At 40.5% G+C, this 244,972-nt stretch overlaps 3 protein-coding genes across 6 annotated transcripts; 2 read left to right on the top strand and 1 right to left on the bottom strand.

Moving 5' to 3' along the window:
- The first annotated feature begins 24,015 nt into the window (after window positions 1-24,015).
- Window positions 24,016-31,026, top strand: LOC149309240 (cyclin-dependent kinase 5 activator 1). Of its 2 annotated transcripts, none has more exons than XM_089532027.1 (2): window positions 24,016-24,171; window positions 26,180-31,026. In XM_089532027.1, exon 2 carries the CDS (start codon window positions 26,344-26,346, stop codon window positions 27,259-27,261), a length of 918 nt encoding a protein of 305 aa, XP_089388153.1. In that variant the 5' UTR covers window positions 24,016-24,171; window positions 26,180-26,343; the 3' UTR covers window positions 27,262-31,026. The 2 variants fall into 2 exon arrangements, with proteins under 2 accessions (XP_089388153.1, XP_089388154.1); XM_089532028.1 differs by lacking the exon at window positions 24,016-24,171 and adding an exon at window positions 24,549-24,839.
- A 3,677-nt stretch (window positions 31,027-34,703) lies between these two features.
- LOC149309239 (unconventional myosin-Id) lies at window positions 34,704-216,071 on the bottom strand. 3 transcript variants are annotated; one of them, XM_089532025.1, is made up of 22 exons: window positions 215,918-216,071; window positions 181,055-181,263; window positions 180,104-180,197; window positions 179,540-179,705; window positions 177,829-177,882; window positions 176,587-176,682; window positions 175,911-176,027; window positions 173,715-173,918; window positions 171,872-172,017; window positions 171,665-171,779; window positions 169,926-170,096; window positions 159,811-159,881; window positions 157,909-157,983; window positions 157,688-157,820; window positions 142,532-142,698; window positions 141,477-141,684; window positions 124,832-125,055; window positions 123,250-123,394; window positions 121,630-121,734; window positions 109,928-110,041; window positions 101,818-101,972; window positions 34,704-37,788 (listed from the first exon to the last, which is right to left on the bottom strand). In XM_089532025.1, the coding sequence occupies exons 1-22, from the start codon at window positions 216,010-216,012 to the stop codon at window positions 37,632-37,634; spliced, it is 3,021 nt and encodes a 1,006-aa protein (XP_089388151.1). In that variant the 5' UTR covers window positions 216,013-216,071; the 3' UTR covers window positions 34,704-37,631. The 3 variants fall into 3 exon arrangements, with proteins under 3 accessions (XP_089388151.1, XP_089388150.1, XP_089388152.1); XM_089532024.1 differs by lacking the exon at window positions 215,918-216,071 and adding an exon at window positions 197,879-198,109; XM_089532026.1 differs by lacking the exons at window positions 180,104-180,197; window positions 215,918-216,071 and having other exon boundaries at window positions 181,055-181,162.
- A 12,097-nt stretch (window positions 216,072-228,168) lies between these two features.
- LOC149309238 (uncharacterized) lies at window positions 228,169-235,620 on the top strand. The gene is made up of 5 exons (XM_089531207.1): window positions 228,169-228,223; window positions 230,511-230,835; window positions 233,250-233,336; window positions 234,004-234,302; window positions 234,342-235,620. Exons 2-5 carry the CDS (start codon window positions 230,571-230,573, stop codon window positions 235,257-235,259), a joined length of 1,569 nt encoding a protein of 522 aa, XP_089387333.1. The 5' UTR covers window positions 228,169-228,223; window positions 230,511-230,570; the 3' UTR covers window positions 235,260-235,620.
- Window positions 235,621-244,972: the final 9,352 nt, after the last annotated feature.

The following is a 244,972-nucleotide window of genomic DNA, read 5'->3' as shown; positions in this document are numbered from 1 at the left end:
TCTTTCAAATTAACACCTTATGCATAATCAAGACAAGCAACTAAAAGGAAAATAAAAGGCACAAGAAGAAAAAGCTTCCACATGTTGTTGGACTGCAACTTCTAGCAGACTTAGCCAGTATAGCCAATGCTGAGTAATGCTGGGAGTTGCAGTATAACATCATGGGCCACGTGAATCCCATTTGCTAGATGGGTCTCCTAAGACACATACCCTGGATGTTATTGTCATGATAGTTTGTGTAGCTTATGGAGAAGAGAGGCAATAGAAGTAGTTCTAGCTGATTCAGAGCTTTAGGTTTAGGGATACATGTAAACTCCAAGCCTATCCTGTAGAAGTTTATTTTAAAACTGCCAAATAACTATTCATAGGACTTCAGCTATGGAGGAATTGCTAAGATTTAATACAGTGGTAGGTGATCCAGGACCCTTCATATGTTCTGGACTACAATTCCTATCAACTCAAACCAGCATGCAGATTATGGTTTATGGAAGTTGTACCCCCAAAACATCAGGCTGGTGCTGGTCTGCTTATGCTTGACCTAAAAGGAGCTTCCAGAGTGGTGGATTTCTGTGTGGCCCAGCAGATCAGAGTGACCAGTGAGTGCCAAGGAGAAAGGGTTGTATGTCAAAATCACTCCAGGTAATTCGTATTCTTTTCTGTCTTTTATCTTGGCAAAGTGGATAAGACCTGCAGCTCCTATCATGACCTTGAAGGAAAGACTCACCAGTCTTCTCATCTTCTGAATAAATTGTTGAGTGAGAAGGGTTTGCTTCAGTCAAAGCAGTTTGGCTGGTGCTATGGGCTGTGGTCTAACAGATAATTATCTCCTTGGAGTTCATAGAATCACAGAGTTGGAAGGGGCCCTATGCACCATAAAGTCCAACCCCCTGCTGAATGCAAGATCTCCAACTACAGCATCCCCAGCAGGTAGCTGTCCAGCCTCTTTTTGAAGACATCCAAACAAGGGCCTGTTACAGACAGCCAAAATAAAGCTGCTTCGAGTCACAGTGGAGGTATGGTGTTTCAATGATGCATGCGTCCTAAGAGTCCAGAAGTCGCACCAAAGCCATGCTTCAGCCCTAAGGACTGGAGCGTGGCTTTAGTGTGGCTTCTGGACTCTTAGGACGCATGCATCTTTGAAAAACCATACCTCCACTGTGACTCGAAGCAGCTTTATTTTGGCTGTCTGTAACAGGCCAAAGAGACCCCAACCACCGTTCTATCCAACTGGTTCCATTACCAAACTGGGCTCCCTGTCAAGAAATTCCTTCTAATGTTCAAGTGAAATCTACCCTTCTGTAACTTCAAACTAGCAGAGAACAATTCTGCACCCTCTTGGTAGCAGCCCTTGAAGTATTTAAAGAGCACAATTTTGTCACCCTTCAATCCTTCACCAAACTGCTCAGCTCCTTCAACTTCTCTCTTCATGTTTTGTTCGCTATACGTTTTATCTATGTTATCCTTCTCTGAACTCACTCCAACCTATCTATATCTTTCTTAAAATGAAGTGCCCAGAACAGAACACAGTATTCCAGATGAGGCCTGAGCAGTGCAAAATATATACTTGCCTTGACTTGGATACTATGCTTCTATTAATGCCGGCTAATAGCATTTGCCTTCTTTGGTTTCGCATCACACTGCTGGCTCATATTCAGTTTATGACCAACAATAATCTCAAGGTCCTTTTCACATGTTGCTGAGCCCAGTATCCCCCATCTTATCTCTGTGCATTGTTTTTCTGATTTAAATGTAGTTTTTAAAAAATATAATTTTAACACAGTTTTCTAGTTTATACTTTTGAATTCTGTTCCTATCTTCCAATGTGTTGGCTACCCCTCCCAGTTTTGTATCATCTGCAAATATGATAAGGATTGCCTCCACCACATCATCTACACAATTGTGGCACTGCACTTGAAACCTTCTTCTACTTTAAAGCAGAGCCACTGAAGATAATTCTTTGAGCACTGTTTCCCAGCCAATTATGGATCCATCTGATAGTGCTTCTATCTGTTCCATATCTAGTCAGTTTGCAAATCAAAATATAATGGGGGGCCTTATCAAATGCTTTGCTGAAATCCAGATAAAAAACACCCACAGCATTCCTACCATCTACTAAACTAGTAACACAGGTCCAAAAACACACAGCAGAAACAATCCACTTTGAGAGTGCTTTAACTGTCCTGGCTCAACGTGAGGGAATTCTGGGATTAAAGGCTTGCATTTTCCTTACAACTGAAGGTTCAATGTTGTTCTGGTTGTCCCTACAACAAGTGTGTAGCTCTAAGAGGAATATTAGCTGTTCAACAACAGAAGATAGGAGTTCTTATTCCCCCCAGGTGACCTTGTTCTTATTAATAATAATATTGGATGCAAATGGAGATATTACTCCCTTTTATCTTTCAAGGCAAAGGCTTCCAGTCTTTTCCAGGTGTCTGACCTTGAATAAACTGGACTCTGTGGTGCCAGTACTGGGTTCATCAGATCTGAGTATCAGAGCAAAAAGGCTTGTCATCTGCAAGAGTGAATTGGAGTTACAAATAAAAAAGGAGACTTTAGCAAAGCACATTCAGAATTAGTAAACTGAAAATGCACAACATAGTAATGAATTTGAGTGCTCCTTATTGTTATAGTTATGCCCTGTCCCACCATTTAAAAAGCTCAGAGGAGCTTCTGAGGGGCTCAGTGTGGTTTTCTAAGAGACAGTGATCAAATCCATATCCATTTAACTTCCACAGAACCACAGAATCAAGAATTTTCAGCCCACTCACTGTATCTAATTTCCTACATGCATTTGCTTAATAGTTCTTAATAATAACACTGGATGAATATCTCAGCTCTAGATTTGCAGTGGGAGAATGCCAAGCCACCAAACAGCAATTTATAACAGGAGGGAAACAAAAACAAAACAAATGGTAGTGGAAACCAAGTGTGAGGATTGCATTACATGTTGAGCATCTCTAATCCAGAAATCCAAAATTTGAAAACCTTGAATAATCTAAACTACTTGCTGTCAGCTCCTGCTTTTGAGCCAGTGGCTGTGGCACTCTTGCTCATTCATTTCTCAGATCCTCAGACTCTTTCCAGCCTCGCTTCTCATAAAAGGAGTGAACAAAGGTCTCTGAATCTCTGAAATGCAAGGAACTGTGGATTCACACTGAGCACTACACTTGGATTCCTGCCTTTTCACAGATCCTCAGTGTCTATCCAGCCTTGCAAATACAGTACATATTATACTACTTGCTTTGTGAATTGTATACTGTTCTTAACTGCGGATGAGTTGACTTCAACTCATGGGACCCCATGTTTGAGACACCTTCAAGCCCCTCTGTCCTCAATTGCTCTGCTTAGGTCCTGCAGGCTCATTGTATCTATCCATCTAGTATGCAACCTTCCTCTTTTTCTACTACTCTCCACCTTTCCTAGCATTATTTTCTTTTCCAGTGAGTCATGTCTTCTCATGATGCCACCAAAGGATGGCAGCCTCAGTTTGGCCATCTTGGCTTATAGGGAAAATTCAGGCCTGATCTGCTCTAGTACCCACTTGTTTGACTTTCTGCCTGTCCATGGTATTCTCAGCACTCTTCTCCAGCACCACTTCTCAAATGAGTTTATTTTCTTTCTATCTACTTTCTTCACTGTCCAGCTCTTGCATCCGTATGCAAATATAGGCATTCAAAATCCCAAAAAATCCAAAATCCAAACCGCTTCTGGTCATATTTTGAATAAGGAGTATTCATCACTAACTCTGTTGCAGGCAGCTGTTGGGAAAGAGTTTCTGAATAGTGGGATATAAATACAATAAATAAATGAATAAATTCCAGCAGCCATCTGTAAAGCTTCAATTCTCCTCTCTTTTAAGTACCTGTTTTTCTACGAGTCTAACAGAGGTAAGGAAAACAGAGTCAATACCAGCCCTCCTAAGAACCCAGGCCCTCGAGGCTTAGACTTTCGCAACTGTCATCCAGCCAGGCATCCAGCAGAACTTCTGCATCAGTCACTTAATAGCTACACTGCAACTCACACAAATTTATGTTAGGATAGATGTGGCTAGATTTATCCTCCAACTTTTTATAGATGAAAATTGCAACACGGGTGGCCAAGCAACATCAGAGTTGACATCAAGATGTCAAAAGTTATTAGTGAGGACGATCACAACGTAGGAAGCTGCAGCAATTTGCTTTTGCTTGAACCTCAGAGAAGGGCAAGATACTACCTGCTCCTTTTCTCGCCTCACTTTCAACGAACTGAGTGCAACAAATTACTTTTGCACTTTGAACTCAGTTTGCAGCAGTTGAAATAAGTGGAGGATGAAAGGGGAAAGTGGGAAGAGAGAAAAACAGGGACATTTCAAAAGCAGAATGATAGGGGCTCAATTGGAATGGCTCCTGTCAAACTGGGACAGTTGGAGGGCATGGGGTAGACCATGCTCTTCTCCAACAGGGCATCTCTTATCACACTCTTTCATGGTCTCTAGGTTATAATTGTAAGGGTGTTTCTGTCTGGGCACAGATCGGTTAGCAAGTGGTCAGGCCTGGCTCCTTGTGTTGTGTTTGGTTATCAGAAAAGATCTCTAGTTTGATTCTCAGTTATCCACGCACACCCCTTGTCTTCTTATCTTGCACTCATTTCCCCATCCCCCTCACCATTTTAAATTCCATTCTCTCTATTTTAAAGTTTATTGTACAGTCAGCCCTCCACATTTGTGGCTTTGAGTTTTGCGGATTTGGTTATTCACTGATTTGGTTAATGTGTTCTCTCTAGGAACCTCTAGGTCCTCCATTGTGACTGTGCCAGAGGTTGGCCATAGAGTTACACTGGAAGACCTAGAGATTACTAGAGGCATTTGTAGGCCCTCCAGTGCAATTCTATAGTAAACACCTGCCAGATGTTGGCCACGGAGTTGTGATGGAGGGCCTAGAGATTCCTAGACCGGTGTTCTCTCAGGTAAGAAAATAGTAGTTTTCTATTTGCAGGTTTTTCACTTTCACAGGGGTCCTGTGTGCCTAGCCCCAATGAATGTGGAGGGCCCACTGTATTGCTCAAGCTACTGCAGGACCTACAAATGTCCAGATAAGTGTTCTCTCTAGAAATCTGTAGGTCCTCCAGTGTCACTTTTGGCAGAGGTTGACAACAGTCATGCTGCAGGACCTAGAGATTCCTAGAGAGAACGTATTATTCAAATCCATGAATAATTACATGTTCAGAAGTCAAAGCTGCACATGTGGAGGGACAACTGTACAGGTGTCTAGGGTTTCTTGTTTTGCTTTTCCCTCCCCCTGTTGTGCCTTTTTAGATGATAAAGCTAGGATTGTTTTGTTTTTTGTTTTAAGTGATATGTAACCAGTGATATCGGGGAGTCAGGATTCACAGGGCCAAAACACCAGGGTCAAATAGCCCCATCTGCTACTGTTCCCTCTGAGCTTAGGTATAATTCCTACAGAATCTGGAGGGGAAGTGGGTTTTCCCAAAAACAATGCATTGTTATGACCTATCCTTGTTGCAACCCAGGTATTCCAGGGTAGTTTTACAAAATATCAGTTCCTGTTAGGGCTAAAATAGTTCTAGCAATCAGTTTAAATCAATAAAGCCGTCTGAGCCAGTCTAGTTTGAGTGTTTGACTAGAACTCTGGAAAACCAGGATTCGAATCCCCACTCAGCCATGGAAACCTACTGGGTGACTTTGGGCAAGTTACACTCTCTCAGCTTTAAAGGAAGGCAGTGGGAAGGACCTCTGAACAAATTTTGGTAAGAAAACCCCAGAGGGATAACTTTGCCTTAGGGTCACCAAATGTCAGAAGCAACCTGAAGATACATAACCAAGTCATTTGAACTTTTTTGCTCTCTCCAGTCTTGGAACAGAGACTGTCCTGTAGGTGAGGACCTATAATTCAGATTTTACCACTACACTTATCCCTCCATATTCGCTAGGGTTAGTGGCACAAGGCCCCTGTGAATATGGAAAAACTGCAAATAACAAAAACATTGTGTTTTTTTTACCTGAGAGGACACCTCTCTAGGGATCGCTAGGTCCTCCAGTGCAACTCTGTGGTCAGTATCTGACAGACACGGACCATGGAGTTGCATTGGAGGAGCCAAAAAGGCCTAGTATTCTCTCTAGGAATCTCTAGGTCTTTCAATGCAACTTTTAATTAAAGTTGACCATAGAGTTGCACTGGAGGACCTAGATATTCCTAGAGGGAACATATTAATCAAATCTGGGAATAATCAAATCCGCAAATATCATAGCCGCAAATGTGGACGGACAAGTGTACTTCACTGTACGTAACCTGCCCTGAGAGCCTTTCCGGCACTACAGCAGGATATAAATGCTATAAACAAACAAACAAACAAACAAACAGGGATCTTGTAACCAAAGCAGCTAAATGCCACTGATCAGTGTGGCATAGTGGTTTGAGCGTTGGACTACAACTCTGGAGACCAGGGTTTGATTCCCAGCTCAGCCACAGAAACCCACTGGATAACCTTGGGCAAGTCACACTCTCTCAGCCTCAGGGGGAAGGCAATGGCCTGAACAAATCTTGCCAAGAAAACCCAATGATAGGGTCGCAATTTTTGGCTTGGGATAATGAAATATTCCAGCAGTAGAAGCTGCATCCACACTGGAGAAATAACCCAGTTTGGCACCGCTTTAACTCTTTTCTGGTTCAAGGCTATGGAATTCTGGGAGTTAGAGTTTGTTGTGGCCCCACAATAAACTCCAACTCCCAGAATTCCATAGCCTTGAACCAGAAAAGAGTTAAAGCGGTCATCCTCAAAATGGCCGCCACGAATGTGAGGGCTGGGAACTACGCATCCCGGCATGCATTGCCTGAAGCTGATAGAGAGAATTGCACGCTGGGAACGGAGTTCGGGGAGAAGGAGAAGGCGGAAAGAATTGGCTGCCATTTTGGGCTCCTTCAGGGAAGGAGGGAGGGAGGGAGGGAGGGAAGGGGTGCTTACAAATGGCAGCCTTTTCAAAGCAGCTGTAGTTGGTTGCCCTAAGGAGATACCTGCATTCCCTCTCTACTCCCACGACTCATATTACTACTGTTTTATATATATATATATATATATATATATATAGAACACACACATATATATGCATGCATAACCAATGTGTGTGTGTGTATATATATATATATATATATCCTCAACGAATCTATCTATCTGTTATATGCATGCTCAACGAATATGTATAGATATTATTATTATTATCATACTTTATTTATATAGCTCTGTAGATATATATGCATGTTCAAGGATATATATATATATATATATATATATATATATATGCTCAACGTATGTATATATGTGTGTGTGTGCCCAATGAATATATATATCCTCTAGGAATATATATGTATACTATATATGCATGCTCAAGGAATATATATATATATATATATACTCGTACTACTACTGTTTAATATATATGTGTGTGTGTGTGTGTGTGTGTGCTCAACGAATAATATGTATATTGTGATTCTGAAATGAGATTTTATTGTTATTTTTATTTTATTACCGTTTTTGCTGCAATCCGCCTTGATTCCTCCGGGAAAAGGCGAAATATAAATAAAATATATTATTATTATTCATGCATGTTCAAGGAATATATGTATATATACATACACACAGAATATATATGCATGCTCAACGAACAAAGAATATATATGCATGCTCAAGGAATATATATATATATATATATATATGAGATCAAAGAATATATATATGCTCAAGTGTGTGTGTGTGTATATATATATATATATATATGCTTAATATGCATGCTCACGCTGGTGGGTGTAGAATGAAAAGGCAGGTGTCTCTTCTGGCTAATTTTATAATACTCTCTGTGTGTGTGTGTGTGTGTGTGTGTGTATATTTAGTATGCATTATATATATATTAAGCATGAATATATGTGTATTTGTGCGCTCAACAAATATATATATTAAACAGTAGTAATAAAAGCTGCTGGGTGTAGAGAGATGACAGGTATGTCCTCAGGCATATTCATTAAGGCTTCTCCCGTCCTTTTTGAAAGCTTCAGTGACAGGCAAAACCTTTTTCTGAATGATTTTTTAAAAGGACTATGTTTGGCATTGGTTGTTGACATCCGGCTTCAGGTTGAACCTGCCATAAGCTTTTCTTGGCATGTTTCTTCAGAGGGGGTTTGCAATTGCTATCCTCTGAGGCTGAGAGAGTGTGACTTGCTCAAGGCATGTTTTACCAAAACAGCACCTAAAAAAATGTTTCCTAATGCAAAAACATGGAAGGCTTATTTAGAAACCCAGTGCTCTCTGCTTAACAAAGGTGCTTGTAGCTTCACAAAGGACAGAAGCAACTTGGATATCAAGAGGCGCATCTTTTTCTCTTGCTAATGGGACTTAATTTATTATCATCATTATTATTATTACTATTTCCTGGAGTACCCACATGGCCAGGAGGAGGGCCTGCTTTCATGAATGTCGCTCCAATGCTACCTGAACTGAGAACAGCCACATCTTGACAAAATGCAGGCTTGTGACTAACACTGTCATAATTTTTGGCTGCATCCACACTGGAGAAATAATCTGGTTTGGCACCACTTTAAGTGCCTTGACTCAAGGCTATGGAATTCTGGGAGTTGGAGTTTGTTGTGGGCCCGGAGAAGGTAGGCCTTGAGCCTCACAGTATGATTTAGCAAAACAAGTAGGGTTTAGCCTTGAAATCTGGTTCTTTGGAGTAGCAACTTACTCTAGGTGATGCAATGATACCTTTATTGAACCAACCAAAATGTACAGTATACATGTTGCAAGCATTTGAAGCTCCATTGGCTCCATCAGGCAAAGATGTTAAAATACATACAGGAGAGCGGGGGGGAATGTTAGTCACAGGCTTGTATTTTGCCACAATGTTGTTGATGTTTTGATTATGGAAGGATATCTACGCAGGTGGGGCACTCCTCCTTCTGTCAATGTGGTCCTGGGAAACAAAGTATGTAAAGTCCAGGGGAGAAGTGTGAAGTTGAAGGCTTTCACAGCCAGCATCCATAATTTATAAGAGAAAGTATCTACATATAATAGGAAGAGATTGTATGAATGTTCTTAAAATGGTGTAATGTGCCGGGCAGGCAGAGGTTAGTGCTCTAAACATAGATGGCTCAATGCTCCTCCTAGCTATAAGATCACAAGCATTCCAGAAACTTCCACCAGCCTAAAGAGACTGCTACATATGATCCCTAAGAGCTACTACAGACAGAACTACTATAGACTACTACAGACAGGTGGGCAAATGGTGCTAACCAGTGTAAGACCTCTTCATACCCATCTCCACTTGTTTTGGTTTTTTCATAAAACCAAAAGCATTTCCTTCTACACTTCCTGCTGCACAAACTGCACCGCACAGTAGAAGCACTGATGAAACCTGTGATTGATGTGGGGATGCATTTTCCTCCCATGCACATCGATAGTTGGAAAATACCTTGCCTCATTAAATAAGTGTGCATGAGGTTGCTCCCACAGGCAAAGAAAGAACATTGGAGATAGTGTTGCAGTCAGAGAGACCAAATGTCATAACCACAAAAGAAGACAAGACGCCGCAAAATGTAGGACATTCAACAAAAAATGTAAGACATTACAAAATAAAACGCTAAAAACACTAATATAAATGTAAATTAATTCTTCTTTGTCATGCACAACATAGAGCACATTTTGGAATTCTTCCTGGACAGATGGTTGAAATGTAGGACATATCCTCAAAAAGGAGGATGTCTGGTCACCCAGGTTATAGTGGGACCATTAATCCTACCTCAAAGTGCCTCCTGCACTTGTCTGCAATTGTCAAAGGATGTGTGCCGGTGGGTAGAGGAATGTTTCCAAACCATAATGTATCATGAGCAGTCCTTATGGAAATTATTTGCAGGTAGCTTGGTCTTGAATAGGAAATGAAGACCCATTCACTTTACAAAAGACCTCCTGAAAACGGCTGGAAAACCTATGGCAATATGGTCAAACAGCTCTCCACATTTAGAGTCTTTAGAGTATGGTTCTGCAGACTGTCAGGATGAGCACCAGCACTTTAAGATGTAGCATTACTACTACACTACTTGTTTGAGAATGGGAGGTGTCATTAATGTTATCAGTCTTTAATATCATGAGTTCTGTCTCATCGGTGGCTGTGATACCTGCCCAGCCATCCTTTACATAGCATTCGTCAATTCCATGCTACCCATGGTGCTTTGGATTTGCTCATCAGCATTTTATAGTTGCTGCTGCTACTTCCTTCTCCCCTTCCTCCTTTATAGCTTATTATTTCAGAAGTACTTTTGTTAATGTATTCCTGCAGGGGTTGAACTGGATGGTCCTGATGATCCCTTCCAACTCTATGAATCCTATGATTCTGCAACTGTTGGGGAGATGCAGTTTTCTCATGACCAAAGTGCCACCTTGATGAAATATGCCCAAGTCCTAGCAAACAAATGAGTACAGTAAGTACATAACTGCAAACCTTTTAAAAAAAACCTTTTAAAATACTTGTCACCCACAAAAGTCTGCTTCCAGGAGCTGCTAAGAGGCTCTCTTGCTGGACTCAGCCATGATGTGCCAAATTCCAATCCATTTTAGTGTCTTGAGAGCAAGCCAATGGAAGGAAATATGGGGGATTTGCACAATGGAAACATTGATGAAACCGGAAGGGGCTGGGGAAGGCCTGCCTGCCTACAGTTTAAGTTAGTAACTAACTTAAGAGATGCAGCTTTGAGGAGAGAACTGGAAACGAGCCACAAGCCAGGGGAACATCCTACAATTTCAAGACCACTATATTACAGGTGGAAAACCCACCCATCCTGACTTCTCTTTAAAAATTGCTGTCTTTCTTTCACTCCTCTACACTGCATGAGAATATATGCCCAACCATTCTGTCCACTAGACCAACATAATAAGCATTGCCCAAACTGTTTTCTTTGCCGATTTTCAAAGATGCAAGTGTTTTTTTTTTTTTGCTTTTAGCTAGGATCTAATAAAAATTTCCTCTCCCGAATTTCCTGTGTCTTGGCACATTACACACAAAAACTGGCTGTGGAAAAAAAATCTCTCACAATAATCTAAACACAGTTGGCATGTAGCAAATAGTGAGGAAGAGACCTTTCCGTTTTATCTATTTCTGAGGAAGAAGGGAATTGGCCCCAAACTCAGAAGAACAAAGGAACTGGTTGGAAAAATTGTACTTTTGGATATCTCAATGATTTTTTAGCTTTTACCTAAAAAGGGACACTCTTCTTGCCAGAAACATGAGTAGTGCTTTGTTGGTCCACTGAGCTTGGACAGAGCAGCATTGCAATTTCAGTCAATTTCAGAGATGGGAAAAGATGAGAAGAAACCCACAAAACACTGATATGTAATGGTTTGGCCAAAACATCATCTGGATTTTCCATAAAACCTGATTGAGTGATGTGAATGGTGAGTGGGGGAGAGAGAGAGTGTTAGGGAGAGGAAGCCGCCAGAGAGTACAACTTTGCTTAGGTTTTTCAAAGCTGAGTATTTCTTCCTCCCTACAGGGAGATGGACTTGTTAAAAAGCAGGGAGTGTCTAGAAAGGATTACATATGATTTGGGTGCTCAGGGTGTGGTGAACAGCAAAGGCCAAAGAAGCAAAAGTATTGCCATGAGAGAGGGCAGTAGTTTGAAAACAACGTACTATAGTTGGGACTAAAATATTTGGTTTTTCCTGTTTGGCTTCGAGTAGTGACAATGTTTTATTATTATTTCTTTTTCCTGGCAGTTAAAAATAAGATTTACAAAAAGGAAAATTCAGCTTCCACCACAGGCTGAGCTATTTCCCATCTGAAGGCAAACAGCTAGGATTTTGTCTATAAAATCAAATATTTCCCAACAGGAGCCCAGATTGCCATTTGAAATAGGTTGGGAAATGGCACCAGCCTTTTTGTTGGATGGATTTCTTTTTCTGTATTAAAGATTAGCCTGGGGTAATGAACTGGACAAGATCCTGCAGGCCATGTGAAAATATATGGCATTTGTCAAATAGGAAGGGAGTGGCAACTAACTGGAGATTAAACTGGAGACAAGCAAAGCCCAAGCCAGGAGAATAGCATGAATGCAACTATGTAGTAAAATCTAGGAGAGGCTGAAAGTGATTGCATTGCTATACTGTTAATTTATATTGGCTTTATACAATTTAGTATCATGGATTCCCACACAGAATGCTAGAAACTATGGCCTGTTACAGACTGCCAAAATAAAGCTGCTTCGGGTCTCTTTGGAGGTATGCTATTTAAATGATGCATGGGTCTGGAGGTTGCACCAAAGCCACACTCCATTCCTAAGCACTGGAGTGCAGCTTTGGTGCAGCTTCCGGATTCTTAGGATGCATACATCATTTAAACAGCATACCTCCAAAGAGACCCGAAGCAGCTTTATTTTGGCAGTCTGTAACAGGCCTAAAGTTCATTAAGAAAGCTACTCAGAACAAGGGTTTAATGCGAAGAGGAAATTTCTATTAAATCAATTGAAATCTCTCATCTGAAATATGTCCAGAGGGACATTTTGCTCCAAGACAGATTTCTATAGATACCCAAAGTAGCATCTGTTTTAAACACTCATCTACTTACTCATGGATATACAGTATATGATAGCAGGAGTGAGAATGTAGCCCTCTAGATGTTGGAGATTGCAACTTCCAGTAGTCAGCATAGCCAACAATGAAGAACACTGCGAGCAATCCAACAAAATCTGGAGGTGTGGCATGATTCCTACTCCTGATACGGAGACAGGGCACCAGTGTACATAGGGCACCTTCCAGAATAACATCAGCCCTTTCTTCTTCTCTTCCCCCATGATGAAAATAAAGATCTCTGTCCTAAGGTGCTTACAATCAAACTTTTTGCTACACAACAAGAAGACTACAGAAGAAAGGGAAATTATGTTAAAAATGGCTACTTCATTTCCATACACAAAGAATTTTGAATTGGAATTGACCTTCTCACACATCAGTGGCATATATATATTTGTCTGTCCCTGGTTTCCACTCCACTCAATGCATCTGAGAAAGTAGGCTGAAGTTTACGAAAGCTCATGCTGCCAACTTCTTTTAGTTAGTTTCAAAGGTGCTATAAGATCTCTCTACATAAAATGAAGCTCTTTCACTGTACCCAATTAAAGCACTACAATGCTACTTTAACTGCCATGACTCCGTCCTATCGAATCATGGGGTTTGTAGTTTGGTGAGACATTAGAAGATCTCTCTGGCTGAGACTGCTAAATATCCCTCCTTAAACTACAAATCCCAGGATCCATGGCAGGAACCATGGCAACTAAAGTGACATCATAGCACTATTAATGGTACAGTGTGCAAGGGCTCAAGAGTGGACTGCGTGCATACCTTTGCGGCTATACACACTCTTTCTCAGGCTGCGTTTGTGGCCTACCCCTTTGGACTCCTTTTTTCTGGCCAAAAACGGAGCAGGTTCTCCCTTTTAAATAGGTTGTGTTAGGAGCTTCATATACTATTTAATACCTTCTATTTTAAAAAAAATAGAAATGTACTAATGGCCACTTCCATTTTTCTTCCTTTTTCCTTTCTCCCCTTTGCTGACTTTTTTGGCAGTTTGTGCAGCCTACAGAGTGTCAAAGACAGAAAAGTGAACCTTGCCCCCCTACCACTCACTATTACTTAAGACATCTGTGCCAAAGCTGGCAAGAGCATCTTGTCTCATCACAGCAGTATGAGGCAACCTTACTGGGACCATAATCTTACTGGGACTTACTCCTGCCATTGCCTTTACAGTAGCAGAAACCTGGGGTTGCCAAATTGTAAACTGCAGACATTCCCTGTTCCTTTAATGGTTCTGCAGCAGAAGGAATTTTGGCAGGCGCTAACTGTTACCTGGTAGCACAAAAACTAAAAATGGCTGAAATCTCATTTTCTACACAACTGTTAAAGATACAGGAGCCATTTCCAGTTTTCTACTGACAACCCAAAACCATTTAAAGATTTTGTCTGGGTTTTTCAGGCTATATGGCTGTGTTCTGGAAGACTTTATTCCTGACATTTCGCCTGCATCTGTGGCTGGCATCAGCCACAGATGCAGGCGAAACATCAGGAATAAACTCTTCCAGAACATGGTCACAAAGCCCCAAAAAACTCACAAAAAAACTATTTATGCTGGCCATGAAAGCCTTCGACTTCACATTTAAAGATGGCTTTCTTGTTACATGTTTTCCACTTGGTACTGCTCTCTCTGCCTGCAGTGGAGGATGAGAAACGGTTACTGTAACATGGAATTAGGGTTGCCAGGTAAAATAAGTGTCAAGAGTTCCTATGTCAACAGGTGCTGCTTATCACTCTAGCATAGTGCTTTGAGTGTTGGAACATGACTGGACACCAGGGTTTGAATCCTGGCTCAGCCTTTTAAATCAATTGAGTGACTTTGGGCAAGTCATACTCTCTCAGCCACAGAAGATGGCAATGCCCAACCCCCAAAAAAACTTGCCAGGAAAACCCTATGAGAGGTTCACCTTAGGGTTGCCATAAGTTGGAAATGACTTTAAGGCACACAATACAAAGATACTGGTGCCCCGTCCCTTATTTCACCCTCACAACTCTAAAGTACCAAGGACAAGGTGGATTGTGAGGGAACAAGATGGAGGAGCGGGAGGAGCAATGGTTAAGTTGCCAGGTCAGGACTCTCCAAGGCCCTGAGACTTAAGGGCAAAAACCTGAGCCTAGGGAGGCAGTTCTGGTTATATTATAAGGGTGATGTTACAAAGAAGCAATCCCTGGTGATGTTATTAAGCATGATACATTCAACATCAACCACAGTTGCACAGAGTATGCCCGTGAAACACAAAACATGAAGTCCAACAAATGAAGAAAACCAAATACATGTATTTTTCAAGGTAGTGATCTCACCCTGAGATTCCTTCCCTTCAGCCTGAGGTCTAAAGGAGAGAGTCCAGGCCCTGTGACCAGAGGATCCTATTCCATGTAGGTGTTCTATTAGGCAACTCCTGGCACAAATATAGCCTAGAGCACCTGGTCTTCCTTGGTGGCCTCCCATCCAAGTACTAACCAGGGCTGACTGTTTAGCGTCAAGATCAGACAGGATCTGGTGCCTTTAGGGAATTTAGGCCCCAGATATTTTGTTTGATCTAGACCAGTGATTCTCAACCTACATAATACTGCGACCTTTAAATACAGTTCCACATGTTGTGGTGACGCCCAACCATAAAATTATTAATATAATAATATAAAATATTGTTTTCCGATGGTCTTAGGCAACCCCTGTGAAAGGGTCATTCGACCCCCAAAGGGGTCACAATCCACAGGTTGAGAACCACTGATCTAGACACTATACTTCTGTTGATGTAGTCCAAAATCATATTGGCTTTTTTAGCTGCCGCATCACATTGTTGACTCATGTGCAACTTGTGGTCTAACAGGACCCCTAGATACCTTTCACATGTAGTCTCATTAAGCCAAGTGTCCCCCATCCTATATCTATGCATTACATTTTTCTGCCCTAAGTGCAGTACCTTACATTTCTCCATCTTGAAATTAATTTTGTTTGCTTTGGCCCAGCTTTCTAATCTATTAAGGTCTTCTTGAATTTTGATCCTGTCCTCTGGGGTATTAGCTACTCCTCCTAGTTTGGTGTCATCTGCAAATTTGATAAGCATGCCTTCTATTCCTTCATCCAAGTCATTGATAAACGGGACTGATGATAAAAGACCAAGGTCTGAAAAGAGAAACCACCTGCATTACATGGAAGCTGCTTCCCAAGGAAACTAACAGTTGTGAGGATCTTGCAATAAGTTTCTGAAACATGGCATTAAATTATTGAAACCCTTTGCAAGGTATAATATGTTGTAAAATATATGCTGTCTATAGTATTTATTTCATGTGTGTTACTTGCACCCCATAGAGTCAAAATTAAAGGTGACTCTCAGGAAAGGTGTGGGAAGGATTCTAACATGCAGGAGACGATTCTGTGTGTCCCAGTTTGCTGGACCAGGGTAATGTGTACCAACTTGCACTTTTTGGGTTTTGTTTTTGTGGATGTGCTGCTGTTGGTCTTTCCTGCCACTAGGTGGTAGTATGATTAAGGGTTTACTAGCAGATTACCAGAAACTGAATTTTTCATCACAACTGTATGTTCTCATAGAACAAAATTTACCACTGATTATATAAAGGCTGTCTATAATTAATTAATTAATTAGTTTTATTTATATACCGCTATTCCAAAGATCATAGCGGTGAACAGCAAGTAAGCTAATTAGCAAGTAAGCTAATTTGCCCCCAACAGTCTGGGTACTCATTTTAGCGACCTCGGAAGGATGCAAGCCTGAGTCGAGCTTGGGCCCTTTTGCTGGTCTTGAACTCGTAACCTTGTGGTTTCGAGTGAATGGCTGCAGTACAGGCATTTAACCACGCTGCCTAAATACCCTAAAGGCACCATATCCCCGTTGATCTTGGATGCTAAGCAGTGTTAACCCTGGTTAGTATTTGGATGGGAGACCACCAACAAAGATCTGGTGCTGTAGGCTATATTTAGAGGACGAAATTTGCAAAGTCCTCACCTAAGAAAACCCTATGAAATTCATGGGGTCTCCATATGCTGACAGGCATCTTGAAGGCATACATACATAGAGCTGGTAATCCTCTCCTCTCTCATTCTTTCTCTTTCTCTGTCTCCCTCCCTCCCATAGAAACTTGTATGACTGTATCCAAACTTTTATTTAACGTAGACACATTGAATTCTGGATTCCTCTCCTATTGTATAACAATGCTATTTTTATTATTAATTTTTTTTAAATTTCAGTGATATCCAGGATATTATAATTCCAAAAACCATTAGGTCCAATAGTCAGTTCCAGATTGTAAAGTACATCTATTAAAATCAATGAGACTTGCATTAGTCGTGAGTAAGCAACTGGAACAAACCCAGCATGGATATACTACAATAAGCTTTGCTTCTGACAAAAGGGCAGAGATATTTCAATAATGATGTAACTCCTCTTACAAGTTGTCTCCTTCATATTTTAGTCATGGCAGAAGAGAAAATTAACACCAGGTTTTATGTTCCAGGATGGATGGAAGGAGGCAAATTAGTCATAGTATTTATATCTACCTCCTTGGCAGATATGAAGAGTCAATTTTAGTAAAACATAATTAGATTAAAAAAAAAAAACATGAGTAGTGCCACTTAACATTCAAGTTAACTAAAGCCTCCCTTTGCCCAAGAATGCACCAATATCCTGGCCCTCTAAGATGTTGTTGGATCACAAATCCCAGCCTCCCTGGCCATGGTCCATCCTGGCTGGGGTTGATGGGATCTGTAGTCCAGCAACATCTGGAAGGCCTTAGATTCTCTCCTCCTGTTTTAAAGCAGGAAGGTGCTTCTGTATTTCTATGACCACTCAAGTCTCATAGGAACTTAGTACATGAAGGAGATCGGGAGTTTATTCCATGAATATCCTGGAAAAATCATGTAATTACACGAAATGATTTCACGTGATGTTGCACAAAACCCACCATTAAAGTGGTCACAAAGAAGTATTAATGCACATCTTTTTACTTTTGGGATTTCAGCGACAATGCATTTCCAATATCACTTTATTTGTGCAATGGTGTGTGATAATCATTCACGCAATTATTCACTATTTTTGCTTTATTTGCAGGATGCTTTAAATGCGCTTTAATCTCTCTTTAATGCCAAAATTAGCCCCAGTGTGATAAACTCCATACAGTCCTTGGAGGCAGAATGGAGCAAACCCCAGTAAACATAAAACATGCAAAGGTAGCTGTGTTGGCCATTTAACAAATCCAAACAAAAATCCATCAGTAATACCTTTATTGGCGTAACCGAAATGCACAATGTACTTGTTGCAAGCTTTCGAAGCTCCATGGGCTTCTTTATCAGGCAAGATGTTACAAACTGAACAGGAGGGGAAAATAACAATTGGAGCTTTGGAAGCTTGCAACAAGTACATTGTGCATTTCGGTTGGCCAATAAAGGTTCACTGATGGATCCCTGGTCTTAAATTTATATATTAATTCAAAAAATTCAAAGGTAGATTTGGTAATGCTACATACTGGGCATTATGGAGACAGAACTGAAGAGTAACTATGGATCACTTCTTTGATATATGACAACAGCAGCAAGAACACTGTTTGCTCACTGGAGCACTGATGATGGCAGGTTGTTATGGTTTCTGAGTTAGCCCAACTGGCCAAATTAAAGTGAGCTCTATAGGATACACCAACTGAAGATTAGAAACCAGTGATAGATTTTTTTGAGCAATAAGAAACCTAACTATGTAATAATGTGTGGTTATGATTATTAGTTGTTTTAACAAAATTATTTACAGCCACCTCTCCTTTTCCGTGGGGGATCTGTTCCAGACCCCCTCACGAAATTGGAGTTTCACTTATATTCAAGCCCCGTTGGCTTGAATATAGGTGCTGGTGTGCGGGGAAGCGCCACGAGCGCATGCTGCATTCATTTCCCCTCCATTCATTCCTTACGCATAAGCAAGAGATGCGAGTCTAAAGATCGTGAGAACGGAGGGAGGACTGTAGTTTGATCTGTAATTGTAGAATACCATATTTTATTTACATTATTTAATGGGGGGTTAGACCCTTATTGTGTATCAGTTGTTTGTCTTTCCCCCCACTTTTCTATCTTCTTCTTCTTCTTCTTTTTCTTCCTTCTGTTTCTTTATCTTTGATGGTATATTATTTGTGCTAAAAATAATAAAATTGAATCTGAAAAAAACATTTGTGGCTGATTGCTCTGTGTCCGTTTTTCTGGGTTGCAGTGCAGCTACATTTTTACTATTCTAAGCAAATTTTAATACTGTTAGGCAGCTAAAAAGAATGACGAATGATGACACAGAAGCCAGTGTGATCAATATTTTAATTTCTCTATACCTGCATCCCTCCGATAAAAAGAAAACAGGAACGCCATGCATGGATAAAGTCATTAGGTGTATGTTGACTTTTAAAAATTGAGGGCTGCCATTCAGTAATACAGTTACGGATTTGAAAGGTAGAGTTATGGATCCATAGCTGCTCTATAGTACGACTATGCAGCCCTATTGTAAGACTACATAGATGTCACACCATAAGGAATTTGAGCACCTTTTTCTTAGGAGAGCATTGGTGTGGGTGTGGTATAAGATTAAAGCTTTGTACTATAGAAACTTACCTCTATGTGTATTCCCCCAAGAGGCTTTCTATAGCAGGACTAGAAATAACTCAAATAACTGGATCAAATATAAAGACCTGCTATCATGGGACAACACTAATAGGGCCTCCCTGAAATCAAGAGAGCAGTTAGAATCAGCGGATATTCAAATCGATTGGAATCCATATTTTCAAGTGGTTGAAAGATATAAAGTAGATCTTAAAAAGATGGGAATCACAAATGTAAGAAATGACTTGGATATTATTATGGAAGACAATGGAAAAAAAATTATCAAAATATTATAAGGCCCTGGAAGATTGGGACTTGGAAGATGAGGGAAAACAAGCTCAAGCTAAATCCAGACAAAATGGGGGTACTCACAGTCGGAGTCCCCAAACCAGGTATCAGGTTGCAACCTCCAGTCCTAGAGGGGTTAATGCTCTCCTTGAAGGACCGTGTTCACAGTCTGGGGGTGCTTCTTGATCCGCCGCTTCGACTGATATGCCAGCTGCGCCCTTTCCTGGAACCAGGGGACCTCGAAACTGTAGTACATGCACTGCTAACCTCAAGACTTAATTTTTGCAATGTGCTCTACATGGGGCTACATGCCTAGTCCGAAAACTTCAACTGGTATATGGCGGCCAGGTTGATCACTGGATCATCTAGGAGCGATCATATAACACTAATACTAAAGTCACTCCTCTGGCTGCCTATTAGTTTTCGGGCACAGTACAAGTTGTTGGTTATCACCTTTAAAGCCCTACATGGCTTGGGTCCAATTTATCTAAGGGATTGCCTACTCAGCCATGTGGTGATCCCCCCACATATATGTGATGACTCTGCCATTGTTATTGGTTTTTAATAGTTATCTAATTTTAAATCGTATATTGTTTAATCTTTTTTAAAGGGAGGTACTTTGGGAGGGTTCTGCAAGAAGGGTACTTTGCACATGTTTTGAATCAATTTTGCTATTTAGGACCTCAAACATAAATAGAATGGGCTTGGTTCCAGGACCTCCCCACAGATACCAAAATCAGTGGATCTTCAAGTCCCATTAAATACAGTGGCATAGTAAACTAATGTTCCTTATATAAAATGGTAAAATCAAGGCTTGCCCTTTGGAATTTGTATATTATAAAAATCTTTTCAAGTCATGGATGCTTGAATCTGTGGATAAAAAAAAATCCATGTATGCGCCAGGAAAAAGATAGTAGTTTTTGAAAATGAAATTGGGAAGCTCTTTTTCCCCCCACATTCACTACATGAAAAGAAGGTTAGTGTTCCCCTTTCATTTACACAATTTCTTTTTGGTAAAGAGTATCATTTTGAGCATTTTCTCTCTTTAGCTACTTTAATTTAAGGAATAAGTCAGTCTTTTGTCACTAGGAGGCACAATTTACAGGTTAAATGCTGGAGACCTGGAAAAAATATATAACAGATTTATTGTGGTATAACTTGTCCTCTTCTGTAGAGTATGTGTTTATTTTGCTCACAAATGTAAACCGTGTGCCCTCCAATACAAAATGAACAGACCAACACACACACACACACATGCAAAGGGATGCATATGTTCTTGTCACAAGCAAATTCAAAACAGAACCTGGCTGCAAAGAGGTTTGCAAAACCAGCTACCAACAGAAAGATAGACTGAATTTTTCATGCATTTCACCCAGTGTGCGTTTATTAAGCATACAAAGGATACTATATATTCACTGCACGGTGCGCAGGTGTGCAGGGTGCATTTCTACCTCTTTGGGAGAAGGATCCATATGAGATAGAATTGGGGTTGCTGGCAGCATCCCCTGCAAAGAGGTGCTCATGCAAACGTGTGTTGGCTGCTTCATGTGTGAAACAACACACGCAGACACATGCAATGTGAGTGAATCCATGTTTTCGCTTGCATTGCAACTGCTGACATGTTTTGATGACAAAGCAAGTGGCTTTTTCACACTACATAATTGTAGCACTATGATTTCATTTTAACTTAAGATTTATTGTGATGTTGTTGGGGAGGGAGGGGATAGTAGGATTTTTATACAGTATATATTTTATCATTGTTGTAAGCCGCCTCGATCCTATGGGAGAGGCAGGATAGAAATATATTATTATTATTATTATTATTATTATTATTATTATTATTATTGCATAGGATTCCATCTATGGAATCCTGGGATTTGCAGTTCAGGGAAGGCAATTTAGGATTTTAAGGCAAAGAGCTCTGGACTTCACTGAACTACAAATCCCGGGATGCAGCCATGCAGCTAAAGTGGAATGACAGCACTGTAACTGTGTATTATATGTAGTAACTATTCTAGGGATGTGCAAATGGACTTTAAATTTCCTGGACTTTGAAAATGTCCCTACTGCCGTGTGGCCAAATGGAGGAGGAGACTACTAAGGACTGAAACAACATGCAGGCATCTGTCTAACATCTCCAATTGTTGACCGCCCCTCCTGTTTGCTTTGTAACATCTTGCTTGAAGAAGAAGCCCATGGAGCTTCAAAAGCCTGCAACAAGTATATTGTGCATTTTGATTGGTCCAATAAAGGTATCATTGTTTGGTGGATTTTTGATTGGCTTTATGGCTTAGTGGTTAAGATGCCAGTTCTGATGATCAGAAGATCGGAAGGTTGGCAGTTCAAGGCTTGAGTGGTGCATGATGGGGTGAGCTCCCATCACTAGTCCCAGCCTCTGCCAACCTAGCAGTTCGAAAGCATGGAGAGTACAAGTAGATAAATAGGTACCAGTTTGTTGGGAAGGTAACAGCATTCAATGCAGTCATGCTGGCCACATGGTCACCAGAGAAGTCCTTGGACAAGGCCGGCTCTTTAGCTTAGAAACAGAGATGAACAATGCCTCCTATGGTCAGACATAACTTGACAACCTTGTCAATGGAGAATATCTTTACCTTTATGGTTTTTAACATCTTGCCTGATGAAGAAGCCAATGGAGCTTGGAAAGCTTGCAACATATAATTGTGCATTTTTGTTGTTCCAATAAAGGTATCATTCTTTGTTGGGTTTTTGATCGGCTTTATGGCCAATGTTTTTCCCCCTATATCTACCATATACACGACATACATAACATATATATCAAAATACATCAAACAATATCCATTATAATGTACTATTTTTATATGTTTTTAGTTGTATTGTTGTTGTTTTTAATGCTGCAAACTGCCCTGAGTCCCAGTTTTGGGAGAAGGACAAGATATTAAAATAATTCTCTATCAGAAAGCGCTGGTGTCACAACAAGGTACAATTATTCCCAGGGGTCTCTAGCACTGAGCCAGGGCAGTTAAAGCACTCTCAAACTGGATTATCTCTGCAGTGTGTTTTGGACTGCATAGTCGTCTAATCTCATTTCAAATGACATTTGCTCATAGTTTTTTGTGGGTTTTTCGGGCAATGAGGCCATATTCTAGAAGAGTTTATTCCTGACATTTCGTCAGCATCTGTGGCTGGCATGGAAGAGAGTGGGATGTGTGTGTGTATGTGTGTGTGTGTGTGTATGTATATATATACACACACACACACACACACACACACACATACATACATACATACTGTGTGACCCTGGGTAGGGATGAGTGATTTCCATGTTAATCTTTCAACAATTCAACAACATTCAACAACAGAACAATACACAGATTAACATGGAAATCACTCCTCCCTACCCAGGGTCAAACAGTATATACACATCAATAGAAGTATAGTGTCTAGATCAAGGGAAGTAATAGTGCCACTGTATTCTGGTCTGGTCAGGCCTCACCTGGAATATTGTGTCCAGTTCTGGGCACCACAATTTAAAAAGGACATTGAGAAACTGGAGCGTGTCCAAAGGAGGGCGACTAAATTGGTGAAGGGTCTGGAAACCAAGCCCTATGAGGAACGACTTAGGGAGCTGGAGATGTTTAGCCTGGAGAAGAGAAGGTTAAGAGGTGATATGATAGCCCTGTTTAAATATTTGAAGGGATGTTATATTGAGGATGGAGCAAGCTTGTTTTTTGCCGCCCCAGAGACCAGGACACTGAACAATGGATGCAAGCTACAGGAAAAGAGATTCCACCTCAACATTAGGAGGAACTTCCTGACAGTAAGGGCTGTTCGACAGTGGAACACACTCCCTCGGAGTGTAGTGGAGTCTCCTTCCTTGGAGGTCTTCAAGCAGAGGCTGGATGGCCATCTTTGATTGAGAGTTCCTGCATGGCTTTGATTGAGAGTTCCTGCATGGCTTTGATCGAGAGTTCCTGCATGGCTTTGATTGAGAGTTCCTGCATGGCAGGGGTTGGACTGGATGGCCCTTGCGGTCTCTTCCAACTCAATGATTCTGTGATTCTATACCCGACTCCCTTCTGATCCAGCATTCCCCGAAGATCCCAGCCACAGATGCCGGCGAAACATCAGGAACAAACCCTTCCAGAGCACGGCCACATAAGCCTGAAACCCCCCCCCCACACAAAAAACATAGATGCCTTCGACTTGACATTTGTCCCATTGCTATTAAGCTGCCTTGCACTTCCTCCCTGCCACCACACGGGGGCGCTCCCATCAAGCCGTGCCAGGGAGATATTCCAGTGGTGGGCCGCTAGGGGGCGTGTGTGGCGGAGGGCGCTGCAGCTGCGGCGGAGGGCGGGGCCAGGGTTGGTGAGTCTGCTGCTGCTGAGTGGCGTCTTGGGCTGGAGCAGAGCAGAGCAGAGCAGAGCAGCAGAGCAGAGCGGCGAGGCAGCTAGAGGAGCAGGGCAGGAGCAGCAGGAGGTTCCCGAGGATCCTGTGCTGCCTTTGGGAGGGAGGGAGGGAGGGAGGGGGGTTGGGAGGGGAGGGGAGGGAGGAAGGAAGGGGGCCAGGCGAGGCAGCCGGGGGTCTCCCTCTGCGCCGCCGCTGCTCCATGCCCCTCTACGGCTGAGCCTCCCCGGGGGAGGAGGAGGAGGAGGCGGCTGCAGGACCCTGGACAGAAGCCACGCCGCCCCAGGACACACAGCAGCCCCACTGCGGTGGGTACCACTCTGGAGAGGGATGGGAGGGAAAGGGAGGGAGGGAGGGAGGGAGGGATGAAAGGAAGGAAGGAGAGAAGGAAATGAAGGGGAAAAGGGATGGATGGATGGATGGATGGATGGATGGAAGGAAAGAAAGATGGAAGGAGAAAGAGATGGATGGAAGGAGAGATGGAAGGAGGGGAGATGGGTGGAAGGAAGAAGTGATGGCAGAATGGAAAAATGGAAGGAAAGATGCATGGAAGGAAGGAAGGAGGGAGGGATCGATCGAAGGAAGGAGGGAGGGAGGGAGAGATAGAGGGAAAGAGGGAAGGAAGCAAGGAGGGAGGGAGGGAGGGAGGGAGGGATGGAAGGAGGGATGCAAGGATGGATGGAGGGCAGATTGACCAGAGGTCCTCCTCACCTCCAAAGAGGACCAGGCAGAAAAAGGGAGGACCCGACCCACTCAAAGCTTTAAAGCAATTCATAGAAATATTAAATCCATGCCCCATAGCCCTGCTCAAAATGGAGCCCCTTCGAGAAAAATGGAGAACATGGCTCAATCAAAGCTAGAAAACACCACACCTAGAAATATTAAATGCATGCTTCTTAGCCATGCTCACAATGAAGGCGCTTCCAGAAAAAGACTGAATCAAAGCTAAAGAGACTCACTCCCAGAAATATTGAAGGTATGCCTCTTAGCCTTGCTCAAAATGGAGGACCTTTTGGGAAGAAGAGGTTGACATGTCCTAGAAAAGGAGGACGATTCGCACTCACATCCTCTCCTCTCTCTCTCTCTCTCTCTCTCTTTTTTCCTGGGAGGAGGAGGAGGGGCTGAGGATGCCGCAAAATTGTTGGGCAGAGGTTGAATGAGGGAGATGGAGGCTGCATCTACACTGCAGGATGGATGCGGTTTGACACCGCTTTAACAGCCAGGGCTGCATGCTGCAGACTCCTGGGGTTTGCGGTTTTGTGAGACCTTTCTTTATCTCTGTCTCTGGTGCCACAACAAAGTGTGATCCCATATTTCCATAGGACGGAGCCGTGGCAGTTCAAGCGGGTCCAAACTGGATTAATTGGGCAGTGTGGTAGCATCTTCCAGAGCCATGGGGAAGAAGGGCTAGGGGTTAGTGGTCAGAGACAAGGAAGGAAGAAAGGAAGGAGGATGGCCGCATGTTTACCAAGAGAGAGCTCCATGTCTAGCTTGACAGCTGTGGTGTGGCCAGGCTTTTAATGAGATTTGGAGCATGACTGATGCTGCTGGATGCACACATGCACCTGGTCACCCATGATAGAGAGACCTTTATTTACAGCGTCACCGGCAACAACATCCTGGCACAAATTTGTTCCTCTGGCCCAGGAACGCGGCTGGCTGCCACACAATCTGATCCGTCCTTAAGGCACTCCCGGGCTCTTTGTTTTTGCTGCAGCCCACAAACATGGCTTCCTTTTGTGCAATCACAAATGCAGACACACTGAGGTTTTTCTTTTAAACGTGCATTTCCAGAGATGTGGAGAAGAAGTCTCAGGTTATGTCCACATTGCAGAAATAACTTGGTTTGACGCCGCTTTAACTTCCCTGGCTCAATGCTATGTCATTCTGGGAATTGGAGTTTGTTGTGGCCCCAGAATGGAAACTGAGTTATTTCTGCAGTGTGGATGCAGCCTTAAAGGGAGAAAAAACCCTCCCAAAACATGGTGTCTGCCTCCTGCAGATAGGATGAGAGGGCACTGGATGTAGGCCATGTAAATAAAAACAACCAGAGCCCAGCCAGTGGCATTGACGATGACATGTTTTGGTGTGGAGGAGTAATGGCTAGCAACACTGTCTCTGATTCGACATCGGCAGCTCATGATCAAAGCCAGGAAGGTCCTTGGCTGTATCATTTTTGGGCAAGGTGCACCACATTGCTCTGATTGTAAACCACCCCTGCATGTATATTGGTGCATCATCAGAAAAAGGGAGCTGTGCAACAGAGAAAATGGCCCCCTCTCTCCATGCTTATCTGAACTGTTTTGCCTTTGGCAGGTCTGAATCCAAGTCCTCAAGGCAGCGTTGGAGGGGAAGGGGGTGTTTGGAGCAGAGGCACTCCAACCCCGGTGCTTTGACTGCAGTCTGACGGCTCCCGGTTTTGTTCGGCTTGCACGCTTCCTCCTTCTCCCCCCTCCTCTTCCATCTCCTCCGTTGGCACCATGGGCACCGTGTTGTCCCTTTCACCCAGTTACCGGAAGGCGGCCCTTTTTGAGGATGGCTCAGCCACGGTGGGGCATTACACGGCCGTCCAGAACAGTAAGAACGCCAAGGACAAGAGCCTCAAGCGCCACTCCATCATCTCGGTGCTCCCCTGGAAACGCATTGTGGCTGTCTCAGCCAAAAAGAAGAACTCCAAGAAGGTGCAGCCTAACAGCAGCTATCAGAACAATGTCACCCACCTCAACAATGAGAATCTAAAGAAATCCCTCTCCTGTGCCAACCTCTCCACCTTCGCCCAGAACCAGAGTGCCCAGCCTCCGCCTCCAAACAACCAGATTTCCAGCTCCAAGAGCACCATCTCCTCCATCAAGAAGACCCCCCACCCCAACACCAACTCATCGGGCACCCCTAAGAGGGTGATCGTTCAAGCTTCAACCAGTGAGTTGCTCCGGTGTTTGGGCGAATTCCTGTGCCGACGGTGCTACCGGCTGAAACACCTCTCCCCCACTGACCCGGTCCTGTGGCTCCGTAGCGTTGACCGGTCCCTCCTCCTGCAAGGCTGGCAAGACCAAGGTTTCATCACCCCCGCCAACGTGGTCTTTCTGTACATGCTTTGCCGGGACGTCATCTCTTGCGAAGTGGCCACAGACCATGAACTCCAAGCCGTCTTGCTTACCTGCCTCTATCTCTCCTACTCCTATATGGGCAACGAGATCTCTTACCCTCTCAAGCCTTTTCTGGTGGAAACCTGTAAAGAGGCCTTTTGGGATCGCTGCCTATCCATCATTAACCTCATGAGTCCCAAAATGTTGCAGATCAATGCCGACCCGCACTATTTCACTCAGGTCTTTGCTGACCTGAAGAACGAGAGCAGCCAGGAGGAGAAGAACAGGCTCCTCATAGGCCTTGACCGGTGAGCGGAGATGAAGGGGAAAACCATAACCTGTTTTTTTTGGTCCTTCTTTTATGTTGTTTTTTCGTTTCCAAAAACAGACTGGGACACAAAGCTGAGGTTGGACAGGCCTGAAGGAGGACACCAAGCCAGTGTTCTCCATCACATACGGTTGGCTTGGCTTCTCTGAAGTGAAGTCAAATGAAATTGAGGCGATGGGAGCTTGGCCTCTTTAGGTTTCTGCTTCATTGCATGTGGCGGATAGGACTTCCTCTCCTCTTAGGGCAAACAGCACGAGGATGAACAGGAGCGGAGGACCAAGCACAGCAATGCATGACTGCGGCACCCCTTGGCCGGTTGTTTTTTGCCTAGAAGATCTGCAAACTGGACCTGAGAACCATCTTGTGTTTCTTAATTCCTTGTGGTGGATTGCGGCAGAGAATGCAAATACCGTGTATGCTCCTCTTGAGAAGAAAGAGGGACCAGATCCAATGGATGCTTCAGCCCCTGGCATTCCAACAAAGGGATAAAAGAGTGAGATTTCCTTTCTTTTAAATGTACTTACTTTGCACACTGACTTGAGCAAAATGACACCAACACAGTATTGGCATCCAAAATTGACTCTTTCTTGCATGAAAAGGAGGTTGCCTTGAGAACCAGGAGAAGTGGGCAAAGGCTCACCCATGCCCCTCTCTGTATGTTATCACCTCTACCACCCCTTTCACTGAGGGCCAGCATCTTGGGATCTATGGGCTCTCTCAAAACATCAGTGCTAAAAGGTAAAGGTGAACCTTGGGATCATTTCTTGTTAAAGCACCCAAGTAAAATTAGGTAGCCTGTCAACAACTTGTGAGCCACTGGGTGTTTGTGGACTCTAACTCCCATCATACGTCACCATTGGCTATGCTGGTTAGGTTTTATGGGAGTTGAGGTCCAGCCTCTGAAGGTTCCTACCCTGTCAATATGGAGTAGGGGCCGATATTCAAGATGGCGTCCAGCTGGAATTAATTTTTGCTGGCAGGTTATTTGGGAATTTCATTTTATTGCAGACCATACTTTGGCTGTCTTAGAGCAGGGTGGCCACAGTTGTATTGTGGCCAGTTGAACAGCTAGAATAATTGTCCCTTACTAAAGTATCAACTTAATTGGAAAATTTGAGAATGATGTCAGCTACATTCTCACTAGTACAAATTGGGTATCAAACATAGGATGGGTGCTGAACCACATACACAACTGGTATTATGGGTGCCTCCTGACCCTGCCCTAAAGCCCACTTGCCAACTTAATGCTGTATCTGGGGGAATGGAGGAAGAGACCTGGGGAAGAAGACAATGAGAATGCAATGGATAACAACAACAGTAAAAAAACAAGATCCATGGCACATTACCCAACATTTCTGAAAACGGATAGTGACTAAAAAATATGCTGAAAAATTAATCTGCAGTATGTACAAAAGGTACATAGATTTTATATCTTGTATATTCTGTAGATGTATCTTGCAGATACTTAGACACCAAACTGTTTGTAGGATAATCTTTCTTTCCCTATTAAGATCCCCACAAACCATATGCCAGCACTTAACGATTTCATTAATTCTTCCATCCTTAGCGCCTAACATTGGAAATAATCTGATGTTTTGTAAATTTCAGTTGTTTTGCTTAGCTTTCCATTTCTTTAAAAGGAAGATATTAAAATCTTTCTGATCATTACCTTCAGGGATGGTAGATGTATATAGAGAGCTCGGGTGAGGGGGGGGGGCATGAAAAGATACACTGAATTTTGCTCAGTTAATGATAATGTGAATTGAATGCAAATAGTCCACGGCAATAACATTCTGCTGAAGATAATGAACCTCATTTGGGATGGAGGCCATCTTCTCAGTTTTAATGTTCTTATGGGCGGCACATGAGAGGACAAAGGCGACAGCCTTCTGGCATGAAGATTTCTTTATCAGACAGAAGGTGAAGTTAGTAATATTCTGGGATGCGCTTCCACTCCTGATGTTATGGATGCTGGCATTCTGCAAGAAGGACAGGGGGAAGGCTATGTTGTACTTAATGTTCAATAGGGTAGCTTGCAATTAACTTCAAAAAGCAGCAGAGCACTATTAAAAATGTATGAGGAACAGGAAAAAAAAGCTGTGAAATATGAAAAAGGTCTAAGCTGCGAGGTTGAAAACAGACAGGAACTGAGAGCCAGTGAATATTAAGCTGCTGCTGGATTTGTTCAGCAGGTCCTGTCATTGCCTCCAAAGCTAGGCCAAAATCTGAGCCATTAAAATGGGAGACACTGACTGTTAAGTGTACATTTTGGTTTCATGGAAGGAAGGAGAGCCTTGGTGTTCCAAGGGTGGGTTTCTTTGGGGGTCTCAAGAGTTGATGGGGGAAATGGGGGTATATAGGTCTGCATTGCATGATCATTTGCTGCTCCGAACTGGATTGGCACATATATCATTTCAGTCTTTCCACAACACACTTCAGTGTTCCTTGCACAGCATCCTTGCTGGCTCTTGGGACATCTTAAAAGGCGCAGCCTCCATTCTGGTCTGCGCCTGGACAAGTCATTCCCTTACCTTTATAAATAAACAAAACCTCTCTTTGCCTTCCCCATGCACTTTTTTTTAATATTAAAAAAAGAAAAAGAATTTAAAATTTTACTCATATGCTTCTGAAGCGTTTAAGGTTGTAATCCGATGCAGGTTTAGCTGGACATTAGGCCTAGAGGAGACACAGAGGAGTCACCTCTTCTGCATAAGCCTGCATAGGATTGTACTGCATGGGAAGCAAACGTGATTTGGTTGTGAGCCTTGGTGTGAAAAACTGTCTTGTTCTCTTCAAAGTCCGGGAGCCTATGTATTTATTGTTTTATAATAGGGAAACAAACAAAAAAAAGGATCAACTGATATACTTGAGTACACACAAGAGCAATGAATGGGATTTTTACCTGCTGCTATATGAAACAAATACTTTTAGAACAAAATCTATACTAACTACAGGGTGGGGTGGGAGGGAGATCTTTCTTCCGTTCTTTTATCATTGCTTTACAGTGATGTTGTGCATGCCAAAAGCAGCATTTGTGTCTTTCGACAACAGGCAAAACTTAGAACAGCTGATTGTAAACATAAAATTACAGTGAAATCACCATGCACAATTCTCAAGCACATTCCCCTTCCCGCCCCTCCACTATCACCTAGGCCCTAGCTCCTTCAGATCAATATAGTTCATCTCAAACCTTCTAGATCTTTTCTGATCTTGACTGTACACAGTTGTTAAAGAGTTTAGCTCTGTTCTAAACCATTGTTTTAAAAAAAAATTCAAAAGGGGAAAAAATACAAAAGAAAAAAAAGCGTGCCATTTCTTTTTCACTTGAAATCCTTCATAACTGTATATTGGGGAGGGGAGGGGGAGAAGAGAAAATAGAAAACCTGCTAAATTCTACATGTCTGTGTATGTTAAGGTTTTTCGGATTATTATTATTATTATTATTATTATTCTTTTTTAGTGTGCAATCTCTTCTGTAGATATTCGTTGACCAAAACTGGTATTATGATTATTGCTTATGATTATGACTTCGATTAATTTATAAATGGTCTCTTTTTTGTATGTATGTGTATTATAGTGCGTTTGTAAGTATGTGAGGTTTATAAATATAAGACTGTCACAGAGCTGTGTGTGCCTGTAACTTAACCCTCCCCCCTTTATTTTTATTTATTTTTGTACTGTGCTGATTAAAAATAAAATGCACTGACCATCCATTACATAAAGACCTTTCAGATTTCCTTTTTTTAAAAACATGATATTGTGAGGGAGAAGATGGTGAAGACAATTGGTTCAGAATCAAATTGAATTCATGTTGATGAAAATGGGTTAAACATAGGAGGGTCTTAAGTGAAGGTTTCTTGACATCATGCAAAACAGGAGAATCAGACTGTGTTCTGTTCGCCAAGGGACCAGTGTGCATTTTTTAATAGATGACAAAATGACGGGTAGTTGCTAGGATTTTTACAACAGATGCTAAACTGGGTTCACTTTGAACCCCTTTGGCAAAGTACTTCCTGTTTCATGTTCTTAAGAAAGAGTGCAGTTACATTCACTGAAAGAAATTGTTGATGGCTTAGAGATCTCAGGCATGCATTCATGCTCTGCACATTTAGAATAAATCAATGGGCCAGGGAGAGTAAAGCAAACAGAATAAAAGGCCACACTGGAAACATCCCAGGTTTGAATGGGGTGACAAGGAAGAGGAACAGATTATACAAATTATACATCTCTCTACACTGGGCTATAATGGAAGATATTGGAAAAATTAAAACAAGAAATGTGAAATTATGGGGAATCTAATGCTTGCGCTCTTCTGTCTAACTCTATGGGAAGCCTGGAACCTGAAACAGATAAGTAAGTTTATTTATGTTCTGTGAATTAATTCAGTGTAAGTGTTCCTCTGTTTAACAATGTGAAGTTATGCGTGTCTATTTTAAAAGAAACCCCATTGTAAGGATGAGATTTGGCTGAATCATTATTTCTTCTTCCTTTTTGCCTCCCACAAGGGGTAACTGTTAATTTTTCTCCTCAGAATCAGTGCACCATATATCAAATGGAGGAAGGCCCCCCCAAATCTACTAAGGCAGCGGTTCTTAACCTTGTTTTTACCAGTCGTTATTGTTGTGCCTTCTAGCCGTTTCCGACTTATGGTGATCTTAAGTTGATTCTATCTTGGGGTTTTCTTGGCAAGTTTCTTCAGAGCGGGTTTGCCTTTGCCATCCTCTGAGCCTGAGAATGTGTGACTTTCCCAAAGGTCACCCAGTGGGTTTACATGGCCAAGCAGGGATTTAAACCCTTGAGAATCATAGTCGAATGCTCAAACCACTACGCCACACTGGCTGTTACCAGAGACCCCCTTTTGATAGCTTTTGTTGCTGCACAGCCCCCTCAAGGCTTAATTCAAGATTTCATGATAATAGAATCATGGAAACTCACTGTGGGATCTTGGGCAAGACATATTTTCTCAGCTTCAGAGGATAGCAAAGGCAAACCCTCTCTGAAGAAACTTGCCAAGAAAACACCTATGACTTGAAGGTGCAACAATAACAACTGGTAAAGATGATTTAAAATATCAACAATCATAATGATGCCTGAACCACTAACAATTATGCTACCCATTAAACCCTCCCTCAGAGGCACCAGAGGGGAAGGGAGACTTTTCCCTTGCTTCTTCCCACCAGTTTGCAGCTGGAGCAGCTTATATGGCAAGGTGCAGGCCCAGCAAACTTGCCAGCCAGCCAGGCTTTGCCATGGCTACTGTCACATGGCTGTGTTACTGTGGGGAGAAAGTGGGTTCAGCCTTCATAAATGCGCTGTGAGGCTATTGTGGTCCCTGACGATCCACAGGTCACAGATTAAGGTATAAGTACCGTTGGCCCTCCTTATCCACAGATACTTTATCCCTGGATTCAAGCACCCACAGCTTGAAAATATCCAGAAAATATATAAATCCCCCCAAGCCACCCTTGATTTTGCCATTTTATATATGGAATCTCGATCACTGCCAGCATACCTATTTGCAAATTTGGGAGAAGGTTTCATTTACTCAGGGTAGTTGCTGTTTGCCTGCCCTGGTATGTTAGATATACAGTGGGTGTCCCATATACAGTTGGCCCTCCTTAGACACAGATTTGAGCATACATGGCTTGAAAATATTCCAAAAAAGTATAAATTCCAAATAGAAAACCTTGATTTTCCATTTTATATATGGAGCACCATTTTGCTGTGCCATTATATTTAATGGGACTTGAGCATCCGCAGATTTTGTTATCCATGGGGGGCCCTGGAACCAAACCCCAGTGGATAACAAGGACCACTGTATAAAATGACAAAATCAAGGTTGGCTTTACTATGCCATTGTCTTTAATGGACTTGAGCATCCATGGATTTTGGTATCCATGGAGTGGTAGTAGTGGTCCTGGAACCAGAACCCAGTGGATACCAAGGACCCACTGTGTACCTAACATACCATGGGAGGCAAACAGCAACTACCCAGAGTAAATAAAACTCTCTCTCAAATTTGCAAAAAGGTATGCTGGCAATGATCCAGATCACCATGGGATCCAGAAATACACAAAGCAGCTTTATGAGAAGCAGGTTCACCTCATGCGCTTCCTCTGATTTGCAAAGGATATTGAGCAGATGTTTTTCGAGGCCTGGTTGTAAAGAGAAACCTTGACTTTAGGTAAAGTGCCATTGTGCTCTAGGTAGAGAGCCATTGCCCTATGACTAATATGCATCTGTCTGGAGATAAATTTTTGTCCTAGTCCCCAGGGCTGCCGAGGGATTATGGGACTTGTAGTCCAACACATCCAGAAGGTTCCAGGATAGGGAAGGCTGTCTGAGCCAATTGAGGAAGCAGTTTTGTTCCTAGCACTAGTTTGATTGCAGGATGTGTACAAATGAATACACAATTTGTGAGGAAGAGCCCTTAATTGCTTTTTTGTTTTTTTTTTAACCAATGAACTATGAAAGGGACAACTTAGTTTTATGCTAAAATTCTAATTTGATGACTGGACTTGATACAGAGATAGATTCAAATGCCATGTTGTCCCTAAAGTGATTATACATGCCCCCCTCTTCCCAGTTATTTTATACTTTCAGCTCTTGATTACTAGATTTCTGAAGAAGGCACTTTGTGGCTACAAATGGAGAAGGGAAATTGTCTGCACAGATCCTCCTTAAATTATACCTCAAGTAGGATGCAGAACTGTGGCTCCAACACTGCCGCTTTTATACTTGGCATGATTTTTTAAAAAGGCCAGTGGGCTATGAAAGCTAGCATTAGTAATTTTACACCTTTTGGCTGGCTTAATAAAGATATCACTACAATATGTACTTTTAATCATACTGAAAGACAGATTCCCCAATCCAATCCCAAGGGGAAAATGGACTCATATTCTGTGCAGAGCCCTACATTTTACAACTGTTAACTCTACAAATCAAAACAAATCCACACATAAGCTTTTGGAGACAAGCAATTCATCACATGTCCTTCATACACATTTCAAAAAGCCTGCCATAAATGGGAGTACTGGAAAAATGAGGCAGGCTGGGAGCACATAGAAGATGTATAAAAGGAAGACCTATGTCAACCGAGTTAAAATGTTAGGATCTAGATGCCTGCCTCTTATCTATATGTTTATTTTAATTACTTTCCCAAAAGATGTATACTTCTGCTCACCGGTTCAAGGCAGTGTCCTTTGTTAGCAATACACCAAATAGTCTTTAGTGCCCTCTCTGCAGATTATAAATTGTTTTGAAAAGTTGTTCTGTAGCCTAGAGGATGGGAAGCCATTCATATATGTTTAAAAGAAAAGGTATTAGAAAGCAAAATTCAGAGCAAATTCTGTGCTGGCCCCAGAGATTCCTCTGTGCTTTCCCAATTAAAAAAACAAAACAAAACAAATTATTTGGTATAAATGAGAACCCTCTTGTTTATTGCAATTTATTATGTAAACAAAAATACATTTTAATTATAACAAGGGTTTGGGCTGACATTTCTGTATAAACTGCATTTTAAAATGTTCATTACATTATTCTCCCAGGCTTAAAAATCAAACATACGATTAAGAAACAGTTAATTTATAGATACATAAAACCAAGAAACAGACTCTCAGCAAATTCTCTCTCTCTCTCTCTTTCTCTCTCTTTCTCTCTCTCTCTCTCTCTCTCTCTCTCTCACACACACACACACATAAATCAGAACAGGCACAAATACTGTATATTCATTTAAGTCAAGACAAGTACTTCACTGCATATTATATAGCCAATTTTACAGATCTCGAGAGTCTTCTTCAATATATAATTCTATTGACTTCTACCAATATTCAAATCCAGCCATTATATTGAGTTACCATACAAAGGTGCTAATTAAAATGTTTCTGCAGCTAAAGTGGCTGCTGTGAAAGTAAGAGTTGGAAGGAACTCTGGTAATTACGGTAAGAAAGAAGGACAGAAAGAAGGTGAGGATGGATGGATGGATGGATGGATGGATGGATGGATGGATGGATGGATGGATGGATGGGGAGAACTCAATTTTGCTACTGGCAACAGGGAACAGAGGGAAAACTCTTAGTCTTTTGGCAAGACTGATGAGCAGCCAAATTTCTTTTCAGAAGGAATGAAGAGGTTGGGTTCATCCAGAATATCTTTCAGCATGGATAAACTTGACTTTTTTTTTTAGAATGAATGCTGGGATGGATAATAGGCTTCATACAAGCTGTAATTATTGTCATTTTTTATCTGGGACTGGCGAAAGGCTTCAAGCAGTATTCACCTACATCCTCTTACTGTATTTCCAAATGGAAAAGCGTGTTAAGATATTACAAGAATGGGCTCTTGCAATATCCAGACAAAGTGTTTTTTAAATAAAGGGTAAGGAGACAGCTGACATTGTGGTCTTAGATAACTGGCTCACAAAAGAGGAGAAGTAAGCCATCTTGGATGGTGGTAGAGAGTTTCCCTCTCTTAAGATACTGTGCATATCCATGAAGAGGACTTCGAAAGGTTACCTTTTCAGACTACAACTCCCAGAATCTGCCAGAATTTTGACAACTATTTTGTAGTCCAAAAAAGGTAATTGCTGAGATCCGCCACTGGGAGATGTGTGTATGGCATGCAGTTACATCACTGCAGTTACATCTTCCCTCAAAACCCAACTTTTAAGAGATGGAAAGTTGTGTGTGTGTGTGTGGGGTCAACAAAGACATGTCCAGCTATTTTCCTATGGCTTGATGGTGCTGCAACAGGCACCTACAGAGACCCTTGCAGTAATATCCTCACAGAATGTCCAGGTACATGAAAATAGTTGGATACATCTCTACTGATCCAATTGACAACATAGAAATACCAGTGATGAGGGGGTCGTGTGGTGCTTAAAAGGTGGGTTTGGGGAGATTTTGGTCACTGCGCCATCAGTAAAGAATTCTGACCTCAGCAACAACAAAATGGGGTACGCTAGTGTAAATTGGATTTATGCCACCAGAACTCAGTAACAGGGTACCAGTCAATGTTTCCAATCTGTGGCTAGGAATGACTGGAAAGTATAAGACCTCCCTCCATCTTGTTTGTTCTCCAGAAGGGTGACAGTTTGCTCCCCACTCACCAACATACTTAAACATGACAAACTGAAGCCATGAGCCCTGCCATCCATGACACAAAAGTGGGCTGCATGCCCTCATAAGGTAGCTGAATCATCCCAACCTGGCCTGACCTGCAGTGCCAGGTTTGGTTCTATTTGGTTTATTTATTATTTGCCACAGGCTTTTCCAAAGTGACCCAGAATAACACATTTCCTCATGCCTTTCAGGATGCTGGAAGCTCTTTCTTTCCTCCATGTCAAATAAAGCATGCTCCTTTTGGCACAAGAAGAAACAAAAGCCTGTTAATAAGGCTGCATCACTGCTCAGCAACTACAACCAACAAAAGACAGTTACACAAGATTATACTGGCCAAAATGATGCCAGCTGCTTGGATAAAGCATAATATGCACCAGCCCAAGAAATGGGCTCCAATGCTTGCACTAATAGCAGCATCTGAAAGATAATTGTCGAGGAGAATCTGTGCCAAGTCGTACACAAAAGGAGGGTGTGTGTGTTACAAAATGGATTTCAAAGCTCATGCTTTTTGTATCTGTCTGTTGGCACCTATATAGAACCATCCAGAGTTCATATAGGAGTACAGTGCAAGACTAGTAAGGCACTCGGGTTGTATTGCAACAACCAGCTCAGCCAAAGATCAAATCCTCAGGCTAAACATCCTTTTTTAGAAGGCTGAAGGATTAAGGCAATATAATGTCATCTAATGGGATCTGACAACATTTTTCTGAGAAGAAAAAAAAAAGGATGCAAGGGTGTGTGTGAGAAATTACTACCACCTCCTTCCCACTGGGCTATGAATGCCCACTCTTCCTAACTACAGCTCCCATTTAAAATTCAGATTTGGTCTTGGTAAAATTGAAAGTGCTTCCCTCCTGATCCCTCCCAAGCAGGACTTTGGTTGCTCCATAAAGAGCTTCAAGGATTAACAATATGACAGTCTTCAGTATTGGGAAGGGGAAGAACAGGAGAGGGAAGGCAGAGGAATTTAAAAACCACTCATGAAAGGCACTTTGGTACAAAATGACTCAGAAGCCATTTCTAAAATCATTGCAGCTGGCATAATAGGAGGAGGCATTTCATGCTCTTGGTCCATGTAGCCTAACAGATGTCTAAATGTGTGTCTCAAGTGGATATCTATAAAATCCCCTCTTCCTCCTCTTCTCCCAACTCCCCCCCACCCACAAGATTCAAGACACAAAAGTCTGCTCAAAGGGGGAACCTCTCTCCTGTCTTCCTCCCTTGCAGCAGTCATGCTAATTCCCCGGCACACAGAGGATGAAGCCTGCCCGATCTTTGGTGAAGTTTGGCTCCGATTGGTTGATTTTTGTTTCCACGGAGATGGTGCATTTCCGACCATGCATGCTGCATTGGACTGGGTTGGTGACGCTCACTTGTAGGCGGCGTTTCTCACTGAAGGGGAGACAGAAAAAAATGCAGAGGGTTAATGGCAGGCAGATGGGGGGGGGGACTGGATGGGCTCTGCTAAGCAAGTTTCACCACTGAGCAAAGGTCATCCTGAACTTGAGAGATCACCTCTGCCCCTTCCCAGCAGCTTGGGAGGCAGTGATTAACAGTAGGGATTAGAAGGGATCAGGCAGATGAAGAAAAAGAAGAAACAACCAGCCTTCAGCCACAGTTGTGACAAGACCATAAGTATTAGCCACTGGAGACGTCGGTACACGCTGGCCTGAGCAATCTTTGGGAAAGTCAGAGGTAGATAGATAACCTGAGTCTTAGTTTTGGAAGAAAGGTAGTGTATCCATCAACCTGGTGAGGCATGTTCTTGTCTAAAAAGGCCTTTGCTACATTAAACCAGTTTATAGTACAGTGCGCCCGCGCCATACGCGGGCGCGCCATACGCGGACTTGAGCGTACGTGCTCAAGCCACGGCGCGTGCGTGGGGCGGCGCGTCCCATTCAATTGAATGGGCGTGCGCGCCCGTTGCGCCCTGCGTGTGCCTGCGCCGCCGCGCACAAGCCCCATTGTTTCCAATGGGGCTCGAGCATAGGCGGAATTCACCTTACGCGGAGGGATCCGGAACGGATCCCCCGCGTAAGGCGAGGACGCACTGTATTTCTCATCAAACCAGAAATGGTGATGAAGGGCCTGAACAGATAGGCCAAAATAAAGCTGTTTTGGGTCACATTGGAGGTATGCTGTTTAAATGACACACACATCTTAAGAGACCAGAAGCTGCACCAAAGCTGCATTCAGTCCTTAGGACTGGAGCATGGCTTTGGTGCAGCTTCCGGACTCTTAGGACACATGCATCATTTAAACAGCATACCTCCAAAGTGGCCCGAAGCAGCTTTATTTTAGCCTGTCTGGGCCCTATGAGACTCTCTTGACCTTGTTGGATGAAAATTCTGGCACTCCTTGCTATTTACTGTGCTGGCAAAGGTTGTTGCAGATTGGCAGCATCTGGCAGGCTGCGGGATTCTCACTCCTTGTATCACTTATGTGCATTCACACAAGTGAATGACTGTGTGTAAAAGAATCTAGTTTTAAATTGATTCAGGGCTGTGCCACATAATGGAGTTCCATTTGGGATTTCTGTCACTTGTGAACAAACGTGCATTACTGGACATTGGTTTGCTCTTGGTCCACATCAGTGGCGAAAGGCTGAGCCCTTTCTGAAGTAAGAAAATGGGAGACCACTTTCTTTTATAGTACTTGATGTGGACCTGTAACTGCTATACAGCAAAAGAGCCTAACCCAGGAGATGAAAAGAGATGCTAGAAATACAGCTGGAGGGTGGAGCTGGTATCAAAAAAATGGGTCATTTTTAAATCTACCCATGATTTTATTATCTCTAGTGGAATAAATTCTAGAGATGAAACTGTCACTCTTCTGAATTATTACTGATGGAAATAAAGGCGAGTGGGGGAGCAGCTCTTCCTTGGCTCAGTATTTTTGCCCCATCCTTCAAACTCTGTGTGGCTTGCTGAACTGATCTATCTCAGACTCCAGGCAGATTCCAGCCCCAAAATTTCATGTATCTTCAAGGCGTGGGGGAGGGAAGTACAATCCCAGATCCAAGCAGGACCAGATTAAGAAATTAAGATTAAGAATTAGTAGCCTTACACTGTTATAAATGTATTATTCCAACATCATTGCTTAAACATTTAGAGGCTCCCCATAACCTGCATCCTCAAAGTTTCAGCTAATTTAATTTGGGTATAAATCTTTCACAGGATCCATGAAGACTGGTAGCTAGAAGTTTTAAAACAGCCCTGGTTTGCATTTGTTTTTAATGACTCTTGGCTTTGAGAGCAGACTAAAGAAAGAATCTTTACAGTCTTTCTTATGAGGTTTCAGTTTTGGCAAATCTCCAGAGAAAAGAAGAGACAAAAACAAACCAAAACAGAGTATTCATTTTAAAGTTACCAGTGAAACAGTATAGTGTGTAATTCCCGCTGTTGAGAAACAAGCTTTCAAGTAGTAATTCTATATACACTTACTGTCGGGTATGTCCTATTGGCCTATGTGGGATTTATTTCTAGGTTAATGTGGACAGGAACACCATTCACAACCTGCATAATTTGGATATTGGTTTTAAAAATTATTTCTGCCATCCATTGTTGGTGTATATAATGTGACAGGAAGCAGTCATTCTGAAGAACTCTTTCTTTTGCAGACATCTAACAATAATGCTACATAGAGGAATTAAAACTACACTCAACAAAAATATCCCCAGATGGTAAAGTGTGTTCAATTTTTTTCAAAAGGCCTTTTATAGCTCCTTGAAAAATGGGAACAAAACCTTAAAAAGCAAACAAACCCAAACAAATGAGTTTTCACAAAACATGGCCAGGTCTGGTTTCCTTTTGCAAACTAGCCAGTACAGTACTGCTAATTGTTTTCTTCCAATGATTTCTTCCAGAAATTTAATTCCCACTTCCCACTTTTTAAAAAAGAAAAAAGGAGCAAAGCCTGGCATGTTGTTTAGGTCCCATTCTTATGCACACATCCTGGGGAAGGAAAGACTCATTAAATTCAACGGGCTTTAAGATGTTCACCATCTTTTCTTTAAAAAAAAAGAAGTCTGACAAAAATAAAAAGGACACACAAAACACATTTCTGTCAGACCAGGGTGCCATCAGGACAGCAGGCAAAGTCTCTCGCTGCTCCAGGTATTTAATGCTTCTTTACGTACAGCACAATGAGGTGCATTGAAAATCCCTGATTAATTTGCTATTTTTGCAGTGTCTTAGCAGACGTAGCTGAACACATGATAAAGCTGCAGCAGGCTACAGGTGCTTATGGGAGCAGTTTTAATATGAAGGTATGGGGGACAACACTCTACACTTTCAAAAACAATAGAATCCTACACGCCTTAAAAACTAATGTATTTAATCTAGTGCTACATCCAACTTTATCAGATGCATGATGTATTATACAGAATCTCTCTCACTCTTTCTCAGAACCAGAACTTCTGTAATCTCTTTCTCTTTTCTCTCTCTCTCTCAGAGAAAGGAGAGAAAAGAGAAAGAGATTACAGCCAGTAAGGTCAGAAGAAAATCAATAGCAGAAAGTACTGACACTGTCAATTACATTATTGCCACTAGCCATTCACAAAATCACCGCCAGTAACAAATACATCCTAGCACTAGGTACAGCAATTAACAGGAAGCGTGGTGAGAAACCATTATCCAGATACAAGTGATACAAAATCAGGCAACAGATTAAAAAATTCCTGATTAACTGTAATTCTTGTAAGTGCAACAAACTAACATGGCTACCTCTTTGGAAATAATCACTGAGCTCTGAAAAGGTTTTTTTTTGTGCGTTACTTTCTCCAGAATTTCTCTTTATGCACAGTCCTTCAGAAAAAAAATCAGCAGAGTATGCTTTCACAAAAGCATGCTGGCTTTTGCCTTCTGCCTCTTTTATCACCAGAAGTTCTATAATCAAGATAATAATAATAATAATAATAATAATAATAATAATATAATCTTGTCTCTCCCAGATGGATCGAGGTGGGATCACAACCTAGTATAAAATACAATACAAAATGAAATACAACAAATCAATAAAATACATAGAAATTACCAATTAAAAACAGAGTACCACAAAGCGACAGTGAAGCAAGGATGTACTCATCCTATTCAAGGAGGTGGAACTGTGTCTTATATGAGGTTGTGTGGATATGCTCGCTGGAAGAGATCCATCTTAACTGCCCTCCTGAAAGTTTCCAGGGAGATAGTAAGACGAATCTACTCCAGGAGACTATTCCACAATCTTGGAGCAGCTATAGTAAAAGCTCTTTGGGAAGTTGAGGCAAATTTAGTTGTTGTTAATTCCAGCAGATTCTTCCCCATTGTTCTAAGAGTATGGGGCGGATTGTATAGGGAGATGTGTTCCTTTCACTCCTAGGTTCAAACACACTACAGAAACAATCCAGTCTGATACTGCTTTAACTGCCCTGGCTCAGTGCTAGGGAATCCTGGGAACTGTAGTTTCTTGTGGCACCAGAGCGCTCTGACAGAGAAGGCTAAATATCTCCCAAAACTACAGTTCTCAGAATTCCCTAGCATTGAGCGAGGGCAGTTAAAGTGGTTTCAAACTGGATTATTTCTGCAATGTATTTTGGACCATAACTAACTTGCCACCCCGACCCTTTTGTTCCATTCTACTGTTCTAACTGCTACTCTGATTTAAAGCGCTTGTGCAGTCTGGAGAAATGCTCCTTTTTACCATTCTTTAGCCAGCCTGTTTCTGTTACGAAGTGGCTTCAGTTATTCATTTCTGGCTAAAAGATGTGGCAAATGGTAGTATAATCTAACATGGTTCCATTAACTTTTGTCAATGGAACTAATGCCTAGCCTAGTCTTTGTTACCAGTCTCTAAAATGTCACAGAAATGGGTGAAGAAAACACTATTACCCTACCATAAGTCTGGGAACAAAGCTGCCATCTATGTACACTAACTTCATGTAAACTGCCATCCTATCTACACTTAACCTACTGAACACATTGGGATTCAAATCTGACTAAACAGTACATACAAGTTCTGTAGGAGCTTAGTATTGCCCATATGCATAGTGTGTGTGTACCTTCAAATCACCTGCCACCTTAAAGGAATCCCATAAATCTCACAGAGTTTTCTTATGCAAGGAATACTCAGAGGTGGTTTTGCCATTGCCTTCCTCTGAAATATGGCCTACAGCACTTAGTATTCCTTGGTGGTCCCTCATCAAAGTACTAACCAGTCCTAAATATGCAGAGTACACTTCAAACTCTTAAGCAATCACACATTGTACTGGGTTGTTCAGTAGTCATGGGTCAGGTGTCTTTACCTCCCACATGTACTTGTTCTCAAAGGTGGCTCTCTGTATATATTTGAGGCTTAACCTACATTCCCTACCTTCTGTTGATATCATAGCTGCCTTCTATCTCTACCTGACTTGGCCTGCCAAAAATCAACTATCAATTGTCTTGCTCATCTCACTGGGATGCTGAAGCCACTATATGCTCAGATTTGAACTTCTGAGGACAGCTTTACAAATGTTTTGTATGAGGTTAGATGTTCTCCTTTAATTTCATAATCATGGAAACTATATCTCATATTTCTATTACAGTTTCTTTAAAATCAATGTGCTAAGAAACATATACATGATCCTTCTCAAAAAACTGTCTCCAGATGGACTGGTTGCTGGACTTTGGACAGACATGTGTGTAAGTGAGATCTTATTTGTTAATAAAAATTATGATTTAAAAACTGACTCCAGGTGGATCCAAGGAGATTTTACTCACAATCTTTTTGGATGGAGCAGATGTTTTTATTACTGAACACGTCACAAAATTTCTCTAACATGGAATATGATTTCTAGCCTATTTATACGCTTAATTGATGGTATATCTATCTATGGAGGGAAGCAGTTGCAATGCAAAAGCTCTGCAGGGTTCGTCCATCCAACCCTGCCTTTTGAACTCAAATGCTAAATCTTCCAGGTTTGGTAACTTTTCTGAGAAAGAAAATAACTCTTGAGAATATAATCAGTGCCTCTCCATCCACGTCAACTTGATAAATATCAACTGAGATTTCTTTAAAGTCTTCGGGCATAGGTCAAATTCTGGATATAATAGCATCCTTTAATTTCTCTAGCAATTTCAAGGCTACAGTTAAAGAAAAAAGGGAGAAGAAAATCTATGTGTACAGGGATTACAAAAAAAGCTGCACCTACTTCCGTGTTTTAAATTCCTTCTAAAAATGTACCTATGCTGAATCACATTACTGCATTGACTCTGCTTCCAAACCAACCAACCAACCAATAAAGCTATTTTGTTTCCACAGGCTGGCAGCAAGCATAAAACAAAGGACACAGAGACTAGAGTTAAATTTTTGTTGTTGTGTGCCTTGAAGTCATTTTTGACTTATGGCAACCCTAAGATGAACCTATGATGGGGTTTTCGATTACACAATACAAGAAAAGGAGAACAACTTGTGTTAAGGCAATAACTACTCTCACTGTGGGAAGCCTCAGGCTCCAAGGAGTTTCCTAACTGTTGCTTGACAACTGGTTGCTTCTTTACAAGTTTCTCTTTCAAGTCATGAGAGCTAGAAACTTGTTCTGAAAAATCTGATAGAATCATAGAATTGGAAGAGACCTCAAGGACCATCAAGTCCAGCCCTGCCATGCAGGAACACACAATCAAAGCACCCCCAACAGATGGTCACCTAGCCCCTGTTTTAAAAACTTCCAGAGAAGGAGACTCCACCATACTCCAAGGTAATATGTTCCACTGTCGAACAACTCTTACTGTCAGGATGTTCTTCCTAATCACATTTTGGATTCTTATCTCTCAAGAATAAAAATAAAACAAAATTGCTTTTTACATCTTTTTCTAAAAACAGAAATATGTCTTGTCCGATATACTGCAGGTAAGTATACACATGTGTGTCTGTCTGGTCTGCACTTACTTTTTTTTTTAAAAAAGTTGTTGCTTTGTGTAATGGCATGACAAGCAACACAGGGAATCATTCTTTGCAGCACTACATCACATTATAAAACGTACTTTTAAAGAGGTAATTCATACCTTCAACACATGCACTAGCCAGTTCTTCCCCATCTACCAATATATCTAAGCCTTGTTAACATACCCTAAACACTTCCTGCTAGATATGCAGTTTCATAATTAATATCAAGAATTTATTACCCAACAGAAGGTATGGGGACTGGGGTGGGAGTTGCCACCAACTGTATCAGCTTCTCTTTTAAATGTTGGGAGAACTTGCTTAGCTCAAAGAAGCTTGCAAGTGGCTGGGTAATTTGGGGATCATTTCCACCTATGTATAACAATACTAATTGAGGAAGACTTTATGTTTGGATGAATAATAATTTTTTATTTAGGTATATGCATGTTTTCTGATCATCTAACACACTCCCAGGTTGCATACATGCACTTATATTGGAAGCAAAGAGAGTCTCATTGAAGAACAATCAGTGACTTTACCTTTACCTTACCTTCTGGTAATGTTCCTACATCCCCTTCCTTCCAAATCATCAAATGTTTGTCTCAATTCTGCATTCTCACTTTGGTGTTAAAGCCATCAAGCTGTTCCGGATTCTTTTGTCAGTGCCCTGGGAAAGCTATCAAACCCTTTGATCATGCAAAGCACCCCTTGAGGGTATAAATATCCATCCACTCCAGCCCTAGTCATGTTGTTCAGAGGCTGGGATCTGTGTAAGCCATAGAAGTGATCTGAGCCACTCTAAATGCATGGTTGCATTTTCCATGGATCTCTCTGAGCGATAGTTTCCCCAAATTTCAAGGAGATGCTGGCACTGCTGGTGAAGACCCCCAACATCCTCCACCTTTTTGGATAGCAGCCTGTACTTATTTCTGCCCAAAGCAGGAAAAGATGGGCTTGTTTGGCTGGATGAATTCAACTTTCTGGGAATTTCTAGCTTCATTAATACTTCCACTCCTGCCACAAACTACGCCTAAAAGTAGGAAGGAAAAGAGGTGGGATTTTGAAATCTCAAGGGTTTGTGGGACTGTTGACGAAAATGGCCAATATTGAGGGCCAGCAGTCTCAATGTTACATATAATTCTGTACCCTCTTCTCATAACTTACAAGCTTCATGTATAGCAAAAGCAGAGCTGAGCAAGTAAACATTTTCTCTCTCTCTCTCACACACACACACACACCACTCCCAAAGGTCATCTTAGTGAAAACTGTGTGTACACATAGAGTACACTTACCTATCAAAACAACAAGATGACAAAGCATGCAGTCAGTTTTTGTGAGAACAACACAGGAAGTTATTTACACAGTTTCAGGTCCACAGAACAGTTTTGTCACCTTTAGCCTTACGAAAGCAAAGAAGTGATTCATCCAACAGACATAAGAGAAGCTGCTTTTCCTCTTCCCACTATCATGGGAATTGGGGAAAGCTGCCCCTCTTTCCTTACAAAAACAAACAGCAAGGACAGCCTGACCAGTGGTGAAAAAAGAAGCAGTAGTTGCTTGTCTGGTTTCTGCCCCAGACCTCTCCTAGTTGGCATTTTAAAGCCAAGTGGGGCCAGGTATCTCTCTGGGGTCAAAATTCACATAAAAAGGAAGAGACGGTAGCAGCAACATTTGGAACCACAAAGGGCTTTTGAAATCTGTGAAATGTTCCTGAAGCCTGCAGACTACCTAAATAGTGGATATTTCAGACATGAAGTCCAAGACTAAATAGGGCTAGTGGAGAAACCAAAAGCTGAAGACAGGAAGAAACATAAATTATATAAAAATTCTCTCAGCCAGTTCTTTCAGCATTTTCTATGGAAGCCTTCTCCAATCTGGGGGCCTCAAAACATGTTTGATTTTAACTCTCTTCATCCTTCCCTACTGGGTATTCTGGTTAAGGATGACAGGTACTGTGATGCAACATCTGAAGACACACATTCTCCACCCTGATTGATCTCTTCTATCTACACTTGTCATTAATATTAATGAGCATGCATTTTGCATGTTAGAAGTCAGCTTTCCATGTCTGCATTGTGTGCACTTGGTGTGTCTTTTGCCCCACGGCACTCCTAAGGCATAGCAATGTATATATAGTACATGCTGTATACATGTGCATTAGGGTTGGGAGGAAAGTGAAGATACTCTCCTAGTCTGTTGCAGCTCTCCAATCTAGCATCTCTCTGCCACATTTCCACAACGTCTGCTTTTTCTCTGTTGTGTGCCTTCAGGTCATTTCTGACTTTTGATGACCCTAAGGCAAACCTATCATGGGGTTTTCTTGGTAAGATTTGATCAGAGGAGCTTTGCTATTAATGTACCCTGAGGCTGAAAGCATGTGACTTGCTCAAGGTCACCCAATGGGTTTCATGGCCAAGCAGGGAATCAAACTCTGGTCTCCAGAGATATAGCCCAACACTCAAACCACTACGCCACACTGGCTCCTACAGTACTTAAATCTGCACTGCATTAGACATGTCTATGCCTATTTGATGATCGCATCACCTGCTACAATGTCCTTGGAATGTACCCTGCATAAGCAGCACTAACATTAATGGGGCCTTATCTGCACAAATCTATGCCTAATACTTACTTGCTCATTTGTGTATTTATTTATTACAATATTTACATCCCATCCTTTATTTTAATTCATGCTCCATATTCTCCAACATTTCAGATGAAAACTGGGATGCGCGTGGCCAAGCAACATCAAAGCATGGTCAAGATGGCAAAAGTTATGAATGAGGAAGTGGTCTGAGCCCATTGGGAAGCAAATGATTTCATCTCCACTTCTCCTCGCTCCTTGAGGAATTACCCGCAAGCAAACTACATTCTATTTACACAGTGAAAATAATCCTGAATTGCTGTTCTTTACATGCACCCTGAATGTACCTGGAAGGAAAGTGGTATCTTTTCCTCCTCCCAGACCATGGAGACCAAGCCCTGGACCAGCAGTGGGGGACCCCTCACCCTGCTTCAGCCACCGACTCCTACAAAAACCTTGAAGAGATGCAGATCGATGCCATTTCACAGTGTGAATAACAAAACCGGAATGTGTGAGTGAGGTTTTATTTGCATCTTTCCGCTACAAAAAAACAACACGAGCTTGACATGTCACTTCACCCTTTAAACTCAGTTTGTATCAAATTAAGCAAACTAAGGTCAAGGGGAAAAGTGGGAGGAGAGGCAAAACCAAGACACTTTAAAACCAACTGGGAAAATGGGACAACAGAGGATTTATCCTTGTCAAATTGGAACAGTGGGAAGGTATGTACCCCAGACTTTCACATAAAAATATTTCACAAGAATAGGCGTGGAGGTCTACTTAAATTTTCTTTGGAGTTTAACACACTGGGGCTGATTTTGACATTAAAGAGAGATTAAAGTGCATTTAAAGCATCCCGCAAATGAAGTGGAAATGGCAAGTAATTGTGTGAATGATAATCACACTCAATTGCGCAAATAAAGTGATATCGGAAATTCATTGTCGCTTAAATCACGAAAGTAAAAAGATGTGCGTTCATGCTTCTTTGTGACCACTTTAATGGTGGGTTTTGTATGACGTCGTGTGAAATCATTTCGTGTCATGACGCGATTTTCCCAGGATATTCACGGGATAAACTCCCGATCTCCTTCGTGTGATAAATTCCTTTGGAAGATTCTAGCCCTCCCCACAGCAAACTGTTTATTCTATACACTAGCAAGAACTGGAAATTGTGTTAAGACACGTTTGAGACACTGCTTTCCTGGCAGCTTCTGGGAGGTCAGCAAGGAAGATTAATAAGGGAATCCAGCAAACAAAGAGAAGCAGAAAAGAGCAATCCTTGAATTTATTATCTGACAGGCTTTCAGAGAACTGAATGAGACAGTATTTTGAAATGGGAGGAAGGAATGACCAAACCCCGAGAAGGAGCTGTTAACAAAGCAAACCCAGTTTTGGATTATTCCACAGTGCAAGGAGTTGTGGTACCAATGCCTGCTCACTAAGCAGAATAGCAACAGCTCCTGCAAGCTCCAGCTTCACACTTAAGGATGTCTTTGAGCAAAGGACGCTCTTCTGCACCCAGGGTGTTTCAGTGTTCTGGAAACTGAAGGACAAAGAACAGAGAGAGGGCTTAAAATGGAAGAAACCTGACAAGCAAGCCAGAGATCACTTCAGCTAGGATACTGCTCACACAGTTCCCAGGAGTAACAAGGGTGGGGGGAGAGAAAGACTCCTTACATGTGCAGAAGAAGAGGGGGAGCAGGGCAGCCGTTGTGAAGACTGAAGGGAAAAATCACTGCTTTCAAATACTATAACTCTCCTCACTCTCAGTCACCATAGTAACCTGGATATTAGCAGTTCAATCTGATACTGCATCATTGCCAGCCAACCAGAAGATGTAACTGACATGTGTGCTCTTATTAGGCCAACAGCACAGGGGTGGGGAGGGAACATCGACAAAGGCTATAAAGAGGTTTATAGCTCTGATTTTTCAAATGCCTCCTTGCAGTAGAAATTGAAGATCAATTTCTTAATATATTGAAATAAGGATCCCCCCCCCCCAAATTCACATAGCATTTTATATCCACTCAACTCTGCAGCACTACTGTATTCATACAGAAAATACACATGTGCTTGCAGACAGTTGCTTCCTGCAGCATCGAATGCTTGCTAAACAGGACGTGGGACAGGAAATATTTCAAAAATAAGAGCTACATTCTAGCGTAGGAGTCTAGTGAGAACGTTGTTGGCTCTGTACTCTATTCTGTGCCATTCATGCAGATCTTCTTGTCACAATTCAGAGTGGCAATTATCAATGCAAGGTGATCTCTGGGTAGAGTGAGAGCACCAGGCTACTGAATGTTGCTGATTAAGCATGCCTACTGTTTGCAAAATGCTTCCCCCTGGGAACACTACAAAATCTAGTGTTCCTTTGAGTCCCAATTTTGGGGAAAAGATAGGAAATGAATGAATCAATGAATGAATAATAAACACAGGTCCACCAGTTTTGTTCACTGAATTATATACCTGCCATTTTCTCCATCAGTGCAAAGCTTTCGCACACCATTTGATTAAACACAAACCAGCTTCATCTTCCCAGGACTTCACTGAAAAGCATCCCCTTTCACTGAATAAGATATGTCTGTGTAGTAGTTATGTTCAAAGACACAAAGTGTCTTCAGTGTCTGTTCCACGGGTCTGGAACCCCTTTATGCTGCAACTTGTCACCCAGGCGTTTCTCAGGAGACATTTAAGCAAATGTTCCTCTCATATCAGTGTTATCTTTCAGTGAGCAGAAGAAAAGGGCAAGGGAAGGGGACAGATGCAAGACATGGAACCGTTAGTTTAACTGTACTATTTTTAAAACACTAATCCAAATAAACCTGAATATGGAGTTAAATAAAAGGAACAATGGAGGAATACATTAAAGACTGGCTATTGGGTCACCATCCTGTTTGCTTTCATGCTTGCTTGCAGATCAAGGTGGCTCTGAGCAACTAAAGTGAAAGGGCACCATGGCTGGCTCCCTAAGATGAATTGCCTTCAGAACAAGCACTGCATAGGATAGCATGCCCAACATCTTCATTTGCAATCAGGCCATTTTCTGTCCCTTCAAAGTTCAACTACATTACCCCCGATATTGATTCTCCTGAGAGTATCCCATTTGTCTGCCTCCACACCCTGAGATAAGCCTATAATACAGAAGAAATAACAGTTCTGGGTCCTAATTTATCATGTGTAGCATTATTTTCTTGAATTTTTATTTTAGCAAAATCAGCAACTCATTCAATGTACTTCCCTCTTATTTCAAATCCGTAAACATGTAGCTTTCTTTAAGACTATCTCTCTTCCATTTAGGACAGTTTTGAAGTGGGATAGGTGGGTAGGTAGGACATCATATCAACCTTGACCAAACTGCCTGGGAATCATTTACCCCAGCTGTACCTTCACTGCTGCGTTTCAGAGAGCAGGTACACCATAAGCATGGAAAGGCCTCATCTTACTGCTCTGAGCAGAGGCTTCTTCGTTGTCTTTCCTTTTGCTTCAATGATGGTTGCTTTTACACGTGCTAGGAGTAGTATACACAACTGTGTGGGAGGAAATGAAAGCCCTGCTGCCTTGATGTTGTCCTCTCCTGAACTGAGAATGCAGTTTCCAGTAATTTACTACAGGGCTCCAGTTCTGCAGGTAGCCTATCAGTTGACCATGCTTGAAACCCATGGCTGAGAAAGATTTCAAATCCTTAGGCATCAGCATCAAATGTTGCTCAACCAAGCATGTAGCACTTTCATTAAGTCTGAGCTATCAACTGAGATGTTCTGAGTTCAAATCTTGCCTATACCACCAACTAATCATGGATGGCTGGTGACTTCCTCATCAGTAGGGCTGCGAACATGCTCTGGCTTTTAAACTGAACTTAAGCAAGCTGGACCTTATACCTGAAATAGGTTCACCGCCTTGGACTGTTCCTTCAGTGTCTGGAGTAAAGAGTGAAGTCACTGCACCACTGAATCGGAAGCAACATTACCACTGTTAAACTCAATAGGAGGCATTAGGAAAGCCCTGCAGATGTGTTTAACTGCAATTCCCAGTATTCCAGACCAGCTGGACCAAGGCTGCTATGAAGGTTTAGACACTTTAAGTGTTCCAACTGACTGTATAGTTGCTAAGCTAATATTGGTTGTTTTCAATTTGCCCAAGTGACTTGTCATGTGGGAGCATCTCATCTCCCCTGAATCCTTTGCAGCTTTCTGGCACGATATCTTTCACAGCTCTCAATAAGGTTCAGTAAAAGTCAATGTTCAGGGATGGCGTATTAGAACCTAAAGAAAAGCCATCTGTTTTACAAATACATCTAAGTACGAAATGTACTCAGCAAGGCCGATTCAATGGTGCTGAAAAATTGGGGGCGGGGGGCGGACGAGGAGGAATACTTCTAGGTTGATACAGAGTGCCGAAGAGGTAAATAGCATGGAGAGAAAAATCTATATTTGACCTCTTCACAATGTCTGGAGGGAAAATGCAAGGCAAGGCAGACAACATTAAAACAAAGCGACAGCTCACACTCTAGGAGATGTTCCACATCAACCAACAGATCTCAGGAGGAAAGAGAAGGGGGGGAAAAATATTTTTAAGGAAAATGGCCTAGTTCCACCTCTTAACTGCAAGAAAAGCTAAAAGCATATTTGACAATGGCTTCATTGCAGGTTACATTGGGGTTGAGTTATGCTGTGATTCTGCTAGTTACAATTTACAAAGTGAGAGAAGAACCCCACCCCCCCCCCCCGAGAATCTCAGCTTGCATTAAAAAAAAAACCCACCTAGTCCTCATGGTGATGAAAATATTCAAAACTAAACAAATTATGTAAATTATTTTTTACAGATTACAAAATTCAGATTTTCTACAGTTTTTTTAAAGTACAATGCTGATATGGTCTGTACCTTACTCCTTTCATGTGCTGTTCCCTGCCTGTTGCCTATGGCACATTTTTAACTGGCCGTTTACTCCTTTGCAATGCTCTCAAAGTTATCACAGTGTCTGGCAGGACACCTGGATGGATTACTCCTAGGTATATACGATATTTCTAGACATAATCCTCCTGCTCAGAGAAAACAGCACAGAAGCAAAAGAAATAAGGGGAGCAGGAAAGCAACATGAGGTGCATGGTGAAGACTATCTCCTTTATCCAAGGAAACAAGTCAAGCCATGTGTTAAGGCTACAAAAATAAAGAAATCCTCAGGTTAACTGGCTAGCATGACTTGGGGGGAGGTAGTATGCTATCCTCTGTCTGAACCATGCATTTTGGATTACTTTTTGGAATTATATGTTTTTTGGACACCTTTGAACTATATGCTATTTGTACACCTTTGTCCAATGAAACTGTTATCTGCCCTGTGTTGGAAGAAAGGCAGGATAGAAACGAAATGAAAATCTCCTGGAAGCAGAGGTCTGGATGGATAGTCTATTCTATAGTAGGGGGCTGGACTATATGCACTAAGATTGTAGTTGTGCATTTTGGATGGCATATTTAGAGATTGCCATATGACAGATGCTTCAAAGTAGTAGCGAACAGATCAGATAGAGATCTTTGAGGATGATTCTAACTTCCAGTGTGGTATACATTTCTCTTCATTTTAGAAGCCTTCTACCTGTGTTCTATGACTCAGATCATTCTTACCTCCTTATAGATGTGTTTCACTCCATCTCTGGGTAGCATCCCTTTCTCCCTGACATTAACCCACCTGCTACCTTTTTGTTTCTGGACCCACTTTCTACTGCAAAACATTCCTATTTGTGTCAGTCTGCCTATTCATGCAATTTTATAGGGTAAACATCCTACAGAACCCACAGCTACAGGGAAGAGACAGTTTCTGTTCACACTAGTTGTCTCTGATAAGCTATCTTACCAATGGCCAGACTGTGCGGTTAAGCCTAAGTGGTGAGGTACAAGAACATTAGTTTGCAGCCAACCTAGCTACTTCCAAAACTTGCCTACCCTCTATCAAAGACTCTGGATTGAAAGGATTTTTCATCTTATAAATTCTGGGATCCAGAAAGAAGTGAGACTGCAACTGCAATTCAGCAAATGCCTGTTTCTAATTGGTGCACATGCTGAATTCAAAGCTACAATCTGTGAACAAAAACTACTGCCCTTTCTGCTTCAATCCCCTGACCAATTTTCACAGGCTTGAAAAATGCAACTTATTGCCAGGAGAAACTCTCTCTTCTAAATCAATGACCTAGTTTTGCTCTTGCTCTTCCTAATTCTTCCAGTGAGAACACTGAAATCATAGACATGAATGACTATGGGAAGGGGAGGCGAGGAATCCTTGTAGCCCTGAAAGTCACCTACAACAGAACTTTTTAACAACCAGGAAGCAAAATTCACTAAGAGATGGTAGGACAAGAAAAGCATCCATTGATCTATCATGGAACTGTTAATTAGTTTTCTTGCTGATATACAAATAATTACCGACCAAGCTAACTGGCAGGAGAGTTAATAATACTTGGGGGGAGCAATGAGAAGAAAGAGAGGAGGAGGCGGACAAAGAGGAAGAGGAGGAGGAGAGCATGTTAACCACAATTCCAGCTCAGATATGCCAGATCTAGTCACAGTTATTTGAAAGGAAAGTGAAAGCACTCTGCACATAGTTAAGAAGCACTCTAGAGTTGACCCATTCCAGGCAGCTTCTAAAAGCCAAGCTAAGGGACCCTTTAAAACCATGTGCGTTTTTAAATTAGGAGTGTGATTCCCACAAGAAAGAATTCTAATGAAAGATCAATCTATTATTTGACCCTTTCTGTGTCATAGGCTTTGCATGTTTTCTTAGAGAAACAGAAACCAATAGATGAAAAGCAGACATGGCTATCACAGATATCTCATGGTGACCAAAAAGGGCTGCCTGTTGTAGGCGGTGTTTTCCTCATGATCAGCACTAAAGCACAATACAAATAATGGTCGCCAGATAGTCTTCAGGGTTCTCTGAAGTCTTCTGCCAACAACTCCAAAGCATGACACAGGCTTCTTTTGATCACCTGTACACTTGTTATATTGTGGTTAGGGATCAATACAGGTTTCTGAAGCACAACTCTTTGTGAGCTCTTGCTTATCCTTGGGAGAGTCAGGTTCAAAGCAAATTATCTCTTAGTCCAGGCAGGGTTTCATAAATTCATGCTTCACTGAGGGAGGGTGAACTCACAAAGAACAATTAAATAACTGCTCTGACTAATATGTATGCAAGAAGTAAAGCTGCCTTTAAAAAAGTGTCAGGTACCAGTGAGTAATTGTCTGGCTGCTGTATTCTTTTGAGTGGTCCTTTGGTCCTCCAGATTTTTTCGGCTTCAACTCCCAGGATCCTTGGCCACTGGCTATGATGGTTGGGGCTTCTGGGAGATGAAGTCTAAAACATTTTAAGTACCAAAGAATGAAAGTCAGTGATTGGAGCAGGCTGAGCAATCTACTAGTGCTAGCTCCTAGTGAGGTGACCCCTTTCCCCTGCCATCTACTTACCTGCTCTCCTTTTGCCTCTGTCCTCACTAAGACAATAGAATGGGAGATTTGGGAAACTTCTTGACAAAAGGTTCTAGTTACTACCAATCCAAGGGTGCAGCTGTTCTACATTTCCCTCTTAACAACTCTGTATAGTGGTTTTAAAAATGAAATGAAATTTGGTAGGAAATATGAAAGGCTTACAAATGGAAGAGAATGCTGTTTGGGGCTTTCAAAAACCATCTATTTAAAGAACGGGGAGGGCATATTGCCAGCCTTGTCTGAAAACACCCAGAAATGTAAATGAAAGCCTAACCAAATCTACAGGACCTCTTGCTAAGAAATAGGATGACTCTCCAGTCTGCAGAATTTAAGTAGCAGGATAAAGAATTGCATTTTATTCATTAAAGTAGCAAAATATATTTAATTGTTTGCTGTTGAATGTTTATTTCCCCTCATTTTCAGCAACAAAATACTGTTCTTGCTCTCAACTTCCTATCTTATCCTTGCAGGAATGAGGAGGAGTTTATGCTAAGTGCCTGCCACTTCTCTTCCACAATGACTAGGGCAGTTGCCAAAATGCTATCCCATTACCACCAGCAACACAACAACTGATACTCCACAACGCTACTCTTAGATCTTCCCGGTGGCACAAGACATATTTGTACATGATATCTCTTCCCTCAATGTATGTAACATGCAATGTGAAGTAGAAGGCTTTCCTGGCCGGCATCCATAGTTTTTTGTGGTTTTTTCGGACTATGTGGCCGTGTTCTGGAAGAATTTATTCCTGACGTTTTCCCTGCATCTGTGGCTAGTTGACAACGGTTCACTAATTAAATAGACACAAATCCTCCTTGCATATCCTCTCACCTTGAGGCCTTGCCATTCACCAACAGACCAACACACAGATTAACATGTAAATCACTTCCTCTCAACCAAGGGTCACACAGTATATATACCCTACTCACTTCCATGCCACCAGCCTCTGAAGATGCCAGCCACAGATGCAGGAGAATAAATTCTTCTAGAACATGGCCATATAACCCAAAAAACCCACAAGAAACTATTCCATGTTGTCTTTCTTTTAGACATCAGACACCATTTTCCACTCTACTGTCTACTGTAGAATACTGTAGAAAATTGCCTGTATGCTCAGTGTTGGCAGGCATCAAGGTCTGCTTCATTATCTTGTAATGGTGAGGGTATGATTGGGAGGAGGTGGGAGTAAGAGATTATTTCAAAATGTGATTTTATTGTAATTTGCATTTTATTGTTGTTTTCTGTTTTGTAATCTGCATTGATTCCTTTGGGAAAAGCAGAATATAAATAAATAAATAAATAAATTATTATTATTATTATTATGGCATTCACTCATGTTTATCAAAAACTGCCTTTGTAGTTCCCTTGAGTTTCAAAAGCTATTTGCCACAAAGCATGAGGGATGCATAGCATGTGTTCTGTCTGTTCACGAGAAAGAATTAGGGAGGGAGAGGGAGAATTAGTTACATGATGCTTGGATTCTGGCTATTACACATTTTTTAATAATCATGTTTTGCAACTTGCTCCCTCCCAGCCTTGGTATGTGCCAAGGTTATCTTTTTTAGTTTGTATATATATCATGTTGAATGTAGATGGAAATAAGTTTAATAAATGCAAAAATGTGCATTTTTGAATATTTCTTGTTTTACTCTATAAATCTTAACTGGCTAGAAACCTTGTAATAAGATTTAATTTAAGGGATCTAATTTAGGCAAAAATATTTGAAAAGGCAACACTGATAATATCCAATCAAAATTAAGAGTGCAGAGTTTAAAGTTAATTCAGCATTTGCTGTGCCTCGTTTATAGGATTATTAGTAACTATTTGTACTGATGTCAGAAGGAAGGGAAAGTAGTTTTAAACATGGGGGGGAAGGAAGCATAATTTGCAAATATATTACCAAAAGTTAGTGTTTATATAGCACATTTCACATCTTTAAAGTGTGTGTGTGTGTGTGTGTGTATAATATTCTCACAGTATGACTCACTGGTAGTCCTATAAAAAAGACCAATATTATTATATTCATTTACTACATCAGGATTTTTCAGAGGCAGTGGTTTCGGCCTCACTGATTTGCTCGAATGAATTCTATGACTGTGCTGTGACCTAAAGGTCAGTTTTAGAATATCCATTCAAGACTGAAGTGGGGTTTTGAAAGAACACTGACTTGTCTAAGACCACCCAGTGAATCCATAGCCAAAGTGAAATTCCACCAAACTTCCAGACTCTCAATCCAGATCTTCAGCCACTACAGCTTAGTCCTAAAAGAATTATATAATGGGTAGGCTGAGAAATAGTCATACTTAAGACCCACTGAAATCAATGGGGCAAGTTAGTTCATTCAGGGAAGCCTGGAATCAACCCAAAGTCTCATTACTGAAGCCACTGAAACAATATAGGTTATTCTGTGAATAGGTAATAAGCAAAAACAGAGTACGCATGCTGAAAAGCATGAAAAGAACACAAAAGAGAGATTGGGTGCATATTCCCTCTCTGTCAATTAAAATGAAATACACATACTTGGATTCTGACTTTGCTGCACACAGCTCCTATTGAAGTCAATGGGGCAAGTTCCATTGAAAAATTCTGCCATTCAGCTGTACAATTCTGCCAAGTAACATCTATCATGTCCAAGCAAGAACTGTATAGCCTTTTCCCAAATTGAGTGCTGGGAAAGTCCAGGTCAGGAGCTTAATAAAATAAAGGAGAGAAAGGCCAGGTTCCCACTGATTTATCTACTGTCGCCAATCCACTGCTTTCATACTACTTTGAAGGTAGAGGCCCATATTTTTGGGGTCACTATCCTAAGCATCATCTGTGCCCAAGCAGAATGTGAGGCTTGGGTCTCCAGTAGATGTGGTACCTTAGAACCTGAAGGTCTGGACAATATGGTGTAGTGATTTTAGTCCTGAAGTCCAGGAGACCAGGGTTCGAATCTCCACTCAGCCACAGAAACCCACTGGGTGACCTTGGGCAAGTTTGGCTCTCCCAGCCTCAGAGGAAAGCAATGGCAAACCTCCTCTGAATAAGTGTTGTCAAGAAAACTCTATGGTACAGTTGCCATCAACTTCAGCTTACTTAAAGGCAATGAACAACAGGAGAGCCAGCCCCTAAACCTCTGAAAATCAGCTCACGTTCAAACTTCCATTAATTTCTCCTGGAAAGGCATTTAATAACAGTTTCTCAGAATTCTGGCTAGATACATGCAGACAAGACTTCTTAAAAATCCAGCAAAATTAAAGCCAAGCAGCCAGTCTAGACGCATTTGGCAAAGCAGAGGGAACCAAACAGGAGTCATTCCTCTGCGTTTTGTGTAGCATGCAAGCACAGAAGGGTTAAACGCTAAGAAGGGATCTATAAAGAGGGGAATCAAGACAGTTATGCTTAAATTATATGGAGAAATCTTTGGATGTCAGCCAAAAGGCCAGCAATGAATCTCCGAATTCATGCTTTAAGCTTTTAGCATTAATTGATTTCATTTCAGCCATGGCTCTGAAGGACACCCTCCAACCCCGTCTCTGCATTTTCAATACTCATTCAATAAGTACTCCAGAATCCAATCTGTTGTAGTTCTATGAAAAATGGAAAGAAATCTCAAAGGTGGGGGGTGTAATGAAACCAAACAACTGGGAAAACAAATGGCAAAGAAAATGCTGTCACCGAAGTAATAGATGAATTCTTTGTTCTAGGGCTATCACAGCATTTCAAGAGACTCCCTGTAAATTGCTATTTACTTTGTGAAGAGCTACTGCAGTGACATGATAACAGGCTGTGAGCTTGTGGAGGAATCCCCAAGGAGAGAACAGTCCCTTTCGCCACCTTTCAAGGTAGATGCCTGCATACGGACAAAAGACAAATTAACCTCTAATCTAATTACATGGATGGCATGTGATGTGTCCAGAAGTGTGCAGACATAGGGAGGGCTGCATTAACCATCCTCCCCAAAACAAAACAAAATTGTCTCCCCCACAAATAATTCCCTCCAAAACATAAATCGTGAATTTTAAAGATGGACTTGAAGTTCTCTCTGCTTCCCTCTTGCTTCAGTTGTTTGTCTCAAATAGCAGGTGCCAGACTGCTAACTCTTGCATCCATATTTTAGTCCTTTAAGAGAACTGTATATGTGCAGTTCTAATTATTTCTCAAATATCTAAATGTTTAAGATGTTTTCTTATACTTCAGAAGTGTGCTCCCTGACACAATTATTCAGGACAAGAAGGGAAATGTGTGGCCCTCCAGATGCAGTTGGATTCCAATTTCCATCATCCCCATTCAGCCTGATTAATGGTGACGGAAATGAAATTCCATAACATGGGAGAGACATGTTCTCCACTTCTCCCCCCGAGAGACATGTTCTCCACTTCTAATTTAGAGGTACTGATTTTATACAGCAGCATTAGTGATATGAAATTGTAAGGTGTTAATGTGAAACACAGTCCTTGGTATAATTTATCCAAACCTTATACAACTAGGCCCTCTCAAAAATCTCAGTGCATAGCATAAATTCTTTAACCTGTAAAAATATTAAATTCCTAAATTTAACAAATACAAAATGTATGCATGTGGCTGTCCTTTTATCTCAAATCTCATTTAAATCTCAGTTAAATTTGTATATGGGTAAGAAGAAGAGTCTGGAAATGTTTAAATGATGCACATGACTTAGCATACATCATCATAGAAGAGGTACCGTATTCCTTCCCCTGTGAAAAGAAAGGGGGAAAGCCTCTTAAGATGATGATCACAGTCTGAAATTTGTAAGAACATATATTTTGTGTCGTGTGTGTGTGTGTGGGTGTGTGTACTGCAGCTTAATTAAGTCTGCAGTACTGTACACATTTACTAATGTGTAGGTCCCACTGACTTCAATGGTACTTTCTTTTTATATGAAGGGAACTGCACTATAAATGCTGCAGACCTACTTAGTGTGAACATTAGAAATGGCTAACAACTCACCTTAGCTAGCAAGTGTGCAATAAACCCTCAATTGTGCTCTATTTACTTTCCAACTAAAATAGTTTTTATAGTCATTGGATACTAATTTATGCATTCTAGATATTTTTCTGAAAAGCCTAGATAACAGTGTTTTGCATTTTAAAGCTGGGGAAAGACCATGCAAAGGCCTAATTTTACTTGCTGTTTTCTTAGGACAGATGCCCCATGGTGGCAGTGGTAGTGACTGAAATGGGGCCACTGATAAACAGAAATATCCATAGCACATTCTAAAGATCAAGTAATAGCTGTCTTCCTGAGCAGTCAAAGTTTCATCTTTGTAAACAGACCTGCCTGATCGTTTGAGACTACCAGGAACTGTCATCGTGCAAACAAACAGGAATAATTTTATTTTTTATCAAAAGTACTTTCAACCCACTTTTCATCCTAGAATATGGGGCAATACAGTGGACCCTTGTTATATGCTGGGGTTTGGTTCCAAGATCCCCCGTGTATAACAAAATCCGTGTATGCTCAAGTCTCATTAAATATAATGGCATAGCAAAATGGTGTCCCTTATAAAAAAATAGAAAATCAAGGTAAATTTATACTGTTTTGGAACATTTTCAAACCGTGTCTGCTTGAATCCGTGTATAAAAAATCCGTGTATAAGAAGGGCCGACTGTATGCAAGAGACATAAAACTAAAATATGTCACAATACAAAAAAGCTATAAGACAGTATTACAATAAAAAGAGATCAGAGGCATAAAAAGAGAGGTGCAAGCAAACGAAAAAAATTATGACAACACTTTAAAATACCTGAGTAGTTTTAACCTGATGCTGAAAAGATGGTGTTGGCCTCAGCTAAGTATCCTTGGGGAGGATGTTCTAGAGATGGGACATCTATCTAATTCCTATGCAAGCTTCACTTTGCAAAAGAATCAGAGAAGAACCTCCTCTTTTGACATGGGCAAGCTAGTACAGGGAGAGATATTCCTGCAAATATGTGGCTCCCCAAGTAATTTTCAGCATTTTAATGGTAAACCCAGCACCTTGGATAGAACATGGAAGCACCCAATGCTTTTCAAACATAGTTACAGTCCTGCACATGCCAACTAACAAGACTCACTAAATTCAATGGAAATCAATTCCCAAGCATGCGTGCATAGGACTGCAGCCTCAGGCTCACTAAGAAAAAGCCATATTAAATAGGAATACAGGAACTAGAGGTCTCTCTCTCTCTCTCTCTCTCAGTGAGCATGTATAATTTGTGCATTTATTTCCCAAGTCTTTTTAAACGTCAACATCTGAAGCAACTGGCAGTAGCCACAGGTGGTTAATAGGGAAGAGGATAGAAATGGATCTCTGCTTTAATCCAGTTTGGGACTCTTGGCATTCCTATATATGGAAGAGAATCAGACAAATGGAAGAACAGACATCTCCTGTGGGTGGGATGCTGCTCCCAAAGGAGGCAAAGAAGCCAATTTCCTAGGGGGTTTCCATTCTTCAGATGCCAATGAGATAGAAGGCACTTCCTAATTTAACCAGACTAAATTTATCTATTTGGACCAACCAATAGACAAATTCCTCAGCTGGGGAGGATTCTTGTTGGAGGAGGGGTTTCCAGTTGTTGTGTTGTGCTTAAAATGTCCCAAGAATGATTGGGGCAGACACCTGATGCTGTCCAGTTCTCATACAACAGCTGTGAGTGGAAAAGGCAATACAACTTTCTTCCCTTTCTGAGGCCTGCTGTGAGATGAACACTGGTTATATCTTCTACTGAGGCTAGATATTCCTCTTTTGGAAGGAAAAGGAAAAAAACCACATAGGTATAATTATTCATCCTCTGTTTTGCTTGTATCCAAAATGTCATTTTCTCTTCATCATGATCCATGATACTTCAAGTCACTTGTGATACTGAAACAAACTTTTGATATCCTAAAAGTCACATGGCTCCCTAACTAAAGTTGTACTTTCTTTTTCCTTGCCTTGTAATGCCCAGATAACTCCTGGCATACCATCTTCTTGTTTACTGCCAATGGGAAAACAGGGTGAAGGGTGGAAGGGCTTAAAGCACAAAATCAGAAAGTGGGGGGGGGGCAGGGGGAGCATGTAAAAAATATAGATATTTCACAGAGAGAGATGCAAATATCAGTGTTAGCAATCCTACATGGTAGCCCTCTGGAATAAAAGTAGCAAAGTGTTATGTCAGCATGGCAAAGAATCAAGGCTAAAACATAAGTGCAAAGCAAACAAGGTTAGGTAAAGTTAACTTTCCAGCTTCCAATGTGTGTGTGTGTGTGTGTGTGGAGGGGTGCACAATTGCTGTGTTGTGCTTACATTTCTCTAAAATTTAGATCAAGTATGGAGCAGTATGGTGTAGTGGTTTGAGTGTTGGACTCTGGAAACCAGGGTTGATTCCTAGCTCAGTCAAGAAACCCACTGGGCGACCTTGGGTGAGTCATACACTCTTAGGGAAATGCAATGGCAAACCTATTTTGAACAAATCTTGCCAAGAAAACCTCCTAAGTTTGCCTTAGGGTTGCCACAACTTGAAGACACACAACACACACATATGGAACGTCAAAGAACATAAAATCCAATCTCTCCGTGTGGGTCAGGGGAAGCAACAAACAGAATCAGAGCTACAACCCTAGTTCCCCAAAATAACTATAATAACAAAATACAACTATTTGTTTGGCAATACTGGATGTGACACTTGGATGGCTACAGAAAATCAACATGGAAAAGAGAGGAGGGAATGAGGAGGAGAGAGCAGCCCACAGTGATGTAATTATCATGCGTTACAATACAGCCTCCACCCTCCACCTCCACCACCCCCACCATACTGAGAGAGAGAAAGATCACAGTGTCCCACAACAAATCTTCTTGCTGGAATAATTATGGAGGAGTGAAATAACTGGGAGAGAATGGGAAATACACAAGAACATCAGGAAATATATTGGAACACCGCAGAGTACCTCATGCATAATCTAAATTGTTTCATAATAAACTGCTCAGTCCCATGTTGAAACATCTCTAGAATGTAAACAGCATCAATTTGGATTTCTCAAAGAGAATACAATGAAGAAATCAAAATCAAAATAAATAAAAATATAAATAAAAATATTAAAGGACAAGCTAGGATTTAATAAAAATGGACTTTACTAGGTTATAAAGAGCAATTTATTAATCTTGATCCATCTAATTCTCCCGTGCTTGACAGTTCCTCTGTAAGGTCTCAGTGTCTTTCCCAGCTGTCATGTCAGAATCACTACCAGAGTTTCCTTAAATTGAAGACATACGGGATCCTATTGGGGATCTTCATGTGCCCTATCACACTGAGATATGGTACAGTTAATCTCATTTCCAGGATAGCTTTCCACTTTGTTGGAAAGGTTGTATAAATGGGCTGGGCCATGAAACATTTTATTTCACCAATGGGGAATTGTTGGCTCTTTTCAATGATGTCTCATTTCAGATCACAGCACTGCAAACAATGGCATGGCCAGAAAACAACTTCCAGCACTCTCAGATGGGAACCACAGTGCTGTAGTGGGGAAATGGGATGGATCCGAGAAGGCAGGTATTTCTTTCCTGAAAAGGTCTTCTGCTTAGATGGTAGAAATGTAAACCGCTTTAAAAATATGATTATAACTTGGCATATAAACACAGAACAAACAAATTCAAAGTCATAGATGAGCTACTCATGGGCATATGTGGTCCTTGGCACCTTCTAGATATCCCATGAAGCCTTCAGTGAGACCCACGTAGCCCAGAAGGTCAACCATAACTTCGAAAGTGGGGAGAAGATCACTGTTCTGGCACTGCTATTAGCAGCATCAGGAAATCTTGACCAGGAACACAATGACAAAGTCAGAAGCTTTAACCACTACCACGGTCATCACTGCCACAGCCACCTATGATCTCAGAGTTGCTGAGATCGCTGTTTATCTGCTGAGAAAAGCTCAGTCAAAATTGCTGGCAAGGGTAATGGTACAAGTGACTTTAATCTCTCCTCTTCCCAGATCCTGCTGCTGCTGCTGCTAATTCCCTGCCATTAATAGCCTTTCCCCTATTGATTCCATCCCTAGATCCTGGCAGATAGAAAGGAAAGGTTTAACCCTCTCCATCTCTACATGATGAGATGTCTGTGTCTATGATATACCACAATCGCTCACCTACAGATCTGCCTATATCTCAACCCTTTCAATCTGCAATCTAGTACTGCTCTCAGAGCCCCAAAGGTTACCCACCAGTGTTCTAAGCAAAGGCCAAAAAGCAGGCAAGACTCTTAAAGAATGAAAAATACCCACCTGGTTAAACTATAGCCTATCCCCTAGGCAACACTGGAAGAAAATGGCAATTATCTTGGATCAGGCACTTATCCTAGAGTAAATGCCACAGAAAATGAATATGGGCTCTAAGGCTGCTGAGTGTGTTGTGGGGAGGGGAGATGAACATGGCAAAATGCAAGAAAAAAGTATCATAGGCACAATATGAAAACCTGTTAAATTTTGTGATCATGTGATTTCTGATACCTCAAACTGGGGTCGATGTATTTACTGCTCTGCAAAGTGACAGGCAAGTCAGAAGGCATAATCCTCATCTTATCTATCTGGCCTCTGCTCTGTGTAATGCAGCCTCCAATGTGTGCTTTATCTGAACAGCTGACCACAAACTATTGCTTGCAAAGTGAAATTGGAAATGCCCAACTTTCTATAAATTTAATACCCTCTCTTGTACATTTGATGATCACGCATTGCTCTGAGACTGGGGCAGTTATAAATTGGGGAAATTCCCAAGTAAAAGTTAATTCTGTCATTGTCAACTTCCAGCAGAGTCACACGGGAGGATCTAGAGATTCCTAGAGAGAACATATCAATCAAATCCATGCATAATCAAAGCTGCAAATGTGGAGGGCTGACTGTACAAGGAATTCTGACTGTGATCAGGAGGAGTGTGTGTTCTTTAGCCTCTGTAGGAAGTTCTCTCTGCTTCTTAGAGAATCTTTTAATATTAAACATAGTTTTAGGGTGAGGTTTCAAAGCAAGCAGGCAGGCAGGCAAGCAATGCATTAAATTTTTAGGAACAGAAGCTACTTGCATGAAGAACAAATGAATGGCTAAAGCACACTTGGCAACAGCCAGTATGGTATTGTTATGCACATGAACTTGTAGGGCTGTTCCCCAATCTGGAGTGAAATCATGTCTTCCCAATGTCCAAAAGGATTCCTCATCACCTGTTCCATAGCCCGGGAAGAGCCTTTTCTAAATAGGTAATGACTATATCAGGCACTTACAGCTTTTCTTGGAGCAATTTCTCTTGTTTCCTTAAAGAACCTTAACATAATCTGGCCAGATGGATCAATATTCCTAATGATGTCCTAATGTTTCAAACAGTTTTTAATATAGAATATGCTCAAGGACTGTTCTGGCAAAGAGCATTAAGATACCCTATGATTTTCTATGGAATGAAGCTTGAGCCAACATGTAATAGTTCAGAAACATAACAGATGAGAGAGGCTTGCCTAATCTCTGCCTTGAATGGCCAACTGCATTGCTGGTAAATTTAACCAAAACCTTTTTCTTTTCTTTTCTGATTTATTATTAATTTTATATATTTTTCCATTATCTAATATCTCATACTCTGCTCCCCAAATTGAGGGCTGACCTTAGTTTTGAGCACTTTAAAAAAAAAATTGTTTCTGGTACCATTGGTTTGCACCCTCACACCACAATTAGAAGACTATCTGTAATTTTTCAGTTGATTTGAGATATGCGTATGGTAGTTTTATACCGAAATGTACTCTACCTTATATGCATGAATGGTAACAGAGACTCTTGGCAACAGAACTATTTGTTTGGGACAGTTAATTTTTGTACATTTCCCAAAAAGGCTCTCAAAAGGTTATTTAAATTGTGTCTACCTGTAAATATAAGCTTCCAGACACTTTTAATATCCTATCCAACTAGTACATCCATCCCACTTTAGGGCCTTGACCACTGCTGAAGCATTGGCACTCCAGTATCATCTGGAAGCATATTTGAAACTGTTCCAGAAACTATTTAATATAATACTATGTCCCCATTAAAATCCTACAATGCCTGCCCATGACCTCAACAAAAAAAACAACAACAGCATAACACTGATCTCAGAACTAGAACCTTATAGTGAGATCCTTAGTATATTAATCAAAAAGTAGGTCTCACTTTATTCAGTGGAATCCACTCCTAGAAAGTGAGCTTAGCACTTCTGTTGGAGAAGGTCTCCCATTTGGTATGTGAGTGGCCTTTTGATTATCTTTTTTTTTTAAATAAAAAACTTTATTAGTTTTAAAAATACAAATAAAAAACACAGATTTACATATTACTATAGACTTAATGATTGGTAACATAATAAAATAAACACATACACAAACATAAACCATCCATCCTAATATTTCCCAATCAATATAAAGCACCTGCCTTCCTTATTCCAAACAATAAACCTTCCACTTTACATCCTTTACAATCCTTTCTTATTCTCTTACACTCTTATCACTCTCTCCTTCTTCTCTACTACCCACACTCTTAAGTTCTTGACTTAACTTACCCTACCTACGCTAACCTTCTGATTTTTGCTTTTTGATTATCTTGATAGATCACAACTAACTAATCCATAACCCTTTACTGAAATTATTTCTTCATCGCCCCTTACTTTTTCTTCAAGCCTTCCCTTTAAAATGACAACGACAACAACAACAACAACAACAATGCACATCTGCACATGTGTGAAACAACAAAGAGCACTTTTTAAAAAATGAAAATAAAACTACTTCACTTGTACAGCTCATTAGGTCTGCAAGCACGGGCCAAGCAATTCCTTTTATCCTTTCCATTCTGGGTGGATGCCAGCTTCTTCTGTTTCTTCCTCTCTACTTCTTTCTTTCCCGTGTGTGTGTGTGTGTGTACTGGTGGGGGACATTAGGAAGGGAAGTGACACACAAAGTCAAGAAGAGCTGGCACGTGAGTAAAAACTGTCTTTTCTGAGAAACTCTGAGTTTTCAAATACATACTAGGAGTGCTCTTTAAATAAGGAGATTTCTCTTTGTATGTACACACTTCAAAGGTCTGGGAAAGGAAGTACAGTACTACGTTTTCATCTTTAACTTCAGAACTTTAAAAAATGAGTGAAACAAAAAACAACAACCCTTCTTTATTAAAGAAAATAACAACACACCAAACAGACCGAACAGGCCTCTATCCACCACTGTCCCAACCCAGGCTTCTTTCAATAGCAAGAAATAGCTGGGGAGAGCTGGTGTACTGCTATTGCTTACACTGCTGCTGGAAGCAATAAAGGTGTCCAGAATCTATAGCAGTAATGGAGAAACTTTTCGGAGCTGCGTGCCTGAACTAAAAATTTTTTGGCACCGGGTAGCACCTGTGCCAGGGGCGGAACCTCTGCTCTCTGAGAGCGGGACTTCCGGTGTGGGACTTCTCCCCCCACCGTTTCCCTAGCTTCCAGCTGAGAGAAATCTAGAAGCCAGGGAAGGGCCGGGGGGGGGGCAATGGGCACATGCCAGTTGCCCCTCTTCCCACTGCCCTCTCCCGGTGTCCAGCTGTCTCTCAGAGACAGCTGGAAGCCAGGATAGGTCCCTTGGAGAGGAGGAGGAATAGACATGCACCTGTTCCTCCTCCCCAAGCTTTCCCAACCCCCAGCTGTCCCTCCGGAGGAAGCTGGGGGCCGGGAAAGGTCTGTGTGGAGGATGAACGGGTGTGCGCTGGTTGCTCCTCCTCTCTCTGCCCTTTTCCTGGCCCCCAACGGTCTCCGAGAGATAGTTGAAGGCCTGGAAACATCCAGGGGAAGAGGACCAATGGGTGCACATCTGCTGCTTTTCCGCACAGACCTTTCCCGGTCCCCAGCTGCCTCCGGAGGGACAGCTGGGGGTTGGAAAAGCTCAGGCAGGAGGAGGAACAGGCATATGCCTATTCCTCCTCCTTCCCAGGGACTGTTCCCGGCTTCTAGCTGTCCCTCAGGGGGAAGAGGAGCAACTGGAGTGCACCCGTCACCCCCCTCCTAGACCTTCCCTGGCTTCTAGCTGTGGCTCCTTCTGGCCAGCACCATTTTCTGGCTTCCAGTTGTCTCCAAGAGACAGCTAAAAGCCGGAAAACGGCAGGGAGGAGGAGCAATGGGCACGTACGCACCTGCTCCTCCTCCTTCCTGACCCGTGCCGGGTGGAATGCCATTGTGTGCCACCCATGGCACACGTGCCATAGGTTTGCCATCACAGCTCTAAAGGAAGGCTCAGGGAAGGTAGGCATCCCTCCCTCCGTCCTTTCAAATTTTGGAGCCATGGGTTTGTGCTCTGTCTGAGAGAAGCTCCTCTCTCTGCTAGAACTGGCACATTGAAAATCAGGATAAAAAAAGTTGCATGTATTGCCAACTGCAACTTCACTTTCCTGTAATGTTTTTCCATGTTTTTCCTGTCCAAGCTGAACAAACTGCAGCTGCTACTGATTTTTAGTTCAGAAAAATGATTACAGATAAAGAGAAATGATCACAGAAGTCTGTGAAAAGAGCAGAAGTGAATGCAGAAAACCTTGGATTGTAATGGGCTGTAAATATCCATGGAATGGATGATCCACAAAAGTGAGTGAATGAAGGATGGCAATTCCATGCCAAACAGTAAATGAGGAAACAGCAAAATCCACTTAGGAACTGAGATATGAGTAATCACTTCTAAGACCTATTTCTTTTGTTCACAAGAAAATGAACATTTGCTACAGAATACAGATATATGCTGCTCAACACATTTTTTAAAAAAAATCTCAATTTATATATTTTTGAAGCAAAATGTTATTAATAAAACTATTAATATATACAACAAAAGAGAAATGCAGCACTCCCTCCCTTCCATACACTTTTTACCCCTGCACACATGCCTCATCTTGCCTAAGATGGTTAGTGAATACAGTACATTACTGAGAGCCTGCTATGAGTAATGTTTCTTCAATGACTGTTTTGACAAAGAGGGGGATACTATGTGCGGAAAACCACCAATTATTGCTACTGCAGCAAATCCTTTGAGGAGGGGCTACCTACAGTCACTTCTAGACCTTGCCATAAAGAGGCTTAATGTTTAATGGGAGGAACAACAGCTGCAGTCTCTAATGGTGTTGCTTCCTCAATTTGTTTTCCGTGTAAAAATGCCCATCACCAGACACCATTACTCATATTAGCTGCATACACCAAGGGATTCCCCCATTGTCTGCTAGGCAATGTCAAAACACACACTCTCTCTGTGTATGTGTATCCCTAGGTATCAAAAACCCCTCAGCATCTCCTCTGAACATCTCCATCTCCCTTTCACCCCTGTGCCAAGCCAGGGTCAACCAGTTTTTCCTAACACCCCAGAGAACATTTATAATATTAATATTCCAAGCAGGAAGGATGGGGAGAATGATACAAGGCCTATCCTTTTGTGTCTGCCATCATCTTTTTTTTCCAAGCATGATGTGATTCATATTCATATATGCACACACACGGATCTGCACATGCACGCACATGTTTCGGGGGCTGCGCAGCAATGGTTCACACAGACATCCATGTTTTTCCCCCCGGAATCCAGTAATGAACTCATTAAATCACCAACTTGGTGTGACAGAAAGTCATTCGGCGGCTGATGTTGTTGCCATGGAAACCTGCGCTCTTGCTTAGCGATCTTCCTTCCGCGCTGGACCTGTAATTACCACCAAGCTCAAAACATCACCCCCAACCTACAAAAAAGCTGCAGCATCCTGCAGCATCTTCAGGAGCAGACGGCCAAGAAAGCACCCATTTAGGCTCACCTTCCCAATAATACCTTTCAATGACCAATACTATTAGTGGATTTATCCCACACTCTGCATCCCCTGCAACCTGGCTCATTTCTAATGCCTTTCCTAGGAGGATTTTATCAATGTTTACAGTCCAGAAGGCTTGCACAATTATTATTATTATTTTGTAAAAGAGGCCTTCTTTGCCCTAGTTTTAACTATGCCTTGAAAAATATTTATAATTCATCCTGAAAGGTTATTTCAGGGAGTTCCTTTGAGTGCTTTAAGCATACCTGCAACCCGTTTTGCTGAGCTGCACTGTTACAAATTTAAAACACAAAGAGAATGGCCAAATGTCTAAGAGGACAATTGAGGTTGCTTCTCTCCCCCCAGTATTTCCATATTTATATGCAGTAACCCAAACATATGCATCTTTAAATTCTCTTGTTGATGAGAGCTCAGGAGAAACAGATGTTTTCCCACTTCCCCATCCCCTTAGGACAACATCGACGGGCGAGTTATAACTAGCTATGTGGCAACTTTCACATTAGCTTTATGAAAATTAGATCAAAATGTTAATAGGAAAATAGAAAAATGTATATTCCTGAACATACAGGTTCTAACCATGGTATCTAAGAGGGATAATACCACTGAAAGTAAGGCAAGAAAAGTTATATTTTGTTGTTTGTCTGTAATTTTATTGCCTCGTTTCAGCAAGGAATTATGAGCCCCATAGAATTTATGATCTTCTCCAATATTCATTCCACATTTCTCTTTCCAGAGAGGTGAAAAAATCTCCAGCAGACTAATTAAATGAGGACAGTGCTCTGGGCTGCATTTGATGAAAGCTTGATACTCCAACAAAGCGAATCTCATAGGACATCCATTGATGAGTTATTTTGCAGGATTTTCAACATACTGTGTTTTCATCTGCCACACAGAATTTATCAGAACTCTCCAAATATACAAAAAAAATCTGACAGCCTGGAGGATTTTCTCTTTATTGCACAATCCCATCAGGAACTGAGGTTATGCTAAGCTGCACTGGCAAACTCTGCATCAAATGACATGAGGAGATAGCTGGTGAGATAGTGGCAGGCAGCATGAGGGTACACAAAGGACAATCTACTGCTGTCTTGACTACACTTACGTGTGGATTGTGAAATTCTTCTTTCAATAGAAAAGAAGTGTCTAGATCTCAAGAAACATACAGGGCATTATCATGCCAGCGTTGTGTTCCATGGCATTCATGTTATGAAAGGAAACAGGAATATACCTCTTTTGAAAATGTTTGTCATCACACCGCTCTTCTTTTGCACAACTGCTTGGAGACCACCCCAGGTGTGATTAAGCCTCTTCACTTCAATTCTGGTATTACAGCCAAAAGGTGCCATGAGGGAGCATGATTCCCCACACCAAACACTATTCCAAAGCAGGATAACTCCATGTCTGTTGGTTTGTTTATTTTTAATTTTGCTGTGTTTGCATAATTGCAGTAAAAATTATTGAAACAATTAAAATTATTTTATGTTGTTTTATTTTAATAGTTTTGCCATAAGTATGTAAACACAGCAAAGATAAAAACAAATAAACCCAACAGGGATGTGGGTAGTCTGCTTTGGAATAGCAGACCACTGTTTTGAAATAGCGAGTGGGAGGGGGAAACAGGAAGAAAACCAGGGCCTGCCCTGCCACGTAATGCCAAAATTGAAGTGGAGGGGCTTTTCGCACCAAAAATATCTGTGCCATAAACAAACAAACAAATGCCACATTGAGAGGTCATTGGTTTAATTCATCATTGAAAAGCTGGACTACTGTAACAGGGTCAAAGCAGGATGATAAGTACTGGATAAGGATACTTTTATCCTGTTAAAATTCTACGTTTTAGTCTTAGAGTAAAGATAAAGACAGAAGCCTTAGAGTAAAGATGAAATAAGAAAAACATCCTTGCAATTACTGTTGCACATGAAAAGAGCCTCTTCTCACCTGAAATCAAGCAGAGACAGAGAAGCCTGCTTACTGAAAAATGAGGATCGTTACTTTCAGATTGATATATAACATTTGTTTGGCATTTCTCTCTTAGCCAGGTCAACAACAAGAAGAAAAATATCTAGGCCAGCATTTGGCCATCTTGATGCCCTAGTTCCACACTCTGTACTTCATACAGGAGTGTCTTAAGTGTTCTGTTTTTTTAAGCTAGCCACAGCAGACATCTGAGTAATTAATTGACATGTGCGGATTGTATTTGTAGGGAGCTGACTGATCCTGCATGATAAATTGGTTGTATTGAAAGATTCTGTAGGTGTGCCTGGGAGTTGTTGAAACTTCTTCCCAGGCAGCTGTTGCTGTACTGGCCTCTCTGTACGTAGCCCCTGGAAATCAAGGTGGCCCAATTAAGAACATTTATGTTAAAAGAATGTTAGGCACTCCCTGCCATCATAGAAAAAAAAAAATACAGATTTGTCTTTTGTGACCTTAAAAAGAGAGTGGAGGGGGAGAAAATATATCATAGAATCACAGAATTGGAAGAGACCACAAGGGCCGTCCAGTCCAACCCCTTGCCATGCAGGAACTCTCACTCAAAGCATCCCTGACAGATGGCAATCTAGCCTCTGTTTAAAGACCTTTAAGGAAGGAGACTCCACTGTCGAACAGCCCTTACTTTCAGGAAGTTCCTCCTAATTTTGAGTTGGAATCTCTTCTCCTGTAGCTTGCATCCATTGTCCAGTGTTCTAGTCTCTGGAACAGCAAAAAACAAGCTTGCTCCCTCCTCAATATGACATCCCTTCAAATATTCAAACCGGGGCTATCATATCACCTCTTAACCTTCTCTTATCCAGGCTAAACATACCCAGATCCCTAAGTTGTTCTTCATAGGGCATGGTTTCCAGGCCCTTCACCATTTTAGTCACCTTCCTATGGTCACGCTCCAGTTTCTCAACATCTTTTTTGAACTGTGGTGCCCAGAACTGGACGCAATATTCCAGGTGGAGCCTGACCAAAGCAAAATAGAGTGGCACTATTACTTCTCTTGATCTAGACACTATACTTTGATTGATGCAGCTTAAAATTGCATTGGCCTTTTTAGCTGCTGCATCGCACTGATGACTCCTGTTCAACTTGTGGTCTACTTGGACTCCTAGATCCCCTTCATATATGTGAGATAACACTCAAAGGAAGCAACTATTAGGTTGAGCTGGGAAACAGAGGAGTAGGATATTTTCTTATTTATTAGTGCATTTAATAATCAAATGCATTGGCTATAACACTTGAACATATCATGAGATTACATGGTTCCCTGGAAACAGGCTAATGCTGGGAAACCTTGAGGGCAGGAGGAAAAGACCACATTATAGATGGATTGATTACATAAAGTCATGGTCCAGAATTTGTAAGGACTTAGCAGATCCATCGGAGCTCATGGAGATTTTTCATTCATAAAATCATAATAAGTTACAATTGATTTGACAACAAAGTACAACAATAACATCAACAAATTGTATTCAAAGTAATCTAAGATAGAAATTGCCAGTCATCCTGTACGATGTTCCTACAGGGACCAGTGGAGGAGGAGATGAAGTGTAGCAATACTGCTGGTTCTCCTGCATCTCTCAGCAGCTCTCAGTACCACTCTGACTATGACATCCCTCTGCATGGACTATCTAAGTTGGGATGTAAGGATGCTGTATTTCAGTGGTTTCATTTGGATGGACAATTTCAGACCATGGTGATGCACAACTGATTATTGCTTTGTTACATGGCATAGGCCCTACTTTACCCATCCCCGTGCCTTTCAATATTTACACATAACTACTAGGAGACAGTGGGCTGATCTGTCACCAATATGCAGATAGATCTCAGGTTCTACCTTCCCTTTTCATCTAATGTAGGGGTGGACAAAGTGCAGCCCTTGGGCCATATGTGGCCCTTGGGACCCCAAAGTGTACCAGGTTAAACCTTTACCAGAATGGAGCTAAGGTTAAGTCCAAGACCACAAAATGGGTTCAAAACCCAGCAGATCCATACCATTATCGTTCTCTATTCCAAAAACCTTAGTTTTTCTCATTTGTAAATGGGAAAAGGAACAAAAGTATCCCAAACATCATGGGCACTTTATCAATAACAACTTACCAGCCTGAGAAATTAAATGACCTGTCACTTTGCTAGAACACCATCTAATTATTCTATAATTAGTCAAGAAACTGGCTACCATTCTGTGACCTGGCAGCCACCAATATTTTATGCAATAGGCTACAACTGAACTTGTTGCTTGCTACTCTCCTGCCCAGCTAAAGGACACTAGGCATCAGTGAAGGTTGCACCAGCACAGCTTCCCTCTGAATGCCTCAAGGATCAAAGCTCTTCACTGTATGGTGCAACACAGCATATTCATATCCCTTACCAATCTGTTGTGTGGTCTGCGTAAGAACCTATCCTCCTTTCCATTCAATATTAATCATGAGGTGTGTTCAACTCAGCAGCAAGAATATTAGCATTGAGACTCATGGCGAAAGCCTGGGAATCAGACACAGCAATTAGTTGCTCCAGGACTTGGCTACATCATGAGTAGAAGACAGCCAAAAGGAATCATCCAAAGCTACAATATGGATCTGAGTCATAGAGTTCCAGGCTCCAAAATGTAGCAGTGTTCCTATATTACAAAATATCTTGCTTCCTGAGACAGTGTTCACCTTTCAAATCACAACAGGAATGTCCACTTGGCTTGTGTGTAAACATAATGTGTACTTTTTCCCTTAACAACAACTGCTCTGGAATTCCTAAGCTTCACTGTGGGAAAGGTTTTACGTCAGTTTTTCTTCCTTCCAACTGGAATATTTCAGTGGTACAAATTGATAGGCAGCAGTCCTATAAGTACATGTCTACTGTCTTGCATATTACAAGATATATAGGATAGCTTTCCAATTTCTCCTGTGACTAGCATGAAAGTCTGAGAAAGATCTACAAGAAACTACAGCATGTAATCAGCATACAGTAATATTTCAGAAATAGCTGTCCCTGTATTAGAATGAAAAAAACACACAAGACGCTTCAACTGCCATCAGTCCTAGCCAGCATAGCAAATAATGAAAGATAACAGAATTTGGGGTACATCAAAATCTGGAGAGCAATCTGTCCTAAAGTCTACACTGCGTAGTAGCAGCCCTCTGGGGTGTGAGGCATGAGTTTCTCCTGATTCCAGTTAGAAATGCCAGAGATCAGTGACCTTTTGCAAGCACCATAAGTGTTCTACCATTGAAGTGTGTCCCTACCACTCCCTTTTATGTGTATGAATGCACTGAATCTTTGCCCTGGGCAATATCACACAGGTAACTCGCCTAAATACCCCAAAGGCACCAGATCCCATCTCATCTCTGCAGCTAAGCAGGGTCAGCACTGGTTAGTATTTAGATGGGAGATCATTAATGGATACCAGGTTCTGTAAGCTGTATTTCAGAGGAAGGAACTGGCAAAACTACCTTTGAGTATTCCTTGCCTAAGAAAACCCTATGAAATTAATGAGGATGCCATGAGTCGACAGGTGACCCGAGACACAATCTGTCAATTCTTTTCCATGGAGGAAAAGTAGCTAGTACATGAACATCTCTGAATTGGCTCTACTGAACCTGCCTTCATTAAAAATAATAATTAAAAAAAACAAATCCAAGGAAGGACATTTTGCAGCTAGTCAGGTGTTTTGATTACTCAGATTTTTAAAAATATGTACAGGTTACACATACACTTACTCAAACATATCTGTCCAGGCATCTGGATCTCTTAGATTTTGCCTCCATTCTAACACAGTGGCATTTCCGTGTGTGTGTGTGTGTGTGTGTGTGCAGGGGGTGCAGACTGCACCAGGTGGGGTGACACCACTTCTGCTCAAACACCTGTATTTGGGTAGAAACATTGTGGCATTTGCCTGTATCTCTTTAAAATGTTTTCAGAGATGGTGGGAGTGAGGTGAACCTCAGTGGCAGAAGAAAGGCGGGGTCCCAGAAGTTTTTAAAAATGAAAATTAAATTTCTGAATCTTTTTTTTAAAAAATCATTAAAATTATTAAAATTCCCTCAAAGAACACTAAATTGTGAAATTTATCAGTACATCATAACTTATGAAAACATATTTTCTTTATAGTGGAAGTATGGGCCTAATTGTAACATAGCCTTGATTAGAATAGCCTGGTTGCTATGAATAAACAGTAAGACCAGATCACAGACACAAAGCCCACTCCTATCTCTGGTTCTCAAGTGCACACTTTACAGAATCACCCATGTCTGCCTGACTGATTTTGTGAGGAAGCAGAAATCCCCAGTCATACTGTCAGCAAGTTCAAGTTTCTATTTTCATGATTTTGTGCCAGAGTCACAAGCATGCAACATACAAATGGAAAGATTTGTCCTCAGTAGCTTATTTGGGGGTATACAGTTCATCAGCAGCTTTCTCACCACAGAAACCTCTTCTGCATTCTCTACTGAAATAGACAGACTACTTCACTGGATGCCAACCTTTGTTTGGAAAGCATACCATAATTTAATTTAAGTTCTTGGTGCCATAATGGAGTCTTGTTGTTAACCTATTGAACTTCTGGTCCAAATTAAGATGCAAAATAAGGTGCACATATTTAGCAATCTGGCTACAAAGTGAAGGTGAGCATGAACCTCTCCCTTCTTCTTGCCTCACTCTGCCTTAAGATACAGTTGGCCCTTAGTATCTGGGTGGTGGTGGTGTTTCATTCTGGACCTCCCCTTCTGCAGATGCCAAAAATGGCAGGACCTTAAGTCCTGTGATTTTCAATGGTGGTGTGGGCATGTGCATGTGCCACAATTAGGGTCAATGGGGCTTGCTATCCATAGATGCTCAAATCCGTCGATGGCAAGCCTGTGGTTGAGGCAGGCGGGCTGCATTTATGACCCTTTCAGCATAGTCACTTTTGATGTTGGAGTCAGGCTTGGATGGGGAAAAAGCCTAAAACCAACAGAGCTTTGTGCTCATGGAAAGAAAGGCAGGATATAAATGTAACGAATAAACTTATTACAAATAACTAGGCCAAGCTCTATGGTTGAGCAAAGATTTGAATGTACTGTAATCCTATAGGGTGGCATTCTGAAGTTGACCAATACAGCAATGTTTGGGCAAGTGAGTATTCCTATGTTCTTGGCACAATCTTGACCCCTGCCTGGAATCTCTACAGCTAGGGTTCCCCAATTCACCAAAGGGTCATTCTGAGAAATGGTATTTCTCTATGGATTTTTGCCCACAGTTCTGGGTGGTGCAACAGAATGGGAAAGTGATTTTGTAAGCATTATTCTAAGATCAATATCTTTTATAAATCATTTCACTCACTCACCTCACGATGTACAAACTACTGAGAGGGTATAGTCAGGTTCAGAGCACCAATACAGATTTTTAGGCATTAGTCTGGGCTTAGCTGTAAGCTTCCTCCTCCTCCTCCTCCTCCTCCTCCTCCTCCTCCTCCTCCTCCTCCTCTGCCTTTGAGTTGACTACATCTCATAGTGACCTGTGCATGAGACATCTCCAAAAACCCCTATCCTCCACTTCTCTGCTTAGGTTCTGCAGATTCAGGTCTGTGACCTCTCTAAGTCTAGCTATCTGGTGCACAGTCTTCCTCTCTTTCTACTACCCTCCATCTTTCCAGCATTATTATATTTTCTAATGATCACTGCCTTCTTATGAGGTGGCCACAATACAGCAGCCTCAAATTGGTCACCCTGGCTTTCAGGGAGATTTCAGGCTTGATCTATTCAAGGACCCATTTGTTTGTCTTTTTGGCTGTCCACGGTATCCTAAGCACTCTTCTCCAGCATCACATCTCAAATGATTTGATTTTCTTTCTGTCTGCTTTCTTTACCATCCAGCTCTCACATCTGTACATGGTGATGGGGAATACACTGGCTTAGATGATTTTAATTTTCGTGCTCCGTTGTATATCTTTACTCTTTAGAATCTTGTCTAATTCTTTCATATCTGGCCTTCCCATTCCTGGTCTTCTCCTTATTTCTTGAGTGCAGTCACCATTCTGATCAATGCTGGATCCTAGGTATGGGAACTCTTTAACTGTTTCAATTTCCTTATTGTTTAGGTTGAATTTATATATTTCTTTTGTGGTCATTATTTTTGTTTTCTTTAGGTTCATGATTAAGCCTGCCTTTGCACTTTCTTCCTTGACCTTCCACAATAAATGTTCCAAGTCTGTGATGTTTTCTGCTAGCAATATGGTGTTGTCTGCATATCTAACACTGTTGATGTCCCTTCCTCCTGTCTTCACTCCTCCTCCTTCTGAGTCTAAACCTGCTTTCTTATGATATTTTCATCATACAATCTGAACAAATAGGGTGATAGAATGCAGCCTTGCCTGATCATGTGCCTATTGGGAACCATTCAGTTACTCCAAATTCTGTTCTAACAGTAGCTTCTTGTCCAAAGCACAGATTTCTCATCAGGGCTATCCAATGTAGTGTATCAAATGTAAGTTCTGTACCTTCCACTAATTCAAAACACAGCTTGACCCCAACTAGCACAGGGAAATGCTAGCTTCAGTAGCAATCCTGATCAGTCAGGCTTAAAAGCAGGGACAAATTGTTTCTTCGATCAGGCAATGAATGCTGCTAAGGCCACAACAACTAAGGCCACAACAACACACTTATAAAAATGGAACAATTGAGGGGTATCTCTCCCTGCCTTAGGAAGGCTCTCTTCAGCTTCAGAATCATGGGCTTTAATGTCTTGATACTGGGTTGGGAATGAATATTGGGATAAAGGAGACTAAACAGGATCCCCCTCTTATATCGCTCTGTCCAAATACCCTCCTGATTCCTCACTGTATTGAAATGTGCAAAATACCTGACTGGCTTTTGACATTGCTACCAGCTCAACATTTTGTTTCTTTGAATTATCAGTACTGGTTCCTCTTGTGAAAATTAATGAGTTGGCAGACTGATGCCAGTTTCCACAGGGCTTGTGTCACTAACCTAGTTCTGCCACCACCCAACCTGGTTCTCACAGTATAAACAGGATGGCAGACAGGGAAGCCAGTCCACTATGCTGCCTCTAACTCTATGAATCAGCAGCAGGCAGTGCCAAGTAGAATGAGCCACATTTGGGCGGCACAGCTTTTTAACTCTTTATCAATTAGCAAACTCACTACTTTCACATTGTATTTCCACCTAACAAGAAGTTCCTGTATGAGACCATTGGCCTTCCCTTTGCTTAGGACTGACCCAACCCAAATAACGTTTGATATTATGATGAAAGGTAGGCTAAAATAAATTAGATGCTTTATAGCTTGGCTCATGTTTGTGACTGTTCAAGAGATTTTCTGAGAGTGTTCAGAAAGCTGCATTGTGTATGCTAGGTAGTTATAGAGGATGAACAAGGTCAAATTGATCAATGTATCAAGAGGTGATATCACACTTTTGAGAGCCCTTACTCCTACTCATACTCCCCTTTTCATTCATAGTAAATACAGTCTAAACTTGACATTCACAGGGGTTAGGAGCACAAGACCCCTCCAAAAATCAAAATTTGCAAATAAAGCAGGGGGGGCAGTGCACGCATGCATGCCCTCATCTCCCTTCTGAAGCCTTAAACAGCTGTAGTAAGCTCTCTGAGGCACTGGAAGGGTAGGGGAGTGCGCATTCGTGGCTCCCTCCTTCCCTTCCAAGGCTTCAGGAAGCTCCAGGGAGTTCTCTGAAGCCTTGGAACACCAGGAAGGAGGGCGCATTGGCTTTCCCCAAACCCCTTCCCAAGGCAAGAGAGCTGTCTTTCCCCAAGCAGTTGCTTGGGGAAAGAGGCAGGTCTCCATCATGGAAAGGGGCAGGATTGGCATGCACGCCCTTCCTGGCTTCTGGGCTTTTCCCCTCCCCAGGGGAAAAGTCCAGGAGGTATGAGGATGAGGACTGTGTGCACAGCAGCCTTGACCTCGTGAATAATCAAAACTGCGAGTGTCAAAGCCGCAAATGTCAAGGGATGACTGTAATACAAAAAGAGACATAGCCCCACAAATATAGCCAGAAATCCCTTCTCATTTTTCTCTTCCTTACTTCCAGTGCAACCTAAAATCAGAGAACTAGAGGAGCCTAAAATAGTTACTAAGGCCCGTTACAAACGGGCCTAAAAGTGCGCACTCCGCACATGCTAGGGTTAGAAAGGGGTGTCCTTTCCAGATGCCCCCAACCCTAGCACGTGTGGAGCACGCACAAAATGGCGACGGCCGTCCCACACGGCCGCTGCCATTACGACATCACGAGCGCACCGCCTCTATATGGGGCGGTGCGGACATGACATCGTCACACCGCGCCAGGGCACATAGTGCGCCCCTTCCCCGGCCGCAAAAGGAGCTCCGAAACGGAGCTCCTTTTGCTGTTTGCGTTGCTGGGCGCAGCCTTCAGACGGCTACGCCCAGCGACGCAGAGGAAAAAGGGGCCAAGTGGCCCCTTTCTCCTCCTCCCCTCCGCGGGGTATCCTTGGTGCTTGAAGCCTCAAGGACACCCCTTTCCAGGCTGCAGGGAAGGGGCCTTTTGCCGCTTCCCCGCAGCCTGGAAAGCGGCGGATCAGGGCCTCAGCGGCTGCCGCTCTGGCCACTGAGGCCCCGATCCGGCTGGGAAAGGGGTGGGTGCAGGCTGCCGCTTTTCGGCGGTCTGTAACCCACCTAAGTCAAACGGTCTGTTCTGAAAGTACAGCCACTATCTCTACCAGCCCTGGCCATTGCCATTCTCTGAGGCTGAGAGTGTGTGACACCCCTACTATCAGAGATCTTGGAAAAACAAATGAATATTCTTACTTTAATAATTTCTGGCAAATATCATCATAAACTTGGAGGCACCACATCAGTTGTAAATATGCAATCATTTAAAAGTTATTTTTACATTTAGAGTCGTAAGGAATTTGAATTTGGGGATGACAGACAGAATAAGGATAGGACAAGAAGTTTAAAAATATTCAGAGAAAAGCTATTTGACTATGAATTTTTCAATATTTTTGCTATTATTTTTTGTTGGTACTTTTCAACCATCTTTATTTATTCTAACTCTATTTTTATTTTTTATTAATCATGAGGCAGATCAAGTTAATCAGAGATCATCACACCCCAAATGAGATGGATGATTTCACATCATGTGGCTGAATGTAGTAAAGGCTACCTGCCTATACTACCAAAGGCACATGAAGCCTACTGAAAGAGGCAGAAAGAGATGGCAAGTCAAATGACTAGGCAAATAACATTACTAAAAATGTTGATGGTAGACCTTTTATCATTTCTTGAAATATCTTGAAAATACAGCAGGTAGTTTTGGCCCAGACTGCTTAAGATTTGTGGATAATTGAGAGTCAAAACTGGGCCTGAAGATTCTTTCAGAAAGTTTTTACCTCTCATGGGTGTGAAGAAACATTGGAATATATATAACCAGCATCTGTGAAAGTCTGCAGGAAGCAAATTTATGCAAAGTGAGAGTCTGCATTTATTTCCATAATTTCAAGTGCAAAGCAGAGTTCTTCTTGGCACAGAAATTCAATTTGTTCTTGCTTTTTTTCCATTTTGGATGAGCTGTCCTACTCCTTGCCACTCTGAAATCTCCCCAGCTCTTTCTTAGTATCACTTGAACAAGCACATTTGTGGCAGTCAGCTGAGTGTCAGAAAAACTGGCATTTCCAGTTCTTGATTTAAAAGAAGGCTGGAAGAGACAGACCTGCCTAGGCAGGTCGTCACTTGCTCTTTTAATAAACTAAGTCATTGGGAGTTTATGAAAATCTGCAGATCGTTTGAGGGTTCCTGACATGTCAGTCTTTGACACCTGGGTTCAGAGTCAAAATGTTTAGTCAAAGCGGTTACTGAGCTATGACGAAATGGGGATTTCTGTACCAGTGTCTCAAAGATGCCGCTGCTGACTTACTTCCCCCTTAACTTTACAAAATATACTGAAACTAGACTTCCTGTACAGTAATTCATTAGTCATACATATTTTGCTGTTCAAAACAGGTAAAGACTTGCAATAATACTCTCTAGAGTAAAAAGAAAAGAGATTTCTAAACAGCAGGATGCACTGCAGTGTTGTTGTTGTTAAAAAGGCTAGTGGTTAAAGCTAAATTGAATCGAAATACAGCACATTGTTTTGTTCATTTGTCAGTCTTCAGTTTGGGGCTTTCCTGCATGATTGGTTAAATAATAGGTGCATTTTGACCTTTAAATGTAACTTCTTCAATTTTTTTAGGAACAAAAATGTGATCTGGTCTACATGTCGTTAATGGGGGAAGGAAGTAATACAGTATGCAGTCTTCACTGACACCCACATATACATCATGGCTGTTTCTCTTCCCCACCTTTCCTTGACAATGTCCATAAAAGATGGAAGTGCTTGCAGAATCCAAAAAAAGGGCTAAGGAGAAAGGGGTTCCCCCAAGAAAAAAGCCCCCCACTCCTTTTAACAACATAATTTTAAGCTCTGAGGTGTGCCTTACAAACAATTGGCCAACACAGTGCTGAAGCTCTTTAGATGATTCTTTGCTTCAGAAGAAAGGAGTTACATATTCTACGCTAGGAAGAAAAAAGAGCAGTCATGTTGCTGTTAGATTTCATGCTAACAACATGCTAATTTAATATATGAACACTATACAGAATGCTGTGAAAGAGCTGACAGGTCAGGCAGGAAGTAAGAACTGCTAGACAACTAGGAATCAAGTTTAAATGCCACCATTAACACTTTGACAAATATCTGCTGTCACTTTGCATACAATGAGGTTTGGCTACAAGATCTCCACAGTGCTTGAAGAGAACTGAGTTATTTGTGACCTAGTTTTCATCTCTGTTCTCAGACTCCTCATGAATAGAGCCTGAAAAGAGAATCCAAGAACATTCACACACGTACATACTTTTTTCCCTGGCTGCTTTAGATTTTTTAGCCTTACTAGGCCACAGAACAACCAGCCTGAGGAACACAAACACAATGAAATCTGAGGGTTTGGAATGAAAAGGTATGAGAGAAACAGAGATGGCAGAAAACAATACCTTGGCAGGATACCGGAGAGACTAAATAACTTCTTGACTGATAGGTACTTATATGTACTGTGTAACATAAAAATAAAATTGTTTCCCTATATTGTTCTAAAATCTCAGACCACTGTTGTAATCTAGGAGGTATATTGAAATATTTCTAATTGCTATGGCCCCAAATTTATTTATTGATCAGATTTTTATAGTGTTTTTCAATATAAAATGAAGGAAAAAGTTAAACTAGAAACACACACAAACATACAAATTATGCGAGTTAGGGAAAAACCCACAAGTTAAAGTAGTTAAAACAAACAAACAAAAAATTAAATACTGGCAGAATCATAAAACCAAATACTTTCATGTATTCCTATATGGGTCACAGTCATCTTGCATCCTAAATTTGCAGAAATGACATGACTATAAATCCAAAGATACAATGCCACTATGAGCAAAGAACACGTCTGACACAAAATTCAAGGGCCTTTGTAACTATAATTATATAAAACAAAGTAGCGCAAAAAATAGATCCACTAGAAATCTCACATGGTGCAATTGGCCTGTGATAACAATTCAAATGAAGAAATCTGCCTGGGTGTTTTGTACATCGTATCTTTCTATTTCATTTCAATTTCATTTACTAAGAGTATCAACTCAATTTCTGAGCGACATGTACCATGGCAATTAGTTTAGCCAATGTCAGATGAACCCCTGGCCATGGAAAGGGTTCAAACTTTTGAAATGGGCAATTATTGCTCAGTTTCTTGCTTATAAAATGATAACAGTATTAATAGAATTAGAAAGCAGAAATGTATTGCTCACTCTAAACATTAATGATGGGGTAGGATGTAATAAAATGAAAGAAGGCCCTTATTATTCCAGACTTACTCTACAAATGTGGTGAATCTATTCTGCTGGTGAGTTATATTTATGGGTTGCCTATGCAGAAAAAGGAAAGGAAAAGTGAAGCTGGGATATTACTATTACAGCTGTAAAGCCAGCATTCCATAAATCTGTCTGAATGGAAGAGTGGATTGAGATCCTTGATTAAGATCCTTGATGGTGGGCTTTTTGGCTGGAAGACATATAAAAGAAATGCTTATACAAGATGTGAATCACTAAATGTTGACCTGAAGACCATGTTACCTTGATCTCATAAATGCCTGACACCGCAAAATAATTACCACAAATTACTTACATAACTTTAAAGCAGACAATAAAGACAGTGAAATAGTTCAAGATTTTCCATCTTGACTCAGTCATTAATCAGAATGGAGACCTCTGTGAAGAAATCAAAGGAAGACCCGATCTTGGAAGGGCAACTATGAAGGAACTAGACAAGATCCTGAAGTGTAAAGAATATATAATTGAATATTAAAGTGAGGATTGTCCATGCCATTATATTTCCCTTATCTATGTATGGCTGTGAAAGCTGGACAATGCAGAAAGCAGATAGGAAGAGAATCAATTCATTTCAGATGCAGTGTTGGAGATTTTATGATTCTATAGGGGTCCTAGTGCAAATCAAGCCTGAACTCTCTCCCTAGAAGCCATGATGACTATCCTAAGGCTGTCCTACTTTAGTTATATCTTGAGAAGACATGGTTGCCCAGAGAAGACAATAATGCTTAGTAAGGTGGAAGGCAGAATCCTGGAGAAATAACTACAGGGTGTAAATACATTTCACACAGGAATACAGGACAAGTTTGTAAGCCCACCATAATTCAGAGTGAGCCAAGAGTTTACCCTAAAATATTATCCTACAGTTTTATATTGCAACCATAGACTGGACTTTTTTTCAGGGTAGGTTATATGCTACTATTTATCTTCTCATGGAGGAACAAGTTGCTAGGTTTATGAGAAATTCCTTATCCCAGGGCTAATTGGAACAGCTTGAAACCAACAATATAAGTTCCAGAAAAGCATATAAAAGGCAACAAAGATCTAGTCCAATTACTTTTACAATGATTTCTCATCTGCTTCAAACACACAGTGACGTCTTCTTCCACCCTATCCCAGCGGTGTTTTAGGATTATATGATGGAACAAGTAGATTTTGCACAGCAGGAAAAGGGACTGACCATTTGTTAGGGCTGAAAGCTCTATTCTAGGGGTTCAGTTGAATCCTGAAGTGTTTTAGTGCTGCCTCTTAAGTTTCAATTATACACTGTTATTCCATTCTGTAACAAAATTCAGAAATCATGACAAGCAGAACACTGAACAGTTTCATGACAGGACTGAGAAAGCTATGAATACATCTTTCCTCATCTGAACTGCCTTGAAGTAAGGCTTTGTAGTAGTCAGGCTCCCCTTTAGGTAAGGCTAAAGATGCATGCCACCACTCTGATGGAAAAGCTCCTGTGCAGAAATTGTTCTGGAGGCTTTAATTTAATGGTCTCTAATATCCAATGACAGAGGAACAAGGTGGAGCTGGAGGAGTCAAAGGATGATACAGCATTGTCAACCTTTTTGGGGAGGGGGAATTACAATGTGATTGCAAAGAAACAAAGCAAAGATATGTGGACAGGTATGAAAAACCATCAGACAAGTAAACTTCAAGAGATGATCATAATACCATCTGAACATCAGTGGGACAAGAAGTCACTTGTACTGTAGTAGCAAATGTGCAAAAGTTCTGCCACTTAACAGCATAAGACATTAGACTCAATGGTTTCATTGAAGCATCTAAAACATGACAGATCCCAGCATCTAACATGATCTGATCATCCACACTGTGAACTGAAGGGAACCGAGATCCCACTGACATACCTTATCCTGAGAATGGGTGACCAAGTCCAGTATGGCTCAAGATGCATGTAGCTGTAGTATGACAGGCGAAATGGTAAGCCATGCCTGTCAGATCTACCACAGAGTCAGCAGAATGCAAAGTGAGCTGCCTTTCTGTATCTTGACTATTATTCTGGTGAGCAGCAGCAACAAAGTGAACATGCAAGCAACAAGTCTGACCACTGGTGGAGAAAAGCATCTTGCATGGGAAATTGCCCAACACTCAATTTGCTGCAATATATTTTTTTAAAAAACAACATTTCTGGTTGTTCCTAGAAGCACACATTTACAGTGAGGAAGCCCTAATGTGCCACTATTGCTTCAAATGCTGGTTGAGAAAAAAACGGCCCATGCACTGTCATTTGTGCATGGCACACAGAAGCAGGAAGAACACTGTTGTTGATACCTGTCAGATGAACAGCAATAAGAAAATATGACACTGTGAGAGTAAGGAGAACTGATGTTCTCTAATATGAGTCTTCCTATCCATTGATACAGAAAACACCAGTAGGATTATCTGATGTTACTTGAGCTACTCTTCTTGTCACCTGGGCTTCAAAAAGCCTTTTTCGGTCAAAAAGCCAAGAGGCCTTTTGGAATTACCAAAAACTCCAAAACATGGATATGGTACCTCTTCTCACAGTCTGTCTGATCCAGAGAACTGAATAATACAAAAGTAGTATTTTATATATTTCAGTAGCACCCCCAACCTTGGAGTAGATTAAAAATACATATGTATTTCCAATGAGAGACAACTAGGCAGTGGGATTGTCAGGACACAGTAGCATGCCTGCTCTATCTCTTTGATCCAGCACTGGTTTGCTGTTGTTGTATGCTTTCAAGTCATTTCTGATTTACAATGACCCTAAGGTGAACCTATCATGGGGTTTTCTTGGCCAGATCTGTTAGAAGAGGATTTGCTTTTGCCTTCCTCTGAGGCCAAGCAGTCACCTGTGTGACTTGCCCACAATCATCTAATGGGTTTCCATGGCAGAGCAGGGATTTGAACCTTGGTCTCCAGAGTTGTGGTCCAATGCTCAAACCACACTGGGTCCCACTAAGTACAGAGCCTTAAAACTGGTGCCAGGGTAAATGGATCAATTCATACAGAAGATACAATCCTTATGATAACAGAAACTCCCTCCAGTTCCTCCAAGCTGGAATGGTTCTGCACTGAGTAACCAGGTAGGAAAAGTTGGGTCACATCTACCCCACTGAGCTCATCCATCCAGTTTTCTGAAATGCATCCATTCACATATGCCTGTCTGCTGTCTTGGAGGCTTGGTAGTAGCCAAATTAATGGCAGAGAATGAGTATGTTTAGGCAAGAAAATTTTGCTGCTACCTGTTTTAGACATACATAAACACCAAAAGGTTCTGTGCTACTTATTTAAATATTTATATACAGAAATATGTACTATGCTGCCTGGACTATTCTCCATTAAAGGTGTGAGTTAGTAGCTTTATTGTATGTTTTTTAAAAAATGATAGTGGTTTATTATGAAACACCTAGTATGTATTTATCGAAGGGAATCTGAATGTTTTGAAGTATCAATTAAAATTGGCCAATAAAAATATACAGACAAAGTTTTAACTTTTTATAAGAACAAGCTTTTTTAAAAAAAATCCAAATTTGGTTTTAAATTACTGCTACTAGCACTGAATGATAAATTTGTGGTTTAAAATACAACAGAGGATCATTTGTCAACTAGTTTAAAAGTGGCAAGCTTTTGCACAGTCTCTTCTTCCATTTAGAGAACAATGGAACAGACTAAAACACATCTTGGAATGTGGAACTATCCTGATTTGAAATATACTCACACACCTGGGATTAAATTGAAATATAAAAGTTGATCTGTAAAAGCTTTCGGTCATAATTATTGAATCATTCGAGATCAAACACAAAGCGATAACAATGGTGTCTGATATTGGCACAGCCCTTTCCCACTCACCCTTTCCCTCCTCCACCCCTCTGACACATTGAATGTATGACCTGTGGCCAAGAAGACATAAGCAGCTCTCTGGATCCAAAACTGCCTTTGCACATAGTCAAGTATCACTAAAAAGAAGAGAGGTTTGTTGATGTGGGCGTGGGAGTGAAGCAACCTTCACTATTAAAGCTATTAGGCAGATGGCTCTGGTTCCCTTTCCTTCCCAATAAAACAGCAGTAGCAGCAAAACTTATATGCCTGCCTGTGAACAAGAAAGCACAGAATTTCCCAAGGAAGCAGATAGGCAAATGCCAAGACAGCTGCTTTGGGCAGATGGATCTTTTGACAGCTCCATAATGCTGCCATCAGTGAATTTAAACTCCAGGCAGGGTAGCCAAATCAGGACCATCTGCTTATGGGTGCATGCAAAGGCTCCTAGAGCAGCAGGTAACCTATGGAAACTAGCAACAATACCAGCCACCTTTAGATCTTTGGGGCTCATGTAGCTACATGTTACTGCTTTCAGTGCACTTTCTTTACCAGGCAGCACTACAATTTGCTGGTACTGCTGATATGCTACAATCCTCTATGCAAGATGGAAGGAACATTATCCCCAGTCCAGTGTCTGTAACCTGTTCTGAAATGTTTTAATAAATAAAGAGTAATGTACTGCACATGCTGGCTTCTTGTGAGAAAAACTGGAATCCAGAGAAGACGGTTTCATGGATAGCTGGGGCCAGGTATATGCCATGAACTAAACATTAAATGTGTCACGTTCAATATTCTTTTCCAATCATCCTCCCTGGCCTCTTCCATTTCACAGGATTTATTGCCAGCACCTATCCACTAAAATGATCATTTCTGTATGTTTCACAGTGCAACGTGCAATAAAAGCTCGTGTCACAAACACCTTGTTAGTTTTCAATTGCCACAAGTTGCACAACTACCTTTTTGAAATCTGTCTTTGATGTCAGCTTTCATGGTCCTACTTTATGTATGTTTATTTGGAAGCAACTAAGTACCACTGGGCTTGGTCAGGCTTACTTCTCTTTAGAATTAAGGAAGCACAGAATCCTTAATATGTCAGGCAGTTTAGATTCTGGGTGGAATTGAACAGGCAGAGTTCTGATTTTCAAGTCACCAAAATCAACCAGAATTTTTTCATTTAAGGAAGTTTGGAATGCCAGATTGGGGACTCAACATTGGCTTTAAGGCTGTGAAACAGGCCTCTGTACCAAACTCATCACTAGTGAACCCTGCAAGTGTTTCGATAGGTCAGTTCTTTCAAATATTTTCTTATGCTCCTATCTGTTTGGTCTTTCTCACAGTGGGATAGCTCAGATCAATTTATCCTAATAGCACATGCTCTCTTAGCTTTCCTTTCTTCATGCACCAGCCTTGATGCTTAAGTGGTGATTAGTTTAAACTAGTTTCTTGTTACATCCACCAAGGTTATAATCTCAGTTTGCTAAACATGGTTTAATTCTAGCTTCATGTCTTTGTTAGTAGATTAAACTAAAATTTTCTGGTTCAGAGTAATAAACACAATCATATAAAGAAAAGAAAATAGAAGCAGCAACGCCATATGGGAGGGAAGAAGGAAGGAGGACATGTATAGCATAGTGCTTGTTCTCTCCTTTAAAAGTCATTCTGTTTAATAAACCATGGTTTGCTAACTGAAATTTTTACAATTGAACACAGAGGGTGCTATTTTTAGAATATATTATTTACAGTGAGTTGTATTAAGATGTAATGATATTTTGCATCTTTGCTCTCCTGTCCCATCCCAGTCTCTTTGCCTGTATATCTTTTCATGCCCTCTAGGGCTAGGCAGCTCTCTCTCTCTTCTATGACTCATGGTTCCTTTGTCTGTTTCAGTCTTCCTGTTTGTTTACTCTCTTTTTCTGTAACGTGTGTGAGAAAGAAAACCGAGAACCGTAGATAGAGAAGAATCTATATATTGGAATCACTGTGCGCATGACTGTTAAACTGGGCTAGCAATATATCAGCTTCATGAATCCTCAGCTGTAAAATGGGGGTTGTATTTCTTTGAAATCAAATGAAGAACTTTGTAATGACAACATTTCAATGATTTGATTTAATTTCCCCAAACCTACTGTCATGTATCTGAAAACCATTGAACAATTATACCTTTATTCAGCCTACCAAAATGCACAAAATACATGATGCAAGCTTTCGAAGCTCCACTAGTTTCTTCATTAAGTGGAGGTGTTAAAAAAAACCATACAGGAATTACAATGTTAGTCACAGGCTAAATTTTCTCAATGTGTTATTATTGTGTTGTTGTGTGATAGGGATATCCATGCAACAGATCCCTCCTCCTTCTGGCCATGTGGCCCTGGGAACAAAGCCTTCCAAACTCCAGGAGTTAAAATTTGAATTCCATTAGCAATACAAAAAGGCTACTTCTTCTGAAATGCAAGATGTCTCCATGCTCTTGTGAGGTCACAGACCCCTTTGTCATCATCATTTTATAATGTTTTTCTCCTTTATGATTTTTTAACACCCTGATGAAGAGTCCAGTGGAGCCTCGAAAGCTTGCATCATGTCTTTTGTGCATTTTGGCTGGCTGAATAAAAGAATCACTGTTTTGTGGAGTTTGGATGTTACTCTACTTTGATATATGGCCAAGACAGCTTCCCCGAATATGTTTCCTACTCTATGTACATTTAAAATAGTATTCACCTTGATTTTTCTTATTTCAGGCATGTAGGACACCATTTGGTACTCTGCTTCAGTTAACTGAACCTCTTGGGTTGTCCCTGACTGCAGACATAGATCGTGTTATTAGCTAGCATATGACTCCCTGCTTTAGTGAACATCTGTTGCCTGCAAAGAACAACTTTCCAGTAGTACATAAGTGCACAAAAATCTAAGATCAATAGATTCTCAGAGGCATTTTTTGAGTCAAGGTGTTCTCCACTTCTATAAAGGTCCATTTTTCCTCAGTGATCCCCATTAAGATGAAACTATAGCCCATTTCATGATGTTTCTTTTTCTTTCTCAGTAAAACACCAACATTATGTATATTATCCTTCAGAAGTATCTCCAGCAATAGCCTCTTTCAATTGTCCATAAAATGGGAAACTGTTAAAAGAAGCATTTAGTTGTTTAACAGATTGCAGAAGAAAGTATTTGGACCTGGATTTGTTACCCACACAGTTCTTGAGGGCAGCATTTAATGAAGGTGAAGGAAGTAATTCTTGTGTAAGGTTTTAAAAAGACAAGTAGGTAGATTTCAGTAAAATGCTCCTCAGGACAAATGCTTCTACACCCCCACAAGCATCTCGTGGTTTATTAAAACATTTCCCTGGATTTTTAAAATACTACAGCTTTGAAAGGATGGAATCGGAAAAGACTGGCCTAAATAACTAGCTACATTACTTCCATAATTTATTATTACTGTATTCACAGTGACTAAGGAGAGTGAGAAATGCTCATAGGATTTTCAGCTTCAGATGCTACAATTTGATTCACCTTTGGTATAAAGTATGCACCTTGACAGGATTCGTGCGCATTTGTGTGTGCATATAATTTGTTACTTTGCCGTAGACACAAGAAAATGCCTTGGATGGGAAATGTTAAAGCTAAAAAAAATAATATAAAAGCAGTATATATCCCAAGGCACACCAAACGAGTTCTAAAAATTGAGAAACAGATATTGTGAAATATCTTGTTGTTTGGAAACTGCCACCAAGTCTAAAACACTATGACCAGACTGCTGACTAGAGCAAGTTACAGGGAGCAAATTCAGTGGCAACCAGACCATTTCCAGGCACAATTCCAAGTACTGATTATGATATTGTGATATCAAAGTGCTGATTATGATGTTGAAAGCCCTTGGGTCCAGACTATCGTAAAGATTGTATCTCCTTCTATGAATCTTTCTGACTTTTAAGATCTTCGGGGAAGGTTTTCTCTCCATCGTGTCAACATCATAAATGTGTTGGTGAGGATGATTGAGAGCGCCTTCTTAGTGGCTGCTTCCAGGTGTTGGAATTCACTAGCATGGGAGGCTCAGCTGGCCCTTGTCTACTGTCTTCCTACTGGTAAGTGATTTCCCCCCCCCCCCCCTTAAATAAGTAGGTCTTTGGCTCTTAACTTATTGTGGCAGAAGGACCTTTTAATATAGTAAGCTATACTTTTATCTTTTTACTGTTTCAATATGTTTTACATTGCTGTAATTTAGTGTTATAATAAAATTACATTTAAAAAAACCTTTTGTATCAAATAGGTTTTAGATGCACTTTGTTTTTAATTTGATGTGTGTGCCACTTTGGGTCCCATTCCAGGTGAAAGGCAAGATAGATAGATAGATAGATAGATAGATAGATAGATAGATAGATAGATAGAGGTCCTTGCCATGTAGACTTGGTTACTGAAGTAACTCTTAGAGGGTGCTCTTGCTTGGTAGCAGAGTTGGCATATATAAAAAGGAAGTAGCTGAAATAATAAATATTGATACTTCACACTAAGGAGCTATATACAGTCGGCCCTTCTTATACATAGATTTTTGATACACGGATTCAAGCATACACGGTTTGATAATGTTCAAAAAAGTATAAATTTCGAATATCAAACCTTGATTTTCCATTTTTTATAAGGGACACCATTTTGCTATGTCATTATATTTAATGGGACTTGAGCATACACAGATTTTGTTATACGTGGGGGATCTTGGAACCAAACCCCAGCGTATAACAAGGGTCCACTGTAGTGCAATTCTAGGTATGTGTACTGAAAATAAATGGCTACTGTGTTCAGTTCAGCTTATTTTTAGGTTAACGTGAACAGAACTGAATACTCAAATTATTTCATGTTTGGGAGCTTCCGTAATCCTTACATTTTTGCAGGCAAGGTCACTGTTATTTCCATTTTAAAGTTAAGAGTTTGAGGTCTACAGACAGCAAACTGCCTAAGCCACTAAGAGTTCATGATTAAGGTGAAACAGAAGCCTGGAAGCTACATACCTAACCACAATAAAACCAGCTCTGCTCATGGGACATAGCCTTTACTTTTCATGGAGCACCCATTTCTTTTCAGAACATAAATCCTCATCTGAAATTGTTTTCATATTGCTTGCAGGAGAATTTAAGCTGGATGAGGAGTTGGAAAAGTTGCCCCATGACCTAAAGATTTTGGTGAGCTGTAGTCCAAAAAAGTAACATTTGCAAGCTCTGCACAGGAGGGGTAGTACCTCTAAAGGTCTTTCATGAGAAAAGCTAAAGACACCAACATCCTGTCCATGCAAATATAACTTAAGTGAGAAGAAGGCAAGTTGCACAATATATATACTTGCAAAATAGAAAACCAGTGACAACCCCAAAGCACAGGGTATGTGCCTGGTTGAGAGCAACATTTTTTATCTCAAGTAACTTGGAAGTGGCAGTTTCAGCCTTCTCTCCAGACAGATTGCTTCATCCATTTCCTATTGTTGCATCTTCTGCATCCATCATTCAATGCCAGCCCTTCTAGTCTCCCTGTCACTTTGAACACTTCTTGCACACTGACAGCTCAATGACCCAAGACTTGCTTCACCTGCTTCAGCTGACTCAGCTGGTGTGACATGTGCAGGCAAGTTCACGTTATTTTGTGTGTCCCTTGCTTATGAAAAATCCTGGTAAACTGACCCAATTCAAAGGAGGAAGACAGAAAAGAAAAAAGACATGAGGAGAGGCATGGGCACACTGCACTGCACCAAAGGAATCCAGCTGCATCACCCAGAGCAAATTTTACACATAAATATATGGCAAATGTAATTTGCTTTGACTGATAAATTTGCAGATTTTTTTGTAGTGAGTTGGATGAGCAAACAGGAGGCAGATTCTTTGCTAGGCAGGAAAGAAAAATCCTATGCCAGCATGTTATTACTCTTCCCACCAGTCTTTACCCCACCTTGAACTCTGGCAGAGGAGCTGTCAACAGGAACTTCGTCACCCAGAAATCATTTATATATACCCACAAATCATTTATCTGCACTGAAGTATTCAATCTATAAAAGAGAGAAAGGTAATCCCTGTGTGTCGTTCCACAAAGCATCCAAATGTACTCTCAGGGCAGCAAGAGGAGATCAATTTCAATTTTTAAAAAATGCTCTCTTGCTTTCTCATGTCTGTATAATGCTGAATTGCATTTCACTCATTTGAGGGCAACATCTTCAATATGAAAATGTACTCATAAGCTGCAAATTGCACTTTACTGCACTCAGAACAACAGTGCCCAAGGTTTCTATTTAATATGCAGATACGCAGTGTGCAAAATTAGCTGTAACTCTCAAACCTCATGACAGATTCATGGCATGCACCTCAGGGCCAAACAGCAGCTAATCCCTGTTGGAACCGATACCAACTGCACATTTTTACAGATAGTGCAACAAACCTGAAGGCTAGGAAATAGATATCAGCCAAAAAGATGTTCTCTTGCCACACCATCAGGTGCAACAGATAAAAACAGGAGTAAAATTTTAGGGAGGCTTTTTATGACCAGATTCACATACCCATAAATTCAATAATCTCACCCGCATCCCCACCTCTACACAGATGCATGCTTGCCATTTCCTTTTCTACATTATCTCTCTCACTACTTCCCATCTTCATTTCTTCTCACTTTTAATGCTTGTGAGCCTTCAGCATAGGAATCAGGACTACTGCTACAGTCTGAGCCCTTGGACTGGATATATCTTCAAAAAGGATAAACCAGTTACTGGTACATATTCAGCTTCAAAGTTCCCAAAGGAGAATTGTAAGCTATAAACTAGATGGCAGGATCATAGTTCAGAAGGCTTTAAACTTGTCTAAAGAAGAAGGGAGTGTGTGCAATACATTTTCTTCCTTGGAGTTGCTATTACAATATATAGGTACTGTATTTATATATATATATATTTTAAAAATAGAGTAGAGAGCTAGTATTCCATGGTTCCCAGTCTGAAACTGCTAAAACGTTTTTGACTGCAGATGAGTTTCTAAAGCATCTTCAGCGAAAACAACCTCCTTGCATATGTGTAAGGTGTGAGGTATGGCACATTATTCTAAAACACATATTGCAAAAGGTAGTTGGAATCTGGATCCATCAAGGCAGAACTTTGTTTAATGTTTAGGAACTCATTGTCTCCCCTTCTTGATATTGTTACCTTCACAGCCTTCCTGAAGACACATGCCACTAGTTGTATGTCATGGCAGGATGATGAGATAATACCAATTAGCAAAGATCTCTTATATTTTCACAATCCCTTTTTATTTGAATGATTGTATGTACTTTTCAAGTAACAACTCTTTTGGGGATTCATATGTCATACCCCATCTATGTTATTGTGATTATGATTGTTATTGCATTGTTGTAATTGGGATATTGCTATTGTTTACTGGTAGCACCCTTAGCACTTGTGAGGTAATGAATTTGCATAGCTATGCAAATTCTTGGCGGCACCAGGAACACTGCCTAGAGGATGAACATTGGCTAAGGTCAGTTAAAGCTTACCAAAGGTAAAGGTTTGCCTTTTTCTGGATTACACAAAAATGCTATGTAGTTTTCTGCACTACTTGCCCGACATATGTCATATCTGACGTTCCTAACCTTGTTCTTGCTGCCACCTTACCAGCTCCCTCTGCTGGGCTCTTTCAAAAATCCCCACAGCATAGTGTTGTTGTGTGCCCTCAGTTAGTTTCGAATCTATGGCAACCCTAAGTCAAACCTAACATGGGATTTTCTTGACAAATTTCTTTAGAAGGAATATGCCATTGTTGTCTTCTGAGGATGAGTGTGTGTGAAGTGGGTTTACATGGCTGAGCCAGAATTTGAACCCTGGTCTCCAGAGTCATAGTTCAGTGTTCAAACCACTACACCAGTGGTCCCCAAACTGTGCCCTTTAAGAGATTTTGGATTTCAGCTCCCAGAAGCCTCAGCCAAGTTGGCCAATAGTCTGGGATTTTGAGAGTCCAAAATCCCTTAAAGAGCACAGTTTGGGGACCAGTGCTCTACACCATGAGACACAAAACCTTTATTGCATGAACATGGAAGGAGCAGCTTGTCATCATAATTCCCATGTACAGTTGCAATATTCCACTTCTTAAAATCAGGGCACCTTATTTGCATGTTATGAAAATATTCTAATTATGCAAACCATTCTAATTTACATTCTAATTACGCAAATTCAGCACATTAACGGTTGCATTTTTCTTTCACTGTGTTTAACCTTTGTACCATTTTAAAAGTTAGAACTGATCTGATAGAAACAGTACAGACCAATGTTTAAAATGATGGACTTGGAACAGAGAAATCCAAATCCCTAAGGTGAACCTATGAGACCTAAATAGGTCTGAGTAGACCTATTTGGGATTGCGGTGGATTGATTCACTTGTCATTTGGGAGAGAGCCAGACAGTGCAAAAAGCCAGATGACAGAGCAGATCCTGAAGCATTTTCCCCTTTGTGAAGTCGAGGGCTTTCGTGGCTGGCATCCTTAGTTTTTTGTGGATTTTTCGGGCTATGTGGCCATGTTTTGTTTCTGATGTTTCACCAGCATCTGTGGCTGACATCTTCAGAGAATCTGAATCACAGATGGTGATGAAATGTCAGAAACAAACATGGCCACATAACCCGAAAAAAACCCCAAAAATATTTCCCCCTTCATCTCTACCTCCCTCTCTTAAGGCTTAAGTATTTTCAGGACTGTCCCTCCCCTCCATCTTTAGTCCCTGCATGCCTCCCACCAACCCCACTCCCCATCCTTGGCTACTTATTCCTCCTCCAAAATCCCAACCACCATCCCATAAATTAAGCCGTCTGAATTGGAGACAACACAATATATTGTATTTGCTTACACTGTGCAGGGAAGGGGATATTTTATATTTATACCTCTTTTTTCTTATTCATTTTCTTTCTTTCTTCTTCTACATCTTCTCCTCCTGTCTCACCTCTCTTTGGCCTGTTACAGACTGCCAAAATAAAGCTGCTTCGGGTCTCTTTGGAGGTATGCTGTTTAAAAGATGCATAGGTCCTATGAGTCCGGAGGTCGCGCCAAAGCCACACTCCATTCCTAAGCACTGGAATGCAGCTTTGGTGCAGCTTCCGGATTCTTAGAATGCATGCATCATTTAAACAGCATACCTCCAAAGAGACCCGAAGCAGCTTTATTTTGGCAGTCTGTAACAGGCCTTTATTTATTTTTTAAACCCCCCCTCCTCTTTGAAGCAGAAAGAGAGTCCAACAGGAGAGGGGAAGAGAACCTCACTACACAGCCAAGATTTAAAGCCATGACTGCTGGAGGCTATCCCCACCTCCTCCCTGGCTCCCTTTTCCTATTGTTAAGAGAGATATAATCACCTGCCTTTGATTTTAATTGTGTTGCTCTCCTCAGAGATGAATAAGAGGGGAGGGGAATTTTTCAGTCTCTGACAAAATGCAGCATGGAACAAAGCAGGAATCTGGGATCTGTGGCTTCAATCATGCCCAGCCAGCCGGGACATTTTTCAGACCTTCCAATCAGTGATTTTCCCAGTTTCCCAGCACATATGGCCAGCCCATTCTCAAGGAGTGTATGCAAGACAGGTCCCTAGGCTCACTTCACATCTCATCCTGCTACCCCCATCCCTGGTGGTATAAACTGTGGGGAAGTGGACTTCTCTGCACACAATCACAAGTTTGAAGGACTGGCATAGCACTAAAGGAAAAACTGGCAACTAAAGGCAGATTATTGACCACACTTTGGCCAAAATGAAAAAGGAACTACTTATGTCTGTTTACTTTTGTACCCAAGAATGAGCAGTTTTTCCTTTTCCCTTAGGAAACAAGTGAGGGTAAGGTAAGCTACTTCAACACATTTCTAAAAGACTGTTGTTGGCTCTAGGGCAGAATTCCAGAATATCTTTCTGCATAAATAAGAACCCACAAGGAAACCAAAATATTCAATTTTTGGTTGATAATTTCAGCACAAACCATGCTAGAAACAGTGTATCATACGAACTGCTGTATAAAACTGTGAGGGCTGTTTCAACTTTCCATATAAAAATAATCCCAATTTCCATCAGAGTGTATAGATCTTTGTTATAAACTTCTTGACACAGTATACTTTAATCCACATGTTCACACATAGCAAAAAAGAAAATCAAATGAGAAGAGAGGCAGGACAAAAGAAAAAGACAAATGGAGCAGGAATACAAAGCGGAAACAAACCACACTCGTATTATTTCTGTATAGGAGCAAAATAAACAGAAGGGATAAACTCAGATATCTTAATTCAAGTCTGTTTTTTTTCCATCTTAGTTCATAAATGATCTGGAGTTAAAGGTGACCAGTGCTGTCAGTGGGATAGGAAAAAGTGTGATGTGATCTCAGTGCATGCAGAGAAAAAGTTCCAATGTTTCCACTGAAACTGTGTGCTCCAGCGCAAGAGACTGTGTATATTTGTGTGTGCCTGTGTCTAGCAAAGAGGATTTACAAAGGTTTTTGTGGGTTTTTCGGGCTATGTGGCCATGTTCTAGAAGAGTTTACTCCTGATGTTTTGCCAGCATCTGTGGCTGGCATCTTCAGAGAATGCTAGCCACAGATGCTGGCAAAACGTCAAGAACGAACTCTTCTAGAACATGGCCACATAGCCCGAAAAACCCCCCAAAACTATGGATACGGGCATGAAAGCCTTCCACTACACAAGGTTTACAAACATAAGAAAATATTCTTTCAGATTCTTCGCTTTTGTAGAATATCCTACCTGTTTAAAACATTGAAAATATTCAGAAGAGCAGGACTAATGCCACTATGGGACTCTCCACATGGTCTTTTATAAAAAGGAAACAATGGGCAATGTTAAGATATGCTGAAGATTTGTCAAGAGGAATATACAGTACTATGAAATCAAAAGACCATTTATTGAGGGAAGGATATGGATTTCAGTGGCTTTTTAAAATTACAATTGTTTGAAAGATTTAAATTAGATTTTAAAAGTTATGGTTTTGAACTCTCTAAAAGTCTGAATTTGAAATGCAATTGTGTGCGTAGGACTAACAAACAACTGGCAAAATGTATAAGCCATAGTTAAAATTTAATTGTTGGCTTTATTAATATGTGTTAAATATATAGATGAAGTGTAATCAATAGGGAAGACAAAGAGGGGTGGAATTTATAATGAAATGTACCCACAGAAGAAATAATTGGAAGTCATCTTTTTTCTATTCTATTAGTTGTAGCTTTTGTTGTTTATAGTTTGTTTTATAAAATTTGTAGTTTGTAGTTGTGATTTGTGTATTCAATTTTTATTCTTTGCAGTTCTTATTTAATTAAAAATAATTATATATATAAAAAGAAGAAGAGTAGGACTGATTGTTGAGAGACAAATACTATATAAATGGGAAGATAACACCAAACCAGAGGGAAATCTGGAAACTGATCTCTTCTGAGAAAGCAATAGCTTTTGGGCATTTACATCTGACAGGTAGGCATGCAAACTTATGCAAACACTGGACTGGGAGAGGTGATTCACAGGATATCTTTCTATATATCTGAACACTCAAGAATATATGCACTTACATCACAAATGAATTGGTATCATATTACCCTACACCACACGTACTCACATACTGAGCTTGTGTGGTCTACATATCACACATATATTGCATCTCTGGGATAAACTACTGTGTCGTTCCAGAAGTTGTTGGATAGTGGCTCCCAGCAATCCCAGCCAGCATGGCCAAGGGGAATTACACATGCAGAGCCAGTTTGCCACATCTAGTTTAAACAATAGAAGAAAATGAATTCCAAAATTACAACAAATTTATTTACCAGTATCTGAAAAAGTAGAGAAAATGGAATAAGGAACAGAAGGAGAAAATATTCCCATCACAGCACAAGGATGTATGGGTAAGTATTACATTCTTTACTACTTATTTCAGTTTAAAGTTTACTCAACAAAGGCTTCTGTGGGATGTTGTAATAAAAGGGCAGACTATTATGCACACCTGTTGAAGATATGGGAGACAGGGATCCATTTTGAAACAAAACTATTCCTGAAAGAATGGCCATTCTTCCACAACAAAACAGAGTGGCTGGAATGTTCACAGATATGTAATGCTATCCATAGAGAAGATACCAGTTCCTGTTGATGAGGTCTGACCAAACTTTAAGGTCAATCTTCAAACCTATTTGATGAAAATTCAGGGTGGGTAATAAATAGGGTTTCCCATGCAAGCAAAGTTATGCTCAAAATTCTGCAGCATAGACTCCAATCATATATGGAGAGAAAAGGAAGAGGCACTAGGGACCACATTCCAAACATATGATGGATAATAGAGTGAGCCAAAGAATTCCAGAAGAAAATTAGCATGTGCTAAAGGCTATAACAAAGCCTTTGGTTGTATAGATCACAAAAAACTATGGGATGGTCTTAAAGAAATGGGAGTGCCACTACATCCTGTAGTCCTGATAAGGAATCTGTACTTAGGACAAGGGACTGCTATAAGAACAGAATATGGAGAAACAGAATGGTTCCCAATTGGCAAAGGTCAGGCAAGGCTGCATCCTTTCACCCTATCTGTTCAACTTGTATGCAGAAAATATCATACAAAGAGCAGGCTTGGACACAAAAGGAGTGGAGGAAGTAATCTCAATAACCTAAGTCTAAGATATGCAGATGACACCATGATACTAGCAGAAAAAATCACATACTTGGAACAGTCACTAAAGAAAGTCAAAGAAGAAAGTGCAAAGGCAGGCCTAATGTTAAACTTGAAGAAAACAAAAATAATGACCACAGAGGATTTACCTAAATTCAACCTAGATAACGAGGAAATCAAAATAGTTAGGATTTCCCATACCTTGAATCAAACATTGATCAGAATGGAGACTGTAGTCAAGAAATCAGAAGAAGATCAGGAATGGGAAGGGCTGTTATGAAAAAACTGGCAAAATCCTAAAGTGTAAAGATATACCGCTGAATACTAAAGTTAGAATTGTTCAAGTCCTTGTATTCCCTATTGCAACGTATGGCTGTAAGGGCTGGACAGTGAAGAAAGCAGGTAGGAAGAAAATTAATTCATTTAAGATGTGGAACTTGAGAAGAACGCTGACAGTACCATGGACACCTAAAAAGACAAACAAATGGGTCCTAGAACAGATCAACCCAGAACACTCCCTGGAAACCAAGATGACTAAATCAAGGCTGTCATTCTTCATCCACATAATGAAACGGCACAACTCATTACACACAACAATGATGTTGGACAAGGTGGAGGAAGCAGAAAGAGAGGATGAATAGACAAGCCAGATGAATAGACTCAATCAGGGAGGTCACAAGCCTGAGCCTGCAGGAGCTGAGCAGGAAGGTAGAGGATAGGGGGGCTTGGAGACATCTCATTCACAGGGCTACCATGAGCTGAGATCAACTCGAAAGCAGCTAACAAAAACAAAACAAAAAACCAAATAGGTATGCTGTGCTCCAGTGTCACATATTGTAACTCAGACAAAACGTTTCCAAGGGAAGTGCAATCGAGGCAAAAGTTGAGTGCTTTTCAAATTGTACACACAATTGGTGGAAGTGAGAAGGAAATCAACAGTGCAGTTTAAAAGCCTATTAGTAATTAAAATGTGTGGCCTAGTTGAGCATATTGTTTCTCAAAATATACTTTTCCCAACAATTAGCAGTGCCTCTTGTGCTTATGTTGTTGTTGTTATGGGCCTTTAAGTTGATTCTGACTTATGGCAATCTTATCATAAGGCTTTAATTGCAATCTTTATTCAGAGGGAGTTTGCCATTGCCTTCCTCTTGGGCTGAGAGAATGTGACTTGCCCAAGGTACTGAGCTTCCATGGCTGAGTGGAGATTTTAGCCCTGGTCTCCCAGAGTCCTAGTCCAACACTTTGTTATTTATGTGGTCAATGGCTCATCTCATTGAACAGTTGCCATCTCACCACCCGTGATGTAAACTCTCTTTGACAGAACTGTGCACAAAGAATAATGAAAGAGCCAAAGTCAGAGGATATGTTTGCCAAGTAATGTAACAGTACCCCCTCCCACATTTAATCCTTTGTTATCCAGGAAGAAGGTTCTGATAAATTGAGGGACTCCCATTTATTACAATGTATGCTGACTAGAAGCCAGTTTTGAACAAAGGCAGTTATGTATCTTAAAGTGCAATCCCAAATCACCAGGATCTCCAGTTTAGTCCCTGCTCAAATTACACCATGCTACTACTTTTTTCTAAGGCATGGGTAATGCTGCACGTAAATGAGACAATGGGGTGAAACAGGTGAGGGATTTAGACAATGTACGCTTTGAAAGCAGCTGGAAACTGGACTGAAGCTGTGTTCTGGGGCTAAAAACCCATGCAAAAAGAAGCTGGGATAGTCTGACTCAAGGTGGAAAATTAGCATCTTCATGCCTGCATATAAAAGCCTCAATGCAAGTGCAGGGCTGCAGCAAAGCAAAGAAATGAAAGTGCAACAATTCCAATGGATGCAATTGCAATATACATCAACCGAACAATCCAACAGGGGGGCCATGGGGTGAAAGGAGGTGAAGGGGGTTTGTGGGGAGGGCTCTCCATGATTGTGCTTTACCTATGTGTCACTAGCACACCAATGTACCAATGCCCTGAACAGGTGAGCTTTGCACATGTGACTGTGTAGCCGATCAAATGGGCAACCATACAATGGGATGGCATTTGGGTAGATGTGGGAGGTACTTGGAGGTCACAGGTGGTGTGTCTGTGCGACAGTGCACATGTATGGTGGGGAGGCAAGAACAAAATTACCCAGCGGTGTAGCTTGATGTTGTGCCACATGGTCAGACCATACATATGCAGCTCGCCCTGGGAGTGGGCCATGCAGGCAGCAGGGTTTCAACCTGCTTTTGGAAGAATCAGGATCAAGCTGCTTTTTCCTGTCCATTTGTTCCAGCCCTAAATCTTGTAGATGGGAGTCTCAGATACAAGAGGAGTCTAGAATACAGTTTGACACCCTTTGGGTTTGCATCTAATCTGTACAGATTTAGTAATCTGTAATCAAGCTCACCTTTTGAAGTGATTTCCCAGGACTCCAATCAGCTCACCAATTCTGCTTTCATTCAGTGGGTGCACACTCAGGAGGCAGACAATTAGGTCCTTGTTGTCTTTTGTGTGGAAAACCACCAGCTGATCCTTTCCATTGGAAACACTCAATCCTGTTAACTACACGAAGAGGAAAAGATTATGGCTAACATAGTTCTATACCTGAGTTTTGTAGGATACATAAATGGACTAGAAATATTATGGTGTTTGCAAATCTCTAATGTGTTGAGCTATCCTTCTAGTCTAAGCCTTAACAAAATGTTGAAAAGCTTGTTACTTCCAAGAAAAAAATAAGATTTTCTACTAGAGTCAGGAAAGTAAGAATATAAAAAGAGCATAAGAAAGTAAGAAAAGTGTCTGCTGCCCTTGATGACAATCTACCACATAATGGCTCACTTCATAATTGAAAACAGGCTGCAGACCAACTCTGTTTTGCTTACACTGGGCTGGATCCAAATATAGTTATAGTTAGAACAGAGCTACTGAAAGCAGTGATTCAAATTAGTCATAACTAATTAAAGTCCCATCCAACTGAATCCAACCTAATGTAACTTTTGTTGGAACAGAACAAAGGCAAATGGGTAAACATGTAAAAAGAAACCCACAGCATGATATTTCTAGAGTCTGGATAGAAACCTGGTACACACAAACCTGATTAAATTAAGCAAAGAAAGACTTTGCTCCAGATCTCTTTTCAATACTTCTCAAACATGTTTTTGTAACTTCACAAGAATGTTTTTGGACATGTTTAATGTGAACTTGATCAATGTGGAGTTGCCACTGTCCACCCTACATATCTGGTATTAGAAGGTCTGGTTTCAGGCAAACCTGAGTCCTAGGGCCCTTTTACTCTACACAACTATTTAAAGCACTATGATTCTACTTTAGCTGCCATGGCAACAGCTACATATGGAATCCTGGGATCTGTAATCTGGAGAGCTAGTACAGCTCCTTGGCTTAGAATTTTAAATGCTTCTCTCTGATTCCATATGATGGAATCATGGCAGTTAATAGTGGAATCATAATGCTATAACTAATTACTGGTTGTAGTTTTATCCTCTGATAAAACCCTACAAGCCTCCCCCCATGCATAAATGGAACAAATGCTCTTTATTCTTAAAGCAGTTTAAACCTCTATAGTTGAAATGTATAAGTGTGCGTGTGTGTGGCTTTTTATTGTGGATGTTTTAATTATTTTTTAAACTATTTTAAAATGTTATTGTAAATGTTTTTTATAAATGAAATAAATAAATAGTTTTTAAAACCAGGTACTATTAACCTTCTGTACAACATTTCTTTGAAGTTACTTTAAATGCATCATTGCAACAGGACTCCATTATGCATACATATGACTAAACTCAACAGTAGTCCTACTCAGGGAAGATTCGTTGGAACAACCAATTAACTTAAATTTCATTTATTACAATGGGTCTACTCTAGGTAGGATTATGCTGGATTTTAGCCCATGGATTTTTAAACTCTGTTCTAACAGTATTTTTTTTAAAACCCAGCAAATTAATTAAAACCACAAAAAAAAAAAAAAAAACCCTCACACAGCTATGCTAGGAGCTAAGTACAGATAAGTCTTCTCTATTCCAGGTAGAATGAAATATTGCAACATTATTAAACACTAATACAAGGCTATTCAGATGGGAATTCCTAGCTATAGAGAACAGCTATAACGGGATTATCCTGACTGCTAATTTCTTTGAGAAATTTGAGAAAAATTGCCCTTTGTTTTAGCACAAAAGGAAGAACCTGTCTGTTCTCTTTCATCACCTTAAGAAAAAGAGAAGAAAGGAAAAGCAAGATTTTAGGTAATTTTAATTGCATCAGAAGATTAATGTAATATGGAAATTCCTAAATAGGAATTTAGAAATCCAGGGGGTGGTGCATGCCTTCAGACAGTTCATCTGATGAGTTCAATCAAGGGAATGAGATGGGAGCCATGCTTCCAGCAAGTTCCCTCTCCTTTACTGGTGTCTCTCTTCAGAGACCTGTCATACTCAAATAAAAGGCTCTTGAAACCTCTGTCTTTTTGAGACTTGAAACCCTTCAGAACACAGTAGGCAACATGATGCCCTCCAGATGTTGTGGCATAAAAAGTAAAGGTTTCCCTTTTGACATGATTGTCTAGTAATGTCCAACTGTAGGGGACCGTGCTCATCCCTGCTACCAAGCCAAGGGAGCCAGTGTTGTCAAAGATGATTGTGTTGTTGTGTGGCCAGCATGACTAAATGCCGAGATGCACAGAACATTGTTACCTTCCCACCGAAGTGGTACCTATTTATCTACTTGCACTTTTACATGCTTTCAAACTGCTAGATTGGAAAAAGTTGGCATTAGTAATGGGAGCTCATTATGTCCCTTGGCACTTGTGATTGTCAGAGTCAGCATCTTAACTGCTAAGCCCCTGCATCCTCTATGTTGTGCAATACTGTTCCCATAATCCATGGCCATTGGTCATACTGGCTAGGAATAATGGAGTTGCAGGGCATCTAGAGGGCATCTGATTGCTTAGCCCTCTTTAAGATCAAGGAGCCATTTCTAACCCAGCTGGAATTACAAATGCTGAGCCCTAGGGAAATAATGAACTATCGACCCACATTTAGTCCCAGTGATTTGCTGCAAAGCACAACAGTGGGGCACTTCAGTAGAGCAGATTGATTTAAATAATGGATTTAAATCTGTTTTTGGCAGCTCATCAATAGCATGTATAATTGTGTCTTGCCTTGAGAGATGGATGCATAGTGATGCAATTGTACAACTGTTTTGTCCTGTATTAAAAACTGGGTGTTTTGCTGAACCCATATTTTATATATGCCAAATTTGGTTGCGAGGAACTGGTCCTTCTGACTCAATTTAGCAGTAGAAGCATATGAACTGGCGTAAATGTCTATGTGTGAAGAAAGGGAAGAAAACGATGGGGGAGGGGGAATAATTTCTAATCCCTCCTTTTTCCAGACTGTACCTTTAAGTTATGCATACCTTGGCTTTCCCTCCCTCAAATCTGGAATTCTACCTTGCTTTTCTCCTCTTTGCTATGCTTTGATTCCTGGAATAGATGAACAACATAGCTGGCAACATCAGATACAAACATCATTAATAGTTTCAAGTCATTGGGATTTCTATTGCCAGAAGTCAAAGGCACACCAAGGGATATTCCTTCCCAATTGGAGTTGTCTTCTTCTTCTTTTTTTAAAGGTTAGAAGTGACAGAATGGCTTCTTGAGCTAAAAAACAAGCTGCAGCAGGACCAGACATCAGCTGACTGCCTGGGATCTCCATGGCAACGCCATCCCTAGGGATGTTGCTATGTTGACAGGACAGCTTTAGAAACCACAGCGATGGTGAAAGCTGCTGGCAGGCAGATGCGTTTTGACAAGGCTAGCTCCTGTCCACCTTACAAGGACAATTCATCTTACAGATTTAGAAGAAATACATCTTTTCAAGTGAGGCGAATAGGTGCAGGAGCAAACGCCAGTGGTCCCGTATCAGTGGCTCATATTCTTGCCAAAAGCAACTCCATCAGTTTAAATAATAATTGTGTGTTTTTTGTTTCCTTTCAAGGAAGTGCTGAGGGAGCCATTACCTACATACACAAATATTAGACATGCTGCTGTGCCAAGAGAGACTGATAATTAACAGTAATGGGAAGGCTGCAGCACAAACATTTAGCATCAGACATGTTAATGACAAAAAATTAAGGCTAATTTTGGAAAAAAATTACACTGTTAGATTAAACAAGACTAAGCAATAACTCTTAAGGTATTAGTGGTGCGTAGCATGAACAGAGCAAATTCACCGTTAAAACATGGCTTCAAGCTAAGCCTTTGCTCACACAGAGCTCCATAGATACACCAGTGACTGATAAATCTTTGGATCTGGGTGTCTGAAGTCTGGCTTCCCCTCAGTTTCACGATGGAAGTGGGATAGAATCTGGTACTTGACAAAATCAGGCAACCTTCTTCACCACTAAACAGCATTGCATTTCTCCCCTTTACATTTCTCCTAGTGAGAACTCCCTTAAAAATGAAAAGAGAAGGACAGCTCCTCCACAAGGCCTGAAACAGTATGATTACTATGTACTTGGCAATCCCTTTGTTTATTTGAGAACAAGGATGGCAAAATAAAATTTCAGGATAGCTATACCAAAAAAGTATAAAGTGGGCCCTGCATATTCTCTGGGGCTAGGAACACAGGGCCCCTGTGAAAGTGGAAAACAGCTAATTAAAAACACTATTGCTTGCCTATTGTTGTTGTTGTTGTTATTTTAATGAGAGGTTGCCCATGCTTCCTGTAGTTTTGATCGAAACTAGAAGCGAGTTGCTCAAGGCAGCAGTGTGATAGTTTCAGTTTGCAAAATTAAGAAAGTAAAAGGAACCCGGGGTGGTAGTGGAATTGCTTCTAGATGCTATGCATAACAAATAAGATTTGTTTTCAGAGCCAGAATCAACACATATTTTTCTAGCCATTGGCCTGTTTCTCCCCATCCCCAGGGTTCATGAAATTTCTCATGCTGTTTAATATCTACATGAAAACAATGGGAGAGGTCATTCAGAGTTTTGGGGTTCACTGTCACCTGTAGGCTGATAACAGCCAACTCTATATTTGTTTCCCACCTAACCACAAGGAAGATGCTTCTGTACTAAGCCAGTGTTTGCTGTTAGTAATGCACTGGGGGAGGGTGAACAAATTGAAACTTAATCCAAACAAGTGAAAGGTATTCCTGCTCAGTCATAATGTAGATCAGGGATAGGGATTCAGTCTGAGGTGGTGGTGGTGGTGAAGGGGGGGGGGTTAAAGGTAAAGGTTTTCCCTCTGATATGAGCCAAGGGAGTCAACATTGTCAAATGTGGTCATGTGGGCAACATGTCTGCATAGAATGCTGTTACCTTCCCACCAAAGTGGTACCTATTTATCTACTTGCACTTTTACATGCTTTCCAACTGCTAGGTTGGCAGAAGTTGGGACTACTGGCGGTCTCAAACTGCCGATCTATTTTGCGGTCATCATAGTTGGTGTCTTAATTGCTAAGCATTGCATCCCTACAGTCTCTCATTCCCCTCAATCTCTCATTCATAGCTTGGTCATGCTCCTGGACCCAAATATGAGCCTGGATGCCAAGGTTTCAGTGGTAGCCAGGATTACATTTGCAGTGCTAAATCTGGTCCATCAGCTGCACCAGTACCTTGAGTACACTTCCCTTGATTATATCCCATTTAGTTTATTGTAATGTGCAGCACATGGGTCTGCCTCCGAAAACTGGAAATTAAACTTTAATTTTAAAATGTGTAAGCTGCCTATGGTTTCCTCTTGGCAGCAGAACAAGCTATAGGTTCATTCAAAGGTACGTCCATATCATTCAAAACATTCTCAAATGGGAAGTACAAATGGTCGTACCCCTCCATTGTGTCCTCTCCATAATATCTGATACCATAATGTTTGATATTAGTTTTACCGATAAATCAGATGTCAAATTTTAATATGCAAACTTGATTAACACTGATTAAAAAATCTGTATCTTTATTTTAATGGTTTGGGACCAACTACTTGAAAAATCATAAGCTATTCTCTCTGATAAGATGTCTTGCCCTGGAGTTTTAAGTGTCATCAAATAATTATTATTACAAGGTTTCTCAGGAAAAATGGATGAGTATTGGTATAAAAGAGAGAAGAGGGAAAATTTTGGCTCCCTATATGTTGTTGGTAGCATGAACAGAGCAAATTCACTGTTAAAACATGGGAAAGCTTCAACCTAAGAATTTGCTCACACAGCACTCCATAGATATACCAGTGGCTGATAAATATTTGGATCTGGGTGTCTGAAATCTGGCTTCTCCTCAGTTTCACTATGGAGAAGGGACAGAATCTGGTACTATGGAATCTAGGACTGATGGGAGTTGCATGAAAACTATACTTGGATGGCCATAGCTGCTTACCCTTGCTATTGGAATTATTAACCTTGATAGAAATCTTATCCAGATACCTGCCTCTAAGCATTATAACCTGTAACTAAATCATGTGTATGCATCCAGGCATTTCTTGAAAAGCTTTCAGATTTCATTGAGCTGTTCAAGATAAGAGCGTATCTGTTACTACAAAACAGGGGAGGAATATTCTCATTGTAGCCCTTAACTGATGCCTATCTCTGTCCTACCTCTGCATGCAAAAAGACAGTGGAGGAAAAATGCAGACAGGCAAGTAGGAACACAAGCTATGAGTAACTATAAACACTGCTTATCATTAGGAGAAGAATGAAAGGGGCAAGCAAGAGACCAATTTGCAAGGATGTACAAATGAGATTATCGCATTGCTTTTAAAGCGCCTTATCCCGGATGAAATAAAGGCACATTTAATTTTAAAACCAGGTGTTATTGCACTCGCCAGTGGCCAGGTGAATGCAACCCATATGCAGACTGTATCCCAGCTGCACTTATCCAGTGGCTTTTCAAAAATGAGATTTTGGCATTTTTGAAAAACTGCTGGATAAGCGTGGCTGGAATCCAGGCTGCATATGGGTAGCATTCGCCCAGTCACTGGTGAGTGGGATAACACCCGGTTTTAAAATTAAATGCACCTATATCCTATCAGGGATAAGGGGTTTAAAAGCAACACAATAATCTCAAAAGAAAAACAGCCATGAGATATTAAGGGTTCTTGCAATATCCAGGAATATTTTCAAATGCCAAAAAGTTAGACTTTGATGAGTGACAGTACAGCCTTGGAGTGCCGTTAGTAACATCCAGAAGTTGAACACTACAGCAATCAGAGTAACTAGTGGTCACTGAAGAATCATTCTGCAGATAGAATCATCCCACAGATAAACTGTCCATCATCCAGGATTCCCAGCAAGGTCTTTCAGGTTTGAAATGAAAGCCGCACTCACTCTGACTATGAGAGAATAAACAAGATTCACTGAATAGGGGAGGAAATGATGAAGAATGTGAGAAAGAACCTTATTTTGTTCATTTCAACACCATCCAACTTGCCATTTTTTCAGCATGAGCCAAGTCTCTCTAGGCCTGTTAAGCACCAACTTCAAGCTGAGCGTTGGACTTTCAGTAATGTTCATTAAGGGTCAAATTGACCCACAAAACCTAACCAAAGTTACAAAACTGCAAGTTATGAGCCAGCTACACACAACGCAGAAGATCTATGACCACAAACTCCCCATTTTTAAAATAAAAATACTGACCTGAGCAGCCGTGTGCAGCTGTTTTTACAAGCAGTATGTGTATCTGCCTACATAAGTGTAATGCTTATCTTTCTCTAAATTGCATCTCAACTCCTGGAAACTGAACGGGGATTGTGTGAGACTTATACTCACGTTTTCCTCTTCTGAGCTAATATTAACTGCAGAAGGCAGCAGGCAAGAATTGAGATTTGGAAAAACAGTACTGGAGGTAAGGTGTTAAATTCGAGTACCATTTCCACTATCTTCAGAACAACTATTGTTTCCAATATTAGGTGATTAGGATTAAGGTGACAGAGGCCTGTGATTACAGATTTCCCATACCCATGAATTTTTTAAAGTAAAAATACCTCACACCTTTGAGAAGATGTAGTAGACAATTTTGCAATCCCTCCCAATAGTTATTATAGGGAAAGACTTTTTAAAATTAGTAAATAAACAGGAAGCCAACTGGAAATGTGTATAGGGAGGCAGGGAGATGAGTTTGATCTTTAAAGAACTCTATCAGGGGTATGGCAGGGAGGAGAGGAGGAATGAAATCCTCTGAAGTTCAATGGGGGCCACCTCCATTCCTCAATGCCCAGCAGTGACTTCCTATCCATGTATCTGAATGGTGGCGTGTTCTGTCGGTACACTCTGGAAGAGGAAGCCGAATCAGCACAAATTTTCAAACCTTATCTGTGCCTCTGCCTCTTTAGCAAATGAAGTTGGGGTGCAGTCCTACTGACCCTGCTATCTACCTAAGGTTTTATTTGTTTTTGTTTCTTTTAGAAAGCTGGGGAAACTACACAGTTAGGATAACCTTGTGAATTTCACAGAATTCTGGCCAGATTTCATACAAGTTAGAACACTACAGTGCTGACTCCCATTCTAATGCTTACATTGTACAGTGGGATGGTTTTCATCACTTTGTAGTGCTTTGTCGGATCCATCTTATACAGATGTCTGTCAGTGATAAAAATTGCTCTGTCTTCTACTTTGTTGAACCGGTTTACCTGTAAAGTAAACAAAACTGTGTCACTATTAAAAGTCATTCACATCTGAAAAACAACATGCTTAACACACTATGAAACAATACAACAGCAGCACTAAACAATGTTTAAAAGTTTTTCTAATGTATGTTTTAACACAGTACTATTTAAAGTGGTAGTGCATGGACTAGTGCTGGTCTGGGAGCCATCAGCTGCCAGTCTGCAGAGAATTTCCAGTACAGAAAGGAACATGTAGTAATTGGACACAAATCTAGTCCTTCACATCAGATAGACTGAGAAGCATTGTCTAACATAACCTTTGTTTCTACAATTGAACAATAATGTAAATATCAAATAGTAAAAATTCCATTTACAAATGATCCATATGTAAATAAATTTAACAACTATGTTGCTAAGAGACCAGCCCAATAAACAATCTTGTTGCTGCCTGTGTTTGCTATTATTTTATATCAACTGTAATATGTCATATTTTTGTTGTGCTTTTTACCTATAAGTGTTTTTAACAGTAATGGCTTTTCCTGGCTGATTTAGTGATATCTCTGGGAAATTACGTCAAAAATAATTATTATTATTATTATTATTATTATTATTATTATTATTATTATTATTGTGTGTGTGTGTGTGTGTATGCACATATGCAAGCCTGTTCCTGTGTAAGCAAGAAATAAGCTGCAGGGGGGATCAAGTATGCCAGACGAATAGTAGTAGAGGATTAGAAATTTAGAATCTGTCTCCCTTTACTATTTCTTCTCTAGATGAGTGCATTTGCTGCTTAGCAAACCATCAGGGATACTGCTTGCTAAAATGCGAAGATGAGACACACACACAGACACACACAAAAACAGTTAGCATACCTATAACTGAGGTTCTTTGAGTGTGCATTCATATATATGGAATCTCCAACTGCACAGAGGAGACAATCTGCCAAACCTTCCAAATAACTTAATTTTAGTAGTAACCCTGCACCTTCCCTCTAAAGTGTCTCCAATAGGTGCCATTTCCTCAGTTTATTCAGGAATCTCTTTCTGAAAATAGTATTTTTAAAGTTAAGATTATGTGGGAATGTAAAAGTTGTCATTGCTAGCTGCCTTTTACAATGGCTACATTCACAGCTTAAATTAGCAACTATAAAGGTAACAAAAGTAGGATATTTGAGGTACATGTTTATGTGTATTTGATGTTGGGTTGGGAGAACAAAATCATTCTAAACGGCCTTTACATCAATGCTTTGCTACCTTGTGAGCAACATGAAACACTTCGCTTGCTAAAAGTTTCCAAAATGGGACTGAAACTATTTCTATCAGTAAAAGAAACTCCACCTGTTGCAACTCCTACTGCCAACAGCTCCAGAGTTAAGATTAATTGTGGATGCTGCTTGAATTCAGTAAGCCACCATTGATTCTTCTGCTCAGACATGCACCATTAGATCAGGTTTTCATCCCCACTTGCTGCTGACAGACACCCAGCTGGGCAAAGGTATTAAAGCACTACATTTCAAAGCACAGCCTTGAAAATGGTTTACCTCCTGCATGTTTCTCTTTTAAACTAGGCCCTCTTTCATATTTTTCCACATGGATGCAAAATTAGGAGGAAGAGGAGCAACAACAAAAGATGACCCCTACGGATTTCAGCAAGGTGAATTCACAGATGGCTTGGAATGCAAAATGAGTGTTATCCTGGAGGAAGGTGGATGTGGAAAAGCTGTGGTTTTTCAGGTTTTTAAAAACGAATGTTAGACGATGGGGAAGAATTGTTCACTGCATTTACTAAAAAAAAGGTTAAGCAGCAAAATAAGGATGGGCAAGCATAGTCCAAGTGCCACATCCAGCCTCCCAGGCCATTTTTGAGGCTGACAACCCCCCACCCCTCATATTTAAAATTTTCAAATGAAATCACTTTCTTGCTTAAAAAGGGGTACCTCCTAGCTTTAAAACAGTCTGCCCTCACAAACCCCTCTCCAAAAAACAGCTTGATTGTCCCCGTGGACTGTAGCAGTTCTATTGGTATGTCATCTGTTCTTGGTGATTTATCCTTTCCAATTCTTCTGAGAGTGGCTTTCACTTTGCTTTTAAAAAATTGGAGGTTTATCTTGTAAGGTTTTCTTCCAATGCGTCACTCAACCCTTCACATTTTTATATACCTCTTCTGTGTATTGTTGCCAACTTTTTCTCATTTAATCATGGTTGTTTATTATGTTCTGACCATAGAGCATCCTCACCATTGGTTTAAATTTCTCTTTGAATTCCCAGATAGTGTGGAAGAGGTTTCTTGTTTTTCCTTTTTGGTTGTTGGTTTCTGTTTCTCTGCAGTGATTGTTTATCCTTTGATACTAATTATATAACTTTTGTCACTAATTGCTGAACAGTAGCATTCAAGGTTTAGATTATGTTTGTCTCCCTTTCCTTTTGCGTCTCTTCTTTCTTTAGTCTGTCATCTATTGTTTCTTCTTCTTCTTTCTGGCCACTGGTATCATCTTTCTGCATTCCTCTTAACTATGTCTCTGACTTCTCTCCACAGTTCTTTTGGTTCTCAGTCAATTATGCTTAATAGTACAATTTATTCCTTACATGATCTTAAAATCTGTTAGGACGTTCTTTAGATCATATTTTGGCATGGTGAATGTTTAGGTGTTCTTTTTTAGCATTATTCTATTTTTGGATACTAGTAGTTTGTGCCACAGACTGCGCCTGGTCTTGTTTTTGCTGTAAGAAAGGAGCTTCTCCATCTTCTGTTACCATTATGTAACTTGTTTTTTGTGATGACCAAATACCCATGTGTACAATCTTCTCTCTGGATGTATGAAAAAGGTATTGTGATGAATAGATGGTTTCCCACGTAGAACATTATCAACTGCTCTCACTTCGTTCCTTGAACTGAGCCCAAATCACCCTACTGTCTTTGATTCTGCTCTGCTTCCTACTTTCGCATTCTAACCACCTATGACTATCAAGCAGTCTTGCTTTCGTGTATTGTCAATTTCCTCCTGGACTCCGTCATAGAAATTCTCAATTTCTTCTTCTTCTGCCTCTGTGGTTGGCACATATACTTGGATTATGGTGATGTTTACTGGGCTTTCCTGAAGATATATTGACATGAGTTGGTCTGTTGTTGTTATTGTTGTGTGCCTTCAAATCATTTTTGACACATGACAATCCTAAAGCGAATCTATTATGTTTGACTTTATGTTACATCCTTTAACTTATTTTTTCATGTCTTTCTTCACTATTAATGCTGGTCAATTATTTCTTCTTTTTTCACTGTCTGAATAAAACACTGTTTCAAAATCTGACTCAAAACATCTAATTCCCATCCATTTTAGCTTACTCACTCCTAGTATTGCCATGTTTATAGGTTCCATTTCTTTTTTACAATGTCTAGTTTCCTTTGACTTATGTTTCTCACATTCCATGTACCTCTAACATGTGTAGCACAGCTCCGGACATTCTTTTCATTTTTTTAACACATATGCTTCTTGGCTTGTCTTACTGAGGTCTGTTGTGCCCTTGACCACATCTCTATTTATGGCTGCCCTTTGTTCCGCTCTTTTAGTTCCCTGTTTGTCTTCCGTCCTTATCTCTTGTTCTGTTTTGGATTGTATCATCTTGGGGTTTTCTTGGTGAAGGTTACTGCAAGGAGGTTCACCTTTGCCTCCCTCCATACAGTACTAATTTGTGTTAGCTATAGTGCTAATGTGTTGGAGAGATCCTCCACCAGCATCACCCACCACTACTGATGCTGCCCATTAGCTGTTTTCCACCTGTGTTAGGATTCATTCCAGGTCTCCTTATTTCTTTTCTCTTTCAGTCTTTCCTGTCAATATAACCCTCCCTCAAGTTCTGTCATTTCCCCTCCAGTCCTGCTTTTCCTCCTTTCTTTTCTTCCAAGCCTCCCTCCTCTAGGGACAGGGGCAGAAATGCCCTGACACTGCTCTTCCGTCACCTCCTGCCCTCTGGGCCACAGTGGTCTGCTGTTGCTGCATGTCTGTGGTGGCAGGGGGAGACACAGGGATGTCCAGACACTGCTCTACTCCCACCCTGGGGGCTGCAACAGTGGTGACCACATATCTTTGGCAACAGTGGGGGCAACATTGCTTTTCCACTGCCCTCCGCACTCAGGGCTGCAGTGGCCTGTAGCAGTGGCCATGTATCTTTGGCAATGGCTGTGGGGCAGAGATGTCACAACATTGCTCTTCCATGGACTTCCAACAGTCCATCGTCTCCTGCCCTCCAGGCTGTGATGGTTTGCAGCAGCAGCCATGTGTCTTCGGCACTGGGAGTGGTGGAAATGTCCTGTCACTGCTCTGTTAGAATCCAGCACTTTGTGTCAGTTCTTGGAGATCATGATGAACTCTAGAGAGGAGCTATAATTCTCAAAGTACATAAGGCCTTTCTGTTTTTGACTTACATCCTCCAGTTTGGCAAGAGTCCAAATTCTGCAAGGAGCACCTCCTTTGTTGCTAAGAAATAGACAGAATTTTTCTTCCTAACTATCATCCTTTCTTGTCACACAACCCCTTAAAACCTAGCACAGGTAAATGTCCTAATCCATTCCAGCTAGTTCATCACTAATCGCAGCAATTCAGATTCAGGTAAGGTAAGGTAAAGAACATCTAGCCAAAAAAGCAAATGTATGGGTAACTTGTTCTCATCTTGTATGGATGGCCAGCACACGGCACATAATATATATATTCATGCATTTAAGCTCAGTTTTCTACATGTAATATTTATCACTTATGAAGCATCCTCAGCAAATCAGAGCCATGGGGATACCCAGAATAGCAAAGGTAAGCTTTGGTTCTCTTCAATTAACACTTCCTCTTTCTCTTGCATAATCAATACCTAATTTTCTCTACTCCTGCAGCTTCAGCATATTCATGAAAATAGATTCAGTTTTCTCTTCTCTTCTCAACTGCAGTCAAGTGGAAAATATACTAAGACAACTGAAATGCTTGGCACTTATCGATTGCCATTAAGTTGTGTGCAATATGGCAATATCATGGATTGATCCAAATACTGTGCCCTCAAAATAAAGGGTTTTGACACCATCCCCCAAAAGGGCTGGTAGACTTCTGTGGGGCTGCTGTTTAATCTGGCCTTCACAATGAAGCCCCAAACCAGTGTGCCACCTGCAACTGCTCTTGCTACTATCTTGGGCACAGTTCTCCAAACTCTGGTAACAGCTATTTGGATGACTGTAATATGTTATATGGGGCTGCCTTCTGTCTACAGTTCCAAGGTCTGGTTCACCTCTTTTAAATCCCTGAACAGGTTAGGACCAGTATGGTCTGTGGATACTCACATTCCATTAAATATAATGACACAATAAAATGGTCTGCTTTACAGAAAATGGCAACATCAAGGTTTGCATTTTGAAATTTATATATTTTAAAAATATTTCCAAGCCATGAATGCTTGAATACATTAATAAAACATCTGTGGATATGGAGGGCTGATTGTAGTTAGCTTTTACCCCGTTAGCCAGAGGCTACAGTGACTAGCAGATTCTGAAAGCTGTGGTCCAAAAAAGTCATGCTTCTAGGCTCTAGACACACATGCAATGTGACTATCCAACTATAGTTTAAAGAATCATTATGAAGGACACTGGTTCTCTCTACATCCATAAACACCCTGCAATTCTAGCACCACATTGAATACTTTGACTTTAAATATAAAAACATAAGCATTGTTCAGTATGGACAAACTGTGTCTGACATTTCTTTCACCATGCTAAAGACAATCACTTGAGGAGCTTCCAGTGGTCAAGAAGAGATCTTTGCAGCTGTTTCTCCTTTCCCCAACGTGCTTAAATAACTTAAAGGCACCAGATACTGTCTGATCTTGGAAGCTAAGCAGGGTCAGCTTTGGTTAGTAGATGGATGGGAGACTGCCATTGAATATCTAGTACTGTGGGTTGTATTTCAGAGAAAGGAACTGGGAAAAGCACCTTTGAGTATTCCTTGCCTAAGAAAACTCTGTAAAATTCATGAAGTCATCATAATTTGGCAGGTGACTAGAACATACATCCTTTCCTCATTTCCAAATACCCTCCACCACTACAACCTTAGTGGTCTAACATACCATGCATTTAACCATCCTATTATTCCTCAATTATTTTGTTTTGCAGTTTTCAAATGGACCATTATCACTTTGGCTGGTGCTGAAACTGTGATAAAAGTAGATGTAACAGGTACAAGAGAGAGAGGGCAGGTTTATTTGGTTCAATTATTCATCAGATATTACAGTTATAGTCTAATGACCAGTGTGTACATAGAGTTCCATGAAAGCATTATTTCCTCTAATAATGTTAGCATCCTGCCTTGCACACAAGGAGCTATCCAATGTACTGAAAACAAGGAAGCTCATGCTGTTTTATTGGCACAGCAGAACCCCCCAGAGAGATTTGGACTACAGCAGGAGTGAGTATCCTGCAGATGAACCTGCAGAATGTGTGACCAGAAGCCGTCCCAATGTATTAACTCCTACCTTTTTATGTTTTGCCTTACCAGATAAATAAACCAAGCCATCCAAACCCATCTATCCTATAAACAAAGGCCTGACAAATTGTACAATGTGGTTACAGAGAAAACAGCACATTATTTGACTCAAGCAAATAATCCAAGTTACTAGGAAGATTGGCTTTGCTTGTCTTTTCTTTTGGCTTTGCAACAAACCAACCTTTGTCACCATTCCTACCCTTCAGTCAGCAAGAAATAAAATAGTATTTCTTTAATTCCCTTATAGTAGGCTTTTAGAAATCTGGAAGCTAATTTACCCACATTCTCCTTTCTCTTTGAAAAACACCTCATCCATTTACTCCCTCAACTTTAATCAGACTGTCAATTTGATATAGAGCAGGTTTATACCATTTTGGCTCTCTGGTATTACTCCTTCTATAACTACCTCTGCCCTGGGGCACTTAGACAATGAGTCTTCTATTTAAAGAGAGAGAGAAGCATCTCATTCAACAGCAGGCTTGCCCAGCCAGCAGGTTTGGATGGGGGCTATTAATCGGGCAGAGAGATTGGTTTAAGAAATACAGTATGTAAAAAGCAGCTGCATGAGCTGGAAGGAACAGTCAGGTTGGCAGGACACATTTTTTAAAGAAGGCCTGCCTTGTTATCAGATCAAGGGCAAGACTAGAACATGCCTTTGTTCAGCAATATAAACCTCTAGTGAGCAAAGTAAATAAAGTTTCAAAATCAAAAGGGTTACTAATTTTTGGCAGCTGGTTTGCAGAAACCTGGTAGAAAGGGCTGAAGAGCAGCAAAAAGGAGGACAGGAAGGGGGTTTTATAGTCTTGAGACTATCATATAGTCTTATTACTAAAAGTCAGGTGCTCAAGGGGCTACTTATACTTATAAGCCACTTATACAAATATGACAAATTAAGGCATGATATAATTCAGCTAATTAAATAGGACCGCAGTTCTCGGCACATTGACGGCCAAATTGTGAACGAAGAATGAGGCATGTTACAGAGAACCCTTGTTCTTTCCTTGCAGTATCAAATCTGACTCCATGTTTTCCTGAAGGATTTGGGTCAAAGGTTTTACTAGTGTTATTATTATCCAAAATTTCTTTTGTCTGGAAATACTGGTGTCTCACACATGCCAAGCTCATGCTCCACCAGCACAAGTATATAGAACACTATAAACAACAAGTAAAAATCTCAACCAGTTTTGCCTAATGATTGCAGAAACAATGAACCTGATATTTCATTTTAGGGAATTATTTCTCCCCACTCCTTTGCCACTTGGAACCACCAGATTAGCTGAGCTTTGACTTTGCCATCCCCCTGACCTGGCAGATGCTTCTTTACTAAATGTCTACTTGGGGCTATCAGTGCGTAGTACGTGCTGTTCAAAACAAAGCAGGAACAATGTCCCCACTCAGAGTTGCTTCATACTTTAGGAGGAGAGAATTCTGCTTGTCATAAAGTAACACCAGTGTTTCCCAAAAGGTAAATGTACCAAGTGCAAAGAGCAGAAACGGGTCCCTGAGAAACACATCAGAACACGGTGTGGGAAGCTTAAGATTGGCAGCAATACAGTGCATGCTCACCATTGTTTCGGGAAGGTGTGCCTGCCATTTGCTCTTTACATATTTTCAAAGCATGAAGATGCTCTTGCTTACAAGAACAGTGCAAATGTAAAGGGCAAGGGCAAGACCTGATAAAGATGAAGTGGATGGAATGGGATTATTTAATGGACAGTGCCATCTATACCATTCCCATAAACTAAGCAGCTATGGTAATTAGGGAAAGATTTTGGGATCGATGCAAAGAAAAAGGGGGAGGTGTGCTCAGTATAGGAGGCAGAATATATTAGAGTTGAAATGAGCAAAGAGAATAATAGGGACTGAAAGAAAACAAGCCTATACAGAACAAATGGGATCTACAAGGAAATGAAGAAAAAATGAGTAGGGGTACAAAGCAGGACAACATCCAAAATGAAACCATGCAAGGAATGTTCTCTAGTTTCTATTTGGAAGAAAAGAAGGAAAAACCTTGAGTTTAATTAGAAAAAAAATCCAGGTACAATACAAAAGAAAATAACTGGTATTACTGAGGAGTACATCATACATTTATGACATCATTGGGAACATGCAGGCAGATGGCTGTTTACACTAAATCATGATTACTCTACTGCTGTTAGCTAGAAGTGGTATTGAACCTGACTTTCAACAATATCAAGGAATAGTGTGAATTTTCTCTTTGTACAATTTGCTATTGTGCCACTTTCACATCTTTAAAGGATGTAGTCCTGACTTAACAGGGCAATGGCACCTACTGTAGTTCAGCACACATTTAGTATCTCTATTGCAGATGCCACAATTTTAATATTCTTTTTAATATCAATGTTTAAAGTAATGGCAGTAGGGTGTGTGTGTGTGTGTGTGTGTGTGTATTAGTGAAAATACCTGTTAATGTACTTAAAGGGCATAATGCTATATCCCAATAATGCAATGTAATTTAAAGAAGAGAGAGAAAATTGCCTGAGTCATTGGCATTTCAAAGTGGTCATCAATCACATTCAATAGAAATGTTTTTAGAAGTTTAAAAAAATACTACTGTATTACTCTAATGCTGTCATACTTTTTTCTTCCTTTTAAAGGACTACTTCTTTTAAAGGATGACAATCAGAAGATCAGAAGGTTGGCAGTTTGAAGTCTGAGTTCTGCATGATGGAGTGAGCTCTTTTCACTAGACACAGCTTCTGCCAACCTAGCAATTCAAAAGCATGCAAATGTAAGTAGATAAATAGGTACCACTTCTCAGTGGGTAGGTAACAGCGTTTGGTACGGTCATGCTTGCCATATGATCAACAGAGCAGTCCTCTGACAACGCTGGCTCTTTGGCTTAGTAATGGAGATGAGCACCATCCCCTACAGTCAGTTACGACTAGACATTCATGTCAAGGGACTCCCTTTACATTTCTAAAGGGACACATAGGAGCCAGTGTGGCATAGTGGTTTGCGCATTGGCCTATGACTGTGGGGGCCAGGGTTTGAATCCCAGCCCGGCCATGGAAATCAACTGGATGACTTTGGGTGAGTCATACTCTCTCAGGCCTGACAGGATGGCAATGACAAACCTCCTCTGAAGAAGTGATTGGTTCACCTTAGGGTTGCCATAAGTCGGAAATGATCTGAAGGCACACAACAACAACAACAAAAAAGGACATACAAGGAACATAATATGAAAGTAAGATATTATCAATTGCCACTATAAACCAATTTCTTTAAATTGTGTTTCTTAAATAGGTTTGTTTGCTCCATCTTTTAAACATATGTATTGTAATATAGGGGAGAACAAGATAAAAGTATTTCATTTAAGTGATATTTTGCTTCTAATTTAATATTTATTTTTAAAAAATATATAGTCAAAAAGCTTTTTATTATTACTTGAAAGTGGTAAAATGGTATCCATTTCAATGGTTACGCTGAATATGGTTTAAATTATGACCCCTTCACCTACCTGACAGGTCAATGTCCACATCAAAGCCTTGCCTCTCAAAAGAAGCTGGAACTGTAACAACAGGAATATCTATATTTGCCCCTCTTCTTCTTGGTTTATTTACAGAAATAAAATTACCTTTTCATAGAAGAGGGGCATATATTAATGCAGTGTAAATTTGATTTTACACATGCATGATGACTATGAACCTGTACAGATTGGCACTGTACAAAATGTACATCTTAGGACCATTTAATAATATTGGCAAGTCTTGATCAAGTCTTTCAAGTAGTTTTGTACTGGCACAGCCAGTCTTCTGCAATTTTTTTTCATTGATTTTTCATTAGTCAAGCAAGTAAATTTATCCTATTCAAACATGTCTCCTAATTTTATCAGCCAGTCATCTATTGTTGGCAGGCTTTTGAATTGTGAATTTGACGGAACTGTAGTCTATGCGTTAATTGTGTGCTGTTCTCTGATTCTTTGTTTTATTTTGATTGAAGCTATGTTGTAAATGTGTTTAAGTATTTTAACTGTTTTTACCATGTGTTTAATAATTGTAATATTTAACTCCTTTTAAATTTTTGTACATTAACATTTTAGCTGTACCTTTTAAATTGTTGTATCTCACTGAATCTCTTGAATCTCATTTGAGAGAAAGGTGGCATATTAATTCAATTAATTATTATTTGGGTAGGTGTTTTGTATTGTTTTTTAAAACCCCAGTTTGTTAAGATAATTGAGTATCTATCTGCAAGGCCAGATCTAATAACACATTCTAAATGAGAAAATGATCCTTTGGGGCAGGATGGACAAACTCTGAAGGTCCATTTGTAACCTCCAGGATCCACCATCTGCTGCAGCAAGTACCACTATCATCCATCTGCCCCAGAACAAAACCAAAAGTGGCCAGAACTCCACTTACAGTTTTGTAACAGTTTTGTAAAAATCCTTTGAGAGTTTGAGGTGCGCAAAACAGGAGCGAGGAAACCTGTGCTCTTTTGTTAAATGACAACATCACAGAGACTGGAGTCTTCTACAAGTAGAAGTAGTCATCATTACTTTTTGCAGCATTTATTTTCTAGCACAGAGGACTTGGCGGGGGGAGTCTGGGAGGGGCCCATCGGCTTCAGGATTCTCAGCCCTTTAGGAAAATGGCGATGCACCCAATTAGAATGGGTTGCTTCCAATTTAATTTATTAATTATATCAACAGTTAATCTTATTTTGATCTTATGATACTGATCTTCAGTTTCCAGGGCCCCACCCATCCCATGACAGATTCTGGACATCTATTAAGAACCACAACAGTCTCATCAGCATATCAAAAGGAAATGTAGAGCTCCATTTCATCAGAGTACTAATGATATTTCAACTGACATCTCCAGACCACTTCTCCAAATGGCTTAATGTAGATGCCAATAAACATTAATAAGCATGGGGGACAGGAAAGGGTCTGGAGGAATTCTGTAGCATAAACGTTCAGAAACTTAGCAGCTTTCTCACAGCAATACTTTCTGAAAATGTAAAACCAGACAGGAATCACAGGACAATTTGTTTGCACCCATCTTCCCATCACCATGTTCTTTCATTTGCTGGAAGCTTTTCTCATCTTTTAGTAGTTGTTTGCTGTGCTTACCTTGCGGACATGAGATGAGAAAAGAACATTCATAAACTTGTCCTTTCGTTGTAGCTCAAAGGCAATGGGGACAAATGAGCTTGCAGCCTGAGGGTTGTTTGGAGACTAAAAGAACAAACAGGGAGTTGAGTAATTTGTCTTCATCATTAAAATAAGAGTCACTGCAACTTTACCATTCAAGGTTTGACAGCTAAAAGAGTCCCAAGTAAACATTTGACTTTAGTTTCTGCCCTCCATATTTCAAGTCAACCTGATCATGATTTTAAGATTGGTGTTTCTTAAAAAGAAAGGGGAAGGGCAGAATATACTAGAACGATTTAAAATTAAGCAAGAATCATTAGCTTTCAAAAGCTAGAACACACATTTCCACAACTTCCCAAAGCCAATTCAAAGACCTGATCATAGTTTCCAAAGACCTAAAAAAATAGGAACATGAGTAATCAAATAATGCATACAAGTTTATTATGTCTTATCATATATGATAGGAAAAAAAGGAGGACCACATTAAAGGTGGATAGATTCAATCAAGGAAACTACAGCCCTGATTTTGCTGAGTAGGGATGTTGATAATGGGGTGACTTGGAAGTCTTTCCTTCATAGTGTTGTCATATGTCAAAGTTGACTTGACAGCAGTTAACAGCAACAACAAATCATAAATGATATTAATTTCTCATACAACAGAATGCAAAAATCTAATGCTCACACAAGACCATCTTTACAAATTATTAACCTGATAGAAGTAACCAAACAGACCAAACCAGAAGGTCTATCTAAACTATAATTCTCCCCACCCCGCATCCTGTAGCCAAGCAATACTTGGCACAGAGCATGATTGCAAGTGCTCTCCCCCACCTGGACTTCCCAGCAAATGAAATTCACTGGCGTGCAAAATGTCTTCTTTCAGAACAATAATTACAAGCTTACAAGAGATCATCTTTTATGAGATATATGTCATCTTATATGACATAACATTTTAAGAAGGCTCCTTTGGAAACAGGCACATAACTATCATTAAAAAAAATTGGACAATATATTGTGAATCATTATATTTCCCTTCAAGAACTAACTTGACTTTTGCCTCCACTTCCACCATCACTTTTGTTTTCATCCTGCCTTTTTCAAGATGGTTAAAACATTTTAAAATTACGATTAAAAACAAACAAAAAGTCAACTTTAACATCAAATTAATCTATCAATCATATTAAAAACATACACTCTAAAATGTTTTCTTAATAGTTAAACAATACAATTTAAAACAGTACAACACTTATTTTCACTAAAGTGAGGCAACCCCTTCTGATTGTTTTAGAAGATAATTAATGTTTATTAGAGGCTGCCAGGAGTATATTGCTCCTTGTTTTAAACAAAAAAAAAAGGGGGGTTTTCCTGGTGGTGAGAATCTGGGAGCTTGGGGCTGTTAAAACAGGATGTATATGCAGCTCCAGAAGTAGAAGAAAGTGGGGCAAAACATTGGGTTCAAAGAAAAGGGTAAGTTCTGAGAACAGCAAGGAAGTTTTAATAAATTTTGGCAGGTTCCCCTTATTCATTTTTTGTTGTATTTCTATTTTGTGAAATCACAGGATATAGTGACTAAAGCTTCCCATGTCCTGTTACACTTACCGATGCAAGGTAGTTCCCCTGCCAGGCTCTTTGGAGTCCAATATCGACCCGGTGCCCCTTAAGCAGCTCCACTGCGGCCACCTTTGCCCTAATCTGAGGCAGATCCTTGGGTGGGATACTCTTGATGAGTTCATGTGCTTTCCACCTCAAAACAAAAACAGTAAGAAGCAATCACACAACAGCCTATTCAGGAACTGGAATGGGAAAATAGGAGAACACGATTACCCTATTAAACAGTGACTAATATTTTCATACAGTGAACCATCTGTACAACACCCACCCAAATATCCAATTCACGATGGAAAAAGAAAAGAAAGGAACATTGCCATTCTTGGATGTTCTGGTTATCTGCAAACCGAACCAACAGTTGGTCCACACAGTACAGTATACAGAAAACCTACACATGAACTCCAACCATCACTCGGGGGGGGGGGGGGGGAAGAAGCACAATAAAAACACTGGTAGACTGGGCAAAAAGGATCTGTGAACCCCACTTCCAGGAAGATGAACTGAAGCACCAAGACTGGGTTCTACAGGCATATGGTTACTCCAGCTCAGACATTAGAAAGGCTGCCAGACTCAGAAAAACCCAGAGGAGTGAAGACAAACAACCACCCAAAGGGAAGATATTTTTACCATACATCAAAGGAGCCACAGACAGAATAGGGAAACTGATTAAGAAACACAACCTCCAAATGGTTTACAAACCAACCAAGAAAATCCAGCAAATGCTGCACTCAGCAAAGGACAGAAGAGACCCTCTCAAAGCCGCAGGAGTTTACTGCATACTGTGCAGCTGTGGAAAAGTCTACATAGGGACCACCAAACACAGTGTTCAAACACAAATCAAGGAACACGAGAGACACTGCAGACTGGGTCAGCCAGAAAAATCAGCAGTAGGAGAACATGTTATAAACCATCCTGGGCATAAAATGCTATTTGAAAACACTGAAATTCTGGGCCATGCCAACAACTATCAGGTCAGAATGCACAGGGAAGCCACTGAAATCCATAAACACCTAGACAATTTCAACAGTAAAGAAGAAACTCTTAAAGTTAATAAAGTTTGGCTACCAGTCTTAAAAACACCAAAATCAGGACCCAGCAAATGCAAATGAAAATCATCCAGGGTGAGGGGGATCATTAGGCAAGTGGACACCCTATAGGCCTTGCCATTTAACCACAGAACAATACGCGGATTAACATGCAAATCACCTCCTCTCAACCAACAGTATATATATTCCACTATCTTTCATTCCAGCATTGTCTGAAGATGCCAGCCACAGCTGTTGGCAAAACTTCTGGAATAAACTCTTCTAGAACACGGCCTCATAGCCTGAAAAACCCTCAAAAAACTAATTCCATGAAGATTAGAAGATGTACACCAACCATCTCACCATGGAATGACATGACTAGGAATTAGATAGGCTTTGCCTTCTAGCTTCCACATAATAAAATGGTACCTATACACTTCTCTACTGCAAAACACATTAGCAACTTCAGACTCTTGGACATGTCCGGGATATAGTGTGGACCTTATTCAGTTCTATCACACAGTGTACTGGGTGCTTTATATTCATACCTGAAATATATTGCCTGCAGGGCCTCTTCAAACCTCCGTAGCACCTTAGGTGGTGTGGGCCATCTCACATGTTTTCCATAATCCTTCATGGACTTCACATTGTGAAATCGACGGGCAACTTCACAGATATAAGATTTGACTTTGTATCGACGGTAGCACTTCAGGATCTTGAGTGCAGCTCGAGTCCTCTTGTAGCGAAGGCGAGCTAGTGTGCCTCTCCAAACCTAGAGAAGCCCCAAATGGGTTAGAACAATAGAAACTGAGGGATGAAATACAGAGAAGGTTCTTCCTTTCTATTTAAGATCATTGTTGCCAAAAAAGGGAGCAGAAACCATGTGACAGAACTTGTGTTTTATAATTTGTTTCATTGTACACTGCAGGGCTCAGGGGCCAATTTTCCATTCCAGACCCCCAGCACTATGCACCAAACCCACCACCACCACCACCACCCACAAAAAAACCTTAGTGCAACCTAAATTAACAACACCAGCATAATTTATTCTGCTTCTGCCAGTTGTAAGGATGGGCAAAAAGCTTTCAAAGACATTGAAGACCTGTCCCTTGGGAGCCCCAGTCTGCTCTTCTGCTCCTGCTTCCTTAGCAGTACCTCAGCTATGGATCACTGGCTCCATCTCTACTGAACTTCTAGTGAGCAGCCAAGACTGCACTTTTACATATGGCCTTGAGTCCTTAAAAACAGGGGTGCATTCTGCTGATTGTTTTAACTGTGTACACCTTTTAAAACTTCAAAAACTAAAAGGATAGATATTATTTGAATCGCTCTGGGAGACCTGGTGGACTCACACTTTGGAAACATTGACACTATTGGGATGGATAAGCTTTACGGGTCTAGTGGCCACTTTCCACCTTAATCTTCCACAGGCAAACCCTACCTCCAAAAAACCCATTAATGGCCAGAGGTTCACTTCAGGCTTCATAAAACCCACTTGGGAGGGAACAGTGGGTCAAAACAAGGCATGATAGGGCTATGCTAAAAAAAAAATTGCTGACCTCAAGGGCTAATTTTGGGAAGCCACCTTGGATCCCACTCTGTGAGAAGGTGGCATATAAAACTGTTGCCAGACCAACTTGCATTGCTTTGACTACATTTATTCCACATAGCAACTGTGTATGTTTGGATTCTACATTCTCTCATTGTAGAATTCATGTTCTGTCCACTTCAACCATTCCATAAAGCTCACATTTTTACTTCAACTGATTTGTTTTAACCTTATGAACCACCTAAATTTAATCACCAGCATTACTGTTACTATGTGCTCCTGCTCAATGCTAACACAGAGACCTGTGCATTTTGCCTAAGGCAGATCTCTGAGTTATTGCCAGCCTTGCCTCTTCAGAAATGATTCCTCATTTCTCCTCATGTCTAGGTGTAACTTGACACGATCCACCTAGATATTCATTTTGTTTGCTCTCTTCACTGAGTTTAGCTGCAGACTTTACTGTCATAGCATCCAGCCTAATTCTTAAAGTTTCCTGTTTTTTGTTTGCAAATCCTCTACTATTTCATAGCACTATTTTGGCATTTTGATTGATCCTATCACAAGTATTGCTCAACTGTGGATTTACTTTTTATTCATCAGCCAGCACAGATAACAGAATAGAGCCCAATTCAACTTGGAACATCCTTCTATCATTAAAGGGAGGATGGGCTTCACAGAAGATATGGAAGATAACTCACAAAAATTTGCTGGAGTCTAATTTTTTTAAAAACAAACTCATTAATATGATCAGCAACAAATTTCAGTGGATCATCTGTCAATTGTCACAAAGGTGTTTCCTTTAAAAGGTTATACACTTTAATATTTCATATCTAGAGTTCCACCTGCCCACTACAACACTGAGTTTGGAAAAAAAAAAAGAGCCAAGGGGTTCCTATTGCATCTCAGCAATATAAGAATAACTGTTCTCCATAAAAACAAGTTACTGTGGATGAATACTGCTTTGAAATGTGTGATGCTATGAGAGGCTAATATTAGTTTCTCCTTGAATTTAACTGAAAAGTTCCTAGGTTTCCTCTGCTGATAAGCAGATAAGTCCATAGTCCACTGAGGGGGTGCCTAGAGAAACTGATCCTGATCCTGGTGTGGCATCTTATGGATTGCCGCAAATGTACATCAATCCTTCCATTTACCCTAGGATCAATTAATTACCCATAGTAATTAGCAACATGGTTATTTGTTTCATGAAGCTTATGCCAAGAAGTGCTCCTTCTTGCATGACTTACTAAATCACGGGTTCATCAGGCCAGGAGCAATAATAAAAAAAAAGATGGACAGATGGGAAAAGAATGAGAGACAATATTTACTGCCAAGTTACAGCAAAGAACAAAAAGGCTACCCCTGACAATGCTACACTGGTACAAGATGTGATAAGTCTTTTTGAGAGACTCCAGGATTAACTCCCACCAGGAAAAGAAGAACAGCCAATTCCACTTAGGATTTCAAAAATATGTGAATGACTGGCACAGGACACTTAATGTTCAGAACACTGTGTATTTGGCTTAGACCTGATCCTAACTGCTGAACATGGGTCTCAGTTGTAGCAATTAATGAAAAACAACGAAGTAAAAAATAAAAACAGATACATAAATATCTGACAACAAATCCTTAGCCAAGGAGGGGGGGAAGCAAATTCTGTTCTGAAGCATGCTCAAGCGAGGGAACTCATAAACCTCCCTAGTAAGAGACTCCTGTAAACCTAAACAGTTACTAATAATATCTTGGTACATGCAGTAGCTATGGACCATCCATGGGGCATCAATCTTGAAGATTATGCAGGAGGATCCCCAACAGTTTGTTTCCAAACAATTCAAAGAGAATGTACAGTACATTGGACACAGGGACAGCCGCATCATGAGGTGTAGTAAAATGAATGCCTCAGGAACCAGACCTTCAGCTTCATCAAGGAGTAAAAAAGCGTAAGATATTTTATGATTCTACTTTTACTGCCAGGAAGGAGAACAGGGACTTGTAAACGTTCTCAGGTGTCAAAATAACACCATTGTCCTAAAATACCTTACTCTTCACTTTAGAATGAAATACAGTCAGCCCTCCTTATCCACAGATTTTTTATCCATGGATTCAAGCATCCACAGTTTGAAAATATTTTTTTAAAAAGTATAAATTCCAGATAGCAAACCTTGATTTACCATTTTATATAAAGGACACCATTTTGCTATGCCACTGCATTTAATGGGACTCAAGCATCCACGGATTTTGTTATCCATGGGGGATCATGGAACCAAACCCCAGCGGATAACAAGGACCCACTGTACCATTATTTGCTGCTGTGACTCAGACAACAAAGTATCTTGGACTAGCCCTGGTTGGGCCCATCACTGTGGTATGCAACACCGTACAAATAATTGGCCTTTATCCTACTCAGCAGCAGTATCTCTCACCACATTAACAATTTAAATACTGCTAAGTTAGGGAAGCAACTGGGGTGGAACTAAGCCTATGTGGTGACTAAGCTCTTGTCTGGAACCGTTTTGAAAGCACACCAAGACGTACGTGACATAAAGCCTTTTTTAAAAAGTCAATCATCATCTGTTTATCCATTCTGCTCCAACTACAGGTGTGTAGGAAGGTGCGTGTGTATGTGTTTATTTGTAAATGCTGGGTTACTATTACATACAGGAAGCCATCTAGAGTGCACTTCAAACAAGCACGAAAAGCATTGTTAAGTATAAAAACATTAATGACACACCCACCCACACATTACACACTTGAAGGAATAATGTGTATGGAAGCTATTCTCCAGAAAGCAAGAGGAAAGAAAATTCCTCCCTTTGATCCCCTTTGACTCTTCAATTGCATAGAAGGCAAGGCACTTGTTGATATTTTTCAAATTCATTGGTTTTTTAATAACAGACTAAAGAACACTCTCATAAGTTATTACTCTATTTAATAGAATTCTACTCTGCCTTGGCAGGCAATTTAGATCATAAAAACATAAAACAGAGTGAGCAATAAGTAGTACACAATACAGTTAAAAACAGCAACAAAAAGCACTGGAACATCAACAGCTAACACAATAAACCATAAGATCCTAACAGCACCAAAAATTGGAAAGCCAAAGAAAATAAAATTCCAGAAGAAATAAAAATGTTTTCCCCATGTTCAAAAGGTGAGATATTATCACTGTGCATATATGTATATGTATTTTGTTGTTAACTGCGCCAGTGTTGATTTCTACTTATGGTGCTGCTGTGGAGGAGACATCTCCAAGACTCTGTATTTTACTGCTCTGCTTAAGTTTTGCAGACTCATGTCCATGACCTCACTGATTGAATCTAGTCATCTGGCATGTGGTCTCCCTCTCTTTCTTCTACCTTGAACTGTGTATATGTATATGTACACTTGTCCCTCCACATTTGCAGCTTTGACTTTTCCAGATTTGATTATTCACGGATATGTCCTCTCTAGGAATATCTAGGTCCTCCAGCGCAACTCTATGGTCAACTTTAACCAAAAGTTGCACTGAAGGACCTAGAGATTCCTAAAGAGAACACTCCACTAGGCATTTGTAGCTCCTCCAGCACAATTCTGTGGTCAATGTCTGGCAGATGTTGACCACAGAGTTGCACTGCAGGACCTAGAGATTTCTAGAGAGGTATTTTCTCAGGCAAAAGCAAAGTGCTTTTGTTATTTGCATTTTTTCCACATTCACGGGGGTCCTGTGCCCCTAACCCTAGCAAATGTGGAGGGACGAGTGTATATTTATATAGAAATATACAGCCAATTCTTCCGTTCCCCCTCTGAATTTTTACAGATGTGAAAACGTAGAAAAGATGCCCTAGATTCTCAAGAGATGAACTTGGAGGCAGATGATGACGCTCCTGGATCTTCAGTGCTGTCTCTTAATAGTGATTCAGTTTGCACATCATTCAAACATATTTAACATGAGCAATTCAAGGTGTATTTAAATTGGTACTATTAATATATAGTTATTAAAAATGTGTTTTCAAATATTCAATCCTAGCATTTCAAAATCCTTGTCTTCTTTCTCTTTGCCCCCACCACTATAACTGTGTGTTTTCCATTCCAGTTAATAAGCAATGCCCACCATGACACTCCCTTCCCATGGTGGTCCATGGACTGTATGCTCCTGTGAAGCAAGAGGCTATGCTCACAGTAGTAGTGCTATGCTTCCATGTCAGACAGGATTTTGCTGAGAAGCCCGACTAAATGCCCCAAACAGCTAGTAGGCAACAGCAGTAGTGGGGGTGACACTGACAGAAAATCTGTCAGAGACAACAGCAGTGGCACCATAGCTAACACCTGTTGGTACTGCACAGAGGAGGCACAGTAAACCACCTGCAACGGGACCACCTTTGCCTCCAGTGCAAGAGGATATATGGTAAGTCTGGGGTGGAGGGAGAGAATAGAGTGATCAGTAAACCCATTTAACTATTACATGTATTTTGGTATTAACTAGATCCTTCACATCTCTTTGGGTCCATGTGCCTTTCCCGTAGAACCTCCTATGGTCCATCATCTTAAAACATTCAGAGGTTCATCAACCTCTTAAAACATGCCTAGCTCTAGATATGAAAACATGACGCCCCATATATAGCGCATGGAGTGCTGGTATGCTAATATCTTTTACACAACAGAATTATAGCACTATGGTTCCACTTTAATGACAATGGTTCTATCCAATGCAATACTGAGATTTGGAGTTTAGGGAGAGGTATTTAAAATTCTCAGCCAGAAAGCTCTAGTGTAGGAGTTCTCAACCTTTGGCCCTCCAGCTGTTTTGCACTTCAACTCCAAGAAGCCTACACCAGAATTTCCAATGAGGATAGATTTTGGGAGCTGACATCCTAAGACATGTGAAGAGGAACAGGGCTAATCCATAAACTGTACTAAGACACTAGTCACGTTAGGTTCTTCTTTACGGTCAACTGTCAGGTAACAGGTGCCATTCAATCAGGCTACTTGAGCTGTTTTTAATTTAAAATGACTATTAAAAGAATAAGTGCTTTATTTTGGTCTATGACCATAAATAAATAAATGCAATGTAAAGAATAGGTGCTTGAGTTTGCTGCTTTCCTTCTCCTTCTTCCTTCTTTTTTATGTTCTGCCTTTTAGGGCAAGGACTATTTTGTTCCGGGAGCCATTTCAGCTGAAGAATGAGGCAGAAATGCTTTAAATAAATAAAATACATTTAACATGAGTAGTGCATTTTAATCAAAGTACCATCACAGTACAAACTGAACAGACCGTCGCTGTTCATTTAACAGAGTTTGTACAACTGATAAATAATTTAGTCTGCTCACAGCATTTGGCTCTCTGCTGAATCAGAATTTTGGGTCTTGATCTGCTGTAAGCTGTGGTCTCTGGATGAAGTCTTGGAAGCCCGATGAGACAATTCTGAACTAATCCCCCCCTCCATTAGAAAGCACATTCATTTTTAATTCCCCTTTACTGACAACTGAAGGGCAATTTATGTTGTGCCCACAGGAAAAAAAATGGTTGTACTTCTGACAAACATGTTCACGTTGAAATATGCAAATATACAGCATAAATCCACTTGTTTAAATTTGCAAGATGCATCATATTAGGTTTGAAAATATGGTTCTGGAGATGATAAAGCTGGGGGAACAGGTGGGAGAGAACATCACATTGCTCAATGTGTGGGAAGGGGGAGGAAAAACAGAGAGAGAAAAAACACATATCATTTTCAATAAATGACAGCAGCAAGAAGCTTTCCAGGATCTTAAGTGGATTCCACCCATAATCCTACCACAAGGGATAATTAAAAATCCATCTTAATTAAAAGTTACATTTTAAAACAACAACCAAACACCAAATAATCAGCATCTTCCAATGAAGTCACAGCTGGAGTCTTGGGCAAGAAATAGATGTGTCCAGCAGAGTGTCTAGACTACAGGGTCTCCCATAAGACCATCAATGAGACAAAAATGTTGAAATTATAGGTGAACACACACACACACACAATTAGAATTTGGAAATGTTACATTTTGGATTGGCCTCTGGCCACACTGGCTGGGTAATTCTAGGTGTTGTGGTTAAAAAAAAACCACTTCCCAGTTCCATACAAGGCCATTAAGAACTTGGGCTCTAAGCAGTCAAAGAGGGTGTACTTGAGTTTCATGTGAGTGCCTCTGGGAATGGCCATAAGCCACCTTTAGGTTTCAATACTAAATCATTCCACATAGAATTGTTCCAAACTGAACTCAAAGTAACCTACTTCCAAGTAAACGTTCACAAGATTGTGCCAATATAGTGTTGACCTTGGACCAACTTCAGACCTCTAGTGCTCTGAGAATTCATTATGTCTTTGGAATCATATAATGAAGAAGTGCTGGAGAAAATGTCCATTCCACCCACTTATGAAGAGTCAATAAATGGTTGGCAATGACAACATTGGGACACAATGTTGAGGAGAACAAGTGTCTCACCAGAAGAAAGAACTTGGTATCTTTTCCACAGGAGCCTCTCAGGACAAAGTTGTACATTGGTTCATCTGGCAGCAACTTTGAAATTATTAAACACTGCCAAAGGTACTTCCACGTAAGTGCTTGTTCAGAGGGTCAGAATGGCAATCACTTGCAAATCACACATTTGAAAGACATAAAATAGTGTGCAAACTTATGAGATTGCCAGAATGGCAAACAAAGCAAAAAGTGGTGGTAGAAGCAGGAATACAAAACCAACTGATGTTAAAGCCACTGAATCTGGGTCTACTAAAGTGGAATTAAGACAGGCTTGTAATCATTCAAATTAAAAAACGATAGGGGTGAGGAAAGTGTAGCCCAAGGGTCACATGTAGCCTGTTCATCCCCAATGCTTCTCCTCATCTGGTTGTTGTTGATGTGTGCCTTCAAGTCATTTACTATTTATGGAGCCTCTAGAGCAACCCTATCATGGGATTACCTTGGCAAGATAAGTCCAGAGGAGGTTTGCCATTGCCTTCCCCTGATACTCAGAGAGTGTGACTTGCCTGAGGTCAACCAGTGGGTTTCATGGCTGATCTGGAAATTAAATCCTGGTCTCCAGAGTCGTAATCCAACATTGAAACTATTATGGCATGCTGGCTCTCTCCAGACCTGCAGACCCCAATTTTTCATCTAATGCCCCCAAGATTATCACATACATCTAGAAATCCCCCCCAAAAACCCATGTGGCCATGTCAATCATGAAAGTGTGGCCACTGGGAGAGGTGTGGGGATGAAAAATCACCCTTACAGCTTCTACAGTTACCCATCCTAGTTTACTAATTGAAGCAATCGTTTGTGGTTGGACCTAGGGCTATGCCTAGTACTACTGATATGAAAACCATGGTTGTTCTCCCATTTTTGAAAAATTGGAATATAAAATCCAGCTGTTGCCAAAATATATTTTCATTCTTAGTGGAAAGATTTCTTGGCAAGTGGAAAACAAAAGTAGACAGAACCACCACACTGTTTTGCAGCCTTCTGGCTGGACTTGTAAAAATTGTAGTTGTGAGCCTTTCAAGTCATTTCTGACTTATGGTGATCCTATCTCAGAGGCTAAGAGAGTATGACTTGCCCAAGGTCACCCAGTAGGTTTCCATGGCTGGTCAATGATTCAAAAGCTTGTCTCCTGGAGTCCTAATTCAACACTCAAACCACTACATCACAAACCAGGAAAGAGCTATGGAGTCAAAAAAGTTATTTAATATCATACATTGTACTTACAAAGAGAAGGGGATCTGGAAGAAAAGAAAAAAGACCTGTCTAAATGTTCTTCAGCAGGAAACCTGCAGCTCCCATTTCATGCTGGGGGGATACCTTTCTGCTTAGTCCATGAATTTTTCTTTCATCAAACAAAAGCTGTGTACATTAAACCACAAACCAGCAAGCACATATGCACAGCAAATAAATTCCAAAACCAAGTCACCCTTTGCTACATTTAAATGCCAAAGTGGTACCACTGAGACATACTACGGTTGTATGAATCTTAGAAAAATATTTTCATGCTTACTATAGCATGCATCCACATGCGCGCTCTTACACCAGTCTTTCTTCACACTCGCCTGAACTGCTTGGCAAACAATATTTCACACTGTCAAAGCACAGCTGATCCTTCAGGCACCAAAATGAAAACAAGGAAGATACATTCTGCACAGGCAAAAAGCTTTGCTGTTTGGTTTCCAGTGTGCCTCAGAGAGGATCTGTTCTTCAGAGCCTGCTCTCAACAGTCTTGCTGGGAGGTCTTCTGGTTCTCATAGGATAGGCTCTAAAAATTAGCAAATGGGCCTCCAAAACTGAGGTCTATGGGAAGAAAAGGGATGCAGGGCCCTGTTTTCAAGAGTGAATCTGACAAAGTATTTTGCCACACTTTCCCTGTTACAGGCTTGGGAACAATCCCTGTTTTTCTGATTCATTTTAAATCTGTTTTAGAAAGCCTACACTTAGAGTCAAAATACTGTATGTAGTGGAATATCCGTATCTCAGTGTGCAAAAAAGGTGCTTGAGAAACAGAGACTGATTTTTGAGTGCATGTATGGACCCTCTCCTTGTTCAGTGTTGGACCACAGCAGCAGAGGCCAGATTTTATCTCCACTTAGTGGCTGCTGGTGATTCTCATGCCTCATGGCAGTGAATCAATTCCAGTTTTTGCTAGCTTTAAAGGAGCTATCCATGGTAGTGCACATATTTAGGAATAATGCTCAGCATTTTGTAGAGCTCCCTTAAAGGCTGAATCTGGAGTGGCTTCAATATCTCACTGACATGTACAGATGTGAAAGCTGGACAGTGAAGAAAATGAATAAAAAGAAAATCAATTCATTTGAGATGTGGTGCTATAGAAGAGTGCCGAGGAGACCATGGACAGGCAAAAAGACAAATTGGTCCTTATACGGATCAAGCCTGAAATCTAGAAGCTAAGATGACCAAATTGAGGCTGTCATACTCATACATCATGAGAAGTCATGATTCACTGGAAAAAACAACCAAAGGTGGAGGGAAATATAAAAAGAGGTAGATCATATGCTAGATCAGGGGTTGGCAACCTTTTTGAGCCGGGGGCCGGGTTGGTGTCCCTCAGGCGACTGGGGGGGCCGAAGCCGGGGGTGGAGCTTCAACCCTCCGAGGTGGGGCCACATGCGGGGGGTGGAGCTTCCACCCTACGGGGCGGGGCTGCGTGCCGGGGGTGGAGCTTCCACCCTCCGGGGCGGGGCCGCGTGCCGGGGTGGAGCTTCCACCCTCCGGGGGCCAGGCCTCCCCATCTTTGCTGGCCCCTGACAGGGCCCCAGGCCCCGTCAGAGACCGGCAAAAAAGCTGGTAGGGGCCGCCAGCGCTGGAGGGCCCCCTGGAGGGCCCCAGCGACAGCATCGGGCCTCCCAGAGGCCCCCTGCCGCCATCGGAGCCCTCCTGGAGGGCCCCAGGGATGGCAAAGGGCCCCCAGAGGCCCCCTGCCGTCCCTCGGAGCCCTCCTGGAGGGCCCCAGGGACGGCAGCAGGCCCCCCAGAGGCCCCCTGCCGCCCTTGGAGCTCTGCTGGAGGGCCCCAGGGACGGCAGCGGGCCCCCCAGAGGCCCCCTGCCGCCCTCGGAGCCCTGCTGGAGGGCCCCAGGGACGGCAGCGGGCCCCCCAGAGGCCCCCTGCCGCCCTCGGAGCCCTGCTGGAGGGCCCCAGGGACGGCAGTGGGCCTCCTAAAGGCCCGCCGCCGCTGCTGCCGTGGCTGCCCATCGCGGCTTTTCGCCGCTCTGGGCGCCGCCATTTTGGGCGGCAAAATGGCGGCGAAGTCTCGCGTGACCTCCCCCGAGGTCGCGCAAGATTTCGCTGCCATTTTGGGCAAAAAAATGGCGGCGCCCATAGCGGCCTCTGGGGCTATGGGCGCCGCCATTTTTTTTACCAAAATGGTGGCGAAATCTCGCGCAACCTCAGGGGAGGTCGCGCGTGACTTCGCCGCCATTTTGCCGCCCAAAATGGCGGCGCCCAGAGCGGCGAAAAGCTGTGATGGGCGGCGGCAGCAGCGGCAACAGCAGTCAGGGGCCAGGCGGCAGGCCTCCGCGGGCCGTATCTGGCCCGCGGGCCGGAGGTTGCCGACCCCTGTGCTAGATGGATAGATTCAATTAGGGAGGTCATGGGTCTGAATTTGCAAGACCTAAGCAGAGCAATGAAGGGCAGGAGGCTTGGAGATGCCACAGGGTCGTCATGAGTTGAGGGCAGTTAACAACAGTAAAATACAACAGCTAGATACCTCAACAAATAGTAATTCACCTGTCTGGTGAGATTTACATCCCTCAAAATATTGTGGATACAGTAAAAGCCTCATATCTGCAGGAGTTAAATTCCAAGAGCTCTTGTGGTTACCTGCAAAGGTAGATAATACAGAACCCTATTTTTTCGATAAGATGAATGACTTCCAGCCCAATCATGCCATCAAAGCACACTGGAGAACCTAGAATTGATTAAAGAGAACATTTCACTAGGCATTTCTAGGTCCTCCAGTGCAATTCTATGGCTTGGGCCAAAAGTTGAAAACAGAACCTCACTGGGGGACCTAGAAATGCCTAAAGAGAACTTAATTTTGTTCAATAAAGAGGTAAAACCAAAGATACTGGACTATATTTTGTAGACAGCGGGAAGAGCTTTTGAGGGTTTAGTAGAGTATTGGAGGCTCTTATAAAGAAGGTTGGATTGCATGTGGCCTGCAGACTGCATTTTCCTCAGGACTGCTCTAGGCCGAGGGCTAGACATAATGGCCCCTTGCCATTAAATGATGCTTTAGGTGTTCTGAAAAGACGGAATGGTTTATCTAAGGACTTCTTTCTGAATAAGTGTTATGTAAGATACAGGATCATGTGTGTTCCTATCCCCGTCCACAACCCCATCAAAGAAGATGGCAAATGTTTTCTAAACAGATGGCAAACTCCTTATCACCCACCCTTGATGAGGGTCACTGTGCAGAAGCCCTTCTGCAATTACAATCGTGGGGTCTGTAATCTGATATGAAAACCCTGTCTTTTGTCAACCATGGCATCCTGGTCGGGGGGGGGGGGGGAGAGGTGGCGGCAGATAATAGCTCCTAGTATACCCAGCTTTCAGGGCATTTTGGGACAGAGAAAAGCAAAATATTAAATGATGACATGGCAGCCACAGCTTTTGTTCTCATTTCCTCTCTCCATCTACTCATTCCCACCCCCTCCATCAACCAAGACTTAGGCCAGAAATGTTGCTATGGCAACAGCAGCTGCAAGATCTTGATTGACAAGTCTCCTGAGAGGAGTGTCTGGGGAAGCTAAAATGCCTCAAGGCAGAGCAGAGATGGGGGGGATACAGACTGTCAGCTCAGAGAGGACTGCCGACATGCAGCCATTTGGAAAGGGACATTCCAGCGTGCTGGGCTGAAACATTAATAACCCTGTCCCCTTTTACAACCACATTGTGTCTAGTAGTTTCGCCCCAGAGAAGTCACAATGATGCAACAAAGCTATTGTCTTTTATAAATGGAAGAGCTGGCTGGAGCAACTGGGTTCTGCAATGCAAAGCTACCAGCCTCTGAATTCCTTGAGTATATACATTACAGAAATAGCCACTGCAAGGATGAGTGGGGAGAGATGGTTTAATAAAGGCAATACAGTTGGACCTATGTATGTATGGATTTTTTTATTCACAGATTCAACTGTCCATGGTTTGAAAATATTAAAAAATATATTTTATTTATATTTGTTAAAAAAATAAATATAAATTCCAAATGCAAACCTCGGTTTTGACATTTTATATAAGTGACGCCACTTTACTATGCCACTGTATTTAATGGGACTTGAGCATCCATGGGTTTTGGTGTCCCCAGGGGCTCCTGGAACCTATTCCCAGTGGATACCAAGGGACAACCATATTACACTAAAAATTAAGCCCTATGTACTCTTCTTAGATATAACACTGAATGGAAATTCCCCGCAGAGGGATGCATTTCCCAAATCTGCCTGGGTTTATTTTCATATTACACTTTTGCTTGATGTAAGTAACATTAAATAAACAGATCTAATGTGAAGTGTTTGGATAAATGCCACCAAAAGCTCACATCTTGCTTCCTTTGTCGCAGTTATTTGAGAAAGCTAGTGTGGTATAGTGGTTACTGTGCTGGACTGAGTCTTGAGAGATCTAGGTTCCACACTCCACCGAGCCACCAAACTCTTGGATATCCTTTGGCAAGTGACTTTCTGTCAGCCCAATCCACTTCACAAAGTCGCTGCAAGGATAACTATAGTTGAGGACTCAGTAATGTTGCTTGAGCTTGCTGAAGAAAGGCAGGATTATAAACATACTGTAACTAAATGAAATAAACAATATGGAAGCAATGGACAGAGAACATATGCTTCATTTGGTGGAGGCTAGCTTGTCAACTGTGACTATGCCTTAAAATGTCACATCTGGCCACAGTGAATGATGCCCTAATTACAGCCGGTTTGGATTACTGTGTAACATGCTCTATCTGGGGCTGCCTTTGAACATTGTTCAGAAAGTCTTTCTGGTCCAGAAAGCTGTGGCCATGCTGTTAACCACAGCTAGTTATTTGGATTTTAGGGTTTCAACAGCTTCACTGACTACCAGCAACTTTCCAGGTATAAGTGAAAGCGCAGTTATGGCCCTTATAGCCTATATGGACTGGGGTCAAATTGGCAGAAAGACTGCCTTCACATGCATAAATTTGTCCAGGCTTTAACAATCTGATAAAGAGGCCTTTAACTGTATTCTACCCATATGGAGGAGAGCTCTACCAGGGCCAAAAGAAAGCACCATCTTGGCAGCCAAGCTGTGAATTTGGAATGCCCATGTGAAAGGAACCTATTTGCCCCTTGCTCTCAGTTGGCTTTTCATGGGCTGGCAAACACTTTTTTTGTATCTACCTCAAGATAGGGATGGAATTCTTTGCTAACTTCATTCTTCAAGGAATCAGTCAATAATTTTAACAATCTTCTTTCTGCTGTGAGAAGCTTTCAAAAACTGCCCAGTTATCAAAGACTAGTCTATGCAAAGAACAAAATTATTATTTCAAAAAACGATCAGGTAGGTGTGGGAATGTTTTGCCAAGAAAACAGCATTTTCTGCACAGGAAACAGCACTTCCTATGCCAAAAAAAATTAATATTTTGTCAAGAAATACTATTTTCTGTGCATCAAAAGCTGTTGTCTGTACAAAAACAAAACAAAACAAAAACCCATGTGTGAATTTTCAACGAAGTCCTAAACTACAAAGACTCTGATCAGCCTAGGATTTTCCTCATTACAGTTTCCTGACACTCATTTTCTTCTTCTTCTTTTTTTCTGTTTTCAAATTTTGGTTCCATCCTTGCCTCGGAAATCAAGTATGGAAAAGGCAGGACATACATTTTAATAATACATGAATGTAACTATTGAGATTCAGTTAGGATTGAAACCAATGTCATAATATGGTGAACCTAATCACAGACTCATTCTTGTGCAGTACACAGAAGACAAAAAGCAGACAACTAAGAAAAGAAGCAAAGTCACCACCATCAAGATCTCTCTTCAAGAATACTATCAACACCAAATCAATAACAAAAGAGGCAACAAAACCAAGAACTCCTACTGTGACAAGTCTATTGTCAAGTGATGCAAGACCCACACTTTATCCCCAAAATGAAATGCTGCAAACTCTATTTCAGTTTCTATATTCTCCAGTATTTCTGCACTCCAGAACTGTAACCAATTCCATCAGCATTACTGTCACCATTCTCCTTTATCCTAACAGGACGTGCCAGATATAAAGAGACAGGCTTGAGATTCAAGGAACGACAAAGGACTGTTCTTCAGCAAATAAAAAGGCAGCACCTTAATTTGGGGGAGTTGCCATCAGTTAAAAAAAAAATTAACTGAAAAGCACTCAACCATGTAACAAAGAAGCAAAATAGCTTCTCTCCCCACCATCCCTGAGCATTTTGCCTACTTTTTACATTAGGCTTGTCATCACCAATGATAACTTCAGCCCCCTCTGCTGGAAAACAAGTAGCAACCCTAAAGTATGAAATGATTGAGCCAAAGCTAGGCTGAAATATATTCTTTTTAAAACTGAAGAATTATAAACATTTCAAAGCTTTCCAAGACAGCTAAAGCTTGCATTTACCCCTATATTAAAAAACAAGCGCTCTGAAGAAAAATCGCAGCTTTGTGAGAGTCATCAAGCTTCTACTGACTCCCTTTTATGTTTATGCTCATTGTAAAGAATCAATAGCCTACCATCGCATGAAAAATTAATTTCCTCTTTCCTACTGATAACAACTATAAATGGGGCAAGCTACTGCAAAGCAACAGCAAACCCCTGTGCTGTGATTTACCATTTCAGGTACTGATTATAATTGAAGATACTGCAATACCAGGAAAAATTGTCGTACAAGGGACAGCAAAGAGAGAACATCAGAAATTATTCCTGACCATTAGTCAAAGAAGACAGGCACACAACTAAGCAACAGCCATCTTCCTTAGCATTAATATGCATAAAAGTGAATGTGCAAGAATCTTCTTGCAAGAAATGCTGTCAATTTCATCCTTTGTTTTAAAAAAAAAATTGGCAAAGGGCATATTTTACTTGGCAAACACTGTAAAAAAAGGTTATTTAAAACAACCACTACCACATGTTGTTTCTTTTTTTTTCTGGTAGCTTCTTTGGCTACAGTGTGCAGAGAGGAGGTACACAGCTGGATTAATTATTGGACATGCCACATATTTTCAAGAGGACTAACATTTCTAGCCCTCTTCTCTACTGGCCTGTTAGAAAACATGCAAGCTCACCAACACACCTGCTTATGCCTAGACATTTCTATATTCCACCTATCCCATTTTCACCCAAAATGCAACTCTTGTCCTATCCACTCTTTCATAACACTAGCCGCTTACTATTTAAATTAGAGAAAAACTAAAGCTAAGCAAAGTTGCAATCTCCAGTTTGAACCAAGGATGGGGCTGGCTTTCAAGGCTATTTCTACAACTCCTGCTTGTTCCCTGGATCATCCTCATTCTGGCAGAAATTGAGAGTAAGGTCCAAAACACACTGCAGAAATAATCCAGTTTGAGACTGCTTTAACTGCCCTGGCTCAGTGTTAGGGAATCCTGGAAACTGTAGTTTATTGCAGCCCCCAGAGCTATCTGACAGAAAAGGCTAAATGTCTCACAAAACTACAGCTCCCAGAATTCCCAAGCAATGAGCCGGGACAGTTAAAGCGGTCTCAAACTGGATTATTTCTGTAGTGTATTTTGGACCTCAATTGCTACTCTTGGAATCTTCCAAGAGTAGCAAAATACTTTTAAATAGATTGTACCTGTCCCCCACCTGCAACACCACCAACAACAAAAGCTGTTTTTAACAACCAGCAGTGAACTTCTGGCCCATTCTGAGATTTCCCCCCCAATACTTCTGCCTTTGGGAAGGAGCAGTTTTGGCAGTTCATGTTGCCCCCAGAGAGTCCCAAGAGCAAAAAATTGACTCTAAGACCACCAATGTTACCCACTGTGGTACAAAAAACTAACATGTTAACTGTCTATTTCTGCCAAGACATGTTAAGACATAATTGGGAGTCTTCCACAGGGAGATATCTCCTCACTTCCTGAGCCTGTGGTGGGTTAGAGATGAGCTGTTTCAAAATAGCTTTTATGATTGTCTCTCACCTTCTGTAAAAAAAGAACAACCCATACAAGCATTTTGGCGTGAAGTTCTTCCAATGTGAAGAGTGTCCGTGGTGTGCGTATGAAAATCTTAGTCTTCCCATAGGCTACATCATCTTGAAATCCACAGTGTTCGATCAGTTTCTTTACAGCCTCCTTGTCTGATGGAAGCTTGTGATTTGGCCAAGTAAATTCAGGGATTATCTTGTACCTGTATCCATTTATTTTTTTTTAAAAAAAGAACACAACTCTGATTATACGCCTCAACTCTGTCCAAGCCAACATTCATTACTATCATGGTTCATCAGTCAATTTTTTCTTCCTTCCTGCTAACCCCATCAAACAGAAAGGACTTCCAAGAGAAACCAATGGAATTGGTGACTTCTGTCAAACACATGCTCCTGTCAAACATTATATTTCCATTCTATGGAATGCAGGGTTAATGCTTTGAAAAAAGAGTACATTTAAAAATATCTGACTACCAGGAAATAACCATATTTCAGTTGACAGAGGGCTGGACTTGGACTATGGAGAATTATTCATATCTACCAGCGGCTGTTCTATTTTGGCCAGGATGGTCTATGGCCTTAAAAAAAGGGGTGTGTGTATGCACACATTTTTATTTAGCTCTGCTGAGATGCTTTTACTCCGCCACAGGGAGCACATAAATATTTTATGTACTCAAGCAAACCTTTGCTGTTGAATCCAGCTCTTTACTTGCTAAGCAAACTGGGAAAAGGATTTCTTGTGCCTATTCCTTTAGAGAAAAGATGTTATAGAAGCAGTCCAACCACTTTTAAACATTGACAGTTAATATATTCTAAGGGAATTATGGGGATATGTCCACAAACCCAAGGTAAAAAAAATGTTATGAAACCCTGGAGGTGCTCCTATTAGCAATGCAACCCCCCAAAACAAACAAACAAACAACATAACAACCAACCTACAAATGCTACAATAACCAGACACTTTGGTTTTGCGTTAAAATGCCAGTACCACACTGTTTTATCTTTAAAACAAGACAGTTTCTCAAAAAGTCTGACTATTTTTTTTGTTACCTGTGAAGGAACTTCTCATATGTTTGGCGATAGGCAAAACCTGCTCGTCGAACCCTTACATTCTCCAAGAGACCAAGGTATTCCACCTGATGTCTGCAACGTTCCTCATCGAATAGCTGGGGTGATTTCTTGTCATTGGGCTTAATACAGCGGACATAGTATGGTTCCTAAAGGGATGCAATGAGGAACAAAATAATCATTAGACTAAGAGCTAAGGGGCAGGATGTCTCAGAACAGATTTCTAACGGGAGGATAAAAATTAATAACTGGATTACTGATTATAAAATTAAGAAATAAGAAAAACAGGTTTGTATAGACTAATAACATTTATTATCTGGTCAGCTGATTCCTTCCCAGTATATAAAGGTATAAAAAGGCGAGTCTACATGGAAATGAGAAGTGTGATCTGCAGGCTGCATGTGACCCCCCCAGCATCAACTCCTTCAATTTTTAAAATATTTCATGTATTTATTCATTTAGTTGCTTGCTAAAAATGCCCCCACTCCCACTAGGAAATGCAGGGGGGGCACAATTTTGCCATATTTTTGTTCCCCTCACGGTTTGTTTTAGAACTTAGAGAGTCCATTTTTAAAAGGCCTCTTTTGGGCCTAAAACAATGGGGGTGGGAACATGGTAAAATTCATCTCCCCCCACATATTTCACTTTAAAAATAAAAAAGCATCTTAAAAATTCATGGGCTATTCAAACATGGCAAAGGGTGTTACCCTCTGAGGTCTTGTGGGCAGCCAGCTCTTGTCAGTCACCCATCCCAGTTTACATAGGCCCGTTACAGACCGCCCAAAAGGGGCGGTCTTGGGCCGCTGCCAGTTGCAGCGCGGAGGAGTCGCAGCAGCCAAACCACATGACTCCTCTGCGCTGCAAAGGAGCGCGAAAACTGCACTCCTTCCGGCAACCTGGAAGAGACGCCATAAGTGCCAAAGCGCGCACTCGTGGCGTCACTTCTGGGCCGCGACGTGCGGACGCAGAACATCCGTTACTTAAAAATTGCAGTGGCCGTGTGGAACAGCCGCCACCATTTGTTACGGACTCTGTCCGTAACAGAGTTAGGGGCATCTGGAAGAGACGCCCCTTTTTCAAAATGGGACGTCCTAAGGACGTCCCTTATGGCGGTCTGTAACCCGCCATAGATTCTCAACATAATCCTCTTCCATTTTGGGGAAATAAAGGTGTGTGCCTTGAAATCTTGGCTTCTGTGTTTTGTGTTTAGTGCGAAAGACTATTACCTTTTAATCACCCCACACCCATTTTTTCCCATAAATCCTTTGCTTTTTTTGGTTCTATGATTCATATTCATATTTTAGGCTTCTCTTTATTCCTCCTGCTCTTTCTTCACTTTCCTTTATCTTATTATGCTGCCGAGTCAACAGCTTAGCTCATACTCCATCCCTCAGGCTGCTTTCCTTCTGAGACAACCAAATCATGTTTCCAACCTTTAATCTGACCCACAGAACTCCTCCTGTCTAAAGATTTTGATCTCCATCAAAGTGGCCACTACTGCTTTCTCGCAGAAGCTGAAATATGAATGTTTTATAGATAACGCCTCTATCTTTAATCTTTTTGAAATATTCACACCATTTATAGCATGTCATTTTTATCAGTATTAAAGGCTTCACTGTTACTAGGTTCATGTTTCCTGATTCCCTTCTCTAGCCAGAGTTGTCCACATGTCAGAAATACAACGCTGACCAAGAACCCTTTGGTTATTTCTCAGGTTGGCTGGTCACATTGTGAAAGTGGAAAACAACTGCTTGGATGTTTAACAATGACTACTTCTAGCATGGGTAAAATATTTTCCTTTCTCTCTTCAGGAGTTCAAGACCTGATACAGAACAGGATGTTGAACATGTACTCCAGTTATAAGAACTAACTAATGACAAGGCCAACATAGTAGTCAGAATTTCATGAACTATGAAAATAGTTACTTACATGCAAGCAGGAGTACTTTTTTTTTCTTCATACAGCACTGCTTTATATCATCTATGTATATCACAGACACAACTTTTTGGGTCCCCTTCAGTTTCAATTTGAAACTGATGGGAATTTCAGGTTATGACATGGCAGCATGATAAGAAGAACCCAGAAGAAAATTAAAATATTATATGGGACAACCCCGGACAGAATATTAAAAAATTAAAACATTGTATACTTTCTTGTCATTATGCCACTTTTTATGCACCATGAATTTTTCAAACACCTCTGATTTCTAAATGCGAGAACCAGTACAATGGAGAAAATATCATTAATGTTAATGACAGAGGTAAAGATTTTCCCATATCCTTTCACTGGATTTCTGTAGTATTGTTGCTCTTCTAGCCTTTTGGTCAGAAACATATAAAATGCTATGAATTTGGCAAGCCTCTTGAGTTTTACATGGCAGTAAGCTACTGTATAACCATTCTCCACTGCAAACTGGGAATGGTTCTGTGAATGCAAGATGCAAGATTGTTCAATTGCCAATGTTCACTCTGCTTCTGAGAAATTATTTTCTTCTAGACACAACCAGTCCTTGACTGGTAGGATTTATTTTCTATGTTGTTTAGAACAGACTGTTTCAACTGAAAGATGCTCATTCTAAAATACTGACTTGCTTCATGGATTAAATGATGCCATCAGACTTTGTACAAACTTTTATAACCAGTGTGTTAAATCTAAACGGATATATATTTTTACATTGTCAGGTTTGTACTTGCACACTTTGAATACTATGTTCCTTTGCAGAAGTGATATAGCTCTATTCTAAATTTCTGCTATATTCTGGAGCTTTATCTATGACAAATGACACTCTCTATGCCTAAATGCATAGCCAAACGAAAAATCAAAACACTACCATGCAACAACATGTTAATATAGAGAACAGCATGGATTGCTTTAAATGCTTTTTTAATTGCAAAGCTTGGTATGAGTGTTTGAGCACTCCTGGCATTTTACACCGGCTGACATAGCTCATCAAGAGAACATGCATTTCAGCTAGATGTCTGGTTTATTTAATGACAGAATTAAGCATAATTACAAAGCCCATTAACAGTGAATTCAAGTGAAGCCATGAGATAGAAAGGAGAATGCCCAGCTAGCAAATGAGAGATAAAGAAACAGACAAGACATATTCTCAAGAACTGCAACAACAAAACTCAGTCCCATCATGGTTTATCACTTGACACAACTGTCAGCATTTTTTTAGCAGAAGAGTAAAGGGGAAAATGCCTGATGATCTTTGAAAACAAAAACGAAATGCCAAAAGACAACTATAAAGAATTTAGTATTTAGATCAGTCACTTTCCATTACACATTACAGGAGCATCAAACAGTTCAAGGGTACCATTTTTAAACATATATGAGAACAATTTTTTGTCTTAGCTACAATGTAGTGCCACATTTATTTAAGAAACTTGGGCACACAAGTCATTTGAAGAGGCAAAGAAATGGGAAAGAGTATATTTAGTTCTAATAGTGCCCAAATGATGAAATGTTGTTGTTTTGATCCTGAATTTATTATGCAGTCACTCATGTCACAATATGTGAAGGATTTGGACATACCTGTTATAATTAATTTTCCTAAACTGAGAGTGTGACATACCTATGCATGACACCATTCTTAATAATTAAAGAAGCAACAAGATACATTTTAGAAAGAAGGGGGATAATTGTCAACCTTAATCATAAAGAACAGGGCAAAAAACACAGAAAAACTATAGACAAGAAGACTGAGATTAAGTGTGAGGAAGAAATGGCTACACAGACTTTTCTGTAATATGTCCAAACTGAAGCCTGCAGAATACCCAGAACCTGAAACTAGAGTTTTAATTATTGTGAAAAGTTAATAGGCAATTCTTTCTCAAAGGTTCCTAAGAAATGCTTACACCGTTTCCAAAATCATCCCAAGAAGGGAACTATAGGGGGATCAATGAAGACAGCAAATGACCCAAATCAGCCCGTTTAGCACTAGTTAGCTCTTGTGGTAAGACCTGACCTCTATAAAAGCTTCCAGATCAGGCTGCTCTCTGATTTGAACAAGAGGACTAACAGCTCCTAACAAGGGTTGAGGGAACAAGAGCCAAGTCCCAATGGATTTCAATGACTACAGACCCTTGACTGTATTATATGCACCACTGATTTATAAAGAAAAGAGGAAAGTCTAAATTCAAGTAAGTGAAAATACCTAGCCAATGGCCAAAGACAGGAAACTGTTAGTAGCATCAGCGGATTTCTAACTTATTACTAACCTTTTTTCTCTTTCTGACATGAAACCTTCCATCCATTTTTTAATTACTACTGTGCAAAAGAATGAAGGCATCTAAACTAGACATATGTAATATCGCAATAAAAGAAGGTAAAAGCAATGCTATTCTTTCACACACTGGACAGTTTTTAAACAGCTTGTTTTGTTAACTGTTTAGCACACAATATTAAGCTGCTCTCATTTTTTTTAAAAAAGATAAAATCTAAGCTCCCATTACAACTCCTTTTCTGGTATATCATCTTGACACACGTAAACCTCGTAATGGTTTCCTAAGCATCAACCTTAACAGCAAATGTTGCTGCTGCAGAGGACTTAGAAGCCCTTCATCTGTAAAGGACAAGTCTGGACATTAAACTTTACATGATCAAGACAGAACTTTTGCTGCATGCTGTCTGGCAAGAAGTCCTCTTGAGGACACCTACTGTCTTCTGTTTGTAACTTTTCACTGCTTTACAAGGCATTTTGACTTTGACTGCATACCATGATCTACTCATTTCCACTGCTCTTAATGTTCGTACTGCAACAAACGTTTTAAATCAGTTAATCCCTATCCATTTTTACTGTCTCCTCAAAAACACTAGCTAGCTTGTTTTGAAATCAGAGGAATGGAGCTAAGGATGGGCAGAGCTACTGCCAAATGTCTGCCTAGCTATTCCAGAAGCCTAGCTATTCCAGAAGCAAGTGCAGAAATACCCAACTGTGTGATTCACAGACACCATGAATAAGAACTTGCTTTTTGCAGGGGTTATTATTTTGAATAGATTCAGAGGTGAAAACCAACAATGGAGCAAAATAAACCGGCCAACAAAGCCAGCTTCCAGCTGTCTTGGGAGTATGGCGTGCAGACGTTGCACATTCCCAAGATGCCGGGAAGCCAGCTTCATGCTGCCTATCTGCCCACATGTGGGTCGTTTTCCAGTTGCTCCACCAGCATGGCTTTTACACACCGCATGCTGCCGGAGTGCCTGAAAGCTTCCACCCACGGAGGGGAGCGAAGCCAGCTTTTTGCCAGCACAAAAAGGAGTGGCTATTTGCCATTTCTTTTGCAGCTGGCAAAAAGGTAGATTGGGGCTGCAGCATACAGTTGCCATGGCCCCAATCTGGCTTTCTCAGGGGTGGGTTTAAGCCCCCACTTTGAGGCAGTCTCTTTCATCCCAATATTAGATCTGCTCATGACCTCATTCCCACATGAGCCAACACTGTATGAATAGCAACAGCATTCTTCCATTATATACCTTGTCTTCTGAATCCTATTTGCCAGAATCTAAGAGGGGTCAAATAAAACAGCATTCTAGTATTCTATTCCTGTTAACACTCAGTGAATATTTAAAGGAAGCTCATAAGCAGGACATAAGAACAACAGCACTTCTTCTTTCATGTTTCCCAGCTACTGACAGACATACTATCTCTGACTGTGGAAGCATTATCTAACTAACATGACTAGTAGCAAGTGACAACATTACTCACCATGAACTTGTCTAATCCCTCTCTAAAACTATCCAAGTTGAAACCTAGTGCTACATCTTATAGGAAGTGAATTCTACAATTTTCTTCTGTTTGGTCTGCATCTGTCACCACTTATGTATGGATTGATGCTGGACTGTAGTGTTGAGCAGGGGGAAAAATCTCCCATCTATTTTCTACCCACTGTGCATAATTTTACACTTTCCCACTGTTCACCCAAACCCAGATAAAAGAGCACCAGTCCCAATAGATGTCCATGGACATCCATCTGTTTTCATAAGAGGCACTGTCTTCTTATGCCATGACTTCTGTGTTTGCTCAGGAATCCTCAATGGGGCACTTGACCAAAATTATTTTGAAAATCTAAGTAAAAAATGTCTACCAGATCTCCTCTACCCACATATTTGTTGAGAAAGAGGCAGAAGGCCTTTGCAGAAGCCCTGTTGATCCTGCTTTAGTGAGACTCATCATTCTAATAATTTTATCTTCAATAATGCTATCCACTAATTCATCCAGAACAGAAAGGAAGTCAGTAATTTCCTAGACCTTTCTTTAAACGCTTTTTAAAAATCTGATCATTTTCAAATCCTCTGACTTGATCGAAGCGACTTGTTATGCACTTTTGTTAAAGGTCAGCAATTTCACATGTGAGTTCCTTTGAAACTCACAGATGGATAACATAAATATCTGTTTGTTTTCAGAAGTGATGTGAGGGACTCATGGCTTACAGGGTCAGAATGCTGAGAATTTTGATTAACAGGACAATAGAGTTATTGGTCATCCTCCTTAGGCTTCCTGTTTCATTTGAGTTTAGTTGCAATCCTCACAGTAACTGGAGGAAAATTAGATTTCCTCACCAACAATACATAGCTGGGCGTTATCACTGATGGACTACAAGGTGTTTTAGTGACTAGATTTTAAATGGGAAATTAAAACCCTTCACCGTTATCAACTACCTGCTTCTAATAGAGATGAAAACTACTAGAATTGTTTTGTTGATAGGAATGAAGACAGCCACCTGTTTTGTTTTGTTTTATAGGGCAATGGGAAATATCACAATGAATACACGAATTTCAAAATTAACCAACCCACCACTCGTTTCAGCTGTCCCCCTGTATAGAACTTCATCTTTTTTCCTATTCCCTTTGTTCCACAAACTCATTTGAGAAAAAGTTTAGGCATTAGTATCTTGCAGTGCTGACATGCCACTGAGTTTCTCTGTTATCTCCTTAGTCTTCTATGTCAGAACGCCCTACTCCAATGGTCCAGTCACTTCATTTGCTAGTTCCTGCTTCTGATGTACTTAAGTTTTTAAAAATTGTTGGCCTTAATGTTGTTAATGACATGCATCCCAAAATTCCGTTTTTTGCATTCCATATTGCATACCTGTATTTCTTTTTTACATATCTGTAATGACTTCCACTATCTGAATGAGGCCTCTTTTCCTCCTCTTCCTTTAACAGCTTGCTTGCACTTATAATTAGAAATGATGATGACCTCTTAGATCTAGTGATGCCTTTTGTGACTTTATAAAAGTGGAGACTATTCTTTTCGTACAGATTTCATACATCCTAAAACATTCAAAGATCTAAAGCCCCCCTGCCCTTCACTGCTGTCTCACATACATACTACTGTATTAAGATACCTCAGTTGCACTTGTCTTGATGGACATGGAACAGGTAGTAATTTCAGAGAAAATGAATATATAAATTAGAACAAAGTTCAGCTTCCACTACTACTATTATGTTAAAACATCTCAAGCACATCAATTCACCATCAATGGTGTCAATGGAGAGCCCATAATGATTCCTCTCCCACTCACATTATTCTCTTCTACTTATGGAGTCACAGCACATCATAGGATACCAACTTACTCAGTACCCAGTCACAGCATACAACCAGCAATATAATAATAATAATAATAATAATAATAATAATAATAACGTATACCCCGCTCTTCAGTCAAAAGGCTATCAGAGCATCTTACAGTTTGTTAATTAGACATTTCCCTGCCCTCAGGCTTACAATCTAAAAAACACAAGACACAAAAGGAGAAGAGAATGGCAGTAGGGAAGGGGGAAAGTCCAGCAGATCTTCTCTCCCTCAGAGGCCTGTTGGAGCTGGGTTGCCTTCCTCTCTGTCAAGATGGTGGATAGAGGGATGGAGTCAGATGCCTTCTGGGAGGGCTCAGTTCTTTAGGGAAGGCCTGATGATGTATATATAAATATATAAATCCCATGCCCAAAAACTCATAATCCCAGTGGCAGTGCATACAGAGACATCACTGTATCTTCACTCTGAGTAAATTTAGTGTACAGGAGGGGATAATACATCAAGTACTTTTCCTAAAATTTTCTGAGAACAGGCTAACACATTTCAGAATCCTTACAGACATCTTAACTGACTAAATGGGTGATGGGGTGGTGATTGGTTTTGAAGAGACCATTAATCCACAAAATTGAATTAAGACCCGAATTCAAGTGTACAGACAATAAAAAAGAATAAGCAAATTTTACGTATTCTATTCTGCACCTATTCAATGACTCTCTCCCACAAAAGTATTTCAAGAACACTGTTGTTGTTAACAGCTTTTGAGTCATTCCTGACTTATAGCCACTGGATGAGACATCTCCAAGACCTCCTGTCTTCTACTGCTCTGCATAAGTTCTGCAGACTCAGGTCCATGGCCTCCCTGATTGAGTCTAGCTATCTGGCATGTGGTCTTCTCTTTCTACTACCTTTTACCTTCCCTAGTATTATTGTTTTTTCTAATTAGTTATGCCTTCTCATGATGTGGCCAAAATACAACAGCTTCAAGTTTTGTCTACTTCAGTTCCAAGGAGATTTCAGGCACGATCTGTTCTGAAACCCATTTGTTTGTCCACAGTACCTTCAGCACTCTTCTCCAGCACCACATCTCAAATGAGTTGATTTTATTTTTTCATCTTTCTTGACTGTCCTGCTCTCACATCTGTACATGGTTATGGGAATACAATCGCTCAGACAATTCTAATTTTAGTGCTTAATTGTATATTATTATACTTTAAGATTTGTCTAATTCTTTCATAGTTTCCCTTCCCATTCTTAGTCTTCTTGTTTCTTGGCTGCAGGCTCCATTCTGATTAACATTTGAGCGAAGGTATGTAAAATCTTTAACTATTTCAGTTTCCACATTATCTAGGTTGAATTTGTGCAGGTCATTCACAACCATTATTTTTGTTTTCTTTATGTTTAACAGTAAGCTTGCCTTTGCATTCCCCTCTTTGACCTTCCTTAATAACTGTTCCAAGCCTACATTGTTATCTGCTAGTAGTAAGGTGTCATCTATATATCTTAGATTGTTGATGTCCCTTCCTCCTATTTTCACACTACCTTCTCAGCCTAAACCTGCTCTTTGTATGATATTTTCTGTGTACAAGTTAAACAAGTAACACATTATGGACTTTAAAAAAAAATCAATTTAGGCCTTCTTGGGGCCTGAACGGACAAAACAAAACAAAACAAAACAAAACAGGAAATGCATAACTTGAACTAAATGCTATATATAGTAGGACCTCACCATCTACAAGCTTGCCATCCGCAGATTTAAGTATCCGCAGATGGAAAGCCCCGTTGTCCCCAACGGTGGCATGTGCAGATGGCCATATGCATGTTGTGCCACCATTAGGGACAATGGGACTTAAAGTCCCATGTTCTTCGTATCCGTGGCGGGAATGGATACCCAGCAGATATGAAGGTACAACTGTACATTTAAAGCTTTTTAAAAACATAACAAAGGCATAAACAGCACTGTGTAAACCTACAAGGCTTTATAAATAAAGTTTAATAATAATAATAATAATAATAATAATAATAATAATAATAATTTCCATCCCACACACACCAAAGCCTATTTGTTACCTTTGCCCATCATAGCTAATAATTTTCTTGGATCACAGACTATCCTTAAAAGTTACCTTATTAAATCCTTTAAGATGATACTGATCTCCTCTTCTGGCCCAAAAACATATTGTCTATAAACCAAGTCAGTAGGTTTGTGGCCTCTAAGGAAGGTGCAGAAATACTGAGGACAAGCCATCTCTCAATTTCTCTTCAAAATGTTCAAATGATATGCCCCTATGCCATAGCCTCAGTTAAATGTATTCATCTCCTGCTGAAAAAGCTTACTCTGCAATATTTTCTTTTTAACCTACTGACCCACATTTCTCCTTGCCAGCTGCATTTTGCCAGCCAGGTGGTAGCATTTGCATAGCCTGTAAAGATCAGGTAAAACTGATTCCAATTTAGGGAACATGAACATTTGTAGAGTCTGTTGCCAGGCATTATTGTCATTGTTGTTCACTTCCATCAAATCGACCTTGACCAATGGTGACCATATGAAAGGGAGTCCTTCAGGTCACCCTATCATCAATAGCCCTGCTCAGGTCTTGCAGGCTAAGGACCAAGGCTTTCTTGATTAACTCTATCCATCTCTAATGTGGTCTTCCTAATTTACTACTGCCTTCCAAATTACCAACCGTTATTGTCTTTTCTACTAAATCATGTCTTCTTGTTCCAAATCTGTCATTTTCTACTAGCAGTCTGGTGTCATCTGCATATCTTAAATTATTGATATTCCTTCCTCCAATGTTCATGCCTCCTTTCTCTGAGTTTAATTCTGCTTTATGTATGATATTTTCAGCATACAAGTTAAGCAGATATAGGATGATAAAATGCAGTCTTCCTTGCCAATGAGAAACCATTCAGTTTTTCTGTAATCTGTCCTGACAGTAGCACATTGTCCCAAGTACAGGACAATCAAATGTTGTGGCACACCCATTTCTTCAAGAACAATCCATAGTTTTTCATGATCTAATCAAAAGCTTTGCTATAATTTAACAAGCACAGGCTGATTTTCTTTTGAAATTCTTTTAGTGCACGCCATATTACATGTTTCTAATATGACCCCTCATGCTTCTTTCTTTTCTAAACCCAGCTTGAACATTGGGCATTTCTTGCTACATATATGGTAAAAATCTTTGTTGCCGAATTTGGAGCATCACTTTGCTTGCATGGGAAATTAACACAACAATACTGAGGTTACTGAAATTCCTGGCATCCCTTTTCTTGGTGACTGGAACACTGAGCATTTCCAATCTGTGAGCCATTCTTTTGTTTTCCATATTTTTTGACATATATTAGATCTAGAGTAAATTCTCTCAATAGCTTAACGCAGCATAATTTGTATGCCTTGAGTGCAGCTTAAATTTAACTCTCTGAAATTGGAGGTTCATCTTCCTGGAACGAATGTCATTCCTTTATCTCTTTTATATAGTTCTTCTGTGTATTGTTTCCATCATTTTTTTTTAATTTCTACTTGGTCATGTAATATGTCCCCTGCTGGTCATAGAGCATCCCCATTCTTGATTTAAATTTCCCTTTGATTTCCCAAATTTTGTGGAAGACATCTCTTGTTCTTTCTTTTTTCTTGTCATCTTTTGTTTCTCTGCATTGATCTGTAGTAGTTCTCCTTGTCTCTATGCACAAATCACTGAACAACAGCATTCAGAATTCTGACTCTATTTATGACACTTTTAAGTTTTGCTTAAAAACCAGAAGAGTTTCATCTGACATCAGTTAACACCACTCTTTCTTTTTGGCTGCAGATAGTATCTTCTTGCGTTCCTACCTGACAATGTCCCTTGGTTTCAGCCCAGAGCTCTTGTGGATTACTAGTGCAAATTTATTTTTATACATTATCCTTAAATTCTATGGGAATGTTCTTAAGGATTCCATTCTGCTTTTGTAGTGGAAGCATAAACTTGGATTATGGTTATATTGATGGGTTTTCCCTGACGTCTTATTGATATAATTTGGTCAGACTTTGAGCCTTTCACTGCTTTTGATAAATCCCTCCTCACCACTAATGTCACCCCACTTCTTTTTAGATTTTTATTTCCTGGGTAAAATACTGTGCAATTATCTGAATAAAAATATCCCATTGCTATCTACTTTACCTCATTCACTCCAAGTACTGAAACATTTATAGGTTTCATTTCTAGTTTTACTATGTCTAGCTTCCCCTGATTCACGCTTCTCACATTCCATGTTCCTGCTTTGGATTTTCCTTTCAACGCTGAGCACACCAACAGGTGAACATCCTTTTGGTTTGAGTTCAGTTGTGTCATTAGCCACAGTGCTACTCGTAATTGTCCTCTGCTCTACCCTAGTACTTTGTTGAGTGCCTTCCGACCTGGAAGTGTCATCTTGTATTATCTCCTGTTTCATTTTTAATTGTCACATCAAAGCCTTTTAAAGGTAAAAGACATTCAAAGGTGGTTTACTGTGCTTCATCTGAGCAGTACTAACAAATGTTAGTTATGGTGCCATTATTGTTATCCTTGATCCGTCTACTATTTTTCTTGTGAGAGATCCTCTGCCAGTGTTGCCCCTATTACTACTGTTGCCCAATAAGTGTTTGGCACATTTAGTCTGGCTCCCCAGCAAAAGCATGTCTAACATGGGAGAGTCTCCCAGTAGCACTGCTATCATCAGCATGGCCTCTTGCCTCATAGGAGCATGCAACTCCAACTGTGAAAATCAGTGCCTTGATGAGAACTGGCTCTTAGTAATTGCTCTCTCAGAATACGAATTTTCCTACCCACCTAAAAGATGAGAGAAAATCCCCTAAAAGTTTCTGTCAGCACTAGTACATTTACTGCTTCTCCCCCCACATGATCATAATTGCTCATGCAAATTAAAGGTACAGGGATGAGATGCAGGAGGCACAATAAATGTCAAGGTCAAAAAAAGACAAAAAATTACAAGTTATTTATGATAAGCATATCAAATATGATTCAAAGAACAAAAATGAGCGTTGATCCGTCTACTGTTTTTCTTGTGAACAACTATCTGGAGTATGTTCCTTTGGACAGTTTCCATGTGCTGCACAATAATCTCCTGACAAAGAAATAATATGTCTTACCTGAGGCAAAATCCACCATGAATTCCTTCCGTATATGTTCAGTGAAACAAACAGACCCAGAGCAATAGGAACAGCTCAAACACTGCTTTATCTGGGAGTATTACTGTGGTGGGAAGGGGTTCATGGAAGACTGGATGAATTGACTAACAAACCTGTGGTAAAACACCACTGTATATCAACTTACATAACACTACTGATCACTTCCAGGGTCAGAGCAACAGATTTTTATCAGATATTTGCTGAAGGAACATTATGCATCCCTCACTTATTGTGTGCAATCCTACCACCATAGAAAGGTCATGCTATTGATTCACACTGGTGCCACTAGTGTATATATTTTTAAAAAACCCACCATAGCCAGAATGTAGGATTAATTCCGATATTCAGTTCTAGTAATGTAGTACAGGGTGCTGTAATGGAAATAGCCAGGGCTGATCTGAGCTAGGATTCAGCCCTAATTGACATAGGTCAACCCTGGAATGAATAAAAGAATCAATAATGCAGTGCCCCCTACTATGTGCAGAGTATATTTGGCTCCCAGGAATGTATCCACAGTGAATCCAACCACATCTTAGTTTAAAAGCAGTACTTTCAGCCAGAATTCTTTCCAAGCAAGCTTTGCAAACAGCACCTCTATGACATACAGAAATGGAAAGGTGTTTCAATTTTGTTTTCTACCATATTAATTTTATTAAAAGTATCAAATGCTTTCCATCCCAGTTACGGGGAGTCCATCCACACATTTTTGCACATTCTTATCAAAAATTGACCAAATGAAATAATTAAAGTGAAGTCGAAGGCTTTCATGGCCAGTATCCATGGTTTTTTGTGGGTTTTTCAGGCTATGTGGCCATGTTCTAGAAGATTTTTCTTCCTGACGTTTCACCAGCATCTGTAGCAGCCACAAATGCTGGCGAAACATCAGAAAGAAAATCTTCTAGAACATGGCCACATAGCCCGAAATACCCACAAAAAACCCCATGAAATAATTAAACTTCTGGTATTGACAAATTCAATAATTACAACTGTTTTCACCATGGAGTGGACCATGTTATGCCTACCTGCCATACAGTTGTTTAATGTGATAAGCCTATCAGAAAACAATAGCAGATATCCTAATTCAGCATTATAAATCTGAGTGAATATAGAGCAGTGGTTTACAACCAGTGCTTTGAGAAGCCCTTGGGGCTCTGCATGCACTTTCCAGGTGCTCCACGGCCGCTCCAGGAAAATGAAAGATATAAAAATTGAATCAAATTAAAGAATAAGTATATATTCTTATATATATACTCTTAAACACTATTAATTTTTAAGACGTAGGGTAGGCCTATTAGGGGCTCTGCTATAATAAGGGCTCCACGACTCAAAAAGGGTGGGAACCCCTGATATAGAGGAAAGTGAGACTATTAAGAGATAAAGATTCAAAATTCTCTGTTAGATGGGCAGAAATATACATTTATACTTTTGTCATCATTTGAATTTGGAAATCTCAAGTTCCTTCTATTGAATGCATGAAAATATCTGCATGTTTTAGAAACTCCTTCTCACCCACCCAGGTCAGCTTTTTTACTTCAAGTGTAAAACTATTGTCACTACAGGCATCAATAGACTGAAAATGAAAAAAAAAATGTTCTGGTAGATTTGAGGAGCTAAAATAAACAGATGAATTTTAAAATTAATTTAGCAAAACAGATCACACTGCTTTGCTGCAAGATTAAGTTTGCTTCAAGCTGCAAGTCTATAAACACTTGGAGAGTAATTTTCAATTCTCTTTCTTGGACCTACTTCCCTGGAGACATGAGAAGTTTCAGGTTCAGAAGGAAGAGCTTTATTGTTAACTGGTATATTTCCAGACATTTTTCATGTCACCTCTCACTGCTCAAATATAGGTTATCAGAAATACTGTACATTCCTGTATGAGACAGATTGGTTTATGAGATTTTAAAGGGAAGCCCTCATATGTATTCCATCACCCCCAAGTACTCCTGTACTTGCACATCTAGTGCAAGTACAGGAGAGGTGCTACATGAACAGAGTGATGTATACACCTTTGGTCTTATCTAGCATGGATGCTCTTATGTTCAACCTGAATGATGGCAGCTTATTTCAACTGGTTTGGGCAAACTCTTGCAAAGAAGGGATCTACCAGTAGGGAAAATAATCCTCCCTTTTAGATCAACAGAAAACTCTCATCTTGACATGAAATCTCTTTGGGAATAACTGGGCCCAAGTTCAAAATGTCAGGGCAGATAGCTTGTTTTTCTATTTGCAAAATACAACCAACAATGATCTTTCTTAATGTTGGTAGAAATATGACAACAATAAATACAATCTTATTACTTTTAACACGCTACATGAATTCCACACTGTTGGCACCTTAAAATTATACATGTAAGATTACTAATAACAATAATCATTAAAAGATATATAGTTGGCAAAGGTAAACATTATTTACAAAGAAAAGTCTTACCTTAGATGCCAAGTTGTCCACTAAAGCAATCATTGAGTTCTTAAAAAGGGTAGCAGCAGTCAATGGTCGTTTTGTCACTTCTGTGATGCTTAGCTTGCCTTCTGGCCACATCTTTTTCAGCACAAGGTTAGAACTACAAAATTCAAGAAATGAATTAAAAGGTCAGCAATATTTTAGTTTTAGGTAAAAATGACACACGAAAATTAAAACTGTCCTCCTACCTGTTATACATCAAACGCTTGAAATCTTGAAATAAAGTGTCTTTATTTTTATCAATGAATCCAGTGACTGAGTAGCTGGTAAATATGAGAGAGAGAGAGAAAGGAAGGGGTATTTAATAGTACAGAACATTCAGTAACCATTGAGAACCACAGCAGCTTGATATACGAATGTTTATCAACATCATAACTTCATATATATATATATATCAACAGAATTCCCATGGCAAGGTATATGGGGGAAAACACCAGCCTAGCTTGCAGGTTTGTTGTAAAGTTCCAAGTGGATTTGGAAACTCACTGTTTTATATTGTCTGATTGAAGATATATACTATGAATTCAGACTTTATTGTTTTTCAATCAATCTAAACATCATACGTTTCAGCATATCTTGAAATGGGTGGCCAACTCTAGCAGGTCTGGGCGCCACTTTTGTCCTATGAGATCCTCCAGGGGCCATGTGCCTTGGCAAAGAAGCCAAAAAACAAAACAAAACCCAGAAACAGCTGGAAGTCCACTTGGCAATTATGGAAAACAGTAGGGGTCTTGGAGGGCTGCACTTTGCCCAATCCTGACTTTAAAAGGCAGAATTACTAATTTTGCTATGCAGTTGAAGCACGCCTGCTTCTGGGAGGCAGAGTTCTGTTCTCTTCCTGACCCAAATGTAATCTTCATATGTTTACCTTTCAATTATGCTTTTTTTTTGGGGGGGGGGGGGGAGGGCAGGTAAGGGCATGTTTTGTACTACTGCAGCACATTAATATGTTAAGAAGCATACTCCAATGTTGTTTTTTAACAATAAATTGCTGCAATTAAATTATTTGGACTCAAATGGAGGAGGAAGAGGATGCACTGTGTTACAAGCAAACAGCCAGTTTAAACAGATGTAAAAAAAAATAAAACAGTTTAGAACAAAAGTTATTAAGCTATGTAGAGACATTATCCACCCTTGCCTTACATAATGTAACTCGTAATTACATAACTTGGTTAAGAATTTAGCAGTTCTACAGGATACCCATTTATTTGCATCAGATAACAAAATACAGACCTTTGCATGAAATGACAGACCCTTAGATGTTTTTAACAGGGGGATAATGCATGTAATCCCAAGGTCCTCATACAAGGGACATTCTAGCAGAACATGGATTAGATCCTCAAATGAAACAAAACTTCATCTACAGACTCTGTCTTCAAAAGGTAAACTCTTATAATGGCCTGTCTGGACTGCTAAAGGAGGATATTTAGCCTAGTCTGAGTAATGGCTATCCTTAATTTAATATATCCACAGTGAGCTCCTGTCACTAGTTCCAACGTAGCAGTTCAAAAGCATGCAAATGCAAGTAGATAAATAGGTATCACTTCTGTGGGAAGGTAACAGCGTTCTGTGCAGTCATGATAGCCATATGACCACACAGTCTTCTTTGACAATGCCGGCTCCCTTGGCTTATTAACGGAAATGAGCACTGCACCTTACAATCTGACACAACTAGACAATCTTGTCAAAGGGGAAACCTTTACTTTTTTACCTTATATGTCCACTATGTATCTTGGCAGAGAGAGGTACAGTGAGACAAAAAAGATATAGAATGGATTGGTTTAACAAGATTTAATTGCTGTTATCTGTGCTTGCATCTCAGTATCCTTATGGAACATGGAAGAATATAGGCAAGAAACTATAGGTGGAGATAACTTTACATAATTTACTCTGAGTGGAGAATCTCGATAATAGTACAAACAATACTAAACAACATAACTTCAGCAAAGGAAGTTCAAAAACCTACTCTGAGCCATAGCAAAATATGCACAAAGGGGAAAAGGAAAAGATAACAGCACAGTAATTGAAAAAAATGTGTATAAGAATGTATTAATACACCATAGAACAGCAAGTGCAGGAACCACACTTACATAACATCTCCAGCGTAGTGCTTAATCCGAAAGTCTCTGTCAAATTCCAGATTTTTGTCCATGGCACAAAGCTTAAAAACAAATGTTTAAGGGGTTAATATTAAAAGAGAACTGCTGAAAACTGCCAGACTCTGCTCCAAAGCTCCTTTTCAGACCTGGGTAGCATCTATTGCTACATCTACAGGTTTTTGCTACGGACTGTCTCTTTGCTTATGTTGCTGTTATGTAAGGTATTTATTTATAGAGTGGCAAATCTAGACAACAAGACAACCATTTCTTTTAGACTCAGTGATACTGTTCCTTTTAAATTAACAGAAAATCCCAGAGAAAGAAGAATTTTATTTCTCGACAGCCATCTGTTCCTTTCTTTATTCTTTTCCCAAACATCATGATCAAATATATGGGCATCCAGAAGAGTACCACCACATGAACAGTCTGATAGGAAGCTTACAGATGGTCTGTTTTCATAGGATGTAGAAAGCATGCAGAACTGAGTGTGAACGAAACACTGAAGACTTCACAAGCTTGAACTCAGCTCAAGTACATATGGGCCCATTGGCGGAAATTCAGTCTCCCTGGTTGTAAAGCATCACATGTGCTTCCAGGCACTTAAGACCATTCTTGTCAACTCTCCTGTGCCCAGTTGTGTCAGGGTTTTGTAATGGTTATACAAAGAGCTACATTCTGAGAAAGCCCAAGTCAGAGATAAAGAGTCAGATGAAAAACTCAGCTACTTATATAGAAATAAAGGAAGTAGCTATCCAAAGATGCCTTATACAAAATGAGAACACCACTTTAGCTAGCTCACTACAATTTATTCTGGCAATCAGTGATAATCCCAAACTTCTTTCCCAAGGTTACTACCTGAGAACCTTTAATATGATGTATAGTACAGAGAAACTAGGACTTGGTGAGTTTCTCTGTACTAGGGAATCAAAAAGGCAACAACAACAACAACAACAACATATATGCATGGGAGAGGGAATTAAAGAGTCAGCAGCCTTATTGAAATCCAGGTAGTCAATACAGTCAGCCCTCCATATCCATGGATTCCTTATCTACAGATTCAACTATCCACAACTTGAAAATATTCCAAAATATATACATTCCAAAAACCCAAACTTGATTTTGCATTAAGGGATGCTATTTTACTAGACCATTTTATTTAATGGGACTTGAGCATCCAGGATCCATTGGGGACCAAGGGCCCACTGTAAATTGCCTTTCCTTGTATGATAAATTTCTCTAAAGGAATAAACTATAGGGGCCATGGCCAACTGACAAACATGCCTGATGCATAATGAGCAAGCTGGCAAAAGCCTTGATAATTTATTAAATTGGAGCAGATAAACCTTAAGATCTCATTTGTAAAATCTACCATCTAATGCTTGGGAGCAAGAGATCTGCAGAATAGTTCATAATGGACTACTATTCCACCAAGTTCCATTTAAGGAATTTAAATCACAGTTGACAGGTGAGGACAAAGATTCAGACTCAGCAATGGCACATGGACCAGGAAGATCAGGAAAGAGGGGGGAAATACCTCCCAGTTGATGGCAGAAATGTCATTCCCTGATTTACTGGGATAATGTAGGGGAAATCTTGTTAAACATCCCCACCAAGACCGGTCAACAGCCTTACAACCAGTTGATACTAAACTGACAGCCCTCACCAGACACATAATAAGTGAAATTAAAGATGCTGCTTACAAAGCACTACAGAAAAGCAATTCACATGACTATTGTATTCAAAGGATAGAGAAACAAAATTAGCTTCTTAGTAATAACATGGAAGACCACAAAAACAGAGGGAGACATTTAAATATTTGCTTCAGAGGCGTCCTGGAGGGAGACATAACAAAATTTATGATTACATGGATCAATGACCAATGCCCCAAACTGGAACTAAAAACTTCTGATATTGAACGTTTTCACCAACCGCCGCCCCCCATTCAGCAAACAAACCACCTCTGAACATCCTCCTCCATTTTGTTCATTATCCCCCCCCCCCCTAAAAAAAAGTCATAGGCCTGTTACAGACTGCCAAAATAAAGCTCTTTGGAGGTATGCTGTTTAAATGATGCATGCATTCTAAGAATCCAGAAGCTGCACCAAAGCTGTGCTCCAGTGCTTAGGAATGGAGTGTGGCTTTGCTGCAACCTCCGGACTCTTAGGACCCATGCATCATTTAAATAGCATACCTCCAAAGAGGCCCGAAGCAGCTTTATTTTGGCAGTCTGTAACAGGCCTTAGTCTTATCTACACTTACTACCATTCTAACTCTGAAATATGATGACAACATCAACCAAACATTTCAAGATCTGTCAGCAGAAACACTCAGAAAAGGAGATCTTTTAAAGCACTAACTATCTTACTGCAGAAGGAAGGAATCAAATATTGCTGGGGCTTTCCCTTCAAGCTTATCACAGAGAAAGAAAACTCTACCATGACAGCAATCATACAAATGCAACTTGTCTCTGGACGTCCCTGAAGAGGAGATACTAAAAGAGGACCTCCCTTCCTCTTGGTGCAAAATGGACTCTCCAGCATCTGAATGGCAAATTATCAAGCAGAAAAGAGAGAGGAGGAGGAGGATATTGTCTTCCCACAGAACTAGCAATTTAAATCCCCATTTAGGGTAGGGCTTTTTAGGTGGTGCTACAGGGCTTCCAAATGAAGTGATTCACAACCAGTCATGACAGAGGGAAGACCCACCATCTTGACAATGTAAGAGACAACCTTATAGAAACAAAAAGAACAGCTCCATCTTGCAGACAGTGGTTTACACCTTATTGGACAACGCAATAACTTTAGACACTTGGTTGTTTATTCGTTGATATGTGTACTGTTTTCTAACAAAACCACATCCATGTTTTGTTGCAGTTGGTATTTGTGGGATTCTGTTCTGGACCACCACCACTTGCTCCCCATGCCCAAAACCACAGGGCCTCAAACCACATGCATGCACCACCATTGGGGGAAATGGGGTGGAGCCACTGACAGATGTTCCAATCCATGGCTGGTAGGCCTGCTGAGAGAAAGGGCTAACAGTATTTTGTTTTCCCTTTGTTAAATCTATTACTATACATTGAAAAACTTAAACGAAAAGGAAGAAACTATGCTAATTGAAGGATGGACAGAACTATCCTGGCTGCTATTTCTCTTTGTTATTTTGTCTAATGCTTTCACAGAGGCCATTTTCCAGTGTTTTCCAGTAGTACAGAAATTGGGAGGCCTGTAATTCCTTGGGTCTTTGAAAATGATTGCCTCTGTGATCTTCTTGTCAAAATGTCTGTCATCACTTCAGTTTTCTATGTTTTCTCATGCATGATGGGTAGTAATTCTGAGATTTGCCCAGCTAGTTGATCCAAAACCATCTTGCTAGTGCAGTCTGCAGAAATTAATTGGGAAGTTGAGGAGTGAGCTGCATATTCAGTGGCATGTTTGGGTCACAAGCAAACAGCTCTAAGTGCCACAGTGTGGCACAATATGAGAACACATTCAGGTGGAGTGAGGTGATGAATCCTTCTCATACCTGCTACTTTTCTACCTCAACCCCTCCCTCCAAATGTTTAATCCTGGGCCAAGTTGCAATAAATGACCCTGGGAGAGAAAGGTACACAGTTGCAAAGGGATAGAGGCTCTGAGGAAAAGTGATGGATAGAAGAAGGGTTCACAGATTTATTCCTGTTGACTGCTTTTCCACTTGGAAGTGGAAGAGGGGACACACTCACCATAATGAGTGGCATTGCTACAGCGTTCATGAGCTGTTAGATCAGGAGACTTGTGAAGGAATACATTTTTGTGCCTCACTTCACACTTTGCAAGACACTCTGTTCCTTATACAGAAATTCTCTTTGCAGGAAAATTGTAATAGATGAAGCACACTTGATATTACCCAGATTGGAAGGAGGACAGCGGAAGAATTCTAATTCAAGTTAAAAAAAAAAAGGGGGGGGGAGCAGAACACACAGCCTATCACAATCAGACAGAGGCAATGCAGAAGAAACTTCCAATTTAATTCAGATTTCCATTTTGTGAAGTGGAAAAAATACCTTGCTGTGCTGCATAGATTTTGTTATAGCACCAAAAATAAACAAATAGCAAGCAGATAGTGCATTGGATATACAGTCTGAAAAACTAGGACACGAGTATGTAGGGCATAGCAGCCCCTCAGAGCTTATCTGCCCCAATACAGAACCCAATATGATTCACTGGGAAGCAGTGAAGCATTAACTTTTGAGGCTTGGAGATCACTATCCTTATAAAATGTATCGGCACAAGGTGCTTGATGCTCTTCAGAGACATTGATGTCAACATCTTCAATCTCCACTGCTGCTTTCAGCAAGGCATCTAAATACCTGGGAGATGCAACATCAGTTTCACTTTGCTTTGAGGGATATAATTAATAACTCTAAGGACAGAGACACCTGATTTTCGCCTCTGACACATATATGAAATACAGATATAGTACTGCATTGGTAAGGAATGTGCATTTACAAATACAAGCCTGTGTTCCATTAGAAGTACATAGAGAACACTAAGGAACTTAGCTTTCATGTAAAATAATTGAATAAAACACACATTCTAATAGCCTTCCCTCAGCACTGAAGTGAGTATTCTGAAAAGCATGCAGGAAATGTTTGGCAATACTCAGGTGAAAGTGCTTCACTTGACACAAATTCCCATAATCCATCCATCTCCAGATCTAGCAATCTCCCTCCGGAGACCAGATGCCTCAAATATTTTGTAGAGGTATGTGCTAATACAGGATTTTAGAAGCCCTCCTGTTCATGTTCTTATTCCCCTGAAGTTCAAGCAACTAGCATTTGATTTGCCACTGCTGAAAATGGTCAGAATGAACCTAACCTAAGATTGGTGCATAAAAATACTGAATGCAGCACTTAGCAGCAACATGATTGTTTTCACAGATAAATCATGATCTAACGTTTGGGAACCTCAATACCTATAGCCTCTCTACATTGATTTTGATACTTCACTGGTTTGATTCTCTTGCAGCTTTTATTGTGTAGTATATTCTCAAAAGCCACTCCATGTTGAAAAAAACAGTAGAAAAGACTATACTTGGAACCTGGGACTTTCTGGTGTAATTCAGATACATGAAAAAAATTGAACTTTCTTATCCTAATTGTCAGTGCTTGGGATCAAGAGGAGGGTACTCTTGATCTTTTAGCTTTGTAACTCTCATTGAAAGAAGGTACAGTCAGTTTGAACTTTTGACTCTTCTACTAGAAGGAGGATTGTTCTCTCCAGATCAGGCCGGAAAGAACAGGAGTTTCCTTCCAAAAGAGAAATTATTAACACAAATTAACATTTGACAATGGTCCAAGTAATATACTAACATGAAAGGTGAAAAAAGCAAATGTAGGACAGGGAAATATCCCAGACAGCTCAAATTACTTCCTCCACAAGTATCTATAATCTAGAAGGACATACACCATCTCAAATGACCAGTGGTAGGCTCAGAATACTCCCTTACTCTCCAAAGAACAGAAATTATCAAAGTAAAGAAATAATCATTTGAGATTCCGGAGAGAGGCAGCATCTTTCAATCTCATCCAGCTATAGATGACCCTTTGCATCCTCAGATGAGCCACTATGACAATTAGCACTTTGATTATCCTGGGAGGTCACTGACAGTTTGAATAGTACTGCTCTGTACTCCTAGTGACTTTACTTATACCACTACCATGGAAGTCTTCTTTGTGATACAGAATGTAATTGGGAATATGTTGCTATGCCTCTGAAAGATCTACAAAAGACAGATAACCCCTCCATGGTACCAATGGCCCATTATTTCAGATCTAGGATTATTTGATCTCCCTTGTCTTCTTTAGAGCTTAAAAAAAATGCAACATCCTCACAGCATCTGTGGTTTTAATTGTATAGTCTGTATGGTCAGAAAGTGTCAAATTATATGTCTGGTGAAATCTTTGAATGAGGACTTAACAGCATGATGAAAACAAATTACCAAAGATGTCTTTGTCATAAAGACAGTACCATTACATAACTATGTAACTATTCAGACTACTGATCAGAAACAAACCTATCTTGACACAACAAGCCAAAATAAACAACAAAAGCCTTTATAACAACATACCATTAGGCAACACATTAAATACATATTGAAACAATACAATAAAAATACATGCATATTAAATAATAATAATAATAATAATTTATATTCCACTTAAACACTCAGAATCCAAGCAGATAACAATAAAACAAGATACAGTTAAAAAATCTAAAAAAAACCTATCCCTCCTCCCCAGTATAAAAGCACAGTAATACTAAAAGGAGATTAAACCAGAAGGACATTAAAACAATAGTATAAAATAAACTATCATGCACAAGATACTAATTAAGGAAGTCCTCAACACACAGAAATACTCAATGAAAAAACTCAACTACCCCAAGTTTTCTCATCCTTTAGTGAGAGTGAAAGATCAATGCTACCCGTCACTCTTCTTTTTCAATGAACACGCCAATCATTTTTGGCACTGGATACATAATATGTAAAATGCAGTGCTTTCAGTGCAGAACCAGTGAAGTTTTTGCACATACAACTTTTTATTTAAAAAGTTCCAATGGGGGGGGGGGGGGAATCATAGAAAAGTGGGCACTAGCCACTCACAACTTCACACAGTGAGATGAAAAAGTAGTTCTTAAATGTGAAATGTACATCCTTATCATAGACCTGAGACCTTCTTCAGATGCCTGTTTTTCGGTAACCCCACTAGATACGATATGATGGGTGAATGAACATTTTCAATAGTTGCAATCCCCATTTCATCTTCATGGAGAAACACTGTGTAACTTCCTAAGGCCCTTTAGATACTTATGTGTTTTAGTCCATTTATGATTCTCTGCTTCTTGAGTTCTCACTACATCATATGGTACTGATTTTTAGTTTCATAGTTACTTAATTTTTAATATGCTCAATTTCACATTGTAAACTCCTCTGAGAACCTGTTATTAGTGGATGGGCTATAAATGTAGTAAAATAAATAAATATTTCTAGACACGTTAATATATGACCATGAGAAAAATTCAGAGAGTCTTCAAACAGCATGAGACAGCTGCTTATGCTGTTGGAGACAACAGGTATCTTATCAGCAGTTGCCCCTTAGACAGGATATAGCCGTGTTAGTCTGGAAAATCAGTATGCAAAGGGATCTGAAAGAAAGAAGTTTGTAGCATGAGCTTTTGTAGACTTGAGCCTACTTCCTCAGATGAAGTAGGCGCAATTCCATGAAAGCCCATGATACTAACTTCTTTCTTTCAGTTAATCTCAAAGGTGCTACAAGATCCTGTTGCATACCTCTTAGAAAGGGGAGAAGTTTACAGGAGGGCCACTGGCACTTGGCTTGTAGTGAACAGGATCCCCGAGCCTAAATTGTAGCTAGAAATTCAAAAGGATTTATTTGGTTTGGGATTCTTCTTTTCCTTCTTTGTCATACTCAAGGGTTAAACAAACCATAGTTAAGTTAAAACAGCTTGCTGAGTTCAGATAAAACAACAAGCTGCAATTAATCAAATACAGAAGAAAAGGCTTCAGGCCCCTTCCTCGTATGTATACCAGAAGAGAAAGGAGAAAGCATATGGGCCTGAAATTCACTATGGATCATGGTTTATCCTGTGATCGTAAATCATGATTTACTGTGACATCCAAACTTCTCCAATGTGTGGCTGCTTCTCTCAAAAAGTTATCCATCAAGCCAAGTTTATACATAAAGTCATTGCCATAGTGTTGTTCTCTTATTTCACATATTTTTTTTACTGTAATGACCCAGACAACAAATACAGTATTTGTGCTTGTTAAGATTACCCTTACATGGTGAGGGGCTGTGAAGTAATTATAAAGATACTGCCAAATTAGAAAAGTGCCAAATTGAGAGATGAGTGTGTGGGCTTGACATTCTTCAGGCTGTTGCTTGTGCCATAAAGACACTGAAAACGTTGCCATTACCGACAGTGCTATAGGTGTTATAAAGACACTGACTAATTAAAACACTGAAAAATTGAAAGATTGCTGTGTGGGCTTAAAATTCTCCAGACTGTTGCAGTGAGAAAGCTATTACTTTGCTTTGCTATCTCTTAGCAAACACAGACAAAGAGCTTGGGGGTTTCTGGGTACAGTTTTTAAAAATGACATCTCTTTGTATTTATTCGGAATAAAAACCATCTAATGTATGAATTTCAGTTAAGGTTGGAGACAGATCCCATTAACTGCTGGATTTTGTATTTTGAGAAGCAGGAGATTTGTATTGTGAAATCTGCTTTGTCCCTGCATTTTAAGATGCAAAATGAAATCTGCATAGCACCTAGCAGAAGTTAATCTAATTAAGTCTGCAATCTCCTCCTACACTGTGACTAAATACAGACTCCGTGGCTTCAGCATCAAGCTAGTTTTCTCTCTCCATTTCCCTCCCCTCTTATTTTAACATACAACCTTATGAACAATTCTGGACACCTGAAAGCACGTTCATTTTTTTTGGGGGGACATCTTGCTTTGTCTTATTAAAGATACTGCCCACCAATGATTTTTGAGGTCCTTTAATTGTAATCAAACATTAATGCGATTCTATTTGCTGCCATGCAAAAAATTAGCTGCTTAGGAAATGTCACATGAACTTAAACTGGACCGCTATTGGTTGTAAGTGACATCACAACTGTCTAGTCAAATTCATGCTCCTGGATATTTTCTCCCCATAAAACTGAAAAGGTTACAGCTCCCTCTGCTGGACATTGGAGCAAAGTGGACATTTCCAAAGCATAAAACTACAAGTCTATTACAATGCATCCTAGAGCACACTCCAAAACATTTTAAGTTGTTGTTGTTCTTGTTCATAGAATAGTAGAGTTGGAAGAGACCACAAGGGCTGTCCAGTCCAAACCCCTGCCATGCAGGAACTCACAGTCAAAGCACTCCTGACAGATGGCCACCCAGCCTCTGCTTAAAGACCTCCAAAGGAGGAGACTCCACCACACTTGGAGGGAGTTTGTTTCATTGTTCCATGTCCTATTCTCTGGAGCAGCAGAAAACAAGCTTGCTCCATCCTCAATTGTCTTATTTTTTAAAGGTGGTTTGTGATGAGTTACCAGCACATTTCCATTTGTTTCAGCAATAATCTCCACATTTGTTCCCTTAATCCTGCCCTGTATAGAAGAAAGCACCCATTGTTGTTGTTGTTGTTGTTGTTGTGTTCCTTCAAATCATTTACAGTTTACGGCAACCCTAATGGGGTTTTCTTGGCAAGATTTGTTTAGAGGGTGTTTGCCTTTGCTGATTCTTAATATACATCTCTGCAACTGCCTTCGCCAATGCCAGCTAGTCTCTGATGCCAACAACCTTCACACTTGCCAATGCACTTCCCCATCTTGCATCTATTCCCATGTTTTCAGTTCTCTCCAAATGCCTTAAGTAACACAGGTAAAGAAAGTGTCAACAGTTAAAAGTGAACAGCTTTAAAGGTGGGTCACTTATCTAAACTGCAAGTATTTTAATTTTGTTGCTGCATGATACAAACATGACTCTATATTCTAAGGACCCATGCATCCAAAAGGTAAGGGCTCTAGAAATAAGAGCTGCAAACCAACTTGAAGGCACATAGGCAATATCACCAGAAATCTCAATGAATGTGACTTAAGTGAGATGTATAGTGTGTTTTTGTGCCTTGGGACAGTTACAGCCAAAAGCTCACTCCCTTTCTGCTATCAAGGTAATTAGGAGGAGAGGAAGCAATTGCCCTTCCATATGCTTAGGTCTACCTCCATGATCTGCTGATCTTCATAGCTAAGATTCTAGTGCATGAGCTTGCTTCCCCGCCTCCAGCCCACCGACTAAATTGTTCTTTTTTATAAGTGTATATGCCTGCATAGAGAGACAGTCTTATTTCCAACCACTATAAGCTGTTCTGAGAGGCTGAACAGTTTTGAGAGTGATGTAAAAATCCTAGCATACCCTATGTAGAGGAATGCTAGCAATCACAAATCAGCCATATGATCCCCACTCCCAATCCAAACAGATCTTTTTTTGATATAGTCAGGTGTCACAATAGTTGACAATGCCAGTATAGAAAATGCTTTTTGTACCTTTCTGCTGGAGAAGTGGGCATGTTTGCCCAGTTTGTTATTAAGGGCCTCCAGGAACATCTCATCAGTGACTTTTCCAACATTCATGCAGGCGTCATCCAGATTGGCAATGATTCCTTTATGCTGCTGCTCCACAAGATCGACAATGATCTGATTGTTGAAGTAGTCAATCTACAAAACATTTGAGCAGTAATTTTGACAAGACCACTACAACTAAATGCGAAAGAGAAGATAAGCTCTTTCTCAAAAGCCCCATCTCAAGGGTTTCATAAACCTTCACTCACTTGCCTCCTCAAGGACCTGAACAGCACACATGTATATACTCTCTATTCTGGGAACTGATAATAATAATTGGAAGAGTAAGCATCAGTTTAACCATTCTTCAGATCCACCTTTACATTAAAGTACTTTCACTCTCTACTTTGTGCTCATTGACAATATATATGTTTCAAGTTCAATACACATATTTCACACAGACTTTTTCAACCCCTTATAGCACAGTTTCGAAAGGGCAGACTAAAACTGTAGTGATCTGGGTTTTGACTACATCATTTTAAGACATTCTGGTCTTGCTTTTAAACCACTCCACTGTGTGTTTATGGTCACTGTCCTGCTGCGACGTGAGCCACTTGCAGATTCCTTGCAAACTGAAACAGATTTTCCCTCCTGAGGAAAAGCATCCTCACAACCTGATGCTGCCATTACTATGTTTCACCACAGCAAAGGTGTACTTAGGGCAATGAGCACTGTCAGCTTTGTGTTGTCACACACTGTATTTTGCAACAAGGCCATAGATTTTAATTTTGATCATATCAGACCACAGAACACTTTGTCTCCCAAACATCTTTTGGCAAATCCAAATAGATTTCTTAACTCTTTCCCCCAGCAATGGTTTTCTTTCCACCACTTTCCCATAAAAGAGAATCTGGTGATGGCTATCCCATGGACAGTATCTCCCATCTCAGTTGCATATCTTTCCAACTCCTTCAAAGTTACTATGGCCTTGTGGTTGCTTCTCTGACTAATGCCCCTCATTACCTTGTCACTGCACTTTGCTGGATAGACTTCTCTAGGCAGAGTCATGGTTGAATCATATTATTTTCCATTTTGTAATAAGATATTAACAGCGTCCCAGGGGATGTTCACAGTTTTTTTTTAAAGAACCAAACCCTGATTGGTGCTTCTCCACATCTTTATCCCAGACTTTTTTGGATACCTCCTTGCGTCTTCATGAGGCTTTTGTTTAGATATGCCTTCCAACAACTCTAGGGCCTTCCACAAAGAGGCGTATTTACTCTGAGATCATGTAACATTACTCACAGGCAGACTCCATTCAACTACTTATTTGACCTCTGGAGGCAGTGGGGTGCACCAGAGCTTATTTAGCTATGTCACAGAAAAGGGGTTAATACATACACAAACAACACATGCAGATTTGTTTTGTTTACTTAATTTTGTGGCCTACTAGAACTATTTTGCACCTTCACAGTGTTGAGTATCTTGTGTAGATCAAGTGGTAAATACTCTAATTAAATCCATCTCAATTCCAGGTTGTACCACAACAAAACGTGGAAAAGTCAATGAGTTGTGTGTGAATATTTCTGCAGGGTACTGTACATTACTGTCTCTTCTGAGTTTCATATAAATAACCAACACAGCTATTCACAGATGTAGAATCCCTTACTCCTTGCTCCTTTGAATGCAGATAGACATTTGACAAACTCTGTATTTCTACTTACATGCTTCCAGGGAATCCCCTCACGCTGGTATTCTTCCTGCTCTTGCTTTAAAACAAGCTGGATGAAGAGCTGCTGAAGCTTTTCATTACAGTAATTAATACAAAATTGTTCAAAGCTATAAAAAAGGAAGAATTTTTTCATGAAATGTGCAGTTCCTAAACTACAAACAATTTAAATTTCATGCTCAGCCTTGTCGAGACAACTAACCTGTTATTATCAAAGATCTCAAAGCCATAGATATCCAGTACCCCAATTACTGTGTTCTTCCCATGAACTGTGGTGTTGTAGTCCTTCACTGCAATTACGTCATTGATGTGCATCACAATCCAACAGAAAAGGCGCTCATATATTGCCTTCAAACAAAACCAAAGAATATCAAGGGTCATTTTTCTCTCTTTCTCACAGCTCAGATAACCAGCATACTTATGTTATTCCAAGACCTAACCTAGTTACAGGTAGACTGAAATTCTAATAAGGTTTAAGCAACCAAGCTGTTAACTAGTGTGCTGCTGCAATTTTCAAAACAATTAGCATGTCAGACATATTAATTCTCAAATTCTTTCCTGTACTGTAAATTTAAGTATTTCACTTCTGCAGCACCCCTAGTGTTTTTCACTGAAATGAACCTACAAGTGTGCAAGTTTGTGTGCCATCCCTTCAAATCAAGAAAGAAGTAGCTGTTTTCCTTAGTGGCTCTTCTCAACCTATATAAATTATATCAGCCAAAGGGTTCTGGAATCTTAATCACCTCCTACGACCTCATTTGTCTCCCCATCCTGCAAGGCACAGAACATCTCAGAACCAACTTCCAAACAGCCATTGGTCTTGAATATTTGTGACAAGTAGAAACTAATGTGAGTAAAGAGGCAAAATACTTTCTGGAGTGATCTTCCACTGCTTCACAGACTTCCTGTGAACTTCAAATGACTAACAGATATATGCATGCAAAGGGATCTTGTAGCATCTTTGACACTAACTGAGAGAAAAATGTTGTAGTATAAGATTTCATAGACTCTATTTCCTCAGATGCTTATGCTACAACATCTTTCACTCAGAAGATCACACAGCTTTTAAACTGCCATTTCACTGGGAGGGAACCAGCTTTGGTGATGTTGATCAGATGATTCTGCATCTAACCCATAGCTGCCCTTACCCCCAGCCATCTTTCATTCACAGGGGAAACTAGTGAATGAAATGGGAATCATGCAATGTCACAGGTATGAAAAGTTATTTGTGGGCCAGTTGTGTGATTTCCACTCACATCGTGTAAGTGTAATCTCATCCCCCCTTTCCCGCCTCCTCCTTGCTAGTCCTTTTAAATTTTCCACCCAGTTTTTCACATAATTTCAGAGCTCTGCAGCCTCAGTTTAAGTTTTAAAACATTTTCTTGGCTTGAATCACACCTGCAGAGCTCCGGAATTGCACACAACAACACCGAAAAACCTTGGGAGTTAAAAAACACACACAAAAAGCATGCTGGGAGAGAGGAAGGGTTGAGGGCAGGAAGGGAGCACAATGGGGACAGCAGCCCTGGTCACACAAATGAGAAGAGGTGTGGTGATGGCTGCATAAAAAGCTGTATGTTCCTATTTTAATTTAATTATGTGACTGCAGCAGGAAAGGGGCTGGTGTGATACTCTCCTTAGTCTCAGAGGTGCTACAAGATCCCTTTTCATAGTGATATTGCAGACTAACACAGCTATGTCTCTGAATTCTAGTTGATATATGTGAACATGAATCTGCATGTTCTGGCAAGCATTTTATTGGACAGATTTGCTAGGATGCCTTTGAAGGTTAAGTATCAATCACACAATGTCCAAAGAAAATTCAAAATTCTATACAACCCTGTGGTGAGCAACATAAAACAGACTGTGTACATTGTGCATCATTAACATTTGCCATAAATTTCACTGTCACTTTGTATTTCTAAAATAAAAATACTCATATTAAAAAAAGAATGCACTATACCAGTAGCTGTAAAATATATTCTACAAAACATGGGGGGCAGAGACACAGCTTAAAATAGATAAGACAGACTACATTCATTCACCTTTGCAAATGCATCTCTGCCATAGGTAGCCTCCTGTTCTGTGTGCTGCTTATCAATAACATCCCGGCCAGTAGCAACTGTTCGAAAAAGCAGGGCCTTCTCCACCATGTCAGCCTTGGTTGACAGCAGGTCTGCAATGACAGAGACTAGTTTGCTGTTTTCAATCACTGGTGTCTCTCCATCCACAGAAAACTTCAAATTGCCCTGCATAAAAATTGGAAAGTGAGGGGTTTGTTCATTCTGCCACCTAAACTAATGGAAACACAATTAAGATATTGTCAAAATGTTTGAGTAGATGCAATTTCTTGATACACTCCAAACTGAGACAAGTGATAATCCATTTTCAACTTTGCCAAAATGTACTAGGAGATAGACTTCAGTTTAGTATACTGTATGTCAGTAACACCTAAATAAGAAAGATTTGAGTCTAGGAAGATACCCAATATTCATTGCCCATGGGGCCATTTCTAACATGTGCAATTTAAATTGCCTCCAGTTAACGTAGGGACAGGCAACGGTGATCTTCCAAGTAATGTTGACTGCAACTCCCCTCACCACTGCCTATGCTTGTGATGGCTGATGGGAGCTGCAGTCCAAAACCTAATTCTTTAAAAACCTCTTTTAAACTTTTGTCATTATCTGACCACTTTACTCTGTGAGAGGGCCTTATTGTATTTTTTGTTTGTTTATTTCTTTTTCCTCAGTGGTATGGAATCCAGTAGTTCTTTTTAGAATTTTAAATTCTGTGATGTATTAATAAATTTGAAATAAACAAAATTCTCTCCACTGCCAACATAGAGATGTAGCCCGTCCCAATAATTTCTTGTTTCTTCCACAACTTCCTTCTGGCAAGTGTTCTGAATTAATCCAAGGGGGGGGGGGGGGAGTAAGGCTAGACATCTTTGATATTTGTGCTGTTCTCACTTCCTTGGGCTAGAAGAATATGCATATTCACATTGCTGAAGGTATCTGGAATGATTTGCTATGCATACATCTTTTTTTTGCAGAAGGCCAGTTCTCTGTAGCTTGACACTGTTTAGGCTGACTGGGAATTGCAATAGTACATGCTGGTCTTTGACCGTAATAAAGAATTTCATTTCATTTCATGCTGGCTTGGATTAATACCTTATTAATACCTTCTAAATGAAGTTTGCCATTCTGCATTGCCTCCATCAAACACAAGGGATTCCCTACAGGATTATCAACTGCAGTATTATGGAAGCAGCTTCATGAAAGTCCTTGACCGGAAGGTGGTCCCTAACTGCTGAAAAGCATCAGGTTCAAATTCCCCTATTCTCTCACACACAAAAATGCACATTACTCCTTTGAGACAGAGTCTTAAAACTGCCACCCCATTTGATAAAGTCTAGGACTACAGCACCTAGGAAATATAAGCCAGGAAGTCAAATTTATAGTGGCTGGGTGCCGAGGAGGAACAAACAGGGAAGATGAGTTCCCACAGGTTAGGAGAATCTCAACACTATATGAAAAACAGAGCTAGACTTAGATCTTCTGGAATTCTGTTTCAAAACAAAAGTACTCTTGTTTGAATTGAGACTTGAATGTGAGCTAATCTATTGCGAGAATTAAGTTAACAGTGTGCATTAGCCCAGAGTATCCTATTCCTACCTTAAGGAAAGGATTCTGAGCCTAAGATTATTACAAGCAAATCCTAATGCTGCATGTGCTCAATTTTGGAGGCATTCAACAACCTTCCTCATTCATATTCAATAGGGAGAGTAGGCAGGAGAAGATTAGAAGCATTCTGTCTATCTGTCTATCTCTCTCACACATATAATAATATGATCCATCTGTCTAGGGTTGTCAGGTTTAAAAAATAGAGCAGGGTTCCTGTGCCTTAAACGGTTGTGTATAAGTGAGTTTCAGTAAGCACTGCTTGTCACACAAGCTCCACCTGCTGAAATTATCTCTTCCACACATCTATTAGCTCTGTCCTCTTTTTCACCTGGCAACTTTACACTGGGCCTAATACAAAGAGCAAGAGACATGATGCCTTTGTTGAGAAACTAGTCATCTCCTTTTCCATGCCTGCAGCTTTGTCACTATGTCTCTCAAAGATCTCGTTCTTATTTGTGGTCATCCCTCAAATCAGCATGAAGACATATCTGCCACATTCCTCCCCAAGTCAAACAGCACACAAACCCCGTTCTATATACATGGTATCTTCTCACTTACCAAATGAAGAATGGCAGCAAGAATTTTGTAAACTGTCTGAACCTCGTCTGGTTCAAAGCCAATTATTTTCATGGCATCAGAAACAGCTTTGAAATCAGCACTATCATGGATGGAACACTGAAAAAGGAAACAGCATTGGTAAATGGGTCACCAGAGAATAAATAACACTGCATGTTAAACACTGGCAGCTATGGTGCAATACAAGGAGAAACAAGAAACACATTTTTGTATTTAGTGAGTTAGGAGAATCTACCAGCAAAAGAAAATCTGCAGATGCTGCATAATATTTTATTTGAAAAAATTCACTGTCCTATGCATTTAAATATGCAGTATTTCTTTAAAACACATTCCAACCCAAACTGGCATAGGTTGAGCATCTCTTAATGTAGCTATATGAAGATAAATATAAGTAAGATCAATACAGAGCAATTACAACTTGATCAATATGTACTACTGGAAGTACTTCATAAACTATGTTGCACATTTTCATAAGCGGTCCTTTTTAAAGGTGGATCCAAAAGGAATGGTAATGACCTTCATCCATCAGAAACACTAAGATGGCATTAGTACATAAGTGCTGCTCAACCCCTAACCACATAGACTAGCATGATACAACCAGTCTTGTCATAGGTGAAGAGTATCAAAAGAAACAAAGACTTCTTCAGATCACCCTCACCTTTAGTTGTCCACCAGCACCAATGTAGCTATATGAAGATAAATCCTTATGTAAATGTAAAGAACGTAGAAGCTGCTCAGAACCTCCTTGGAGTAGCTGTAGAATTAAGACAATCAGTTATCCAAATAAATCGGCACCACATTTGATCAGCATTTATAAAATGCTTAATTTTTAAATACTGTCATGAAAAGACAGTCTTTGCCAGTAGTAAAAAGAGGAGAAAATGAGGGAAGATGAAAGTACTATTATTTCCTCAGTCTTTAGTATCTTCCACCTGGAATTTCCCACAAGAAAACTTCAGCCTTTCCTCTCTGCTCTGGCCTCCCACGATCAAAGATGGAATTTTGAGTGAGATGGTCTTCTCACTCAATATTTGCCTTCAGTCCATGGCTTAGTTTTTGATTCACATTTAAGAACTCATAATCATTTTTGAAGTTATGAATATTTCTCTTGTGTCACAACAGATAGTCATCTCAAGGTCAAGTAAGTGTTAAAATTAACACTTATTTGTTTTAACACTTCCTTAAATGTGGAAAGGAAACAATGATATTCAATGCTCCCACATTCCTTACAGTTTTTAAATATTTTGAACAGAAGTCAAAAAGATGAAGAGATACTCATTAAATCAATGAGCCAGGCTGCAGTAAAGTACGCCTACTTCATCAATAAGTTTGGATAGAGATGCTTTAGCAAGGGCAGGAAGCTGAAACAGGGGATACCACAGAAACACTTTCCAACTGGACCTTGTTATATGTATTGTCATTTTGAAAGGGACTACCCTAAGTGGCTACTTCTGCTTCATTGAAGTCTAGGACAGGCATCTAGTTACCATAATTGCATACAGGCACTGAAACCATGAAGCAGAGAGAATTATTTCCATCTGTATGTTAGAACCAGCATGACCACCCCTCCACCAAAAACAAAACAAAACAGAACAGAACAAAACAAAAACAAAATAAATGAAAATAACTAGCATTCTGTCTCAATGCAGCCTGGATCTGTAAGCTTCCCTTATGCTTCCCAGAAGCATGATTAGTATAAATAAATATTACATCTTAAACAAGAAAAGCATACTCTGCATGAATTAAGAAACAAAGAAAGATACATGATCTCAGAATAATTAAGACATGCAAGGAGGAGCATTGGAAATAGCAACCAGGGCAACTTTCCTCTGACTTCACAGACAATAATAAGCAAGGCTCCTAGATTCACAGTTGCAATACTAAACAAAGAACCACTCACCTGGTAGAAGGAATGAAAACTCCGCTCTCCTGGCTGCTGCACAATTACCCGTGACTGGAGAGACAAGTAAAGTTGGGAATAGGAAGATGAAAAACCTTATAAAATGTCTTTGTTAATAGACATTTCTCATATCTTGCTATGCAGATATTCTTAGCAACATCTAACCAAGATTTTGGAGGGCTCAGGACAGAACTCCAGAGTAGAAAATGCTTTACTTCGGGGTGGGGAACATTTGGTTCTTTGGATATTTTAGACCGCAGCCTAGCTAACTAGCTAGTGGAAATTCCAATCCAAAACATCTGGAGGGCCAAAAGTTCCTCAACCCTACTTTGCATTAATATAAATATTATATTAAAGTCTTAATAACAAGTACTGTATTTTAAAAGATGGAAGGTTAAAGGGAAGTTCAATCTCCCCCCCTCCCCCCCACTTTTGTGGCAGAGATTTCCATCAGCAAATTCATTGCTCTGGAGGACTTTGTGTGTGTGTATGTACCTCCAAGTCACCTGTCAACTTATGGCAACCCCATGAATTATGCGGCATTTCTTAGGCAAAGAATACTCATAGGTAGTATTGCCAGTTCCTTCCATGGAAATATAGCCTATTGCACCTGGTATTTGTTGGCAGTCTCCAATCCAAGTACTAACTAGAGTTGACCCTGCTTAGCTTCCAGGATCAGAAGTGATCAGGTGTCATAGGATATTTAAACCCCTTTGTTCAAACAAATATTAAGTCCAATTACAAGATGCCATCCATTAATGCTATCCAGACCAAAGCAGTCTAGCTTCATCAGTGTGTTGAGGTCTATTTGTCCATATTTCAGCAGAGTATTCAGTACCATAATTTCACAAACTGTCTGGTACAAGGAACCTAAGCTGTAATAACACTTTGTAATTACAGGTCAGAACAGCAGCTGTTTATGAATAGAGCCACATAACGTACTATGGTAAAGTGGGATGGGGCGCCAAATGGGCTTGCCCCCAAATTATCAGGCAATTTAGAACAACAAAAAGACTAACAAAAGCAGGTGAGGCACTACCCAATTGGAAGTATATTAGCATTTGGGTGATCCAGGATTTCAGAGTTCTTCTCAGGTATACAGATTCTGTTCCAACCAAAAGGATGATCTTTATAGATATGACATGTTCACCAAACCTAAAAACTACTGAGATTTTTGCACAGCTTAAGTTTTTTAGGTTGTGGGAAACCAGTGTCAGAAAAACACTTTTGTCCGTTTTTTGCATTTGTCCATTTTCTGTCACTATGACTAGAACAGCATTAGTATTTAAGATCCTGGTGAAGTATGATAAAGAAATATATGTATTCTGCATAGAGAACTCACAGCAACAAATGCATATGCTTTAAAACAACACACACATACAAACACAACTGATGCTGTCACTTATGGTCATGCAGAGAAAAGCAGCCTCATCATCTCTTACTCACTGTCACAAAATATTCTATTTTAAAACCATGGTATCTGCTGTGATTTTATCCAGTGGAAACCTGATAAGTTAAAATCAATTTTGGGGGGTGGGTGGGGAAGGATGGCCTCTAAGAAAAAAGCATGTTATTATCCCACGCAGGAGTTCTCTTCAGTTTTCTACCACAACTCCAGATGCATATAATATATAGTTAACTTCTCACTGTTTGTAAAACAAGTCTTTACCCATGAAAGACCAAAGGAATTTACATTGCAAGACCATCTTACCTTTTCCAGCAAGTAATTATTGATGTGCCCACCTATTGGGTCTCCTTTAAAATCAAAGTTGATATCCATATATTTTCCAAATCGGCTGGAGTTGTCATTGCGGTTAGTTTTGGCATTCCCAAAGGCCTCTAGAACGCAGTTGGATTTCAGCAGCATGTTCTTCACCCTTTAAAGAGCAGACATGTATAAAAAGCAAAAGAACAGGAAACCGGGTCTAGACATTATGTATTCCTAAGCTTGCATAACAAAATGTTTTATAAGCAAATGGCAGAATTGCTACAGGATTAAGCAGGCTCTGCTCATACAAGAAGCACCATGCCGGACCTAGGATCCTGGCTCAGCATGAGGCACACTGAGCTTCGGTTAACCTAAAACTTTCAAACAATTACAGCTGAACTATGCTCAGAAACCAATACACCGGGAAGGGGCAACAATGACCCATCTGGCAGCAGCAACCTATTGCTTAACCTTCCAGCTGTTATTCAAGAACAGTCCATGTGTCATGCAACATTTCAAAATTGTTTTATGTTTGTTCCTCTTCCTCCAAGGCCATGGATGCCTTACCTTTCAACCTCAGCTCTTTGACTTGGATTAGTAATGGCAGCTATGTATTGCATGATGTATTTGCTTGCTTCTGTCTTGCCTGCTCCACTCTCACCTGTAGGCCCAGATAGCAGAAAGGCATCACAAGCAAAACATAAACCAGCATGCTGTAACAGCTGTAAGCAGGGTGCACATATCACACACCATATCATTTTCATATCATATCATGCAGTATCATTTGCATACAGCATCTTAAACAATTTGAGTCCCTTGTAGTTACTCTTTTTAATTTTTTTTAAAAAGCAAGCGTAATGTTAACACACAGACCCACATCCTCAGCTCTCCCAGTTGAAGAGCATCAGCTGGCAGAACAGGGAAAACCCTCTGCCTGAGTCTAGAAAATTTCTGCCACTCAACAGAAACCAGAAGTGGGCATTAAGTACAGGTTGCGTGCTGCAAGTGACCCTCAGGGTCATTTTTGCAGTCCTTCAAGGCCCCACAGGGATCAATTTAAAAAACACACTAAGTTCCCACTCCCACATTCTAGAGAGCATGGGGAGCATTTTCACTGTGTTTTCAGCTCTCTCTGGGAGAGGCATTTTTAAAACAAGAAGCGTACCAGACTTGTAAAAATGGCCTCTCTTGGGTTTAAAACAGCCAGGAATTGGGAGCAGTGGGGATGGGAACAGATTTACTTTTGAAGGGTTGTGGCCTTTAACATCTCATGTGGGGACCTAGTTTTTGACTATCATCCACCTCTGGTGTAGTCAGTGTTGGGCTGGTTGGCTGTTATCTTTTTGTTCAGACTTGGAGATGGATTGAAAAAGAAACACTCTAGTTGTGATATGTAATTCACTGTTCTGTACTTTAGCCCATCACTAGACGCTCAACAACAACCATTTTCTTTTCTTCCAATTTCAAATGATTTTTAGAATGTTTTTTAGGTGAAAATGAAAGATATTCTCAACTCACCTGATATTACGATGCATGTATCTTTTGATCGTCTCTTCATGGCTTTGTATGCAGCATCCGCAATAGCGAAGAGATGAGGGGGCCTTTCATACAGCTCTCGCCCCTTGTACTGCTCGATCATTTCACGCCCGTAGATATTCAAGTTCTTATAAGGGTTTACAGAAACAACCACTTCCCCGATGAAAGTGTAGATCCGTCCCTTTTCAAATCTATGTAGGGCAAGACAAAGATGGAAACTTTTTTAAAGGTACATGACTGCGTCTATACTTCAATCTAGCTGCATTTGAAATACTGACTCAAGCATTTCACAAACTGAATACACTATGTATGTCAACAGTTATCTACCTCTCTCCCTATAATGAGACTTATGGTTGCACACAGATAATTCAAACACAGTTAAGTTATATTAAAATACTATTTAAAAATAATATTGAAATAACAGCCAAATTAAACATAGCTTTAATACATACAGCACCTCCTTTAACACCCCTTCCTCAGCAGCCTGTCAGCCAAAAGCTTACTTGAATAAAAAATCTCTATTAATTTCAGTGACTCTAAAGCAGCACTGGGGAGGCCCGCATGATATAGTGGTTTGAGTGTGGGACTACAACTCTGGAGACCAGGGTTTGAATCCCCCCTTGGTCACGAATACCCACTGGGTAACCATGGGCAAGTCACACTCTCTCAACCTCATAGGATGGCAATGGCAAACCCCTTCTGAAGGAACCTGCCAAGAAAACCCTGTGTTATGGCAACCATAGGGTTGCCATAAGTGGGAAATGACTTGGAGGCACACAACAACAAGAACATCATCATCAACAACAACAAAGCAGTACTGGAGATTTCTGAAGCCATTTTCCAGAGAAAGAGAGAGAGACCCCTAAATCAAAGCAAGCAGTGTAGGTTAGATTTGATTTAATGAAATTATGCTAACCAAAGTGTGTGGCCATTTAAACTGGGAAATGTAAACACATTATTTCAGCACTTTAAATTTTTTTTGGGAGGGGTGAAATTTGAAAGAGGATTTGGGACCTGACACAGAGAGGATAATTTAAAAATGACAGGTGACGTTTAAGGTGACAGACTGCAACCTGCTCCATTCCTACTTCACTTGCTACATGGGTCAAATTCTGCCTTACTAGAGAGCCCAGGAAGCTGTCCAGTTTGGTATAGGAAACAGGGATCAAGATGTTCTGGATAGCAGGGAGCTCCTCAGGGAGCAACTTTATAGGTGTTTCAGCTGTCACACACTTTGCTCTGATGTTACCAGGGCCCCAATAATATGCACAGGCATGTGACTTCTACCCATTGAGGAGGGTTGAGATTCACCAAACTGGCTGAAAGACACAGTGCTCTCAGTTCTTGGAGTGATCTTTGCAAATATGGAGCTTGAGCCATTGTGAGCACACTGATTCTCCTGAACCTGTGTACCCTCAAACAGCGTACCCTCATGTATGTGCGCATGTGTTTCAATATCTGTTAACTCTCCTTAAGGTCCATAACATCCAGCACCAACAGAGTCTTTTCACCCAGATTCTTGGCTAGTTCTGGGTCTGGTCCTGTCAGGAAGGTAGTAGAACAAGCAATGGCAACTGAAACTGAAGGTAGCTACATAAAAGGTACATGTTTTCCTGCTCAAAACAAGGGAAAGAAAATTTGTTCTAAAGCTATAAAAATGCCTAAAATGTTCTTGTGCACAGGCACAGAATCCACATGTAGGTGCATGAAGACCAAGATACGCGATTAAATGGAGACCATTTAAGCTTATACACTTTTCATCTCTGTTCAAGGTTAAAAAGGCTCAGAAGCAGCTGATCTTTCTTTTCACAAGATGGCCTAAAATAATTTCCTGCATCCCCTGTCCTTCCCTCTCCAGCTTATTTACACCAACTTTCCTTTTCAGCTGCTGCAACCTATTAATAGCTCTTCACCACTAGGTGGGACCAGTATACTTCCCACAGGACTGGATGGCAGAGACTAACCACAGGTCTGGCTCCTAGAAACTATGCCATGTCCATAACCACACAGCAGGATATGGCCAATCCTTTTCCATTGTTGTATTTGAAAAAGCAATATTCAACCAAGTGCTCAGCTCTGCTGCCTATGTTTCTAAAGCAGCCCACAACTAATATTCAGCAGACGTTTCTGTAAGAGTTCAGCATTTACCAGGTTTTTACAAACTATAATATATCATCCAGGTTGATATATACAGTGGCCCCTTGGCATCCACTGGGGTTGGTTCCAAGAAACCCTCCCACAGTGGATACCAAAATCTATGGATGCTCATCCCATTATATACAATGGCATTGTAAAATGGTGTCCCTTACATAAAATTGCAAAATCAAGTTTGCTTTTTGGAATTTGTATATTTTAAAAAGCTGTGGATGCTTGAATCTGTGGATAAAAAACCCCATGGATATGGAGGACTGACTGTACAGTAAGAAAACCCAACAATCTGTAATCAAACGAAGCTAAAAGCACAAGCAGGTTCATGGCTGCTAATACACTTGTTAAGAGTATTAACAGTATCAAACCTTTGTTCTCTTCTCTCACTGAATTTGAGGGAGAGGAAGGAAGAAGAAGAGAACAAACTCCAGTCTCATGTAATTATTACTGTTACTATTTTTTTCTATTCCATCTTTTGCCTACTCTGGGATTCAAGATAGCTTTAAAAAGTTAAAACAGATAATAGCTAAAAAAATAATTCACATCATACAAAAGTTGAAAATATAATTTAACTATGTGGACTATTCACTATCAAAAATTCTCTTACTGTAATATTTCTGTACCTACTAGAAGAGATCTGTAATGAAGACTTGCCCTCAAAAACAAAATTCAGGCTTTCATGAAGGTTTAATACTCCAGAATAATTTAAATGCAACTACTCTATCTAATACCTTGATCTCATTTTCACTTTTACTTATGAAGGATGCATAAATGGATGAAATGTTAATGGATTTACAAGTGAAAACCAAAGAGCCTTTTCAAGTTAGTTCTAAGGACTGCCAATTTCACAAAGTAGGAAATGCCATTCAGTGTGCATTTGGCGCTCCTCCTTTCCTGTATGGGATGGAGCAGCAAAGGCAGGGCAGGAACAAGCCATTTCTTCATACAAAACTCTTAACAGGGCTAGTCTGCCTTTGAAGGAACTCTGAAAGGAGAGTACATTATCCCTTTACTTCTAGGGTTGCCAAGAGGTCAAAATTTTACTGGCATGACTGGAAATTTACCTTCCTGGCCTAATGCCAACACACATATGCACAACACAACTGCACTTTACAGGTCTGCCTATTTGTCGGTTCTAAATGCAAAAATGAATGGGAGTAAACTTGGGAAATGCAAGAGAAAACTGGGTTTGGCAAAGTCAGATGGGATAGGATTGGAAAAGAAAACAATTTTATCATGACAAAGTTATTTGAAAGCATAAGTATCATCTTCACTAGTTAGTACAGGGTGGAACTATTACATATTTAAAAGCCAATAAAAACTACCAAACTCTGAACAGGTTAGGCTCCTCTGCTCTCATAGGCTGCTACTGGAACAAAACAAGCTGATCTATTTGCAAGGTAGCTACCAAGGAGTGTGGTTCCATTCCACAATATGGGGTTTGAAATAAGCTGTTTTCTAGATACACTGTAATTTCAAAATATCACAGAGCAACAAACCTCAAATGGTAGCAAGTGAAAGTCAAACCACTAAAGGCAGGAATGTAGGGATGCTTTTTTCCAGTTTGCGTCAATGGACACTATGATCTATTTCTCCCCCACATTTGAAGGCTGCTGAGTGCAAGCCACTCCCAAATGCCTGTTTTATCTATAGATACACTGAAAGAGGAGAAAAGGAGGCACTGGAGGACCAGCTAGCTTCTTAAAATGGTCTGGGCCACATATATGAAGTCTTATGACAATAAGATCAAGAACAAATTTATTACTGTCAACTGAATGTGGCTGTATCTCCAGCTAGGTATCCAATACATACACATAGAAAAGGGGTGGACTTGGGCCAGGAGTTGGGGGGAGACATGTGGAAGAATGTATATTGCAAAAAGGAGGACAGTCATATTTTTTTCTGCATTTGTGATAAAACAAAACACAATACAGTGTTTGCTTGGAATCCCTCTCACCCAAGTTAATATGGAATTTAGTTCAAGCAAAAGTGTTACATTCTAATCCTGGCAAAGGGATTCCATACAGGAGATAAAAGGTTTCAAGGATTTTGAAAACATGTGAGTCAGCTTTGGAGAATGAGAAATAAAAGGAGTGTTAGGCAAAACAAGACTTGGGGCTGCACCTGCTATATTTTAGCTACTTTCAGAAGTAAAATTATAATGTATTAATCATATTTTTTTGTTTTGTTTTTAATCAATTAGAAGAATGGTAAGCCATAACTAAGGCCCTGTACACACTGGCCAAAACACCTATGTTATCCCCAGCCTGGCATTGTCATGTCATTAGTCCAGGGCTGGGATCAGCCACTCCAGATGCCTTGGACTTATCCCAGCCCCAAAAGATTGGCTGTTTGCTGCAGAATTTCTATGAAACTCCATGGTGACCAGCCAGCAGACCAGACAGACTTGCATACCTGCCACCACTGTCACGTCCATCCCAAACACCTTTGGTATGGTTCCTGACATTGCAAAGGGGCACCTGGTCACATGAGTGTAACCAGGCACCCCATTTCCACTGTTATGGAGCACAGTAGGGGCCTTCAGGATGGATGCAACAGAGGCAGCAGGTACAAAGTTCACAGTAGCAGCAAGCCCATGGTGTGGTAGTGAGAAGGCATATAAACAGCACAAGGACTGACCTGGATCAGAACCAGAGGCAGGATGCCATGGGTCTGGCCCATGGTATCCTGCCCATCTGCTCAGGCTCTAATATAAATATAGATTTGTCTAGATTCTTAAAACTGTGATGACTTATGGGAATACTGATTTTTTTCCAAAGCTTTTGGCAGGATAAATACTTAAGAAACTGATACTGACTCTTATGGGATGGCAAATACTGTGCCAACCCTAATTAGTGCCACAGTTGTGTACCATCATCGAAACCAACCATTTTATGACTCAGGATTTCAAGAGTTTAACCACTTAGCAACGCATACTTGAAAACTAGGGCACACATTTAGTCATTGTCCTGCAGAAGAATTCAATGTGTACATAAATCATATTACGTCCCACTGAACTCAAGACTGAACAGGTAGTTATTGTGCATTTTCAGACATCTCTCTTAGCATGAGCTTTTCCAAAGTATGAATTCTCCTGCCCACCTACAACAAGTGAACCCCTTAAAAGTTTGTCAGCATGAGCACATTTACTGCTTCCCCCCCCCCCCCGCCATACTATCACAATTGCTGATGCAAATTAAAGATACAATGATGAGAAATTTTACAGGAGGCACAATAAATGTCAAGGCCAGAACAAGATAGAAAATTACAAGTAGTTTATGGCAGCCAAATCAACATGATTCAAAGAACAAAAATGAGCTTTGATCCCTGGACTGTTTTCCCTGTGGGCGATTATCTGGAGTATGTTCCTTTGGAGAGTTTCCATGTGCTGCACAACATCCTCTTGACAAAGAAATAATATGTCTTACCTGGGGCACAATCCACCATGAATTCCTTCCACATATGTTCCAGTGAAACAAACAGACTTGAGCAACAGGAACAGCTCAGACACTGTTTTATCTGGGGGCATTATTGTGGTGGGAAGGGATTCATGGAAGACTGAAGGAACTGACTAGCAAACCAGAGGTAAGACACAACTGTACATCAACTTACATACCACTACTAGCCACTGTCAGGGTCACAGCAACACAGTTTTACCAAATGTTTGCTGAGAAAGCCAGTGTTGTATAGTGGTTTGAGTGCTGGACCAGGACTCTGGGAAACCAGCATTTGAATTCCCACTCAACCATGGAACCTTGCTGGTTTACCTTGGGCAAGACATACCCCAACAGCTTCAGAGGAAAGTCATGGCAAACCTCCTCTGAACAAATCTTGCCACAAAACCCTGTGATAGGTTTGCTTCTAGGTTGCCATAAGCCAGAAACAGCCTGAAGGCACACAACAACAACAATTTAACAAAGGAGCTAGAATATTATACATTCCTCACTTTTTGTGTGGAGATTCATTGCAAATGGCAACAATTTTGTTTGTGTTTTCCACAGGCCACAACTCTCCTCCTACACTTAAATGTATTATGTGCCTTCAAGTTGACCCTCACTTTTGGTCACCTTATCCTATTATTTTCGTGGGAAAATTTATTTAGAACTTTGACATTGCCTTCCTCTAAGGCTGAGAGTATATGACTTGCCCAAGGTCATCCGATGGGTTTCCAAGGACTTGAAATCTTGTCTCTTAGAGTCTTAGGCTGCATCCGCACTGCAGAAATAACCCAATTTGACACCACATGAACTACCCTGGCTCAAGGCTATGGTAGTTCTGTGAGACAATTTTCCTTCTCTGGCAAGAGAGCTCTGGTGCCCCAACAAACTACACATCCTAGGATCCCCTAGCTTTCAGCCAAGGCAGTTAAACTGGTGTGGTACTGGATTATTTCTTCAGTGGGATGCAGCCTACATGCAGCACTCAAATCACTACAACATGTTTGCACTTAAAAAGATTATACAGTAGTTGAATTTACACAAAGCATTGCCCTGAGGTCTGCCTTCAGATGCCCAAATGCCAGAAGATAGCCGGCAAAACATAAAATTCCTTATAGGTATTGCAAGCCTCTTCTTCTCATCAGCTGGCCACAAGCCGCTGACATGTCATCAGACGCTTCATTGTTCTCCTATAAATATTCTACATTTGTCAAACTCATGCTCAGTGTTATTCTGTAAATGCTGAGGATTTCTAAATAGAACATTGTCTTTCATGTGGACTTTTGAATGTAACAATTTAGTTCTCAGAAACAGCCAGTAAAACCAGCAAGCCTCTGAAGAATGTAAAATGCACAGAGATCACTGAGTTAGACTTGTCCCATAGGTTGCATCAGGACAAGCAAATGCTAATGAAACAAACAGTACAGTATTTTAATCTCATCCCACCACTGCTTTTGTTATGGTTTGGTTTATTTCCAGTCACATAAACTCAAATAAAAGGTGGTAATGAACTTTCCAGTCTATTTAAGGCAAGACAGGGTAATAACAGAAACCTTAAATGTTGCTTGTTTGTTTGTACAATGCTATATTGTAGGAGAGTTTTTTGTGTTAACTAAACAGTACAGGGGAGAATCAATCTTAACATATTGCTCTTGCTGCTATGTGTCATTCACATCACAAAGCTCTGTGGGCAAACGGCAGCCCATGAGGACCTTCAATGTAGTCCATCTGATGCAAAATTCATTATTGCTAAATTCTATAAACTGCATTCTGTACAGTTTGCCAAACCGCTGTTTGGTGGGCCAGAGGACCATGTTTTTGTTGAAGATGGTGCATACAGAACAGTGGTTCTTAACCTGGGGGTCGCAATCCCTTTGGGGGTCGAACAACCCTTTCACAGGGGGTCGCTTAAGACCATCGGAAAACACATATTTCTGATGGTCTTAGGAACCAAGACACTGCTCCTCTATATGTTGGAGGTCACCATGACACAAGGAACTGTATGAAAGGGTTGCAGCATTAGCAAGGTGGATGTGCTGATGTAGAGGGTGATCCCTATGTAAACTGCATTCACCCTCCCCATGTAAATCACAGCACATAGGTATTTGATACGCTTGCAGAATATGATGTAGTGGGAAGGACAAAGAAGTCTACCCTCCCTTCTTTGCATGCCTATGCAGGGACAGGGCATACAGGGGGAATGTTGAATATGTACGTGTGTGAACCCACATGCTGGGCAAACCATCCAGCTAGCCAGAGCCCCATCCAATACTGGCTCCAGATATATTCATAAATGTGTAGTGCCCACGTCTATTGACACATGTGGCCTCTGAAGGGCCAAAACAATCCCCTTTCTGCAGGAAAAACATTTGAAGCACATTCTTCAACATGCAGTCAGGCCTCACAAATGAGAACTGAGGTAATATCTTAATTAAAAAGAATATTTTTAAATTATCTGTGAGGACTCACAATAACTGAATGTTTATCTGTATATCAACACACACACGCACAACATTAGTAATCTAGAAAGTACTCACTTGTCTAAAAAGTTATTTTGTAACTAGTTACTGGTGTTTCCCCCCCGTAATGAGCTGGAATAGAGTTTTGTTTTGCCTGTAAGGCCATGGGTGCAATTCAGTGGGAAGAGAACAGGTTGTCTGCCTATTACTCATTATTGAGTATGTCTGTTCAGTGTGAGTATTGGGATGGAGAGGAGGAAGAGTCACATGTGTGGTTTCAAGGAAGGAGTAATGGTTTCGCATTTTTCTCAGAATCTCCAGGGTGCAATATCTGCACGGACTGCTTAGGGGATTCCTGTATTTTCCAATGACAAAGTAGAAATAATAACTTATTAGTAACAGGCTAATTTAGCAGGTTATCTCTCAGTAATAGTAATAAAATCACCTAGTGGTAGTATTACTTTACTCAGAGCACTGAGTAAAGTAATTGGTTCCTTTAAAAAACATTCTAAGCACCGTCCCTACACACAGAACATATGTTAAGGAACTTATAGGCCTTCCCCTTGTCAGTTTTCTATAGAAGGATTTAAAATATTTTAGCTTTGTTATAACAGAACATTCAGTCATATGAATACTCCAGCCAGACTTCACTGTATATACAAGATGACCACCATTACCATTTCCGAGAACTAGGTCTTTGTCTCTGTAGGGCATTGGTTAGGTTAGCCTAAATGACTAGTTGCCACTCTCCACAAAATCAGAATGCACCAAAAATACACTGTGAAGTTCTGAACTGTACAACAGCTTTGAAAATTGTATTAAGAGATTAAGAAAACTCCTCCGTGTAGATAAATTACACTGTTGGCAAAATCACTAGTCCATGGTTTAGAGGAGTACATTCAAAGGTGGGATGCAATTCAAGAGACTGTTTCTACAGATACAGAAAGTGATAGCATAGTAAGCCCATTCTTTATCAGAGAAACAAGTTGCTGACAAACAAGAGGAGGAATTCTTCGGTTTATATCTATTATGCCACCATACTCTGTAAACATAGGCATATACAACACAGCTGCCCAGATGTTCCAGAGAAGGACACTTTTTATTGTTGGCACAACATACATATCTCATTATTGGAAATAGTCAAGTGCACCTATAAATGGAATACATAGCTGCTGGCAAGCTGATAAGCAAATGCTGGCAAGCTGCTGGGCTCACAAGAGTCTGCCTAACTTCCCACCTCACTACTGTGTCCCTGTATTATGTTACTTTGAGGAGCTTGCAAGTTGTCCCTCACAGTGTAACATATGGAAGGCGGAAGGTGAAATGATCACAAGCAGAGGAAAAAACTCCAAAAGTTCAGTTTGTGACAAGCTCCTGGGGTAAATAATGTCACGTGGACAGAAAGAAGCAGATCAAATATGATTAATGTTTTACTCTGAGTTATTTTCATTATCTAAAGTTTTAAACTGTTCTAAGCTGTTCACACTAATTGTACCCTGAGATATCATAAGGAAAGGTGAGATATAACTATTTGATTAAATAAATAAGAAACAAGGAAGCACGCTGAGGAACTTACAATGTAATTTTTTTGTTAAGAAGTCTATACAGATTCATGGCACTCCTGTTTTAGAGTTTTCTTGGCAAGATTTATTCAGAGTAAGTTTTTCATTGGCTTGAAAATTTTTGCAAAAATTTGTTTTGACCCTGGGAAGTTCAGGAGACTCCAAATGTGATGGAAATGGCTTCTACATTCCCTAGAGATCATTTGGGGGCACTCTGGAGCAAATGCGCAAGCACTCACACACACACACACAGCTTGGGAGACCACACGCAGCCCATGGCTGCATTTGCCTAGGTTGTGAGTGCATTAATATATCAATACTGAAGGCTGGTTTATGGATTTTTATTGTGACTATTTAATTCTGTGATGTATATGCCTGGTTTGCATTGAGTTGTCCATTGCCTGCATGCTAATTAATTCCTTAGTAGAGTTCATATAGACACAATACTAAACACAAAATATTAATTTCTTATCTAGCTAGACCTCTGTGTTACTGTGACAAATCTGCTAAAACAGGCTACTGACAATGTCTAAGGATTACTTTTATCTCAAGTTTCATTTCACATATATAAGTATCCAGAGAGGACAATTAACACAGCCCAAGATAAAATGCAGACACCGAGAAGGTAAACGATGCATGAAACCACACAAACATGGGCAAGCAACTAGTATTGTTTTTCTTGTATACAATAATGGTTAAGAATTGTTTAAAGCAAAAACCCACAGCACCCACAGTTCTTGCAGGAGATCAGTAATGGTGCGAATTGATTTTATCATTGTCTTAATGATACAAAACTTCCTGCACTACCTGGTCGCTGCTGTTTTAGATAATGTTCTTCGCCTATTCTCATTCTATTTCCAATCTTTTTTAAAATAAATCATTAGTTCTCAAACTGCAAGCAGATCATGCCATCCTCACACTGGCTGGCAGAATTTCTTCATTTACTTTAAAAGTTCAGAAAACAAAGTGTCAATTTGTATTGATTTATTTCTTTAAGACATTTCTATACTGCCTTTCATGAGATACAGCACAGTCAAAGAAAATGATTATTACGTTCTTTAAAAAAAGCAACTATACAATGGGAATAAAATTCCATGAAAGGATGGGATCCCACTGAAAAGCCAGAGGCCCTTTACTCTGCAGCAATGCCTTAGCACTGCAGTTGTAATAAATTACCATGTAAACTAGGAAAGCTGCACGAAAGCAAGAAACATGTGGGAAGTTCTAAGCACATGCTTTAAATGTCTTATGCTAGTCTTCTAATGTCAGTGTTTCATTAAAATTCCAGCCCACAAACATTATGCTCATTCATAGCAATGAGTTGCAGACATGCTGAAGCTGCATTTGAGGCGTCCCTGCATTCATTTGTTCAAGGGATGGCTGCAAGTAGGTTGGAAGAACCTGAGAGTCCATGAAGCCCAGGAAACACTGACATCAATTGCACCCAGTCAATGAGAAAAACAGCCATTTTAAAATCGTGTTTTGGGATCCCAGAGATTCTGTCTAATCCAAAGGATGCTATTGTTATCATCATCACCATAACCACGGATACAGAGGGCTGTTTAAATTCACTCAGAGAGGCTACAGAAACTGCATCTATACTCCAGAATTAATTGTGTGTCACTGCTTTAAGTTGCCATGGCTCAGTGCTACTGGAATTTGTAGTTTTGTGAAGTATTTAGCTTTCTCTGCTAGAGAGCTCCTGGTACAAATCCCATGGAGCCATGATGGTTAAACTGGCATCAAATAGCATTAACTCTGCATGATTTTCCACCCAGAATGGGAGTAAATTATCCTAGTCTCTCTTCTGCTCCTGCAGCCAACATTTTAAGATTCAAAATGGAATCATAGCCACAAGCAAAAAGAGATAATAGCAGCTGACCATTATCAATATCTAAAGATGTTCACCATGACAATTTTCAGAACAAAGACCTAAAATTTCTTTACATTTTGAAGACATAGGGAGAAAAGGGGAGTTCCAAAACAGAATTTAAAAAACAAAATCCTTTGCAGATTGCAAATTGAAAATCATTTTGCTAATATTATAATGGCACAACTGTATCATATTGTTATCATTATCACGTTTGAAAATCACAGTTCAACCAAGCAACTACTACAAGCTTAATTTCCATTTAATTTTGTTTTTTAGTTACAAACAGAGTTACAAGATCCTGGACTATAACAAATCTCTTTCGTTCTTCCACTTTATTAGGAGAAGAAAACCAGCATTAGCAAAACAGAAAACTATTTAGTCCCCGTTTCCAATAAAAAAGACCTGGAAAGAATAATGGGAGCAGGAATTGCAATGATTGGATACTGTATACTGTCTTACATAAAAGTCTTCCTGTAAATAATTTGAGGGTGTAAATATGTGAATCCTTTGTCTTATACTTTTTATTCATTATTCCAAAAGAAAATATTCCAAAATCTATTTTTTCCAATTTTCACCCAATTTTCATCCCTTGCCCACACCAGTTATTTTCAAGGATAAAAGGCCTGGTATTGACAAGAGAAGTTTGGTTTCTGAGACCACTGACTTCACTGTAGTACTAGCTACAGATACGCTACACTTTGTGTAGACTGGGAAGAATGTCTTTGGCAAAAAGCATGGTGAATCTGATTAAGAGGGCTTTAAACTAAATCCTTGGGAGGGTGGGGTAATAGCTTAAGCTACAGAAAAACTCACACTAGAATAAAAGACAAGAACAAGCAATGCTTTAGGTGTCTAAACACCAATACACAGAGTTTGGGAAACAAACAAGACAAGCTTGAAGTCCCGACCACAGGAAGGCAGATATGACTTTATAAATATATCTAACAATGACTTGGTGAGATGACTCCCATGATTTTAATAGAAAAAACGAGGGATATATTATCTTCAAAAAGAACAGATAAAGAAGAAAAGGGGGATTAATTATATATGTGTGTTTTTTTCCTTGAGCATCTTCAGCCATGGGATTCAGCCCAGCATTATATGTCAAAGATCAAATCACTTGTACAGAAATCCGTGTAAGTGATTAAACTGGGCCAGTGGAGAGAATTTGGGTAAAAATACACGGAGGAAGAAATAAAAACAACATTGTGGTGGGAGTTTACTACAGGCCACCAAACCAAGACAAGGTGATGGATGATGCACTTCTGAAACAAATCTCAGAAATCTCCAAGAAGCAAGATCCAATAGTTATGGGGAATGTCAATTATCCTGATATCTGCTGGGAGACTAGATCTGCTAAGCATAGACTTTCCAACTAACTCCTGATGTGCCTTGCAGATAATCTACTCTTTCAAAACGTTGACAAAAATAAAGGATACTGGCATTCCTGGACTTAATCCTAACTAAAATAGGGAGAAGTTGGGCACTGAAATCAGATCAGTTGGTACTTTAGGGGGGAGTGACCCTGTAATGCTAGAATTCATAAATGTGGGACAGGCCAAAGAAGAATATAGTGAAATACAAATCTTGGGTTTCGGGAAAGCTGATTTTATCAAGTTCAAGGAAATTCTGGGCTGAATCTATGGCTGAAGATGCTAAAGCAAAAACACACATAATTAATTTCCACGGAAGAAGAAAAAATGTGAAACATATGAAAAAACCAAGGTGGCTGCACAGAAAACTCAAGGAGGAAGTAAAAAAGGGAGGGAAAGCATATATAAAAAAAGGAAAAGAAGGATAAATCACCAAGAAAGAAAACAGACATGTACTCCAAGCTTGCAGGAATTTGTAAGGAATGTTAATGCTCAAAATAATTAGAGATTGGCTAGGGAAGCAGGAAGCAACAAAAAGTGTTTTTCAAATATATTCAAAGCAATAGAATGACAAAGGAAATGGTAATCAGAAATCACCTAGTTAATCTAAATGAGTTCAGATCTTAAGGGCCAGATTAATTTCATCCCAGAGTATTGAAGGAACTTGCTGACACAGGCCCAAAACACAGGGGCCAAAAGAAGTGGCTTCTGGTCGCTTTGGGAGCATGGCATTTAGATGAGGTACACCCCCAATGCAGCACAAAGCCACTCCAATGTTATGCTCTGTTCCAAAGGAGTAGGTTTAAAGCAACTCCTGGTGACACAGCTTGAGACCTGTAGTGGCAGTGGTCCACTTTGGGATTGGACCATGTGGTCACCACAGTCCCAATTGCACTGACCATCTGTTTCACTCCATACTCACAGAACCACTTGCCTTCATTTTTGAGAAATCTTGAAGAACAGGTGAGGTGCAGAGAACTGGAGATGAGCAAACATCTTCTAACTCTGCTTCCCCCTCCCCAAAAAAAGATCCAGGAAACTACAGGACTACTCTGACTTCTGTGCCAGGAAAAAATATTAGAACAGATTATACAGGCATTTGTCTGTCAATATCTTGATGACAATGTAGTGATTAGAAGGTATCAGAATGGGTTTGTCAAGAACAAATCCTGCAAAACTAACCTTCTATCTTTTTTTAAAAAAAATCAGGACACTAGTTTAGCAGATGGTTGGCATGCTATGGATTTCATTTATATGGATTTCAGCAAAGTATTTAAGTGCTCATGATATTTTAATTAGCAAACTGACTAAATATGGAACAGATGGAAATGTCATCAGATGGATCCATTGCTAGTTAGTAAACCATGCTCTAGAGCTGTCATCAGTGGCTGTGCTTCAAACTGAAAGAAGGTCTCAAATGGAGTGCCACAGAGTTCCTGGGGTTGAAGCTCTTCAATACTTTTATCGATGGTTTTGATGATAGGGTCGTAGGAATCTTTATCATATTTACAGATGATACAAAACTGGGAGGAGTAGATAACACATTGGAAGGTAAGAAGAGAATCCCAAAGGTACTGACAAACTGGACTTTGATAATCTAGAAACCTGGGCTGAAAATAAAAAGAAATTTAAAAATATCTAGGCTATAAAACAAATGTAAAAAAAAGATGTAGACAGGTAGACAGAGAGCCAGTGTGGTGTAGTAGTTTGAGCACTGAACTACAACTCAGTATCACCACTCAGCCATGGAAAGCTTCTGGGTGACCTTGGGTAAGTTGCACTCTCTCAGACTCAGAGGGAGGCAAAGGAAAAACCTCTCTGAGCAATTCTCGCCAAGAATACCCTATGAAAGGATCACTGAATGTCAGAAACAAACTGAAGGCACAATAACAACAAAGACAAGTTGGAGTGAGTTTAGAGAAGGGCAACAAGGATGATAAGAGGTATGGAGAACAAAAAGTATGAGGAGAGGTTGAAGGAACTGGGCATGATCAGCTTGGTGAAGAGAAGACTGAAAGGTGACAAGACTGCACTCTTTAAATATTTAGACTGCCTCAAAGGGGAGAGTGCAGGCTTGTTTTCTGTTGCCTAAGACAGTAGAATGAGTTCTAATGGTTTGAAGCTATAGGAGGATAGTTTTGGATCAAACACTGAACTTCTTGACAGTGAGAGCAGTTTAGCAATGGAACTGATCGCCTACAAAGTGGTAGGGTCACCTTCTCTGAAAGTCTACAAAAAGGAGCTGGGCAGCTAGATGTTAGGGATTCTGTGGCTGGAGATCCTGCACTGAGTAGGAGGTTGGGCCTATTGGCCTATAGGGCCCCTTCCAACTCTATGATTGTGTGATCACATTTCAGACTTATTTGTATTGGTTCATGACCATATATGATTCAGGAAACACACACAATGTGAACTTTATAACAAGATATATTTTATTAACAATTGTACAGTTGGCCTTTGATATCCATTAAGGTTTAGTTCCAGGACCCTCCCACTGTGGATGTTGAAGTCCCACTATTCACAGTAAGATAATAAAATGGTGTTCCTTATATAAAATGGCAAGATGAAGGTTTGCTTTTTGGAATGTATATTTTTAAAAAAATATTTTCAAAACATGGATGGTAGAATCTGTGGATCAAGAATCAGTGGATACAGTCTGTAATAGTCCCAACAATCTCTTCTGTATATTATCTAAACGTACCAGACAAATGAAAAAATTAATGCAAATCCATATTTGAATCACTGGCAATTATTTCCGTTCCTGGAATAGAATCCTGATGTAGGGTGCATGAGTTACCTAGAATAATTTCCATGCTTCAGGCAACAAGATCTTGGAATATTTCCAGACCTGGGGCCCTTTTACACTGCACAATTATAGCATTATGATTCCACTTTCATGGCCATAGCAACATCACATGGAATGTTAGGGTTTGGAGTTTGGGGAGGCACTAACACTCTCTGCCTGAGAAGGTTCCTCCCTAAACTGAGAATCCCAGGATTGCACAGAATGAACTATGGCAGTTTAAGTGGAGTTATAGTGCTATCATCATGTAGCCCCTGATATTTTCTCTCCACTAAATGATTGGTACACACTACATAACAATATTCAGCTACCAAAAGGAGAGACTCAATTTTTTTCTGCAGTGAGCCTTGTCTCCAGTCCCAGGAATGGAAAGGGGCTCATTGTGGTAACTCAGTGTGAAGAGACTGTGCTCTGTTCATCCTCAGAGGCACCACACATAAAAGGGTTGAGATCTAAATAAGTCATAGAGAACAAAAACAGAAAACAAAACATTGTGTGCCAAAACAAAACTGATGCAATTCCAACTGAGAGACAAATGCAGAGGTATGACACATTTCCTGGCAAGCTGCAACAAGTCGCTCCTTCTTGTCAACAAATAATCAGCAATGTGGCCTTTTTCTTGGAAGCAGCATAAGAAGGGAGAAACAGTGGCCAAACAGGAGTGAAAAACAGGTACAGCAAAAGTTGTGCAACTTTTATTAGCAAAGTGCAAGCTCCTGCGTTTCATAGCATCATTCAGACTCAAAATATCACTGATCCAACAGATACAGAAAGAGAGAAAAACAAAGTCCTAAGAATCAAAGATGTCACCAAACAAAACTTTTAAAATCTCACATAAAGGTATGTACTTATAATAAACTCAAAACCAAGCAAATAAGAATGGAAATTCAACTTGTCTGTTGACAGACATGTTGTTACCCAGGGCATTCCCTTTGATGCTCACTGATGACCTCAGCTATGCCAGGAGGCATGTTCACACATAAGGAAAACAACCTGAACTCCATGATCCCAGTGATCACAAAGTTACTGCTGCTGTTCTTCACCAAGTGATATTTTCTTAGTTACATGTGCTCAAAAATCGAAACTCAGCCATTTATTTAAAATGCCATTTTATATACAGCAAGAGACACACAACCCTCATCTGTCCTTACCCAGAACAGAGATGGCCCAGAGAATTGCTTTGTTGCCCAAATGGAAACCAAAATATTATTTTCTGGCTTTCACTGGCTTGGTCCTCCTCAGTCCTTGCATGGCCAAGAAGACACAGGGACTCTTCACACATTGTTCTTCCCTCAAGACCATCTTAAACACCAAGTTAAGGAAACACTGGAAACAAGATGCAGTCTCATTATCTGACACTGTCACTTTTCCTCTATATGATTTTACACATCTTTGCCAGATGAAGAAGTCAGTGAGATTCAAAAGCTGCCATAACATATTTAGTGCCTTTTGGGTGGCCTACTAAAGGCATCAATGTAATATGTATTTTGGATTTTGTTATATAGAGCTATGATAAAAAATATAATATGAGGCACTAGCGAAGAAATAATACTAATTTCCCTGTTCCGCCTATAAACTCAGCCACCAGGCACTGGAATCAACATATCAACAACAGCCTGTATCAGATTTAACACGTAACAGCCAAATCCTTCTACAACAGAATTGCTGTTGTTGTTGTTAACTGCCTTCAAGTCAACCCCAACTCATAGCAACCCACTGGACATCTCCGAGAACTCCTATTCTCCACCACACTGCTCTTTTCTAATGAGTTATGCCTTCTCATGATGTGGCTGAAGTATGACAGCCTCAGTTTAGTCATCTTAGCTTCCAGGGAGATTTCTGGCTTGATCTGTTCAAGAACACATTTGTTTGTCTTTTTAGCCATCCACAGTATCCTCAGCACTCTTCTCCAGCACCACATCTCAGATGAGTTGGTTTTCTTCCTATTCACTTTCTTCGCTGTCCAGCTCTCATATCTGTACATGGTGATAGGGAATACAATAGCATGGACAATTACAACTTTAGTGTTCAGTTGTGTATCTTGGCACTTTAGGATCTTATTACCTAGTTCTTTTATAGCTGCCCTTCCCATTCCTGACCTTCTAATTCCTTGACTGTAGTCTCCGTCCTGGTCAATATTTGATCAAAAGTAATGGGAAATCTTTAACTATTTCAGTTTCCTTGTTATTTAGGTTGAATTTATGTAGATCCTCCAAAGTCATTATTTTTGTTTTCTTTATGTTCATCACTAAGCCTGCCTTTGCACATTCTTCTTTAACTTTCCTTTGTAACTATTCAAAGACTATGCTGTTTTCTGCTAGTATTATGATGTATCTGCATATTTTAGATTGTTGATGATCCTTCCTCCTATCTTCACTCCTCCTTTTGCTGAGTCTAAACCTGTTCTTCCTTTGATATTTTCTGCATACATGTTAAACAAATATGGAGATAGTGTGCAGCCTTGCCTGACCCCTTTGCCAATTGAGAACCATTCTGTTTCTCCATATTCTGTTCTAACAGCAGCCTCTTGCCCTAAGTACAGATTCTTCAACAGGACTATCAAATGTAGTGGCACTCCCATTTCTTTAAGAGCATTTCATAGCTCCACAACAAAGTAACTAATATTAAATGGGTCACCAAGTAGAAGAGGTAGGGATGGAAAGTTAGGTTCCCCTGATCTCAGTTTTAAAAACAGGTTGTTGAAAGTGAAAGCAAGATCAAAGTAACACTACTCAAAGAAACAGGTGTCACCCAAAGAGTACCAGTAGATGAGTCCTGCTATGAACTCTTCAGTTGGCTCAGATGTATCCACTTAATTGAGAGATTAACTGTTTTTAAGAACTGGAGAGCTTGACATTTTGTCAAACTTTTCAATACAAATAAGCATTGAATGCCACAACAATTTGCATTCCTGCCAACTACACAGAGCACAACAGCCAGAGCAGATAACCAGCCAGTGAATCCCAAGAAATCAAGCACAGTTTCTGGGGTGTCAATTGTGATAAGGAGAATAGTAAACTTGCTAGAGAACAATGGTAAAATCTACACTAAGCCTCTGTGCACAAAATATAAGCAATCTGCAAAGCCTTAAAAGGGCTTCGTCTCTGCCTTAAAACCCATCCGCTCAGACTTATTCATAAACATTCCAAAGACCTGAGTAGCTGCAAAACCAGACATTTTTAGTGTTGGCATTTCATCCTCCCCCAGGATTGGATTTCCCCTCTCTTTCAGCAAAACTACTTTCCTGTGCCTCAGGCAGGTGTACAATCATCCAGATCAGAGAATTTTCTGTGCACTGCTGGGCACTGGTTTTCAGCTGTGTTATAGTGTCTACGGATTAAAAAGAACATAAAACTGGAGACCATTTGGTGTAGTTTTGAAGGACTGGTGAAATAATTAAAATGTTCAACTCTGATAATGAGAGGTGAAGATTTCAGTTAAACTCCAAGCCAGAGACCAACAGAACAGATCCTAATTTGTACCAGGAATAAATAAAATTGAGCTGTTAAACTTGGATGGAAAACCAGGAGCAAGCAACAATTAAGAACACATCTCTAAGCATGTGCTGACTGTATTTCTTTCACTGCTGATTAATGAAAGGATACTCTGCTGTACTATCTGGGAGCAGTTAGCATGTTTTCATACAGCAGGCTTAAAAGAGGAGCTTCTATGTCAGTGGTGAGAAATACAAGCTTCCCCACCACTCCACAGGTGTTCTTGCAAACTTCTTGAAACATCCACCACTATGAGTTATACTGGCTAGACTTGATGGAGAGCCACAGTTTTCCACCCCTGTTCTTCATGGAGAAGATCCCTAACATGACTCATTTTACAAATTGCAACAGAGAGAGCACCTCATTTGAATAGGCGTTTTCCCCCCAGATCATACGCTATGATAAATAGGCCACTGACTACATAAAGTCACATTACAGCAAGTCAGATTTCAAAGTTATACAGCAGAAGAGGGTGAGTGTTGGCATTCAGGTAGTCACATCAGTCCTCCTAGGGCCATCATAGCAAACCTATGGTACGTGTGCCATTTTTGAGAGCATGTGGAGGGTGGGGAAGAGGAGGAATGGGCATGTGCCTGTTCCTTCTCTTCTCCTACTCTCCTGGGTAGCCAAAGGCCCGGGAGGGAAGGGAGAGGTGCATGTCTGTTCCTCCTCTTCCCTCACCACTCTCCTGGGCCTTCAACTGTCTCCGAGGAAGTCCTGCCCCACAGAAGATAGAAGTCCCACCCCCCCATAAGTCCTCCTCCCAGCACTGGATGACACCCGGTGCAGGAACACATATGAGTTTTGGCATTCGGTCTCTAAAAGGTTTGCCACCACTGCCCTAGGGCCTTAGAGAGCTACATCCCTATTGCCCTGAAAAAATGGGGAAATTTTCCCCAATGTTTACTAAAAACCCTCTGGGGCTCAAGGGTCAATTCTATCACATTTTTTGCCCTCTCTGGGCAATTTTAGAGGTAATAAAGCCCTTTCTGCAACATGAAGCAGCTCAGATGTTTACTTCTGGTTTGCTTCCCCTTTAAAAAGGGTACATGCAGCCTTCCCCATCCCCAAAATACAAAATTCAATCTTTTTTATATACACAGACAGCTACAATTTGGAAACGGAGGCGGGTTACAGATGGGCAGGGGAAGACGTCTTGAAGGTGTCTTCCCCTGAATATGGAGCCTCCAGACCGCCCGCCCCGGGGGCGTGGCTAAGGTGGATGGGGCTTCCACACTGGGGGTAGTGAAGACGCCTCACCTGGGGCCGTTTCTTACCCGCAGCTTCCATACCGTCGCCTTGCAGGACGCTGCAAAGAGAGAGGCAGCTTCTGCACGGGCGGCCAAAAACGCGGCTTTTTTTTTCTTTTGCCGGCTGGCGGATGCACAGCTGCGGCGGTCAGCAACGGCGGCAGAAAGCGTATGTGCACATTTAAAGCGCCCAGGCCCCTTTAAACTTTTCCCCCCACCCTACCCAAGAACAAAGCTGGCCTCCTGCCAGCTGGTGATGGCATCCTTGTCCGCTTGCACGTTGCCAGTCTCACTGGCATCATGGATGCCTCCTCTCCTTTGCTCCCCGTGCTCTTGCTGAATCTGCAATGCACAGCCACAGCTGTCGCCGCTGCCACCGCTGTCCCCCTGCCATCCCCCATCACCTCCCTTATACATATGTAAATATTTAAAGTTTTAGTGTTATTTTATTGTTAGGTGAAAATGGCGCAGGAATGTGTGTAGGGGTTCACTTTAAATTCCAAACTTTCCACAATTCTAGCAGCGCATGCGTACATGTTGCTCTAGGGTTAGGGTTACGAGCATTAAAATAGAGTGCAGCTGTGCCGCAGCTTCCACAGCTGCCTGGCATCTGATGCTGCAATTAAAGCCTGACTGCAAACCAGGACCCCGACTCATTATGCGACGCAGCAGACACGGAGCTTTTAAATGGGCAACTTAAATTAGCGGCGTAACAATTCTGGCGTATCGGTGCATCAGCTTACATACAGAGATGCGCACGTACGCCGCTTATCAAAAAGAAGCGGGAAAAAGCGGCACCTTTTTAATGCCGCTTCTTCCCGCTTGGGGCGTGCAGGCGGCGCGTTCATGACGGCATTCAGGTAAGGCCCATCTAAAGGCTACACCTTCATGACGTCATGAACACACCCCTTTTTGCCCGTCTGTAACCCGCCGGAGTCTCTTAATATATGTCCTTTGCTGTCCTACGGTCCCAGTTGGGAGAAGCAGAATATATTTGTAAGCAGATTCACACATGAGCTATAGAAACAATACATTTCTGCCACAAGCTACTTGTGTCAATTGCTCGATTGATAGCTCCACTGCTCATCAGTTTCATGTTAACAATCTGAAATCTATAGAGGATTATAGAGAATGGATGGCTGAGAGTAAAGCACTGCTGCCAGGGAATACACCCACTTTGAGACTACAATTACGGGGGGAGGAGTATCAGACAGTTATGAATCTAATTTAAATATCAGGAAACTGCTGAATAAAAAGTTAGGCAATGCATTAAATCTTTGGAATTGCTTTTTTAAAAAACAGAATCATCATCATTAAAATCATATCACATAGTAAAGCTTGAAACAGCAAGAAATATTTGCTAGATACTGTTTGCCCCAGACAGAACATTTGCAAAGCTACAGTGGGTTATTAGGTATTTCCTCCTTCAGGGTTGGCACTGGACAATCTATAATCATAATAAAGAAAGGGTTGAAAAGAACAAGTTGCCTTTGTAGTTCTCTGGAGGAAACAAGCAGCCAACAGCAAGCAGTAAAAATAGCTGCAAACTTAGAGCTCTCCAGCCAACCAATTTCAGTAACCCTAGGGAATTAACCCTAACTTTAAAAAAGAGAAAGAAAACAGCCGAACTTCAGTGAGTACCCTAGTAATATCTGCATGTTTCTGAAAGTTACAACTATAATCAATTCAAACACTGTGGCCATGCACACACACACACTTTCCCCTGACAATCCTACCTTATCATCACTGCCTATTTAATCCTACAATAAAATAACCACCCAAAGCTAAACTAATGTTTACTGAAGAGTTGAAAGTTGCTATACTAAAAAAAAGTTTGCATGCGTAAAAATGTTTTCTGTTCACTAAGTGGCAGAGAAAACACTTGACCAATCAACTTGTTCTGTAGACAGAAATTCCCTTGCTACTCATTTATCCTACCTATCATTTATCAAGATCTGCATGTTTTCCTACTAAACAGATGTGGGAGGACAAGGTTTCACGTAGTTGCCATGCTGCTCAGTGGAGCAAATCTTATTTAGCCTGTGGTTGTTCTTGCCAGCATAAACATGAGCTGTTCATAGTTTGATGGCAGGGGCACTATTGGTAAGGGCATTATGGAGGAGGTACCAGAAAAATGCTGAATCTAAAACTAGGCATCAAGTACATTTTTGTAAGATTTAAATACACATGAATAGGCAACTGAAAAATGTTTATAGGTCTGCAAAGCTTTGGCTGCAAACATCCACAGTAAATGTGGGATTAGATAGGAAGAGAACACTGGGACAACCCTATATTATTTTAGTTCTATACCTGGCTGGATGAAATAGAGTCATCTGCACACTACAGCATTAGACATAATCCAGTAGGGAGAGTTGCATTAGCACTACAGAAATAATCCAGGTTAACACCAGTTTAACTGCCATGCCTCAATGCAATGGAATTCTGGGAATTGTAGTCTGGCTAAAGCTAGTGTTTAGCTGACAGGGTTTAGACTGTAAGTAATTGTTAAACTCATAAGTCTAGTTAACGGATTAATGACTTGTAAGTAGGCAAAAAAGCTGGATGACTTTGATCCAGCCATCTGGGATCTTGCCAGGTCATGACTGAGACTATGAGGCGTAAACTGCTGAACTGGTTCTTGCCTTTCCATTCTACAATCCAAATGAAGTCAAGCAAGGAGTGAGAGGGAAACAACTATTTCTGCATGCTGGGTTTTTAATACAGTTCCCACCTGCAGTTAGGTTATAAAGAATTCTTCAACAACAGGTGTTCTTTTAATTTGCTAGCAACAAAACCTGGGCACTAGAGACAGGGGCTATCAAGAATCCACCAAGCAGCAACTCGTGATGAGTTCTCCTTCTACAGAGCATAGTCTTGTTAGCCCGTACTAAGAAAATGAGCAGGTCTCTCTGGGAACTGCAAAAAAGAGCAGCAACTTCCCTTAGACATGTCTAGTGGAGGCATCCCAACAGCAGATCTAAAATCTTTTAACTGTCTTGCTTTTCATTTTAAAATGAAATAGAGTCAGTTTCCATGGTTGGACAAGGTCTGTTTTCTGAGCTTCACAGCTCTATCTATAAAATAAGAAACCATGCTCTAGGGCTATTGAAAAACAAGTAAGAATTATAAAACAGTGATGGGACAGGCCCACTGCTTTGATGTCCTGCTTATGCTGCTATTGCTGTAAGGTTGTTAAGGACATCCGAAAGGCTAAGGGTGATAACAGAATGCAAGGCTGGATGCTGGTCTAACCAAACAGCTCTCTGCTGACATTTTCTTAAAGCTCCTTGAGTTCTCATTGAGCAGTAGAAACTTTCAGGAAGGTAATGTTATATAATACTATCAGAGGACTCCACTATTATAGTGATCCCACATGGCAAAGCACAACAAATACAAGTTAGTATTTATTGTTGGGTCTTTCTGAGCCCTCTTTGCTCATATTGCTTAGAGACTGCATGCCAGTGATCCCTGGTATCTGAAATCCTTAACTGGTTATCATGAGATAACTAACAAACAGTGTAAATCTGTAAACTCCGTATCTCAAAACAATGGAGTTCTCTCAGCCTTAAATATTACCTCTTTAGTGCTTGTTCACAGTTCCACAGAGGTGGGCTGTTTTCATGTATAACAGAAGCTGCAGAAGAGAACCAAGTTCAGCAAGATGGTGCCACGTTAGCCAAGAGTGTATACTTCAGTATATGAACAAGACTATTCAACCAAATCCTCCTTCTCAACAAAATATAGTACCTTTCTACATAATAGGGTAAAAAGTCCTCTTGAAGACAATTATCAGTGACTCAGCACTAGAGCATCCATTGAGCTGTGCATATGATGGTCATCTCCTCTTACAGTACTTTCCTGGCAACAAGAGAGCTGGCAAGTTTAATATGAGATGAGACAAACATTTTTAAATTCAAGACACCTAGTTAGCACTTAGAATATGTTTGAGCATTTCTTAAGAAACCCAAAGACAAGACATTTATATATATAAGCTCATTAGCTGGAGAACATTTTCGAAAAACCAAGATCTTATCCTTTCTCATATAATAATGTAAGCCAAACGTCTATGGTTTTGTCACCTTCTAATGAGATTGATGCTGTCATATTTTTGCAATGTTCTGCATTCTGCAGAAGGAAAACAAGTCAGTCTTTGCACAAAATAATATAGACAAAGACACTGGTAAGGGCAATATTTGGAAATCAGTAAAAATATTTCCATCTTCAAAGGTATTTGGAATTGAGGTTGAAATTATTTAGCACGCAGATACTCCAGTGTAAAATTACTGAGTTACAGTTTATTAAGAAACTCAATTCCATTTCTCATGGCCTGAATCAAGATATTTTCCATCCGCTGTAGGTGTTAATTAGTCTATTAATGAGAATTTTCATTCTATATATTTTGTACACATTTAAACTCCCATGTAATTATCATTACATATTTAGCATGATGTAGTGGTCTGAGTGTTGGACTATAACTCTGAAATCTTGCCAAGAAAACCCTTGAGAAGATCGCCGTAAGTTGGAAGAAGGTGGACAATGTACAGTATTTGCATTTCATTTTCCCCACTCTCATTGCCTACTTCTCCCACATACCTGACAGCTAAGATAACATGTCAAGAACCTGATGAAGTAAAATATAGCAAATGAAAGCTCATGGCACAATCAATGTAATGGCCTTTGGGATGCTGCAAAACTTTACTTATGTTCTCTTCTGCAGCCTATCACTTGTTAACTCAGTCATTTGTGAAGGTTAATGAGATCCATTGACATTAGAAACTGAGCATTAGCAATAGCTATACACAGTCAAGTAGACACAATACTGAAGATCAAACATAGGCATGGCCTTGATTTTCAACCTCGTATTTGTAGAATTTAATACTCACAGAGAAACCTGGGAAAATGTGGCATATGAGAGAGCCTAAGTCTGCCCTTGCCAATCAATTCCTGCCCACAATTCCAGAACCATCCCATCAGCTCTAAGTCCAAAAATAAACCAGCTTTGATTATTTATTTATTCTAAAAAGCACTCCGGGTTGTAGTGAAGTATAATGAAGTTTTCTCCTAACAATGTCACTCATCTATTAGCATTATATGGGAAACATAAAACTGACAGAAAACATTTGTTTTCAGAAATAATACATGGTTCCACCATTAGGACAAATAATTTAATATTCTGAAAAACCCTACAACTCCCTAGAAATGTGTGCACAGAGCAATGACAGAAAAGCTAGAAGACAAAGATGGATCATCCCTAAAAAGTAAGCTGGCCACCATTTTCTCCTACAGTGAGGAATAAGAGGCGAGGGCTGGGCACATATTCCATTTGCACACCATTAAGGTTAAGTCCACTGGGCCTCAGTACCAGCAGATTCTGAAACCAATCTTATGACATAAAAACAGTGAGTTGCATATTGCATTCCACGTTTTATTGAATTTATTGAAAGCTTATCACTGGTACCACAATAAAATTTATTCAACACTACTTAACCTCCCCTTCACTGTGGAATTGTATTTGTAGTATGAGCTTCTAGTTCAAACAGGGAAATGATGATGCCATGAACTGACACATAGCCCACATGGACTGACTGCAGGCCAAAACATGCCTAAAAATACAGGAGCTCCACTGATGACCAATCACTGTGTAAAAGGTTACAATGTACAAAGTCTCCACACTGTTGTCTAAGAAAACATCTATCTACAAGAGGAAAGAGGGATGTGGTGCCTGGAGCCAAATACTCCTAATACCATCGGCCCTCCATATCCATGCATTCAAGCATCCACAGATTGAAAATATTCTCTCTCTCTCTCTCTCTCTATATATATATATATATATATATATATATATATATTCCAAAAAGGAAACTTTGACGATGCCATTTTATATAAGGGGTGCCATTGTATTTAATGAGATTTGAACATCCACATATTTTGGTATCCATGGGGTCCTGGAACTAAACCCCAGCAGATAACAAGGCCCCCACTGTACTTTCTAAAGCAATGGAAGACATGCAGCAAGTTTCTAATTCTAAAGGATGCAATGCAAACCCTGAGGGACTATTCCTATATGCATCTATTTTGATGCAAGGCCCATAAAATTTGAATTAGCTGATCCTAAAGAAATTTAACACTGTAGCTCAGGTCTTTAGTGTATTGTATTAGGTTATGATATCCAGGTATCTAAGGCTGAACAATGGACAGACTACATGTTTGACGTTATGAGGCAAAATCTCACAGAAAATATTTATCTATTTTATATCCCACCTTTCTCCCAACATGAGATCCAAGGCAGCAATATAAATTATAATACCTTCAAAGTATTATAATACCTTAAAGTCTGTTTACTGAATCCAAGGGGATTACTTATGCCTCCCTAAGTTGAACTCCTCCACCAGTCATTCTATGTGTACTCAAGCTCACCTTACACACACAGTCATTTCATGACTACTCAGTCTCCGGGTGTCAGTTCTGTACAATACTGCTTCATGATGACAGATAAAATAACAGTTGTGAACAGAATTTATATATTTAAACAATGCAAATACATACTAGTTCAAAATAGCTTCTGCTACTTTATTCCAATCTTCTCAAGTGTAATGTAAGAACATAAAGTGTCCCTGTCTGACCTGTGCCATCATCATTATGAAGTATAAGTAACTTTACACACACAGTATGCTCTCAGGATACACTGCTTTCTTTTAAACTATTTAATCCTGAATTAAAACAAGAATGGAATTCAAAACTTGTTGTAAATATAACATTCCTGCTGACACTCCCTGCCCTATAAAATGTCATTACTGATCTTGCATGTCTTGCCAGCCTGAGATCAACTGATAAAACATCTACAGTAACATAAGTGGCTTACAATCATGAAATTTTATCTCTTTCGCATGATGTAGGGTTTAGATTGGAAGAAAGAGCTACAAACTTAACAGGTTAAGCCTTTTGACTATGGAAATATAGTGGGGAAAGTGACAGATGCTGACATTCTGTCTGTCAGTCTTTCTGTCAATTGTATGTAGTCCCAACCTCTGTCTTGCAACTACGCATTAAAACAAAGTGCTCCAAATTGGGGTACAATTTCATTTGACTTGATTCCAGTTCCTCCTAGTATGGTGAGATGTATTGTATTTCTATTAAATTTAAAGAAGACTGAATTAAATACTGATGAAATAGGGATTCAGACTGTCTAAGTCTTCTGGACTCTCAGTGTTCAAACACAAAAATACTTTGTAGATTCTGGTCCATACAAACTCCCATCCACTGTTGTCACAGCAAGTTCAGATACAGGTAAGCCCAGCACTCCTAGGAATATGAATGTTCAGTTACCCAGGTAAGACTTGTTTTCACACTCTTACTTCGTCTTCTAGCACACTTTCCACGTATTGCAGGCAAACTGATTTTAGAAAGTCTCCCTGCCCTAGTTTGCTCATACTTTTGCAAAGGAAGTAATATGTTTGGAATTACAGGGGTTACAGAGACATTCTTGTGGTGAGTTTGGCTTTTTACTGGCAATAATAATCTGAATTCCCTCCCTGCTATAGAAATCTCCTTCCTTACCAGCACAAAACAGTTTTCAGAAAATTTAACAGCTACTGTTCCAAGAGTACGTTTATGGCCAGTTTAAGAGAACATTAGCACCACACATAAACTTCTCTTCTAACGTTTTAGCTGGTAACCAAAAGTGGCGTTCATTTCATAGACATATATTTAGAAACAAGCTGAAGGAAAATATTTTTGTCTAAAACTATGCAGAAAACAGAGGACACTATAGTTGCCCATTCAGACTCACTTATTCTGTTAGGTCCTCAACAAAATTACAGTCACAACATTTTTAATTTATTTTTTTATTGTGATTTCAGCACAATTTATAGCAAGGCCCTCATCCCAAAACAAATTATTGGGACTCATGATGACATGCATTGAACTAGTACCTTGGGCCAGGTTTCACCTGAGGAAGCTATAGTAGTTCCTTTTGCTCTTTGGCTCAGTGTTAACAGAATCATAACTACAGTGTGTCTGTGTCATACGCAGGCAAGCTTTACGCATCTTTCAGCATACGCTGAAAGCCGCATGGGGAGGAAGGGACGGCACATTCCATTGGGAGTAATGGGGCGTGTGCCCATGGTGCGCGTTCACTGCTGCATGCACGAGCCCCATTCATTTAAATGGGGCTTGAGCATGCACGGAATTTGTTTTATGCAGGGGAGTCCGGAACGGATCCCCCGTGTAACGCAAGGGCGCACTGTATACAAAATCACCAAATATGGGTAGGTTTGTGCAAATTGTGCAGGATGCAGGGTTCAGCTTTTCCTAATATACAGTACCATACTCAAGCCAACTTAGCCCATTGATCCTATACTGTTTCATTCCACCTTTATTCATTCGGGGCATATTTATTTTATTTTTAGATGAGGAGGTCAGCTCTCTCCCAAGTGTTGCATGCTACACCAGAGAACTGGACCGACTGGGGACAGCCCTACTAGGAGTTTTCCTTTTCCTTTATGACTCACACACAAGAGCCTAATGTTGACTTTAGCAGTGTTTAACAAAATACACCCTCCAAGGAAACACTTGTCTTGAGGCATCAAAGAACTCACTCCACAAACGTAATTTGTTCTGATAGCAGCAAGACAACCTTTACTTTTTCAAAACCACCTCCCACACCCAGAAACTCAAACCTTACTTTTCTCACCCAAATATACATTCTCAAAAGGTTCCAAGAAGCCCACCACATAAAGGTGTACTCTTCTCAGTTAACACTATTTTAAAAGACTTCAGGAAAAGAGTAAACACAAGAAACCAATAGATCACCATTCACATAAGGCATGTGAACTGAAACCTCATATCCACGAGGAAACAGATGCCTTTAAGCAATAGTGTTCACACTATATTCTCAGGAATTCTGCAGGAACTGAATTTCCCAGAAACCTACAAATGTGCATGGTCAAAGTCTGCTCACTACTATCAATCTTACTTTACTTGCGAAGCTGAATAAGAAGTGGGGGTTACAGTTGTTATTTACTTTACTACAGTCATATGAGCTTAAAAGCATCTGAAGATGCAGAAATTAAGAAGATTAAGCTTTTCTTGACATGGAAATATGTGATGGCACAACCCACCACCATTGAGATGTCAGTTTATGGAAACAATACAGAGCAAGATGAAAATGAATAAAAACCTAACATTTGAAGGCATATTAATCTCCTTAGACAGTTTAGGTTCCACCATAGGACCACAGTTTTCAAGTCATCCGAGTAACAGTTCTGTTTTATTCTGTACAAGTTTAACCTCATCCTGGATACTGTTTATGGTTCTAGGCACTATGTTTTAAGAATTATATAGACAAGCTGGAATAAGCTCAGAAGGGCAACTAAGATGATCAGCTGTTCGGAAAACAAGCTGCATGAGGAAGGTTTGAAGGAACTTGGGATGTTTAGTCCACAGGTGAGGAGACTGAAACTAGCAGGATAACACATTTCAAATAGTTGAACATTGTCTCATATCAGAGGCCAACTACTTCCTCTGCGCTCCAGAAACCACAATCATATCAAAGTAACTAAAGTTACAGGAAATTAGATTTGGGTGGAGCATTATGAGAAAATTGTTAATGGCAAGACCAATTTGAGAATTGAAACAACGTACAAAGAATAACCTCTCATGTGCTGCAGATCTTCAAGAAGAGATTCAACAGCCAGCAGTTAGTTGATGCACTAGCTTTTGAATCTCTGATTTGAGCAGCAGATAGGATTTAGCAGCCTACAAAGCCCTCTCCATTATTTACACAACTTGCATCTTTTTCAATCCTACTTCATTCTATCCCATTCCCACAACTGTATAAATATCTTTAATATCACTCTCTACTGCATTTGAAGAAGTGCAGTGATATCCATGAAAGCCCATGCAAACATAAAAATCAGCTAGTCTTAAAGGAGCTGCTAGATATTCTTTTTCTCCCCTTCCCTGTCTCCTTTTTACCCTCCAGCTCTATTATTTTATGATTCCTACATAAACTCCTATGCAGGTATTGGTCTTGCCTGACTTCTTTGGCATCAGAGACAAAATTTCTCCGGCCAACTTCAAATGGTTCTCTAGGACTGCATCAATACTGCAGAATGAATGCATCTGACACCACTTCAGCTGCCATAGCAACACGCAATGGAATTCAGGGTTTTGTAGTTCTATGAGATATTGAGGCTTCTCTGTCAGAAACCTCCAAGTTCCATAATAAACTACAAACTGGAGGATAGCATAAAATGGTGTCATGACAGTCAAAGCGGTGTCAAACCTCATTAATTCTGTAGTGTTGCAGCAGTCTCAGTTACAGAAGAGTTGTCACTATTCTAGTCATTCTAAAAACAATCTGTGGACAAAAAAATAAGATAGAGATAAAAATTATTCCTGTCATAAGCAACCGAGTATCCAAAGCCATTAAATAGGAAGCAACAGGAAAAAGTCCCACAGATTCCATTCATTAGTTTATGCCTTCCAAAACAAAGCTGCACAATGCATCCCACCAGATGAATTAGAGTAAAATCTTAAGCAAAGTAGTCTGAAAATAAATTGTAATGAAATCAATGGAACCAAGTTTCAAACAGATGCATTCATGAATGGTATATTCATTTACTTGAAGCATAAACTCCACAAACCCAGAAATAATCAAGTGTGCCAAATATAGTGACAAGGACCACAAATACGCCCAAACAAGTAAGAGTCGCATGTAACCACAAATCCAGTAGGAATAAACACTGACCAATTACTTCTGCAAAAGTAATTTTAAAAAAAACAAACAAAACTAGTTTTGTTCCAGGAGTTTAATGCCTTTGAGATGTTTTAATCAGATCTGTGGGTGTTGCCACTGTGGAAGAAGATGAGGGAGGAGCAGGATGTTGGACCAGACATTTTGCTAGGAATTAGAAGTCTAGTCAGAAGTCCCATTCTTAAACTATCCTAGAGTGTTACCAGTTAGCAAACCCTGGTGGGTCTGGAGGCAAATTTTCAACCTTGAGACCTTCAATGGACTACATAAACACTATAAAGTGTCCCAAAAATTTCAAGTAGCCAAAAATCCACTTCTGATTTTGAAAAACAATGTAACCTATTTAAAAAGTAAACAGCCACTCTCCTGATTTCCTGGGAGACAATTCATTCTTGAAAAGGGGGAAGCTGGGGAAAGGGTTGGGTACTACTGCATGAAGTCCCAGGTCTGTTCTCTGCTTTCCTCTGGTTTAGATCAAGGATGGGGACCCACATTCAAGGTGAGGACCAAATTCAGTGTTAGAGAAGTTCTCTGGGGTCGTACTCCAGCGGTGAGTGGGACCAAAGGCAAAATGGTGGTATTAAAAATGTCAGTATGTTTTAACTGAGAGTTAATAATTAAGCTTTAAGGGATTTTTTTCAGAATGAGTGGGAAAGCCAATAAAAAAGCAGCAGAAAAGATCATATTATAGAGTAGGGGTCTAGGTTACCTGGTAGACCATGGCTCTATACAGACAGGCCAAAATAAAGCTGCTTCAGGTCACTTTGGAGGTATGGTGTTTCAATGATGCATGCGTCCTAAGAGTCTAGAAGCTGCACCAAAGCTGCACTCCAGTACTTAGTACTGGAGCGTGGCTTTGGTGTGGCTTCCGGACTCTTAGGACGCATGTATCATTTAAACAGTATACCTCCAAAGTGACTCGAAGCAGCTTTATTTTGCCCTGTCTGTATCAGGCCCATATCTCCATTATGAGCCCTACGATAATCCAGAGAGGTCCTTCTCTCAGTCCCACCACCATTGCAAATACGGATGGTGAGGATGCAACATTTGATCTTCTTGGTGGCTGCTCCCAGGCAGGCCAGAATAGCTCCTTCCTTATTGGCAAGCTAAAACCTTTTATTTCAACAGGCATTTAAAACAAAGGCTCTTAAAGAACTGGCTAGAGGGTGCTGTTTTAGGCTGAACTGTTTTTTTAATGCTTATCTTTTGAAACTGCATTTGATTCTTTTAAATTGAGGTCTGATTATTTTAACACTGTGAACTCTTTAATTCTATGTTAATGTTCACTTTTTGTATGTATTTCACTGTATTGGTTCAAATGCATTTTGCATGTTTTTAAATTGTATTGGGGGATTTTTTTAAAATCTAAACCTATTCTGAATCCCAGTTTTGGTGGGTAAGCAGGATACAAATACAACATCAGGATGCTGGAGGAGTAGGCTGAACCTAAACTGCAGCCAGAGATTTTTTTTATTTAAGAACTAGATAAATTCTTGGTGCAGAAGTCTGTAAAGAGCTATGAAACACAACTGTTGAAAATGAAACTTTCCCATTTAAAGACAGTCCACTTAGAATATTGGATGCAGGACAAGATGGATTTAGTTCCATGGCTAAGAGACAAGTACGCATCAGAACTCCCACATTCCAACTTCACCTTTGCAATTAATTCACTGGGTAGATTTAGGTCCAAAAGACACTGCAGAAATAATTCAATATGAGACCATTTTTGAGGTGCTAGGGAATTCTGGGAATTGTAATTTATTGTGGTATCCGATCTCTCTGACAGAGAAGTCCAAACATCTCACAAAATTACAGTTCCCAGAATTTCCTAGCATGGAGCCAGGGCAATTAAAGCAGTCTCAAACTGAATTATTTCTGCAGTGTGTTTTGGACCCAAGGCAAGCTATTCTCTTCACAGTCCTCTCTTCTTCCCATCACCACCGATTCACAATACACAGGATAATAACACAAAGTCACCACACAGGGTTGTTGTAAAGCAGTCTCCCTCAGGGTGCTACTTTCCAGATTACATATATTTTACATTGTTAACTGAATGCACCCCGCTCCCTTGTGTTGATCTATGCCTTAATAAGCATTCTTTCATTCATTCATTCATTCATTCACCTTCCAGATGTGCTAGACTACAACAATATACTGGCCCAGGGTGATGGGAGTTGCAATCCAATATATCTGGGGGACGCTAGCCTGACGGAGGCTATTATGCAGGTGAAGTGCTTGGAACATAAGCACTGAATAGGTGACTGACACAGCTTCTTCCACAATGCCTCCCTCCTTGATGTCCTTCTGTATAATGGCTTTTTAGATCACTTTACATTTCTACTTTTATGGAGGGGGGGAATCTGTATAATTTTTAATCTGTATTGTTTTCGATATGTCATTAGCTACCTTGAGTCCCACTGTGGGGAGGAAGCTGGGATATAAATGAATATAATAATAATAATAATACAGAAATGATAATAGTGTTGTTGTTGCTGCTGTTGTTATAGTCATAATAGGAAAGCCAACATGGTGCAGTGGTTTGAGCACTGGACTACATCACACTTTCTCAGCCTCAGAGGATCGCAAGGGTCAACCCCCCACTCAACAAAGAAACATATGACTCTGGAGACCAGGGTTTGAATCCCAGCTCAGCCATAAAAACCCACTGGGGATACCTTTGGCAAGTCACACTCTCTCAGCCTCATAGGATGGCTAGGGCAAAGATCCTCCTCTGAAGACACTTGCCAAGAAAACCCTATGACTCTGGAGCCCAGGGTTGGAATCCCAGCTCAGCCATGGAAACCCAATGGGGTGACTTTGGTCAAGTCACACTCTCTCAGCCTCAGAGGATGCCAAGGGCAAACTTTCCCCTCTGAAGAAACTTGCCAAGAAATCCTATGACTCTGGAGACCAGGGTTTGAATCCCAGCTTAGCAATGGAAACCAATGGGGTGACTTTAGTCAAGTCACACTCTCTCAGCCTCAGAGGATGACACCCAGTTCAGCCATGGAAACCCAATGGGGTGACTTTGGTCAAGTCACGCTGTCTCACCCTCAGAGGTTGTCAAGGGCAAAAGCCCCCCTCTGAAGAAACTCGCCAAGAAAAACAATAACAATAATGTTTTTATTGTTAGTGCAGTGGTCCCCAAGCTGTGCCCTTTAAAGGAATTTTGGACCTCAGCTCCCAGAATCCCATACTACTGGCCAACATGGCTGAGGCTTCTGGGAGCTGCAGTCCACAATCTCGGCCTCAGAGGAATGGCAAGGGCAAAGGTCCCTCTATTAATTTACAGGAGGAGATAAAACTTCTGTAGTATCTCCTTCCAAAAGAGCAGTGGTCCCCAAACTGTGCCCTTTAAGAGATGTTAGACTTCAGCTCCCAGAAGCCTCAGCCATGTTGGCCAATAGCCTGGGATTCTGGGAGCTGAAGTCCTCAAACTGTGCCCTTTAATAGATTTTGGACTTCAGCTCCCAGCATCCCAGGCTATTGGCCAACATGGCTGAGGCTTCTGGGAGTAGAAGTCCAAAAGCTCTTAAAGGGCACAGCTTGGGACCACTGCAATAGGGAGAGTCAGCCAGCCACGCCCACAAAGGCAAAGAAACCAGGTAGACCTTGGCTCTCCATCCCTGAGATAAAGCCAGGTCCATGAGAGGGAAGCTCAGCACCTGCCGCCTCCGCCCAGTCCTTTACCTGAGCCTCAGGTTGGCCATGAACTCAGGCATCGAGACGGAGTCGAGGAGGACGAAGTCCGCCTTGCCGAACTCCAGGCTCTCCTGCTCGGCCATGCTGAAGAAGAGACCGGCAACAGGCGCGACCCCGTCCGATCACCAAGACCAGCAAAGACCAAATGACCAAGTAAGCCGGTCTATCTGAGGAGGGAGGGGACGAGGGGCGGGGCTCCCGCACAAGCCACGCCCCTCACCTGAGACGCCGCCGACGCCGCCATGACTGCAGGCGCGTCATTCCCCTGAGAAGGAGGCGGGGCCAACTCCCTAGGCCACAAGCCACGCCCAGAGCTCGCTCACAGCCCCGCCCTGATTTGCCTCCAAATAGTTAGAGCGCCACCTAGTGTCTTCAGAGGCTTATAATATTTTTGTGTATGTGTTTGAGTGCCTTGTTTTGTAATATTGTTATTTTGTAAGCCACCTCGGGTCCCTTCCTGGGAGAAAGGCGGCATAGAAATAAAATGAATAAATAAAATAATAAATAAATAAATAAAATTAATAAAATAAAATTAAATAATATAAATAAAATAATAAATAAAATTAATTAATTAAATTAATTAATTAAATAATATAAATAAATAAATAAATAAATAAAATAATTGTACTGGAGGACCTAGAGATTCCTAGAGAGGTGTTCTCTCAGGTTAAAAAATCATAGTGTTTTTGTTATTTGTGGTTTTTCCACATTCACGGGGGTCCTGTGCCCCTAAATGTGGAGGAACGAGTGTCAAATTAAATAAAATAAATAATTATTACTATTACTGTGAAGCTGAAGGCTTTCACAGCCGGCATCCAGAGGTTTTTGTGGGATTTTCTCTGAAGATGCCAGCCACAGATGCTGGCAAAACATTAGGAATAAACTCTTACAGAACATGGCCACATAGCCCAAAAATCCCACATAAAAAGCATGTTGCTGTTCTTTCTTTCTCTCTTACTTTCCCATCTATGTCTCCTTTTCCCCGAAAAGGGACTGACGCAAGGCAGCTCGCAAGATAAAACATTATTAAAACAACACAACTAAAATTTTAAAAATAATTAAAAACACAATGTTGTTGTGTGCCTTCAAGTGGTTTCAGACTTATAAGGGGAACCTATAATGTGTTTCCTTGGCAAGTTTATTCAGAGGCAGGGTTTGCCCTTGTCATCCTCTGAGGCTGAGAGAGTGTGGCTTGAGGTCTTCACGGCTGAGCCGGGATTCAAACCCCAGTCTCCCAGTGTCCCAGTAATAGTAACTAATAGCAATAGCAACATTATTGATAAAACTATCAATAGTAATGGGAATAGTAACTAACACTAATAGTAACATTATTAGTAACATAGGGGCCACCAAATGCAATGTTCAAACATGAACCAAGGGACACTGGAATCCTGGGATTCCAGTAGTTTGCTGTGGCACCAGAGAAGGCTAAATATCTCACAAAACTATAAATCCCAGAATTATTTGCCACATTTAGAAGGGCAACTATCATATAATCATATCCTTGCAGTTGTTTTAATAGTAGATACTGTAATCAATTATTTTTGTATTCCTAAATCCCCCCAGAAACACGGTTCGAAGTTTTATCCTTAACACTTGTATGTACTCATGCATTTATACTATGGTATGCTGGAATATAAATGTTTCTAACTGGATGTAAGGTAATTTTCCTAAACATTTTATTATTTTATGCTGGCTGGATGCCGTAATAAATTCATTCATTTTTCTGAGTCAGTCGGAAAAATCAGCAGAAGCAGAACACTTGAGAAACCATCCTGATTTAACTGCCATGGCTCAATGCTATGGAATTGTGGGATTTGTATGATATTTAGCCTTCTCTGACAGCAGTTTTGTGAGATATTTAGCCTTCTCTGGTGCCACAGCAAACTACTGGAATCCCAGGATTCCAGAGGATGAATCCAGGACAGTTAAAGTGATGTCCGATTGCATTAATTCTGCTGTGTGGTATCAACCACAAACTCACTGGCCTCAGGGGTTATTCTTCCACATTTTGCCAACCTACTCTTAGCAAGGTGAAGACCTCAGTTCCTTTTCACCACCAGGATACATGCCTGCTAGCGGTGGGTCCATATGTGCCATCTGCACAGCCTCCGCTCTGGGCCCCACAACAAATTCCAACTCCCAGAATTCCATAGCCTTGAGCCAAGACACTTAAAAGCAGTGCCAAACTGGGTTATATCTCCAGTGTGGATACAGCCAAAGCCTAACAAATGAGATAACAAATAGACACATACAGACACATTTTAAGGCAGTACTCTCACCCTGCGGACTGAAGAAAAGGGCCCAGGCCCTAAGATCCGACAGCCCTATCAATAACGGATATAGCCATTGGCCTGTGAACTTTGTGGAGGCCACCATAGATTCAATTATGGTACCAGTATAATTACAACAAATTTTCAAGAGTCTGCTCAGGAGGGAATTTCATGTGGAACTGTCTCCTGAAAGCAGAAAATCAGAAAAGCACTCCTCTAGATTAAGCATTTTCCTGTAAACCCAGCTGCACAAGGAAGCCAAATTGCAAGCCGCATTAACCTTTGAATGTATGCCATTAACAGCACTGTCCTTGTTGCACCTGGAGATGGAAGGTGATAAGGAGAAACACAGCTGTTACAAAAGTATAAAACCATCTTCTGATATTCATACTGCACTTAGCTCTTTTCTGCTCTTTGATAACACAGGTTTGTTACACATTATACAGCATCAATTTTTCACAAGTCAGATGTTAGGTATTGTGAATAATGGGATCTGGTGTCTTTAATACTGACATTAAATATAGTTGTACAAAAGATACCTTGAGAGTGTTGTAAGAAACTGTGTATGTGATAACTTGAGCTCTGGACAGGCTTAAGCAACACATTGTTTAGTTCAGTGCTTATCAATATGTTTGTGATTTACTGAGAAATTTGACTAGTGGTTTAACTGAGGGCTGAAACAACAGCTTTCTTATTCTGATAAAGGGACCAACTTGTGGATAGAAAATATAGGCAGAAATCCAGAATTTAAAATGAACAACAAAACAACTAGAGCTATCAAACTAAACGAACATATACCATGCTTTAGACAGCTTATGTTGAGGTTGCTTTCTCTTTCTCTTTGTTTCTATATCCTTCATAGTTATCTGTGAACCCAAAATGTAACTGGTGAAGCATAGGCACTTACCTTTCTACTACTAAAAGTTTTACCTTGCATCTATTACCATTTTAAGATACAAGGGCAGAGGCAGTTTTTGTTAAAGGCAGTCTGCATTAAATAAAATGCTTGATTTAATAATTAATTTACTACTCTATGTACTAAACTGTTGCTCAAAAGTTTTCTTTATTGGTTTATTGCTGTTTAGAATTCTTTCTTATGTCCCTGTTCTGCAAATGGCAGACTAATCAAGTATGCGTAGATGAGGCTATGGCTCACTTGTACTGAGAGATGTTCTTGGGTTGAAATTCAAATCAGTCCTAAGCATAGTCAATGGTGGAGGGATCTCCAATCTAAGATCTGGAAGGTCACACATTCCCTGTTCTGGCTTAAGAGGCAGCCACACACACACACTTTTTTACTAATCAAACATAAGCTAATAGTACAGCTTATGTTGGAAGGCACATAATCTTAGTTATAAACTGCTAAAACATATAAGTGACCTCTTCATACTTAGGGGCAGGCAAATGTAGACTATCATACACTTCAATGGATGTTTGTGTACATTGGTCTGTGAAACCTAAAACTGCCCTGAATTATAAATAGATTATAGATTATATTAATAGATTATATTATTATATTAATAGATTATAAATGCTGCTCTTTTCTCCTATGGCAACAACTGGAAATTAATATAAACATTAGGGAGTAGGCCTGAGGGCCATTTTCACTTGAATATCCTTACATTAAAATGGCACCTGAGCTGATGTCTAACATGGAGTACATACCAATTTGTGAGATGCTGATTCCAAATGGAGTACCTAAGAATTTGAGTAGTGACTACTTTTCAGAAGTATCTTGTAACTAAGATTACATGCCAACTGTACCAAGCCCTTGCAGCTATACCATTACTTTATGTTTGATTAGTAAAAAGAACGTCTGTGGTTATCTCTCTAAGCCACAATAAGCCAGAAGCAGTGACTTGATTCATGCCTTAAAGTCTGGTTCCTTACTAAAGGTAGCAATGCTGTAGATGCAACAGGATTATGCTACTATGAATGGTATGTAACATAATGTATGAATGTTTTAAGGAAACATAATTCCAAGCAAGATGATCAAATCTTGACCAAATCATCTTTAAATCTTTATGGTTGGCTTAAACTTTTAGACCAAATAGTACTCTTGTTTTTTTTTTCCTTTTGGTGATTTGTAATAAGACCAAAAAACAGCAATAATTAGAGACAGACATAATTAATAAAATAAAACCACCAGCAAAATAAAAATATCTAAAATCACTAAAGACATTTATTTAAATGTTTCAGAAAATTAAGAACAACAACAACAACTTAACCAATGGCCAAAATAGCCATATTAAGTGCCAGATAAGCCTCTTAGCAGGGGTTGAGATAGGCTGCTACCATCAAAAATATCCAACTGGAGGTGGGTGATTTTTGGATCTGGATAGGCAGGTATTTGTTAGTACCACTCTAATAATCTTCATCCTTTAACAGCCAGAATGAAGCCTTTCCTGAGTCCACAGCAGCAGTCTGAAGGACCACACTCACTGGCGCTCTGTGGCATCCAGTTATACAGAAGGAAGAAGAAAACAAGCCATTCAAAATACATGTACAGAATCCTAAAACAGGTAAACGACTTAACAGATCTGTTGAAGAGTTTGTAGGTTGATTTTGCGTTTCTTTACTTTAGTTAATTTTTTTTTTTGGTATGGGCTGCCCCAGCCAGTATTGCCAAAGGTAAGTGGCAGTGGCATCCCTCGGGTTGGTGCCACCCGGTCCGGTCACTTATCGTGTCACCCTCCTCATTGACCTCCTCCTCCCATTTCACACCATATAGAAACCTTAGTAAAAAAAAATTTGCACTAATGTTACTTGTAAATCATAATTCCCATATACCACTGAATGTAATGCTAATAGTTGTAACATAAACAACTAGCAAAATTAAAAATTATACCTTCAAATTACAATATAATATGCATAACTTAAATTTACTTACACATACATAGTGAAGATTTGGTTAAAATGTAACATTTTAAAATAAAAAAAATTTAAATGATTTTTTTTTAAAAATCGAAATTTAATTTCAAAAATTAAAATTTTGAAATTTTAATTTTAATTTTAAAAAATTCTGGGGACCCTCTTTTCTTCTCCCACTGAAGAAAAGTAAGATTCACCTTACTCCCATCATCTCTTAAAGCATTTTAAAGAGATAAAGCAAATGCCACCATGTCTCTGCTCAAATACAGGTGTTTGAGCAGAAGTGGTGTCACACACACCCCGGGTGTCACCTGGTGCAGTCTGGATCCCCGCACCACTCTAGAGATGCCACTGGTACGTGGTTGTGGAAATTGTAAAGAAAAATAAAAAGTTGACCATCCTTGGTATATGGATAAAAGTCCAGAAACAACCACATTTCACCTTTATAGTGCAAATTTCTGCAACCTAGGGGCTCAGCAGACCAAGTACCAGACCAGGGCTGTAGCAGCTATATGCCATGGCCCCTATCTGTCCTTTTTGCACCATGAAAAGGGTGCCATAGCCACTTGCTCCATGGCTTTTTGGCGCTCCTTTCACGCTACATCATCTGGACACAGCACCAGAGAAGTGCTGTGATGCTGCCTGCTGTGTGGTGTGGTGCATCGCATTAATGGCTGGTTTGCACAACCTCCTAGTGCTCTCCAGATGTATTAGATTACACCCCTCATCAGTGGTGGGAACTGTGGTCCAGTATAGCTTGAGAAGGTGAGATTCAGGAAGGTTGCTCTTTTTAATTACTTTTAAGTCAACCTTGCTAATACATATGACATTTATATGACAGGTTCCTGAAGACACAAGTCGATATTGCTGGGCATTAGATGTACTTCGGTCCCTGAACAAACCTCACCTATATGGGTTGGTGGCTCTGGAAGCCTCCAGGATGTCACATTTCAAGAAGAAGCCTTTCATCACCAGTAGAGAAGTTCATGTAGCAGTGAGGGTGGTACTTCTTGTAGAGGCCATGAAGTGTAGTTGGCTCACAACCAGTGAAATTACTTCCAGACATGTAGGCTCCACTTGAATTAAGTTTCTATTGATGGTTTGCAAGACAGTTTTACCTTCTCTCCTTGGGTTTTTTTTTTTTTTTGTAATAAAAGCATATTTGTTAGCAAATAAACTGTCTGATTAATGCTTTGCTTATTGGGAATATGATACAAATGTCTTTCTTATAGCTGATAAAACACTGCAGTGAGATAAATCATGGGGAACTTGTAGATGGAATGAACTATTTGGCTTGTATGTGGAGACTGGACACTTATCTTATTCCAGGTGGCATGTTGGTGGAATGGGGAGAATCCTATTGTTTAATACATATTAATTATTGAATCATTTTTGTCTGTACATTTTGTCTACTTGGCAGGTGGTTGTATACAGGAGAGGTGTGTGGAGGAGGGAGACTAGTCATGATAGCATGGCTTGTGCTACATTCAGTGTATGTTCACAACTTATTTTGACTGATGAGCTGAAGCATTTTCCAGCTTCTTTCCATAGTCCCCATATATAACATAACTGTTGTGCAGAATTAATCATCCTCAGTGAGCCATACTTCTCCTTCCACTCTAAACTCTGAAGCCTGCTTTCTAAAAACGGTTTGGGAAAAGGCTTCCAAGGATGACAGTTGACAAGGGAAGCATCCTAAATGGAGAGTATCTGAGATGTTTCCTTTGATGAGAGGGTATACCTGTCTGGGTTGTCTCTGAGGAATGAACAACAACAGTACAACTGATGAAGTAGATTTTAATCCAGGAAAGATCACACTAAAATGAACGTATTCCATAGATTGCATCTGCACTTGAACTGTACAAATAATTCAGTTTGACACCATTTTACTGCCATGGCTCAGTGCTATGGAATTTTGGAAATTGTAGCTTTGTGAAACAAGTAAATGAACAATTTGAAATATAGCACCCAGACTGTAGAAATTTTGTTTCGTTGTACAAGTGAACAAGAAGTATGGGAAGATTTATTTCTTCTTTTTAAAAAAAGCTTTATTAAATAGTTACTCAAAACATTCAAACATCAATACAAAACAGCCACATAAGCATCATAAACCTTATAACATCTTAAGCATACTCCACAAGAACTCTTACCTACCAGATGCTTCTTATTCCACTCATTACTCCTTCTATATGGGAAGGTTATTCCTTTAAGTTAAATATCACTATGTGCATTGCACATTGTCACTCATGCTGTGGTAGCCTCTCATTTGCAATGTGATATGTGAAGCTGTTTCTGAAAATTATCTGGAATGTTTAGTTGGTCCAAAATAGGGTAGTTAAGACTGTAAACACAGAACAGATGGCATGCTAATGCTATGCTAGTACTGTTGTCTTAACTGCCCATCCATTTCTTGGCTCAAGTAAAAGGGCTAGTTTTAACCCTTAAAGGCTGAGATAAAATGGAGCTAGGTTATCTGAATTAGCATGCCCTTCTATAATGCCATAATGCAAGGCTCATGTCCAGGTGCTCCTTGTGATGTCATAGGCTGCATCCACACTGCACAAATAATGCAGTTTGACACCACTTTAACTGCCATACCTCAATGAAATCTGCATTCTTGGTAGTAACAGTGAGATGGTGAAAGTCTTCACATTTAATGCCAGTGGTGATCTAGGCAAAACTTTGTATCTGGTGGGAAAAGTGGAGGAATAAGGGCCTGCCAAATGTGATTACAGAGCAGACTTTTTTCAGTGATGGTAGCCCATGTGTCAAACACCTTCCCCAGTGAGGCTTTCTCATGTCCACATTATGGCTCTTTCAGCACCAGGTAAATAATTGCTGCTGCTTCTTGAATTTTGGGAACTGTTTTACTTTATTTTTATAAGTTGTGTTGCTTCTAAACTTTGCAGCTGGTTTCATTGTGTGCTGCCTCTAGCAATTCCTCAATTGTTCATATTTTATATTATTAACATATCCGGACAACTCTGGTTAATGAATGATCCAAAAGTTCAATAAATTTTAATGTAAATAAAGAATCGTCCACAGGATTTGAGACTTTCCTTTCCTTTCTGTTCCTCAAGTCAAGCTGGATGGGGGCAGGAAAAAGGCAAAGCAAACGTTTTCAAGCAGACTTGTATATTCACGTTTAGATGCCATTCTGTCTCTGGAGCCAAGAGGAAGAAAGAAAGAAATGAAAGTTAAAAGACCAACAAGTAATAAGGCCAGCTTAGGACACTGTGGCCTTCTTCGCATTGAGATAGTATTTCCGTGTGCTAATATCAGTGTTGCCAACAAGCCTTGAAGATAATTCCCTGAACCTTTGGCCAAAACTCACCAAATCTCCCCCGTATCTCACCAGATATTCAGTCTAAATCCCCAAAAAGTCCCCGTAATGTCAATATGGCAATAAAATATAGCCCTAATTGAATAAAAATAATTGGAACTTATTTCAACTCTCAAAATTACCATTAAAACCAACCAAAGAATCTTTCAGTCCTTCGAATACTTTTAAGATGTTTATTTTGACATGAAGGGGCTCCAGGAAGCTTTATGCCAAATAGAAACGTGTTCAGCTGCAACCGCACTGCAGAAATAATCCAGTTTGACACCCTTTTAATTGCCATGGCTCAGTGCTAGGGAATCCTGGGAATTATAGTTTTCGGAGACATTTAACCTTCTCTCTCAGCAAACTCTGGTGTGACAACAAACTACAATTCCCAGGATTTCATAGCACTGGGCCATGGCAGTTAAAACGGTATGAAACTGGATTGTCTCTGGAGTGAAGATGCAGCCTGAGTTGGGTCCAAGACACTGCAGAAATAATCCAGTTCAAGACCACTTTAGGTGCCCTGGCTCAGTGCTATGGAATCCTGGGAATTGTCTCTGGAGTCTAGAGTGAAGATGCAGCCTGAGTTGGGTCCAAGACACACTGCAGAAATAATCCAGTTTGAGACTGCTTTAACTGCCTTGGCTCAGTGCTAGGGAACCCTGGGAAGTGTAGTTTTGTGAGACATTGAGCCTTCTTTATCAGAAAGAGCTCTGGTGCCACAACAAACTACAATTCCCAGGATTCCCTAGCACTGAGCCAGGAGAGTTAAAGCGGTCACAAACTGGATTATTTCTGCAGTGTGTTTTGGACCTTAGTTATTAGAAATGCTCACGGTCCAATCCATACTGCAGAAATAATCCAGTGTGAGACCGCTTTAACTGCCCTGGCTCAGTGCGAGGGAACCCTGGGAATTGTAGTTTTGTGAGAAAGAGCTCTGGTGCCACAATGAACTACAATTCCCATGCATCTGAGGAAGTATGCTTAGGTCTAGGAAAGCTAGGCTTAAGAGGGAGTCAGGGGCTGTAGAGAGCGTCTCCTGAGGGCGGGGGCGGCGACCACTCTCCAGTCCTCTCTCTGATTGGCTGAAAACTGTTGTGTGTGACATTCCAAAGGGTTGGTTGCTCTGTAGCCAGCCTCGCTCTCAGAGTCAGGGCTGGAGCTGAAATGGGCAAAAGTCACCAAAAACGCACTGAAATATATAGAGCCAGGCACCAAAATCACACGGAAAGCTCTGAAAAGTCCCCGTTTCCGTGTGAAAGTCACCACATTGGCACACACTCAAGCTTAAGAAAACAACGCCTTCCCTTGAGGCTGGCTGGCCAATAGGAAAAAAGCAGGGGCTGGGCTGTTTCCAGCCCCAGTCGACCATTGGCCAGCCTCAATGAGAAAGAGAAGGAGGAGGAGAAAGAGGAGGAGCATTGAGTTCAAGCCTCTGGTGCCCTTCGGCGCCAAAGACAAAAAGGAAAAGGAGGAGGAGAAGGAGGTAGGTAGCCATTTCCATCATGTACTTTCCCCCCTCTGTATATTTATTAAGTGGGTTTTTGGCCCCATCTGTCTTCATTTATTTTCCCCTTTGTGTATATTTATTAAGTGGATTTCCCCCTATATGTGTGCCTTTATTTTCCCCTTTCTGTATATTTATTAACAAGGGCAAATCCACTTCTTGTTAAACCACCTTGACATGTTCAATATGCATAGCCATGTTAACCCATGTTAAGTATTAAACCCAAAGGGTTTGGTGATGCAATAATAAGCCTCTCTGTCAGGGATGCTTTGATTGAGAGTTCCTGCATGGCAGGGGGTTGGACTGGATGGCCCTTGCCTCTCTTCCGACTCTACGAGTCTATGGAATCTGCAAGAAGCCGTGTTAAATAAAGCCACGTCAAATGCCCAAATGTGGGTCGTGTGTGCTTTGAAATGGGCTGCTGGTGGTTAGGCCAGAAAGGGAAGCACATTTCTGCCATCTGTCTAGGAATAATGCCCAAATGTCCTGCATTTGGATCATGCCTAAGAAACATGCATTTATATTAACATTTTTTAAAAAATCATTCAATTTTTTTCGCGTGTCCTCCATTATAAAAAATGTCCTACATTTGAAAATTTTGTCCTGGTTTGGAGGTCCTGACTTATGGCAACCCTAACTGGAAGCCTATGACTGAAGAAGCCTCTGTGCGCCAAGAGGTAATGGGGGTGCGTGCCATAGGCATGGGCCCCATTACTTCTAATGCGGCTCAAGCATACACGTTTTTTCCTTTATGCGGGGGATGTCCGGAACGGATCCCCAGTGTAAGGGAAAGGCGCACTGTAGATCCATTTCAAACTGGTTTTAGGATAGAATATGGGATGGAGACTACCAAGGTTGCTCTGGCTGATGACCTTCCTCTGGGCATCGACAGAGGAAGCGTGACTCTGTTGGTGCTTTTAGACCTCTCAGCGGTTTTCAAGACGATAGATCATAACATCCTTTTGGAATGCCTGAGAGAGTTAGGAATTGGAGGCATTGCTTTGCAATGGTTCCGTTCTTTCTCTCAGGTAGATTTCAGAGGGTGATGCTCATGGACAGTCGTTCCTCAAAAACAGAGCTTAAATGTGGCGTCCCTCAGGGTGCCATACTGTCCCCGATGCTATTCAATATATATATGAAGCTGCTGGGAGAAATCATTCATAGACATGGGGCAGGGTGTTATCGGTACACTGATGACATCCAAATATATTTCTCCATATTTCTGTCAGCAGCTTCGATGACAGGTGGCATTTCTTCCCTCAATCAGTGTCTTGAGGCAGTAATGAGGAAAAACAGATTCAAGCTGAATCCAGACAAAGCAGAAGTACTTACAGTAGGGACCCCTAAACCAGGTATTGGGCTGCAACCTCCCGTCCTAGATGGGGTCACGCTCTCCTCAAAGGACTGTGTTCGCAGTCTGGTGGGGCTTTTTGATCCGTTGCTCCAGATGACAAATCAGGTAAATATGACAGTCAAGAGTGCCTGCTATCAGTTTGGGCTGATATACCAGCTGCTTTTCTGGAACCAGGAGACCTTGAAACTGTAGTACATGGACTGGTAACCTCACGACTCAATTTCTGCAATGTGCTCTACATGGGGCTACCCTTGTGCTTAACCTAGAAACTTCAGTTAGTACAGAATATGGCAGCCAGGCTGGTCATGGGTAAATCTAGGAGTGACCATATAACACCAATATTGAAATGACTCCACTGGCTGCCTATTGGTTTCCAGGCACAGTACAAGGTGTTGGTTATCACCTTTAAAGCCCTACATGGCTTGGGTCCAACCTAATTGAAATTATCTTTCAATTCTATGGGGATGCTCTTCAAGTTGTATTTTAGCATGACGGTTGATTTAGTGTTCTTCTTTAGCTTTACACTATTGTTTTATATTATCCATTTATGGTCTGTGCCACAGTCCACAAACAGGAATGTGAGTGGGGGAAGAGTAAAACCATGGATGACAATTTTCGGCTTAATTCCAGTAAGGTCTTCAGTGCAGGCATTTAACTTAGCCCCCGCCTTTCTGCAGGTGGTGAAGCGGGAATTTCTTGAGACAGAACCACTGAAAAATGCAGTGATAGGCTCATAGTATGTCTGGGCGGGAAGCAACCTGAGTTTCAGTTCTTGGACTCTCTCCTCTCATCCATATTTACTGATTTGTCAGCTGATTAGTTTTTCTTTCCCCTACCAGGCTGGAACTTATAAAGACGTGAAGGTGCTGCTGCTGCTGCTGCTTCTTTCAGTGTTGTGGCTGCCAAAAATTTCATAGGGAAGCTGTTATTTCACCTGTCGGCAAGGACTTCTTTCTGCCTTGAGGTCAGTAAAAGGGGGTGGTGATGAGAAAGGAAACTAAAAATACTGTACACCTTCTAGCTGCATCTAATCTGCTTTGACACCACTTTAACTGCCATGGCTCAGTGCTATGGAGTTCTGGGAAATGTGGTGTCAGAGCATACATTGTCCATTGAATTTCTGAATCACTCAGTAGACAGAGTTGTGTGGGCAGTGTAAAATACAGGTATACCCCAGTTAACAAGGTAGAAGTATTCCTTGATAAATAGACAAGTATTTTGGATAAGGGATACTCAAACTATATTGTGTATTTATTCAAATCTAGCATGTTTTGGACACATTTGGTTCTCTTTCCCTTCACGTTCCCTTTTACCAGTGTATATTTAATGTGACTATATTGGATTTCTTCACATTTTGCATTTACATCTACATTCAGTTTCTCTTCTGCTAATATTAGGGTGGGGCATATACTAGAGCTCTCTATGTTTTCTTCATTTTTAAAAATTCAGCAGTTTTTATAATGTGATCTCTTCTTCCATATACCACTATGGCATTAATAAGAAGGAAAACATTTCAGCCTTGCTTCAACACTAGAAGTCGAGTCTGGATATTCTGGTAACAGAAAGCTTGAATGATACAGCACTGGCTGCTTGCCTCTACCAACTTTTGTACTAGAAAAAATAAATGTACAAAACCTGGTATGAAGTGGGAAGCTGGTCAAAGCAATCACAGCTCATGGCATGCTATGAAGGTGATCCTATGACAGTCGAAGAGTACAACCAACAGACTTGCCCTATTGCCCTTCCACTCTCAGCAATTAATTCTACAGCAACAAAAATGAAAGAAAATGGTGTAAAATTAGTTCTTGTCCATCAATTATACCTAAGAAGAACAGCATCTTTCCGACAAAAAGGGCAACTTAATTTACTTTTTAAATATAATTGATTGATTTCAGTTGGCATTTTAGCATTAACTTACTTCTAGAATGAAATTATTAATTACAGTATGAATTAAAATGGGAGAACAGCCAACAATTTTTATATTTCCCAGCTGATTCTTTATCCAAAGCCTAGTTCTTTTAGATTCTTTCAAATTTATTTGCCATTTGTTAATCCCACGGGGTTCAGGAAATTACAAAATATATGGTCACAAGATCCAAACCACTTATTTTAAATAATGATTAGAATTTTATATGTTTAATTCCAGAGTTAAAAGACTTTAAAAGAACAAGTAGTAAGGGTAGCTTGGAAGACAGTGGTCTTTTTTTCCCATCCAGATAGTATTTGTGTGTTCTGCACCACACATGGGGATTTTGATGGCATCACCCAATGTGGTCCCCAACCCCTAGTTATGCCATTGTGGAGGCTATTTTCAGCTTAATTATAGTAAAGCTTTTTAGTGCAGTCATTTAACTGAAATGGCAATTTAGATATAGTTTCCAATTATCAGTAAACTTTTGGGGTGGCAAGTAAGGGCATTGGGGCCATCACCTTGAAAAAGAAGGAAAATATGAGGTGGTAAACAGAGACACCCTCATAACCTTGGCTTCCCAATGTATGTTTGTTTTTGGTCTCTGTCTTGATGTCCATATTTACCGATTTGTCAGTTGATTAGAAATACTAGAGCTCCCTATGTTCTCTTCATTTATTTAAAATCAGAAGTTTTTATAATGTGACGTCTTCCTCCACAGACCTCTTGCTGTTATTCTGTGCCTTCAGGTCATTTCTGACTTATAGCAACCCTAAGGTGACGCTATCATAGGGTTTACTTGGCAAGATTTGTTCAGAAGGGGTTTGCCATTGCCACCCTTTGTGGCTGAGAGAGTGTGATTTGCCCGAGGTCACCTTTTATATACTATCAAAAAGAAGACAATAGTTTTAGCCAGGCTTCAGCACCACATGGAGTGTTAAAAAATAATACAATTAAAAACATTAATGGAATTAACATGGAATTAAATATTTCACAGTACTGTATTAAAACAAAACAAATCTCAAGATAAAACAATAAAATGCAGTTTAAAAAGATAACAAGTTATTAAAAAACATTCAGTTTAAACCAATACAGCACTCCTTAGCTTGCTGGTTACCCAATTTTTCCCTTCTGTTTTCCTTCTCCTTGATCCAGGCTTTCTTTCTCCCTTTCAACCTAGGCCTTCTTACCACTATCATCAAAGTTATCTTTATACTTCCGAAGAAAATCCTTAGCCTTCTGTACAGTATTCAGCATGTGTCATTTCTGTTGAATGAAATTAGTTGTGTCATCAGTGTCAACTACTTTCTTACATTTGTCCTCCCCATTATCTCCTCTCCAGGCTCTTGTCTATTCCAGACTGTATACATTTCTCAGCAGCAGAAACTTAAAAACTATCAAGATGGAGACAGATGTACAATTTATGATAAAAATCCTTGAGGAGCTGGACCAGAACGAAATGCGCAAACTCAAGTCCTGGATGAATACAGACGGGCTAAATGAGGAGACAATCCCCGAAGGTAAACTAGAGGACAGCGATGCAGTGATGATGGCTAAGTTGATTTGGGGCCATTTCCACCCAAAACATTTGGAAGCACTTCAGCGTGGATTGGATGCTATTCCAAAGAAACCACTTGTCAAGAAAGTCTCTAATAAAATAGATGCTGGTAAGTTCTGTAATAATTGATCTGGGCAGTGGCACCTCAAATTGGGAGAATCAGACAACTCCTTTCCCCCACCTCTTCCTGGCTGAAATATATTCTTCTTCTTCTTTTTAGTAGAAACTGATTCTCAGATTGTCTTCCAACTTTTCCATTGTGCTGTTAAATGGTGCTTTCCTTAATTTCTTTCTCTGTCCTATTGATCTAATCAGCATTTTGGTTACTCTAGCTCATTTTTGCTAGGGGCCTACCCCTAGAAACTCCAAGCAAACAGCCAGTTTTTTTAGAATGGTTTAAGGCAACTTTGGGCCACAATTAGGCCGAATCCATGGGATCCAAATCTAGTCTGCGTCTGCCTCATCCCAGCCCAGGGCTAATGACCTGCATGGTCTGGACAGGATGATGTCAGGCCAGGGTGAGAATGGGGCTTTTGGTCCATACGTATTGGCCCAGACAGAGAAGATTAAATAGCTCACAAAATTATAGTTCACAGAATTCCATAGCACTGAGCCATGTCAGTTAAAGCAGTGTCAAACTGCATTATTTCTACGGTGCAGATGGAGACTAAGGGGGAAAACAGACTGGCAAAATGTGGCATCTTCCTGGTGGCTTGAGGACGTGGCATAAACATGCCTCATGCCACCAAGATGCTGGGAGCATGTCATGAAGCCACCCCACTGCCCACACGGTAGCAGTTTTTCAGCACTCAAGTAGCGCAGTGTTTAGCCGTCACATGCCGCAGGAGTGCCAAAAACACCACTGTGGTGGCAAAGCCACCTTTTTCCCGGCACAAAAAGGAGAGGTTTTGTGCTGTTTCTTTTTGCACCAGGAAAACATCAGGTTGGGGACATTGTGTGGGATTGCTGTGGCATGTAGCTCTGCAGCAGCCCCAATCCAGTGGTTTTGGGCCATCTGTTTCAGCCCTAAATCATCCAATACTTAAAGCACCATCTCATTACATTTGGCATCACCCACTCCCATTCTCACCACACAGTGACAGACAATGAAATCAGCTGAAAGAGTTCCAGCCAGCATTTCAGTTGGAGAATTAGTGTTTTCAGGGGTGTTGGGCCCCATAGGTGATATGGGGAAACCATGCTCAACCCTCTGAAAGTGGCTCCCCAGTCCTGCTTTACATTCTGTTTCTCAAGGAAGAAAATACAAATGAGAGAGAAAAAGTCTGTTGCTCAAACTGAAGGGTGGTTTGTTTGTTTGTTTGTTTTGGGGGGAGGGCATTTTTTTCTGTATAAACTTTCCAGAGATTAGTTCAGTAGAGCATGCTATTTTGAAGTGTCTGAATGCTGTGATTGTGATACATTGAGACAGAATTCTTTCATAATGTTAGTTTTGCACTTTTTAGGGTCACAGCCTGTGGGAAAAAAATCCTTAGACTGCTACAGAAGCACTTTCAAAATGAAAATATGGTTCACTTTACAAACTCTACTATACCCAGGAATGCTTTGACCAGCTGGCAAAAGAGCAGGAGGAGATATTTGTTCTACTAAACATTGTAGGGTATTGAAATTTATATCATGGATCTGTAGTCCTCATGCAACCCAAAGAGCATTTCTGAGGCTCCCAAAACTTCCCCCCAATTCTGGATTTTTGGGATGATTCCTTCCCCTAAAAATAGGGCAGCTTGCTATGCTGTTGCCTCCAAGACTATTTTAGGCCTGGGTAGGCCTTTTTAAAACGAGAAAGTAAACTGAACGTTGAACTGGTTACTTCAGTGGTCTCTGCAGTAGATTTTGGTGGCCTTTTCTTATCCTGGAAATATTTTTATTCTGCATTGTTTTGCTCATTCCTAATTATCAAATATTAGTAGAATTTAAAGTTTCAGTCTACTGAAAAACTAGATACAGTTAAAAACTGAAGGAATCTTTAAAAGTTCCAATGCATTTTTAAAAATGGGTAGACAGGGCTAAGAAAAATCAGTGAAGATGTAAGAGCAAGGGATTAGCAAAACGAAGAGATGAAGAAAGAGTGTAAAACAAAATATTGCTATGAATCAAATGCTTTGGCCAGTTTTTTAAAAGAAGAAACAGCATACAATATTACTAATAATATTTATGGATGCTTTTCAGCATTGTAAATATTCATGTAAGTATAGTGGTTCCTTTTACACAATCCTGTGGGCTTGCCTTCCACAGATGGCCATGCCCCATTTCCCCCAATGGTGATGCATGCGTGGTGTGCTGCCATTAAAAGTGATGAGACTTAATGTCCCGCCATTCTTGGCATCCATGTGGGTGGGTGGGTGGGGGTTCTGGAACAGAACTCCCATGGATACAAAGGGTCAACTGTAACATTTTTTGCATATGCAAATTTGTTTTTGTATTTTTGGAATAATAAAGAATTTAATTTTTCAGTGAGGCAAAACCTGGCAAAAATAATTTTTAGCATTTTGATATTGTCTTCAGCAAAGAAGGAACATGGAAATCAGACTGAAGAAGTGGATGGTGCCCCAGCAGAGAAGTTAAAATTCAGTGAACAGCCATCATATAAGGGTATGAACCTGTTGACTCAAATGTTCTAGAGGAAGTTCTTGCGAAGTCCACTCCCTTGAATAATCCTGCATTGAAGAGCTCTTTCTCTGATACAGTGTTCCAGGCTAGAACACCCATGTGTGTTACACACAGCAAATATGATGAAGAAAGACAGGTTGCTTACCTATAACTATCTTTTTAAATACGTCCTTTGTGCATTCACACAACCTTCCTTCCTCCACAGCGAGCAGTGGTCATTCTTTGCTAATTTTGGGGGTCTGGGGGAAATGGAAGAACTCTGGGCATAAAGGGGAGAATTACACATGGAGGACTACATTTTGACCTGCCACAGTATTCTGTGAAAGGCTGCAGAATAAAAGCTTCATTTAGAAACACATTAAAAACAAGGAAGAAATTAGCACCCACAGGAAATATTTCCACAATTACTGTATATGATAATGAATTAAAAGATGTAATATTTATGAAAGCTCCCAAGTACATGAATTAAGATCTGTCTTGGAGACTTAATATTTTGTTTATCTTTCACTGGGGATAAAGTTCTTTTTAGTTATGAGGCTCAGGTTTACTGTTTTGGTGCTGTTAGAATGGCTTTCATTGCGATAATGCTTATAATCTTAATTTTTAGATCTGATTCTGCCATTTGAGAATGTTTATCTTATTTCTCCAGGTGATTTCAGACTTTCTGATATGGAAGTCTATGCTACTGAAAATCAAGATCTATTGATAAAGGACCTAAAAGAGCATCTGGAACCCAGTGCATTTAAAATACTGGAAGAAGAGCTGGCCAGGAGGGCACTGAAGAATGCTTTTATGTTTACTGGTCCACAGTATTACACTCTTTTAATCAATGAAGAAATAAAATGTTTTTTTGATAATGTCATTGCTGGTAAAAAATCACAAAAGGTACCCTCCAAAATTCTTGATATATTGTTCTTCCCTAATAAAAATAAAAGAAAAAGAGAGGCTGTGGATGAACAGCAATCTGATTTGCTGTTTGCACAGAAGATGAGTCAGCCAAGAGACAAGAAACCAGTTGCTTCTAGTCCTTTTAGTTCTACAGGTGAACAGAAACCAAGTGATGAAAGGAAAGAACTGCCAACTAATAAAGAAAAGGAGGATGCACAAATATTCAAAGAGGACACCTTCACTACAAATGATCATGGATCAGAAGTCAAAAGGCAAGAATCTCTAGCTAATAATGAGAACAATATCCACATCTCCACACAGAACACCTCTACTGAAGATCTTGATGTCAATTATGATGATGAGGAAGCAAGAGATTACAAGAAAGAATTGCCAGCAAATAAACAAAAACAAATCTCCAAAGTGGGCACATTTGCTGAGTATCGTGATGTTGATTGTGATGTGCAGAAACCTGTATATGAAAGTAAAAAGAATACTGCTAGTAAAAAAACTGACGAAGTACCAGAAAATGAGCGATATAAAGCGTTAGTGAGGGCGATCGGGAAACATTATAAAGAAAAAAGATACTGTTTGGATTTAATCTGCATTCGTCATCATAAAAAATATCACTGCTTTATAGCTCAAGATTTGCTACTGTTTAGATTAGCAGAGGAAACAGAATACCGTATTTTACGGAGTCTGCAGGATAAAAAAGATCTTACTTCTAAAGACAAGCTGAAGAAGAATGTGGAATTTGAGCTGCAGTTTAACATGGCTATTCTAGGTATTCAACATTCTGAACTTCTATCTGATAACATTTTACATAGAGTGAAAGCTCGGTTTTTTAGAGAATCTGAAGAGTTTTTAGAAAATATTGTGTCACTAATCGTACTTCCTGTTCTGGCTCTGTATAAGAGGGTAAAGCTGGATACTTTGCAAAGTCTAGGGGCAACCAAAGACATTTTGCTGCTTAGAATGGAACAGCAAAAGGCAACCCAAATACATGTACGTAGTGCCTAAAGCTGATCAAACAATTTTGGCATTTGAAACAGAAACTCCCACAAATGGCTTTTCCTTCACAGATAACAAATCATTCATTATGACATTTAATATCTGTTGCCTGAGTTAGTCTCTTCACGTTGCTTAATGTGGTCTTGCCAGAAGGCTGAGAACACAAATTTATACACGTATTCTCAGAAATAAGTTGCACTGTGTTTGCTTAGGACACACACACACACACACCACAATACCACACTGCAGTGTTGTAGTGCTATTATTCCACTTTTACTGCTATGGCTGCCTCCTGTGGAATCCTGGAATTTGCAGTTTTGGAGAAGCATTTAGAATTCTCACCCAGAGAGCTCTTAGGGCTCACTATGATTCTGTTCTATGATTCACTAAACTACAAAACCTAGAATACTACAGGGGGCATCCATAGCAGTTAAATTGAATAATAGTGCTATAACTGTGCAGTGTGATATTGTTTATCATTGCAGCCTGACACAATGAAGGTGAATTTTGTGAGTTTTTGTGACAGAGATACCATTGGGACATCTTCCTAGCAAGCTGCAACCAAACTTGGCATGAATGGCTGGGCAGACAAAGCATCCAAGTTATAGTAGAAGTGAATTGGGAGGTAAGAACTCGGGGGGGGGGGGGGACCTATTAGTTAAAAGAGGGGAGAGAGGGATGGCAGTGAGAAATGAAAAGGGATCCAGCCTGTGTTAGATGGGGTTACAGCCCCCGCCCCCCCCCCCCCCCGAAAATGTAGGTTTGCAGTTTGGTGATACTGCTGGACTCAGCTTGGAACCTGGAGGCCTAGGTCTCTGCAGTGACCAAGAGTACTTTTGTACATTTAAAACTTGTGTGCCAGCTGTGCCTGTTCTTTGAGATGCCAGATCTGGCCTTGGTGATACATTTCTTACTTACATCCCGTTTGGACTAATGTAATGTGCACTGCTTGGGACTGCCTTTGACAAGTGTTGGGAAACATCAGCTGGTCCAAAGAGCTGTAGCCAGGCTGTTTAACTGGGCAGATTACAGAGACCGTACAACGTCTCTGTTCAAACAGCTCCAATGGCTGCCTGTTTGTTTCAAGAATCAAGGCACAATTCAAAGGGTTGGTTATGACCTATAAAGCCCTTGTTATCCGCTGGCGTTTTTGTTCCAGGACCCCCGTGGATAACAAAATCCGTGGCATAGCAAAATGGTGTCTCTTATAAAAAAATGGCAAAATCAAGGTTTGCTATTTGAAATTCATACTTTTAAAAAAATATTTTCAAACCATGCATGCTTGAATCTGTGGATAAAAAAATCAGTGGATAAGGAGGGCCAACTGTATAAGTAAGTGTTAGCAGAAAAAGAATCAAGATTTTAGATGGGGCCTTTAGAATAGAAAATAAAAATATACACACGATGCACAGACACTATGGAGATTATCACATGGGAGGGACAGCGTCCTTCTCTCGTCCTTAAACTCAGCTAATCACGTGATTGGGAATCACACCCCCATGTGCTTTTCCCATGGGTAAACTGTCTTGGAGGTGTCCCTTTGCGTTTCTCCCATCAGTAAAGTGTCATGGAACCATCATTTGGTATTAATGGGAGCTCCTGTTAATACCAAATGATGGCTCCATGACATTTTATTGATGGGAGAAGCACGCGGGGATGGCTCCATAACACTTTAGCTACAGGAGAAGCGCACAAGGGTGTGACCCTTGATCGTGCGATTAGCCAAGTTTAAGGATGGAGGCCGAACGCTGTCCCTCCCGTGTGATAATCTCCTATATAAAAGAGTGTTTAGACTCCAGGGCCTCCAAGATTAAAAGGTAGTTACCTTTTGAATTCCACACAAACTTTGTGAAACACTAATTGGATGAACTTGGTTATCTTTTGCCAAGTAGCAAAGAAGCTTTGAATATCTTAGAATGTGGCTATGCAGGCTCAATGTTTTTGTTTTAGTTTAGGACTAAAGTTGTAACAATTTTGTACAGTACTAGCTTCAAAAGAACAGACAATCTTTGTAGCTGGCCGACAAGGCCAACAAGATAAATAATGTCTACATGAAAGGGAGGGAGACTTTGGGGAGAAATCACAAATTCAGGCCTCAGTTAATTATATAGGTTTCACTTTTTCTAACAAGGCATTATCACTTCTGAGCATGTTTAGTAAGTTTATGAATATTTACAGACACACCCCGGAAGGGATCATCACTGATTTGAATGACCATGGCATATATGTGGAAGGAGGGGAAATCATATATATAGAAGGCGGCTCTGAAAGTTTGTGCGTCTCATAAACCCAGCCAATGGGAAATGAGGCAGGGAAAACTGCAGCCAGGGAAAGGGATAAATATTATGTGAAATCCAGAATGGGGTGCGCCTACTTGCTTGGACACCCTTTCTTGCAAGATTGTAACTAAAACGTTGCAAACTTCTGCTTCACTTGTTTTGTCCGGATTAATTTGATTTTGTACTTTGGTACTTAGAAAACTATATCTCACACTTTCCCAGGAAAGCCAGAATGGATCCCTTCTTGACTTTCCACAGGTAGGCTAAGACCTTTTTGTTTAGACAGGCATTTAAAACGGAAAATTTTAAAAGAAGGTCCTGGGAGTGGTGGATTGTTTCAAAATGTATGGGTTTCGGGTGGTGGTGGTCTTTTAAAGTAATTTTATCTTTTTAAAATTGTATTCCATTTTTAAATGAATGATCTTTTTAATATTGTAGTAGTTTAATACCATTTTAGTTGTCAATTTTGTAAGCCTTTAATTGTACTGTGCTTTTTAAATTGTAAGCCGCTGTGGGTCCCAATCATGGGAGAAAAGTGAGAGAAAAATAAATAGTAGTAGTAGTAGTAGTAGTAGTAGTAGTAAGGCGGCCAGAGGCCACAGCTTAAAAAGAGGAGTTGTGTCTTGTGATAAAAGCTCTGTAGGGGATCTATCTGTTATATAGTCACCTAATGAGCTGACACCTGATGTAACTGAATATTTAACCTTGATCAAGACAGCTTATACTTGTTACTACAATAAAAGCTACTGTTCGTTTTCATATAATCACTATGGCTGTCTGTGTGGTATATTATTCAGAAAAACACTACTACTTACACCAACCGATTTGGACACTGGAGTAAACACTGGATTTCCTGGACCTTTGACAGAAAGGGGATGTCTCATGAGGAGATAATGCTGAGCAAAGCTTTTTATTAAGCTGAAACTGAGAGGAATAAGAGATTGTTCCTGCTTGTTGTAGTTTCATAGTAAAACCACTTTGATTCTGAAGAAGTTATGACTAAGAACCAGTACTGACAATACATTTCAAAGAAGGGACTCTATGCCCTATCAGGCATTTGTGCAGAAATTGAACTTGGCATCACAGTTACTGCAGAGTTTGAAGAATTATCCGGTGCTCCATCTGGATATGGCTCTTGGAATCATTTTCAATTGTTGCAGCCTAGTGGTGTAGACAAGATGCTTAGATCAATCAAGTGGCAATCTTTGGCATCTTGTAATAATTTAATAATTTGTTTTATTTATATACTGCTATTCCAAAGATCATAGTGGTGAACAGCAAGTAAGCTAATTAGCAAGTAAGCTAATTTGCCCCCAACAGTCTGGGTACTCATTTTAGCGACCTCGCAAGGATGCAAGCCTGAGTCGAACTTGGGCCCTTTTGCTGGTCTTGAACTTGCAACCTTGTGGTTTTGAGTGAATGGCTGCAGTACAGGCATTTAACCACTGCGCCACCAGGTAGCGTTTTGAACCCTAGGTTTCTTCCCTTGCCAAATAAACTTCAACAAGTCTTTTTGCCAATGTTTAAATGATACATCATTAGCCAAGATCACTATTGTTTGAAACAAAAATAACATCTCATTTTTATCACAGAAATCCTACACAATTGATAGTTTAAGTTTGTCCTACTTTTGAAAATCTTGTTTAATTTCATTCCAAGTCTTCACATAATTATTCTGAAATAACATAGAATTCTTACTTGTCATATTTATACCCAAATATTTCACTTTTTTCAGCCTCAAAACCAGAGTTCTTCATGCCATTTGATCCTCCTTATATATATTTTTGGTTAAGATCATTTTGTCTTTATTGATTTTTAAACCAGCTGGATCTCCAAACTCTTCTAATACGTTTAACAGAACATCAAGAAGTTTTCAGCACTATTGAACTCGTATTCTGTTGGGCATGCTCTATCCAATGGGAATAAAGGCCACTGTGTTGCAGTGGTTCATCTCCTAATTATGGGACTGGTTGCAGAAATAAGCACTGGTCAGCCCCATAACCATTAAGATACAAGTGTCACAAAACTCCCACCATATTCCCCATGCTGTTTAATATTTTTATGAAGCTACTGGTGGAGGTCATCTGGGGTTTGACAGTGGGATTTCATCAGTATGTTAATGACATTCAGCTCTGTTTCTATCTGTCATTGGAGTTAGCTGGAGCTGTGCAGGTGTTGGACAGTGTCTGATTTGCAATAGGCTGGATGAGGATCAATATATTGAAGCTAAATCCGGTTAACAAGACAGTCCATGGCTTGGTGGATCTCAGGCCCTCGGAAATGGGTAAATAATCTTTCCTGGTTTAAGAAGACAGACCAGGATAGATAGCATGGACTGAGCCAGTGGCATCATTAGGGGTGTGTGTACCACATCAGGTGTCACCCCTATGGCAGAAACATTGTGGCATTACCTGTATCTCTTTAAAATGCTTTAAGAGATGGTGGGAGTGAGGTGAACTTCAGTGGGAGAAGAAAGGAGAGGCCACAGAAGTTGTTAAAATTTAAATTTAAAAGTATTCTTTTAACATTTTTCTTTAAAAATATTACATTTTAACCAAATCTTCACTATGTATATGTAAACACATTTAAGTAATGTGTATGGTGTTGTAATTTGAAGGTATAATTTTAATTTTGCTAGGTTTTTATGTCACATCTGTTAGCATTACATTCAGTGGCGTATGGGAATTGTGATTTATGAATAACATTAGTACCATTTTTTTTATACTAAGGATTCTGTATGGTATGAAATCAGAGATCAATGAGGGGGGTGACACCATGAGTTATCGCACTGGGTGGCACCAACCCTATGAATACCACTGGGCTGAGCCTTTGTTTTCCTGGTGCGGGTCCCAGCCAAGGTTGGTTCCTAGGCTGGCATAGGGACAAGTGGGTGCTTACATGCCCACCCCATTCCCTGTGCCATGGATCCACTAGCATTGCATGCCCCTTACCTCCCTCTGACATTGCCACTAGTAAGAAAACTCCCGTTGCCATGTCTGATGTGGAAACGGGGTGCCTGGCTTCACTCATATGACCACGTGCCCAATTTCCACATCATATGTGGCAATGGGGGTCTTCTCACTGGTGACAGTAGTGGAAGAAGGTAAGGGGCATGTGGGGCCATCTGATCTGCTGGGTTTGCCACGATTTCCAAGACACTCTTTCACAAACAGCTAGTCATTTTGCTAAGGTCCTTTTGACCCAGGGTCGGGGTGGATCTGTGTCCGATCTGCCAGAATCTGACCCAATCCTGTCTTGGAGGTATTGGCCTGCATCATCTGAAAAGGACGACCATGTGAGGCCAGTCACCATAAGTCAGAAAGGCCTCGAAGGCACACAACAACAAACCTAGGTCCAAAACACACTGCAGAAATAATCCTGTTTGAGACCGCTTTAACTGTCCTGGCTCAGTGCTAAGGAATCCTGGGAACTGTAGTTTGTTGTGGCACCAGAACTCTTTCTGACAGATAAGGTTAAATGTCTCACAAAACTACAGTTCCCAGCATTGAACCAGGGCAGTTAAGGTGGTCTCAAACTGGATTATTTCTTCAGTGTGTTTTGGACTCCATCCCTCTCCCCATGTCTTCAAGCCTTTTTCTTCTTCTTTCTTTTGTATGAAGGGAACTGATTAAAAACATCTGTGCAAAAGCTGGAAGAAAATCTCATGCTTTTTTGTCTTTATGAGGATAGTCAGTGCCTTGAAATGTTTAACAAATCCTAGTACAATATTTTAAAATTGCTATCAGTTGGGAGTGGAGTGGAAAATGACTCAGCTTCAAAAATCTTTCAATGAAGACTTTAAACAGAGAGTTTTGGGCCGCTTCCTCAGAAATGATACATCCAGGGCATTTATTTTAAGACAGAGGTTCACTTTAGGGTTGCCATAAGTCAGAAATGACTTGAAGGCATACAAGAACCACAAAGAAAGTATTTACTTATTTATTTCATGTGTATGCTGCCTTTCTTAATCTCTGTCCAGCATTCAGCTGCACGCATTATCACTTCCACCCACTGCTCTGACCACATCTCTCCTGTGTTGGCATCCCTTCACTGGCTCCCCCTCCCTTTCCGTATTCAGTACAAGCTCCTGCTGTGGACGTTTAAAGCCCTCCATGGACTGCCCCCTCCTTACTTATCAGACCTTCTTTCTCCTCACCTTCCCACCAGGGCCCTCCGTTCTGGTAGTCAAGGGCTCCTGTCTCAGCCCAGGATTTCCTCTGCCCCATCCCGGATTCGCCCCTTTTCACTTGCTGCCCCTCACTCTTGGAACCTTCTTCCCTAGGGTTGCCATAACCCGGTTGCAACCAGGTTTTTCCCGGTTTTGGCGGGACCTGCCCGGTCACGGCACGGGTGCCGCCAAAAACCAGGAAAAGCCCGGTTGCAGCGGGGTTGCTAGGCAACCCTGGGGCCTCGCTGCCCTCCTCCTCCTCCACCGCGCATGGCCGTGCAGAGGAAAAGGAGGGCAGCGAGGCCTGGGGCGGAGGAGGCTGCAGGGAGGCGGCGCCTCTTGGGCGCAGCCGCGCCAACCTCCCCGCCTCCCTGCAGCCTCCTCACCTCCTTCCTGGTCCCTGCAGGGGCCAGGAACGAGGCGAGGCCGCGGCGATCGCCGCCTGCCTGCTCCCCTCCTTCGTGGTCCCTGCGGGGGCCAGGAACAAGGCGAGGCCGCGGCGATCGCCGCCGGCCTCCTCGCCTCCTTCCTGGTCCCTGCGGGGGCCAGGAACAAGGCGAGGCCCCAATCCTGGCCTCCGATCGCGGCGAGGCCCGGGGCCCAGGCGGGGAGGGAAAGCCTCCTTAAGTGGAGGCTTTCCCTCACCGCTTGGCCTCCGCTCCCCGCCGCGATCGCAAGGAAAAATGTAGGACATAATTTTCAAATGTAGGACACATTTTTGTGTGTCCTACATTTTTCCTGGTTTGGAGGTCCGGCGCTATGGCAACCCTATTCTTCCCCCACAAGCAAGAGACATCACTTCTTTAACCAGCTTCAAAACGGAGTTGAAAACCATCCTGTTCAGAGAAGCCTTCCCAGGCATTGCATAATTGTTGCTTGCCATTTGGTTTTCTTTTGTTGTCTGTTTATCAAACCATTTCCTGTATTGCTATGTACTGTACATGCATTATCCTACTTGAGAGTATGTATTTTCCCTGGAAAATGATTAACCATCCATTATGAAGCCAAACCCTCCCTCCAGTCCATCTGCCTTGGTCCAGGCCTCGGAGGTAGAGAGGAACTGCTGGACCTCTTACCCTTTCCCTCCACCACTCCCTTCTCCTTCTGTGTCATGTCTTTTTAGATTGGAAGCCCGAGGGTAGGGATCCGTCTAGCTAAAAAGATTGTATGTACAGCGCTGTGTAAATTTACAGCGCTTCATAAATAAAGGTTAATCATAATAATAAGGGACCCAAGGCGGCTCACAGATAAAGACATTAAAAAAATTTCAATAAAATTCAAAACAATTGAAATAATCTAAGAATAATATAAAATCACACAAAAGTATACAAGAGTTAAAAGCATAACTAAAAGTTTTAAAACTAAAAGCATAAACATAGTCCAAAGCACCCTTCAGAAATAACGCAGTCTGAAACTGCTTTAACTCCCCTGGCTCAGTGCTAGGGGATCCTGGGAGTTGTAGTTTATTGTGGCACCAGAGAAAGCTAAATGTCTCACAGAACTACAATTCCCAGAATCCCCTAGCCTTGAGCCAGGGCAGTTAAAGCGGTCTCAAACTGGATTATTTCTGCAGTATGTTTTGGACCACAAATGAAAAACTAAAAGCATAACTAAAACAAAAAGTATGATAAGATGTACGTTTTTGTTTATGTTATTTATGTAGGTGCATGTTGTTTAGATGTTGCATTGCACTTAATGGTAGTTACAGTTATATGTTATTTTAATAAATTGTAGGTTTAATAAATATTATTTTATTTGAGTGCTGTTTTAATGATTTAATGTTTCATGATTATTGCTGTTTTGAATTAGGCTGTTTTTATCTGTGTTTTAATTGTCAGCAGCGTTTATTTTTAACTTTTGTATTCAATGTTTTTAACCTTGTATTTTATTAATATATTGTAAACCACCTTGAGGGAGAAAGGCGGGATATAAGTCTTGGAAATAAATAAATAAATATTAAAATTATTTGTATAAAAATCACAGAAATCGAGCTTTTAAAGCAGTGGTCCCCAAACTGTGCCCTTTAGGAAATGTTGGACTTCAACTCCCAGAAGCCTCAGCCATGTTGGCCGATAGTCTGGGATTCTGGGAGCTGAAGTCCAAAAAAATCCCTTAAAGAGCACAGTATGGGAACCACTGTAGTGGAGCTTTGAAAGCTTTTAACATATATAATGTGCATTTTTGGTTGGTTCAATAAACATATCACTGTTTTGTGGATTGTGGTTGGCACTATACTTTGCTATATGGCCAACCGTTACCCCAAGCCTCCCTGTTTCCCTCTCTTTTTTATATCAAGGTGATATTAAAAGGGATGTTTAGAGTGTATAGCTACTAGGGCACCCTAAAAAGCCCTTAAAGGACACAGTTCGGGGTCCATTGCTTTAAAGTTTTATAAACCAAAGGGATGTCTTTGCTTTGTCACTGCCTTTGGCTTATGGCTGTTGGAGGAAACATGTGCACTGCCTTCAGCTTGGTTTAGTCAGGAAGTGTAACTCTGAAGTGTAACTGTAAGAAGTGTAACTGAAAGCTTCATATTCCCTCCAGGAATGCCAAAGATGTGGCTGTTTCAAATATTTGAGCCTCTGCCTCTGTCAAGGCCTAGAAGCCAGTGGAGAAATACATGCTATTTGGAAGGTCATGAGGGGGCGGAAGAGGCCCCTGGAAGCCATTTTGTGGGCTTCGAATGATATCAATTCCTTTGCTGAGAAGAAAATAGCGTGTGGGCATGTTTGTGGCCGCATACACACTGCAAAAATAATCCAGTTTGAGACTGCTTTAACTGTCCTGGCTGAAAGCTAGGGAGTTCTGGGAACTGTAGTTCTGTGCAACATCGAGCCTTCTCTGTCAGAGAGAGCCCTGGTGCCACAACAAACTACAACTCCCAGAATTCCATAGCCTTGAGCCAGAAAAGAGTTAAAGCGGTGCCAAACTGGGTTATTTCTCCAGTGTGGATGGAGCCTCAGTTAATTTGGACCAATAATACACTTATGCGTGCAAATGTTCTAGAGAGAAATGGGCCGTGAGCTGTTTGCTTCGGCAACTTCTGACACGACGCATTTGCACTGCAGATGTAATCCAGTTTGACACCACTTTAACTGCCATGGCTCAGTGCAATGGAATTCTGGGACCTGTAGTTTCTTGGAGCCCTTCTGACAGGAAAGGCAGAATTTCTCACAAAACTACAGTTCCCAGAAGTCCATAGCATTGAGCCACGGCAGTTAAAGTGGTGCCAAACTGGGTTATTCTTGCAGCGTGGATGCAGCCTGGGAATGGTC

Source organism: Sceloporus occidentalis, unplaced genomic scaffold (genome assembly GCF_023333645.1).
Source record: "Sceloporus occidentalis isolate IW3139 unplaced genomic scaffold, rSceOcc1.0.p SCAF_7, whole genome shotgun sequence".
NCBI classification, from domain to species: Eukaryota; Metazoa; Chordata; class Lepidosauria; order Squamata; family Phrynosomatidae; genus Sceloporus; species Sceloporus occidentalis.
The sequence above is the reverse complement of the archived record's forward strand: the minus strand, read 5'-3'. Positions and strand labels throughout refer to the sequence as shown.

Bases quoted from the DNA above. Each gene is read 5' to 3' on its own strand.
- LOC149309240 (XM_089532027.1), top strand. From the start codon at position 26,344: ATGGGCACCGTGTTGTCCCTTTCACCCAGTTACCGGAAGGCGGCCCTT.
- LOC149309239 (XM_089532024.1), bottom strand. From the start codon at position 198,009: ATGTGTGAAGAGTCCCTGTGTCTTCTTGGCCATGCAAGGACTGAGGAG. The intron at 172,018-173,714 runs GTGAATGAATGT...TTTTGTTTGAAG, and splicing joins GCAGAGATGCATTTGCAAAG to GCAATATATGAGCGCCTTTT. The intron at 141,685-142,531 runs GTAACAAAAAAA...AAATGGATACAG, and splicing joins TATGAGAAGTTCCTTCACAG to GTACAAGATAATCCCTGAAT.
- LOC149309238 (XM_089531207.1), top strand. From the start codon at position 230,571: ATGGAGACAGATGTACAATTTATGATAAAAATCCTTGAGGAGCTGGAC. The intron at 230,836-233,249 runs GTAAGTTCTGTA...TATTGTCTTCAG, and splicing joins CTCTAATAAAATAGATGCTG to CAAAGAAGGAACATGGAAAT. The intron at 233,337-234,003 runs GTATGAACCTGT...TTATTTCTCCAG, and splicing joins TGAACAGCCATCATATAAGG to GTGATTTCAGACTTTCTGAT.